At 44.5% G+C, this 239,961-nt stretch overlaps 1 protein-coding gene and 3 long non-coding RNA genes across 9 annotated transcripts; 2 read left to right on the top strand and 2 right to left on the bottom strand.

The window, feature by feature from the left end:
* Nucleotides 1–28,059: 28,059 nt before the first annotated feature.
* On the bottom strand, nt 28,060–159,099 carry ETV6 (ETS variant transcription factor 6). Of its 6 annotated transcripts, none has more exons than XM_051772606.1 (8): nt 158,495–158,657; nt 116,222–116,348; nt 57,776–57,940; nt 54,698–54,832; nt 49,511–50,053; nt 34,509–34,651; nt 31,712–31,812; nt 28,060–28,520 (listed from the first exon to the last, which is right to left on the bottom strand). In XM_051772606.1, exons 1-8 carry the CDS (start codon nt 158,525–158,527, stop codon nt 28,415–28,417), a joined length of 1,353 nt encoding a protein of 450 aa, XP_051628566.1. In that variant the 5' UTR covers nt 158,528–158,657; the 3' UTR covers nt 28,060–28,414. The 6 variants fall into 6 exon arrangements, with proteins under 6 accessions (XP_051628566.1, XP_051628567.1, XP_051628569.1 ...); XM_051772607.1 differs by having other exon boundaries at nt 116,222–116,345; XM_051772609.1 differs by lacking the exon at nt 158,495–158,657 and adding an exon at nt 158,019–158,422.
* Nucleotides 54,839–77,334, top strand: LOC127463316 (uncharacterized). The gene is made up of 3 exons (XR_007900779.1): nt 54,839–57,539; nt 57,756–57,999; nt 62,529–77,334. It is a non-coding gene; the product is annotated as an uncharacterized LOC127463316 (long non-coding RNA).
* Nucleotides 159,100–159,256: 157 nt separating the features above from the next.
* LOC127463315 (uncharacterized) lies at nt 159,257–171,246 on the top strand. The gene is made up of 3 exons (XR_007900778.1): nt 159,257–163,389; nt 168,516–168,549; nt 170,233–171,246. It is a non-coding gene; the product is annotated as an uncharacterized LOC127463315 (long non-coding RNA).
* A 68,217-nt stretch (nt 171,247–239,463) lies between these two features.
* LOC127463281 (uncharacterized) lies at nt 239,464–239,956 on the bottom strand. The gene is made up of 2 exons (XR_007900749.1): nt 239,894–239,956; nt 239,464–239,511 (listed from the first exon to the last, which is right to left on the bottom strand). It is a non-coding gene; the product is annotated as an uncharacterized LOC127463281 (long non-coding RNA).
* Between the last annotated feature and the right edge of the window lie 5 nt (nt 239,957–239,961).

Raw genomic sequence — 239,961 nt, 5'->3', positions numbered from 1 at the left:
GGAAGGGAAGGGAAGGGAAGGGAAGGGAAGGAAGGGAAGGGAAGGGAAGGGAAGGGAAGGGAAGGGAAGGGAAGGGAAGGGAAGGGAAGGGAAGGGAAGGGAAGGGAAGGGAAGGGAAGGGAAGGGAAGGGAAGGGAAGGGAAGGGAAGGGAAGGGAAGGGAAGGGAAGGGAAGGGAAGGGAAGGGAAGGGAAGGGAAGGGAAGGGAAGGGAAGGGAAGGGAAGGGAAGGGAAGGTTTGGGAAGGGAAGGTTTGGGAAGGGAAGGGAAGGGAAGGGAAGGGAAGGGAAGGGAAGGGAAGGGAAGGGAAGGGAAGGGAAGGGAAGGTTTGGGAAGGGAAGGGAAGGGAAGGGAAGGGAAGGGAAGGGAAGGGAAGGGAAGGGAAGGGAAGGGAAGGGAAGGGAAGGGAAGGGAAGGGAAGGGAAGGGAAGGGAAGGGAAGGTTTGGGAAGGGAAGGTTTGGGAAGGGAAGGGAAGGGAAGGGAAGGTTTTGGAAGGTTTGGGAAGGTTTGGGAAGGTTTGGGAAGGTTTGGGAAGGTTTGGGAAGGTTTGGGAAGGGAAGGGAAGGGAAGGGAAGGGAAGGGAAGGGAAGGGAAGGGAAGGAAGGGAAGGGAAGGGAAGGGAAGGGAAGGGAAGGGAAGGGAAGGGAAGGGAAGGGAAGGAAGGAAGGGAAGGGAAGGGAAGGGAAGGGAAGGAAGGAAGGGAAGGGAAGGGAAGGGAAGGGAAGGGAAGGGAAGGGAAGGGAAGGGAAGGGAAGGGAAGGAAGGGAAGGGAAGGGAAGGGAAGGGAAGGGAAGGAAGGGAAGGGAAGGGAAGGGAAGGGAAGGGAAGGGAAGGGAAGGAAGGGAAGGGAAGGAAGGGAAGGGAAGGGAAGGGAAGGGAAGGGAAGGGAAGGGAAGGGAAGGGAAGGAAGGGAAGGGAAGGGAAGGGAAGGTTTGGGAAGGTTTGGGAAGGGAAGGTTTGGGAAGGGAAGGGAAGGGAAGGGAAGGGAAGGGAAGGGAAGGGAAGGGAAGGGAAGGGAAGGGAAGGGAAGGGAAGGGAAGGGAAGGGAAGGGAAGGTTTGGGAAGGGAAGGGAAGGGAAGGTTTGGGAAGGGAAGGGAAGGGAAGGGAAGGGAAGGGAAGGTTTGGGAAGGGAAGGGAAGGGAAGGGAAGGGAAGGGAAGGGAAGGGAAGGAAGGGAAGGGAAGGGAAGGGAAGGGAAGGGAAGGGAAGGGAAGGGAAGGGAAGGGAAGGGAAGGGAAGGGAAGGGAAGGAAGGGAAGGGAAGGGAAGGGAAGGGAAGGGAAGGAAGGGAAGGGAAGGGAAGGGAAGGGAAGGAAGGGAAGGAAGGGAAGGGAAGGGAAGGGAAGGGAAGGGAAGGGAAGGGAAGGGAAGGGAAGGGAAGGGAAGGGAAGGGAAGGGAAGGGAAGGGAAGGGAAGGGAAGGGAAGGGAAGGGAAGGGAAGGGAAGGGAAGGGAAGGGAAGGGAAGGGAAGGGAAGGGAAGGTTTGGGAAGGGAAGGTTTGGGAAGGGAAGGTTTGGGAAGGGAAGGGAAGGGAAGGGAAGGGAAGGGAAGGGAAGGGAAGGGAAGGTTTGGGAAGGGAAGGGAAGGGAAGGGAAGGGAAGGGAAGGGAAGGGAAGGGAAGGGAAGGGAAGGGAAGGGAAGGGAAGGGAAGGGAAGGGAAGGGAAGGGAAGGGAAGGGAAGGGAAGGTTTGGGAAGGGAAGGTTTGGGAAGGGAAGGGAAGGGAAGGGAAGGTTTTGGAAGGTTTGGGAAGGTTTGGGAAGGTTTGGGAAGGTTTGGGAAGGTTTGGGAAGGGAAGGGAAGGGAAGGGAAGGGAAGGGAAGGGAAGGGAAGGTTTGGGAAGGTTTGGGAAGGTTTGGGAAGGTTTGGGAAGGTTTGGGAAGGGAAGGGAAGGGAAGGGAAGGGAAGGGAAGGGAAGGGAAGGGAAGGGAAGGGAAGGGAAGGTTTGGGAAGGTTTGGGAAGGGAAGGTTTGGGAAGGGAAGGGAAGGGAAGGGAAGGGAAGGGAAGGGAAGGGAAGGGAAGGGAAGGGAAGGGAAGGGAAGGGAAGGGAAGGGAAGGGAAGGAAGGGAAGGGAAGGGAAGGGAAGGAAGGGAAGGGAAGGGAAGGGAAGGGAAGGGAAGGGAAGGGAAGGGAAGGAAGGGAAGGGAAGGTTTGGGAAGGGAAGGGAAGGGAAGGGAAGGGAAGGGAAGGGAAGGAAGGGAAGGGAAGGAAGGGAAGGGAAGGGAAGGAAGGGAAGGGAAGGGAAGGGAAGGGAAGGGAAGGGAAGGGAAGGGAAGGGAAGGTTTGGGAAGGGAAGGGAAGGGAAGGGAAGGGAAGGAAGGGAAGGGAAGGGAAGGGAAGGGAAGGGAAGGGAAGGGAAGGGAAGGGAAGGGAAGGGAAGGGAAGGGAAGGGAAGGGAAGGGAAGGGAAGGGAAGGAGAAGGTTTGGGAAGGGAAGGTTTGGGAAGGGAAGGGAAGGGAAGGTTTGGGAAGGGAAGGGAAGGGAAGGGAAGGTTTGGGAAGGTTTGGGAAGGGAAGGGAAGGGAAGGGAAGGGAAGGGAAGGTTTGGGAAGGGAAGGGAAGGGAAGGAAGGGAAGGGAAGGGAAGGGAAGGGAAGGGAAGGGAAGGGAAGGGAAGGGAAGGGAAGGAAGGGAAGGGAAGGGAAGGGAAGGGAGGGAAGGGAAGGGAAGGGAAGGGAAGGGAAGGGAAGGGAAGGGAAGGGAAGGGAAGGGAAGGGAAGGGAAGGGAAGGGAAGGGAAGGGAAGGGAAGGTTTGGGAAGGGAAGGGAAGGTTTGGGAAGGGAAGGGAAGGGAAGGGAAGGGAAGGGAAGGGAAGGTTTGGGAAGGGAAGGGAAGGGAAGGGAAGGGAGGAAGGGAAGGGAAGGGAAGGGAAGGGAAGGGAAGGGAAGGGAAGGGAAGGGAAGGGAAGGGAAGGGAAGGGAAAGGAAGGGAAGGGAAGGGAAGGTTTGGGAAGGGAAGGTTTGGGAAGGGAAGGGAAGGTTTGGGAAGGGAAGGGAAGGGAAGGGAAGGAAGGGAAGGGAAGGGAAGGGAAGGGAAGGGAAGGGAAGGGAAGGGAAGGGAAGGGAAGGGAAGGGAAGGGAAGGGAAGGGAAGGGAAGGGAAGGGAAGGGAAGGGAAGGGAAGGGAAGGGAAGGGAAGGGAAGGGAAGGTTTGGGAAGGGAAGGGAAGGGAAGGGAAGGGAAGGGAAGGGAAGGGAAGGGAAGGGAAGGGAAGGGAAGGGAAGGGAAGGGAAGGGAAGGGAAGGGAAGGGAAGGGAAGGGAAGGGAAGGGAAGGGAAGGGAAGGAGGGAAGGGAAGGGAAGGGAAGGGAAGGGAAGGGAAGGGAAGGGAAGGGAAGGGAAGGGAAGGGAAGGGAAGGGAAGGTTTGGGAAGGGAAGGGAAGGGAAGGGGTGGGAAGGTTTGGGAAGGGAAGGTTTGGGAAGGGAAGGGAAGGGAAGGTTTGGGAAGGGAAGGGAAGGGAAGGTTTGGGAAGGGAAGGGAAGGGAAGGGAAGGTTTGGGAAGGGAAGGGAAGGTTTGGGAAGGGAAGGGAAGGGAAGGTTTGGGAAGGTTTGGGAAGGGAAGGGAAGGTTTGGGAAGGGAAGGAAGGGAAGGGAAGGGAAGGGAAGGGAAGGTTTGGGAAGGGAAGGGAAGGGAAGGTTTGGGAAGGGAAGGGAAGGGAAGGTTTGGGAAGGGAAGGTTTGGGAAGGGAAGGGAAGGGAAGGGAAGGGAGGGAAGGGAAGGTTTGGGAAGGGAAGGGAAGGGAAGGGAAGGGAAGGGAAGGGAAGGGAAGGGAAGGGAAGGGAAGGGAAGGGAAGGGAAGGGAAGGGAAGGGAAGGGAAGGGAAGGAAGGGAAGGGAAGGGAAGGGAAGGGAAGGGAAGGGAAGGGAAGGGAAGGGAAGGGAAGGGAAGGGAAGGAAGGGAAGGGAAGGGAAGGGAAGGGAAGGGAGGGAAGGTTTGGGAAGGGAAGGGAAGGGAAGGGAAGGGAAGGGAAGGGAAGGGAAGGGAAGGGAAGGGAAGGTTTGGGAAGGGAAGGTTTGGGAAGGGAAGGGAAGGGAAGGGAAGGGAAGGGAAGGGAAGGGAAGGGAAGGGAAGGGAAGGGAAGGGAAGGAAGGGAAGGGAAGGGAAGGGAAGGGAAGGGAAGGGAAGGGAAGGGAAGGGAAGGAAGGGAAGGGAAGGGAAGGGAAGGGAAGGGAAGGTTTGGGAAGGGAAGGGAAGGTTTGGGAAGGTTTGGGAAGGGAAGGGAAGGGAAGGGAAGGGAAGGTTTGGGAAGGGAAGGGAAGGGAAGGTTTGGGAAGGGAAGGGAAGGGAAGGGAAGGGAAGGGAAGGGAAGGGAAGGGAAGGGAAGGGAAGGGAAGGTTGGGAAGGGAAGGGAAGGGAAGGAAGGGAAGGTTTGGGAAGGGAAGGGAAGGGAAGGGAAGGGAAGGTTTGGGAAGGGAAGGGATGGTTTGGGAAGGTTTGGAAGGGAAGGGAAGGGAAGGGAAGGGAAGGGAAGGGAAGGTTTGGGAAGGGAAGGGAAGGGAAGGGAAGGGAAGGGAAGGGAAGGGAAGGGAAGGGAAGGGAAGGGAAGGGAAGGGAAGGGAAGGGAAGGGAAGGGAAGGAAGGGAAGGGAAGGGAAGGAAGGGAAGGAAGGGAAGGGAAGGGAAGGGAAGGGAAGGGAAGGGAAGGTTTGGGAAGGGAAGGGAAGGTTTGGGAAGGGAAGGGAAGGGAAGGTTTGGGAAGGGAAGGGAAGGGAAGGGAAGGGAAGGGAAGGGAAGGGAAGGGAAGGTTTGGGAAGGGAAGGGAAGGGAAGGGAAGGGAAGGGAAGGGAAGGGAAGGGAAGGGAAGGGAAGGGAAGGGAAGGTTTGGGAAGGGAAGGGAAGGGAAGGGAAGGGAAGGGAAGGGAAGGGAAGGGAAGGGAAGGGAAGGGAAGGGAAGGGAAGGGAAGGGAAGGGAAGGGAAGGAGGGAAGGGAAGGGAAGGGAAGGGAAGGGAAGGGAAGGTTTGGGAAGGGAAGGGAAGGGAAGGGAAGGGAAGGGAAGGGAAGGGAAGGGAAGGGAAGGGAAGGGAAGGGAAGGGAAGGGAAGGGAAGGGAAGGGAAGGGAAGGGAAGGGAAGGGAAGGGAAGGGAAGGGAAGGGAAGGGAAGGGAAGGGAAGGTTTGGGAAGGGAAGGGAAGGTTTGGGAAGGGAAGGGAAGGGAAGGGAAGGTTTGGGAAGGGAAGGGAAGGGAAGGGAAGGGAAGGGAAGGGAAGGAAGGGAAGGGAAGGGAAGGGAAGGGAAGGGAAGGGAAGGGAAGGGAAGGGAAGGAGGAAGGGAAGGAAGGGAAGGGAAGGGAAGGGAAGGGAAGGTTTGGGAAGGGAAGGGAAGGGAAGGGAAGGGAAGGGAAGGAAGGGAAGGGAAGGGAAGGGAAGGGAAGGGAAGGGAAGGGAAGGGAAGGGAAGGGAAGGGAAGGTTTGGGAAGGGAAGGGAAGGGAAGGGAAGGGAAGGGAAGGTTTGGGAAGGTTTGGGAAGGTTTGGGAAGGGAAGGGAAGGGAAGGTTTGGGAAGGGAAGGGAAGGGAAGGGAAGGGAAGGGAAGGGAAGGGAAGGGAAGGGAAGGGAAGGGAAGGGAAGGGAAGGAAGGGAAGGGAAGGGAAGGGAAGGGAAGGGAAGGGAAGGGAAGGGAAGGGAAGGGAAGGGAAGGGAAGGGAAGGGAAGGGAAGGGAAGGGAAGGGAAGGAAGGGAAGGGAAGGGAAGGGAAGGGAAGGGAAGGGAAGGGAAGGGAAGGTTTGGGAAGGGAAGGGAAGGGAAGGAAGGAAGGGAAGGAAGGGAAGGGAAGGGAAGGGAAGGGAAGGGAAGGGAAGGGAAGGGAAGGTTTGGGAAGGTTTGGGAAGGGAAGGGAAGGGAAGGGAAGGTTTGGGAAGGGAAGGGAAGGGAAGGGAAGGGAAGGGAAGGGAAGGGAAGGGAAGGGAAGGGAAGGGAAGGGAAGGGAAGGGAAGGGAAGGGAAGGGAAGGGAAGGGAAGGGAAGGGAAGGAAGGGAAGGGAAGGGAAGGGAAGGGAAGGGAAGGGAAGGGAAGGGAAGGTTTGGGAAGGGAAGGGAAGGGAAGGGAAGGGAAGGGAAGGGAAGGGAAGGGAAGGGAAGGGAAGGGAAGGGAAGGGAAGGAAGGGAAGGGAAGGGAAGGGAAGGGAAGGGAAGGGAAGGTTTGGGAAGGGAAGGGAAGGGAAGGGAAGGGAAGGTTTGGGAAGGGAAGGGAAGGGAAGGGAAGGGAAGGGAAGGGAAGGTTTGGGAAGGTTTGGGAAGGTTTGGGAAGGGAAGGGAAGGTTTGGGAAGGTTTTGGGAAGGTTTGGGAAGGTTTGGGAAGGTTTGGGAAGGGAAGGGAAGGGAAGGGAAGGGAAGGGAAGGGAAGGGAAGGGAAGGTTTGGGAAGGGAAGGGAAGGTTTGGGAAGGGAAGGGAAGGGAAGGGAAGGGAAGGGAAGGGAAGGGAAGGGAAGGGAAGGGAAGGGAAGGGAAGGAAGGGAAGGGAAGGGAAGGGAAGGGAAGGGAAGGGAAGGGAAGGGAAGGAAGGGAAGGGAAGGGAAGGGAAGGTTTGGGAAGGGAAGGGCAGGGAAGGTTTGGGAAGGGAAGGGAAGGTTTGGGAAGGGAAGGGAAGGTTTGGGAAGGGAAGGGAAGGGAAGGGAAGGGAAGGGAAGGTTTGGGAAGGGAAGGGAAGGGAAGGTTTGGGAAGGGAAGGGAAGGGAAGGGAAGGTTTGGGAAGGGAAGGTTTGGGAAGGGAAGGGAAGGAAGGGAAGAGAAGGTTTGGGAAGGGAAGGGAAGGGAAGGGAAGGGAAGGTTTGGGAAGGGAAGGGAAGGGAAGGGAAGGGAAGGGAAGGGAAGGGAAGGGAAGGGAAGGGAAGGGAAGGGAAGGAAGGGAAGGGAAGGGAAGGGAAGGAAGGGAAGGGAAGGGAAGGGGAAGGGAAGGGAAGGGAAGGGAAGGGAAGGGAAGGGAAGGGAAGGGAAGGGAAGGAAGGGAAGGTTTGGGAAGGAAGGGAAGGGAAGGGAAGGGAAGGGAATGGAAGGGAAGGGAAGGGAAGGGAAGGGAAGGGAAGGGAAGGGAAGGGAAGGGAAGGGAAGGGAAGGGAAGGAAGGGAAGGGAAGGGAAGGGAAGGGAAGGGAAGGGAAGGGAAGGGAAGGGAAGGGAAGGGAAGGTTTGGGAAGGGAAGGGAAGGGAAGGGAAGGTTTGGGAAGGGAAGGTTTGGGAAGGGAAGGAAGGGAAGGGAAGGGAAGGGAAGGGAAGGGAAGGGAAGGGAAGGGAAGGGAAGGGAAGGGAAGGGAAGGGAAGGAAGGGAAGGGAAGGGAAGGTTTGGGAAGGGAAGGGAAGGAAGGGAAGGGAAGGTTTGGGAAGGGAAGGGAAGGGAAGGGAAGGGAAGGGAAGGGAAGGGAAGGGAAGGGAAGGGAAGGGAAGGGAAGGTTTGGGAAGGGAAGGGAAGGAAGGGAAGGGAAGGGAAGGGAAGGGAAGGGAAGGGAAGGGAAGGGAAGGGAAGGTTTGGGAAGGGAAGGGCAAGGGAAGGGAAGGGAAGGGAAGGGAAGGGAAGGGAAGGGAAGGGAAGGGAAGGGAAGGTTTGGGAAGGGAAGGGAAGGGAAGGGAAGGAAGGGAAGGGAAGGGAAGGAAGGGAAGGGAAGGGAAGGGAAGGGAAGGGAAGGGAAGGGAAGGGAAGGGAAGGTTTGGGAAGGGAAGGGAAGGGAAGGGAAGGGAAGGGAAGGTTTGGGAAGGGAAGGGAAGGGAAGGGAAGGGAAGGGAAGGGAAGGGAAGGGAAGGGAAGGGAAGGGAAGGGAAGGGAAGGGAAGGGAAGGGAAGGGAAGGGAAGGGAAGGGAAGGGAAGGTTTGGGAAGGGAAGGTTTGGGAAGGGAAGGTTTGGGAAGGGAAGGGAAGGGAAGGGAAGGGAAGGGAAGGGAAGGGAAGGGAAGGAAGGGAAGGGAAGGGAAGGGAAGGGAAGGGAAGGGAAGGGAAGGGAAGGGAAGGGAAGGGAAGGGGAAGGGAAGGGAAGGGAAGGGAAGGGAAGGGAAGGGAAGGGAAGGGAAGGGAAGGGAAGGGAAGGGAAGGGATCTCATTCTCATGACTCCGATATAAAAATTATATTTTCTAAGGCATACTGGACATGTGTGTATGCATCCCCAACCCCTGTCAATCCCTGTACTGTAAAATCCTAGATTATTACTGCATCCCGTGGGGAGTTAATTGGATTCGTGCTCTCTAAGTGTGTAAACACTCACTGTTTGGATTGCACCTTGCCACCACAAATAGAACCATTGACCTGCAAAATACAGCAGTTGAACTCTCAGTAAAATATATGCAGATCAATATGTCACAGAGCCAGGTCCGAGAGTGCTCCCTGGGGAAGGTTCTGCCCAAATATCCTTTAGATAGAGTCCTTGAGAAGCAGCAGTTTACATCTGGGATGGTCCCCATACTTTCCTAGTTAATTTTTGATCCGTAATTTTGGAAAGCTGTTCCCTGCCAGACTGTTTTAGCCCTTTCTTTCCTCCATCCCCTTTCCTCCTAAGGAATGACTATGGTGCCTCTGAAAGTAAGCAAAGCACAGACAGGTTTGGCAGGACCTTTCAAAAGGAAAATATTCCCTCTCCACCCGAGTGGTTAATGATCTGTGTAGCACATTTAGTTCAGACTTCAAAGCCTTTTTCACTGCGGTTGTGTCAAAGCTGATTTGAAACACAGACTAAGTGAAAGCACTCAAAGGAAATACAATTATTGCCCAGAACAGATTATCAGAGTACCTGTGGCCACCTGGGTTAAGCTGCTTTTTATAAATTATTAGATTTCTCTGCTCAACACCCTCTACTGGCTTGCCGTGTATCGTTGCTTTTCGTGTGGCTTTTCATGCTGCCTGTGACAAAGGCAAAGGGTGTAAATTTGTTGAGTATCTTCATAAAAGGTCCCTCTGCCACATTGTTAGCACCTGGCAAGTGCTGCCCCAGGCACCCCTCTCCCAGTGTCATGATCCTGCCACTGCCTTTCCACGGGCTACAGAAATTTGCCTGCCTATAGAGCTGCATTTGGTGAAGACCTGAGTTGAAAACAAGGCTAGATGAAATCTGCCTGGCTAATTTCTGTACCTCACCCTCGGTAAAGCACTCAGCCTCTCATCCTTCTCTGCCTTCTCACAAGGAGAGATCACTTGCTGAACCAAGATGCAAACTGCTCAGATGCCAGGGTGATGAACATGAAACAAAAAGCACGTGAAAGCAACCACCCAGTAGTCCTGTTGCAGCTGGATGGAGTCCAGTTCATTGTTAGGTTAACTCCCTGGGCATGACATTGCCCTTTCCAAACTCTGGCAGTGTGTGCTCCTTCTATAAGCCAAATGCAGACACCTCCATCCACTTGAAAAAAAAAACCTCCAAAAAGTAAAACTCCACAGGTAAACACTGCAGACAGTCAGTGCAGAATGTTTTGGAGTCTGTCTTGCTCCCAGAAAAGCAGGAAGTGTTGCTAAATCTTCTTTCTTTCTTTCTTCTTTTGGCTACAGATTGATGGCACATTGTCTGCATTTACCTCTGTTTGCTGTGGCTTTCTGGTTGGAGGAGTGGCAAGCACATAGACTGGGATAACCCCAGGGCTGCTGAGCACTGTCCCCCTGCAGTGTGGTGAAAGCCCATCCACAAAATGGGTTCAATGTATAATTTTGGATCTTATCTGCTCTTTGGCAAGACCTCATGGTGTCTGCTCTAAACTGACTGCTTTTGTGCTTGTGTATGTGTATGTATAGTGCATGTGGAGCAATTTTACTAGGCTCTAGAAGAAATGCCCCAAGTCAGGGTGATTAAAAAAACCAAAGAGCAGAGGACAACAGAATTAATTTTCCCTCCAAAATTTTAAGAGGGGTTTTGTGGGATTTTTATAGAGATAGAAATTGGGTTGATTTCTGTCTGAAGCTGCTGAGGCTGAAATCTGCATTTGGCTCAGAGGCCACCCCAGATGAGAGGTGTAAACCTAGATTTTGGAAAAATGAGCGTACCTCTGTTTTTGGATGCCAGCAACCTGGTTTTGCAGAGGCACTGAGTTGTTTTTTTGATCTCAGTAGGAGTTCTGGGTGCATTAATGCTCATGCAAATCAGGCTGCAGGTATCCGAAATCAGGCAGCCAAAAGCACGGGCGCCCCAAATTTGCACGCTGCTTATTATGTAATTACAGCTCAAAAAACTCTCCACATTTAATTTTCCCATGTTGATAATGCTGCCGCTATAAAACATTCCTCAAATGGACCCTGAGAAGAGAGTTAAGCCTTTATTTAGCAGGAGAAAAAAAAATCCCCATCAGTGACAGCCACTCTTACTGTATTACTGACAGGAAATCACCTGTCAAAAGATCTGAAGTCGTCTTCTGATTCCCCTTGCCCATCCTATGTCCCTGGATATATTGAGTAAATTCTCTGTGGTCCTGGTTGTCCACATTGAAAATACTTGTGTTGAAGACATGCTGTGAGCTGTTCTTAGTGTTTGCAAAACCCAGTGGGGAGGTGATCAGTGGCTAATGTGAATGTTTTAGGGAGAAGTGCTGGCTCAAGGCAAAGAAAATCAGGATTTTTTTCCCCTAGAAAAATGAAAAGAGAAATCCAAATATTTCTTACTATCTTGGCATGCTGTACATGATCCAGAGTGGTATAGTCTCCTTTATATTCCTATTATTTAACATCTTCCTTTTAGAAATTTAGGTCAATCTTTAAAGAAAATTTCCGTCCTGAAGTGAAAAGGTTTCCATTTGACATTTCTGGAATAAATAATTTTCAGGTATGCCAGACTAAACTTTTTCAATGCTATAAATTTTTGTTCTGCTTTAATTCCAGATGAAACTATTTGCAAGGCCCTGTTTTATTAGGCACCTCACATCCATGTAAAGCCAAGCTTACCCAAGCTACAAAGACTGCATTTCTACCCGCTAATGAAATCAGATGAAACAAAAAGGTATTTGTGGGCTGCAAATAAACTACAAGCTTCTGCTGAGAAGGTAATCGAATGAGCATGTGCCATGTCCAAAGCCATTGAAAGGAATGGGAGCCTAAGGATGTGTGGCAGTTTGAGCCACATTAGAAATCCAAAATCCAATTTTCCAGGCTTCCCCCCACCCCTTCTCACAATTTATCCTAACACCAGAGAGAAACTTTCAGGCCAGAGGCTTCTGTAGGGGAAGGGGGAAGTATATATTTACACAAAAAAATATACTGTACAAACTAAAAGCAGCTATATATATATATTACATTTCTGTCTGTCAGTCCTTTCAAGCCCTCCCTTTAACTTTAGTCCAGGAGCAGCCTTTCAAGGCCAATATGTGACACAATCTCTCTTGTGGGAGTGTTCTGGGCCCCTGAAACACTCCCTAACCAACCTTCAGCTGTTTGCCGAAGTCCTTTCTCCTTACAAAGTCCAAGAAAGTAGCTTTGAGTCCTTTCTCTTCTGCTGCTGTGTGATATCTCTCTCTCTGCTTCATACCTCGGTTCGTAGGCTGCTGCAGTGTAGTTTAGCTTATCAAGCGTCTGGAATGTTGATTCCTCCTTCGGGTTTTCGGCTGTCCTACATTTAGATCACAGCAGAGACATTCTCCGGGCCCCTCTCTATCGGGGGGTCCATCTCCAATTCTTGCCTGGGATTCTTCTCCCTAGCAATCGAGCCTCCTCCAGCCCGTCCACTTGGCTCTGCTCCAATGCTGAGCCTCGCATCCACTCTCACTAAACAGTGAGAGGGAAAACAGCCCTCCTCTGCAGCTTGGCTGCAAAGGTGGGGGGGGGGGGGGAGGAAGGGAGGGGAAGAAGAGAGGGCCTGGCCACAGGGCCTGCCTCTTTCTCTGTCTCCCACTTACCAGTTGTTTGTGAGTCGCATCCCTCACAAACACGCACTCATTCCAATGCTGTCTCTAACTCTGTCCTAGGCAGAGTTGGGGGGCCGCAGGGCTCCCCTCTTACCCCTGGAGCTGGGGGGGAAGGAACCCAGACACCCCCTGGCCTTGTCCACCTACACGCAGCAGACACCAACAGCAAAACAACCAAGACTGCCAGCAGTTTCTGGTGCTGTGATATATGATTTTTAGCAGAAGCGAACAGCATGGATGGTGATTGGCTCTCCAGGGAACACTGCCCTGGCACCCAATCACCTCTGAGCCCTCGAACTCTCAAGGGGGACCAATTTCAAACCATGACAGGATGAGAGACTGGGGGGCAGAGTGAGCTACATTTGGATGCTGGTTTGGGATTTTGTTCACAGATAACAGGCTGGGGAGATCCTGTGCAGCCCTACACCAGCAATCTACTCCCTGTCATCAAAGTGGTGTTGTCATTCTTCTCAAATTCCTCATCGGAAATTTGGTACCAGTGACAGAAAATATTAGATGTCAAAACACAATTAATTAAGTGCCCCTTCTGCAGTTTCTTTTCTGTTGTGTTCCTGGTGCAGAAATTAAAAGTATTGGTGGTGGTGATGCAAAATTTCCAAGTGGATTTTTTTGGATGGGTTTAAGGAACGAGGGTTGGAAAGTCTGGGCATTGGACAGCCCACCTGTCCCCTGGGCCAGCCACACTGCGTTTGGAGGCAGCACAAGCAGCAGGGACCCATACAGCTCACCTGGGCTGCTCAAAGGGCTAGTGGAAATCCACCTCACACCCCCTGAGATGCCACCAAAGCCAAGGCACTGCTGCAGTGCAGTCATGCTGCAGTAAACTCCCTTTTTTTCCCCGAGATCCATGAGAAATTTTCCATGAGAGTGCCATTGGCACACAGGTACCCTTGGGCCCCAGTCACGTTGGTTGGGAGATCCTTGCTCTGCAGTGCACACAAGGAAGGAGGGAGCTGGCAGACCTGTTCTGGCAGGCTGTGAGGGGGAGAGTGCTTTAAGCACCTTGGCAGCACTTCTATCCTCACTCCCTATCCTTGCCTCCTTGGGGCAGCAGCCACAGCTCCGGAGCAGGGGAGAGGAGCATGGCTCTTTTAAGGCACGAACCTGCTGGTCATGAGCAGGGGGATGTTTCCCTTCCTCAGCCCCACTCACCTGCTGCTCTGCCCCAACTCCAGAATGGCTGCTATATGGTACAGGGGAGGCAGTCCCAGGCATTGCAGTCCCTCATGTGGCTTGTCCTTCAAAGAGAAGGAGCCTACCCTGTAGAGGCTGAACACGGCTCCTGGGGCAGGGCCTGCCACTAACAGTGGTTTCAGAGGTTGCAACATGGACCTCGGCTATGAGGAAGGCAAGATTACCATGGCATGTCCTCCTCTGCCCTGCCATGCCTTCAGTTTCCCTCCAGGCACTGTGTGAGAAAGTGAGCATGGATTTAATTTTCTTGGTGGCACAACATCCAGATGTTTTGAATACTTCTGTAGATTCCTCCTTGTTTGTGATGTGGTTAGGGCTGCTGGCAGCAAGGTGGGGAGCATTTAACATTATGTCAGAGGAGAGAATGTGATAACTCACTTGCAATAGATTGGTGTCTGCTGCTCGCTGGAGCTGCTGCTGCCACCACTGCTGCTAACAGTGCTGGGTGGGGCTGTTGGATCTGGAGAAGTGGGGTACCCCGGAGGCCTCTCGGCAAGGGAGGGATGGTCTGGCGCAGGCACAGCAATTTGGTGGTGAAGGCTGCCGGACTCAGCCCTTGGGCGGGGGCTGAAGGTGGAGGCACATGAGCAGTGAAAAGGGGCTTCTGTCCTGCTCTGCTCCACCTCATCATCACTGTAGTAGCTCTGGAACAAAACCTGAACAAAACCGTACTTGGGTCAGGAAACCAGATGTAATTCTCCTGGATGCAGTGCTGGGGCTAAATGTTGCCTCTCTGGCCTCACCCCCAGCTGGACCCAGCCAATGCAACACCCTCCCCATGTCACTGGGGTTACTGACTCCAGTTGGGTCCCATGAGTACAAACTTCCAGCTGTGGAGTTCAGCTACTGTTAATTGAAACTCCTGTGAAGTCCTGCTGTATTGTGGACAGGGTGGCAGTGTGAGGTAGCATGCAGGACAGGTCCAAGCACCAACCAGCATTAAAAAGTGATTGCATGAAACAAAGTTAAGTTACTGTTTGAAATATTTGCTGCAACTGCTTGTGGAGGATTATGCATTGTGCTTTTCTTTGTCTGGATCATACATCCCAAGGCACGGCTGAGATTGCAGATGAAGCACCTCTTCCAGCCGAGCACATGGCTTTGGAAGGGCACTGGCTGCGCCTGCCCGAATGTCTAGATATGAACCATCACTTCCTGCTTTCAGTCTGTCTGATAAGTGCCATGCATTGATCTTAGCTAGGCTCTCATGCTGATGGCTGCCAAGTTGGTGCTTCTGCATGCAGTGGTGGTCTAGTTTCCATCTGGGGTCAGGTGTTTAATGTCAGTCTGTTTTCGATCATGCTGTCCCACTTTATCACACTGAGTTATGGGGCCCTGCTTCCTGGGAAGGTGCTTTGGGGAACAACATGCCGTCACTGGCAGAAGCAGAAGTTGTTGCAGTTGTTTCCGCAATCTCCTGTGGTGAGTGTGGCAGCTGTAACTTTCAAAAAGCTCTTTCTCCCAGTATCTTTGTCTCCTTGACGGAATGGACAGTCCCTGAGCATACTTTTCTCCCTTCCTAAAGCTGGGAGATCAGCTCTGCCTCTGTGGCTGTAGCTGTCCCACTAGCAGAGCTCGTCACCTTATTAGCTGAATCAGTTTCCTGAAAGCAAGTCCATGCAGGAGGTGGGTTTTTGTTTTGCATGGTTTTTAAGAAGAAAAATGTTTCTGCATTTTATATATAATCTAAGGGCCCACACAAAGAAAAAAATTTCTAATTGTTCTTGATGCAATGTGTTTGGCAGTGAGAAAAAATGTGGGTGGGGAATATATCTATTGCAATATTCTTCTTGCCTCCTTTTAGGGGGAGGGAAGAGAATGAAAGCAATTTGTCTTTGGCAGGCACTTATGCTCTTCTGTAGGGCTCAGAAGAGAAGGCTGAAATTGTTGACCATAAATGCAAGCAAAGGTCTGCACACCTAGTGTCATACTTGCGCAAAGATTAAAAAAAAAGGCAACCTGCAGAGTTAAATTAAATTAATGAATGTGATATGTTTAGGGAAGGAAACAAAGTAGAGAAACCAGGAGTCAGCGCTATTTGGTGGCATTGTTGGCTTGGAAAAGTGATTCATCATGTACCTGAATAAGTCAAATCCAGGAGGTACTGGGGTGCACAGCAGGGGAAATGCTCAGGCCAGAGATCTCAGTGTGATGTGGCTCTGCTGGTGGTATGCTGCTTGCATCAGCAAGTGGTCACACTGAAGAGTTAGGGGCTTTCTGGAGACAGCTGCCACACAAGGTTGTAGCAATGGGAGTTCCACACATGATATTAAATGACAAAACTGAAACCCCCAAAATCTCCTCGATGTTTTTCTTGGATTTTACCAGGCAGCAAAGGACCAGAAAGGTTCAAGGTGGAAATGGCTCAGGAGCAATTGGGGACATTAGGAAAGTACCTGTTGCCTCTGTGAACCGAGCCCATATATCTTGCAACACCCGTCATCTTTCCCCAGTTCATCTTCACTGAGGCTGCAAAGATCAAAATACTGGTGGGAGCTGGCAAGTGAATATCCTGTGGAGTTTAAAGCCTGAGAATTACAGCAATCTTGTGAGGAGGTGGTTACTTCTGTGGCCAACTCCTTATCCAAGACTTAAGGGCTGGCTTTTGGAGGGTGCTGGAAGTGTGTATCACAGTGCCAAGGAAGCAGCCAGGAGACTGTGCTGGGTTTTGGATAATCAGATGTAACTTGTACTGAAGTGAACTCTCTCTCCAGTGGATTTTTATCTTGGAAAGGATGGGGCTTCTCTCTAAAGCCTACACATAGCATGGTCTTGACATAGGAGCCACCAGTGGCAGAAAAAAGAGTGTTGTGTGGGGAGACGTGGTGCTCCCTCATGAGTAAAGGGACAGTGCCTCTGAAAGATGGTAGGGTCCAGCCATGGGAACTGGGGCTTCCTGTATGAACCATGGGAGTGCCCCATGCTGCTTGTCTTCCATGTTCCTCCACCCCCCTTTTGTTCCTCTGCTTAGACATGAAAGGCATGAACATGCGGACAAAGGAGCTGTAGGCTCTTTAGAAGTAGAACTGTTGGGTTTGTTGGTCACTCTCAGATGGCTGCAAAGAACAATTGGGAGGGTCATAATTGAAAGGGTAGAAAATACGTGGTGAGGGCTGCAGCTGAAACCTTGGAGAGCTGTGTGCATATGAGCTCTTCTGAAGTACATCAGCCAGCTGCCTGCACCTGCTCAGATAGCAGGACAGCCACAAGCCGTGCTGTTTGGCAGTGCGCAAACATCGTGCCATGCCCCAGGAATTCAGTTTTCCAGCCTGTTTACTTGAAAGTAAATTGCTCTGGGGGTGTTGGGTAGGGATAGGTGGCTAGATGTCAGAAAGCACAGAGAAAATGGCAGAATGTAGGACCATGAGAAGCAGATGGCTACAGAGAGCTGGCCCCAGTGGGGATCTAGGTGGGCTCTGGTTTCCTCTCTCCTCTCCCCACTTTGGGATGCTTTTTCCCACTGTCCATCATGCAGCAGCATTGCTGTTTGCACAGTTGGGCAGTGAGTCAGATTGAGGAGCTGAAGCAGCTAGAAACCATCCTCTTCTTTCTGACCAGGTCAATGTGCGTCGTGGCTGCCAGAGGGCTGTGCTGGTACCAGGAGGATGGTGGGAATGTGCAGGAGGACCTGGGTTTCACAGACTAACATTTGTGGCTGCAGATGTGGGAGAGAGACTCCTTACTATCAATTAGGGTAAGCCAGGTTGCGTTGGCTGCTCCCAAGGACATGTCACAGGAGTGGATAGACCTGGGAAGCTGATTCCTTTGCCATATTTTTGTCCTTTTCTTTCCCCTTGTTAGCCTCAGCTCTGTGTTCTTCTTGTTTCTGCAGCTGCTCCTGGAAGCAATGTGTTGTCTCCTGCTGGTTTGTAACAACTACTCATGATTGCCGGTGAGCTGACACCTCTTCTTTCCCACACAGGCACATCCATTCCTGCAATTGGATGGATTTACCAGTATGTTCTCATTTGGTTATATGTTAAGACACTGTTGATTTTTGCAGATGCCAAAAGCAGCCTACACACCTAGGAACAGTTCCTGTGTCCACAATCCGTTATTTTTATTCAATTTTGTTTTGTTTCAATATTCATAAGATTCGAATTACAAGCAAATAGTTTGCCCTGATTGGTAATGTTATTGCCACAGCAGCTGAGATCATCTGTGAAGACGGAGGTGACATCTCTTGGTTTGAGCTCCAGTGGGAGGATAGGAGAAGGTGTCACCTTTGAGAGGTCCCCACTCTGGGCTTAATGATGGACTGGGTTATCAGCCCTCTGTCATAGTAAAAGCCTGTGAATTTTTTTGTGTGGCTTCCTAGGGATGCTGGCAACGCTGCTGTGAAATGGGAGATCAAAACAGCAAAAAACCCAGGACAGTTATTTTGTGGACTGGAAATTGCTCACTCATTGTATACAGACTGCATGTGGCTGGGACCCACGAAGAGGCTTCTGTCTTACATAAAAATTATCAAGGTGGAAAAAGTAGGAGTGAACTAGATGCTTGTTTTCTGACTAGGACTGCTTAAATGGCTGTTGCAAAGGTGAATCAATTAATTTTCCCCTTTGCTTTTCTCATAGTCAGCCTTTGGCTCTAACAAGGAAATTACAAATAGCCTCATGCCCATCTCTAACAGGTGCAAAGGAACAGAATTGCTCTCCCCTCCCCTTCTCCCCTCCCCTTCTCCCCCTCCCCTTCTTCCCCTCCCCTTCTCCCCCTCCCCTTCTCTCCCCTCCCCTTCTCCCCTTTCCTTTCCTTTCCTTTCCTTTCCTTTCCTTTCCTTTCCTTCCTTTCCTTTCCTTTCCTTTCCTTTCCTTTCCTTTCCTTCCTTTCCTTTCCTTTCCTTTCCTTTCCTTTCCTTTCCTTTTCCTTTCCTTTCCTTTCCTTTCCTTTCCTTTCCTTTCCTTTCCTTTCCTTTCCTCTTCCTTTCTTTCCTTTCCTTTCCTTTTCCTTTCCTTTCCTTTCCTTTCCTTTCCTTTCCTTTCCTTTCCTTTCCTTTTCCTTTCCTTTCCTTTCCTTTCCTTTCCTTTCCTTTCCTTTCCTTTCCTTTCCTTTCCTTTCCTTTCCTTTCCTTTCCTTTCCTTTCCTTGCCTTGCCTTGCTTCCTTGCCTTCCTTGCCTTTCCTTGCCTTTCCTTGCTTTCCTTGCCTTCCTTGCCTTTCCTTGCCTTTCCTTGCCTTTCCTTGCCTTTCCTTGCCTTTCCTTGCCTTTCCTTGCCTTCTTGCCTTTCCTTGCCTTTCCTTGCCTTTCCCTTGCCTTTCCTTGCCTTTCCTTGCCTTTCCTTGCCTTTCCTTGCCTTTCCTTGCCTTTCCTTGCCTTTCCTTGCCTTTCCTTGCCTTTCCTTGCCTTGCCTTGCCTTGCCTTGCCTTGCCTTGCCTTGCCTTGCCTTGCCTTTCCTTGCCTTTCCTTGCCTTTCCTTGCCTTTTCCTTGCCCTTTCCTTGCCTTTCCTTGCCTTTCCTTGCCTTTCCTGCTTTCCTTGCCTTTCCTTGCCTTTCCTTTCCTTTCCTTTCCTTTCCTTTCCTTTCCTTTCCTTTCCTTTCCTTTCCTTTCCTTTTCCTTTCCTTTCCTTTCCTTTCCTTTCCTTTCCTTTCCTTGCCTTGCCTTGCCTTGCCTTGCCTTGCCTTGCCTTGCCTTGCCTTGCCTTGCCTTGCCTTTCCTTGCCTTTCCTTGCCTTTCCCTTGCCTTGCCTTGCCTTGCCTTGCCTTGCCTTGCCTTTCCTTGCCTTGCCTTGCCTTGCCTTGCCTTGCCTTGCCTTTCCTTGCCTTGCCTTGCCTTGCCTTGCCTTACCTTTTCTTGCCTTGCCTTGCCTTGCCTTGCCTTGCCTTGCCTTGCCTTTCCTGGCCTGGCCTGGCCTGGCCTGGCCTGGCCTGGCCTGGCCTTTTCTTGCCTTGCCTTTCCTTGCCTTTCCCTTGCCTTTCCCTTGCCTTGCCTTTTCTTGCCTTTCCTTTCCTTGCCTTTCCTTGCCTTTCCCTTGCCTTTCCTTGCCTTTCCCTTGCCTTTCCCTTGCCTTTCCCTTGCCTTTCCCTTGCCTTGCCTTGCCTTGCCTGTTCTCTCTGCAGCAGCAGCTACAACTCCTCAGCAAAGCCTCACAACGTTTACTTTTTCCTTTTTTTTCTTTCTAAAAAATGACTTCTCAGCTGAAGACACGAGGCTTGGTTGACATTTTGTGAAGGACAGATGAAAAAGGACAGAACTGAAACTCTTCCCTCTTTTGTAAACAAAAGCTGGGAGAAAAAAAACAGTTGTTTTGAATTTAGAGAAAATGTTTTAATTTGAAAAGTCAATAATTTCCTGAAAGACTCAAGACCGAATGAAAAATGTTTCCTTCTTTGTAAAATTCTCTCGGATAAATATTTACCCTTTTGCAATCGGCCTCTCACACCTGTAGCTGTGTTCTGTTGTTTGCTTTCCAGCAGGGGCTGGGTGTATCCCCTGCTGCACACCCAACACTTCGGGGAAACCCCCCACCCCCACACCCAAACTTTCTGCTCATGGTCTGGAGCACAAGAGCCGAGTTCATCCCAAGGCAGCTTGCCATTCTTCTCACACATCACCTAAAAGTGTCTCTATTGGGTCACCTGCCATGAAGGTATAAGGGTGACTTCATCCTCCCTTACTCGTGTGTCTTTGTCATCTGTGCTTACAAAACCAGAAGCATTTGGGAAATCAGATGCATGTCTCCAGTGTGTCCCACAAGGCCTTGGGTACCTCAAATGGCACTTGTGTTTTGTTCCTGCCCTCCCTATGGAGACCAGCCCTTGCACTGGTGTTTTCCAAGGGGTGTCACTTGCTCAGCCCCCTTGCACATCTCTGCACCATTCCCTAAGCCAGGCTCCTTTCGTAAGGCAGAAAGGAAGCTGTCCTGAGCATGCAGGTATGGTGGACCTTGACAGGAGGCAGGGAAAACTCTGGAAAACAGCTAGGTATGAGCCATATAGAAAGAGCATTGCAAATAAAGACTCAGTGGATGTGGGAGCCAAAAGGAGCACTCTGATTTCCTAACGCAAAATCAGTGGGTTTTGTTGACTTCAGTGAAGACTGCAGGTCAATTGAAGTCCTTTTAGAAATTGGGCCATATGTTCCTAGGTCTTGAGATAGACTTGGCTTGATTTTATAAAGTGGGGGGTTTTTTGTACAACAGACTTTTGCGGTGAAATTCTTTCGATTGAAACTCTTCTAACTTGAAAATACATGACTTGACAACCCTGTGTGCTTCAGTCCTTGACAGGCCTCAGGTCTGAGGCTGATTTTGTGCTGTCAGTTCATCTGTGTTGAGATTTGATGGATGTCAGCACTGAATCCAGGTCTCTGCAAAGTACCATCAAAACAAATTGTGTTTTTACACCAGGGTGGGAATTGATTTAGTTGAGGAAGTTGCTGTGAGGGTCAAGTTTTATTTTTGTAGTAAATCCTCAATTTTTCTAGGGTCAGATATTTTCAGTAGACACTGCTCAGATCTCTATGTTGCACAGATTTTATACAGCCAATTTCCATTGGCTTTAGCAGAGGAAAGATGTTGCTTTGTGCATGAAATTATTAGCGTGGGATGGCAGATATCTCTGGTCTGTTTTCCCCCTGTTCTATGTAATGTTGAGGAGATTTCAGTGGTGGGTCAGACTAAGTGAATTAACTACTGGGTGAAGGCCTGGCCATGTGAAATTTGGTTGCCTGTAAAATATTCTTGCTTTCTGATTCTACTGAATTTTTAAGAATGATCTGGGATGTGAGCTGGGGAGACATATAAAGAGGAAGAAACCTTTATCTGTGAGACAGCACGTTCCAAAGAGCATTCACCAACACTATTTTGAAAAGAAATAAGGAAACAGGCAGCCTCTTCTGCTGCTGTATTTGCTACTGTTATTTGCAGGCAATCTCCCCAAGGTAATTCACAGGTGGGGAGAAAACCTCCCACCCTAATTTGAGGGCTGGAATAACCGTGGCAGTTGGGTTACCTGGGCTCTCATGGGACCAAAATGACACTTCCACATGTTTCTCCCTTTCCCCTTTCTTTTTCACATCAGCCAGTTCCCAAGAAACTGACCTGCTCCCTGGAGCCTTTCCAGGGAGAGGCCCAGTCAGCAACCCCAAGAAACAAGTGTGGATGTGTTCTGCAGCTCTCTGAGCCAGGATCAGCCCCTCCAGGAAGTCATTGTACAGTGAAGCTTCAGTTCCTCCCTTGCATTCTGCTTATTTAGTTGGAAAAAAAAAGAAGAGTATGAGTTCCACTGATTGCAGTCAGTAAGGATCTTCATGTATGGGTGGGAATATTACGGTTTACAGAATTTAGAGGAAAAAAGCACAACGAGAGCTAATGACTGGAAGCAGAATTAAGCTATAGTTAAGTGGAAAGGGAAGGACATATTTTATTGCAGGAGATGATTAACCTTTGGTACAGAGGAGGTGGAGTCCTCATTCTGCAAGTTGCCCAGAGAAAGAAGTTGTGGCAACAACCCCATGCCTGAAGTGTTCAAGGCTAGATTGGATGGGGCTTTGAGCAACTTGGTCTAGGGAAAGGTGTCCCTTCCCACGGCAAGGAGTTTGGAATGAGATGATCTTTAGGGTCCCTTCCAATCCAAACTGTTCTGTGATTTGATGAATTGCTCCCACCAGAGAGCACCAGATGTGGCCTGTGTGCCACTGCCCAGATGGGTTTGTTTGCTGGGGTGTTTCGTGGCACCTCTCCAGAGCAGTGCATTCAGAAACTCTTCAGAAGCCTCACACTGCCAAAAGCACCAGTAACCCTGTTCCACAGAAGACAAGGACTGCCGCCAGGAGTGATGGGCAGCAGGGAGCAATTTGTGCCATCTCATCCTGCTGTCCACTCCTAGTGGCACTGAAATCCCTCTTGCCTGATTAAGGGTGAAGACATGAAAATAAGGTCACCCTGTACTGGAAGGGCAGCATTATCAGGAGCTGGGTTTCTAGACTTGTTTGCAAAGCTGAATACTACAGGAAAATCTCTTTCTCTCAAACTCTTTGACCTGGCCTATTTAGCAGGCTAAAAAAGATGGAACAGTCATTGCAACAACTAATTTTTCATTTTTTTTGCTTCTATATCCTCTCCAAGAGAAGGAAGGAGAACTAGGTACACCCATCTAGTCATTAGTCATTACTTGGCTCATCTTAGGGCAGGCATCAAAGTAAATACTTCAAGGGACAGCTTTAACTTTTCCAAACACTTCCCAGGGAAGATCAAGGCACTGTTCATACATGTTTTGGGCAGGGGAAGCCTGCAGGTTTAATTTTGTGATTGAAAACAGCTGCTATGTGCCACAGATTATTGCGTACCATAGTTTTTAAATAGAAAGAACCTTGTAGCAATGATTGCACAAACAAATTTGGCATTCCTGCTTTTATATTAAATTTTTTTATTGAGATGATGTAATTACAAGCATTTTAAAAATTATTTGCAACTCACTGGCCCTGAGAATAGGCTTGTTTTTGTTTTGTTACATTCATTTGATTCAGTCCCTTAGCCCCACATCTTACCAAAAAAAAGAAGCCATCATCAAAAAAACACTAGAATTTTATTTAAAAAAAAAAACCAAACCTCAAACTCTGGATTTGCACACAGTTGCAGTCTGACAAAACAGATCTGAAGAATGCATACGTGGAGGTTGAAATCTAGGGAGGATGGCAGTGACTCGGTGTTCAGGGCCTCAGTAGTGTTCTCTGGATGGAGAAGCAGTGAACAGGTTTCAAATTTAAATCAAGAAAATATTCTGCTGTGGAACTGTAGCACGTCCTACCTGTCTTGAAGCTTGTTCAGACTGGTAGCAAACTGATGGCAATGAACTTAATTGTACAGTGTGAAGAATCATTGCTGGGTATTGAAGTTGGCAAGGACCTCTGGAGGTCATCTGGTCTAACCTCCTCTGCTCAAGCAGGGCCAGTTGCCCAGGACTGTGTCCAGACGACTTTTGCGCATCTCCAAGGATGAAACACTTTCTCCCTTTCCCCACTTGCTTTGGTGGCGAAGGCAGAAAGTTGCTGCTGGCAAATTCTACACTGGGAAATCAGAATTTAGGGGGGAAGGCAGGTGTCAGTGTTGGTGGAAAGACATTGTTACCTTTGCTAGGCCTGACAGGCAGCATCAGGCCTACCCCTATAGGCTCAGTATGCTGATACTGTGTTTGTATTGTCATGTATCTGCCATGTGGTGCTCTAGACTGGTTCTACTTTTTTATTTTTAGTCATAGCTGATAAACTTGCTTCAAGACCCCAAGAGCAGTTCAAATCCTGCAGTTCCCACAAGAGGCCCCAGGCCCCCGCAGTTCTTGCAGCTGCAGTGACACCCATGCCCCTCACTTCTGCACCACACAGACCTGGCAGGAGGCAGGAAGGTTCAAAGGCTATTTTCATTCCAACTAGTATCAGCCTTGACAGAACTTCTTCTCTGTGGTTGTGATGAAGTTTTCTTAGGATACCCTTTATTTGTGAACTGGGAAGAGTTTCCAACAGCCACCAAACTTTTTTTTTCCCTTTGACTTAGATTCTCCAAGTGAAAGTGATTGCATTTTTTTTTGTAAAGATGAACATTTCCCCTACAAAATTTCTCAATGGGACAACACATGGGATTTTCCTGTCTTACTGAGGATGAACTTTGTTTGATAGCGTAACAATGAGCATATGGGCTTTTACTGGTGGATTGTCTCTTGTTCTCTGTATTTTGCAGTGTGCATCCTGGCTATGACAAAAACCTGTGACTCATCGGAGCACTTCATGCAGAAAGTCCCTAACATCTCTTTTTTTCCCCTCATCGTCTCAATAAAAATAGCTGCAGCAGGCAAAAGAAAACAATGCAGATACGCAGTTGTCAAGACCAGAGCAGTAAAAGAAACTTGGTTTCTTTCTACCACTGGACATTCTTAAGAACCACAAGGATCCATCCAGAGCCTTTGTTTACATTGTACTTCTGATCACACTTCTCCTGTCATTCAAATTTCACCACTTCACTCTAGCTCCTGAGACCTGGCTGCAACTTTGGTGCCCTTGAGGAGGGTGACAGAGTAACTCCTTGGGCCCTTGGTTTCAAGGGACCTTTAGTTTCAGATCTGTGACTACGGAAGTCCCTCACTGTCTCCCAACCTCACACCTCATGAGCTCCAAGGACTTCAGAGTCATGACAGAGACAGGTGTATCAGTATTATTTTGAGGCAGAAAAGTCAAGTATGCGATGTGCTGGGACTTGTAACATACTATGGTTTTATAGAAAAAATGTGTCTGGGAAAAATGCTTAGGGAGAGATGTATGCCCTGTCCAACCTAATCAGATATTGGCTCTGAAAAACCTCTCCTTGTTGTATGATGCTTATCTACACCCTTAACAAAGCTGTTCTTTCTATGACTTGTGACTCTAATATTAAGTCTTTGGTGTGATTGGCCTATTTCTGTCTAAATCACAGAATATGCTGAGTTGGAAGGGGCACACAAGGATCAGAGTCCAACTCCTGGCCCTGCACTCATTCCTGAGAGTCACACCATGTGCCGAGAGTATCATCCAAACGTTCCTTGAATTCTGTCAGGCTTGGTGCTGTGACCACTTCCCTGGGGAGCCTGTTCCAGCATCTAACCACCCTCTGGGGGAAGATCCTGTTTCTAATACCCAACCTACACCTCTCCTGACACAACTTCAGGCCATTCCCTAGTGTTCTAGCACTGGTCACCACTGCCTCTCTTCTTCCCCTCAGGAGGAAGTTGTAACTGCAATGAGGTCTCCCCTCAGTCTCCTCTTCTCCAGCTGAACAGACCAAGTGACCTCAGTTGCTCCTCCTTAAGGCCCCTCACCATCTTTGCTGCTCTCCTTTAGATGCTCTCTAATGGCTTAATATCTTTCTTAATATCTTTCTTATATTGTGGTGCCCAAAACTGCCCCAATATTCCAGAGTAGAGCGGGACAATCACCTCCCTCACCTGGCTGGTGATGCTTTGCCTAATGACCCCCCAGGACATGGTTGGCCCTCCTGGCTGCCAGGGCACTGCTGACTCCAACCTGCCATCAACCAGGACCCCCAGGTCCCTTTCCAGGGCACTGATTTCCAGCATCTCATTCTCCAGTCTGTATGAGCAGCCAGGGTTGCCCCATCCCAAGTGCATAATGAGGCACTTCCCCTTGTTGAACTTCATAAGGTTGGTGACTGCCCACTCCTCTAATTTGTCGAGGTCTCTCTGCAGGGCCTTCCTGCTTTTGAGGGAGTCAACAGCTCCTCTGAGTTTTGTGTGGCCTGCAGACTTGCTTACTGTCCCTTCCAGTCCTGCATCCAAGTCATTTATGAAGATGTTGAAGAGCACAGGGCCCAAGATGGAGCCCTGCAGAACCCCACCAGTGACAGGTGGCCAGTCTGATGTTACCCTCTGCGCTCAACCTGTGAGCCAATTGCTCACCCATTGTGTGATGTGTTTATCCAGCTGTGTGCTGGACATTTTGTCCAGAAGGATCCTGTGAGAGACAGTATTGAAAGCTTTACTGAAATCCAAAAAAATTACATCAACTGGCTTCCCTTGATCGGTTACCTTGTCATAGAAGGAAATCAGGTTTGACAATCAGGACTTCCCTCTCGTGAAGCCGTGCTGGCTGTGACCAATGACTGCATTGTCTTTCAGCTGTTTTTCAATACCTTCCAGAATAATCTTCTCCATAACTTTACCAGGCACTGAAGTGAGACTGACAGGCCTGTAGTTTCTGGGATCCTCCTCCTTGCCCCTCTTGAAAATCAGGACAACATTCGCCAGCTTCCAGTCAGTTTGGACCTTTCCTGATTCCCAAAACCACTCAAAAATCATTGAGAGAGGTTTTGCAATGACATCAGCAGCTTTTTGAGTATTCTTGGATGAATCCCATCAGGCCCTGTAAATTTGCAGGGATCCAGCTGGAGCAGCAGATCCCACAGAATTTCAGGGTTGACTGGGAGTTGATCTTTCTCGCAGTCAAGGACACTGAGACCCCCTTGGTCTGTCATCCATGTTGAAGACAGAGGCAAAGGAAGTGTTAAACACCCCTGCCTTGTCTGTGTCCCCTTTGTAAGGTGACCATCCCCATCCTGTAATGGGCCGAGGATATTTCCATACTGCCTATTGCCACTTATGTACTTGAAAAAACTCTTTTTATTGTCCCCCACATTTCTGGCAACTTCATCTCCAATTGAGCTGTAGCAACACAAATTTTCTCCCTATTGCAGCAAGCAACATTTCTGTATTCTTCCCATGTCACTTGACTTTGCTTCCACTGGGCATACGCCTTGCTTTTTTGCCATATTTCCAAGATCCCTGTTTAGCTAAGCCAGCCTTCTGCCTCGCCTGCTTGACTTCCCACATTTGGGAAGTGCCTGCTCTTGTGCCCTTAGGAGGCAATGTTTCAAAAGTGACCAGCACTGATGGACCCCAGCACCTGCAAAAACATGTTTCCAGGGGACCTTACTTACAAATTCCTTGAGCAGCTTGAATTCTGCTCTCCTCATGTCCAGAGTTGAGGGTTTGCTGGCACTTTTCCTCCTGTCTACACTATTCATTGCATACCATTTGCCCTGGACAGATTAACTCTCTTGTTAAATGTTTGGAAAGACCAATTGTTGTGTTGGTTTAATAGCTGATAAAAGCTATTAAACCAACACCATGGGCATGTACCTTGTTTTTTGGTTGAAATGGATTAGATTAGCCTTTCGATTTTTTCCATGTCTAGTTTCTTTCATGGTCCCATTGAAGAGGCTTTCTGCTTAAAAGCAGAACTGGTGTGGAAGTGCTGTTCTTTCAGACAGCATGTGATTCCTGCACAGTTTCTCTATATACCTTCTCCCTTCGCAAGCATCATTTCTGCTGCTAGATCTTCCTTCCATTAAAAGGACCACTGTTGATGGATTGCTGGACACCTGGACACCACAGATATTCATGTCATGGTGGTCCAAGCTATGTGAAACGAAACAGGCCAGCAGTTTCTCTTGTCTTAGGCATCAAGGATTGCTGAGCTTTCTGTGACCAAACGTGGCATAAGCACTTTGCCTCATGCAAAGCACTCTCAGTGCAGCAAACCAAATGGAAGCACTTTGCAACCAGAACAAAATGCTGAACCAAGAAAGCAACACAGCTCTAGGGTTTGTTTTTTTCTTGTCTTTTAAATCATGTTAAAAACAGGCAAGCTGAGACAGCTTCCTTCATGGCAGAGCTGTAGGATGGGGGAGGGTAGTAGGAGGCATAAAAAAAACCCAAATCCCAAAGCAAAGCCAAAATCAACAAGAAGATATAAGTATAGCTATTTGGTCTCTAGTTCCCTAACATCACCTTTCAGATTGGTGAATCATCTACCTCTCCTGCAGCAGAAAATGACCTTGGAGAGGCTTCTGAGTAATACAAACCATGTGATGAGTCCCTTTGCTTTCTCCCTATGATGTAAGGAACAGTCCTTCACCTTTCACCCCCAAATTGCTAGCAGGTATGCTATTCCTTTTCTAATTAGAGATGCTTCAGTCTTCCCTAAGAAGGGAAAAAGCTTTGAGCTGAAATTCTGCATTGTGGAGAATATTGGGGAGGTTTATATATATATATATATATATATATATATATATATATATATATATGAAACTTTTATATATACACACATATATATGTCTTCATCCCTGCCCACCCTTCCCCCTGCTCCAGTCTATCACTTCTTTGCTAGAAAGAGGGAAACGTTAACTGATAGTCTGCTGCAGAGGTTTGATACACTTGTTTTTCTCCTCCCTGGAGCACTTAGGTGATTGGTTTTGGTCCATATTCCAGCAGTTAATAGCCACTCAGAGTGCGCACTGTGAGCCCAAACTATCCTGGGATGATAGCCCAGCCTACATGTGTAGGGTGTCTCCTCTTCCTTTGACAGGTATGTGTGATAAATTCTTTTGGTAGCTTCAAGACATTTCCCAGTGGCAGCACATGTAAATTGATCCGAGCAAACTGGAAGCCTTGAGCAAATCCCTTCTGTGTTGCTATTGTTTATGCAGTGTTGTGTCATGAGACTTGCACAGAAAATAAAAGCACTCTATTTCCATAGGAAAGCATTAAAAAAAAAATGGTAGCATAATCTGACATCTTGTCCTATGTAAGATAAGGAAAGTCAAACTGCATGTTTATTAGGGAAAAAAAACCAATAACAACCCCCCCCAACTCAAACAAACAACAACAAAAAAAGGAAAGAACTCAAGGGAGACTTTGTAGGAACAGTGAAGTAGTGCACAAGTCCAGGCTTTCTCCCCTTTGCTTTTCTGCCAGCACCACTTCTGCCTGTTAGTTTGTTTTGTTAAGGTGCTTCAGGTCCTGTGTGGTTTTCAAGCTAAGCGGCAACCTCAAGTACTGCTTCTGTGTTGTTGCTTCCCCTCCCAAACCATGCCAACCATCTGGGCAGATGTTTCTCCCATGGACCCACAGAGGTGGTGCACCTGTTTCCTTCAGCACTCATCTTCTTGGTATATTTGTTCATCCAGTTCCTGGGATTCAAGGTGCTCGAGGCGGTCTGTTCGGCCACTCATAATCTCATCCGGGGTCTTCATGAACCTGCAAAACAGAGAAACAAGTGGATTTCTCAGTGGTCTCAGCTTTTCCATTCATCAAGTTGTTGAGGTCCCTGAGCTCTACAGCTCCTGAGATAATCTTTGCTGTATCCTCCCAATGCCTAGTATTTCCCACATTTTTCCCAGCTTACTGATGTCTTCCCCTCTACATACCTTGAAAGGAAACAGAAAAATCACAGGCATTTAGCCCTGCTCCTTAAAAGCCCAAATCTGAACCAAACCCCACATTTTTCTTCCAAAAAATATTTATTTCTTCTCCCTCATATTGTTTGCTGTGGTCATGTAAGATGATAGTATGCCCCAGGTACACTCATTTATGGTGTCTGGTGACAGAAACATGAAAGACCTTTATGACCAGCATCTTTCAAAATAAAAGCATTTGTAAGGTGTGGAGAGGCAGAAGGCTACTGGTTTGTATGGGCCTGTGTGTAGGTGAATGAGAAGAATAAGAAACACCAAAGAAACAGTGGTGGAAAAAGCCAAGGTCCAAGTCAGAACGAGTTCTGGGAAATGGAAAAAGTCCTGAAGGAAAAAGCTTTGGGGCTAGGGAACTGTAAGGGAAGACAGTCTCTTCCTGTGTGATTGTAGCAAGCGTAATTGTACTGAAGGAGCATCGTCTGTAAATGAATGCCATGGCTTCCAGCACTAATCTCTCAATGCAGTAAGTCTGCGGGGGGCTAGAAACAGAAACAGCCTCTGTGGAGGCATGGCAGCAGTAGGAAATGGGAAAGGACATCCATCAGCCTGCAGATCAAGTCTGCAGTCTTGATTTTTGCCAGGATGCTTATGTGTACTACTGCACAGGGGTAGCATGGAAAAGCTCTGCCTTTTCTTTTTGAATGTAATGGCACAGGAAGAGAGCGTGGCACGGGAAGGATGAAATCCTAGTTTCAACACAAATCAGTCTCCTAACTACTAAGTATTTCTGGCGAAAGTAGGATGAAAGATGTTTATTCTGGAAGTGTTACAAAATTTCACAGTCTTTCATTAACGATGTACTGGTTAACATTCAGCAGTACAAAATGTGTTAATCACAAGGACTGATTTTATTTCAGGTTGATGATACACTCAGTATCCTTGGCCCAGTGAAAGCAAAAACAACCAACAGGAGCCTCGTTACTATCACTGACCCAGAAAAATCACTGCTGAAGCCTCTCAGCGAACACATAGCATAGCCTGGAACTAACCTTTTGCTATCCCTTCTAATCTGGGAAATCATGTGCACATATGCATTTAGGGAAAAAAAAAAGGCTATGACTCACTGCTGTGTCACTCCCATTTGTATGCTGGAAGAATGCTGCTCATACAAATGGTGTTACGGCAGCGAAAAACTCATATGCCAGAGTGGTGAATCTGTTCCTGGCTACACAGTGAAAATGCACCAAAGCCTAAGGGCCTGTGCCTTGCTTTAAACCCTGTGATTGTCTTGTTTATTTTATGAGAATGAACTCAAATCGGAGAGTGATCACACTGCCCTCCCTACCATGTGGGGAAAGGGCTGATGTGAACTGTACCACAGTACTTCAGGTGTTCTTTTTGGTCTGTGTTTTAAGTCATGTCAAGGAAATCAAAGCGTGGGTATTTGTAATAGCATTTGATTACATTAAAAAAAAACCAACACAACACAACCTAACATAACCCAACCCAACCCAGAACTAGAAGCTAATTAAGAAACAGTATCTGTGACCTATTTTGTTGCAGAAGACACTCAGGCTACCTATTAGAAATCCTTCTCCAACTCGATTTTACTTAAAAGCTCCAGGTATCTGCAGATGACAACTGCCTGCATGTTACTTGTAAAGTCACAATTCCTATTACTTTTGTGCTTGCAAGATATAGCCAAGAAAGGCACATTAATGACTTGATCTTTTGCAGCTGTTCTTTTTCTCTTCAGATATAAATAGGTCTAAGAAAACAACTTCAAAAAGTTTTATTAGAGAATTGTGCAAAAAAATGCTTTACTGTTTTATTTTTTTCCCCCAGTTTCCAAAAGAAATGAGGTTTATATGCTCATGTTTTATGTTCCCTGGTGACCTTTGAATCTGTTGGTCAATTTGGGCATGTCTGACAGAGGAACAGAGGTCTCCAAGGTCATTAAGATTTTGAGAAAATAGGCAGCCTGGTTGAGAAGAGATGGACTCCTCTTTTTGTTATGCCCCCACTGAAGGGCAGGCTTCAAGGTGTTCAGAATCACGAACTGCCCCCAGGGCAATGCAGTCTTCACACAAGGCCACAGAAATCCAGGTACCCTTGGTACTGCTGCTACTGAAACAAGCTTGTTTTAATGTTCCACCAAAAACAAAGTTAGTACCAAGCAGTTGATTTTGCCCATGACTACTACTTCCCTTCACTCTCCTTCCCCCATCTATGTTTCCTTCTAAGACCTGACATAAACAAGTCATTCTAAAGAAAGAAACCTTTTCAGCTGTAGATAGTTTGAGTGCTATTGCAGTTCTGTTAGCTATTTAAGAAAACAAACTCCAAGAACACCTTCCTACTTTCCAAGCACGGTACTAGATCCAGACCATGGACATCAAAGCAGCCTTTGGTCCAAGTTCAGTGCTCTGTGGGTCAGACATACACACTAGAATTTGCTGGTCTTGTCTGAAGAAAACTAGAGTGCTTTTGCTCTCTGCTAGCTGCACTCAAGTTTGTACAAGTTTATTGCTGTTTCAGGCACTATTTCCTGAATGTTTGGTTGTATCATCCAATCCAATGCATTGGGTTTTATGAACAGCTCTCGCAGGTCCCTCTTCCTTGAAGGCAGCAATGCTGAAAACATGGTCATCAGTGCTTCTCTTCTGTGATGCTGATGCATCTGAGGAAATGCCTGATCCCTGCTTAGCTTTCTCACTGGCAGCTGTGTTTGAGAAATCAGTTTGGAGTGGGTTTTCCAGTAGTTCAGCTGAATCATTTATCTTAGGTCTTAAACAATGGCACAGCCTGACTGAAGTGAATGTAAAGACTTCTCTTGACTCCACTGATCATGGAAACAGGCCTGTGTTTTCTTAAGTTGGTGTGGTTGCCTTGAAAGATGGCAAGCAGCTTTTATAAATGTATGGCCATTGACACCTGTTTTATAGCTGTGGCAATGAAGTATCCCACACACAATTCCATTTTCCATCTTCAAAAACTAATGGTCTGTAGAAAGGAATAGCAAAGAAAGAAAATTACCTGAACAAAAGCCTTTGTCCTGGCTCCTTCCGGATAATGTTTAGTTTGTAGTAGTGGCGTAGAGCTCTGGACATTTTCTCATAAGTCATATTTGTTCTGTTCTGTTTTTTTTTTTCGAAAGAAAAAAGCAAAAATGTGGTGAGATGATTCATTAAAACCTGCCTAAGCCCCAAAAGGAGTTGCAGAACTATCACAGCTAGCTAAAGTAACCAGGTCAGTTCAAGAAATTACATGTTCCACTCTTCTCTTTGCAGGTCCATTCTGCCCCCACAGCCCTCATCACCAAATTTTTGTGCATCTCTTTTCAATCAGGGCAATTTAAACAAGAAATCTATCAAAAATTCCAAGTAAGGTTTTTCTACATTTTCTTGAAACACAGGTAACAAAAAATTAACTACAAGAGGAGACATTAGATGGAGGGAGGTGCTTATGCCAAGTGGAAGTGGCCTGTTCTTAAAGAAAACACATTTTGTAAAAGCCTAAGAACAGTGGCAAATACACTGAATCTGTCAGCAATCCCTGCTAAGAGCACTGTTCCTCTGAGATTTCTCTGCATTAACTAATTAATGCTTACAGAACACTGTAGAGATTGACAGCCCATTTGTCCTCTTGTTATACAGGTGTAAATCAAGAAGCCCATTAGATTGTAAATCAGGAAGCTCCTCCCCTTCATTTTGGGAGCTGTTGACCCCAAAGGCCATAGCCAGAGCACTGTGGTATACTGAAGTATGGCCCTGCTGAAGCTGAGTGTCACAAGGCAAATGTGATGGGCACTGGCAGAGATGAGCAGCCCCCATAGTACTGACCTGGGATAGCAGGATCAGCCCCTTAGGCTGTGCCTACATGAAGAGCATTTTGCTGGTCCAAAGAGCAGTGGTTATTATGCTGGCAAAGAGACTCCTAGCAGAGACACAACTATCCTGGCAAAGCTGTGTTTGCTCAACTATAAAGCACCCACCTTGCCATGAGCAAAACACATCAAACTAGTACAAGCACGCTTTTGCTCTGTGAGCCTCCATGTTAGGAGTTTGGCTTTATTAAATGAGACTGATCCACCTGCCTAAAATGTTCCATAAAAGCAGACCTCCCCTGCTTGCCCTGACCACAACAGTTCTGCTAAGAGAGGCCTCATAAAGAGCTCCTGTAGCAATTAAACACTAACAGGGACCATGTTTTCCCTGCAAAATCTGGATTCTTCTCATTGGGAAGCTCCCTGAAATACTGTGTGTGCTTCTTCCATTTCTTATATGCCAAAAGGCCACTGTTTTACCCAAGCAGCTAGTGGTCTGAAGTAGCTTCAGTTTTAGACACCCAGCATGAGACATGATGGCACAGCCCAATTAGCATGCAGGTTGGGTAAGGGCACAACTCTCCATTCCCAGTGTTGCAGCTCTAGGACAGATGTTCTTGGAAGCAATATGTCACATGAGAAAATCTTGACCTTATAAAGATTATAGGCTATGTATGCTGATATATAAAATCAGAGAATAGCTGAGGTTGGAAGGCACCTCTGGACACCACCTAGTCCAGTCCCTCTGCTCAAAGCGAGATCAACCAGAGATGGGTGCTCAGGACTGTGTCCAGTTGGATTTTGAATATCTCTAAGAATGGAGACTTCACAGTCTCCTCTGGGCAACCTGCTCCAGTGTCTGACCATCCTCCTAGTAAAACAGTCCCACACTTGGGATCTCATGAAACACAACGTGAGGCAATGTGAAGTCCCACACTCCTCAGGTCATTCCTCCCTTTGTGGAGGACTTCGCACTGCTCCTTGCTAAGTTTCATAAAATTCCTGTTAGCCTGTGTCTCCACCATGTTCAGATCCATATGGATGACAGCACAACTGTCTGGCGTATCAGCTACTCGTCCCAGTTTTGTATTGTCTGAGAACCTGCTAGAGGTACTCTGTCCCATCATCCAGGTCATTAATGAACACATTGAACAGTACTGCCCCCAGAATCAATCCCTGGGGTAACATCACTAGTGACTGGATTTTGTGCCACTGATTACAATCTTTTCAGCCCAGCAGATCAGCCAGTTTTCAATCTACCTCACTCTATTCTTGTTTAGGGCATACTTAATTAGTCTGTCTATGAGGCTATTTTGTGAGACAGTCTCAAAAGCCTTTCTAAAATCAAGATAAGCTATATCCACTATTCTCCCTGAATCCACCAAGCTGATAACTTCATTGTAGATGTATGTTACAGTGGTCAAGCACTTCCCTTTTGTAAATCCACGCTGACTACTCATACATTCATATGAATATACTTATACACATATAGATATATCTATATGTAACTCAGTCTCAAGCTGCAAAAATCAGTAACTGCAGCATTTCGTGTCTGTCACAGGACAGTGTGTGAAGTCTGAAAGTTGGTACAGACAGGGACACAGACAGAAAGCTCCTGACAAATTATTGAACAGGGTTCCTTGTAGACCACATCTAATCAGAATATCCTTAGCATCAGGTTTCCAGAAGAGATAAGACGCCTTGAGAAAGACGGACTGTTAATTCTTGCACTCCTAATTTTATAATTATGTGCATTTATATCTAAATGCTTCTGAACCAAACCAAGAGGTTTTTCTATATGAAGACTAGGTTTTAGTCCTTGAGGATGGGTGGTTTATATTTCTAATGTATGTAGAATGAAAGATTCTACATACATTAGAAATATACTGCTTTCCAGCAGTAATTTATATGCATATCCTTTCTTCGTTTTCCCCCTGTTTATAAGTGAATCCTGTAATGTTACCAGAGGTGAAGTGCTGTAGGAGGAAAACTGCATTGCTTCCTTACCTTGTGGTTTCCCCACAGCCGGGCCAGCCCGTTGGGATCCACTATCCGAAATATTTTGGATTCCTTATCTTCCCATCGGATGAAATTTTCGTACCGGCTGTCAGAAAGCAGCTGATAAACGTAATCCCAAAGCAACCTACAGTCTGTGAAGAGAGAAGCAAGAAAATACTTTTTTTTTTTCTTGGGATTAATTCTGGAAACTTTTGGGTGGATGTGTAGTAAAAGGACAGTTGGGATCAGGGCTGAAACAGCTGCTGCAATCTGAAATGCAAATGGCTTGGCTGGTATTGAGTAATGTTTGCAAAATGTACTGGAATATACAGCCTCTTCTGATGCGTCCTAGTCCTTCTGACACTGACTGAGCATCTTTATCGCATTAAAAGCTGTGTGAGATGACCTGCTGACCTTAGTTTCCTGAAGCACGTAAAACTACCACTGTTGGCCCTGATGCTGTTGCTGGCTGTTTTAGTGGAGAAATCAAGAATTTTGCAACCTGCTCTCCTTGCTTGAGACTGCCCCTTTCTGTGCTAACATATGAGTTCTAAAGCATGGGCAATATTACAGCTTTCCTTTGTATACTCCATGTAATACAAAATTGACACCGTCTCCCATTTTAAATTTGATTTTTTTTTTTCAGGTTCCTGAAAAAACCCCCCGAGTATTAAAATTACTTAAATGCTATTGAGTGGGTAAATACTTTCTATTTGGATAATTGAATTGGAATTTCCTCTTGAAAAACACTACTTAGGTCGCTAATTAAAGGTCTAACAGAGATTTAGGTTTGAGTTTAGTGCTTTTCAGTTTCATGGCAGTCTCTTGAGACTGAGGAAGCCAAGAGCTGAGCTGCTCCTACTTCCTGTTTGTGAAGTGTGTGTGCACAGCACAGCATAACTGGGAACTATGAAATATGCCAAGAAAATTGTACAGAGCTGGGGATGTTACTGCTGCCAGGGTTTTTATAGCTCAACTGGCCAGATTCCTAAGATGGCCACAGGGTTGCGTTTTACTTCGAAAAGCAGCACCAACCTCTGAGAGATGGCTTGTTAGAGTTGTTCAAGGGCTGGCAACCAAAGACATCCAGCTTACAAGTGCTAAAATGGATTCTTGTCAGCCTGTATTTCTATTCCTGCCTGTCTGTCTGGAGCTGGCACGTGTTACAATAGGGATGATGTTCAGTATGAAAATATAAAATGCTTTTTGAAAAAGGATATGAATAGCACATTTAATGAGCACACCTGAAATGGTTAGATATATTAACATTATTTATGGTATTTTCCCACTTTCAGTCAAGAGTATCTCTGAAACCTGTACTGTCTCTAAAACCAGTGCCCTTACTACAGACTCTTTCTACCAGTCCTATGAAGAATAAAGCAGTCTATGACATCTGGCAAAAACTGTTCTAGCTGAAACTACCCTGATGGTCATTTCATCCATAACATCTACAAGAGGAAAAATGTGAAAGAGGTAGACTTTTTTAGTTGGAAAAACCTTATTTTCATTAATGTTTTTCACAGAAAAACATTTTCCACAGAAAAATGTCCATTCCCCTTTGAAATTTTTCAAGGTTTTAATTAAAAAAGTAAAACCTGAGGACAAGTTTCCCTGGACTTCCCTGTGGGAGGTCTGTAAAAAGAGCCTGAAAATGAGAGGCTAGCACTTTAATTTCTGTTACCCTCCCTCTCACAGACTCAGAAAACGCAGTTCTTCCATTGCCCTTCTGTCAATATTCTTGGACACAAATACATACACATATTAGAGAAAACCTTTTCTAGACTTCATTTATCAATCAAGAGAAGGGAGATTATATTGCTCTACTGGTTTGTGCCTTTTAATATTGTGTGAGGTTCTCAGGTAAAATGATAGTAAGAGCTAACATAAGCGATTCCTTGACACATGTGCAATTCATTCCAGGACTCTTTCAATGTCAGAAATGTATAGAAAATGTTTTTTTAGTGCAAGAATCCTTGGGCTCAACTGGAGGGATGGTGCTCCCGCAGAGACAAGTCAATGTCAGGCTTTGTCATATTCCTGAATGTCCAACCTGGATCAGATAGCCTCCGATTATAGCACCTTATAGCTAATATTTCCAAGTGCTGCAGAGATATGATTTACACTAAACTTTACTTTCACCTCATTATTTCCAATAGGCAATATTAGTTTTAATCTCTCTCTCTCACAAACACCCCCACCGGTTTCCTTTTCTTCACAAAACCAAGGAAGCACACAAAAAAATCAGCCTAAGATGTCTAGGTGTCAAATAGATTAACAAGAGAGCTTCAGATGCTAAGAAGATATAGGATTCAAGTGCAGATTTGTTTTTTGTTGTTCACTTAATTTTTAGAATGGATTCAGGGCAAGCTTGAATATAAATATACCTCAGATGAGAAAAACTCAGATCTGCATCTTCAGATCTTCACAAGGAAGTCCTAAGTGACCAAGGACTTGGTCCCATATTCTAAACTGACTGAGCTGCTCAGACTTGCAGAGGTATTTAGTAGGCTGGTGGAATTTGCAAAAAACCACAACCACCAAAGTATGTTAGACTGCTGTTTGCTTCAACGAGAAAACTGAAAATCCTTGAAACCTCTGCTTGGTTCCTACAACCACTTAAAAACTCGTTTTCAAACGGTATAGTTGTCTATCAGCAAGTTTAGATATATGACTCAGTTGCAATAATTTAATGAGCATCAGGGCAACTATGGTAACTGTGTCTCAAGCCACTGCAAATAGGAAATAAAAACCATTAACACCAGTAGGAAAGATTCAGCTCCCTGCATTTCTTCTCACCAGAGCTGAGAGTTATGAGCATGCACAGTGTTAGTTATCGTGGACCAGCTGATGCCTTACAGCACACTTTAGTTATGTATGAGCTCTGTTTGCAGAGTACCTAAATCAGCTTGCCTGCTTTCAGGTTTCACATGGGAGACCTTTAGGAATTTGAGCATGGGCACTCTGGGACTTTTTTGTTTGATTTTAACCACAGATGATTTACACCCTAAGTATCTTTCTCCACAGACTGCATGGTAAAAAAGTAAAAAGGTCCTGGAAAGGTCTACTAACTGACAGAGGATCAGCAAATGAAATAATCTACCAATAGGCCAGCAGAAACCATCTTTAATAGGATATTACAGACTACAGGTCAAAGACTACCTGATAACTCTTAGAGACTGTAATGCATTTGGATTATAGTAGAGCCCATTTGAAGTACACTGCAAGACTATGAAATAGGTCAAAACCCAAGAAGAGGCAATGGTAGAAAATGCTTTTAAAAGGAGCTTTTCCACTGAGAAAAGAGGCATTTTCACAAAAGGCTGGTGAAGATGATGGACAATGCTCTCAGGCACATGGTGGGATTCTTGGGGCTGTCCTGTGCAGGGCCAGCAGTTGGACTTTGATGGTCCTTGTGGGTGCCTTCCAACTCAGGATATTCTGTGATTCTGAGATATGGAAAGTTGCATCCTCCAGGAAGGTCAAAATTGTTATGCGAATTTTCAGGAAGGATAGAGAAACAGAGAGGAGAACTTGTATGTGGATGGTTGTTTTGTAAGAGTAAATCACTTGCATGAGGAAAGTCTGGATGGTGTGAATGACTCCATGAGAACCAAATCACTTCCTTGGCTGTCAGAAGGCCTCAAAAAAACTTGCATGAGGGGACTCTCCACAGGGTGTGTGTTGGATAGTAAGGAATGACAAGAAAGCACATGGATGTTTCTGAGGCCAACCAAGTTTAAAATTGTGGGAGATTCAATAGGAGAATTGAGTCAGGGCTGGTACCTAAATTGCATGCTGCAATTTCCTGCCTTTTGGCTACAATAAACTTACAGAGAAAATAATTGTGCCTCTGTAGCATGAGGAAACATCATTTCCCCCTAACACGCCCATACGTTTTTTCTAAAATGAATTCAGATGGTTGAACTTTGTACAGTATGAAGGTAAAGAGATTTAGCTGTGGGTAGAGCTGGGTCTAAGAGGCTTTAAGGTGATGCAGTATCAAACAACCTAGCCAGAGTGGGAAGGTGGCAAATGGCCCAGCAATGTGGCAGGCTCCTAAACACTGGAATTTCCAAGTCCTACCATTTTCTCCGCTGTACAGACTGAACTACATACTTAGCTAGGCATTAGGGCAAACTGTACCTTCAAATGGAGAGGAATGGCTACAACCTTCCTCTTGCAGTTAGTGCTTCTAGAGGGACTTTTATAGTTATGCTTGAGGTAGTGATAAGGTGTAGAGTACTTAGCTGGTTCTCAAAATGTCTGTTATAAACACTGCCCTACATGTGCAAGAGGCAGCAGTTTCACACTCCTGCAAATAACAGCTATGTATGGTAGAGTCCTAAGGTTGGCAGACCTAGAGTAAAGCCTTGGGGGCTGCCTTTCCACTCAGTCTCTTGGCTGCTGCTTGCCTGCCATAGTTGACACTATGCATAAGAAGAACAGGCAGCTACCCAGCTCTAGAAAGGGTGGGGAAGACGAGATAGAGCAGTTGGGGTTTACAAAATATAAAGAAATCTCTCTCATAAACAGCAAATTTTACAGTTTAAATGCTGGCTTCAAACTCCACTCACAGCAGCACACTTGCCTATTTGCTGTAGTTTTAACCCCTCCTTTCACATAGCAGAAGTGCCCAAACCTCAGCCACTCTTCCTTGGCATGGTAAAATTCAAAATTCTCTTTTCTGGTGAAAAGCTCTGTTTACTTACAGCACAGCTTTGGTAATGCTACATAAAAGGGGAGACTATAAATATTGTCATTAAGAATCCCTTGTGACACTCAAATAGGCACTGTGAGTCTGTATTACAGATTCTTCATTTCGCATATTGTTTAAGACTACAGGCACAGTCTTCTGAATATACACCTAAAGAACACTGGCATGTAAATACTTCCTAATGGCTATATGATAAAATATCCCTTAGAATTGAAATACCATCTCAAAATTATCTGTAAATTAAATATTATGGATCTTAGGTTCCTAGTATTTTGACATTTGTCCAGCCATTATGAATGACTTCTCTAGTATCATTTGGCCAAGGTCATCTTCACGTCACGGTAGTGAGAGGTCTTACATCTTTCCTCCCTAGGACTAAATAATGCTGGTAACAGTATAGGCATATACTAAAGACCTCTTTTGTTCAGAATATAACATTCCCATGCAATATTTCTTAAAATACACACTGTATCTGAGACGTCTGTTGTTTAAAAGAGGCCTATGGCGCAGAGCTGGCCCTCTTCATGTATCAACTACCAAAATCCTCTCGTAACCACAGAAATGTTTTGCAAGACCCACTCACATCTTGCACTGAAGATCATTACATAAAATGCATTTTATCTGGCTGCTGAATGACTTGGAACCCAAAGTGGCTTCACAGAGAAAGAGATGCCAAAGTAACATTGTCATATTCCCTTTGACATCAGCTGAGGCCTTACCCCTTGCTGAGTAGGTCAGCCTAAAATTTCTCCAGCATGATACCATTTGACTTAAATGGTTCCGTGATTTCTACCAGTTCTCCCCAGCTCTCTAACCCTAACCCTTTATTTTACAAGGTGGTTTGTGCTTCAGCTGCTTTTCTTTAGAGTGATGCAAACAACGGCTGTTCACAACTGAAAGTAATGAACAGGATTTCTCTAGAAGTTCTCTAGTACTCTGGTTTCTGTAAGCACACCTGAAGCATGTGTGAAGCTCAAATGGTGACGCTCACGGTATCAAAATGATGAACTGATAAAATTCAGCTGGTGCAAGAAGAAGGTCCTGATGTCCCTTCCATTTTATCCTCCATTCTTGCTGCTGTTTACCTCGTGCTAGCTCTATTGTTAAGATTTCTCTCTGAGCTGTCTTAAATCACTTCAACAGAAGAAAACAAACCCCGCAAAAAACATCAGACATTTTTCTGTTATTTCTGCAGGCAGGAAGATCTGATGAATTCTAATGCCAGGACAAAGAAGGTGGCAAGACTTCACTGGCAGAGCAGGCAAGGGTGGGCAGAAAAGAGGCAGAGGCACAGGAGGTCCCACTGACCTTCAGCCTGTCTGTGACCATCCCCCTTGCTGGAGAAGGTAAGTAAGTCTTTGAGAAGACAACACTACTTTGGAGCATCTGGATTTGTTTAAATTGTAGCTAGAACCAAGAAAACACAAAGGTTATTGGCTGTTGTATGGAAAATAAAAAAGACTGGGAGAGAACTCCTAAGTCCTGGAGTGGTTTACGCTTGGCGTGGAGATGAGCTGTAACTGCACTTTCACCACATCGTTAACTGTGCAATAGGCACAGCTCTCTCACAAGTCAAATGAATCTTCTGGCTACCTAACTGGTACATGTAGTTCATCAGACTGGCTGATACTGTAATGTCTTTCAGGAGCACAATGACAACTACTCAGTTAACTCGCTTTCATCACGCAAATGGAGAGGGAGGAAAAATAAAGCTGTTGCAAAGGAGAGGAAAGACATATGGATAGGCCTTATCAAATCAGCTCCTGTATTCTTGCTGAAAACCTCTTCCATGGCAAAAAAACCAACTGGGAAACAGAAAGCACACTGAGAAAGAAAGACAAGTTGAGTAACACACTTGGTGCAGGTAGCTTGCCTTGCAAGCTGCAGTTTGAGATGCAGATTGAGCTCTGGGTGGGAGCCCAGAGAGACCAAGAGGTGGTGAACTGCCAACCCTCTGCGTAACAAAGGGCATGAAGATGGGTGGTACCAGTGAGCTGGATGGACACTGAGAGACACAGCCAGAGCCAAAGACTCCAGAGGAGGTGTGAGACTTGCCTGGGGGTAGACTGTGAGGTTCTTTTGTTGGGGATCCTCCTTGGAGGCACAGAATAAATGTTGTTGCACAGAATAAATGGCTTTATGGAACTAGACATCTACTATGGGAAAACTAGGGTAAAACCAGTAAGGAAACCAGGTCTGACTGTGTGAGTGGGGTGTGTGGGAGCCACGCAGGGACCCATCAGTCACTGGAGCCACCCGCGGTGAAGGGACTTCGGTCCCACCAGTGAAAGTCTCCCACCCTGGGAGTGTGACTGCCAGAGAGTTTGGGAATGGTCAGACTGGGGAGACTTCTTTAACAGACAAGCTACAGTAGAATTACTCCTGTGTTGAAACACAATCCAGCCTCAGTATCTATCCATGGCATATTTATTTTAGCAGACAAAACTAGAAGAAAAAAGTAGCCAAGTCTCATGATTAAGGGGTCAAATGGCTCTGAGGACTGGGGGAGCACTGATGCTGAGATAGAGCAGTCCTGCTCATCATTGTTTGTTAATCCATGTTCAGGTTACTGCAGGAAAATAGTTTTCTTTCCATGAATGTTGCTGCTGGAAGCAGGATGTTAAGCTGGTGCAGTAAAGCCAAGTTTTTTTGTGGAGAAACCTCTTGACAGACCACTGTTTGTTCAACTCTACATTCAAGCTGGGGCTGAGGATAGAGGTTGCCAGATCACAATACAACAGTTGTATGTTGCTTCTGTTTTACAAGAAAAATACTGAGTGGGAGATCAGGCATAAGGAGAGCAGAAACCTGAGATAGTCGTGCTGCTAACAGTTGTGCTGTGTGGTTGTAAAAATAACACAGCAAGATGAGGCCAAGCTCTGTCTTTGGCAGTAAAAACATATACAGGAAAGGAGGATCCAAAAGCTTCATATCCCTCATGTGGTCATAGAAAAGAGCACTCAAATCACAAAGAATATGTAATAGATGGGGGACAGACCGTCTGATAGATGAAGACTATGAAAGCTACAGTCTGTTGTACTAAGAAAGTCTTTTTTCTTCCTGTCCTGTTCTGCTTCATCCCCCCATCCCCACCAAACAGTGACATTTTGAGTATTATTTCAAGGGCCATTCTTTTCCTGCTCTACCACAGTGGGAGAAAAGACCCTTGCTAAAGAAACCCGCCTCTGATTCTCTTGTGGCTTTTCCTCACGTTTTTTGCTCATGAAGGGTAATGACCAGAGAAAGGGAAATTCAACTTCTGCCTGCTCACATGCACATTTTACAAACACCTCACAACCTCTTTGACATCAGAACACTTTAGTGATGGGAATTTAAGAATTAAGAATAAAGCTTTACCCTCGGAACTGTACTTCAGAGAAGCTGGCAAAAGCAGGAGCAACTTAACTGCAGCAAAGGCATTACCAACAAGAACAATAATTTTTAACGCCACAACGTGAGAATCTCTGCTGTATTCTGACAGTTCAGCCTTGGGTTTAGACTGCTGTTTTTGGTTTTGTTTTTTTTTTCTTCCAGCCTGTGCTAGACTACTACACATGAACCTCACTTTTGTGTTCCATCAGAAAGCCCTGAGTACTCTGAGAGGTGTGAGCATGGCTGGAGGATGTGGCTCCTGGTGTGCTCCCAGAAGTCCCTCCTGAAGGGATGTCGTAAGTTGTAAACCTGCAATTTCTCATAGGTCCCTTGGAGAAAATTGAAATGTGACCTCCCCTTCTTGGGATTAAATCTCCCCATTGAGACGCAGCCAAACTCTCCCTTCCTTTCCCTCAATGGAGATGGAAAACAGTAGTCTAACCAGTTTAACGGTGTGCATTTGAATTAATGTAAACTGACAGAAACCTATGTATGCCACTTCTAACTGACTAGTATTAAAGACAGACTTATATAGGCCTGTCTCTGAAGATAGTGTAGTATCAATACTGTAAACATGATAGTGCATTTTCCTCGCTTAACTAAAAGGATTCGAAGTGATTCAAGTTTGCTTTGTAGAAGAAAATCTGAATTATCAACACAACTCTAGCCTGAAGAAAGCATGCAATATACAGGGAAAATAAGGGACTTCTTTTCATTAAAGGGCAAGTTTCTTAAAAAAAAGTGTGTAACATCCTGCTGATCCCAAGGGATGCTTAGGATACTCTGAACCCACTTATATGTCTAGCTGTCATATGTAAATGCTGCAGTTCAGTAATGAGAAGAATGGAATGAAATCTAAATGACCAAGTTTTCCTCTGGCTTGGTCAGTCCTGGCATCTGAGTGTACCCAAACAAGCCCTGACTGCAAATTTCTGCTTCTGTAACTGTGCAGTAAGAGTATAGGCAGCTGTGAAGCAAGACACTTCCCAGAAAATCTACAACCACCTATCCAAGCTATTGCCATTCAGCTATTGTTTCAGCTTGAGTGTCATTAGTTAAACTGGCACAGAAGGCACACTTTCATGCTGAAATTAATTGTTAATGCTACGTTATAATATATAATGTTAAAATGAAAACTTCTCCTATGAATATGAACTCTAAGAACTTTGACTCTCACTCATACTTCAGTGTCTATAGTAGTCTGTTTTCCACAAGGACCTCAAAATAGACATGGCATATAGTGGAAATGTAGACGTGTACATGACTGCAAGGGCAAGTGATTAAACAAGGCCAGTGACATTATCATTGTCATATCCAAATGGGAGTGACAGGGCAGCACTACACCAAGATTTTCAGGTTCTTCAAAGGCTCTGATCTGTCTGTATGAGTTGCTGCCCTACAGAAAGGAAGCTCAGCTGCCTGGAAAGCAGGCACTGAACCCTCACCACTAACAACTCAGTATGCTGAAGTGAACTACTGTTTTGGTTTTCTGTAGTTTGCCAGTCTGTAACTTGTAACTATTCAGCTGCTGCGACTGTCTTGTAAAAGCTGTCCCCAAAGTCTGTGCTTTACAAAAGCCCACCAGTCACAACTATGCTGTCAAATCCTGCTGGCATCATAAATCATGACAGTGATGAGGACAACATTGGCAGTCTCAGGTGTGTATACAGGTAGGCAATGTTATGTGCTGTCCTAAAAAACAGCTGTGTGTTTGATACACCACAGGATGTTGTTTGCCCTCCTGGCTGTCAGGGCACACTGGTGACTCATGCTGAGCCTGATGTTGACCAGCACACCCAGATCCCTCTCTGCAGGGCTGCTCTCCAGTTATTTCTCTCCTCATTTATATCTGTGCTTGGCAATAACTCCACCCCAGGTCCAGAATCTACCAGTTGGACTTGTTATATTTCATCCCATCAATCCCAATGCTCCAATCTATAGAGACCCCTCTGCAAGGCATCTTGTCCCTCAAAAGAGTCAACAGCATCTCCCAGCTTGGTATCATCTGTAAACTTGTTGAAGTTGCATTCAACTTCTGCATTCAGATCGCTGATAAATACATTGAACAGGCCTTGCCCTAGAATTGAGCCCTGAGGAACACCACTGATGATTGGTTGCCAGATAGATGTAGCCCTGTTCATTACAACCCTTTGAGCTCTGCCCTTCAGCCAATTATTCACACAGTGCACTGTGAATCCACTCACCCCACAGCCATGCAACTTGTCCATAAGGATGTTGTGAGGGACAGTAGCAAAAGCCTTACTAAAATCCAGAACAACTATATCCACCACCTTCCCTTCATTCACTAGATGGGTGACCTTATCATACAAAGACATCAAATTAATTAAACAGGACTTACCCTTTGTAGACCTGTGCTGACTGTGCCCAATGACTGCATTATTCTTTAAATGCCTTTCAACAGTACCCAGTATAATCTTTTCCGTAATTTTTTCCAGCCCTTCTCTGAAGGCTAATGGTACCAGTTACAAAACTTGTAACTTTAAAGTTGTGCTTAGGTTTTTACCCTCTTTACATAGGCATAACTGTTCTTTGCTTCCTTTTCACCCTCCCTCCCCACCATCCAGCATACGCTATCGCATAGTTAACTGTGCCTGTACAGCTATTTTGCACAGAAAGAAAAATAAACTAGTGTGGTGTAACACATTATAAATAATAAAGTGCATTTGCACAAAGGATTTTGCTGGTACTATGAGTTAAAAAAACCAAAAGATCATCCTTACAACTTGACACAGTTGTAAATGCTACATTGACACATCTGGAGCAAATGCAGGCACTGGGGCTCTGGTCATGGTAGCCAAGTTGAAGAGACACTGCTGAGGTGCTGTGATATAAAGTCTGGTGTCTTTTGATATTTAAGCTCTAAATGTCTACTGTTACAACTCTGCCTTTAGATTTTTCCCCCACCAAATGCAGTGCAGAATCAAAAGCAATAGGCAGGGTCAGGCTCTGCAGAGGAATAGCAATACTCATCCTTCTAAGTTGCTTGTATGAATGGGATAGGTCTGCTTCAGACACACACAGAGTGAACCCAGACCTTAAAGCATTTTACTGGGTCCTGATTCCAACAGGACAAGTAGTCCTTGGGGGGAGTCCAGCTGAACCTGCCAGTGCTCTAGAACAGCACTCTGCCTTTACACCTACGCAGTCATTTTGTTAGTATCTGTACTGGGCAGTGCTTGAGTAAAGGAGTTGTTATATTTCTATCCCAAAGTTTCAGCACCAGCGTCTGCTGTGGATTAGTGAACAAGCATTTCAGCCCCAGAGAGCTAGTACAGAAGTTCTGAAAGATGAGCTAAAGAAATTAATCTTTTGGCATTTTTGCCTGGCTGACACTCGTTTCTCTCCTTAAAGAGAGAAAAGGTCACTGGGAGCTGAAAATCCCAGGAACCTGCTCGGTAATGTATTTCCCCTCACAAGAAACATCCAGAACTGTATTAGTTTTAAGTCACTGAATCAAAAGTAACTACCAGTATGTCTTTAGATTAATTTGGATGTTTCTAAGACAATCTCTATATGATAAAGGTTAGTATGAAACTAACCTGGTTGTAGTTGGATAATCCTGTTAACAGCCTCTTGCAGGGATTCCTGTGTCTTCTTTTAAGCCACTAACAGGTTTCTGGTGAGATCTAATATGTCAGTTCCCATTTTCCTGCATACTTACAAGCTGAGGTGGACATGGATATGTATTAAAATAAATGAAGTTTTGTGGTGAAAATCTGCCCTGGCTAAAGTCAACAGCAGTGCTCCCAAGGAAGGATGGGGGAACAGAACTTCAGGATGGCTGCAGAAAGCATTTCTGGTAGCTTTGGTTCCACCGGGACTGCAAAGACTGCCTCAGCCATGATGCACTATGAATGCCTGCAAATGCAATAACTCCCACCTCTCCTTGAACCTTGGGAAAGTACCTTTCACAAGATATCAAAGTCCTAAAATGTTTGTTAAGAAAACCTTCACAGTCAGAGGTTTGTGGGGCGTAGAATTTCCAGTCTGCAGAAGGGCTAATTTCAGGTGCCCCTTCTTGACTGAAACTGCCACCATGTTAAAAAAAAAAAAAAGAAACAGAAAAAAAAAAGAAAAAAAGATATCTCTTTTTCCCCCCTCACAGAGAGAAATCCCTGGAGATTGTTTGGGGAGAACCAAGATTGACTAATTAAAAAAATTCAGAGTTAAAAGTAAGCCATATACTGCCTGCTTGCTGGAGTCCAAGTTAGGAACTGACTACCAGCACTGTTGCTGCTTTGAATTAGCAGTTCCAGTGGGGAAAACTGTCCATTACACTGCTCTGCAAAACTTGACTTCTGAGCTATTTTTAATATTTTAATATTTTTACATGCTGTTAACTAGATGACTGCTGATGCTTGAGTTACTTAGTTTACCCCTTGCTGGTAACTAGATGACTGCTGATGCTTGAGTTACTTAGTTTACCCCTTGCCTGATGTATTTACAGGGGATGCAAATCTGCCTTTTGATCATCCCAACACAATGACCTCTAGTTCTGACAAAGTTACAGAAAGACTTGTGCATATTGTGTTCAGAAGATAGCTAAACATAATTTTCAAAATCAACTCTAGCCAATGATGAGTAATATAAAGATACTTTATGCCTCTGGCTTTGCTAGAAAAGTGTTAAATGGCTTTAGAAAATAAGATAAGATCTTCAACTTGAAATTCTTTGCTGTAAAAGGGAAAGTCCTTTATCACAGAAATTAATATTTTGAAAAATGATATTACATAAAAAAGTAGGAAAGATCAGTTAGCCAGTGAGTTTCGTTTGACAGAAAGTCCTGAGCTCTACTGACTGATGAAAAATAGATTCATGCTGATATAAAAAAAGAAATTAAATAACTTTCTGGCAAGAGCTCTAAATTGAAGGCTGTGAGATGGGTGGAAAGCAGGTAGACAGGTATGTACTTTCTTTCTAGGAGGCCTAAGTATATTCTGCCATTGAATTCAACAGCTCTGATGAAGTTGAAAGGCATGAAACATGGGCCATCTAAATGTTTGGTAGTAATCCGGTTTTTTGTCACCTTTAAATTGGCTGTGACCTCTTCAGAGGGTGTATCTACAGTTCAGGGGCCATTACAATCCAACCAGAATAGCATTGCCTTGTGCCTGTGCAGCAGGTGAGGCTTGTTGGCATTTACAATTAAAGGACATAGGGCACTGATGGAAGTACACTGGCGAATTCATCAGTAGAAATCACATAAATCTAACCATGAGCCATGTACTTCCCCAATCCCTGACCATAAAGCACAGCCTTCATCTGAACTGAATGCCTGAATATGCTTCAGGTCTTTCTGGCATGAAATACTTCACCAACTATTTAAGAGATACCACCCATGCTGGTGGGTCTACGCAAAGCCGTGGGACTGCAAGTGAAAGCACCTAAGCCTGCAAATATAACATTTTAAGTACATACTACTACATACTTGTCAAGCAACTGTGTTAGGCCCAAATATCCATGGGCTTGGGCTCTGTTGCCCTGAGAACAACATAGGAATGGAAAGGACATGGAAGTACTAGTTACAGGGCTGGTGTCACTGGACCCAGTGCACAAACTGCAGAAACCAAAGATGCCCAATTATGTAAGAAAAAAATTAAAAAATTATCCCATCACCCGCTCCCCATATTTTTTCTTCATGTCATTCAGACAAGGCTTTATTCTTACAGAATGTTTCCTTCTGAAAAATAAAAATTAACAACCCCCTTGATCTTCCAGTAATACTTTCTGGGAAAGAAATCTCCATCGATGCAACCAGCAGAGTATTTTCTCTGCCACAACATTATTTCTTAACTTGCTGAGAACAGTGTGGGTAATAAAAATCAAAAGGAGGGAACCAAGTGTCAGCCAGGCAAAAATGCCAAAAGACTAATTTCTTTAACTCATCTTTCTATTATTTGAAAGGATCATGGTCCTTGTTATGCTTGATGTTGACTAGATGGTAAGATATGTATCTTTGGAATTTAAAGTGGTAAGTCTTAAGAAAATAGAAAATCTTCCTCATTAAAGCTGAGGCAGCACCACATCTGTAACAAATTTAAGGCATGTAAGGACAAAAAAGAACAAGGTGTTTTAAAATGTACCTCTGTGGACATGTGTAATACCCCACAGGAACTGGGTATCACGTTAGGTTACTGCTAACATAAATACATGGAATGTTTTTGGGTGTGGTGTGTATTTACAAATTTTTCTCAAAAGAAATTGATTACTGGGCATCCAGCATATTTCTGAAGTGGCTGGATTCCCCTTGGCCCTCTCCCTATCTATTTATAGTTCCCTTATGAGTACAAGAAGCATCTTCTGTAACCTCAGCTTCCTGAGTCAGTCTATTGTGATGTCAGTTATTTACGATAACAAAATTGAGACAGTGCCTGTGGCTTGCATGGGACAAAGACAACCTTGTTTCTGTAAAAAGGGACAATCCTAGTGTGAGAAGCACAGGAAAGGCTATGAAGCAGGACTCCTAGGTGGTATTTCATTAATCCTGCCAGCTCCATAATGGGCTGGACATTGCACTGACAGAGGTTTTTTTCCTTTCCATGGGATTGGACACTAATGTGAATGCAGCTTTTGGAAAACTACTTCTCTGCAGGACAAGGCTTTGGAGATAGGTATCTTGTGAAACAAATGGATTGCTAGTGGGTAGAGAGGCAGTGAGTGTCAGGATGCAAATGATTCAATACCAATTACATGTTCTGTGGTCACAGGCAAGTCATTCTGCACCTCTGCTGACCTGTCATGAAACTGGTTTATTAATATTTAACTGTCTAAGCCACAGATGTAGTGAAATTTGCAGAATGCCAGTAAACTCTTGAGGTCACAGAGTAGCAAAAGAAAACGAGAAGCATGGTTAGTTATGAATGAAGAGCATCAACTTTGGTGCAGCCTCGAGAATGTCACTTACCTGCTATTCTTCCAATTGGCATTGCATGGTCCTCAGGAGGGGATACAGACACCATGATGTGGTTCATATAAGCTAACTCTTCTCGGTGGGACAGGTTGATTGGTTTTACTTCCCTGTGCAGCCCATCCTCAGACAACCTTGGTGGTTTGAAATCGGAGTGCCTGGGGTTCAATATCAAAGGATGCATGATAGGGCTGGGCATCAGCTGGATGACCCTGGTGTTCTCCTGGCGAGGGCTGGAGGGCTTCTGGAGCACCTCAGAAGGAGGCGGGCAGTGGTTGTTTTCTACTGGGGACACTGAGAGAGGATAAGGCTCTTCCTGGTTGTTCTCATGCTGATGCCTTGTTCCCGGCACCCTGTCGGCTGGGGAGAGGCGACGGATAGTGTTGTCCATAGGGGACTTGAGCGGTCGCTGATCGGGATCTGGCGATGGACGGTGGTTGTTACTGATGGGCGATCTAGAACGATGCAACAGTTCAATGGTTGGGGGGTTGTGGTGGACTGTTTCTGCGGATGGTCTTGAAGGTCTCTGGACAAAGCTATCTGTGGAGAAAAAAAAGGTCCCAAAAATACAGATTGTCTACACTGTGATCAAGGTGTAGGAACTAACTCTCCAACTCCTAGCCAGGCTTACTGGGTACTGCTGTCAGCTTGGAAATGTTGACCTACAGATGCCCAGAAAAACATCATGTAAATGCAGGTAGTTACTACTACACATAATGAAATCAGTACTGTGAAACAATCTCCTTCCACCACCATGTATCAATAGTTCCTGGAGAAATATGTTAAGAGAAATCCCATTATGACCAGTACATATGTGAAGAGTAAAATCTGATTTAGTTGTACTAACTCTGTTTCTGTGCAAATGCTTTGAAACTTATCTCCTGCCATTCATGTCTCTATGTGTGGTTCCTGTTACTGTACCACAATGACAACAGTAAGGTAGAAGGCAAAGACAAAAAGGGAAAATGTCTGCAGGAAAATATTGGGCTGTAAGTTCTAGATGGTAGAGGGCTCAGGTCAAGGTAGAGAATAACTCAGTCTGAAATACAGACTGGGTTATTTAAAAAAAAATCACTGGTAGGAAGCTCTTTGTGAAACACTAGCTAAATTTTATCCCTGCCTTCATTTTAAGAGCATGTAACATCTACATAAGGATATTTTCATCTTCTTTTGTTTAGTCTATGCTGTCTACTGATGGGTTGTCCCATATAAGCACTTACATGTCTTCATAGCAGGAGGACTTCTAGCATCATGTTTGCATAAGCATACTTGCCCAGCTATGATGCTTAACAGTAGGGGGGAGATAAACCACAGCTCTAGGTCAGTGTCTTTACGTACTAACAATCCTCTCACAAAATTAAAATGTTTGCCAGTGCAAACTTTCAGGTTAAGGCCATCAGTTTTGACTTGGGAAATTACCGACAAAGAGGAAAATACCACTGGAGCACAGTGACTAACAGGTCTTTATCCGAAAAACAAAGATCAAATTTCAGTGCTGTTTGTTGAAAGCCTTGGATGATGACAGAAAAATACGTGAGTACGTGTCAAAAGCTCAAACGAGCAGCTGCTTATTTGTGGCTGCTGGTTTGTTCACTCCATTTTCTCTGATCCTTTAAGGATTCTTCTGCTCTCCTGTCAAGGCAGTGATACTTGCTGAAGACCCCATACTGCCCACAGTGAAGACCCCAGGGCTCCTACTGCCCTGGAACCCAGGCAAGCATTGGGAAAGGGAAAGGTGTGAACAGGAAAAGCTCAAGTCCTGAGAAAATGTAGTGCAACGCAGTGACATAGCACCAACCCTTTTCCCTACTCAACAGTCTGTTCATGCTAAAGTCTACAGGAAAACCTGAAATTTTAGGCAGAACCTACATTGCTCCAGAACACTTACTGCACACACCTGTGGTCCCAGACAAGAAAAATCCGTTCGTAGAGCTATTTAAGAGATTCATAATGAAACAGCTGGAGGACATGAAACTTCAGAACTATATACTGTTGTTTAAACGCAGTTTTAAATACAATCTGGCCGGATAATGTGGAATAGCCCAAATGAAAGAAGATCAAAGAGGAATTAACTTACAACTGTACCTACTTCTGTGACTGTCTTTTCTTAAAGTCTCCTTTCTTTGCCACAACAGAAAGAAAATCAACCCCCAAATTTTATTCAGCATCCTATCTTCTACAGACCATCCACCCTCATCATGGTATATTCAAATGCCCTGTGCTCATTCTTGGCATGTAAATATAGACCAGAATATTGTATTGTTTGTCCTACTTATTTAAAGTGCCTTGGCAGAGGGGAACAGCTATCTTTAAAGCAGAAAGGGATGCCTTGATGTGCTTTCCATCAAGCTCTCTGCAAACGTTAGTTGGCTCTGACAAGCTCCAAAGAGAAATGGACCTTTCTGTCTGCTTCCAAACCATGGTGATACTGAACCTGGACAGAGTGGAGAGAAGGCAGAGACTGAGGAACTCTTTAAAAAGCAGTAAGAGGAAAAACCACAAATGGGTACACACTAGAGGTTCACTTTCCACCAAGATCTTTCTCTTTAAATACTTAACAAAAGAATCACCTCATGGCCAAAGATGCTGTTTGCCATAAAACAATTCCAATTCAGCTCCAAGCAGTTCCACTGCCACAAATGACCCTGAGCAGAATAAAATCCTCATCATTCATTTCTTGGCACATCTGATGACTAGTTTGAGCACACATGGTATATCATTTCATGGAGCACTAGATTCACTCATCGGTCTGGCTCTTCATTCAGAATGATCAACACTCTTTTCTTGAAGAGAAAGCTGTGAAAGGAAATTCACCTCCTAGGAAATTTGCTGACCTATCTGATCCATATAGGGATAGGTGGGGCTGCACATAAATTGGGGAAGGAGCAATTGCTGGCATGACAATCCCAAAGACTGGCACTCTTTGCTTACCCACAAAAGTGCAGGGAATGAGTGTAACCTTCCTGTATGGTATCTCATCAAATGACTCAGAGCTCCCTCAGAAAGACCAATGGAGATGTAGGTAATTCACTTTCCACTAGTCATCCCTCTACAGGGACAGAGCATTCCAAGGCAATGCTAATGCATCTTGGAGATATTCTGAACTGCAATTAATTTCAAACAGCCAAACCCCCTTTGTTTGAGCCTAGCAAAAAGCCACTATATGTAAATGAAAGCATTTAGAAGCAGGATCATAAGTATAATCTATTAGAAAATAGGCAAAAGACCCAGAAAATTGAAAAAGATCACTGGAGTAAGGAGGGATTCTAAAAAAAAATACCTCACCTATGAAGTTTAACCACTCAATATTGTGCCAAGGTAACACCTGTCCCCTCTGTCACAGTTGTGAGTTGGCCAGGGTTAAGTTCTGCTCCTCACAGTCATTCTCCTTTTTTTACTAAGTTGCAATTTGCTGAGGGAAAATGAAAACTTAATTGTGCTAGTTTTTCCCAAGTGACTCTGTGAAATAGGAAGAAGTAATGTTAAAATACATAAATAAATAAATTCACCTGCCTATAAATTCTTGGCATAGAGATTTTTTGATTGCTCAGTCTTGTGACAGCAAAGTGTAGTTTCTTTTGCTTGTTTTGAAGTTCCTCTCACAGCAAACCAAGAACTAATTTTTGTCATTATAAAGAGAAGTTTTAAGTAATAGCACAGTTTTCTAAGCAAAAACACTGGTACTATCAGTAGCCAGAGTGTTGTAAGGAAGAAATCAAAGTTTTTTCTTAATCACTACATTATAAAGGACTTATGTTTTAAGTGATACACTTGAAAGGTTGACTCATCATCCCTGTGAAATCCTCTCTAGTGAAAGCTGCTCCATATGTTTAAGGTGGGAGTGTCTGAAAGAGCAGCTAGTTTGAAATTTAGAATGGGAACACACATGGGTGAAGGCCAAGCTTCAGGAAAAGACTGAGATTTTACTAATAGTCTCTGGAAAGTGACTGAATACACTAGACAACTCTCTTGCACAACTCTGCTAATTGAACCTCATCCTGACCTGTAGCACCTTCACCTAAGCTGAAATAATTTACACAGTTGTGTAGAAAGACTTTGGAGTGTCCTTATTCCACCTGCTGTTGTCCCGCTCTTGGCTTAATTTTAGAGTTTTGCTGGTGCCATTTGATTCTGGCAGGGTCAGACTGGCTATAGGCAATTTATACAGGTCTGACAGTACCCCTGAATCCTCTCTTGCAATCCCATGTTGAATCTTCAAATAGGTGCATATCAAATAGCATTAGTACATCTTTTATCCAGTTAGCACAGACTAGGGTGACATCCTAACTCACTTATGTTCTCTTCTGTTTACTTACAAAAGGAGTAACACCACTTTTTCCTAGATTTTTTTAAATTGAAAAAGTGAATTCTGCCTGATGCTTCGAAAAGGCCTTTGAAGAGGCCTAGGCTTTATATTTTTCTGTTATATACCCAAGAAACCCAAGAAGTACTTTAGTGTGTGTATTTTTAAAGAAAATAAAACTTCAATTTTCTATTGAAAGCAGCAGACTTACAATTTGATCTGTACGAATAACAAGTAGAAGAAGCCCAAGTATGAAATTCCACAAACTTACCTATTCTTTCTTCATCACCTCTGAGAGTCATGGTGTGTGTGGATACTACTAGACCTAAGCAAGTAATTCTGATAGTAAAAATGAGAGAAAACCTGCAGAAACCCCCTTCTCTCAATATGAGTTGCTCAACCAGCCCAAAAGCTGAGCAGCATGATGGGCTCAGTTCTAGGAACTCTGGCACGATGTTCAGATTGTCAGCCGAAGTGACTTTGAGTTAGATATTCCTCTCTGAGGCTGCCTTCTTCCTTGGTCTGCAAACAATTGCATTTACCTGCATCTCCGGGATACTAAAAGTCCATGAAGCAACTCTGTCTACCTAATTGGGTGCGAGGAAAAACGAATCAATGGGATCAATAAAACTTTCTGCTTTTTAATCTGTATCTGGCATAGCTTTTAAAGAGGCTTTGGAAAGAGAACAAAATAATAGAAGACAAATGGAGAATGTCTAGTTCACTCACTAGACCATTTGGTTGTTCTAAAGCTATGGACACAAAGGGAGGAGAGTAGCTTTATTTAAGTAACACTGAAGCAAGAAATTTGCATAATTCCTCACAGCCTTACTCTACTCGCCTCTCTAATAGCAGCTCCCGTAAGAATGAGACAGAGTTACCTTCATCATGATTCTGGTGTAATATGACCTCTGGTTGAGCATGGATAGAGTTCCCAGGGTGGAAGAAAGGTGTGAAGAGCATACGAGCTTTCCTTTGCTTCAGGATATGCTGAAGCAGTTCATATAAAACATCACCTGAAAGATAAACAGCAGGAAAAAGGAAACAAAAATGTACATGACTGATGAGAAGACTCATTTAGCCATCTGATGCATGAAGTCATGCCTCTTGGGTGCTATTTTCAGACCTAAAAATGCTTGCAGTAAAATCCTACATTTCACTGCTTTGCAACGTTCTTCTCTGAAAGGAAAAAAAGGTACATCACACCTCTGTGTGTGACTGTGGCAAAACAGGAGAAAAACATTCCCTGGCATCGTAACTGTTTTGTCTTTCCTCAATGAAACAGACCACCACAATATCTAGGAGACCAATGCACTAACTGCTTATTTTGTGACTTTTATAAACCACATCGTGTGTTGATGCTCTTCTTCCAACAACATCTACATAAAACACATAGGTACTTACACATTTTGTCTGGTGTAACTGGTTGAACATTTCAAAGTGAAAATGTACATCACAGGGTAGGAAGTCTCTTGACTTTTAATTCTGCTTGCTCTCTTCTGTTTGTCACTGCTCATATTACAGAGGAACAGGTTGCAGCAATAACATATTAACTGAAAAGGAACTTGGGTTTCACTTAAGAAAACAGATTTTCTGGGAAAGTTATCTCAAGCATGTGGGGATTTTTTTAGCAGTTGTTTCTACAAGATTGTAAGCTGCGCATCATTTGTTCCTTGTCTCTATAAACTGCCAATATTCTATTTGTGGACAAGTTTAGTTGCTTGGTGTGAAACAGTTAAAGCCATACTGCTTTCCATAGTTCGGCTTCCTTTATTTTTAACATCTTGGCTGCTTTTAGTGTCTCAGCAGTGACTTTAGGGCATTTTTAAAAGGTGATTGCAATACCTGAAAATTCAATTAAAAACAAAGCCTCAAGAACCCAGTTACATGGCAGTCTAAAAAGTGATTTTACCACATACTTTCCATAATTGAATACAATAGTGGCATAATCATAACTAGCGCTGTAACAGTCCAAGCAATAAGATAGCAAATTTGTACCTCTTTTGATTTGGCCTGACAGACTAGTGAAAATGTCCATAAAGTTGTCTGTCTTTCTTTTAGCTAACAAAACAGTTACACTTCTGCATCACCCAGGTGTAGTAATGCTAGCTAAGATGGTGAAAAGCATTTTTCATTCTCTCCCTCCTCTGCTGTCCCCCTTCCCTGGCCAGCCTGAACAGAACATCTGTGGGGCTGTGAGCCCATTTTATTGCTTGGACTGTGTGCAGTGGATGAGGTTCTCTTGGTTTAACCATGAGTGGAAACAATACAACTTTCATTTAGCTTCAGTCCTGGAAAACTTAATGCCTCTATGGCAAACATTATTTCACAGTTCTTAAATTTCATAGACAGTTAATTTCTGGCAAATACTGAGGTAATGTCCTACCTACAGTCATCTAAATTTTTAAGGACTTACTCAGATATCCTCTACAAGGTTTATTATCAAGGTTTATTATGGGGAACACACGGAGAGAAGAAAGAGAGAAAATGCAAGGGAGGAGGCCTTTAGTTTGGTTATTTCATTCTAAATTTAGGTAAAAACTGCTTAACCTTCTGCATAAAGTAAGACTTTCCAAGTCAGAGGCTTTTCCCTGGGAACACTTTATTTCTAGCCTACAAACATTTTCAATCCTGCTTATTTCAAGTGCCCTCACAACACAAAAAGGGGAATATACCTTCATAACTTCCACGTAGGAAAGTATAGTAAGGGGAGTTGCACACAATATACATAAAGGTGTCCCTTGCAGTCCTCACCCACATCCCTGCATTCAACACTCCTTTTGCTTTAAGCAGGGCTAATTTTTTAGAAAAATGATTCCAAGTGGAGTACCAGAATTAAAAAAAAAAAAAAAGACATTTCTTGGCATCAGTTCTCACTGACAACAGGCGCTAATGTTTGGCCTCTTCTTCCATACAAAATAAGCACATGCTTAAAAAACTTCATATACACTACATATAAGCAACAATTTGTGAGGCAGATTCTGCAGGAGGATGGCTGGGGAGAGTCACCAAGCAGGCTGGTGCAGAATTACTGCCACAGCTTAATTATCAGCTGGATCCAAGCAGCATCAGCTGTACTTCAGCACCTAGTGAGCCTTGCACTAGAAGCCTCCTCACAGCAATTCTGTCACCGCTTGGTCCAAGCTCTTTGATCACCTATGGTGATTGAATTACAAGCCTTTATATTTAACAGGAGTACCTTGTATGGTCACAAAAAAAAGCTCACAACTCATATTTAGTTAAACACCCCTGACAAAGGAGGGTAGATGCTTACTCTGACTGTAAAACTGGAGCAGACAGACTGCAGGGGATATAAATACAGGCAGGCAACATGCACATTTCTAAATCTTCTTTGTGAGTAAGTGAAGACATAATTTGAGCAATAGGCAGGACTGATTCACACATCTGTCTGTGCTGTGCCTTGGGCTGGATTCCAGCACATGAGAGAATATGGTAAAGTAAGGCAAAACCCACAGGGGCTGTTAAATAGAGGCAAAGTCCCCAAGGGAGGAGTTTTGCAGTTGCTTTTAGCAGCACCTCAGCCAAGTTAACTGTGAGGCAAAATGCTAATACGGGCTGCTTAAAGATTAACTTGATTAACTTGCTGCTGTAGTTGGGTCTGTGAACAGATAAGCCTTTACAGGGAAGAGCTGGAAGTCACAAAATGCTGCCAGAGAAGCTTGCTTTCTGGGAGCTCTGCAGGGAGTTTCACCTAATAAACAGGTTGGAGGTTTGAATTTGGATTCGCGCTCAAATATGCCGACAACTCAGGTGTATCAAGATTTCATTCCCTCTCTGTCCTTTTTGTCCTTGCCTCATACAAGTGTCCCCGTCCTCTGTCTCCCCTCCCTTTCCCAGTCTACTCCAATAAAGGCGACCGTTTCCTCCTATGACCCTGTTCAGCTTTTGTTGCAGCTTCCTCTCTCTTTTCAATCACAGCTTCTGTAAAAAATTCTCACCCGAATGAGGAGACCTGTATCGGAAGTCCTCTTTGGTCAGGAGCAGCAGAGCCTTGCCATTCATCTCGAAAGTGTTGCTCTCAATCGGCCTCAAGGAAAACTCCTTCTCCGCCCACCTGAGCCACTGTGCCACATCCTCCCTGCTCCAGTAAACGGGCTGCAAACCTGTGGCAGGAAGAGACCGTGATTGTGTTACCAAATTGAGGCAAGGCAGAGGAATGTGGGTAAGTGTCAGTGAACCCCCCTTTCCTCCCACACCATAATGTACAAAGTCTCAGGGGAAAGTGTAGGAGAGGAATGTCGTATTGATGCAGAATTACTCTAAGCGCTGGACTGTGAAATACTTCATTAGCTTAGGCACCTTGGTTTATCTGTGACATACTGTGAAACAAGAACTGCCTCAGCATCCTGAAAAAAAGCTCCTAAGAAATTATTTAATTTCAGATTTCCACTGTGCAGTGGGGTTTTCCTCCAACTGCTCCTTGTAATGTGCAGAGCAGGCAGCAGGCAAAGTCCTTGGCCCCATCCATCCTTGGTGTGTATCCTTACATGGAAGAGAGGTGTGCTCTCTCTTCACACCCCTTGTAAATTTATGGATGAAAAATAACAAGAAGTTGTCAGATGCAAAAGAGCTGTGACTTCCCTATAGGTGGCTGGGGTCTGTAAGGAAGGGCTGCTTAACACAGCCTCTGTAACAGTGTGTCTGTAAGCCATTATCAGTCCATGTATGGTTGAGAGAGGTGTATTCAGACAGGCCCACTCCTCCTCCAGATGCCATCACATTAGCAGATGCTATTCCCACACTACAGAGGAAAACCAGTACGAGACTGTGGTACCTTTAGCACTGTGTTTCCTGTATAAAATATTAGCAATGTAACTCTGTCCATAGAAGGGGATATATAATTTTATGGCAAAATAGCAGGGATATCTATTGGTTTGGGCACAGATTTTCCAGGGTGTCGAGGAGAATCTGGCACTCCCTTTCTCCCAGCCAGCTCGTACAGCAGATAGAGCCTAGGCTATTGTGTTTACTCACAGGGGCCCAGCAAAGTTACCATCAAAATTTTGTCTTTATTGGGCCCAGGCAGAGAAGCTTTGGAGGTAAGACAATTCAATATCTGTTCTCCAGACAAATTTAAATAGTTTCCTTCCCCTGATAGAAGGAAACTACCCAACTAGAGAGATTATCTCCAATCCACTGGGTGATAAAAGCTTTCTCTTTTTTTTCCCCTGGTGAGATGACTCATTGTTTGACTTGCTACAAAGCTTACCCACTGTGCATAGGAACATAAAATTTACTGTATGTGATCAGATCTCGGGTACACAGACTCTGGCAGAAGCTAGTACCTTATGCTTCAGAGGAAGATGAACCTCCCTTCCTTGTATTGCACCTGGCTGATTGTATGCTGCACATGGGAAGAAACTTCCTTCCTGGCACACCATTCTCTGAGATCTGATTACCCTCTTCCTACCAAACACTAAAAGAAACCTGGGAGAGTTGTACCACTCCTGTTTTGGTTTGGTTTTTACTTCTTTAACAGATAGGCAACTCTTTTTTTCTGTTTTAGCAAGAGGTAACATGCAGTGAATTGCATTCTTCTGCTATGCCAGATTCCCAAACAATGGCTTCGGAAAGTCCCAGAATCACAGCTGCATACAGAACTGAACCTCTGTCAGAAAAGGAATTGAGATCATGCCTGAGAAAGGATCAGAGCTGACCTAAGGAAGGGACCTCTGCATGGCAGTAGCAAGAATTTCCTCTGGCTTTCAACTGCACTGTATTATGTGCCACACAGAAACAAGTAGTAGAAATTATTTATTTTTGAAATATTTTAATTCTATTTCCCCTATGAATTAGGGTCTGCTTATTTGGGTCAGAGCTTTCTGTAGGACCTTTCTTTCTGAAGAGCCTGAACTGAGGTGAGGTGCAGATTTGCTCAGAGACATGGAAACCATCATCTGAAATCCCAGAATGAGGTTCATCTTTTGCTGAATACAGAGCTATTCCTGCAGAAAATACACTCCAGACCCTAGGCTGCTGCTAGGCAGCATGCACATTGACTGTAGCTAAAAGAGAAAGAAGTAAGACATGATGCAGCCAGACTACAACATACAAAAGGGTTTTAAAAGACCATCTGAGGAGTGCTTGAAATGCTCTTGTGTGGTTTCTTTTGCCTCCCTCTTTGCCATGCCACGCAAGTCATAAATTGCCCAAAGGAGAACTGTCGTGTAGAAATCTAACCAGACTTCTGATGTGCATTTCACAAGATGAGGTATGAAACAAAAGAAAACATCACTGGGAAAATCAGGTTGACAAGGACAGAGTTGTATGATAACTTCACATGAGGTGTGCGCTCCCTTATATATACATCAACGTAATAAATAAACCACTCCCTGTACAAACACAGATCAACATTTCCTATGTGCTGGTGACAATGTACTTTTGCCATCCGTCCAACTAATGCAAAAGTACCGTGTTAAAAGAGAGGTGCTAGACCCAGAGCAGCCAGGTAAGTTAGACTGGGACAAGCCACGAGCTGTGCTGGCAACTCTGAAAGAGACCCAACGCTTCACACTGCAAATCAGGTCTCTGCTGGGTTTCAGCAGCATCGCTGAAGCTTGTGAGAAAAGTAAAATATGACCTCGGACCACTTGGCTTGAAATTACTAAGAATCAGCAAGCAGCCAGTCTAATTCAGTTTGGCTGTCACTAAAATGAGTGGGTGGATGAGCCATATCTCTCCATCCGGGACGTGACACCGTAATTAAATAATTACATTGTGTGGAAGACATAAGGTGCTATAAAAGAAGTTAACTGCTTTTTCCTAGATGGATTGCTTTTTCTTCTGTTTCCCTCCCTTCCTGCACTGCTGCTTTCCTGGGAAGTTAGTTTCTCAAAAACATGTCCCCACTGCATGCCCATTTGTTTTGTGAGGCTGAACCAGTTCAGTCACAGGAGGCTTTTCTAGGGGTGTACACCAGTGTTACTAAAAGTTCTTCAGAAACTGTCATTCAAAAAATAATTCCTTCATGTGCAGTACAGCATCTGCTGAACTTGTAATGCCACCTTCTTGGACCTTTCTTAAAAAAAACTACTTGGTTGTGTGAAAACAAGGTCATAAGAAGGTTGGCTTTGCAGCTTGAAGGGATTTTACAGCACAGTGTACATTGCTATCAGTAGGTCCTGAAAATGGTTTCCTGTACTGCCCATGAAAGAAAACTTAATCCCGCTCACACTATTTTTCTTCTTTGGACGCTGTTTCTTATTTTCCCCTCTCCATCTTCTCTTTTAGTCTCATGCACACAGTGGAGGAAAATGGGCTCTTTTTATCTCTCTAGCTTTATTCTCTGCAAAAGCTAACAGCAGTGTCTTCAACTAACAAAGATATTTACCAAGCAGAATGAAATGGGGAAAATGAGAGCTGTGTTGCAAAATGAGGGCAGAATTTTGCCTGGTGAACTGACTGTTGAAATCAGTGTGAAGGTTGTGCTGCTTTCAGTAGGTGCAGATCAGATACAGGGGAAGCTGCCCTTCTCCCAGCCTGCCCTCTTGGTGGCCAGCATTGCCAAGGACTTCACAGGGTGAATTTTGACCTGAGAGTCAGACCTGTCTCCGCTCCCATCTCTGGCATTGCTCTGCTGGTTGAAATCTGGAAGCATTCCCATCTATAGTGTAAAAATAAACAACAAAACCTCCTTGAACTCAATAGCTGAAAGCAAGTTAGACAAAGGTGTGTAACCCATCTAAATCTGGCTCTGTGAGATTCAGTGCATTTTCTGTCTTCTGTCCGTTTCCAAGCACCACCTCCAGCAGAGTAAAATGCAGTAACTTATTGACATGTTTATAAGCCGACAGCTTCATATGTATTAAACAGGGAGCAAAATTCGTGCTCACCTTTCTAATGCCGCAGGCTGGTGCACCGGTGTCTTAAGAGATTATCTACTTCTGTGGCATATTCCTCACCTGAAATCCTGTTTCTAACACCTGTTACACTAGCTACCTTATAAATGGTGGGAATGATCAATTCTCATGCTGAAGGGCACAAGCTGGTAACCATCTGGAGTGCAGAAGTAATCCATACTTCATTCCTTTCTATTCCCAAGCAGCAAATCCAAGTACAATGGAGAGGAGCTGATGAGGCAATTTACACTTTGAAGTAGCCAGTAAACATGTTTAGCACTTACACCAAGTGACAGAGGCATGAACAAGAGGAGCGCTCTGCTCACCTAGTATAACCTTCTGCACACTGAACTACACAGCCAGCAATATTTGCATCTGACCACAGAGTTTTGGTGGGGTTACAACTTTGTTTTTTGAAGAGATGTAGCCAACCTTGAACCTTGCAAAGCACTCATATTCAGCATCTCCTTCTTTGGTTGGGAAGACAAGGTATGTATTTTACAGTATGAGTTGCTATGTACAGTGCACGTAACAGATACATCTAAAATGTGAACTATAATGTACCACAGGCTCTTTTCACCTTGACTCATTTTGGAACAATCTGAAGGCACAAATCCAATGTAAAATGTGATGTAGAGAACCACTGAGAGCTGCTGTTCTGTTTTAGTTTCGATATGAGGACACAGCTACATGACAGCATGCGTGATGGAAGCACCATTCGTAGTAAATGTCATCAACTTTTTGTTCCTCTTCAGCGAGTCTCTCCACCCTCACGCCTGGCTGCCTGGCAGGCAGGATGATGATATGAGAAGGGAGTAAAGACAGACCTCTCATTTATTCCTTCTTTCTGCAGGGCAGACAGAATTGTTCGCACTCCCACGCCAAAAACTACTTAGCATGGTTGGGCAAACAGCAAAAGGGACAGTGTATGCAAATCAGCAGCTGGTTTCTGAATACCCAGGGACAGACGCATCATCACTGGCAGCATGAAGGAGGCCAGTTCTGTCTGTAGCACAGTACTTTGAGCCATTAGTGGGAAAATGATGATGGAGAAGTTCAGAAGACTTGAAAGTCTGCTACCAACTAACTCTTTAGGAACTGATGCTCTCTTTTTTGTTACCGATTAACAAAATTTTCCCATGTCCTATAAAGCATAATATGTAGCTCTGAGTATGATGGTGTATGTCAAGCAGGAGTGGGGCAAGAGGTTGTGTTTTTTCTTCATTTCTGTGTAAAGGCAACACAGTCTGAAAAAAAAACCCCATATGATTAGATTTAAATCCTTTTCCCAGAGCACCTTTTAAAAGTCCCTTTGTCTCTCATATCTTTGTTTGAAAAGCTGGTCTACCAAAATGCAAAGAATTGTCATGGGGCTTTGCCAGTTAACTCTGAAATGCTTTTAAAGTGCAAAATGCTGCACAGCTTCTTCAAATGACTATGGTTCAATATTCCTGTGGTGCTGGGTCTGCTGCTCTCTGGTTCCCTATTCAGAGATACTGATTGTTGCTGCCAGGGACCCTGTTCTGGTATCATGCTCGAACCTGACAGAACAATCCATGACATGCTGTTCCCTGAAAAGGGCTGTGCTGAGCTCAGTGCTGAAGGCCGTTTCAAATTTAAGGCCAAGCTGGGCACTGAGGTCCTCCTGAAGCAGCAATTCTCTGCTGGAGCTGCTGCACCGATCTCTTACCACAAGTGCCTTCCCCATAGTGCCCAGCACTGGCAGGCTCCAACCCACAGGGTGCTCATCAGCTCTTCAGAACTCTCACCGCTGTGGAAGGTAAAGGCGGGAAGGTTAAGGATCTTGCTTTCTCAGGAAGCTTTTCTAATTCCTCAGAGGAGGGAAATGGGTGACAGAAAGCTATGGCATGTTCCCATGCAGATGGACAGTGTAAGTAAGTGCCTCCTGGGACTGCTCTTGCGTTGGCATACAGGTGGAAGATGTAGCCCTGCCACAGGATAAACGCTGTATCGCTGGTGGTCTGTGCACTTGCTGTTAGGAGTAGGGGACAGAGGTCTGGTGTGCAGTGATGTGCCTGACCACTTGTTCCTTCCAGCAGGTGCCACTTGACTCAGGTACTGCAGAGCCAGCTCTCTATATAGGATGAGGCAATACCTGCAACCCAGCAGCAATGAATAGCCACTGCTTCTGCAGTGGTCCTCAGAGATAAGCAAAGGTAGAAAATGAAGAAAAGGTTAATCCTGGCTAATCCTCAGAGAGAATTATTTGGGAAGTGAGTACAAACTGGTACAAGGGAAATGCACAGCAGCACCTGAAAATGCACCTTTAAGGGTCTTGTTGAGGAACAGATTATTAGATAGGGAACAGAGGAGTTGTGTGATGGGCAGGAAGAGAGACCATAAGTAAGGCTTGCATGTCCTTTGAAAAGGTCTGAAACTGCCTGTAACCATAATGAAAAGGCTTTGGAAGCCTCCTACACTGCTAGGAACAGAGGGTGAAACAGCTTATTCAGTAGTAATCTGAAATAAAAGACATAAGCTTTTTTCTCCTGGTATCCTGTTGAACAGGGTATTAGAGGTAGAGCAAAAGTGCAGGTAATGCTCTGTGCTCGCTCCTGAGGCCTTCATGTATGCAGACATCTGCAGAAACAAAGTGAAGCTCTGTGCTGGGTTTCTGCCATGCTGACTTTGCTAGGGTGTGCTGCCCTGTGACCTAGCCCTTCCCCTTTCACTGTCTGTACACAGACCCTGAAAAGCTGACACACCCGAACCCCTTGGGGCTTCAGGGTCATAAAATAAATAAAATTGCTTTCCTAATGCAGCCATTGGAAAGTCTGTAAGAAACATATTGACTGGAAAATGCTTGATTAGAATGGCTCTAAGCTCTCATCCAGGGAAATAAATCTTTTCAATTGCCCACACCCAGTGCCAAGCTCAGCTTCCTGGAAGCAACTATGGCCCTTTCTGGAACTGAAGAGAAAATCCCGTGTTCCATCACCTGCTGACATTACACATGGTTTGCATTTGCTGATCAAATGCACAAGTATGACTTTAAATTAGCTTGCTGGGCTGGGACAGCTCACTGATTAATGATGGCAGATGAAGTCACCTGTACAAAACCCTAAAAATCTGAAGTCTGTGTTAATAGTAAAGGAGGGAGGAAAGGCCACACACTACAGAATTTAAAATGAAGAACATATTCCTTCTCATTCTATAGCCGAACCCTTTTAGTTGCAGAGACAGGTTAGTAACTGAAGTACCTCTCTCAGACAAAATTACTCAGCTATGCCTAAGACCCCCCACTCTAGCAAGTCAGAAAAGTCCCTGAACACTGCTGATCAATTCCTGAAGTCCTTGGAGTTGTAGCTGATGTCAGAATAAAGCCTCTAGTGCAACCCCAGTGATTTCATGTGGCGATCTGTGCTGAATTTCTTCTGAGATCTGTATTTGACCTATAGCAGCTGCTTGTTCCCCTTCTGTTTGCACTGAATCATACAGAACTAGCCTATAGAATGAGTGGACGTTAGGATGTAACCCTCCATCCTCTCCGAGCTGCCCCATTTTGGGATCAGTCAGAAAATGTTATAATGCTGGAGCAGTCTACCTGCTGCTGACAGGCAGCCTGATAAAAGAATACACAGGACAGGACAAACCAGTCTGGGTAATAGTGCTGGTATGTTTGTTGAAGTGGTCAGGGTTTGAGGTTCTGAAAGGGAAAAACTACCAAAGAAGCAAGCAACCACAGAGGTGAAGAAATGACCAGCAGGTTTTTTAGGCACTTATTCCATGAGCTACGTCCAAGAGCTTTCAAGAACTCTGCAAACAGCTCCAGCTTCCTCTCATGTTGTTTGCAAAACTTTCATAGAAGCCTCAAAAGAGGTCTACTTCCAGGGCACAGTGAAGGCTGGCATTTGCATCTGGGTACCACATTCAGAGAAGGCCAGAGTGTAACAGCAGTTCAGAGAGCCATGGACAGCATAATGGCATCTGGCCACTGCAGACACTTAGCTGCCACCACATTTGCTGCACACAGGAAAGAACTCGCAGATGACCCCTCTCTTTGCTCCGTGCTGTGCCAGGAGGCAGAAGGTAGGTGACTGATATTCCTACCAGAGCAGTTTGTGCAACACAAGCAGTGGCAGTGGAATGGGGAATGGGGAAATGTTGGTTTCAATCTGCTCCCAGTTATAGTCTTAATCCACTGCTGACTTCTCAACCAATTTTTGGCTGTTGTCCATGGAGTAGACATTGCTTTCCTACTGTGCCATTCCAAAAGGAGCTGAAAGAAATGTCTTCTGTTGTGTATTTCCTTGTATGTGCAAAAACTATATCCAAAACAAAAGTAGCTGAGCCCTGACAGTGTCATAGAGTAGCTAGCTCAAAAGACAGTGCTGCCAGAAGAAAACAGTTTTGCCAGTAGAAGTCAAAGGATTATAAAAACTTCAATTTTCTTCTCAGCAACTCATTATTGTTTCAAATCAATCTGTCTTACTCCAGGTCAAAAAATCAGGTCTAATAAACATTCTTTATGGTTTTTCTGTATTGGTTATGGCCACTGCTGATACTTACTATTAGTAATACTTGTACATTTACATTACACAGTGCCTTTCAATTGCAAACAGATTAGATTGTTATATCTGTTTTATAGATGTGAGGAACAAAGTCACTGAATGCCTGCCCATACACTAAATCTCTTATAAGAGGGATTGAATTCAGGAACTCTATTCTGCTCCTCTTTACAACTTGCCAAATGCAGAGCATCTTTACATTCTTAACATCCACTTTTCCTTCCCGCTCTCTGTATCAATTATTTGATGCATCTCAGCAACACTAATTTAAAGGTAAACAACCCAACTCTATATTAGAATGTATGGTCAATACGTGCTGTTTCTTTCTTTTAACCCAATATGGCCTTGCTCCCTGGCTGGGGTGTTAAAGATTTGTAAGTAATTAGAAATAAATTGATCTCGGTAGCCTTGACCTACCTGCTGCCTAACTGTCGTACAGTGGAGCGGGGTGCTCAGATTATTACCGTGCTAACAGGACGTAGCACTAATACTGGTGATGGAACTGAAAGCTCAGGTTTTAGGCACCTGATCAACGTCCCTGAAAGATGTGAAAACCTGAAGAAAGAGTTGGTAGCTGCAGTGAATATACCCGCCTAAAATTAAGATGGTTACTTTTAGCAATTTATCACTTTAACCTACCATCAGCTACGTCACCTCAATCTTCCAGTGGCTGCAAACTTGGAGAGATCCTACCGTTTTGTAAGAGAGAGATTAGTAAATCCTTTTTGTACAGCTGAATCAAGTGGAAAAGTTCTGAAATCTCAGTTTCACATATCAACAAAACACCACCAACAACTGCAAGACACTGTAATCCTCCATATTAAGAAGCTGCCTTTTTCTTACAAGGAAATTTTGTTCTCAGAGGCTCACATCCTGAAGCAGTCGGGTCCCTTTCCAATAAGGAATTTTGGCTGGGACTTTGTTTCCTAACTCAACTGTGACTGTGAGAGCTGGGGAGGGGGGAGTATGTATACAAAGGGCATGTTTTCCAGGCTGTTTCCAGGGAATGTGAGGCCAGCTCCACTACAGAACAGTCTATGCCGTAACAGCAAGATGTTGTCTGTTGGCTTCCTCTGCACTGGGGCTCCAACACTTGTGAGCTGCAGTTGTACTTGCAGATTTTGGCACCACAGCCAGAATCATGGCTTACTTTGCCTGTAACCATTAAGCAAATCACTGTAGACAAAAATTTACCAACAGCACATGGTAAAAGTATGGCATACTTCTACTGTTGGTCCAAAAGCTGGTTTTGCTTTTGGACCTCTTGCTTATGCATGCATTCTCCTTCAGAGTCCTAATGCAGGAGGGCTATAACAGCCATTGCAATCCACCAGCATACAAGTTCTTCTGAGCTTTATGTGAAGACTTGCCTTCAGGTGACATTAAACATTAAATTACTGATGGAAACAGTGCAAATTACAACTTTGCAGACTGTATAGCATGTTTAGTTCTGAACCACATCTTTAAAGGTAAAAGCTCACTCTTAGAATGCTGCAGACATTTCTTGTTCCCAAGATGCTGCAAACCAGAGTCCTGACATGATTAAAAACTCCAGATTTAGCTTCATTTCTTGATGGTTCCTTAATGAACCAAATCCCTACAGCTTTTATAAACTGTCAGTCATTTCTCCAAGAACACACTGCTGTTCGAGAAAGGTCAAGTGCTTAAAACAACAGCTTTAGATACTGGGTGTCCTTTTCCACATTTGGGAGACAAGGAGGACGCTGAGATGGACTCCAAACCGCACTACAACACATCACCCATGCAGGAGAAGAAGTAACTGCATTACATTCATATGGAACCCTTTAGCTTTCCAGTGCAACTTGTGCACAGAAAGGCCTCTTGTACTAAGGTACTTGTGCTTGAAATACATTGATAATGAGAACAAATTAAGAGTGTGCTCTCTGATTATCAGATGATAAATTATGATGATTATCTTTGCTGCAGCCTTGAGAATTGCTTCCTCTCCAGCATTTAACTCCTGCTTGCTCTGAAGCTAGTCAGCATACCCACTAACTTCTCATACTGGGGCCCCCCAAAAAAGTGGCTTATTATTTCTATGCAAGTCTCATGAAGTTGAGGCGCTACTGCTTCTATTTAGGACCACTTGAAAATACTGTTCGAGTAATAATAAATGAAATTTATTAATTGGTACAGCATGCAAAATCGTGTCAAATCCTTGTCAGATTGTAGCTAGGATGTTGTGCTGTGTGTCTCAAAGACATGTGGCACCCTGCAGTCAGAGGCATGGCTGAAGCACTTGAAGTCATCCCTAGGATGCCATCTGAACTAACTCCCTGAGGTGCCAAACACAACATGGGCATAAGCTGCATGTTCAGCACAGTAGCTAGCTCATGCTGAGGTCTGACAGTACTATGGCTTCAGCCAACTCTTGGTCAGCTGTGAAACCAAGACAACTCTGACTGCTGTGCAGATACACACTTGTGTGACCTATGGCTACCTCTCCATGACAACCTCAGATCTCAGAAATACACACTTCTAGTTTCTCCTCTCTGGCTTCAGAGGTGTCTTGTTGGAGTACTGTGCTTGAAGGAGATAGCCCCTCTCCTGAACTGGGTGTATTGGAATCCCTTTCTCTTATTCTGTCTGGTATGAAGGAGCTAGAACAAAGATGATAATTTCTATTTTGGTGCTGGGATGTTTGCAATGACTATTGTGTCCTTCAAACTAGCTCATTCTAGGCAACAGCTTGGACAACATGTAGTGTTCCATGACAGTGCTGACTTCGTAATGTTTTCTGGCCATCACTTTGATGTGCCAGTGCAATTGGTGGAGGAGCTATGCTGTGATCTTCGTGAGAGAGATATTTAAGTACATTTGTACGTTGGTTTCTGCCAGATCAGCTTTCTGAGCAGATTATGAGCACAACTGCTCTAACAGGTAGGTCAACACAACTGGCAGGGAGGTGGCAAATTGCAAAAAGGGTAACAGGTGGATGTGGTAACAGAGAAGGGAGAAAATGCTTCAGCTAGTATTGTTATAGAACATGTCATGTCACTGGAAAATAATGCATGGGCTTGCTATATTACTTGAGTTTAATCTTGATGATGTCACTGAGAAAAGGTTGCTTCCAGGGCCGTAAAAACTACTGCAATGTCAATAGAGGCAAATAATTTACCTACACAGTTCCAGTAAAGGATCAAGCTTTGAATGAAAAGGAAAACAAATGGATGAGATAAATCACATGGAGGTTCTTTCTCATCCTGCTTTTTCGGTTTCTTGCCATGCTAAAGGTGCAGTGGGAGAGACTGCCTACCTAGGAATGATGGGTAACTGGAATCATCACAGATTCACAATTCTTAATACCATTTAAACCTATTGTGCAAGTACACCTGGTGACCTCACCAGCAGTGAAGCTATCTTCAGGATTTCTGTCTTTTCCACCCTTCCTTTTCCACAGGAAGGATGGTCATCCCTGTGCTTGCTGTCGCAAACGAACTACTGCAAATGTGCAAGGGGAAAGGGGACCCCGTCTTTTCAGAGTGGCACTGTGTGCTGCAGCTGTGAGTCCCAGAGCTGAGCTGGGATTGGCTGTGGAGCTGTGACATCAGGGAGGAGTGAGAAACTTACCCCTCTCAGTCCCACTAACAGTGCCATCTCTTTTGAAGGGGTAAGGTGTAGCAACCTAAATAAGTATTGGGAAAGAAAATCAAATGATACCACCTGTGACAGAAATACTTAGTAACATCTAATGGTTTCTTTACAGGGCTCAGAGATGTGCCAGGTAGTATAAAACACTGAATATGGAGAATTCCCTGCCTGGAGGACATTACAATACAAACAGACAGGAGAGGGAAGGGATTCAATGTACAAGAAAAGTGACAACATGATGGTGTGCATACAATGCTGGTCCCCCCAGGAACTAACTGAATCTATTGGAATCCCCATACACTTGATTGTGTAGATATTGTGAAAATGGAGTTGAAATACTTTTTCACCAAGTTGTTTAATTAAAATTTTCATAGTAGTGCTCCCCAGTATATTGGCAAATTTCAGTCAACTCTCTGAAGGATATCTTATCTGTTGCAGAAATCCAGATTTATAGGTCTGTCTGTTCATGCACCACTTCCATTCACAAAACCTCAGACAATCACAATGAGTGTCTCTGTGAAGTAATTTCTCTTCCATTCTTCCAATGTTTCAAGACGTGCTTGATTTACCAAGTCCAAACTAGTTTTCCTTCATTCTTTTGTATCGTAACTTCCAAATCATCTCAGGTTTTTGCTCTCCTGGGAAGACTGACTCACACCCAACTTTCAAAAGCCGGAATGCCATTTTTAAAATCCATCATTTGGACCTACTGTTCTTGTGCCTGGACTTGTCTGAAGTTGAGCATCTCTGATGCAATATACTCTATCCTACTAGGAAACACTTGCCTGGACACCCTCTCTTTAGTTAAACTCACTGTGTCACAAATAAGTACCCATGAAAGCTGTTTTTGCCAACCGTAGCAGCAATAGCAATTTTTGGAAATGCTGTTCAGTATTAGATCAGAGTAAGGGAGATTTCTTGGTAAACAGAGCACAGGAGTAAAATCAAGATTGCAACAGGACTGCACAGTTTATAAGCCTCTCAGGCTCCAGATCAAAGTGTGCATGCCTATGAGCAGGAGACAGCAGGGAGCAGAGTGAGTAGAAAGACTGGAGAAGTAAGACTGTAGGAAGCAAACATGAACATGAGGGAAGGATAATGAACTATGTTTTGTAGAAGAGATACCTTCTAACTTAACTTTTCAGGTTGCCTTAGCTTTTCCCTGTTTTTATAATTCCTACATTACAGAAATTACTAAGCTAATAGATGCACATTAGTGCAAAGCAAGTTGACATTCCCAGGTCTTTCCTTTCTTCTTAACAAGTTGCAAGTGCAAAACCACTTTTCTAAAATGCTTTGCTTATTAATGTGATTTTGATTTGTTCTTTTCCCCACATGACTGGGGTTAACCGGTTTAGCCCTGACAGCATGGTGCAGAAATGCAGACATGGGAACATTGTTAATTTGAGGAGTGGGAGAAGCCTTCTTCAGCAATTTCACAGAAAATGACATTAGGGAATGTAAAGTGCCAAAAATTTTCCTGTGAAGCCCTGAAAAAATCTGCAAACTCTAGATGTCTCACACCACTCTGGTAGATTATAAACATAGAGCATATGGAGTCAAATGCTGTGTGTTCATGAAAACACACACGTGTTTGACACCATGCAGAGCTTCTGAGGACATGAATGCAATTTCAGAAAAGATTTAAACTCTTGTTATTCAGGTGTTTGGATAACCAAACAATGGACATTCAGAAAAAGGCTTATTTGTGAGCTGGCTTATTCCTTAATAAATTACAGTATTTCTTTCTTATATCTTTCTCTGACGCAGTTTGAATGGGCAATTTTTAGGTTGATACTGTTCAATATTGTCTCTTCCCTGCTATGAACAAATTAGTTAATTTAGGTCCTGGAAACACTACTTCCCTTGAAGATTAATTCTCAAAAGAAAGGACTGTGATTAATTTTTAAGAAAGCGTTTTGTGATGCCTGATTTTGAAGTTTTTCTAGATTTTCACTTCTCCCCCCCCCCACTACCCCTGAGGTGTGCACATTATGTGAAGAAGAGACTTTTTTTTTTCAGTCCAACCTCAACCTTATTCATTTAGCACTCACGGTCATGCTTTTGCAACTCTGCTGACAGAATCAGATAGGAGGAGGAGGGGGAGGCTGAGTCGACAAGAGGACCTTTTGTTTGCATATAAATACCTTGGTGTTATCAGAAAGAAAACAAGGAGTGAGCAGCATGCACTGTACAAAAAAAAAATCACAGCACTGTTACTCCGCCTTTCCCCCTTCTCTTGCAGAACTCTAAGTGAGCCTCTGTGTGTAAGAGAAGGGCTGGCATGCAGAACAACTGTCACTTCACTGCCTCCCATTCACTGCTAAACGGCATCCCTGCAGCAATTATAACAGTTGCTAACCTGGAGAAATACTGAGAAACGAGTTGTTCTCAGTAAGCAGCATTAAAACTCCACATAGGAACTAGCTCTTAAGGAAAGAAGTTTTGAAAACCAAACGAAGATGGGATCTAGAAGAACAGATTTAGACACACATTCCTAAGGCCAGAGTCCAAAACGGTGCATGCCAGCACTTTTCTGTGTATCTGTGCATCTTTCTGCCTCTTCAGTTTCGTATCCAGAGAAGGGATTTTCACACTAGAGACCAAATCAGCAGAGGACTTAGCGCAAAGCTGCACACAAAGCACCTGCATTTAGCAAGACATAGTTCCTTTTCTGTTGTTTTGTTTTTGTCAAAGACACACACGTGAACACAGTGCCCAGACTGTACTGCCCAGAGAGGCAGATGCAGCGTTGGCCCTGACTGGGAGGGACAGGAGCACAGTTCCTCTGCATCACAATTTCTAGTTCTTTCTCAAATTCAGATCACTGATTGAGTTAATTTTTTAAATTTTTTTTGCACAGCCTCCATCTCCATGCAACACGAAGGATCTTCAAGGCTCAGAGCTTACGCTGGGTACTGAGGAATGCCTCTCCCTGCAGCTTCCCCAGTGGTCTGGCAGGTCCCACAGCCTGGGAGCACCAATGCACACACATTTCTGATGACTCTGTTAATCTCCACTAAATCCAGTTCCTCAGGACATTCTCTCTCTAACTATGGGGATAAGGGGAGGAAGACAAAATCATTTGGGTTCTTCTTTTTGCATGGCAGAAAGATCACACTGTTTTTTTCAGTCTTTGCCTTCTTGCTTAAGTAATGCTACTCATGTGGTTATCTTTTAAGCCTGGGAAGCAGTGACTTCAATAAAGCAGCATTAACACACTGGATGCACTCTCAGGGTGTGCACCCAATCCAGAGTTAACACTTCAGCCAACCCATTCATCTGACCATAACCTCTGTCTGCCTCTGGACAACTGAGGCAGAGTCAAACCCCAGCTATGAAAAATCCTCATGAACATGTCGTATTGACCATTAATTTAATTCACCCAGCTGAATGTTAAGCAAGTGACTAGTTAATGCCTGCCCAAGGTTTTGAAAATACTGGCTTGGAAAGCATGTCTGCATCTCCTGTGAAAATCAGTGGTAATTGGTAATCTTAAAAATTTAGCTGCAGTGCTAAGAGTAGTATGCAAGGCACTAAAACGGAGAGAAAAGTTTCTCAGAACATCAGAAGGCTCATATTGCTAATTTTGAACCTAACGGCTTCCATTTGTGTTACATACCAAAACACTTTATAAATCTTGACACACTTTGGTGTTTGGAAAAATCTGTGTAAGATCAGATGCTGCTTTCCTGTGTTTCCCTTTGGCTCAACCAGCTGTGAGAGTGTATTTAATCAAAGAGAGCAACACACCTTGACCAGGCAGGCTGACTTGGGCTGAACAGCAGGAAGAGTTTCTTCTTCCCTTCTCACTTCAGAATGGGAGTCAGGATGGAGGGACACCAGTGCCTTCAAAGAAATCTGGGACTATTTCTGTACCCCTTTCAAAGCCTAGTGGTTTCTTTGCTCCCTTTGCTTGCTAGAACCCATATGAAATTGTAAAAAATGGTACTGGAATACCATCAGGGTGCTTATCCTGTTCAGGATTCATTTAATATCTCTGCCAACCTCTTAAAAAGACATAAAAGAGGAGATAATTTTTAATTTCCTTTCACAGTATGGTTGCCAACATCGCAGGCTAAAGCTGCATCTCCTAAGAGGGAGCTGAGTACGTCCATAGCTGCTATTTCCTAATTGGCAGGCATGGTGGAGAAGCCTTTTGCTGCCCTGATAAGGTTATTTGCATAACTCTACCCAAGTGGCTTTGCATGTATTTTTTCCCCTCTTCTGTTTCTTTCTCTCTCCACTCCGTAAGTTCTCAGGCATTTCTCCATATGTCAGAGAAGCACTATGAAAACCTTATCTGTAGTTAATAACAATATTCATTCTATTATACACTTACTAATTTATTTTTATTTCTTGTACAGAGCTGGTGTACATTCTGGTAACTCTATTCTTACTTACACAATGTGAAATAAAGAAAATTGTGCTGTTAATGCAAAAAGAATTCTGCTTTCTCTGCATAGGTTCCTTTTACATTCAAAGTGCCTGTGTGGGTTTTTTTCTGCTTTTAAAAGAAAGATTCCTAATTCCTTTTGTTTAAAGTAATCCAACTTTGTTCAAATTAAAAGCAATTCTAAACAAAAGCATAAGTGATATTTATACCTGCATTGTCAAAATTGAGATAAATGTAAAATTGCAAAGCAACCCTCATAAATAGTGGATTGAATACCAAAGTGCATCAATTTAAGTAAATATGACATTGAAGTAATAAACGAGACACTCAGAGCTGCATGGGTTAACCCATACTCCTGTGAGCAGTTCCAGTGATTTTGGTGGGATGTCTCACTTGGATAACTGCCATCCAGGGAAAGAAAGGCTGAAAAGGCTGTCCTTCTCTCATTTTTTTTTTTTAAATACGCATTCTTAACTTGGGGGGGGTGTCTCCTCAATTCCAAATTTATTACTCTGAAAAGGATTATGCTGAAATTTGGGCACATTTTGAAGTTCTTCCTAACAACACAAACCCTTGCCTTGTTTTTCATGGCAGTTTAAAAATATCTAGTATCTTTAAACCAGTGGGCCTGATGCCCTGTTTGTACAGAAAGACAGAACACAGTTATTTCCCTAACTACAGCAGCTCATACAACAAGGCCCTGGTCCATGGGAAGGGCCAGGACATGCTCTCCAAGTTGAAATCAAATGATCTTCATCATTCAATTCAGTAGGCCTACATTACTACTTTGAATAATTGTACTGTTTTAGTTGAAATCATAAACCAGGACCTCAGTGTGCTTGGCAATGCACAAACAGAAGAAAAATGCTATTTTTGTACAGAGAGTTTCCCTGGATTGTAATCTCTATGCAGATCTATTAAGAGGATGTATTTGATTGTTTTTTTTTTTCCCAAATCCCCAGCTAAACAAAACAGAAATGATGGGGTAACACCATGGATTTTGCTAGAGGAGGCAGCATTTTGGTTGTGGGAAAAAGAAAAAATGAGAGTTCACAATATTCAGGAGAATGGTGAGACTAACAAAGTTTGAATATGCAAAATCAGATCCACTGAAAAAATAAAATTGAAGAAATTTGGAATATTTCAATGTTGGCATTGATCTATCACATTCAAGATACAACCTCTCTTTGGTGCTTCGGTTTCATAACACCTATTGTAAGGTCTACTTTGAGTTTTGGGGTAAGACAGATTTTAGGGCAAGCAAAATTTTCCATAATTGTTAAGAGAATCAGTTTGATAACCAGTTCTAAAAGCTCTTTTTTCCAACTGAGAATATTTTGGAATAACAGTACAAATGTTACATTGTTGACCTCTTCTTAGAAGAATTTGTTTTAAAGACACTACTTCTACATGTGAAAAAAAAAGTTTACTGACAGATAAGGTCTATTAATGACTCCACTTCTGAGCTTTACTATCTATATTTACAAATTAAGAGTGTGAATCCTCAGTTTATTAATCTGCCAGTTGGGTCATTTTTGGCAGCCTTGAGCTGTTTCACTTCACTGAAAATATTTAATAGCCAATCTCTAGTGAACGTGAGTTTTCCCAATACTTTACTATGTTTACACAATATATCACAAATTTCCTAGTGCCTTATTAGCATTATAGATTATTAAAATGAAACTATGTTTTTTTGAATGAAAAATACAGTGCTTTATCCTTGACTAACCATAGCTTACTTAGTCAGTTTGTCCAAGCACATGTGAAGGTTATGTCTATCTCCACAGCATGGCAAACACTTTACAAGCACATACCCTCCTATGCAGATCTCTGAACAAAACATCTTTGGACCTAAAAGGGATTTAACCCAAAGCTTACTACTCAATGGAAGAGTTTACTCATTATTTGAATGATATTAACTACAGGTCTGCTCATGAATGCATTTCCAGCTTGATAGTATGTGTTTCTGTTTAGCAACCTTTGCATTGTCTCAGTTGAGCTTCCCAATCCTCCACCTCCAGCCTGCAAAGCATGTATTGGATGTCTGCTGGCTCTCCCTCTCATTTTTTTCATCTGGTAAAAATTACATTACAGACTGCTAAAAATATAATAAATACTTCTGTACCACCCCATGTAAACAGCTAAGTTATTTGCCACAGAGATATTAAATATGAATGAAAGAAAAAGTAGGTCTCCATGTTGAAAAGGAAGAAGCTTATAGAAAGGAAGACACCAGTCAAGGAACCAGGAAAACCCAAGTTTAGCTGCAGGCCTCCTCTGTGATTTGGTACAAACCACTTGTGTGTACTGAAGGCAGACAGGAAGAAACTCTCCCATTCTTCAAGACAACCATTACAGTGCAGCTGTAGTTACCAAAGCTGATGTGGTTACTGGACAACCCATGAGCTGCAAAAACACAGCTCATGCTGAGATATCAGTGAGCAGATCAAGAGTCCCTGTAGATTTAACAACTTTTTCCTGCAATTATACTCTCTCCTGACTGAGGTTCACCCCTTTTCCTCTTTATTAGTATTTAGTAAAGTTATTAATGCATCCCCTAGAGTCCACACTTTGCTGCATGTGCTTGATCCATATGCAAAGGCCATGTAACTGAAGGATCAATGTACACACCAGCAATGTTAATTCTGATATTCCCTTATCTTTAAAACCTTAGTAGCTATAATGCAGAATAAATACACTGAGTGTAACTTTTTCTCTGTTTTTTTAAGTATCAGTAATGGTGAAAAAAACTCTCAGAAATTCTATTATGGCATCATAATGAAACCTGCATGGGTCAGCAGGAGGAGGGTTAGCACTTTTAGATCCAACCCACAGACCTTTGCCACCTTTTTGCTAAAGGGACAAGTGGGAGCAGCATGAGTATATCATCAATTTTTATAGGAACCAACACTGTCAGGAGGGTATGAGACACCCTGCCATAACCCTGACTCATTTTACCAGCAAGTTGTGCAGCAGCAGCTATGTACATGACAGCAGAGTGAAGGCCAGGCTAAGAAATCTGTCCTTCTAGCTCAACTTCACATCCCTCTCTCTTGAATTGTAATTGTGCCAGTGTGCAATGCCAATCTCCCTGACCAGCCTCCTAGCTCCAGGCTCTTCCTCCTACCCCACCCCAAGTTAGACTTCTCTCCCATCCACACAGCCCAGCAGTACTGAGAACACAGGAGAGACTACTTCTCTTCCTTCAAGTCTGTTCCAGACCTTAGGGCACTAGACATTTTGAGAGTTCAACACCCATGTATTGGTGTCTGTCCTGGCAAAGAAATTACCAGTCACAGCAGTTAAAAAATAGACAAACTATTGAACACAAGTTCTTATACTGGGAAGTGTCTGGAAGCCTGATAAACAAGTGGTTCAACCACTTACCCCAGAAAAGAAGCCTGTCATTTTTCCCGGAAACATAACATAGGGACTGCTGACCATAACCCTGAAGCTGTTTCTTTGCTTCTCTCCCTGGAGACCTGAGACCCAGCAGTGCCTCATTCCTGTCTCCCCCATAGCTGAGAAGCAGCATTAGCAATTCTGCGGTCCCCCGTTAGCCAAGAAATGACAGCCAGCCGGCCAATCTCACCAACCCAAAGACTGGCTGGCTGGACCAGCTGGCCAGCCTGCACACATTTGTGAGTCAATTCCATTAATCAAACCCCAACAGCTGAACAGTTTGAACAGGCTGAATGAAGGTTATATTGAAATTATGCCGTATTGAAAACTAAAAGCTTAAGACATCTGCTTTTCCTAGTCTAGGGGGAGTGGACCAAAAGAGATTCTTTCAGGACTTCATAGTTCAATTTAATTTGATCTTAACCTGAATTTTTAAAATAAGACAAACAGAAAAGAAATGAAGCAAATGAAATGCCTTCACTAGATTCAAGAGGCTGAGCTCTGAAGAGAAACAGGAACATTAAGGTCAAAATGTCTGTAAGACTGTTCTCTTTTCCATCTTTTGGCAAAAAATTGCCATAGGTTCCTGGGACATAAATCAACATACAGAAGAATTAATGCAAGCAAAAAACCCTATTGTGTAGGCAATATTTAGGCAACAGATCACAAATGAAGAATACTACCAACAAGGAGGCTTAAGGAATGTTACCAGTAATGAGTAACCTTTGTGTGAGGAATTGTAAAAATCATTGTATGGCACAGATGAATTCAGCAGACAGCATGGAATGCTGACATATTTTAGGGGCAGAGGGAAAAATTTGAAGATTTGAACAGGACACTGTAGAGACTAGAAGAGCAGAGGGGGTAGCTTAGTGAGAGGGAAGCAGGTACACCTCTGGGTTGACAGACTGACAATTCTGAAGTCCTTGACAGAGGAGATGTCAATAGGATCAGAAAGAAGCAGTAGCATCACAACATTGTACATGAGGGGAGTAGTTCCCCTGTTCTATCAACCCCAGATCACTCAAGACAGTGGTTGACTCTTCCTGCTGCCCAATCTCCTATGGCAGAAAGTGCCAGGTGACAAGGCTTCCTCAGCTGCTGCGGTTTGCAGGCTCCAATGTCTTTGTTATCTGCCCCCTGCAGCCTCTCCTCCGACAGGAAGCTTCCCCAGAGTTTTCCATCACAGGAAATTTCCTGTGGGGAAGCACTTAGTGAGCAAACAAAGAGTTCCTTGGTACAAAAGAAAAGTGAACAGCTGTAAGAAAAAAACCCAAATGCTGAAACAGCAAAGGCAAGGGCATTAGGTCACAGGACCCAAACTCTGTGAGGAGAACCATGCTACCTGAGAGGCGAAGAAATAACAAGTGAGACCATTGTATACTGAAGTTTGGCTCACAAGGCTGAAGTTCAAATGTTACAGTCTGCTTCTATTTGGCTTCTCTGAAGATAGTCAACAGCCTTAATGCCACATTTAACAGAGGGCTGCAGGGAGCACAGACAACCACCTCAAGCACCATTTCAGTGGCATTTTCTGTGGTGCCTCCTATAGCAAGGTCAAGGACTGGCTACAGGTGGAGGGCATATGACTGTCATCACAGAATAAGCTGAGACTGCAGTCTGGGATGAACTGCCAAGTGTCCCTATCAAGCTCACTTTGCCATTACCTAATAATGGGTTTGACATGCCCTGGCTCACAAATTCCCTCTTGTGTAGGATCTAATCATGCTCTGTACATACTGTTAGAAAAAATACATTTGTCTCCAGACTGTTCAGTTTCCCTGTTTATAAAATCTGTGCTCTTGGGTTTTTCAGGAGTATATATGCAATCTATATCTCTTACTCTCTTGAGCACTTCTAGAAGTCCACCATGGCCCCCATGGTCTTTTTATTTCTGTCCCCTCCTCCTTCTGTCCTTTGAACTACACTAATTTCCTCCTATTATCCAGTTGTCTCTTTCCCTCCTTTTTACTATAGCATTTTATGTTAGCGTCCTGTGCCCCTCCTAATTTTTTGTCTTCTCACTCCTCTCTTCAGAATCAGTTCCCTTGACCCCTGCAAGTGTTGTTTCAGAGAGCTGGGGAAAGAGATGCACGTCTGCTATAAGCAAAAATAAAGATGACTCAAAAAGAAGGGTCTTCCATGCTGGAAATCTGGTAGCTGACACAAGTTTCTGGCATCATGCACATGGGATATGGCTTGCCTAAAGATTTGCCTGGGAAGTACCTACCTGGAAGCCTCAGGCAGGGACAGTACTGACACAGGAAAACCCTGTTGGAGAGTACAGGCTGACTAGCGATGTCTCATAAATCCTGCATGGTACAAGTCTACAGTGGTGTACAAGGTGCAAGTACAAACCACACATTTCACTCTCAGGCACAGGGTATGAAGCTTGAAGAGGTCTCCTTCTAGCATCATCAAACTTTGGGATACTCCCACGTACACCAAGTTAGTCTATGAGGTGGGCACGAAGCACGGAAGTGTGAGCAGAGATGGCCTGAAATTCTGTACCATTCATATTTTCTTTGCTTTTGAGAGCAATCATCTACAAACCCACTCTGATTTACCACAGCTTATGCTGTGGATTTTTTAAGTGTCTAGTTCAGGCTCTTCTCTTGAATTATTTGACTGCAAAAGGCAGTGCTGACTATTTTCCAGCCTCTTCTGGTTAACTGCATCTGTGGTAAAGGGACTTCTGCCAAGAGACCCACAATGCTCTGCTCCACAGGAAGTTCTAAGATCTCTTCCTGCACAGGAAATTTCCTGTGGTCCAACAGACACTCCTCTTGGCTTTTATCACTCACATACATTTGTTTTGGCAAGTGGCTGTTATTAGGAACAACAAGAAACGGACAGAGCAAAAGCAAACACTGCCACAAAGAAAAAAAAAAAGGCAGTTATGGTTAGAGTAACAAGTACGACCAAATTAGCTCCTGTCACACATGAAAATATATGCTACTGGAGAAAATATACACTTCTGGAGCTGACTTGTGGCGTTTTCTACCTTAAATGTTATTCAGAAATAAAGCCTGATTGATATACAGATGTAACGTTTTTTAAGATTCCATACGTAAGTTTTCTTTGCCTTTTTAAAACAATTTACTGAGGCATTTCCTTGGAAATGTGCTAGGTGGTATGAAATGAATTCTGGATCTTTCCTTTCTCTGCAAACTTCTTGTAATTATGGCTCTAGTGCTGACCTTACAACATCATTATGAAGAAAGTTAAAGGAAGGAAATGCTCAAAAAGAAATGCTTTAGTTATATTTCACCAGACACACCCTCTTGTAAATCAGAGACTCTCCAAATCCTAAATCATTGCTCATAAACTGTGGTGGTTTGAAACTACCAAGAATCTAATTTTTAAGTTCAAGCCCCCCTCCCACAGTTTGCCCCTGTGAGAGGGTTTAGTGATGGTATGGACTTGATATCTTTTTCACCTCATGTAGAGAGTTTTCAGACAAAACACAACCATTCGTTATTGGGGGGAAGGGGAAAATATTTACAAAGGTTTATTTACACCCACATATATATATTTCCATTAAATTAAATTTCTCCTCTTCTTCAATAAAAGTCCAAGAAGAAAAGAGAAAAAAGTCTTTCTGTCACTTCTCAGGTCACAGTTCCTTCATTTCAGTTTTTTGTGGCACTGGTTAGTGTCCTTCATTTTCCTGAGGCAGCAGATTTACGTATGGCAGTCAGGATTTTTGTTCTTACTTTGTGGAAATTCCAAACCCCGAGCCTGAGCTTTCGGGGGATTTCCTTGTAGATCTTCACTCCTATTGGGTTAGAACATTGAAGGCAGCTTTCAGTTCAGTCTTACCAAAGTTCTTCTGCTCTGTCTCAGCTCAGTAGCATGACAGAAGCAGCAGCAGAGGGCACGGCCACCTCCTCCGCATTCCGTCCTGGCTCAGCTCTCAGGACAAACTCTGGGTTTTCAGCTCCTTTCTCCCTCTCTCTCGCTGCTGCTGCTGCATTTCGGGACTCCCTAAGGGTTTGGAAGTCCACCCCTCCTCTTCAGAGAGTCTCTGGTTTTGGGAAAATAATACAGTCTTACCCCAAACCAGCTCTGTTGAGTTTACCTCTGTTTTGTTGCCAGCTCTCCCTCCTGCAGGAACATCTCTGCGTCTTTCAGCCGGCTTCACGTTATCTCGTTGCTACTGGTTATCTTTTGGCTTTTAGCTATGGTTGTCTATGTTCAGGACTGCTCCACTGCTGCTTTCAGTGTCTTCTGCTGTTCCTGACAGTAAGGAAACTTTTCCAGCTCTTGATTACAGGACCCGGTCCAGCTTTGACACTATACCAGGTCTCCCGTAGCCTCAGTTGGGGTTGAGGGCCCTTGGCCCCCAGAGTGGCTCACTGGCCCCCTGCCCCCTCGTGGCTCAGATCATGGCTACCCCCTTCTAAACTATCTTCACCACCTTCTCTTCTGTTTCTGTGGGCATGTAATTTCCGTAGGGTGCATGTGGACTATTGATTGGTCCAGTATTATCAGTGGGGTAAACCATTACTACCTCAGAGAAAAGGTTTTTCAAACCACCACATAAACATAATAAAATCAGTATTTTGGAAAGGGAAGATATTTCAGTTTCAATCTTCCAAATTCTTTAAGTTATGAAGCCCAGGAGACATTGGGTAAGATTTTTCAGATGCCATTCCACACTTCAAAATAAAATAAGGGCCATGGGGGACTTCTAGAAGTGCTCAAGAGAGTAAGAGATCTAGATTGCATATATACCCCTGGAAAAACCCAAAAAGTACCTATTGTTACCTTCATTCACCTAAAAACAAGAAAGATGAAGAGCAAAAGATTCAGACAGGAGAATCTTTTTCAATATGAGGACAGTCAAGCACTGAGACAGGTTGCCCTGAGATGTTGTGCAATCTTCATCTTCGGAGGTTTAAAAGACTCAACTTGATAAAGCACTGAGGCACTTTGTCTCCCCTCACAGCTGACCCTGCTTTTAGCAGGAGGTTGGAGTAGAGACCTCTTAAGGTCCCTTCTAACATGAATTATTCTGTGATCCTAAATCTCTCTGTAAATGCAACTCACTATCCTCTAAGTCCTAATTTGACACTTCTTGAAAGGAGAGTTAGAGCTTACTATCCCATCTAAAAGTCAGAAGTTTTGAATGAACTTCAGTGAAAATAAAGGGAATAGATGATATCTTGTAAATGAGGTTTTCAAATAATTTAGAGAATGCTTATGCTTCAAAACTGTTCTGAAACTGTTAGCAACTACAGTTCCATTCAGTCCTCTTCTCCCTGGATCAGCTCGTTTTGCCAGGTTTATTTTATCCTAACAGCAGACTAGGATAACAGTCAACAGTAGCCTGAGGTTCCTTCCTATACGCTTTTCCTGGGCTTTGTCAGCCTGCATATGGCACAGAATAGTTCAGGTTGGAAGACATCTTAAGAGATCCCTCCTGAGTCAAAACAGGGTCAACCAGAGCAAGTTGCTCAGGATCACATCCAGTTGGGTTTTGAGTATCTCCAAAAACAAGGGCTCCAGAACCTTTCTGGGTAGGCTGCTGCAGTATTTGATCATCCTCCCAGTAAAGAATTTTTTCTTATGTGAAAATGAAATATTTTGTATTTCAGTTTGTGCCCATTGACTCTTCTTTACTTTTCCATCAAATATTTATATATTTATACATACTGACAAGACACCTACAAACACGCTTTTCTTGAGGCTGAACAGCTGCAGCTCTCTCAGCCTCTCCTTTCATGTTAGATGCTCCAGACCCTTAATAAACTACATGGCACTTCACTGGACTTCCTCCAGTCTGTCCATCTCTCAGGCATACTGAGGAGACCAGGACTGGACAAAGCACTGCTGATAGAGACTCATAGGGCAGAGCAGAAGGGAAGGATACCCTCTCTCTATCTGCTGGCAAGGCTCTGCCTAATGCCATTCCAGGATGCTGTTGGCATATCTGGGAGACTAAGGCAGAAAAAATATGTTTCTATGCCACCAACAGAAATGTTACATCCTAATATCAAACATTAGATCAGGTCAGTGAAGATCATCAGAGTTCAAACATGCAAGTTCAGAGCCAAAACTTTTCCTTAAGTCTTTAAGGCAGTAAGGAGAAGTGTCAGTTAAAACAGGAGGTATTACAAAAGATGTTTCCCATTTCCAAGGCAGTGTGACAGAGAACTGTTCTACAACATAAATTAGACCGTGACACCCATGACTGCCAGTTCAACAATAACAGTGACCTTAGTGTTTACTTTTTGCCCCGAACATCTAATTATGCCACAAAAGTTTTAGTGATCTATTTATTATGAGTATACAATTGCACCATTTCCTGGAATATTTTGCTCTCTGGACCAGGCAATTTGTTATATTGTAAGTGCCAATGTTACACCCTGTCCAGTAAAAGTCATTACTCTTACACATTTTGAAAAATCTGCTGTGGGCACTGTACAATCCATAGAGAACTTGGAATTTGATACTCAGGTTGTTTGTACATGTGCAAGTACCTGGAGTTAGTTTCCACTTGGAGTTCCAAGACTTTTAGGGACATTTAGATGTGTATAAGGATTTTGTTTCCCCCATTACACTTCTCTAAAAATGTGCCTGACTTCTCACTATTTCCATTCTTCCAGCTTTCAGACACAATTTCCTCACTGGCAGCTCCCTATCTTCCTCTCTCATTCTCAGACAGTGAGACATAAAAGCACTGCAATTTAAACACATGCTTAAACACACCCATCTGCAAATAAACGTAGAGAAAGAAAGAGAAATCTAATGCAAAGTAGCACAGGGTTGACTGTAGTTTCTGAAGCAGACATAGTACATAGTGAAGAAGGAATACACCAGGTAGGCATGATGCTGACTGGCTATTTGTTCAAGATCCATCTTTTAAAATCCATGGTAGGCAGCAACAAATTTCTGCAAATCACCAGCAGCTGATGAAGCAGATGTATACACACACACACACACTGAATGACCTAATTAATTCAATCAGCACACCCAGGTGTAAACGGAGCACATGAATGTATTAGGTCCTGCTGTAAGAAGCTCTCTCAGAGTGGGGCACAGCAAAACCTAGGAGATTACAGCCTGCAATCACCAAAATGTGCCCTCCTAAGGAAAACACCAGGAAGATGGTCTGGTAGGAGGAAAATACTACAGCTTTTTCTCCTCTGCTTTTAACAGCATTTTGCTAAGGACTTGGATATGTTTCGGACTGAAGGAGCAGGAGAGGACAGACAGGTGAGTTGAGACAGCTAACCTGCACTCCAGACAGTGACAAACAGGGGCCTTCACTAAACCCTGGATGAATAGCAGGTGGCTGCAGAAGCCCAGTACCATCATATCTCCCTGCCCAACTCTTTCATTCCCTGACACCATCCTAACCACAGCAATACCTAAGCTCAGTGCAGTGGCCTTCCCACAGTTCTAGGTGGGCTTAGGAGAAACATCCACATGCTCTAGCCTCTCCTGGGCCTGGCTCTTCCAACAGATGAGTTGCCCTGATGGACATCACATGGAAATAATTTCCTTGTAATCTCAAAGTCAGCTATCTATTCTTTGTTTACTAAAAGTTGTTACTCTAATCTAAATAAAAAAGTGGCCATAAATCACACTTAGTAAAGGAGGTGTGCAGTCTCCCTCATAGTATATGTAGGGTAAAAGCCAGAACCTTCAGTATACAAAGCACAGGGGTCAGCTCTGCAGTTAAAAACCATAATGCCCATCATTTACATGGCAGAAGCTCGGGTAAGGTTGACTGTAAAGTGATGAACTTTACACACCCATACACAAACTATTCATACACAAACCAATCAGTGCTTTTATAATGCAATAAAACAAAGACCTTGTATGTTTTAAGCAATATAGCAGTTGTTTTCCTGCAGTAAAAAAAAAAACCAACAAAAACCGCAGATGCTGGACTGTTACTTTGTAGAGCAAATCTCTGACACAGTTCATTACCACTTGACTGCTACTGATCTCCATCACGCTTCCTCCAAGTGATACCTCTTCAGCTGCAGAGGAGAGGTGGAAGGCTCTTGAAGTCACACAGCAGTAGGTGATTAAGACACCTTCTCAAGGGACCTCGTCCAGTCATGTCTGTTCTAATTTTCCTTGGCATGATCTCGGCTTCCACAAGTTTCAGATTAAAAGTATTTTAGAAAGCAGGGAGAGGAAATAATGAAGACTCAGGGTTTTCTTAAGAGAGGTGATACAGCCTCACTTGTTCTCTCTTTTTCTCCTTTGTGTGTATATGGAATTTACAAGTTAATACCAAGTTCTTATGAGAAGACAATGAACCACAAGTCAGTGTGTTCTGTGAGATTTAGGTTAAGGCAAAAACTGAGGGAGCTTTGGCACATCTGAACATGTTTACAGGACTTCTCTCTGCCCCATACATCCTTCAAAAGCTGAAAATCATGCCTTGCCAGGAAATATCGCTTCCTTGTCCTTTTTTTCACTGGCTGATCTTACATTTGAGGAGTAGAGGTTTCATGCTTGTAAATCAACCATTACAAAAAAAGGAAAAAACATCACAACTAATGAAGTACTATTATAAGGAAGTGTGCTTTTTCACTGCTTTGGAGAACACAGATGAGGATTACTGGATTCTGCATCTTGCACTGTTGATTCCATTTCTGCTCTGCACCCACCACTTCATCTGCAGCCAATGTGGGCCAGGCCAGGTCGGCTACAATTCAGATGCATCAGCAAAAGACTCAATTTGACTGGGACTCCGTGCATGTTAGCTTACTATAGTAAAGGTGACTTGGGGAAGCCCACAAGAGTGATGTGAACAAGCACTTCAAAAGGCTATTTACCTGTACCTCAGGCCACAGTTTTATGAGTACTTTAAGTTGGTTTAAAGTGGCACTGCCACAACAAATAAATCCTACCTACACCCATCTCACGTTCCAGTTTTCATACAGCTACCTGAAACTTGTTAGTGTTCAAGTAGCTGTACAAACAGTCTGATCAAGGTAAAAGAACCAAAACCCATCTGTTTTCTCCTAACATTAGTTTTAATCCAGAGGAATTTCTCAGTCTGAATATTTGAACAGTGGTAAAAGAGATTTTGCCAGCAGCCAGCATGCAGGTGAGAATAACAGCCAGAGCAACAGAAGGGCAGGACCGGCATTTTTCAGCAGGGGCACTACATTACCCTAGTTTACTGGATTTGGCAAAACTGGAGCCTCCATTTTCCCTTCACCAAAAATGGACAACTCTAATAGCATCAATACCATGTTCCTCTGGGGGACTGTAAAGGTTTTGAAAGACCCTCAGCAAAAATGGTATTTGAGGATCTTGATATGAAGCATCATCACAATATACACTCGCATTTATTAACAGCCAAACCAAGGACTACATTAGCAAATAATCTCCAGTGGATGCTACTTTTGTCAATGGCGTGTAATACTACAAAGGCTTTCATATTGCCTCTGTGCCAGGTATGGACAATTAGCATGTTGTCAAGCTCTTTGACTCCTTAAGCCTGTAAAAGTAGGTCCAACAAATTGCCTTCAGCATACCGAACAATTTATTCATAAAAGAGACTTAATCTCTTAATGGTTATTTGCTGAAGGGCATCTTGCTGTGTTGAAGAGAATTATGATGGTTGATGGTTGGAATCCTTGTACATGTTTTGTCATTATTGTTTTACTGATGATTAAAGCCCTAACTGTGAAGGAAATGCTGGGAGGTGAAGTGACTGACAAAATGCTGAGTTTTTTAATTTTTAATTTGTTCAGCTGACAAGGGCATTTTTTTTGGCTTCCCTTCCCCTTCTGATGCTGTACTACCCAGTTAAGTTTTCTCTATCACTTTCCATAACACTTCTATATCAGGAGGGAATTCAGTGCTCAGGAGAGCATGAAGCACCAGCCAACAACAAAGTCACTACCATGTAGACTAGAGAAGAGCTAGTTTACATGATTTCACCTCAGCCATGGGATAACCCTGAGACAGAGAGGCCGTCTTGAGCTTTGAGAATCTGTTTTGCTCTCTGATTCCTCCAGGCCTGGCAGATTAAGCCCTGAGCTCACAGATGCACGTGCAGCTGGTTTAGTGATATGGGATGGATGTGCACGGCCAGTTCTTCACTGAGGACAGGACAGATACCACCCGTTCATTTAACAGAAAACACTGAATCACCACCAAGTGTTTATTTACCATCACTGCTAGAATAATTTGGAGTCAACCCAAATCTATTAATGTTCCCCTGAGTCAGCTTGTTCTCCTTTCTCACTGGCCCCTCTCCCCCATTTTTGCCCTTAAGACTGATCCATGACTGAACAAAAAATGGTGTTTAGTGGGTCTGTGATGTATGCTACATGGTTTTTATAGTTGTGGGTTCTGGAGAAGTGAAGATGGTGTGGTGCTGTGCAAAGAAAGCCTATTCCAATAAGAAGGACAGAATAAAAAAGGTTTAAAAGACCCCAAAACACAACATATAGGAGGTCTATGGCATAATGAACCCTATCTTTGAAACATCTGAATTCTGGTGTGTTTGAGAGTATGGGAGGAGAGAGAAGAAAGTTGTTGAAGTAGCTTAGGTATTGCAACCAGACCTTATACAGCTGAAGTTGTTCAATATCCCTGTCTGTGGCTGCACAAGAAGCTTAGAGTCAGAGGATACGGATCACCTCACTGGAGCAATTCCTCCAGTGCAGCCTAAGATTTCCCCATCTATCTTCTTTATTATCTCTGTAAAGAAGATTCCTGTTTCAGTACCTTGTTTCTCTCACAACAAGCATGGAATATGATAAAGCAGAACCTGGTCCAGGACAACCATAGGCACAGGAGTAATAGAGTCACAATGAACTTCCTAATTTCCCTTAACCTTAAGAATACCAGAGAGCCTCATGTGAAAGAACTGAGTGGAAATACTGGCTCTGAACCAACCCCAGCAACAATGGTTTTTTGTTTCCTAATGCTCTTGAAGATACCTGGACTATGAGAAGCTTATGTTCTCCATTTAAAATGGCCTACTTAAGCTGGAAATTTTTTCTGCATTACTGGACTTTTTCTGTTAAGCCTCACTTGAAACAATCAGACAGCTCTCAATTAGCAACAACGTTATGTCTTTTCTAACCCAGTCCTCTATAGTTGCAGGTGTTCACCAAGAACACCTCTTTGACACTGTCAAGAAACATGCTTTTCAAAGACTGCTACTGTCTTTTAAGAGCCATGTCTTTATATTTACATGTTTAGTAGTCATCTTTATATTTCCCTAGAAAGTAAATGGTTGGAAGTCTATGATTGGCAGAAACCACCCACGTCAGTAAACCACCAATAATGTGAAGTACTTCCCTTTTGTTACACAAGTGTAACACATGCCAAGGCCTTTAAAACAGGACAAATATCACCACTGGTCTCAAATACTGAAGCTTAATTCTCTTTTCCTTTAGCACAAGTTCTGTGCTGCTGCACATCTGTTCAACTGCTGTCCTTCCGAAATGACATCAAGAAGACCAAAACACCTTTTACATCAAACACAGTCAAATCAGTGCCTCTTAAAAATGAATTAAAATTATATTGCCTTTCATACTACAGAAACACCATGGAAAATACAAAATCTGCATTTGTTTTATATATGAAATAAAATCCCACAGAAGAAACAATGTCAGAGGTACTCTTTCTAAAGCTCCCAGCATGTGCATTCACCACCATAAGTGAAAAAACAAGCCAACTAGTCTTGCTTACAGTAATAGTGCCAGAAGATTTTCCAAAATGCAGCCCCCCCATGTTTGTGAGCCTTCATAGACTCTTGCCACCATTTTGGGGACAGACCAAAATGGTCCATGGAGGAGAACTAAGGTGTCAACAACAATGTAGCCACACTCAAAGTCCTGATAACTACAACTGAGGCAACATCTCCCTGGATCTTGTTTTGTTCCCTCTCTGTGCTCTTATGATTTATTTTTGTATGCTAGAGACTTGCCATCCATCTAGAGCTGACTTTGGAAACACAGATGTGGTTTGACAAGGTTATTATGGGGCTCCGGCTTCTGCTGCTCAGTGCAAAGGCTGCACTCAGTCACCCTCCCTCACATGGGCACAGCTCTTCTACTCTAAAGGCAGGCCTGTTAGATAAACTTCTGTCAATGCCTTTTGACCCACATTCCCTGTTCTTCCATCCTCTTCAGACAGAATTATTGCTAATACTCTGGAATAGTGGAAAGAAGCACCTTTCATCAGCAGATTTAGACATATTTTCTAAGAGTTAATGTGTTTATCCTTGCAAAGGACCTTCTTCTAGGTAGGGAAAGTAAGGATTATCATGCAATAAAGTGTCACAGCCAGTAAAGGATTGCAGAAGACTTGATAACCTGTAGATCATTAAATACAGCAAATGGGACAGTTTTTACCAGTAATGCAAGCCTTGGGCAAACTCATGTACGTGAATAATGACACAAACCCTCTCTGTTCGACGGTCAGATAAAGAAACCACATCTGTCATTCTGCTGATGAGTATTAGCAGTTGATTACCACCCAATAATATGTATTGATTCATTTATATTCACTGACTTCAGAAAACCAATTATTTCTGCTGGAATAATGTGTTTTGCACACATTTGCAAGTTGCATGCTGCCAAATATGCCAGTTTTCTGTCCTGATGCAGGTAGCTTATGTCTGGATCCCTGTTTGGTTTTTTTCACAGAGCAGATTGAAGGTCTCTTGCCTACGTCTTCACTCTTGGTTTCACCAAAAACACCTACTCTGTAATTCCCTAACTCCTCATGTAATCCTTTTGCTCATATCAACTCTCTCTCATCATCTCAGTCTCAACTCTAGTCTCTTTCACAAATATACACACCTTCAGTCTGCATGGGACAAGGGGTTTTGTGGCATGTGATAACCACAAGAAAGTCAATAAAACTCAGCTTTTGCACACACCTTAGGCAACCTCATAAATCTTGACTTGGAAAACTTAAAAAACTTCACCAAGAACTCCAGATTCGTGCAAGCAGCACACAGAGCTTTAAGACCACAAGGCATTGGTTTAGAAGAGACCTCTAAGTGGATTGGTAGGAGACCAAAGGGATGTCTGACTGGCTCAAAACAACCAGGTGGGAAGTCGGGAGGGGGTGAGGATACAGGGCGAACTCTGTGTACGTAGGACGGCCACTGCTCCCCTCCCTGCCTCCTGGAGCCTTAGTCAGCCTCTGGTCCACATGGGAATGGTGGTGGCTGACTGCATGGCCTGCCCCAAAATGGCACCAGCCAACTGCATGATGCCTGCAAGAAACACTAAAGCACAGGCACACACCTGGGGCAGGGCTCCAGTGGATGGGAGCAGGTAAAAGGATGGTGACACGTGTACCAAGCAGCCTGCTCCGCTGCCCAGGATTTAGAAGCTGCTGGGACCATGCAGTCCCAGGTAGTGACTATCTACCTTTCTCTCTCCCTTTTCTTTCTTTTTCTTTCTCTCTTTTTCTTCTCCTACCTTCTTCTTCTCAGAATATACTGTAAGCCAGACCAGAAAATTTCAGTAAGTGCCTTGTTGTGTCTGAATAAGTTAAAGTTTGAGAAGTGGCTTACTTTGTCTGGATGTTTTAAAATTTGTTGAGTACCTTATTCTACTGAAATGTTCTAAAGTTTCCAAGAAAAAGTTGTTATTGAACCTCCTAAGAATTTGGTTGTTTCTCCTGCACACTGCCCAGGGTGAATCCAACTACCTTACCCTAAATCCATCAAGCAAGCTAGGACCTTACAGGATCACCCTTCAGAAAGTATCACCAAATTGAATCCTCTCTACAGCAATCCTGTTTAAAAGAGTACCAGCTCTATTAGCTGCTTAGACTGCTTGAGCCATTAATCCTTCTGTATGACTTTTGTAGAACCTCACTACTCCAACAGCCATACATATCCCAGACCAATATGTTCATGGCCATTACTGGTTTTGGTTTTCACTCACCCAAAGGCAGACATTGGTGTTGAGTTTTTACTTACCTTAATCACCGAATGATCTCAATTTTTATAAGTCTTATCACTACCACAGCCAAGCACCCTTGTAATAATGGAAGTTATAGTACTGAAAGACAAAAAAGGTATTCCACCCTTACAGGCATAACAGGGCCTGATGTGAATTTATACAGTGGAAACAGCAGCAAAACAATACAGCCTAGTAGTTCATTTATGGGAGTGTACCTAGGATGTAGCCTGATGGGCAAGCTTCAGGTTTCTAGGTAAGAATATAAAGTTAGTTGATTTAAGTACAGCATATTGCTGAAAGCTGAAACGTGTATCATTGCCAGGTTGGCGCCTGTGTTGCATCTTTCACAGAAGTATTTGCAGTGGAGTTATTATATCCCAGAGCTAGCTAGCTGTTGTCACATGTCATACAGAATCCCATGGAAGTACAAAGGAAAATCTGTAATGCACCAGGAAGCACTGCATAGCTTTAACACCTATAGCAGCATTGCTTAAATCTTCTCTTAGTGCTACTTCTTTGAGTGAATGGTAAATCTCATGCACTAGCCCTCCAAACAACCCCTGTGGTTTGGCACTGCACACAGACACTTAGCCAGATAGTATTCATACCCTCTTGTGTGTTAAGTCAATGAACAGGGAAGAAGAAAGGTATATTTATTCTCTCTGTTCCAACAGCTACAGAGAGTGCACAGCCTTTCAATACTAATGCATCAGTGTTCATGTTTATTTAATCACTCAGATTGTTTCTGAAATTGTGCAATTCAGCCCATGGAAATTTCCTTGTTTGCATAATTCTGTCATGTAATATTGTTGGGGTTAAACTCAAAACAAGATGTTGCAGGATGATGATTTTAAAACTAAAAAATCTCTTATGGTAGAAGTAGGAGGGGGCAGATTTTTATGCTTTTGTGTTTTGTTTTGTGGTGGTTGGATTTTTTTTTTTTTATGTTGACTTCCAGTAAGGCTTAGAGGTCATTTTGAGTTGAACAAATTGCAGTCACAAGTCGTGCTCTTCTGAGCATAAGCGACACAATTCCCAGAGTCTTAGACGTAACAGCTAAAATGGTATTTGGAAGTTCTTGCTTATCTGCTCCAAGATTTCCTGGACAGGCGTTTAACACATGCTAGAAAAACCTGAATTAGTAGCAATGAAATACAGAAGTTCAATTCTACAGCTTTCCTCTTTTCTGAACTGAATTTCTCATACATGCACAAACCCATCCTTAACCCCTAGGCAGGTACTACAGAGCTCTTTGTGGGCTTCTGCTCACCAGTAAATAAAGCATCATCCTGAATTTCATGGGAAATCTGACTGTCATGCTTGTTGTGCCTCTTTTGTACTTCTCTTCTTCCTCCCTGCATTTTGAGTTGTGGCATTAAGCTGCACAGCTTCATTAATGACAAATAAGAGCAAGCAGACTTTGTTTTTACTTATTTTGTTAAATCAGAATAGTTTACTGTTTTCCAACCAGGACCATGAATCTGCAGCTGCTAATGATGTACACATGGTCACTGATGGTGGATTAAAAAAGAAAGAACAAGGAAATGTTGATGACCTGTACTTTTAAAATATTCTTTCCTTTTCAAACAGTTAATAGAAAAGAGCTACTTCTAACTGTCGATTTTCATTAGTCAGTGGTACGTCACCAATGGCCTCTTCCAGGAAATGTGTAATCAGGGCACTCCCTCAGCCCATACTGGATTTAAAAATAATAATAGTTATTTCATATGACTAACTTCCTTAGAAAGGAAATTTCCTTAAGAAAAATATCCCTTTGTGTCTCTTACAGTTTTCCCCACATTTAAGCAAATTTAGTGTCAGTGTAAAGAGAGATATCACATCCCTTCACCTGCTTCAGAAAAGCTAACTGTTCATTTGCAAAAGCATTTAAACCAGACAGCTAGGGTAACATTAGTGTAGCTAGGCAGAACTGAATCTCTGACGTGTAAAAGGGACAAGGGAAATTCAAGTGATTATGGTTTCAAAACTGCTGAACTGAAAAGACATTCTGTAAAATGGACAAATATTTCCTTTCCAAATTCTAGTTTGTGGCTTTCAGGCAGTTTTTCAAATTATCTCCAAGAAGGCTTTGAAAGATAATTGCAAAAGTAAACCTAGTATCTGTACCCCTTGCCTAGTTAGACATTGCTTGCAACCCACTCTGGAAAAAATTAAAAGAGGATCACTGGAAAAAAATGCAAATTATTAAAGACTATGAAAAATTTGACTTTGCCTATGTTATCTGTGCCTTATGCTGAATTTAGTTCAGGTCTTCCCTACCATGTTATCCATGCTTTAGTAAAGTGAGTTACGTGGGGATTTACGTTACCTTTTCCCTTTAAGCAATATTTGTTCAAATACTGAGAGACAGATTTCCTGGAGAAAACCATTACATACTTCAGCAGTTAAGAAGTTAAATATTTTCATATACAATCTGGCACAGTGATTGAAAATCCCTAAATAGGGACTGTGCAAGAGAGGAAAGTCGTGTCCCTGGTTTTCTCTTTCTCTGTGTTCTCCATGCCAATCCACTTTCTCATGGGAAGCAAATGCAGCTGGTGTAGAACTGTCCTTGTTACCATGTTGAAATGCTGTCATAGTGACAGCTTGGGCAACATACCAACTAGCATTGCTGCACACATAATTCTCCCTTCCTCCAGATTCCCAAGAGATGAACCTATCTCAACTCCTAGGGTTGACTGGAAAGATTTATTTTATTCTTAACTGAATAACTCCATCAACACAAACATATAGGTATTTAGAGGAAGTAAAACACAGTTGGAGTGTTTACATTTCCTTCCTGTTAACATTTCTTGCTGCAATAGATATGTGATTGTAAATTACACTGAGGTGAAAAAGGAAGCATTTCAAATGATCAGGACAAAATCCAGCTGGATAAAATATCAGTTACTGTCCTGACAACCTGTGAGCCAGAGTAGTAGAATACTAAGAACAGCTACCTTGAAATGATCTTTGGCTCACATATTCCTTCCCCGACTTTTGCGACACCAAACCTGCTGAGCTTCCAGAAACACTGTACGTACGTCATGCTGCACTTTAGGAGAAGCAAACAGTTTAGCAGGAGAAATGCCTGCAAATATTTGGTATAAGCACCCCACAAGCAGAGATTTAGAGTGGTCTGACTCAGTATAATTCAGAAGATGAAAACATAGCTTGGTAAAAGGAAAACAGAGGCTGAACATCAGCCTCCTAAGGGCAAGACTTAAATTGTCTCAAAAGGATGTCTCGGAAATTCTGCCAAAGCGGACAAACATATAACAAAATGAACTGTTCTGGAGTAAAGACATGTATTATAGCCTAGCTTTCCCATTTCAAGCAGAAATATATGCTACATGGAAGGAGAGAGGTCAAGATAAGGCCCTAGAACATCACCTGCAAGAGTAAAGGTAGTAAGATACATCCTACCTCACCTCTCCAGTCTTTCCTTTGTCCTCAAAGACCCTGCATTGTAGGAACTATTCCTATGACAGGAATAATTGCCTACAATTTATTGAAACTCCATCACTGCTAGTTTTTAGCTGATTAGAGAAATCCCTATTGACCCAGTATTTCCAGAAATGACATATAAAATTTCCACCTTCTGCCAACCCAGCAAGAATGTCTACTAGGAATCTCTGGGCTTTCCATGTGGAAGTAGGAACAATACTCTTACAGATCAGTCATGCAGTTGTGATTTTCATGTCCCTTTTCTACCTCATTTCCTTCCAGCACTGTTTTGATATCATGCCAAGAACGAACAGTGTGAGTGTTTAAAGCAATAAAAAAAGTACAAATTAAGTTTCCTCCCATCCGCATTTTACTGGAACTCACTACCATGAAGCTGAACAGTGAGACTGGAGTGACACCTGATTAACAACACAGACTTCTATTACAGACAAAACCTTGGTGAAACTGTTCTGTTCTGTAAGCAGCTCATCAATTGTGCTCCCACTCAGATTTCCTCCTGGTGTGGCTATTGCTGCCACCATTGCAAGATGTTACCTACATTTAATTTCTGAGTAGATTGGAAGTAATTCTGTTTAGTTTTTGCTCAGAACAGAAAGGCAACAGAAATTAGTCCCATGTTCTTTGGGGAGAAAGATGATCTATTGTGGGGGAACAACTAGTTGAGGTTGTGTCAAGCACAGAAAGAGAGGAGCATGCATCAACTTAGCCTAGGAAGGAGGCAGGCAATATAGAAAACGCAAGGACGCTTCTTTAGGTGGAGATTAGCCGAACAAAATACATCAGCAGGGGCAAAAAGAAGAGCAACTTATGTAAACAGTATGTGGTATGTTGATTTTAATCATTAATTTAACGCTATCAAGAGGTGGTAACAGTATAATAGCCCTGAGCCCAGTGCTTATCCACCCTTTGTAGTCACATTGCCTAGTACACTTCTGGGTGCCTCACAACTCAAAACAAAACCATCTGAGCAGTAAGCCTTATCACAGCTCCATCCAAGGTGTGTCCTACCTGTTAGGCAAATGCTAAGAACACAGCCTCTAAGCTCTCAGGCTGAACAGCTGGCATGGAAGCTATTTCTGAGAGACCATCCTCAACTCCAAATCTGCCTCTACAAGCAATAGCATTGCAAGTAAAAATTACCAGATGTCTAATAAAATAGATTAAAAACAAAGCAGATATTTCCATATGGTTCTCTGCTGATCTATACTACGCCTTGACTAGGGAAACTGTTTTCTAAAAACCAGAATTACTTATAACCATATTAAGTGTTGCCATTTGAATATTTCCACAAAACTTTAATCTCTTTAGGAAAGCAAGTACCTCAAAATGCAAGCCATGGTGAGGACTTTTCTGCTATGAACCATTTTTAGTTTTCAACCCAGTCTAGCCCAATGATACACCTGAATGAAGAAGCGAGTGTAGTACTATACAGCAGAAGTCTCTTCCTCTGAGGAACTCCTGTATGCTGTAGTTTGGGGGCTGGCATGTCTCTAGTACAGGCTTCTTAGGACACCTCCTTCTTAACTTTCATTTAAGCAGCATTTGTCTCCTCGGACAGCTGTAAGACAGCCCTGGCCATTGCACGGTAAGATTTACCCTCATGGTGCTGGCATGCACCATGGGCATGTGCTGTGGTGTGTTATATCAATCACAAACAGCCAAGTTCTACATTTCAGACTTTACATTTTGCAGATTTGTAAAATATGAGTAATACATTGTTACTGAAGAGATAATTTCCCAAATTAATACTGGAGTCCCATTTCTTGAACACCTCCAGAACTACCAATCCCAAGAATTTTATGAGGCAACATGCCTTCAAAAGAGAGAAGGTAAAAACTACCAAACCTATAAAAAACATATAACATGATTACACACACATATATACATTTCTTTGGGATCCTTTGTATCTGACTTTTGAGCCATGTGAACCACATTTTCTAGTTTTTCTTTATAAAGGCCAGAAACTTGCTTTAAAAAATACAAATAAAACCTCAAATTCTTTGACTGTCATAAAAGGCCATCATATGCATTTTTAAGAAAAACTTCCCCAAAATTACAATACTTATTATAAAACCATGCACTGTTCTGCCAAATTTCAGTGTTTCAAAATTCTTAAGAAATTCACTAGGCAATGGAAAGGGATAAGGCCTCCTTGGCAGAACAAGGCATGTAAAATACACCAATTCTGCAGAGTTCTGAAAAGAATTAAAACAACTTTAACTGCTAGTCAAATAGTAGGCAGGGAATAAAGGTTTTCTCTCAAGGGAGAAAAGAAAATGTTGACAGTACACTTGTATGAGTGCATGTCAGATCACTTTTTGGAACTAGGCACTGTGAGTAGGATCGCCCAACAAGTTTACAGACAATATAATTGAGACAAAGAAAGGTAACATGAAACTCTTCCTTGTTTGTTCCCCCTACTCCATGCCATCTGAAATTATATCCTCCATCTGCATATAAAATGTGTTTAGCAACCCAAGCAGTCTAATCAAAACTCTTCACCCAGTTCACATGAGCTCACAGCTATAGGCATCCCTTAGGGTACAGATACCAATAAGCCTTCCCTTTTCAACAGACTGGGATAGAGCAGAGCAGAGAAATAATATGAACTCGTTTGTGCCTATTGAAAACAGCTTGAGCTCTCTGGCGACGCCCTCCCTCCATTGAGTCTTGACTGGGATGGAGCAAAGGTCCTTTTTTTCCTCTTATTTAACAGGAAACAGCTATCTGCAACCCTTCCTCCCAGATATTTTCATTACTGTACCAAGACATTCCTTACAGGCACTGACTTAAACTCTGCTGATACCCCTAATTTCTCCTTGCTCCAACCGCAGCAGCAGCCATGGCACCCAGTTTTCAGGGCAGCCCCACGCCACTTCTATGACTCACATCCAGGCCACTCACACCATGCCAGCCAGCATAGCAAGGCTTAAATCAGAGGTGCCTGCTCCATGGAGGAAGAAGTACACTTAGGAAACAATTTCAAACATCATGCTTCTTTGCCTGTTGGTTAGAGAGGCCTGCAAAAGTTAGATGACAGTGAAGCAAATAGCAGGGTAGGGGGAAGGGAGATGGACGGTAAAAAAGCGAGATCTACAGGAGGAAGACTGAGGGGAAGGATATGCTCCATTACTAAGAATCCTGTCAGGATGCAATTTGTTTTCATTCTGCGCAGGAGTATAATGGTGAGTTCTCTCAATAGCTGTTTTGAAGCGAACCAGGCTGGTATGTCTTTAATTTATCATTTCATTATGAAACCGTTTCCCTTCCAAGAAGCCTTCAAGTCAGGAAGCTCTGTCTGCCCACACAGGAAATTCCTTTGCAGCAACTTCCCCAAAAAGGAAATTTCCCTCAGAAGTGAGCCCAGCTCATGCCTTTGAGCAGAGCTGTTTGAAGATTCTGGCATGCAAGTGCCGCAAACAACCCTGCCTGCCCACTGCAGATCAGCAGCACTGCCCTTGCACAGGCATGTGGAGACCCCACTGCACTCAGCTTTTCTCCTGCTCCCTTCTCCCCAGAGAAAGACAGGAGCCATTAAGAGGGGACAAGCTGCTGAGCTTTTACTAGAAAAAAATACTTTTATTCATGAGAGAGGCACAGGACACACACAGCTGAGAAAGAGCAGAGGAAGAGCAGGGGGAGCTGTAGAAGAGCTTCGTGAACTATTCTAATCTCCTACTTGGAAATTAGGGGGAAAATCCTACACTCTATCTTAGATCTCTTCTGATGGCATGTAGGAGACTGCAGTCTGTCCCTTACATGTACTAAGGGTTTTTTTTAACGAACTTATGCAGTGAAGACTCGAAAAGAAAGGAGGGGGGAGGTGAGAATATGCAGAGGGAAGATTAACTGACAAAAATTAATCTCAAAGACATCTTGTGAATCATTAAGTGTGAGAGAGCCAAGAACATCCAGGCCAGAGTGACTAACAACATGTGGTATTCTATGAAGCACCTTAGGAAAGGGGAGACAGATCAGAAGCACTACCAGACTTTTTAATTTACCATTTCAAATCGCAAATAATACCAAATAACTTGTTTTAATGACTACGCCTGTTGTTTGGAGGAGGAGAGGAAACAGAAATGAAATGTGTGTTACATGTTAAATGGATGTGAGACAGGGCCATAGAAGGGGCACAAGCTGAACTGGATCTTGGACTGGACAACAGCAGGAAAATGAAAGCAATTTTTTGGTGTGTATGAGGGTGTATGAGAGTATATGAGAGGGGAAAAAAAGGCCAGGAATAACAGAATCGCTGTGGTGACTACAATCCACTGGATGCCTATATGCTAGGGAGAGAGGCTCTCCACATTTTCCCCTCAGTTTCAACTTCAAAGTTTGTTTTTCAAACACTTGGTGGAGGAAACCTGGTCCTTAAAGCCAAAGTTCCAGGAGGTGGCTCTGCCTGCCCTCCTCTCCCATTCCCTCCTTTACCAGATAGCTTTGCCCTGTTCTCTTGCCAGCTAATTTACATGACGGGTTTTTTTCTCTATTGCTGCCCTTGGCATTACATTCAGTGATTCAGTCAGCTGTTGTGTAAAGAGACTTTTGTCAGAACTGCTTAAAGGCAAATCCCTCCACTTAACTTTCTTCTGTGGCCTCTAGCTGATGAGTTAGTTATCGCCTAAAAGAGCCCTCTGGCGTAGCATATGCGTACTGAATATATATCTGCTTGGATGGCATCCACACTACTGTCAAATCACTGGAGATGGTTATGAGATGGGGTAAAATGTAAAAACTGTCATACTAGAAAAAATCCCCGACCCATCTAATCAAACATTTACACTAGTAGACGCATACACAAAAAGTATGAGGAATAAGGAAACATGAAGCAATCTCTACTGTAACATATATTACTTATCTCAGCCTCTGGTAATCTGTGGTTTGAGGACACCATGAGCTGTCGTTGCAGTCAGGCCATTGTTTCCATATTGATAACACAGCCTATCCCTCTCTCTACAGGTTTATCTGATTCCTCTTAGAAATCCATTTACACTTACAGTCCTGAAAACATCTTCACTGTATCTTGCTGCAATGATTTCTTTCATGTAGTGATGCATCCTCATTCCTGTTTTAGACATGTTGCCCAATGATTCATCTTTGATCCCTGGATTTGCTGCTCTGTAAGGAACTATGAATTTCCTGGTCACCACCTTCTCCGTACCACATATGATTTCATAGCCACGTGATAACTTTCTCCCTGACAACCCATTCACTTACAAAACTACCTTTTCCTCAAACTGTAGAGTTCTATTTCCCTCTCTAGTTTCGTGGGAATGGGAGGATTGGGGAAATAGTCTGCTCTGGCTAGGTTCCCTAGCACATTACAAATGATCATGTAGATAAGCCCACCACATCCCGAATGGGAGTTTGAACAAACTGAGTTTGAACAAAAGGAAGGCATTAAGACACCTCTCTAGAAATTCATGAGCTTCAACAAGACTGTGTCAGAACTTCAACTTTCTAGCAGTTTTGGTATAAAATTGTGAAATCAATGCAGAGTTGCTATAAAATTTGAGACTGGTGACTGATTTTTGACAAATATCTTTGCTTAACTCTACAATCAAGGGACATTCATAGGTCTTCTGTAAAACCACATGAAAAAGTTATGAGCTACTCACATCAATAATTGTTTTCTGCTTAACAACCACAACATCCTTCTGAATGAGATATCCCTGTACTGTGGCCCCATATAAAGGAGCTGCTGTGTCTGAAGAAAAATTTAAAAAATACTATTAAAACAAGAATAATTTACTTTATTCTCAATTGTGAGTGACACTGGGAGCAGTCAATTTAGTAGATGACCATAACTTCAAGTTGTAATGACATGCCAGGCATTTTATTCATAAAGAGAATGTCCCTGCTCTTCCAGTTGTCAAGATCTATTAAAGTGTCACGGTCCTAATGCTCAAATTTAGAGGTGGTCAAGAGACATGTTTTGTACCACAAATTGTATTTTTACATTTGTACATTTGTATTTTACAATTGTATTTTTACATTGTTGGTGTTATATCGACTTATAAAACTGTACTGTGAAAATGCTTCAGAGTGGGGGCCCAGTCATTTCAGGATAAAATTATCAGTGTGAGCTACCTTTATTCACAATGGGTTATAGTACTCTGATTATTTCAGCTTCCAAACTGGTGCCAAGACTGTTTGTGGATTACACTTCGCGTTAGTACTCTTTGGGAAGTGGCTTATGGAGTGCACTCAAGAAAGCATTAAAGGCAGCTAATTGAGCCCCATTTACAGTTTTAAGCCAACTTAGAAATTTCAAACATATACAGTACTGCTGACTCTGTACACTTGATCTAGTAAAAATGGATTGAAAGATCAGTTCAAACCTGGGCCTGTTGTCTCAAACACAGCCTAACCCTCTTGTGACTGCTTGACACTGCAGAGATGTAGCTGTGAGCCTGCTTGGCAGTGCATGTGACACAAAAGGCACCTTCCACTGTCTTCTGCATCCTTTTTTCTTCATCATAGACAGTAATTTTACAACTTTGTCTAAAAGAAATGGTTGTAAGACATTCTAAGTGTTAATTAGCTACACAACAAAAAGGAAAAGCTACATTCTCTGTGCATAAAACCTAAGTGTTTGAGCAAGCCTCCTTTCTGAAGGATCTAAATATACACATGTACACAGAGATATATGTCAGATTAGAAAAAAAAATTCAAAACTTCTCAGCTTTGAAACAAATTTTGATTGTTAACTCTTGTCTGAGTCTCAGTGGGTTTTGTGTGCACACATTTTCTCACTGCAAATAATGGAGGCACCAGAAAGGCCATGGGCAAGAAGCTGTGCTCTCAGGGTTTTTCTGGACTAGCTAGATTCTCCCAGAATTCTCACAAGAAAATCATAATTATGGAAAACTCACCATAACACTACAGATCCAACCAATTTAAAAGACATCTTGATTTACTTTTGGGTGTTCTGTTGAACTGAATCAGCACCAAACTTTCTGAGATTCAGCCATTGCTATTGCACACAGTGATAATAGTGTGGCAGGAGGCCAACAGTAAATACTGTCTCCTTTTACAGCCCAGATGCTTCAGGTCTGCCCATCACAAACACAGCTCATCTCACCATTACTGTTAATCTCTGCTGTCACCCCCAGTTCCTCTGCTTGCTTTTCATTCTGCATGATTTTAAAACTGAGAGAGGGTGTAAAAATTGAAGATCTCTAAATGTCCCAGCTACTACAGATATTAAGTGCTATCTCTTGTTCCTATTTTGCTGAGATACAAGGCTTCAAATCCCACACCAAACCTTGACCAGCTTCTCCTGCATATGGCCCATTCATCACTACCCCACACAATGCACTGCATCCCTGAGAATATAAAGTGGAAGCAGAGAACAACTCCTGTGAGTTGGTTACGCTTACTTTCAAGAAGTGAAAAACCACTGAACAAGCTGTAAAGCAGTGACGAGACAAACCCTTTTAGTATTTAAAGAGCAGTTAAAACCCCAAACCTCTAATAAAAAGTTCAAGGTGCCTTGAACAATTGCATACCCAGCAACACAATAATGACTACAGAGTAAGGAAGTTAAAAGCCCAGAGGTAGTAAGACTACTAAGGAAGTTTCCAAGGAAGTGAGATACAAAGACGTATAACACAGAAAAAAAAAGGAACAAAGAAGTATTTGTGTACAGAGGGTTTTTTCTGACAAAATGCGTTCACTGAATCATAAAGAGGAAGTGAAAGCCAGCAAAGAGGTTAAAAATTGAAGGAGACAGATTGCTTAGAATAAATCAGAACAAAAGAGAGAATAGGAAGGAGGAACTTAAATACATAAAGGGAGATTTCCCCCACTAGGAAATACACAAGGACTCACTCGAGCGGCAGAACTGAAATGAGTAACTGGTTTGTGGACCAGCAGGAACTGGGGCTACTTCCTTCTGCACTACCGAGAAGGAGGAAGTAGAAAGGGAGAAATTCTCAGTATTGCATAAACCAAAGAAGCACACTCGTTCTTTCATCTCTCTTCCCCTAAACATTGGTCAAATAAGTAGAAGCACAGTGCAAACCTACACATTTACTCACACGCGCACACACACAGTCTCAATAAAACTGTGGGAGTTACTGGAGTCAGTGAGACAACTATTCACTTCAGCAGGTCCAGAAGGTCACTTTTCACACCTATTAAGCTGGCTCAACAAACCATTTCTGTTTCAGCCCCGACCTAGGACTTGCGCAATTGAGGGTCAAGCCCTGATTATGCTTTCTGAACCCTTCTCCCTAACCACCCTGCTTGTGCCCAGGGTGGTCGAAATGCATGCTCTGGAGTCTGTGCAGAGGGAGGGTATAAATATCACAGAATCTCTCTGCTGGCTTGCGTTGATGGAAATGTTCTTTAAAGCTCAGCATCAAAGCATTCACTTTATAAGCTGTAAGCCTTGGTTCTTGTGCCAGCAGCAACTTCTCCCCATAATTAATTAATGCTGTATTAATTGTGCATGTTCCACAGGCCTGTGGAGGAGGTGTGGCAAGGCCTGCACACAGAGATCAAACCTTTCTGGTGCAGCCAAGAGAGGAGCACAGGAGAGAGGAGGCAAAACCCCTTCAAGTACCTACAAAGGAAAACTGTGTACAAGTAATGTGCTCAAGGGCTATGGAACCAATGTCTGAGGAGGGACATGTGCTGGCCGTTCCAGCAAACAATGAATGATAAGGGCAAGGAAGAATCTTTCACCAGCTGTACCCTTCTGCAATCTGTTTGGCTCTGGGCCAGCTGGGAGCACCATCAGCAGGCCAAAAGGAGGGGCCCGTGGCAGCTGAGTGACCTTACGGGTAGGATTTGGCCACAAGACCCTCTGAAATAGCTGGAAGGAGAAAGGGAGAGGAGGAGGAGGAAAAGGGAGATTATTCCACCTCCTCTCCGCTGTGCTGGGAGGACTCAACTCTCTGCTGACTGCACTTGAGGAAGTTGCACCCTCACCTTCTAGTGGCTTTGACCATGGTTCAACCAGTGCTGTAATGGATAGAGTCCACTAGGACCACCTCACCCACCTCCCCAGGAAACTAGGAAGCACACTCACAACAGGAACAAGCGAGAAAAGAGGATGACCCAGCTACTAATATCCCCTGTGAAGAAGCCTGTCTTCAGGCATGCCTCAGGATTTTGCTGGAGATACCTGCCCATCAGCAGCCTACAAGCAGACCTACAGATCCTTCCCCACTGTAGCACAGAAACCAAGGACTAAGGTCTCAGATCTGCTCAAGATGATTTACAAAAGCACTCATTCTCTACAAAAAACATCAAGGTAGTGAACGTGTATATATTTTCAGCTGTAATCTGAATGACTTCATGAGAGGAAAGTCCTGCTTATCAAACCTGATTTCCTTCTATGACAAGGTAACCCACCTATAGCTGATCAAGGGAACCCAGTTGATGTAATCTTTTTGGATTTCAGTAAAGCTTTCAATACTGTCTCTCACAGGATCCTTCTGGACAAAACGTCCAGCACATAGTTGGATAAACACATCACACAATGGGTGAGCAATTGGCTCACAGGTTGAGCACAGAGGGTAACATCAGACTGGCCACCTGTCACTGGTGGGGTTCTGCAGGGCTCCATCTTGGGCCCTGTGCTCTTCAACATCTTCATAAATGACTTGGATGCAGGACTGGAAGGGACAGTAAGCAAGTCTGCAGGCCACACAAAACTCAGAGGAGCTGTTGACTCCCTCAAAAGCAGGAAGGCCCTGCAGAAAGACCTCGACAAATCAGGGGAGTGGGCAGTCACCAACCTTATGAAGTTCAACAAGGGGAAGTGCCTCATTATGCACTTGGGATGGGGCAACCCTGGCTGCTCATACAGACTGGGGAATAAGATGCTGGAAATCAGTGCCCTGGAAAGAGACCTGGGGGTCCTGGTTGATGGCAAGCTGAATAAGGGCCAACCATGTCCTGGGGGGCATCAGGCAAAGCATCGCCAGCCAGGCAAGGGAGGTGATTGTCCCACTCTGTTCTGCTCTGGGGTGGCCTTACCTGGAATATTGGGGCAGTTTTGGGCACCACAATATAATAAAGACATTAAGGCATTAGAAAGCGCCCAAAGTTTAAGTTTAAACTTTTAAAAGGCAGTTTAAGACGGTGAAGGGGCTTGAGGGGAAGCCGTGTGAGGAGCAGCTGAGGGCATTTGGTGTGTTCAGCTGGAGAAGAGATGAGGGGAGACCTTATTGCAGTTACAACTTCCTCCTGAGGGGGAGGGAGAGGAGGGGCAGGCATTGATCTCTTCTCTGTGGTGACCAGCAAGAAGACTTGAGGGAATGGCCTGAAGTTGTGTCAGTGGAGGTTTAGGTTAGATATTAGAAAAAGGTTCTTCACCCAGATGGTGGTCTGGCACTGGAAGAGGCTCCCCAGGGAAGTGGTCACAGCACCAAGACTGACAGAGTTAAGAAGCATTGGGATGATACTCTCAGGCACATGGTGTGACTCCTGGGGATGGTCCTGTGCAGGGCTAAGGGTTGGCCTCAATGATCCTTGTGAGCCCCTTCCAACTCAGCATATTCTGTGATTCTGACTAGTACAGCTGGCTTGAAATCTAACCTGCAAAGACATTTTCACACTAACTCTTGCACCAAATTTATTCATCTCTATAAATTTTTGTGTAGGCAAACAATTATTTGTTTTTCTGAAGGTACTGCGTGTTTGGCAATTGCTTTTTAAAGAACAAAGAAAACCAGGACTGGCAAGGGAAAACTTTAGCAAGAGTCCAAAGTAAAAGGCATGAAATTAAAAATACATTAAACAGAAGAAAGGGGTAGATAATGCAGAAAAGTCAGAATTGTCTCAGCAAGTTACTTTTAGAAAAAAGGAATTTATGTCTAACCAGGAATTTGATACAGCACATCCACAGTAAATGTGAAAAAAATGCAGGTAAAGATCATGCTACTTATTCTGAGATGACAAAACACGTTAACAAACTATATATAGGGAAGCACTAAAATATAGGCACGTAGCAAAAGCATTAAGAATTCTGCTTAAAGCAGGTAATACTTCCCCTTCATGAGGAAGGCAAATGCAATTTATGTTTATCATATAAAAAGGTGGGGTTTTTTTCTTTTACAATGTTGTCAGAAGAACGAGCAAAAATAAACAGACATCTAAACTTTACGGAATTAAATGTATTGATGCAGATTAAAATCTTAATTTATCTGGAAAGCAAATGGGTGCCAAACCTAAGCCTTTCATCTGACTCTGTCCCTTTCTTTCAGTAGTTTGAAAGAAAAGCGAAACAGATCTCCTTACATTTTTAAAAAAGAAAAATGCAGCTATTTATAGCTGCATTTATTGGAGCTGTTTCCTTATCAGGAAGTATGTAGCTGGGAATTACTATCTGCCTGCAACGGAAATTCTTTCAGGGATACAAAAACCCAAAAAGGAAATTTCCCTTCAAAGATATTCTGCATTTTTTTGCTGCTGATGTGTTTAAAATAAAATGTCAATGCTCTGACCAGCTCACAGCCCCTTCGGGACAGTTGTTTTGCAAACTAGAAGCTTTAAGACACCTGAGGGAAATATTAAAAAAATGCTTCCAGAAAACTGAAAGAGAATGCTGGGAACATATTAATAAGAAAATAAACCTTTTTTTGCAGGATGCTGAGATTGTGCAAATTCATTACCAGCATTATAATATCTTTCTCTGAAATAAGCATGTTCCTAGAGCTTTTCTTTACAGAAAGCATTTGCAAAATTTATCACTGGCAAAGAGCTGATTCTTGCAGTTCTAACTAGAGTTGATTTGTTCAGACCAGGTCTTCAGATCAGGACTTCAATGTGGTCTGTATAGCTGACATACCTGCCTGACTGAACTTCTGTTGCCCAATTCACTGCTTCCACCTCCACCCCCAGGGCATGAGTGTTGCATAGTCCAAAAGCCAGTGAAACTACAACTCTTCTTTTGAGAAGGGAACAGGTAATGCAAAAAGCCTGTATGGGGGTACCACACTGGTACCACACCCTTCTGCATGTCACAGCACCAGGACAGGGCAAAGGCCATGTAGGACACGGGCAGAATATTGTTTGCCTGCAAGAGAGGTCCAATTTTTTCAGCCCATGGGATCTAGTGCTACGAGCAACTCTGGAGTTGGATAGTGAAACTCCAGCTACAAGGATCTACTCAGTAAAGTCTCAAACAGGAAGATTTCCACTGTCTCCAAAGCAGTCCCTATAACTGATAATTTTGCCAGAGTCCCTTATCCTTCCTCTCCATTAGCTGCATAACACCCCCACACTATGCCTGTGGACTCCAAAGGCAGGAATAATACATTAGTTAATCATTAGAGACATTAATTTAATTTTTACTTGTCAAGGTATAACTTGACATTTTCATTTTCTAGTCTGTATAATTGCTATAGAGCTATTTAACCATGCTGCCAGTGCAGAGTGGACGCTTTTTTTTTCAGTGGGATACAAAAGTATAGGGAGATCAAAACCAGACAAGCAGATGGCCTAAACAAAGCAGGGTGCTTAGGGCTATTCCCGGGGTATGACTTTTATGCACAAAAACTCATATGGAAAGATTTGGAGCTAAGCAAGCTTCCTAATGCTTTGACTCTCAAAAGCCAATCAGTGGTGATTATTTATTAACTCACAACATCAGCAACCATATGCCTATTAAATATATATAAACTTCTTGAACAAGGATCACTGCTACATTAATAGCAGCATGCTAGTCCTGCACAAAAAAATTTACATGACTGAGCATATTCAAATATATTCATCCCATAAGACAGCACACAAGTACGCCACAACAGTGGAATGGCTGATGCATAAATGCTTCTCCTCCCTCCCAAGTATCTTTGGAGAATGATCTTAAAAAGAGGCTCTTGGCTGCGGTGTTGGATTGGGTCTCCAAATCTGAGTGGAATCATTTTACCAAAAATCTCTTCAACAAACTTAAAAATCATTTACTGCTCCAGCAGTAAAATGGGGAGTTAGAAAAATGGCATAAAACCCCATTTAACAGATATTTTGCTAGGGTGTATTTGCACCAGAAGGAGTGCCAGCACAGGAGAGGGAAGCCATAGAAGTACAGCAGAAGGAAATCCAACTTTTCATAAAGGGCATCAAATAACGTGGTTCTTTTCTGCGTGTGTGTATACACACAACCCATCACATTAATTCCTGGAAGTTTGAAGCAGGTTTCTCCTCAGACGCTATACGCCCCTCTCAATGCTGCACAGTGTTGCTCTCTTCCAACAGTCAGCAGCTCAGCTCTGTTAAAAGAGCATGCATGTTATGTTGTTTCTGCAGGGGTTTTTGCCACACTTGTGTTTTGTTGCAAGGCTCTCACCACACAGTGGTTTCTTATTGTGGAGTTGTTAGTCATGGCTTACACGCAGTTTCTCTTCTGTGTTTTCTTTAATTGTAAGGTTGTTTATGAATGCTGCATTCTTTGCATTCATTTTATTTCTTACAAAAAATAATAAAAGAACTTGGAAACATTTATAATACAAATGAAAAATTAAACAAAACACGCTTGGGGTGGAAAGAGAAAAGCAAGCTAATTTTAGGTTCATTGGAATTGACAGCGCCCCTTTAAGACAAAGCTTGAAATGCTTCAAACTCAGCAATACCATAAATGTCCTGATGTTTTTGCTTCTTATTCCTCTCCACACTTCCCAGGGGAATTCCACAAGGGATCAATCTTGAATCCCAGATTAAAGCGACATGGCCTCCTTTCCCCTCTGAATAAAGGTGAGTGTGTGTTTTGGAGATTTAAAACCCTAAAGTGAAGCTTTCCAGAAGGGGAAAAGACTGGCTTATCACCACTGGGACTCCCACACTGCCAGTTCTCTGTACCCTGCAGCACAGGTCTCTTGACCTCCCACCTCAGGACTGTTTTAATAAGTTCCCACCGAGGCAGGAAGGATTCTATCCCTCCACATGCTTCCACTGAGGACTGTTGGTGCAGGAAACTGCTGTTAACTCTGGGCAACGACCAGGCACATTAAAAAAATAAAAAGCACTCGGCTCTGGAATAATCTCCCAAGAAACAGAAACCAGCAAGTGAGCTCCGTTTACAAGGTTTTTCACACTTAATCTGGATGCTTCTGCCACAGTGACTAGATGGCAGTCAGGAGCTAACAGATTTAGGGTTCAACTCACCAGCAGTTTACATCAAAGATGACAAGTGAAGTGGCCCTGTGTCATTCCAATGCAACCCCAGTGACAAGAGGCTTAAGTTTCCTACAGGTGATGAACAAAGACAATGCCAGAAATGTGCAAAGCACGATCTTCATGATCCAAAGGCCACAGCTGTCCCAGCTGGATCAGTAATGGGGTTTTACTCTACCCAGTCCAATATATTCCAGATGAAAAAACTGCATCTATATTGTGCCAGCCATGGTATAAGAGCAACTCTGAGACTGGGCTTCCCACCCATCCAAGTTCCCTGTTTGTATAATTGCTTTGGAACAGGCCTGAGATTCACTGTAAGAAATCTCTGGGATGCAGGCTGGAGTAGATGTGTTAAATTCAGATGAACACTTGAGGATGCCCATGGAAGATACCACCTTAGGTAAGAGGCAGGCATAACCAATGTCTTTCCAGCTCATGATTTTCATCCTATTTATCTAAAAACTGGGTATAGCTCACAATCATGAAGGAGCTAGGCCCAGTCACTTTGCTAGAGTTAACCAAAGTAATGGTCACTGAGGTTGACAGGATGGCTGGCTGGGATTTCTACAGTCCAGTCAGCCTGTCAGTAGATTATTAAGAGTTATAAATTGAAAGACTGAGGCACCGCTCAACAGAGGAAGCAGATGGACCCTGCTCTGCATAGCTCATAACATAAAAGTGCAAGAATAGCCCATGGTAGAACACAAAGATGCAACATCAATATTAAATACTGCAGTTGGATTTTAGCAAACAGTGCCACTGTATCAGCCTAATAATTCTTTTTTTTAGTAGTGGGTTGGTATTGATTACTAGAGGACTAGCTACCCAGAAAGGGAACGACACATAAGGTGAAAAGCAGACTAGGAGAAAAGGCAAGCATATAAAGAGAGAGGAATGAGGTTTAAGTGTCATGTCAGAGAAGAGCAAAGAGGGGTCTAGAAGAAGCCAATCATTTGAGAAAGAGGCCAGTCCAGGTCCCACTAAATTCAGTGGGGATTTAAGCACTCATTTCAGTGGGACAAGGATTATTCTCAGAGTCACTAATTTGACATTCTGGCCACCTCTCAGTCCCTTTGTCATATGAAGCTTTATTGTATTTTCCTAGTATGTGCGTCAGTCAGTTTTGTTCCGCAAAGATCCTTCCAAAGCAAACATTTTTATTGCTTTCTGCTCTGAATGTGGCTTAGGGTGAAGGGCTTTTTTTCCCATCTCACTACATACTCTCAGTTCAGTGCATTGAATATTCTAGTAACTAAATAACAATCTGCTTAATGCTTCAAAGTAGCTTTCCATCTGCTAGCCAAAACTGTAGAATATTCAACAGGTGACAAAGAATTAATAAAAGGAGCAGCATAATTAATAGACACTATACAGGAGAAAAATGGATCCTTGGCAAACCTGAGAGAGTTGTTGCTTCCTCTTCCTCTGGTTTCCTGCATTCCTTTAATAATAATAATAATAATAAAAAAGAAAAAAAAAAAGAAAACAATTGGTGCCCTTAAAACACAAAACCCACAAATGATACATATAAGCAACAATGCACAATCAAGAGAAAGAAGCTGTTAATAAACTGCCTTCAGGTATTATAAATGACTTAGTTTAAAGAAACTGCCCAACTGAGAGCCCAACTACCTGTCCTACCTTACTACTCATGTTCCCACTTGGGACAGACAACTTTTTTTCAGTATGTAGTACAGATAGGGTCACAAAGATGCCAAACCAACACAGAACCACTGGACTAGTTCCCACCAAATCAGAGTATCAAATAATACTACAAACAGACATGTACAAAGATTGCTATGAAACACTCACTAAAAACTTAAAGCCTTTAATACAATTATTGCAGAAAACTAAACAAATTTCCTTCTGTCCTCCTCAATGAGGGCAATAGAACAGAAAGTAACAACAAGGGACACACAGAGATGTTGAAATAAAAAATGTCATCTCACTAGCTGTGTGCAATCAGGTCTGCATATGGTGAAGTTCATCAAAATCACTTGTGGCCTGGAATTTATCACACACGGGAAAACCAAAAACCAGAACCCTAGCCTACAATGGAAAAAAAAAAAGTACTCAAATGATTTTACAAACAGGTCTTTAGCTTTCCCTACCACCACGACACCCCAAAAGCAAATGCAGTCAAGACGACAACACTGCAGTTCCAATGTAAAAGTTCTCCCCTATGAGGTGATGCATGTTCTGTGGCATGTTGAGTTGTATCATCTCACTCTGAACATCAGTGCAGACTGTTGGCGGGGTTCAGAAAAAAGGCAATAGCAAGAAAAATCAGTTGCTGTCAAGAAAAATTGCTTCATCTGTACAGAAAATTATGTGCAGTGTGTCTTATTATGACAATGGGCGGCAGACATACAAAAGATGCCAACCCTAAAGAGAGAAGAGTAATTAGTTCAGAGGAAGAAATTAACTCATGCTCACGTTTGTATCAAGAGAAAACTCTGAAATCTCTGCCCATAAGATCCACCTCCCTAAACAAACACACACGTGTTCCCAAGATAACATGCCCTTCAGAGATAAAAATCAAACATACAAATCAACGTAAATGTGCAAGGGGGAATGCTTTGCACAGGATCAGAGCGTGCAACATGTCCTTTCTTAGCACTGATATTTCTTCTGTATCTCTTGTTGAAGTTTTTTGTTGAAGGCGACAAAATAAAACCATGAAGCCTCTAGCACATATATACTGTTGCTGTTATAGAAGGCAACCCATCTTATTTTAATCTTGTGTATTACGAAAAAGGAAAAACCTATTTTCTCTCTGATTCAGAGAGTATTAATAGACACAGGGAAGGGTTCTCATATAAATCTCTTAAATGCTGTATCCTCTATGGAGTTCCAAGGACTTTTTACTACAAGGTATCGGCTATGGCATAAAATAAGCAACTAATGGCAATTTACCAGATGAGACAAAGAGATTTGCTTTAATAAAAATAGAATAAAAAAAATACAGACCCCATCAAAAAAACCCACTAACTCTCTCTGTGGCAATATTAAGTGTGTCCTCAGAGATAAGGGGTATGCAGATAGTTTCAGAGGACTTCCACCTATCTTAGCATTCTTCATTATCACAATATCTGGGCAGTTAAGAGTCTTTGCACTCATGACTTTTTTTAATTTTACAGTGGGGAAACTAAAACAAGATGTCCAAGGTCACAGAAGGCACCAAGGGCAGAGTCTCGTGTGAGAGCCAAACTTGCTTCTCTTCAATCTTCAGTAAAAATCTCCATTTTCCAAACACTCCTTCGGTCTGACATTAGTCTAGCGGAGATCAGATATGCTGCAAAACTACCACAGCATACCCACCAGGGCCAAAGAGCAACTGTTTTTTGACTACATACTTAAAATGTAGGAAAGTACATTCTCCAGCTCCCCGCTTATCCTTTGTTTACAATGCCCCCAATACTCTGTTCCTAGGTAATAGGTGGATGATATAGACAAACAAGTATGTTTAAAAGTAGGGGTAACAGTCCCTTACAGAGAAGTGCAGCATGAGAGAAAGGTATGTTTTATCAGAAAATTATCCTTTACTATCCCAGAGATTTAAAGTTAGGACTACTTACACTGTACTTCTATACTACAGGAACAGGGTTGACTGGGGAGAAAGCAGCTTCTTAAAACAAGAAAGGTTGTGTGAGAAGGAAAAGGGTGCCTTTATATCACCCCCAGAAAAAGGTGTTTGTCTACATAATCTAGCTGTGCTGGCCAAAGAGGAGTCCTCCTATGCAAGACTGTAGCAAAGAGGGATCTGCATTCTACTCTTCTAAATTTTGCATTTCTCCGTTTTCCAGTCTCTGGATTAAGTCAGCTCAGCATAGCTGAGACTCATTTGCTCACCAAACAGTGAGAAATAATTTATTGCACAATAGGAAATTTTTCTACTAATTATCCTCATACTATTCCTGTTAGCAGTTTCAGAGTGCTTTTAAACATCAGAAATAGTGAAATTTCTAATAGGAAGGCACAAAACACTGCCTGAATCCACAGGGTGTACTTCATGTTCCAGCTGAAATGTTTGTCTCTAGTTCTCTCTTCACTTGGGCTAACTGTTGTTTTCAGCTGCATCTGTAGCATAGCTAAGTGAAGATGTATGGGTTAGGACTGAACTCTGCCTTTATTTTGGTAAATGCCAACAGAACATCACGGAAACAGAAGGAGTAGAGGCCTGACAAGCTATCAGCTCTGTGTATGAACAGAGAAACTCACCGTATCTCTCTGTTGCACTGGAATTAGTGAGGGTTCGAAGAAGTTATTATATTTCAGCTAATCGACAAAAACAGTGGTAAGGCTGGAACCAAACAAAATCTCAGACCTAGAAAACCCTCAGACTTTGTGGGTCGAAACCCAATCTCCACACAGTACCATAACCTGAACTAGAAAATTACAACCTTGCCTTACTTCTGAGGTAGTTTGGATTTAGGATGAAAACCGTGACTCAGATGCATCTCTAAAATAAACAAACAGACAAAAAATAAAAGAGAGGAGTCCATGCAGGAACTGAAAAATCCCATACTAATACCTCCTAAACCTCATTACTCGGAATCCAAAAGGTGCTGAATTATTTCTATACACAGTATCAGGAACACTACTCCTGGAATATCATCCTCAGTGCTGTTGTCTTCACTTTAAGAAGGATGTCTGAAGTGGGAAACAGTTCACAGAGATGATACAAACAGAATTTAAAATCTGGAAGCTTAACAGGAAGATTGACAGCTTTAAAAACCTCTCTTCCTATCCAGTTTAGCTGAGAAAAGGTTAAGAAGTGACTATCTAAAAGCACCTATATCAGGAGTAGTCTTTTGATAATATTTAGCAGGAAAGGAGATAATGAGATCTAATAGTTGGAAACTGAAGCTTGACTAATTCAAACTATAAATAGGGCACTTAAAAAAAGCAAATAAGGAGGATAATTAAGCATTGAAAGAACATCTAGAGACCTTATATCCTCCCCATCATTTAAGTCTTTTACATAAAGAACAGAAATCTTTCTGCACCTGTTGTAGCTCAGTTACGGGACCCAAACACAGCAGTTACTGCATGAAGTTCTGTAACTGAAGTTATACCAGAGATCATTTAAGGAATTCAGAATGGTCGCTCGTGGTCTAGCTATGAAACTATGTACTTTAAAAACAGTGTTTTTAACAGTGTTTGGCTCTGCTGGTTGATGACAGTGTTTTGTGTCAATATAAACTGCATAGTGAGCTACAAAATACTACGCTGCCACAGACTACAACTAGTAAGGCTATGTAAATGTGTTCCATGCTGTTTATGATCTCAGACACTAACTATATAGAAGGCTATTTCACAGATATTTCATGATTAATCATCTGTGCTTTTACACTGCAACAAGTCAGACTGGTGTGGAAACACTAAACTTGCAAGGCTTCTTTCGCATTAAAAATGTGCCAACCAAAAGAACAGGAAAACTAAAACAAAGATCAAGGTGAAAAAATATCACACCTAAAAATACTGGATAAAAAGTCTTCACTGAGAGGAAGCCTTATAAGCTCTACATTATCTAGCATGCTGGCTAGCTGACATGAAGGAAGTAGGTAAAACAGCCACCACTTTCAGTATCAAGGGTCTCTGTCTTCCTGCCTTATGCATCTTCCAGACACAGCAGGGAGTGCAATAAGTAACTGTAAAGCCAGCCGTGATCATAGCTGTGGAGGGGACAGACAGTAGCTCCCACAGCAGAAGTAAGCAGTAACAATTAATGCAATGAGGAATAGACCTGGGAATTAACAGCACCTGTGGGGAAAAGAACAGCTGGAGAACTGTTTCTGTGTTGGGGTTTTTTTTGTGTTTAAGTTTTGGGCAAAGCACAGAAATGCTCTGTGAATGTGGCATTAAGTCCTCCCTGGCCTAGAGGAACAGATCAGCAGCCACACGTATGTGCCAGCCAAACCGGGCCTGGGAGCTCATGGATACTCAGGCAGTGACCAGACAGGGTCAGAAATGTCCACAGTGCCAGATCCCACTCCTGTCAGAAAGCAGAGAAAAGGTATAACCCAGGCTATGCAAGACCATGCAGAATGCTGCACAGGCAACGAATGACCTCGGGGCAGAGCAACTCAGTGGCCAGCAAAGGAGTGAGCACAGACTACAAAAACACTTGAAACAGTCTTCATACAGAAAAGGAGTGTGTGTGTGTGTGTGTGACAGTTGAGGACAGCAGTGAGAATGTCTTGTGATAAACATGGACTTTACTCCCCTGCCCCCCTGAAATCCCAAATCCATTTCTCAGTTGGCAAAACACAAAGTTTTGCTTGCTCCTGGCCCTCTTGCTCACTGTTGCTCAAGTAACCCAGGAACGCAACACCTGAAAAAAGTTTACTTAAAACATTTCTATTTCCATTAGAACTGCTTCTTCTCCAAATAAGAAAATTCCACTCTTCTTGTCCTCATCCTATCTCCCTAATTCACTTCTCGCTTGCCAACAGTCCTTGGCCTTTCCTACTTCTCAAACATGAAATCATCTCAGCAAGAAGTACCTGGCTCTCACCTTGCCCCCAGCTCCAGTTTTTGTTTCAATGTCAGTGATATGTCCTTCCTTTGCAGCATCCTTTTGTGCTCAGCTAAGCTCATTCTTCCTCCTTTCCCACTGCCTCTGTTAGCCCTCATGCTCTATACCAAAGAGCCTGGGCACCATGAGTATTTGAGAACATTAGCAACCTGAAAAATACCCACAGCACAAATACATTCCACTCGCCACAGATTGTGAAATCAACCTTGTGTCACAGCACATAACCAAGCAATTCCTCTGAAGTGGAAGAAACATAGGACTTCCTGTCAAAATAAACCCTCCATACTCGTGCCTGTCATGAGAAATGACAGCCCAACTGTTTGGCAAGGGGATGGGAGGGGGAGATACAACATACTGTATTTAAGACTAATTTCCTTTAGCTAAAAACAGTAGCTAGGAAAACCAAACCAGCTAGATCTTAAAAAGAAAAAAAAAATAAGTATAAAGCCAGGGACTTCCTTGCTCTCTTCCATAAAACCAGTGATAACTCCTCACCCCGCCCTGCCCCCTCCTCAGTCCAAGAACTGAAGACGCCTCTGTGCTGACACTCACGCAGGTGTGCTGGCAGTCTGATCGCGTCCTCATCCATCCTGATCGCTTGAGGCACTGGGACATGTAGTGGTGACGAAGTGTAAGTCGGTACCGGGCTCGCTGGAGGTGTGTACGAAATTCTTTCCTGCTGTTAAAAAGAAAATGGGGGGGGAGGGAGAGAGAGAGGACAATGTGAACTTTGGAATGGAGGTGTGAAACCAAGGTAGAGGAGGGAGAAGTAGGTGGAAGGAAGGAAGAGTGTGAGTGTGTGTGTGCGCGTGGTGATGGTGAGCAGCACTAGTGATGCACCTGGCTGCCCAGGGAACCACAGAGCACAGCACGCTTTGCGGGCAAGCACTGCACAGGCTAAGTGCTGCCCCGTGCTGCAGCCAGAGGCCAAACAGCTTTTAGGGCGATGGGTCTAATTTTCAAAAGGTCCATAAAATTTCCAAGATACTTTTCAGAAATTTGCCAAGGGAGGAAAGGGAAGTGACACATAAGTGGGGAGACTCCGAAGGTTTTATGTCAGTGAAAATCTGACAGCAACTCCATGATACAACCATGAGTCCCACTGAAGTGCCAAAACCACTACACTAACAAATCAGTTATGATCTGAACAAGTTTGTTACACATTTAACACTACTCCTTCCTAGCATTTTAAAGACATTAATAAATTACTTTTGTCTTTGCTGCAGAAAAATATATCACTACAAACTACTCTATTTACCATCAAGTAATGTAATACTTCTGTTTTTGCCTAACCTGGTTACTGTTATCTTCTTTGAAGTAATTTAACTTGCAACCAAATAAGTAAGTTGGCATACAGAAAGCAGCTATGCAAGGACACCCACAGAAGCATATATCACAGAATATTCTGATTTGGAAGGGATTATTAAGTCCAACTCTTAAGTGAATGGCCCATACAGGGGATTCAACCCGTGACCTTGGCATTATTATCATCAAGATTTAACCAACTGAAGTAATCTCAGGGTCAAATAGAGTCAAAAGGCAATTTGTGAATGTTGCATTAGTTTCATAACTATCACAGGTTTTTATTTACAAAAACGCCTGTCAAGAAATCTAGACCGAAACTTCATGAGATCTGATGGGAAAATTCTTCCATATTTTAAGCCTGTACTCCAATCACAGCACAAATTATACCCTTTGTAAATAAATATAGCCACAATTTTACAGGAACATAAAAAAAAAAAAAAACCATATGATTCCTGAAAGGCAATTCATGCTATTCTCCAAAACCATGCTACTGAAATTTAAGAACAGCAGTGCAAACGGTATGGATTTACATCTCTGCATGCACAGAAGCAGGAGGAGTAACCTTAATTTCTGAGGACTTGCAGGACAGTACAAGTGCAGCTCCTTACCCTGACCTCAATCTCTGGCAAATGGAAAAGACAAATTTGGTGCTGGTCCAAGAGAAGGTAACTATTTCCATGACAAACCACAACATCATCACAGTAATGAGACAGGGAAATAGACTGAAGCTGATAGAGGCACCTGCAGAACATAATGTTAGCACCCTTACCCCCAAAAGGACAGGAAGGCTTGTAAAAAAACCCTTTGAGGCAGATTAGGTGACATGTCTAAAACTAAATGTAACATGGAGCACCTAGAAAGTCTTGCATTTTTCAGCCACCACTTCAAAGCAAGCCCAGTTCATTCTTCTGCAAGGTGCTGCTAGCTGCTTACTGCTCAGGGTTCAGGCAGAACCAGAAGTTTAGCCTCAACATCAGGGGTTCCACCTCTATACACTATAGCCACATGGCAGAGAACACTGACAACATATGGTGAGCAAACCATTATAACTATTCTGGGTTTAGATGGAGTGAAGACAGGCCTGTTTCACTCCACCATCGTGATGTTATTTCTGCAAGGACAATCTCTGTGGCTTTTAGCTCAGTACTTTTTAACCAGAAATTGTTCAATCTTATGATCCTGTCTTCCATAAACTCAATTTCTTTCTATTTATCACTGTCCAGGCGACAGCAATCCATTAGATTATATGAATTCAGCTTTTTGTAGGTAACAAACATGGATGTTCATTGTGACACAATGAAAGACAAACTTGTGGAGCTACAAAACATTATTCTGTTTTCTGCTTATGTAATTCCTTCCCCGACCCAAAACAGCTGCCTCTATGCTTCCCATTCCCACAAGGTGCAGCTCTCTGTGCCTGTTCTGCAGTCTCACTGTTCATTTGCACTTCTCACCCCAGAGGACAGCACCAGCGGACTGCAACGAAACGAGGCACTTCCCAGCATTTTCTGCTGCAATCCACAGTTCTGATAATCGAACCACACTGCCCCTTTTTGTTTATTGAGATATTTATAAAAACAGGAACGCTTCTGAAATACTTCTGAAACACTTGCCTCTGCAAACAGGTACTAGAGGATAGGTGGGAGACCTAAGTCCTTTTCCTCCCTCCTGAAGATTGCAGGATACAGTCCTGTATTCGGTCCATTTTATGCTCACAGAAATAATGAATCATCGCTTCAAAGACAAAGGCTAATTGGCTTCAAAGGGCCAAAAGCAGGTGAAAAGTGAAAACAAAAAATGAAATTAAATCTAGAATCTGTGCACTTCCCTCAACACCCAGGAGGCACTGGATCAAATTAAGATATTATGCTTCCAGTACCTGCCTTTACTGATCAACCTCCTAAAGGCATACCATAACTTGATTTATACCATGACAGTTTCACTGAGATTTACTGTTATAAACAGATACATTTCATTAATTTTTTCCTAGTATTCTTAGGAACAGGACAGTCAAAACCTGAAGATATGGAAATGCTTACTTTTTCCATACACCTTGGATGTCCACAGTAATGTGTGTACAGAATTAGTAGTATTTACAGAACACAGTTCACAAAGCACAAAGGGGAGTTAGCTATCCAACTTCTATTAGTGCCTTTGAAATGCCCTCTCTTACCAATCTTGCATTTTTTTCCAGCACCTTCAGCCTAAATATCAAAGTAATTTACAGACATTAGGTAAGTATTTTTCTTTTTATTAGACACATGGACAACCTGAGTTACAGCAAGTGCAAAGCTCAAATGAGCTAAGTAATTTCAGCGCTAAGCTGTCATGAAAAAGGCCAGCATGTGCCTCTCAAGGGCAATACATTTAACAATTGCAAGCTGAAAGAGTTGCCTTTGTAACTGTCCTGGACTGATTTCCAAAAGGTGTGGAATGGTAATGGCACAGGGAGGTCAAGGCATCTCATGGGAAAAATGAGCTTCATGCCTGTTTGCAGCACGGGGCAGTAATGTGGCTGGAAGCAGAACTGCAGAGATTAGTCCAGTTCTGCAACCTACCTCTGTGCATCAGCCACACACAACTCCCAGCCTACACAGACACAGTCACATGTGTTCCTCCACACTTTTTGAGGCTTTTTAGAGTCATATTTCCAGGAGGTAACTGTTGTGCTCACACCAGTGAGAATGGATTTGCATTACCCTTCACAACTCCAGAACTGCTCAGTGCTTCTCTCTGTGGGATCCATCAAACAAAAACATGGCTGGCATCTCATGCTTCTAAGGTTATACAACCAGACACTCTGCTACTAAGAATTTTTCTGAAAGAGTTTCCTAACTAGTCAGTTTAATATTTCTCTTTGTATTAAGGCCAAGAATGGTAGGGTTGTTCAAGCCACAGCTTGGGAGGAAGGATAGGCAGTGCTGGTAGAACCAGCATGAACCTTGCGTGTACTTGGGCAAACACCCTTGCTGCAACTTAATCTACTGGTAAAAGAAACTGAATCAATACACATTTGGTGTGATCCTTTGAAATGTTTGGTGATGAGTGCTAGGAAAGCACTTGGTATTACCACATTCCATATTTGCCATCTGCCAGGGGACTCTATAAACATTTAAACCTACAAGTGACCAGATGCTCAGTCTCAAACAACTACCAGCTACCAGCAATTTCAAAATAGCAACTCCCTAGTATTTTGCCAGTAGCCACAAAGAAGTGGATGAAAAAGCTGGCATACTGATTGCCATCATCATTTTTGATAGGTTTCTTCAGCTCACAGTGAGTCAGGAAAGTTCCACCATGAAATTTCACCTTGACTACAACAACTGAACAGATGCATTAAGTCAACTTTTATGGAGGCCCTCCCTGGGGTTTACTCTAGTGGCTGGTGCTACAACAGTGCCACCAGGACAACCAGCCAGGTGTGCTGAGACTGGGGCATACCCAATTTAGCAGAGACACGTTGAAACACATGGTTAAGAATCAAAAGAATTTATGCTTTTGTTCTCTTTGTACTAGAAAAGTACAAAATACTAAATATCCAGCAGCTGAGAATGCTGTAGATCATCCTATCTAAATCAGGAAGGTAACTCAAAAGCTGTATTGATCATGACTATGTAGTAAGAGTGAATGTAACAGTTGACTAGACTCCCAAAGTCATCAAAGCACACACCAGTTTCAGTTTGAGGAATTGTGGTTGATCCTTTTCAGATGAAACCTACCTGAACAGGTTTTTTTCTGTTTGGAACACAAACAATTCATATTGCTAAAATAAAACCAGTAATAATAATAATAAAAAAATCAAAATAGCAAAGTTTAAAGGCAATTTTAAAAGAAGTCCAACAGTTGAGGATGAGGGAAGCTGCAAGTAAAAACCGCTTCAGGTTTTTGCTAAAATTACACCCTTCTAAACTCCAAAGCAACAGCCTTGCAATCTGATAGTCTTTTTGTCCCTTTACTAAGTTCACTCAGATGCCAGGCACAAAGGACATAAATGTTTTTGTAGAAATGAAAATAAAATATGTAAGAAAGTCTGCTAAAACAAGCTTTCTTGTTGTCACAATGACACAACTACTTCAGTAATTGGCTAGGTGGTATACTAAAACTACGTTTTTTAATTGATAAAGCAAAGAAATGCATTACCTATGCAGCAGTTTTCAGGAAATCAAAACAGACTATGTCGCCTGCAAATACCCTGCGCTGGACAGAAAAGGCAGCTGAACCCAATCACCTCATAGAAACTTACTCCTACACTGCATGTAATGGGACAAATTAACCAAGAGGGAAAGCTGACACATTTGGCCCCCAGGGTGCTGGCGTACCTGTGCCACTCCATACCTGTCTTATTGCACTTGCTGTCCATCTTTGCTTCTACAAACATCCCAGACTCCCTCTGCTCCCCAGAGAAGCAGGCAAAGTAGAGATACAGCAGTTTGCACTGTGGTAACTTCTGGGCAGCCAACAGTAGAAGTGGAGAAAGTTACTTGTTGTGTTCTCACAGGCCATTTTTGCTTACTCACAGGACAGTGGAAGCAGGACACTGCTTTGAGGGGAGTTTCCACTTCCCTGGGTATCATCCCATCACCTGGCTCCAACTCCTCACTTGTTGGACATACGTTTAGAGAGGTGAGCAGGTGAGATGAGCAGTGTTCTGGTGCCCTCAGATTTCTGGGGAAGCTCTAGGCTTAAAACCCCCTGTGCAACATGCCCATGGCTTAAGTAAATCCAGGTTTGAAACATATGGTTGTAGCTCTCAGGACTGTGGAAGCTGGTGTTCTGGACACAACACTCTATATCCCAAATCACAGAGGATGTCCAGCTCTACGAGGACATGGGACCAATCTCTTTTGGCAAGCACACTGAGGCAAGAAAAATGAAAAGACAAGCCAAGGGACCAGGAGCTGGGGGGAGCTCATAGTGGTCTGGTTTTCCTACTGTGGATCCTTACAGGAGTATGTGTCTCGAGTAGGGTAGAGGAGAAGAAATAGCCTTAGAGAAAAGGGTTGTTGGGAGGAAATGAGGTGTTTGCAGGGCAGATTCAGAAGGCCCTGAACATGTAGGCACTCAGCAGGGCAATGCCAGCAAACCAGCCACAGAGCAGCACAGGGGACAACAGCAGCAGATTCAAGTAAGTTAATCATTAGGGAGGCACGTGAGGGGAAGCAGAAAGGGGAGGAAGACATGCAGTGTTCACCAGTGGTTTGTATGCAACACTATAGCTGGATATGAAAGTCCAAAAGACCACTATGAGACAAGTTTGAGGGTCTAGCACAGGGAGTAGGAGGGAAATCAGAGCCCCTAATAGACTATATGGCACATTTGGGGACTGTGGTCAATGTTATAGCTTGCATACTCCAACTTCTGCCAGGGACAAAGGCTCAGGCTCCAGAAAAAGCAAACTACAGCTCTGCAGTACCATGGTATGTATTAAACTCTCCACTTCTTTCCCCCAGTTGCTGTCGTCTTCATAATTTCCATGGCAGACATCTCATTTTTTATCCCATTAATATAGAAATTCATGTCAAATCTATAACAGCACAATCAGCACATTATCAGTAATTAGAGAAATTGAAACAAACACAGCTCTCTGGAACGGACCTTATGCAAAGCAGCACTGGGAAAAGATTAACATCTCATTTCCTGCACACTGAGAGTAGAGATTGTCTCTGTAATCTTAGCAATTTTGTGAAGTTCAGTTCCTCCCTGACTCCTTCCTTCAGCCTGTCCCTCCTGGGTCAGGGGTAGGTGATGGTTACCCTCTCATGTCTCGATCCTTATTTAAGTAAACAAAAAACCGGCATGGAGGTGCAATGATGCATCACAAAGGGAAGGGGAAAGGAGACAGTGGGGAAGTTCATGCTTCTCCCATAATGATTACAGCCACTGTTCTAATTAAACTAAAATTATACAGACAACAATATTGATGCACTCAAGTGTTATAGAAAGGCAACCTGAAGAGATCAATGTTGTCATTGAAAATGCCATGATACAGTTGCATTGCTGTATAAGCACTCCAAAATATTTCAAATTAGCAAATACCAATGAAGCAAATAAATAGTTGAACTACATGCTCAAAAAGTATTTCTTCTCTGTGGTCACTGCTAATATGGGGGAATAGGGAATAGAACAAGCTGTGAGAAGATACTAAACTAGAAGATAATACTAAGACAAAAATCTTAGTACAATTCATGAAATGATTAGTCATTCATATGTATAATAAAGAATTTTATCCATAGATATCTCAGCTAGGCAGCACAAAATAACAACCAAGAGGCAGAATTTAGAAGTGGAATCATCATACTCTAAATGGGAGTAAAGCCTTATCTTTCCACCCACCCTTCTTCAACATGGCACCAAGAAGAGGCAGTAAAGCTGGGACTTAGCCAACCTGACCTACTACTTCAAGGCAGAAACCAGCCATGGATTCAACTGCCTGATGTTAAGAAACGACCTATTGCCAGCTCTTTTACACATGCAACTCCAAAATTTGCGTTATGTGGTTGTCACTGCAACACTCCTCTGAAGAGCTTGCTACTGACCTTTGTTTAAGCAGGGCATTGAAAAAGCTGGGCCACTGCTGTGATCCACAGGGTTCCTTTGGCATTTATCATGGTTTTGTTAGTACACTTGCTTCACACAAAGCACCACAGAAGGTTTGAGACAGACAGACATTTGCACAGCTAGGAAAAGTACTGTGGCCAGCGAGTAAGCGGTAGGGAAGCAAGGAGGGCAACACAGAAGGACCTTCCAAGCTTGGATAGCTGTGCCTCAGGGATAGTTCACTGCACTTTTTTGTGTTCTTTTTTCTAAAACAGGGAGGGCTGGAGAGCCTCATCTCTGTACCATATGGTAGTTGTACAACCCTGCCTGCATGCATGGGAATTAACACTCTGAACACCCGTTACTGGAGTCATGTGCTCATTTCAGTGTAAGATTTCTGGAGGCCATGAAACTGAGATGGGAAAACTAAGGGAAACATGCTGTACAAGGACCTGCCCTCTCACGTGTTATGGGAAAGCTCCTCTTCAGCATCTCAAGGCTGGCATGGCAGCACAAGTGTTCTTACTTGGTTGCATTATGAAGCTGTCAAAATACTGCAATTGCTTACTATGCATTCAAACATATTTTCAAGCACAGTCATCACTTCTGGTCTTTCTATCAGGGATGTGCATTGCTTTCTGAACATTTTTACTGAAGCTACAATTACTGTGAACAGTATCCTTCACAACAGAAGGTTTCAAATATTTACATAACACAAACCACAGGTGAGAACTGTCACATGGACAAGGTCAACTCATTCACTGCCCTGGGATATCTATGTGCCCATCAATTAAGTAGTGGAAAAATCATAGGAGAGTAATTCACATAAAAGTCACAGGTTCTTTTAATCCTCAGTCACTGATGGAAACAGAATTCCTGTGGAGTTACAACACCCTGAAATACACATTTTAAAAATACCATTTACAAATATAAGAAGTGACTCTTCTTGGTCCCATTGCACACCTGGACTCTGCTCCCATTTGTACCTGCAAAACTCTCACGTTTGTGGGGTTTTTTTAAACCATGTTTCTGATTCTGATTTACATTAGTGTGGAAGTAAAATTCACATATGGACCTCAATATTTATCTTCTACAGTTCAGTAACTTAAGTCTACTCTCTCTCCTTATCTACATGAAATCAGTTTGAACCTGAGAGTCGACAGTCCGTATATGTATATGCTTATTTGGAAACAAATTGCATCATGATATGCCATAATTATCTTGTATCTGTTACCATTTGAAAATGGCACACCCAAAAATCAGCTACTACACCAAACTGGAAAAAACTCATTTATGTGTGATCATGTAGGTGCCTTCTCAAAGAAAAGTCATCCACTGCTGGAGGCACTGCAAAAACAACCCTGATCGCAGATTTGGATTCTGGTATTGAAGACCACTTCAGACCAGAGAACTGGTGTACCTACTTGCTGTCCTGTGAAACAACAGTTTAACCTGCCAGGCATCTTCACTACTTTCCTCACTGGCAAAAAAACCCCCACTACTGGCATACACAGCACCATTGCATTTCATCAGGCTTCAGAATTCTGGTAGACTTTCCACGAAAAAAGGACATACCAAACACACAGCAAAACCTGGGGGTGCCATGACAAGGTCTGAGGCTACACCTTAGAGTTGCTGCTCCTGAAGATTCAAGTGGTGCAACAGTAACCAAGCATACACAGCATGGCACAGAGGGTGCTATATCCCCTTCTTCAACAACACCTCCAAGTAGGTAAAGGCAACTTTCCAGAGGGAATCTAGGCCAGCTTGGGAATAGGAGAGCTATAATAAGTGCTCCTGGTGAAAAAATGAGCAGATCCACTTGAGTGCTCAGGAAAACCGAACAGCATCCACAACGGGAGAAAGACAGTCAAATAAAATACCCATTCTCAAAGACTGTCTTAATAAGCTAGTCCAGAAACAAGAAATGATGGATGTTTGCCACTATAAAATATCGGAAAGATTCAGATTATTTGACTCCCAGCACATTACATGCAGAGGGAGTTCCTAGAAAGGACCATACTTGCACTGACCTTGACTACTATACAGAAACTGGAAATGGAAGAAACAACAAATTACAATCTTCCTCTCCTACTATTCTTTCACCTACTTCAGCTACTTACTTTAACATGAATGAAATAAGATCAGTGTGACTATAAAAGGAAAGTCTAGCTGAAGAAGGAGAGTATATAAAAACGCCTGGTAGGATTTCACTTCGAAAACTGCATCCTGCACATTTCCAGGCACTTCATTCTGCATCATATATACACACACACCCCATAGATGCAAGACAGACAAGTTTTACAAGAGTGAAACAGTCTAGTTTATAAGGAAGAAATAAAGGAACTACAGAAATGGACAGAGATATGACAGATACAATCCAATATCCAAAGAGAAATAAAAACAGAGGAAAAAGAAGGTAACCTGGAAGACATTGCAGAAGGATAAACTAATAAGAAGCTGTGATTAAAACATTAAGATGCATTGGGAAACCACAGAAAGAAGCTGAGTTACATAAAAAGAAACAAAATCTGCAGCAGGTCAGACTGGACAAGAACTGGGTTACTTTTTTTACAATTTATTTAACAAGCTACTTAGCAGCTTTTGGAAGGTCTCTCTAGTCAGCTGTCTATGGGTATGAGAATGCAAACTAGAATAAATTGAACTTTCTGCTGATCAGTGCATCAGACACGAAAATATTACTTAGAAAAAGTAAACAAACCATCTCGGGGATAGCTTCAGGTACAGCAAGATCTTTTATTTTCTCTAAAATATAGTCCTTCCAGCACAGGGCCATCAAGATTGGCAGAACTTTAAGGAGGGTTTTAAAATATATTCATACAGAAACAGCTGGTCATGGTACTGCATATCTGATTCAAAAGAAGAAGAGATGTGCTCTCAAACGTGTTTGAAAAGCAGCTGAAGCTCACGAGCCAGACATACTTTTAAGAAGGGGTATTGACAGGAGGAGAGCTTAGCCTGAATCAGACAATATGTTCTGTATTCCGAGGACAATGACAGTGTCGAGTGATGGTTCATATTAAATGCTTTCTCTCCATTAATGCTGTACACTGTAATAATCTGACCATTACTATTACCAAATCTGCAATGTCCCTGCCTGGAGCTAATAAGTAATGAACTAAGCGGGTGAATATTCTGTTGCGTAAGGAGACCTATTAGCAATCCTTTCCCAACCACTCTGAAAACAAGAGATGCCTTCCAGGTATGACCTATCCTGTGACAGGGTACATCCCACACAGTCCTTATTCCTTCAGTCTGGAAATTCCAGGGGCACTCCCAGCACTCAGAAGAGGAATAAAAAGTGGATCACCTCCTGAACAGTGGTTCTGCACAAGGCTGGGCGGCAGATGTCAGACTGCAAAGCACAGGATAAAACAAGCTGTGCAGAAGAGGTTTGAAGAGAAATAGTAAGAAGGACACAGGTCTGTTCCCAGTCCTGCTACTGATGCTCCAAAACAAACTGTGGCATTACCACAGTGCTCATTGCCTTGGTTGCGACAACAGGACAATGGGATAATGCTGAGCCCACAGGTGCGTCAAGCCCTGTGACAAGTCTCAGTTTAGTTGCTTTCCTTTTGCCATAGCTTTTCCTGTTTGTTAAGTTCCCCAATTGTTTTAATTGTTCCTTTCAACCTCTGCATCACTTTTTGTTCTTCCTCAAATTATTATTTTGTTTTAGCTCGTAATCCCAGAGCATTGGTTATGATGTTATTCCTGGCAGAACAGAAGTGCTTAAGTTTCACTCTGGCTATCTTTGGTTTGTTTTCACAACTAAGCATTGCTGGTTCACATCTGAATGGACACTGCCGTGAGAGCCACTCCACCCTTACCATAAGACTGCTTCTGACCTTCAAATATTGCCTCACTACATAAGTGGGAAGTTTGGGAACCGAGACAGCTGAAATAGAGCAAACTCCGGACATTTTTAAGAAAAAGAGTAAAGTGCTGGTCTTGAACTCATTGTAACTCAATCTGAAGGCTTGTTTGTGGTCCTCATTACTACACTATTTAAATAAGTCCTACAATACCTTTAGCACTTTTTTGCAATAGAGAGAAGTGTTATTACACTCACCTTTACAAGTGGAGGGACCAAAACATATGCAGATAAGGTGGCTAGCCCATTCAGGTGACAGAAGCTGAGCAAAATCCTACTTTGACACCTTAGAAAATAATACTCTCTCCCAAGAACTCTACTGGGCTTCACTGTTAGGACTTGACATTTATACAGTGACTGCACTCAGAAGCAAACTGAAACACAGGGCCATTGTCCAAGGCATTCCAGAAATACCGAGCAGAAGGCAGCCCTGAAGAGCTCAAAGCCAAAACAGTTAAGATAGTGAAGCACTAGAGGAAGGATCTGTCTGAATCCTAGTTTACAGTTAGGAACAGAGGTGCAGGAAGAAGCAGCAAGTTGCCTAAATCTCATTTCGACCCTCTGCCGACATGGTCATGTTTCTGGGATTATGTTGCTGCTCTAGAAATAGGTGAAATAGAAAGAGAAAAGTACAATGACATGGACATCTTGCCAGAGCTCTCAGAATGCATCATTTCGCTTTGCAATTGAGCATTGATTTTAAACACACACCCCCATGGGAACAACTGATTTCTAATGCTCCTCTTTGTCAAAGCATTGACTGAAATCTCTCCACTCACAAGGGGTAGCAAAGATGGATGGCTTGCATCGTAAGAGAGCTTCAAAATCATTCCAGAAACACATCTCTCCTTTGCCACAAGAATCAGGATAGAGGCACTCCAAACCCTTCCCATGGTTATACATGGCACAAATCCATCTAGGAAGGGTGGATTCCTCACCTGACCCAACTCACAGTTAAACAGTCTAAACCAGCAAAGCTCTCTGCTGGTACAAGCAAAACAGGAGGGCATCAATCAATCACCCCAGCTAACCAAGCAGGGTGCTTTTAACACCAGAGCTGAGCTGTGAGACTGTCAGAGGAGATGGGGGAAGGAAAAAAACCAAACCTGCTTACAAGAAGCATGAAAAATGCTTCTTCTGTTCCTATAGCCAAGAAGGTGACTGAGACAATATTCTCAGCATTTGAGGACACACATGTTCCTTCCAGCAAGCAACCTCCAAGTCCCTTCCATCATGTGCCCTCCCCCACAGTCCTCATGAACAGCAAAGGCTGAGGTTTTCATTAGGAGAAAATTAACCTGAATTTTTTTAAGCTGGCAACAAAGACATATGACTTTTCCTGGCATTTCGCCTGTTTATACAGGACCTGCCAAACTGGTTATGTGATTTTTATGCTGCTTGCTTTTCCACAAAGTCCTTCGAAAGGCAGAATAACAGAAAGCAACCAAGGAAAAACTTTAGTTATACAGGTCCAAAGATCAAACCTTGGTAATACAGTTGGAAAATCAAAAATCAAACACAATCTTCCTAAATTTATTTTTACTATCCTAAGACCATAACTGTTTACATTTATTAAGTATGTGTTGAAGTTGAACAGTTGTTTTCAGCAGCAAAACGCAGACCCATTCAAAATCGTTTAACAGCTAAAGAGATAAGTTATGTGGCAGATAAAATGGGAAACTGAGGCACAATGTAGTGAAATGAGCTGCCCAAGGAAGGCAGAGCCAGGCACAGAGATCAGGTCTTCTAAGCAACCATATGGTTCCCTGCATGGTCACGCCACTTCTACACTTCTACATACATGTGCCTAATTCCCAACCAATGCTGGGATATGAATGCCTTAACTCTAACACCAAACAGTTCAGAATCCTACAAAATGATGCTGCTTTACTGTCCTACAATACACTAAACAGAAAATAATTCATCAGTCACAACTGCCTGCTGTAAGTCCACTGCCAGAGGCCTGAAGACCAGAAGTGGTAACAAATGTTATAGTAAACATTTCCCTCAATACATGCAATCTTGCTAACATCAAAATATTACACCAAAAATAGCCCTTTCAATTGCCACACAGGTTTAAATGTTGAGTGTTGTTGGTTTGGGTTGGTTTGTTGTGGTTTTTTTTTTTTTTTCCAGAGTAACTTATCTAGAGCACAACAGCAAACTGTGCTGCTACACTTTCCAAGTGGAACACTTGGTCTTTGATTCAGAAAATTCTGTTTTAATATTAATTTTCCTCTTCATGTGCAAAATAAAATGCAAGTTTAGCTTTCTGTTTGGAGTGCTCTTGTCTTGATCTAACATAAAAAAATTTCCTCACAGAACAAAAATGCTATGGGCGTGAGAAAAAAAAATTAAAAAATAAAAAGTAAAAATCAATTGAGTGTACCAAACCAGTCACCCTACCCACACAGCCTGGGGTGCCCCACTGTTTACTCAGGTGTCTCTATCTTCTCCAATGGCACAGAAAGCAAAGCCTTCCCCTCCAACATTCGCGTATTGCTCCACTCTCTCACCCTTGAGGCCACCTAGCACACACGGAGTCTGCCTCTCAGATAGCCCTGGTTTAACTGACATGGTAAATATTCATTTTCATTGGGCTGTATAATAAAGGATGAGATAAAACCTTGAGTAAATAAACGGGCAAAGTTCGAGCATACAGCTGCTCCTCACAGGCTACTTTGAGCTGACACACCTGCTTCTTTGGCAGCTGGTTTAGCTCCCTAAGGTTTGGGCTTTGCAGGGCTGGGATCATTCTGTCAGCCAGAAAGATCCCAAAGCAATTTACAAACAATTTACGAGGGATTGACAATCTCACCGCACAACAAGTAAATGGGCACCACTGCTTACACACCTGCAAGCAAAAGAAAAAAAAAAATAAACCATTCACCAGAAAGACAGCTGATTGAGAGTCCTTAGATGAGAATGAGCCCTCCTGACCCTGCAAACCCTACAGAAACACCACCTCCTATGGTTGTAAGCTGCCCGAGCTTGTCCAGGTCCCTTGGTAGCCACCACGGAGGAATTCATGGAGGCAACAGTAATATCAACGTACATAACCACACAGTGTGTAAGAAAGGATCTCTCAAAACAGACTGGATGCTTACAGCTCATGTGGATCAGACTTCATGGACACAGTAAAGCTATCCTACAGACCCCTCCTCTACAGCATGCATCCTTGGACTGCTTTTAGGCTGACATATAAGACACTGATGGCAAGTGTGATTCTTCACACCAGGAAAATCCAGCCTGAATTAGACAGAACAGTGTACACTCTGTGTGTGATAGGATGACGTGCACGCAACAAACTGCATTCATTATGGAACTAGAGACCATTCTACTTGCCTCCTGCCTGACAATCCTGTGCTAGAATTACATAACTTTGTAAGCTGCCATAAAGAAAAAAAAAAGTATTTCTTTATTTATTTACACCATAAGCTTCTCCTCTTCCTATCTCCATCCAGACTGGAATCCTAATAAATGATCCAAGGCCCCAGAGTGGAAATACTAAAGCTACTAATACATTTAAAAGCTGAGTAAGCCTGGTTTGGATGGAAATGTGAAACTTTTTATTGGCCTAGTTGATGTAGGTGAAAGAGTTGACCGGCTCTCAAACAAAGCTCTGCTATCTTTCAACACACACACTTATGCACATGCACATACACTTATGCTATATATGCATATTATTACATATCTCCATTGCAACTTCAATCTTAACATTAAGATTTATAGTATTAATTAGGAACCTGTGCTGGAACTCATCTCAATCTGCAAGTGTGCAAAAATAAATGCAAGATCTTAACACTTGATGTTGCATGAACTAATCTGAAACTGTGAGCAAGCATGTGCATTGCTAACTGACACAAGGAACTACAGGTTTTGCTGAACACTGAAAATTGCAAATATGGAAAACAGAAATACTGGTATCTTTAGTGAGCAGAACTACCTGCTCCTATTACTTGCAATAGGTAGCTGGTCACACAGTCAGTGATACCTTGCAGCATGATAATACCCCTTGCCATAGCTAAGCCTGTAATTACAGAACAGATAAAAAAAAATGCATCAACCCTGTTGGGAGATGCATATACCATCCTTGGCACATCAGAATTTAGTATCACATGTACACAGAGCTCCTAGTTTGGAGAGAGAATGAGGAATCCTGTTACCAAGAGACAGGTGAGAATTCAGAGGCATAAATTCTCTAATGCAGGGAAGAAAAATGGGAAACAGAGAGAGTCACAAATACAGCAGAGAACATGAAAAAGGATCAGATCTCACTAATGAGAATGGAAAGGAAACACATGAGAGCAAGTGAGAGGAAACACCACAAGCCTCTGGTTTTTAGAAGCAGCACAAGCTCTTATCTTCAAGGTTTAACTATAAGAGCTGTGGAAGTCAGAAAAAATATAAAAATCTTCTTTTGTTAAAGGTCGTGGGTTTCTTTCCCACCCTCTATGGAAACACAAATTCTAAGGGCACTAGATATGCAGATTTCAGACAAAACTGCAAATCCAAATTCCTCAACAAGTCCTAGAGAACAGTCCTAGAGATCAGAGAGCTATAGAGGGATTTTTCACTATTCAGAATACCTACAGGTGCCTATTAATACAACAAAGAAGGTAGGTTTTTTTTCTAAAAGAAAACCATCTTATTCCACCCTCGCACCCTAGCAAAAGTAGTCCTTCTGATTAAATCAAAATTGGAAGATTTCTTTTGGTCAGCAACACCAGCTGCATCTGAAACATTACTTAGAAAAAGCCACCTCCATTCTTTACAGAGACACAACTCAACACTAATCTTGTAATACAACTCATTGCTATGCAATGGGTCATCTAGAAGTTTTTTTGCCCTGTATTAATTCAAACTAATTTATCTCAATATGTGTGAGAACAGACACTGCACCAAACATACAGCACGCCATTGGTCTCAAAAGTGGTGCATCAGCCCATAAAAATCACCCAAAGTGATCACCCTGAAGCCAATGTTGCCTAGTAAATTTTACACCTGTGTTAGTTAATGGGTGTCAGTTGTAATATCTTCCTTTCAATTTACACTGGACCATAAATTCCCATCTAGTCAAAGGTCAAGGTTTAATAAACAATCGCAGGGATTTAACTCCTGCTCCTTACCACCTTGTCATCAGGAGTCACAATCCCAAAGCAGACTAGGCAAAAGGGAATGCCTGAGTGATCTTTACCTGCTCCAGAGCAAAGTCCAGGAGCTTACTTGAAGCCACCGGGGGCTCAAACCCAAGAAAAACTGACCCTCAAGTTAAACAGAGGTATTTGATTAGCTACACACAGTGACCGCATCAGCAGGTGCAGATTTAATGTAACTAGGATGGCTTGCACTCTAACATTTTCGTAATAAGTAGTTTCAACCACTGAAACTCAAGAAGAAAGCAACACTCTAGTAGAGATAAGGATGTGCATACAAACAGAAAAGGGGGTAGTGGGGAAACTGGAATTATCAGGTATATTGCTAGAGCAGCAAGGACAAACCTTAAGTGGTCAATCTCTCAAGATGGTATTTTTCTCTACTAAAGGATGCTATTTAAGGCAAGCAATCTACACCACTATTCAAAACAACAAAAAGAAGGGAAAACCCACACCACACTCCTCAACTCCAAAAAATCCAGCACAAGTGGTACAATCTGTGTTTCCACATATTATGTATACATTTAACATATCTATGTTCCCCATATGCACAAATTACTCACAAACTTCTACCAGCCAATTTGTACAGTGATGAGGGTAATCCTAGGCACAAGTGCTTTGTTCCCTGACAAAGATTTACAGAGCAATTTGTATCATTAAAGAACATTATCATCCATGTAACTATCTTTTTCTTTGTATCTTTTTCTACCTTTAAATTTCAGACACTTGTTTCAGAGAACAAGAGAAAATAACAAACAAACAAACAGCTATGTTCACTTACACTGACAAGATGCCAAATCTAGGCCAACAGTAATCCTCAGCACCCAGCAAGACAGGCTGCATTTCTAAACATATACATAAGGTAGTAGTTGCCCATGCTATCATTTAACCACACCAGTTTAGGCAGCAAAAGCCTAAATAAGCTTTGATGGCTGAAGAGCAGGGCCTGACTGAGCCTTCAAAGCAGAAACGGTAAGGCCACAAGTATCCCCTCTGCTCTCGCACTGCACTTGAGGCTACGATTCCCTGATGCATCTATATAATCTTTGGCCAAAACACTAACCCAGTCTTTAGAAAACTTCAGGTCAATATAAAAAAACCCCACTCCATACCTGACTATTCCCTGTGATATAAGAGTCCACTAAGGATGATTGTACAAACTGTAGGTGTCACACACTGTTTCACTTGCTGTCATTCAGCTAGACTTCAGAAATATAACTCTTTATTCAAAGACCTTTCAAGCTGGGAGGAAGGGAGGAAATCTTCCAGGAAAAAATAAACAAACAAAACAGAAGTTATATCTTCAGTTAAATTTTACTTGCACTGACATAATACCTCCTTCACCATTGTAAACTCCTGAAGTCTACCTGAACCTTGACCTCATTTTCTTCAAGTTTCATGCAGAAAACAGGCTTTCAGAGAGCTTGGACTCTTCTTAATATCCTTACCATGGGGATGGCTGTTCACACTTCACAGTTTGCAGCTCCTGAAGCATGTGTCTACTGTCACCCACGGTAAGTTAAGATTTCAGGTGGGAAACTAGCAGCAAGGGCAGACATTCTCAGGAAGCAAAAGATGCTGTTCTCATGATGACATCATTTGTCATGAGAAGTCACAGGAGAAATTTCCTGCCTCTCTCAACTATGTCAAAGCAGAATTTTATCAAGGAAAAATCCTGACCAAAGTTTCTCCTCAGAGGTTCTATGGAGGAAATATTACAACATATTTCCTTTTAAACCAGTGTCAGCTGCTCCTGTCAAACCGCAAACATCTGATCATGGACTCCTTAATTAATGTTCAGCATCAGGCAATTTGGGATGCAACTAAACCATTGAACAAGAGAATGGCTTCAGCACTGAAGGAAAAGCCTGTTGTTACATGATAGGTCACAGCTACTTCCTTTTAGACGGCGCTGAGAGAGCGAGCCAGCCTGTCTCTCACTACAGTCATTCCACTGACGCCTATATTGGTTGCTTAATCCTAGCTCATGTCCTGCACCATGTCCTTCCTAGCAAAACATAAAATCAGCAGGAAACAGAGACAATTTAGGGACTACACGCTGCTGCTGAGTACAAGCCTGCTCATTCACCACAACAATTAAATTTAGTACAAAAGAGAGGGCGTGAAAGAAGGGATGCTTTGCACCACCAGGCTCACAAGCCCATTTGCTTTAGCTCTTTTTTGTCCTCCCTTCCCCTGCCCTTTTGGAAAGCACAGTCACTTCCTTGCTGGTTAGCAGGGGGACAAAAATTGAGCTAAGCAGATGTTGCAAGGCCCCTGATACAGGGTAATGAACATTAACACACTGAGTACATACATAATAGCTGGAGCAGCAGAGGAGCCATGGTTTGAAGGGAAGAACTCCCAACCTCTCACGGTAACTGTGCCCAATCAAGCCAACAGATTGGTGACAGCAGGTCAGCCCAAGCAATGCTGGGATCCCAAAATACACCATGGCAATGAACTACCTGATGATTAAAGCTGCTAGGGGATAATTTCAATTATCTGAATCTGAAACCCAGTGTATAGGCAGATGGGAACAGCACCTCAGCCATTCAGCACTTAATCCATTCCAGTGGTACCTAAGTTTGTAGTACAGTTTAGGCTATGAGGGGGAGGAGTCTCTTTGTCCCCACTGACATACAGAACAAGAGGATTCTGCTGCAAGCCAAAGCCTGTACTAGAAACACTGAGAGACTGCACCAGCAAGGCCTGGGATGAGGCCAGGCACATGGAATTGCCTTGCATACTGGGCTGCTGGGCAGATTTCAGGTGCACATGTGCAACCAGTCACAACACATCACATCAGCAGCATTGCCACCTCCTCCATGCAGAACCTTTCAAAGGAGACCCACATCTTAACCCACCTTATTAGTGCACAAACAAGCAAAGCCTATTTCCAAGTTTGTCTCTCCAGTCAATGGCAGAGTCAGGGAAAGGGGTCAAGTTCTTTCTCACCATCATCCCTGCATGGCCGTGCCACATGTAAGGACACCAAAGCATGGCAGATACATTTGGGAAGAGGAGGTAAGGATAGTCGCTGCTCCAAGGAGCCCCACAGCAAATGGGCTGCTTTGAACTTTGGCCACAGTATGGGTCAAGATACATCTGGGATGGCTCTGCAGCACGAGAGCATGCAAATCAGGTCACACCCCACATGCCGCTCTCCAGAACAAGCCCTTTTCTACCAGTAGATGAAGTCCCACTGTCAAAAATTCCTACCATCTGCTTTTCATTTCTCCCTATAATGGTAAAATAGATTCTCTGCTATTTGTAAAATAGAATTTGTCTGCAGTCTTAACTTCTTTGCTTTCTAATAAACATTTTTACCTCAAGACGTAGATGTCACTCAGAAAACACGCTTTAGAAACAGGGAAAAGCTGGCTCAGGAGACCACAACCAAGACCACTGAGAGGTAAATCTCCCTGAGACCAGTACCTCAACTTCCCAATTTCACTATTCAAAAAAAATGACATGTTTCTACTAAAAATAAATAAATCCAGAATACATTAAGGAAAAAAAACCCCAAACTGATAATTTTAATTGAACTGGATTAGGAAGCAACTACAGAGGCAAACCTGAGAAAATAAGAGCCTTTCATAAGCAGTGGGATGGAGGTGGAAGGGACAAATAATATCATGATAAATACATTGAGGCAGCACTTCTTCAGTTTGGATTAATTGCTGGCAGAACATCATGTCTGACCAGGTTTTCAACCAGATTTCTCCAAGATCAGTCCAGTGGTATACTGGTAAGCTTCTATATCTACTTTAATTGATGAAAGTATTCATGACAGACATTAACAGCAGTCATCTTAAGACAGGAAGTAATACACAGAAGTGGCTGATTTTCTGTTTGTGGAAAAAAAGTATTTCTTCTGAAATTGGACATAAAAGAACTTTTTCCATGACAAAGGAAAAATCTATTAAAAAATCTTTCGAGATTTTTCATGGGAAATGACACTTGCAACCAGTTCTACTTCTATGTAACAAACACACTACAGAGATGTAACAGCACATGCAACGTATCTGGTTATTTAAAGCAAAAAAAGCAGGGAAACAAACTAACAACTCATCCTGCAAATTCTGTATTTGTACATGAATTTATGTATTTAAAAAAAAGGGACTGAATAAGTCTCACTTTAAGCAAGTTTAAGGAGTTTTTGTTAGTTGAACTTCTGCTTTATTTCTAAACTACATGCTTTAAAGTTAACACATCATCATGTGGGTGAAAGTCTAAAAACTGTCTTATGAAATGTCAGGAATTAATACTCTCTGTGTGTGTAGTAGATTAGCCACTACTCAGGTTAATTGAAAAGTTAGTGTGTTAAAGGAATAGCTAAATAGACAAGAGTAATATGGTAGCTTTGAAATAAGCTTAAAATGCTTAAGCCTACAGGTCTTGTTAGATCCGTGCTCAAAATAGAAACTGTAAAATCTCAGCCTTGAAGCCTGTTCCAAGTCCATTTATAGGATCTATACAGATATTACAAAAAGAGTTAATTTACTGAGTGTTTTGATTCATCTGTAGTAGTGCAAAAAGGCAATGACACATATAGCTTTTCCTCCCAATGACTTATTAACATCTCCATATAATATAGGGCTCCCATTAAACTGTGAGAGTGGGTAGGTTTCCTAAGGGATCTCAAAGATAGCACACTTCCCAGGCTTTGAACTACCTGGGTCCTATTCCACATTTCCCATGCACTCATTGCTAAACAAAGGGCAACACTTGTGCTCTCTCACTTGCGTGGGATCACCATCCTGTCATCAGATCTGCACAGTGGGTATCTGCACATACACAGTGTCCCACCAAAGTCACAGGCACAGAGGTGCACCTACACAGATCCAAATTTACACTCAGGAGTTTAGCTGGAGCCTACAGTAAGGGCTTGTGCAAACTTGGTTTTGGGGGGTTGGATATTTTAGTTTCATTTTATAAACTAGGATAACAATAATTCAGGACAAATTTGCAGAAGACAGGCTGTGCTGATGTAAAAAGGGATTCACATTACTGCCTTTCACCTCAAGCATCAGTTTAAAAACACCTTGCCTACAGTAAGCAACCACGTAGCAGAGCTACTGCACATGAAGCCATTGCCCAATTTTTATTTTGGAGTAGCTCTCTATACAGACAATTCTGGAATCACAGTATTTTTGTTCCAGAATAATTAAGTTGCTAGTAATGTGGGCAATTTATTCCATGATAAAAAATGTACAGCAGGACAGTCGTTCTAGAAGACTTAAGATGGTTATGCATTCCCATACACATACCCAATAGATTAGGCGGTAAGGAATATGGGATAGATGCAAATGCCAGTTAAAAACAGTGGGAGTCTTCCCAGTGACTTCAGTGGGCTTTGGCTGAGGTACTCTGTAAAGGAAATTGCTTAATTCCTGTGTATTTTTAAAAAGGATTCTTAAAAAAAAAAAAAAAATAAAACTGAGCTGCAAGCCTGCAGGCATTCAGACACACGAGTAATCCCGCCAAACCCAGCGGGACCCATGTGCGTTTGTAGAACTGTGTTCTTCGCGGTGTGTGAAGACTACATTTATACATCAAGAGGAGACAGAAAAAATAATTAACTCTTAGCCTTCTCACCGAGAGACGGTCCAAGAAAAAGCCTCAAACCGTGTTTAACCACGATACACACCTTGCTTTAAACTACCGACCTCTTTTTTAGCTTTAGCAGTATGAAATTAGTAGTGTGAATTGAAAACATCGAGGTGAGAAGCGCTGCAATCAACCCCTGCCAAAAAAAAATAAATCACTCCATATGATTTTTTGTATTTCCTGAGGGATTTATTTTGTGACTGCTAAGTATAAGCATCAGTGATTTAGTATTTTTTTTAAGGATAAAAATCTTTCCATCTAGAAATTCTAAGCAGATGTGAACTTCAGACTTCCAAATTTGGGAATGTTCAGATCAAGAGTTGTTGTTCTAGTCTTTTAGTCATAATCATCAGTGTAAATATAAAAGTTTTCAATTATTTCACCCTCAAACCATCAAGATGTTCAACCTTTATTTGGCCAAAACTAAGTCCAGGGCTGGAAAATCCCTGTAGACATTTACAGGACCCAGGCTTAAACCACAGAACCTTAGATCACACAAGTTTTGCACAACTCTGGTAATTTAGTTATTGAAGTTCAGCAAAATTTTTGATGTAAATCTCATGTATGGCAATTACCTGGGTGAGCTAAGGCTAAGTTTCAAAATTAGTACACGTACCTGCCATTGATTTGCATCACAAATTGCAGGTTTCTAAGGAGGAAAGACTATGTTCCTTTCTCTTTCTTTAGCTGGGCTCTGTTAGTCTAATCTTGACCTTCTGAGGTGTTGCAGAAGATGAGCAAACCCTTTCTGAACCATCAGTTCTGTCTGCCCTGTGCCTCTCGCAAAACAAAAGAGAAAAATGAGAAAATATTCCTTGTATTGCAGCTCTAGCTTTCTACTAGTTAATAAATTTAATTCAACCTTTTATTAAATCATTTAACCATTTAATAAATCATTATGAAGACATTATTTAAATAAATCTTAACCCTTCTGGCTATGGAATTAAGATGTTAACCCAATGTTTACCAATTTAGTAGTACCTTTATGGCAGTGACCAATTTCTGTTCTTCCATGTACAATCTTTAGACACCAATTCACCCCCTTCAATCCTTTACAGAATTTGCTTCTCTGTGGAAATGAAGTTGTCTACATGTTTCAAACATCACAGACAACATCAGTCCACTGTTGCTACTAGCTTGTGCTTATGATCTGTGGAACAAAATGTCTGAGGGTTGCTGCATGCTGCACAGTTCAAGTCTCCCAGTACTACAACAGAACTGCATTTTTAAAATTTTACATTTGTTTTCTTTTTTTTAAATGCAGCGTATACTGAGGCACAGACAAGGAGCATGCAGGGAGCTCAAGGAGTCACCCGTAAGAAAATCCAGCTGTCTGCAGGATTGGACAAAAAAAAAAAAAAATCTACTTCACACTAACTCTTTAGACAGCCTACAATAGTCTCTTTTTAGAAAGTAACATTACTTAAAAGTAAATGTAACAGGCAACAGCGTGTATTGCACATAAGATTATGATATATATAATCTATATTGCACTTAGTGTAGCATATAACAATAACATAATACATTTTGACTAAAATTTATGAGTTGGAATTTATGTCAGACACAATTAGTAATGGAAACTCCCACTAGTTCTAATCAGAGTGAATTAAGTCCTGATGCTAAGATTGAAACACTCACAAAAATCCTGGATCTACAGACGGAAAGAAACAAAAGTATATAAAATCCTGAGATATTATCCTGAAATTTGTTCTCTCATAAACAACCTCACTGAGAAAATCCAACCCAGGTAAAAGTTCTGAATCATATCCTTCCAAAATCAGTGGCCAAGACCACAAGATGATCAACATGCCCAGAGGGATATAGTGAACTGAGGTCTTCAGAGGAAAAAAAAAAATGGTGTCTCATATGACGTATGAAAAGAACACAAGCAGCAAATGCAGTTGTAAGACTCTTTCTAGGCACTGGGATCCCACAACCCTGTGAACAGTTCCTGAGTTTAGATCCTGATCTTGCCATCGACAAATTGCTGCTCTAAAAAAAGTCAGGTTGACAGTCAAACCTTGGGGTTCACTAAAGCAGCTTCCACTGCTGACACAAGTCTGCCTCTCAGCGTAACCACGCGACATTTTATGCCAGGGCAACTGCGAAGACTGAAACTCTCTTTGAAGACAGGTAAGCAGATGTATTGGAACAGGTATTGCTCATTTTGTTTGGAGTTTGTTGTTCTTTTAGGTTGTTACTTGTTTTTAACCAGAGGTACTACACCGCTTAAACGCTCAATGACTAATGATCATTACAGCACTGTATGAGAGTGTTTGCTTGGTGACCCTGTGCTGTCTCTTTGTGACTGTTTTGAGCTCACCTGGAGGTTCAGGAGTCTCTTCTCAAGGCAACTGCATCCAAGAGGCACCTGTCAAGACAAGTTTGTTTCCATCTCCTGCAACCCAACTACTAGCACTTCCTCACTGTTAAGATGTCTCTTTCCTCCACCTTCTGTATCCCTAATGATAAGACAGGTTCTACAGGCCAGATGTTGACATCCTTTACACCAGCTGTGTCCTGGTTGACAGTTTGGGTGATTCCAACGGGTTGGCACAAGTGGGAACAGCCCTGCAGTTTGTGTTCAGTAAAAAGTACTGTTTACGATGCTCTGAAAGGAGGAAATGGTAAGTAAGCCATTGCCATGCTTATCATTAAGCATATGCTTAAATGTCTTATTGAACAAGTGCCCAAAGCACCAGGCTACAGCAAAACAGATTGCTATTCTCATTTTAGGATTGTAGGTGCTAAATAAGCTGTTCCCTTTTCACCCCTGTTCCTCCCCTCTGTCTCAGTTTTTCCATTAGAAAAACAAAGGAAATTACACTGATTTGCTTTGTAAGGCCTTTGGAAACAGCAGCTGAAAGGTGACCCAAAATGCTTCCTCACTCCACTGAGGAACTAAGGATGTGTCTTTCAAGTAAGGAGTTTAATCATTCTCAGGAAGGACCTTCTACAAGCTGGAGGGAGGACCCAAGAACCACTGGACCAGAAATAACCATTCACATTACAGATCTGCAACAGGAGAATACACAGCTATCTTGTCCCTCCTCCCAGGGGCAGAGTATGTCCCAAGACATGATCTAAGTTGCTCCTCACATCTCCTCCATAATTTTTATAAGGGCTGCACATACACTACAGACATGTGCAGACTTACCAGCGTTCATCAGGTCTGACTAACATAGCTATGTGAGCAGGAAGTGTGTACTGTGGACCCCAGCATACCAATAAAACTGCACTCATGATGAAAGAATTTGTTTAGTTAGTGGACAGCAGCGATTTTTACAACAGTAACACTTCGCTACACAGCAACACTTACCCTCAGACTGCATTGTCAATACACTGCTATTCTCGTCCATGTAAAGCACTGATACAGCTTCAAAAAGATTTCTCTTCCTTTCTCTGGCCTGTACTCCCACACTTTCAGGAAGCTGTTTGAGCCTCCCAACCTCTCATTTTCTAATCGGCTATTCACACACACACACACACACACACACACACACACACACACACACACACACACACACACAGAGACCTCAGCAACTCTGCTTCAAACCACAGAAGGCAAAAAAATCCACAACCACTGCAGGACCATGGGAGTCAGCAGGAGTACATAAAACCACACAGCAGCACTACTAGAGATGTAAGTGGTGAGTGAGACTCAGTTCCAAGAAATGCAGAGCAAGGGGCATTTTTTTTCTCATTGCAAAGTGACTACAAGTGCAAGCAAAATTCGTCAGGGGTCCCAGAGGGAAAGAAAACTCTTCCAGGAACCTATTCCCTTGCCCTTTCTCAACCCATTTAAGAACCCACAGTTTTTCACAGGGATACCTCACAGGTAGGCAAGATGCTTAAAGAAAGCTTTCTCTCCCTCAGCACTTCCAACGACCTTTCTGAAAAGCTGTTAAGTGAAGCTCAAATTGGCACCTAACTTCCAAAGGAAACCTTATCTCAGGAGTAAAACATGCAGGAACAGTCTTTGGCAGTAATGGGAGAAGAAAGAGGTGACCAGTGAAGAGCTGGAGATAATGATGATCATTATTATTTACAGGGCTGAAAACATCCTCCCACACACATACACACACCTTTCTTTGTCTGTTGTATTGATCGAGCTGATCTAATTCAAGAATGGAGCTAACAAAAACAACTCTCAGAAACTAAAGTAAACCCAGCAGGGACAGCTCCAAAATCCTCTGTGCATCTGCTCAAATAATCTAAGAGGGATATACAAACAGCTGCTGCAGCTTGGAAAGTGCCTGTTCTCAAACAAGGTAGCAAACATAGACTGTTTCAGCCTACAAAAGGAAAATGAAGGGAGTAATGCCTGAGTAAATGCCTGGGAGCTGACTGCCAGGTCAGAGCTGCTGTCGCTTAACAGAGCTGAGAGTCCACACCACCAGAGACACAAGAGCACTGGTAGGAGAAGCAGGAAGGGCAATGCACAGACATGCAGCAGGGCTAGTGTAGAAGCTACATTTCTAAACCAAGGATTTCTATTCTTACCTAATTTGTTGCCATCCCCCCAAAAAATTTAAAATTTAAAAATTAATATCGCACTTTCATATCTGATAATTACAATGTCCCAAGAACTAATGGCTGTCTATTCACCGAGAACTGAATAGAAGTTCTCTCCTTTTTTAAATTAAACTCAACAAAACCATTCAGCATCAAACCTCTTCACTGTCTGATATCCATTCAGTCCATGCTGAACAGGTCTACAATACTATTTTCTGTACTACAGTACCACTAACTTGGCACCTAGGTACCTCTTTATACAGTGTGAAGTTTTCAGCAAGGAATAGTAGAAGAAAGGACATCACATTTCTGACATAGGACAAGACACAAAACCAAGAAAGACAACCACTTTAAACAAATCTAAAAGGGATTTAACAACTGGAGATTTCTTCCAGTCACACAAGGAGATGATAATAAAATAATAGCCAGATGAATAGAAGACAGAGGGATAGAAGTAAGCTGAACTAATGAGGTAGTTTCTGCACCAATTTCATATTTGTCAGAGACATTCTGAACGTTTTACATTTTGCAGGGAGTGGGGGGGAATACAAACCTTTCCTCAGTATGTGAAACTAGTTAGTTTTCCAACTTTGCAGGCAATGCAGAGACTCAGGAGTAAAAGACGCCTCCATCTGATGCACTAAGAGCAGTAGAAAGCAGTCTTGTATCAAGTTGCAAAGTCTTGAGTTGGTGCAAGGGAGGAGACAGGTAATCAGTCACCTCTTGAAGCTGCAGAGAAGCAACAGCATCAGTGGTACCCACTGTTTGGGAGCAAGAATGGTTAGTGAGTTGTGTCTGCACTCCCCATGCTGCCTGTCAGAGACATGAAGCAGACTGGTATATTTTTTATAACCACGTTGCAAGGCCAGCATAGAAGATATAAGAAACATAAAACAAGACCAGTGAGCTGGCCTCACTTTCCATAGAAAGGATGTCACAAATACTTTTCACATCAAGTAGCATATACACCCAGGAAAGCTATGGTGAGCATGGTTTAAAGAGTCAAAGAGTCATTTATGGACTGAACATAACACTCCCATGTTTGCATCCTTTGAGGACACAATTTTAATAGAAACTCTAAAATGACCTCTAGGTTAGGCACGTGGGACAGACTTCCTCCCCTGACCCAGGGAGGGTTCCTGCTTTGCTGCATGGTTAAACAGGTCCAGTCTGTCAACATCAGTGGTACAGAACAGCACAGATTTGCAATGAAAGTGGGGAGGTTTGGCTTTCAGTGTTTTCAGTTTATTTCAGAAAACTCAATACATGCGAGTGCCTCTTTCTATTAAAGCAGTGTTCTCTTACAATTAAACCTAAACAGCTCAGCCAAGGTGTGTTCAGAAACACAAAGCATGCCACAGCACCATTGGAAGTCTGCAGATGACAACAGCAAGGCCTCACACTGATATAAGAAGGCTCATTCATAACTCAGGCAACAGCTCTACCCTTCACACTAGAAGACCAAACCATGGCTGCTTCAGACCCTTAGTGTCTGCTGGTATTAAAAACAAGGCAGAGACAGCTTCTCTGCAAAAGAACCATCATGTTTTCCGCAACCAGTGACCATTTTTACTGTAGTTAATCTATCGAGCCTAAAGGGACAAAAATAGGCATGAATACTTAAAAGCTTTGGTTCTGATGTCAGGTAACACAGACCTGGCCAATGCACCCAAAGTCTGAGTGGGAAATTCAGGAGCTAAGTAGTTGAGTGCAAACATCAGTGAGTAAGAAATTAAAGATTACCTACAAAACCTGAGCAAATAATACAGCCTTTGGTCACAGGATCATGTAGCTGCTGTGCTTGTGCACTGAGTTATGAAAGTGCAGGTCCAGACTCCGCATGTGGTACACAGACATACTTTCCTTCACTTTTGTATGGAATGATAAAATTAACTTCCTTGTGTTTAACACTGGGAAAACAGAATTTCTTCAGCTATCAGCATCTTTTGGGAAACTCTGCTCCTGTTTTAATGTGGTGGTAAGCAGGTACAATGTCTTTAGATATTGAGGCTCTACAGACAACACCTGGAAACAGCAAAGGAAGAGCCTGTCCCCAGAGGGACCATCCAGGCTGGTGCACTGGGACAGGACCTCAGGAGAGTTAGAAGTGAGCAAGTAATGCTTCACAGGCATCACAACTAAGTTCTACCTAAAGCCAGGCAACTATGTATACTACACGAGAGCAAGCTGTTATGGTATCTGCCTGCTGCAGGACACCATTCCAGATATGGCTCTTGGTAAAGGACACACGAGCATTTGCAGGTTGAGTTTTTTGGTTTTTAGCCAGCTCACTTTTCTAGTTCTAATTGCTCATTAACTGCAGTAGCACAAGATATTTGAGAAATAGCTCAACTTGCACTGAAGCTAAACATTTAGTGTACAGACTGTCCCACAACAAGGTCCTCTCTGCTGGCTTACTCATTTCTTAATGGCTATGTGTAGAAAACCAAAGTCCAGGCACTCCATAAACAACACTTTCTCATCAATTTTCTCAGCTATTAGGAACTTGAAACGAGGAGTCAGGGACTAAAAGGCAAAGAGGTTGAAATCAAATCAAATCAAAATAGTCACTCCAACACAGGTTTCAGGCATGTCGATGGAATAAATTAATAGAATTGCTGAATTGCCCCTATATTATATAATACCTGTTCATCGGCCACCCAGTGGCTCATGTGGGTACATATTTGTTCCATCTAAAGAAACGCATCCTTGTCTTGCAAGGAACTGTGTTCACTTGTCTCTTACCAGACATCAGAAGATGTGTGGCTGACACAGCACGCAGCATTTGAATTATCTAAAAATCTCACTATTTTTTCCACCCTCCATCAGCCAAATCTTGGGAGAGAACCTCGAGAAATAAAATAGGTCAGGGAACTTTATGCCAATAAATAGCATCACAGCCCAAAAGAAGAGTCAAGGATTTTCCCAAACAAAATTCACTGAGAAGTCCTTCATAACCTGAAGAACATTCTTCTTATGAATTTCAGATGGTCAGGTTACCTTTGCTGAGGAAACATCACAACAAGACCAAGAAACAGAGCAAAAGGTCTGATTCACATGAGAGGTTTTCTCAACTGTTATTTTTCCACTTGTCAGAGGCATCTGTACAGAGTCAAGCACCAAAGTATTTAAGTCCTAAATGGAAGTGGAAAAGCACAGTAGTTCTGGTCAGCTCAAAGGTCTGCCTAAGGTAGTGCCACATTTCCAGCAACATCCAACAGGAAATGCTCAGGGTCAGAGGAATAAACTCTCCCTTGCCCACAACCCCAGAAATCCACAGGTTAGGGGCTTTCTCAGCTTTTTTTGACCACAGCTGTTATCTTTGCAATTCATGGTCCCAAACAGACGCATCTAGTGTGAACTGTCTTCTGAAACCAATTGCCTGTTTGTCCCTACATTACAACTCCCAGCAGCAGTTTTGTTAACCTCACTGTATGTTGTATGAAAACATACTTCCCTGTTTAAAACTGTTGGACGCTTCTATCTAATCCTCCCTGTTCCCATACAATGAGAAATAACCCTTCCCAATTTAGCTTCTCCCTGCTTCTGCCTCTCTAAAAGCAAATTTTTAGACCTTCTAAAGCAAATTTTTATGATTTTCACAGGAGTCTGCAATGGATCCAGCTGCTTGCCGTTGCTGCCACAGCAAACTCCTTGCCATCACTTCCTCATTCCTTCACTTTCAATCCCATCCTATTTTTCTGGTTCCTATTTTTCTTCTTACAATAACCTCCACTCTCATAGCTTAGAGTAGATATATAGGAAGATAGATACCAGATCTCTGTTTGGTTCAACCCCCTCGCTGCCTATATATGTGTGGAGAGTCTCCCCACGTCAAAGCTTGCATCTTGCAGCAGTGCTGAATATCTTTAAATGTCTGAGTGTCTGCTGTGAGCACAGATAGGCTGAGAGCAGCACACCCTAGGAACCTTGGAGGAAGTCAAGACAGAAGCTTCAACCCTGAAGTGCAGGACTGCTCACCTGGTATCATCACCAGCGGCATGTGTCTACAAAAACCTGTAGGTGACCAGTGTGTTGGAACTCTCAAGACTACGATAAGTTTCCTCAGAAAATCCACAAGGACAAATTCTGAATAAAAAAATGTGTATTTTTCAAGTATATGTAGTAATTTTATTTCCGTAAGTATAGATACCAACCAAGTCATTCATTTTTGTGAGCAAGTAATTTGAACAAAAATATTCTGTGGACCAGTCAGAAGTAGCTCTTTTTCTCAGGTGTTATATAGAAAGCAACTTCGGCCATCCCCAAAAGCTATCATTCTAACCAATTCTACTAATTAATTCCCTTAATTTTTGGGGGGTTTGCTGCTTTTTCTCTTTAGAAGATGAAAATTTAAATATGCATATCGTCACTATAAGGCTTAAGTTTAAATATGCTCTAAAACCAAGTCTTGCTCCAGGCCAACCATTCAGTGTCCTTTGTAAGCAAATCATCGACGGGCTATATATTGATGCCTTCAATCCACAGCTTTCACACTTTCTTCATTGCTTTGCCAACCACCTGCTGACAGCTTGGGTCTACAGAACTTCAGTTATTGTTTTGGGACAGACTTTTTCCTCTTTTTCAGCAAAATGGAGGCCAAGGCCCATACAAGTGAACGAGTATTTTTCAGATGACAGAGCGCTCTGTGGACCAACGAAAAACAGACAGAGAATTATGAAACCCCAGTCTAGACTGAAGGAAAACAGACCTCTCTTTCACCAGTATTTGAAGTTCACCTTGTAACTGAACTTGCTGAAGTGATGTCTTAAAGTCTTCACCCCCTATGGACACACACTAGGACCGTGAGGCTCTCAACTCAAGCAAGAAGAGCAAGCACGTCTGATGGGATAGGCTAGTCTAAGCACAGTATCATCTGCCAAGCAAACAGTGAGGGGGAGACCCAGGCAGGCACAGGCAAAGGGCCCAAGGAGACCACAGTGGTAAAGCATAGCATTATTTTGCTGCAGCTGTAGGCACCAAAAAACTACATGATGCCACTTCACTCCCCATCTGTGAAGCAGGGCAACCCTACCTCTCTACCTCACAGGGAACTGGTTGTGACAACAAACATACTAAATCATTGAACTAATGGAGACTTTTGAGTATCTTAAAAAGCATACAGACATCTCTACTATAGGACATGAATTAAAACCTGTTTTTTTCTTTTTAAGAACACTACTATTATAAAGGGAACCAGGAGGCTTGTTCTGCATCTATGACGGCTTCCCTTCTTGTTTGCAAAGCAAAACCTTCAGGCTAAACTGGAGGAATATCCCTCATGTCAGCTGCTTTTCCATTGCTTCAGCCCCCCGTGGCTAAAGAAGATGGGTCTCACCGCTAAAGCATTAAAACACAGCATAGAGGGTAAAATGAAGAAGAGAGGAAGAGGTTCTGACAAGCACTGTATTCAAGATCTGTCAAGGTATTATGTCTAAACATTTACAATTTTTCTAAGCCTCTTCTTTTAAAAACTGAAATTTTAAAGTTTTTTTCCCCATTTAAAACAAACTAAGAAACGTGAAACTAAAGTGTATTGAGATCCAGTTAAAACTACAACAGCAGAAAATAATTTTGAAGATAAATCCCAAGCATGATACTTAGTGCCAAAGCATTAAAGAAAGTTCTACCATTCAAACAAGTGAGGCCCACTCTTGTACACCTAGACTCCAAGCCTGCCAAAGAGCCAAGCCAGCTTTAACAGATAAAGAGAGAATATTTTCTTTTTTCAGCTTCGTCAATTAGTTCATTACAATGACTAGTTTACCCAAAGTTGGAAAATGCTTCGGAGTCGCAGAAACAGGAAGTTTGTTTTCTTCCTCCAGTCAACCAAAACGAGGGGTGAGGGAGCAAATAATAGTAGATGAACATGACAGAAAACTATCAGTGTGATAAAAACCCCAGTATTTCATGTGCTTAATAAAAAGCTTGTTATTTATTATGTAATATTACTTCAAAATGTATCAGATACTTCCATTTCATGTACAAAAATAAAACCTTTTTTTTTTCTACAACTACTTTTAATGCTCAGGGTTTTGAAGTAGGAGACTGCACTTGTAATTACATTTCACTGCAAAGCCAAGTGTAGTCTATCATAAACAGCATGTAAAAGTAAAAAAAAAAACAACCAAAAACAATAATCCAGCAAAAAAAGTAATTCATTATTTTCCAAAATAAAAACCTAACTAAATCTGTATGAGGCTATGCAGTTACTTAAATAGATATCTGTGGACATTGTACATATTAGCAGAAAGGAAAACTAAATTTAGATTAAAGGCCATATTTAGCTGCATATTAATACATTTTAATGGCTAACACCGCGAATCACTCTCTCTTTAGGAAAAATAACTAAAAAGTACACATACAAAACAATATCAGAATTGATTTTGTATAGTCATTCCTCTGTTTGCCATTAAAAAAAAATAAACTTCAGTGTCAAAGCGTGATGCAAGGTCTGTACAAATGACAGTATTTCTTAGCAAGTGAGACACTTCAGTGTCTCAACACTTGGTCAGGCAGTGAAAGCAGCAACTCTTATGTCCACTGCTATAAGCTCCAGTTGGGACATCATTTGTCACATATGTGAAAAGGAGTTAATGCTTTTTATACATTTCATGTGAGTGATAATGGGAACTGGGAGACCTTTGGAAAAGCACAGGTAACCCGCACTTGGCTCCCAGAAGCAGACAATGTCTTTTCCCCATAACCTGAAAACTTCTCTTTTTCAAATGCTGATCTGTAATTCCCATTCCACGTATTCCCTGAAGGGGTTTCCCTCTTTCATTTCAATCTGGGTAAATAAAGCAGCAAAGCCAATCTCTTGCTAGTAATCTCTAGTCCTAGCAGTCCTGACTTCAGAAGTCTCTGAGTCACAGACAAATTCTTCCTCAGGTCTCTTCCCATTAACAATTAACTAGTCCTTCTTGAAATCAAGACTGCTGGCACTGAGACTTAGGAAATAATTCAGAAGAGATGAGCACTTAAGACCATCCTTCCAGGGTGCAAAAATTTACATCGGAGCATCTGAATGCCTATACATCATTAGAGCAAGGCTATCTTGCCTGCAATCTGATTCCCAAAAGAAAAGAAGTCTCTGTTTCAGGAATGGCTTACCAAACAGAAAAAACAATCTTTCCCCTGAGAAAGGCTTTCCCCCCATACAGGTTGTTAATCTTAATATCATCCTCATATTCCTCTACCCTCTTTTTCAAATCCATTTGTACTTTTAGCCTTCATACCATCCTGCAGCACTGAGTTCCCGAACTTAACACAGATGGAATAAGTACTCGTTTTAATCTTCCTGGCTAGTAATTTCATTGCCTCCTCTAGTTTTGTACTATCAGAAATTGCTCTCTGTACTACACTGTTGTGCAATTTCAGAGATTTCTATTATACCTCCCTCAGCAGTCTCCAACCCAAAAAGTACTTGGCAATATAGCTTCTCTTCCTGTGGAAGTTTCCCCAGGCAACTTCACTACTCACTTCCGTGTCTTTTTCAGTGCCACTGCAAACCTGCCTAGTTGTCAGAAGAGCATGCCGTCATCGGAACTGATACACAGCACAGATTCAAACTTCAATATACAGATATTTTATATTTTACTGCCTGCTGCTTTCCCACTATGGTTTTATTTGCCCATTTCACCCCAGACTGAAAACTGAATTCAGTAGTCTCTTGTATTCACTAACCAAACCATTTCCAAAAATATGAACCCAGATGCCAGAACAGTTCTGCGAGGTCTGTCAGCAAACAGTACTGAACACCTCAAAGAGACCCCACTGTATTTGTTAAGTAGAAAAGCCTTAAAGAGTACCTCACTCAAAACTACCGAGAAAAAAAAAAAAAACTCGAACCCTGTAATTTCTACCTACTTCTCCAAGCCTGTAGCCACTGCCTGTCAACATGGTTCAGTTGGCTGTACTAATTGGCACTGCATACACCATCAATTCACTCTTCTTACTTTGAAGTTGTAATTTGTCCCTGTTGGGAGGTAATAAAAGCCAGCACATGGTCAGTCATGGATGGCTCTGGTGACTCAGCTGGTGTGAGGCAGTTTGTTAGGACAGTGTATTTGAGCTCAGTGTTTACTGTGCAATGTGTGATACATATCCCAAGCCACATGCCATGAAATATTTTACAACCCATAACCTTCTCCTGGAAGCTGCTCCCACAGTCTCCCCATTTGCTCAAGCCATAAGACAGTGACACAACCACTCAATCTGCCAACTGAGAAGTATCTTTTCTACCCATCAGCACTCCTGTTCCTGCAACTTGGTGCGCTTCCTGGCACCCTTAGCAGCATCCTCATCCCTCTGTAAAAACAGCTCAGCCCTTCATTTCCTCATCCCCAAGGAGATGGCAGGTCTGTCACTGAGTTGGGCATCCATGGGCATGGCATGGGTATCCATGCCAGGTGGGCATCCGGTACCTACATGTGCCTACACCAGGCTGCCCAACCCAGCACAGTGGTGCTCTAAACTGGAGGGAGTTGTTCCTCTGGAGCTGGAATGATGCTGCTGGGACCACAGCCACCACAGTAGAAAGGCAGTGACACAGCTAACAACTGCCCATCAGCACTACCTCGATTGCTCTGCAGGCTTCAAGTTGCAACCAGCCTTGCAGTGGTGCCCACTGGAAATCTCCAAACAGTTTCTCACAGATGTGGCAAGGGAGGACCCATCTACTGAGGAATATTTTTTCTGATAGCCTCCAGTGAGACTCATCCCAGAATCTGAAGTTCCTCACACCCTACTACCTCAGACCTGGGGAGGTCTGACAATGCTTGACTTTGCTCGTGTTTTAAAGCACATCACAGGTAGGAAGATGAGAACTAGCCATTTAAGTGGGAATATGGTGAAACAACAATCTCGAGTCCTAACCCACCAGAACTAAAAAGGATTGGTTGTCATGGTGTGAATCACAACAGAGACCTCAAAGGAGCTCCCAGAAAGTGGGAAGGAGCTCCCCAGCATCGCTGTAATGCTGGGTTCTCTTCATTTCACCTCCAAGAACATCAGCAGAGCTTTACAGTGCTCCATCAATGATGGAAAGTACTTTTATGTGAAATCCTTTATAAGAAAAAAAGGAGAAAGATGAAAGGAAAATGCAGTTCACAGATACAGAATGCCTTGTTGTAGTCCTACTAATTGGATAAATCTGTCTCTGAATTTTATCTATAGTACTACTATCTCTGGCAGTTTTATTAGACATTTCATTTACCTGGTAGAACTCCAAGCTCCTAGATTTTCACAGAATCTTATACCAATGTAAAAAAACATTCCTAATTTCTGTTAATAGATGTTTTGGAGGTTCCCACTGAAGACATAATGAAAAAATCACTTCACCCCTATTCAGCTGAAATTCAAACCATACAAAGAATTGCAACTTCTCCTGCATTTCATCAGTTTTAAGGATAATCCTGACTGGATGCCAGTTGGTTTTCTCCAGATTAAACTCTCAAAACAAATAATTTACAATTTCTTGATCAGACTCTACTTGAGCTAGCTAGAAAAAGCCTAAAACAAAACCTACAAAAAAACCCAAGCAAAAACCCCCAAGAAATCACTCGTTCCTACTTACAATCACATTTAATGTTATTTTAAAATTAAACATCCAAACTCAGGATTTCATATTAGCCAATTGTTAATAGTTTAACATGTGAGGTCCAGCTGTCATATTCAATTTTTTTTTTGTGGAGTTGTACACCCATGTGCAAACATTCCATAGAACACCAACACACACACTGCAGTGAGAATCTCTTTTATACCAATTTTCTCTCCAGTCTTAACTAGGAAAGTATTTGCAAACTATAGAAGAACAACTTAGAAGCAAAGACATTGCATGTGGTTTAACAAGGAATAACCTTTGGAAAATCATTTAGATGAAGAATCATTTATAGCTTTCCTTAATTGCTATACCCAGTTCACTTTGGAGCTCAGTAGCATTACAGAAGATGAGCAATACCATTATCAGTAAAAAGCTTAACTCTTTTCAAACTCCTTTATTTTGGCTGGAGTTTTCTGCATTTATTTTCCTTCCAGCAGTGCCATTTTTGTAAAAAAAAAAAGGTCTCTAATCTTGAGACCTATATGCTACTAAAGAAGTAGATGAAGAGAGTAGCTCTCTTCTGTGCTTTAACAAAACACTGCCTGAAGACAACTCTGCAACATTAGAACCAATATGGTCTAAATTTGGCTTGGGTTGTAAATCTGAAAAATAACCCACACTTGCAGGAATCAGTTGCCACAACTCCACTGTTAAAGGTACAGAAGTTTTGGTGGCCTGTGTGGTCTCTTTGCTCAGGTTGAACCTGAGCATATAACTGGAACTTGGTTTGGCATTTTCATGAATACCTAGAGAAACATCCCACCCATGGGCTGTCTAGGTGGCCTCCTTCCTTCAGGAGGCATGGGGACACCTTGCATCCTAAAAATAGTGTTCTTGTGACAATGCTAGCAGTTGATCATTATCCACTGTCTTTACCAGGGGGTCCTCCCTTGTCAAATGTTGAAGTTGTATTTGATCTAATAGGAAAGAATAACACCTGGGACAACTGAGTATGCAGCCTCCTCTGCATTCAGCTTCGGGGAGCCCTGGGAAGGGCTGTGGTCAGGGCAAGGTGGTGGGGATAGCTCTAGCAGCCACATCTGGCTACCATCCCTTCCAGGTGCTCCTGCCCTGGACCAGGAACAGGATTGTGGCAGAACAGCTATGCCTGCAACATGTGCCAGCCTCTCTGAAAGCCACCTTCAATGCAGGCTGCAGGCACAGAAATGCCAGCTTACCCATGTGGGGCTGTTACAAACATGAGGACACAGTGAAGCCATAAGATCTTGCTCTCTCTGACTGCTCAGCAGAGGTAGGTGGTCCATACCAAAAAAGCCAACAGACAACCAACCACCACCACTCCCCTGCTCCCAAATGCTGTGTGAACTAAAAAGCCAGGAACAAATCGGATCACTCTATCATTGATTTCTCTAATAAACACAATTTGTTTCCATGCTGCATTACAAGTGCTAAGTCTTGCCACTGCCCTGTATAGCTAAGTTCATTATTATTTTGTTTCACAGATACAGCCAAAGTGATCATTTTCAGAAGCCCTGGATTTTGAGTTGCTGGTTCTTCGGGGATGCCCCACTCAAGGCAGTGAACTACAAATATTCCACAACAAGCACATGCAAAAAAACCCAAACACAAATTATCCAATTTTTGGACTGTAGGTCAGAACTACATGACTGGCTAAAAACACAGGCTGCCTTAGGGAGAGCCCTTTCCCACAGTAAGCACTTTATTAGGAAAGCTTTAGTCAGAAGACTTCAGAAGACACATACTCAAGAACCCAGATAACTTTTCTAAAAGGCAGAAACGTCACTTATGTGTAGATTTCATCTCCTGCTTATCATCATTTCTATCAGCAGAGCACCACTTAGCCACCTCCCTCCAAAAGACACTTTGAGATGCATGGTGCAATAAGCATATAAATTATCACTAAAGTATACTCTGTTTCATTGGGGCATTTCAGATTCAAGATGCTGTTTTAATAGGTTGCCTCTCAGGAAACCGCCCTCACCTGCAGTGACACATTGAATACTAAAGACTGGTGTTTAATTGGGGCAGTGCTAGTAAAATTTTGCTTCAGAGGGATTCAATTTAGGTGGTGCCAAGAAATTAAGTGATTTATCAGGTGTTAAATAGTATGTACTTCTAAACTCTGGTCTTCTATCATGCAATCCTACACCCACTGAACTTAATGAGTTTTGCCATTGACTACCAGAAGGATCCTCCTCCTAGTAAACAAGTTAACTAGTAAACATGAAGGCATATACTCTGCACTAACAGGTACTCAGCCTTGGCTAAGGGTAACAGGATTCTGGCTGTGTGATGCTGAACAGTCCTTCATCATGGGAAGTCTTCAGTGGGAGAGGGCTCTTTGCAAAAACAGCATCAATGAAGTATTAGGAGACATAACTCATTAGCTAAAAGTTAAGTAAATCTGGGGAAGCCAGCTAAGATTGAAAGCTCAGACACTCTGCTGATTGTTTGCCCTTTGGCTTTTCTGTTTTTCCTCTCTCTTATTTTAAACGATTACGAAGTACATCCTCCAACCCAAAATGAGCACCCATGAGACAAGTCCTGGAGCTACAGGTTTACTGTGCTGACTCCTGCATACCTGTACCACATACAGGTCAACACAAGAGAAAGTGCCTATATCCCCCAGTGTGCATCTAGAAAAAAAAACCTCCACTGAAACCAGTTGTGAAATCTGAATCACAGTAAGGCTCTGTGCCTTCACTGCTGCCCACAGAAAGCACTCTCAGCTCAAGCATCAGCCAGGTGGCACACAAGGGAGCCTGGGCTCAGAGAAGCCCTGGTCTGGGAGACCTGAAGCAGCCGATCTCCCCCCATATCCCCAGTTTTAGTTTCCCCACGACTCCACACTTGTGCCAGCACAACTGTTCGTATGGTCACATGGTAAATCAAACAAAACAACTCATATCTATAAAAAGGAAAATAAACTGTGTTCTTTGGGACCCTTCCATTTGCCTACTGAATTTTGAGTCTCTGCATGACACCATGGCTATATTCTCAAGGTATAATAATTTCAGGCAAAAAAAGGAGATCCTGATAATTAGAAAGCTCCAGGTGAGGTTTTAAACAGAATTTACCATCAACTGGACCTTAACCACAAAAATCATCAACTGTGTCTAAACTCCTAATCCTGTCTCCTGTTGAGCTTTTGCTCTCATGAAAGCCTTTGCAAAATGTTTACACTCTCCTAGTGCCTCAGTTCTCCCATCTGTGGGAGGAGAGGTGAGGCCGAAAGGATCACTTGCCAATACTGTAATGAGTGCCAACATTGTGGCAGTGTTTACAATAATATAATCAGTTAACTGCTATGGCTCAGGATCAGAGGAACAGGTTTGCTACCAACACAGATATTCCAACAACTGGGGAAAAAAAAGTGTCTGAATATGACAACCATACCAAACACCCCTTCCCAACCCACCGCAGAGTCAAAGCTTCAGACCCTCTCGGACTGGAGACCGACACAACCCCAAAGCCTACCAATTCATGCAGAGAGTATACTGATGCCCTAAGCTATAGCAAACACTTCATTCTCATCTCTGACCCCCAAGGTTTTATTTTTTAAACCCCAGTGATAACTTCTCTCTGCAGCTTTAGACTCTACACACACACTTAACTTCTGTGCTACAACAGCACAGCGGGACTGCTTGCCATCCACCAGGCAAGCACACATCCAAGTGTTGGCAAGGTCTGGATATTAGCACTGTATTTTTCATTTCTCAGAGAAGGAGTCAGTAAGAAGCTGGGACATAAGCAAAGCACTAGCCTTGACTCTTTGCTGAAGCTTTCCATGGTTCATCACCACAGGTATTACGGCATTTACTGCGTGCACCCTTATCCCACACCCAAGGAGGAAGAGGAGAAAAAACCCAAGCAGAAGAACAACAAAACAACACATTCACCAGCACCACTGCTTCCAGTTCACAGGCTCCTAATGAAACTTCCTGACACCCTTGTAGCACAATACTTGCCTACTTTTCAGAACAACACAGCAGCTTAGCAGCGAAGTTGGGGTACAGTGGGGACCTTGCTCCTCTGCCTCAACATTAAGCTCCATGCCACCAACCAGACTGGAACACTGAAAAAACTATCAATTGTACTCATATAATCACACTACCAGTTAAACACCTCCTCTTAAATCCAGCTGCTGAGTACAATCACCTCAAACACTGCTTGGTTGAAAGAAGAGTCAAAAAAACAATGGTAGTTTGAAAAGCTGAAGTGAAAGTTACCCGGAATGGTTTGACTCGTGAAGAAAAGCTTTCATTTGAAGTTCACATTTCTGTCTGAAAAGTTGTACTTTCTGTATTTGAAATCATCAAAATAACCACCAGAGAAGCCAGTAACAGCAGTTTTTGTCCTCTGACAAGATAATTGGAAGGGTCTGCATGGAAACTGCACATAAACAAACTACACATTAAAAAATTAAAGTAAGTTCACATCATAACGTTTAGAATTAGTCACTTAAAAAAAAAATCAGTTTTCCAATGTCTGTCTAAATGTAATGAAAATTTGGCATTTATTCATTACAAGACTGAAGCAGAAGTTTGCTTGTATCTCTCCTGCTAGGTAGCTGATTCCTTACAGTATGATTCTATAATGTACCTTACTGCGGCTAGGGAAGAACCAGCTTTACAGTTCCTGAAATCAACAGTAGAATTTCTCCTGACTTCAGTAAGAGCAGAAGTTAGCCTTGTATTTTCAAAATGACACAGTGAAAAAACAAGGAAATACAACTAATATGACACTACTTTTTCATGACATTCATTTGTGTTCTTCTGTCCAGAGAACACATCCTACCTTCCCATAGGGTTTACTAAAAAAAGACAAGCAGTAGTTATATTTAATTTTATATATATAGGAATTCAATGAGTCAATTGCACACGTTTTGCCTGGATTAGCATTTCACCAATACTGTAGTGCGCATACAATACCCCATTATCCAATTTGTGTGTCTGTGCTATGAAAAGTCAAACTAGACTCTAAGCCACGAGACTTCACGGGATACAGGCCTGACTGCATTTAACTCAGCAAGAGAAAATACACCCAGAAGCTTTCAAATTGTGTTCATACCGTATAGAATGCAAGACTCCCCCGAACACACACGGGACAAGCAAACAAAAGAACCTCATGCTGAATAAGTGTTTATGCTAGGCTCTTCTCCTTAAGAGAGAGTCTGGAAATCACCTCTTCCTTCCAGAGTGGGAGAGACAACCACGAAAGATCTCTTACTTGGGCAGAATTAGTCAGGAGCAGAAGGTAGACTCCTGGCTTGCAATAAGGCAAAGTGTCTCCTAAACAAAACACAAAACTGAGGGGCAAAGGAGAGAGGAAAGCACTGTTTCTAATGGGCTGCTAGATAGGAAGGGTCTGGACAAAAATGGAAACTCAATTTTGCTTCCATTGTATCAGCTTCATGCTACCTCCACTTTAAACAAGAAACTTCACGGGGTAACCTCCTTTTCAACAGGCCACGGCACGGAGAAACACATTCCCCAGTCCCTGGTAGAGAGGGCCGGGCTGCGCAGTCCTAGCTCCCCTACCTGCCGGCCGGCAAGCGATGACAGTAATTGCAGAGCCTAAAAATAAATCATACTAATGCGGATATAAAAAAATTAAAATAAAAAACAAAACAAAACAAAACAAAAACAAAAACAAACAAAAAACAAACAAACAAACAAACAAAAACAAAACAAAAAAAAAAAAAAAAAAAAAAAAAAAAAAAACCAAAAAACCCCCACAAACCTACAACTCACTGCTGGTGGAAGCAGCAGCAGCTGCATCTCCCGGACGACAGAAAACTTTCTACGAAGTTGCTGGCGGGAACGGCGGGTAGCTGGCCCCGGGGGAGGCCGGGCCGGGCTCTGGGGCTCCCTTTAAAGCTCCCTGCCGTGAAGAACCACGCCACCACCAAACCCGGGTCGCGACTGCCGTGTCCCCTGGGGCTGCGCAGGGCACTGACAGCCGCCGGGAGCCCCGTTCCCCCGCCCGCTGTGGGAGCCAGCGCGGGGAGCGCCCTGCTCCACGCTGCCGCACCCCGCGAACGCGGTGGGAGGCGCGACCTCCCGGGACCGCACTTCGCGCGGCGTAAAACGGGAGAGAGAAAAACAGTTATTTTCATCAAAATAACCCTGGGCAAAACACAGCGAAATCCACCGCCCCGAGGCGCCGGCGGACGCGACCCGCGCTGACAGGGGCCGGACAGAGGGACGGGGCTTTACCTTGATGCAACACTGAGCAGAAGCGTCGGACATCTCTCAGGAGGGACTCTGCGGAGCCCGGCAGGGCAGGCGCAGACGGGCAGACGGGAAGTTCCCGGGCTTTCCCCACTTTACGCTCCTCTCCCGGCCCGGCGGCGCGGCCCCACCCGGCCCGTCCCCTCAAGGGGAAGTTACCGCCGGCAGCGCGGCCAGGGGCGGGCGCGGCGCTGCCGGGGCTGGGGGGGTCACCCCGCCGGTCCCCGGTGCCGGGTCCGCTCCTCGATCCGCCGCCGCCCCCCCCGCACGCCGACGGCTCCGCGCGCGCCTGCCCTGCGCGCTCTCTGCCGGCGCGGCTCCGCGTGAGAGGCGATGGGGGCGGGGGATGAGGGAGGGGGCGCGGAAGGTGGGGGAGGGCGCGGCCCCGATCCTCGCCGGTGTTTTCCTTCCTGGAAAAGAGAGAAACCGAAAGGCGGCAGCGGGGGCCGGGCGTTACGCCCCGCCCCGCGCCACCGCTCATTGATCCGGAGTTTCGGGGCCGAAACTGACGTGGGTTCCCGGCACCCGCGCCGCCCCTTAAAGGGGCCGCGGCCGGCGGGAACGGCCGTGGCCGGCGGGGACGGGCCAGGGCGCGCCGGCGGCGTTACCGGTGCCGCGCGGGCGGAGCGGGAGCGCGGCTCGCTTTGGCCGGCCCGCATCGGCACCCAAGAGCGCCGGCCAAAGCGGAGGGGAGGCTGGAAGGCCGCAGTCGGGGTCGCGTCGCTTTATACAAAGTGCCGTTTGGCTCCACGCGGTGCCGCCACCCCCGCGAGAGCTCGCGTAGGGCCTTTAAGCACCGCCCGCTGGTGCCGGGGCGGGCAGTGGATGTGGCCATGGGCGGACCCGCGGCAGCACAACGAGCCTTGTTTCGCCGCCAGGGCCGCCGCTTTAAGAGCCCCGGCCAGGAAATGCGGCGCGGGTCACGGCGGGGCACGGGAAGTCCGCGGAGGCGCCGCCACCCTGTTTCCCCAGCCCTGCGCTCGGCCCGGGCCCGCGGCGCTGCCCGCGTTCAGACCCCGGCGCGGTCGCACCGGCTCAGGGTTTCGGGGAGGTGGTGTATCACCCGCCGCGTGTGGGACACGTAGGAGCGTGTGTGATTTCCAGCCGTGTCGGTGTTAACGCTGTTTTCCATCACCCTCTGGCTTCTGGACAGTGCAGCCCCAGCCCTCGTGACGAGAGTGAAAAGGGTGGGGGGAAAGGTGAAAAATACCTCGGCCATATCTTCGTCTAAATCTCTCTGTGATTTTACAGGCAGTTTTTGGTGTCCTGGCTGGTTTTTGGATGTACCCCCTGTATTGCAAGTCCCGAACGTGCCTGGGAGCAGATGACTGCTTTGTACCCATCGCACTGCGAGGCAGAACTGCCTCGGGAGTCTGCTGTAAGGATGCTGTGCATTGGGATAGAACAGGCTCCTATTAAGTGATTTGGCGCTACTGAAAATAGCAAACGAGAAGGAATCCAGCCTCGGTATTTCAAAGCAAACTTTAGCTCACATTACAAGACGCCTGCTTAAGCGTGGCATGCTGGCATCAAATGCAGTGCTGCTTCACCTGCGTGACCAAGAGGCGAGACTGCTGAGGCCTCCCAGTAGGCACCCCTTAGTCCATTTTGCAAATCAGGACCAACTCCTTGTAGTCTCTTACACCTTCATTTTGGCCAGTCCCTGAAAATGAGGAAGAGGGAGCAACCAATGACCCTTTTTTAACATAGGACCAACTCAGTAATGAAGGATTCATATTCGCGTGTCTTCCCTCATTGTGGCTGAACGACTGGAGAAGAGCTGTTGCTATTGAGAATCATAGAATCATCAAGGTTGGAAGAAACTTCTGAGATCATCCAGTCCCATAATCAACCTAGCACTAGTGGGTTAGAGTAAATCACATCACCCAGTGCCAGATCGAGACACCTTTGAACACCTTCAGGAATTGTGACTCTACCTCTCCCTGAGCAGTCCTGATGGCTGACCACCCTAACAGTGAAAAAATTTTTTCTGTTACCCAATCTGAATCAGCCCTGTCTCAGTTTAAGGCCATTTCCTCTAGTCCTCTCACTGTAGGTATGGTAGAGGAGACTGGCCCCCACCTTACTATAGCCTCCCTTGATGTTGTAGAGAGCAATGAGGAGGACCTCTGGAGCCTCCTCTTCCCAAGACTACAAACACAGCTCCCTCACCCATTCCTCATAAGACATGTTTTCTACACCCTTCTAGGCCCTTCTCTGGACATGCTTTAGCACCTCAATGTCCTTTTTAAAGTGAGGGGCCCAAAACTCAAGGTGCAACCTCACCAATGCCAAGTACAGGGGTACAATATAATGTCTGTCTTTCTCCCCTCTTATCCTTTCTGCTTCATCACCATGACATTTTGCCTTTTTACTTGCACGATTACCACTATTTTGCCTTTTTACTTGCACAATTACCACTATGAAGGGCTGAGTTACTATTCTCTGTCTCATGGCAAGTTGGGAGTTTTTGTGATTCCTTATGCTAATATAGAAATTCAAGGCAGAAAAGTCCTGTTAGGTCATCTACTCTGCTCCCCTGCTGAGAGAGGATTTACAAGTGCATAATTGCTCTTTCATTTTAAATGCCTCAGGTGATGGGGCTTCCACCACTTTTGGAGTCTGCTTCACAGTCCAGAACGTCCCATGGTCAGGAAGATATTTAGCTTATATTTTCATTTGTTCAGTTTCAGCCAATTACTCCTGGTTATAAGCATGTTTTATACTTCCCTAAACAGTTGTACTCCTCTCTGGCTGTTTGTGTCTTACACACAGATATGGCTATTTTCCTAGCCATTGCTATTCTTTATCTCCTTTCATTAACCAGTCCCTGCAGCCACTTTACTATTGGTCTTCTTTGATCCCATTCAATTGCTCATCAGTTCCTCAGCCTATGGATGCCCACATTTAGGGCCTTATCCTCTGTGAATGGAGCCAAAACCCCATCATAGTTTCATTTGTCTCAAAGTTGCCTCAAAGGTTGTACAAAATTTGTCACCTGACATTGCTCTGAATCTGATCTTTTCCTGTTATTCCCCAATGTTCCCTCTTGCAGTGCAACTGCAATCTATTTTTCATTTTTCTGCCTGGAGTTTCAGCATCTGTTCCTTCCCTCTCAGGTCACTGATAGCTGCTGTTCCTCACAGTTTGTTTAATGGCCCTTACAAATACAGACCTTGATCCCTCTCCGCAGACCTCTCAACCAGTATGGATGGTTGCGAGTATCTGTCCAAGACCACAACCTGTTCTAGAGCAATTGTCTTCCAGCTCTTTCTGTTCTTTGTGTTTTTCCACTACTCCACTAAATGTGAATGCAAAGGATGATAACTAGAAAAGGTAGGGAGAGAAATGGTGAATGTGTAGAGAAGGCCACAGGTATGAGTGTGGCACCTCTTTAGCCAGAAGTCAATCCCATTGAAGCTGCTGCAAGAAAGCTGGGAAGGAAATGTGGCTGGGCAAAACACACACCACACCATCCTGTGGTCTGTCCTTACCCACAGAAGCTATGCCTTAACCATACTAGCTACATGCTAGACAGGGACTGAAGAACATCTTTGAACACTTCGAACAAGGAGGACCAAACTCTTTGTAATGTGTTAGCTTTTCTGCTTGGTTCTGCCTTATTTCTCTGGCCTGATTTCTTCCAGTCTCTCTCAATTCCATCTCTTGAGACCTGACATTATGGTCCTGGCTGCTGCTCTGTGCAGAAAAAAAACACTGCCAAATCTCCAGGTGTGCAGCATGCCCATGGTTGCAGGACTGTGGTTCTGAAAAAGTAAGAGGAAAACTTCTCCAGCTCCCCTTTAGATCTGCGCAGCGCAGAAAGGAAGTCTATTATCTCTTGAACAGGCTCCCAGTTAGTTTCCTTCACTCTCACCTAGAAACTACTGCTTAGCTTATATCCATGGAGGAACCATTAGTTAAAGGCAGGATTTACAATCCAACAAAGCCACCTGTCATCAACACCCTATCCAGAATTCTAACTTTTTGTTCGGGGAACTTTTTACAACTTAGTGTGGCAAAAGGTACCATGGCCTTGGGGCTCTCCCAGGAAGGGAGGGTGAGTGGCATGCTGGGGGACAACAGCAGGATGAGAAAACCAATAGACTGGAGTATGTTCCTTCTCCTCATAGTGACCTGAAAAATCTGGCTTTAGATGCTTGTATTTTCTGGTCTAAAGTTTGTCTCTGAAAACAGAGTGAACCCTGAAATAAAAGAGGCAAACCACCCCTTCATTGGGACTTGTAATTTTCTGTCCACAGCAGTGCACCATACCAGCTTCCACTGAGTCTCTGCCAGTTGGGCCTCTTTTACAGCCATAGGACTCCCAGCATCTTTCTACATGTACTTACTCAACAACTAGGCTAGGGGTTTTTTTCATATGTCCATAAAGGATGTTGAAGCCTTTTTCCCAAAGGGTTTAGATGCTTGGGTCCATATGAAAACCAAGGTTTTCATTCCTTCTTTTGTGTACCTGTTTTCTGGTTTCAGCAGCGTGCAGCAATATCTCAGATGTTTGCAGTAATCATTGACTTTTATTAAGGAGACTTTGTTCATAGTAATATTTTTTCTTTTCTCTTTTTATTTGCAAACCACTCATTAGTTTCCAGTGCCCCATTATCATTAACTCATCCTACTGTTTCTCCGCTGTTGTCTTTTCCTTCCCTTTATCTTTCTCTAGCACAACTTCACTGACTCATTTAGTGCTCGCTTCTATGCTTCATTTGTATTACTAGTTTTATTTTTGTCTTCCATTGTTTGAGCAGATACAAATAGTCACTTCATATGACTTGATGGATGTGTTGACATTACTGAGCCTCAACAGAGATGACTCTCTTCCAGACTGAGGGACAGGATCAACTCTTCAGGAACAAAGCACAGTAAGAGACAATAAATTCCAAGATCATGGAAGGATACATGGACATTACCATGCAACTGAGTTTTTGGTCTTGAGGGCACACAAAGAAGTCCGTGAGGGCTGGTACACGGAGGTGCTGTGGAAGTGATCCCCATTGCACATTTAGCATTACGATTCTTTTTCCCTTACCAAATTAGTTTCTGAAAATAAATTGTATTTTATGGCCCTAGTATGCATCAGTCATGCTGCTTTTCTTATCATTAGCGGTAAGACGAGCTTTCACTCCATGTTCTCAGGCAAATCGTTTTTCCAAGATTTAGCCAGGTTAACATTTCTTGTGGTAAAAATCCCAAATCCTTGGCTTTTTAGGAATAGCTATTAAATTCAGTCTGTGGTGTTAGAATGAGAAATGCTGTATCCATTTTATTTACATTTTTGCAAATTTGTTCATCTAGGATAATCTTCTTTGAGATTCTATGGTCTGGCTCTATGAATAGGATTTGCACCAGTATAAGGATTTTGATAAAAGGTTTGTTTTGTTTTGCTTTCATTTGGTTTTAAATTAAAATAGCAATACTTGTGCATTTCCTAAAGCTGCAGGCATTTTGATTTAAAGATACTTGTACAGTTTACATAGGCACTTTACATAGCTTTCCTATTTCAGAAACCCACATCAGTCAAAATAGAAATGCAAAAATCTTGGTAATGACACTTATTCGCCTGAACATTCTTTATGGTCCAAGTCATGTCATCCTTACATATCATCATATACTGTCTTATTTTGAATTGAGTGTATTGCTTCTGAAAATAAGAGAAAAATTTTCCATTGCTATAAGTGTGACTTCTGTGTGAGAAAGGGGATGGGAAATTGAGGACTGTACTGATTTAACTCCTCTTTGTTGTTCAAAGCAGTACAACCTTTTCTGAGAGACAAATTCATAGTCATGTTTGAGAAGCAGACTCCATTGCCCAAGTCACTGCTTAGATACGTGCTGACAGTGCTACTCCTGGCACATACGTTCAAGTTGCAGCGTGTAAAAATGAGGCAGTGAGTAGCCCTGACAGAGCTCCTGAGAGCACTGACTCCAGTGACACCAGCCTGGCAGCTATACCTGACTCTCAGGTTAGTCTAAACTGCTTTGGACCACAGATGCCTCTTATACCACTGTGGAACAACACCATGGCACCACAAGGCAGTTACAGCCAAGTCCTTTTGTGTTTTTGTTACAGCATGGTGCCACAGAGCAAAGCTTCCAGGGCTACTGCCCTGTAAAAGCACCCCATCCCACATTGCTGTGCTGTGCAGGTTACACCACATCCTCCTTTGGCCATGCCAGCAACTGCCTTTAGAACTGTGAAAAGGCACAGGAATATATCATCTGTATATTTGTACATATGCATGTTTGTCCCTGTGTTTAAAGCCAGCTCAGTTTCCCTGGCTGTGGTGTAAGCAGATGGAGACTGGCAGGGACAACTTAAACTGGAATCTTGTGATCCCTCAAAGGCACAGATGCAGCTTCTCCTCTCAGCTGGTAGCATCTCTTGCTCACCTCCAAAGAGACAAGAGGCTTGTTGAGGTGCCTTTCCTTGCCCCAAGACTACAAAATCTTGCCCCAACAAAATGTGTGGAAGGGCCAACAGGCATGCAAGGACCAAGGATTAAAATCTGTCTCTGCCTTTGGCTATCCAGCCTTTGGCTGGAGATGGACAAGGCCAGGCAGGCTGTATCAGAGGCTCTTCAGAGGAGGGAGAGTGGCTCCTGAGCCTGGGAGGGCTGAGAGGAACAGAAAATATTTCTGCTGGGGGAAGATCAGTAGTAGGGAGCTGTAGCAGAGCTGAGTTAAGAGGCTGGCCTGCACTGGGCAAAACCTCTCCACTCAACCTACTTCAGCAGGGCTGGTTGTTTTGTGGAATTTAAATCTCCGCAGATATGTGAGGAACTTCCTGGCATCACATGCAGTGACAGGGGCAGGGCTATGCTGTTCAGGGTCATCCACCAGCCACAGCCAGAGCAGGAACCAAAGTCCTTGATGCCACAGAGAAATTTCTGTGGAAGTGGGCTCATCATTTCTTGAGCAGGCAGGGTGTGCAAAGCACCAGTAAATAAAGGAAAGCAAAAGAAGTTACCAAAAATAGGATTTTTGGAAGACAATTCTGCAAAGTACTAGATGCCCAGCTACCAATTTCAAACTATACCTTTGTGTTTTCTTGCATAGTCCAGAACGCTGAAGTGTATGTCTGTATTTACAACCTCATGAATTCAAAATAATGAGTTAGTTGCCTCTCACTTCAAAATCACTAGAGTTTGAGGGGAAAAATTACTTTGGAAAATTCTTTAAATTGTATGTGTCTGCATTTTCTTATCTTGCCTCTGGATTTTGTCATGTAAAGTGAATGTTTTCAAACTTCCCCCCACAAATTTTGAATGCTGAAAAATTTCTTTCTTCTCTTTCCTTCCATCTTTTCTTCTTTCTTCTCTTTGTTATTGTTCTCCCTCCCTTCTTACCTTCCCACCTGCCTTCTTATTTCATATGTAATTAAAATTACGTAGACCAGAAAAATTAAGAAATAATAAGATATATGATGAAACTCAAAGTAAAAGCAGAAAAATTATCAAGCTATATTCTGTTACTGCAAAACATTTAAAGCAAAGATAAAAATAGAAGCTGAAGGGACGGAGTTCAAATTCTGTGTCAGAAAAGTCCAAATTGATTTATGTTTTGCAGGTACTATGGCTGATTTTTACTTCTCTATTTCATTCACCTCAGTTGCAGAGGTGAAATACATTTTTCTAAAAACCCAATCCTCTCTATTAGTAATATTTTCACAGGTTCACCACTCCCTCTCTCCTTTTTCAGCATAATTTTCTCCACAAGGTGTCGAGATTACAGCTCTCATAGCTGTTCAAATCTGTAGTTCTCACTCTGTCATCTATGTCATCTTACTGGCAGTAAAAGAGTGATACAAATTGTTTTCCTGCCAGATAAAAACTGTCTAGTAGATTTAATGCTCATAATATAATGTGAGGAATAACTTTATATGAGCAACAGCAGTCAATCTGCTTATTATGGTGTTCTGTCCCCTGGTATTGTTGGGGGAAAAATATTAGGTAGAAGCCTGTGGAAGCTCAGCACCTTTCTGACCAGTTCTGAACACTTTGGGGAAGGGGCTTATAGCAGTATGACCACACAGCTGCAAACCCAGTGGACTGATGTGAAACCTCAAGTTTAGAAATGGAAAAGAAAATGGAAACTCAGCTAATGGCTGAGTGTTGTGTGTGCTCAGCAAATGGCAGAATGAAACCCTGGCAAATGAAAAGAAAGTAACATGAGTACAGCTTGTTGCACAGAATTGTGATTTATCTGCTTTTATTTTCAACAGTTACAGTGGCACTGTGATGTAGGATTTTATAGTGTATCAAATCATGCCTGACGTTTATGGATATAGTTTAGAGTGCATGCATTATGATAGTTAGTGGCCTCTCTGTGGCTGAGCAGCAAACAGTTTCCATTCACAGGAAACTCTTTCCACTCCATCCTCGAGCCTTTATGTAGCTTTAGCTCAGATGCTGCCAAATACTCTCCAAAGAAAAAGATTTTGGTGAAGAACGCAAAAAATAAACCACTTTTCTATTCCTGTTGAGTTCAGATTGTCCTGATTTAAAATTGCCTTTATTTCTGTTATTGTCTTGCATTTCCAAAAGCAGGAAAGGGTTAACTGCAGCTTCTTCGGGTGCTGCATATTCTTCTATCTTCCATGAGAATAAACAGATTGCCCTCTCACAGGAAGGAGGTGGTTGGCAGCCCAAGTTGCTGATGATGTTTTTGTAGGGAGTGGCATAATTAAGACTGGAAATTTTAGCTGACCCCAATACTAGCTTGGGAGAGTACTGGAAAGAGGCACAGAGGCGGGTGGATCTGGGTGCATCTGGTTCATCACTTAGATGGTGGGAGAGCAGCATCGCCACTGCTGCCTGCCCAGCACATGGTTCACTTCCCCTTCCCACCCTCGCGGGGGGACAACATCTCACTAGACTGACCCGTCTTTGCAGCCACTGCCTGAGGAGAGCAAAGGTTAAGTCTTGGGTTGTACCCATCAAGACAGGCCTGAGAGGGTAGCCAGGAAGGAGGAGGAGGAGGGAGGGCATCTTGAACAAGTCCTGTCAACTGTAGCAGAGAGAAAGGCAGTTGGTGAGGATGGAAAAGGCAGTTGAGATGAGGACCAGGATTTTGGTTCAGGAGAGGCCTCGCCAGCAATTTCAAGGGGAGAGAGAGAATGATCAGAGAAGTACGTGGGATAGGTGACCTTGACTGGAGGGGAATTCAGCTTCCCTGCCTGTTGTCCCTGTGGCCAGAGAGACTCCTCTGTGTCAGAGGCCTATGGCACAGGGAGGTTTGTGACCAGAAGAATGGAAGGCTCTGGCTGCCTGTGGAAGACACATATGCCAGGGCCTGAGCTAAGTGCAGATTGCAGTGGTCACAGCTACCACTGCAAGAGATACTCTTAATTACCACCTTAGATACCACCTTACAAGGGGTAATTAAGTTTTTACACAATCCATGTGAGGTAAGCGCACAATTCTCACTCCTGTTTTAGAGCAAGGAGGAGACAGAGGATGAGCAGTGTGCCGACAGCCAGGTGGTGAGTCAGTGCCTGTGCTGCCATCACCAACCAGGAGCTCCTGGTTCCTAGCCTGGTCTGCAACCAGTCTCCCTGACGAGAGATGACAGTGAGCTGATTTTTCAAGCACTTTGATGAGAGAAGGAAGGTTAGAAATAGCCTGCAGCTGTTTCTAAAGAAAGTGTCAGGGCTGAAGGAGAATTTCAGAGGAGGGGAGCAGGAAAAGGGATGGTGGTGCAGTAACTACTGACACCAACAGTTATGAACAGGAAGGAAGAAAAAAATTAGAACCCAAAGATGGGGGATGGGTCAATAGAGAAGGTAGATTTTCTTGAGAAGGCTTGGTGGAGAGAGGAAGGGTGACAGCAAGAAAAGAGCAAGCAGCAGTGGGAAGAAGAAAAAAATACAGCAACAGTGTGCATGGTATTTGAAAGCTATTGTGTCAGGAGGCAGACAAGAAAAATGCCACCAAACATGGGGTCTTACAGGGTCTGGGCAATTATAATAATGCTATTGTTTCTTACACAGCAGCTGGAGATCTTGGAGCCCTCCACTGAGCAGGGTAAGCATCATTACCTTTGTTTCACCTACGGGAGAACTGAGGCTCAGAACAGTGAAGCCCCTTGCCTCTGGCCACTCAGTAAGGCCAACACATTATTCTGGTTTAAACTGTTATGATAAATGCAACTTGAAATAGGAGTAGAACAGACAGGGACACACAGTTCTCAGTGGCATAGGAGAGAAGAAGAAGAGATGACTGATGTCAGCAGCCCAAATTTATTTTTTATAGCTCTAGAATACATAATGTGAAGTAAAATGACAGGTGGAAGCTGTAAGCTTTGGATCCTCAATGCTTTAAACTACAAGCTAAGTAGTTGTAACAGGCAGACACTCCACTATATGCACAAATACATGTGCACACAATAATTCTGATGTGTGGTTTGTGCCCTTAAATAATTAATTTCCTTAGTTTTCCAACTTTCAGCAAAATTAAGGTAACTTACAACTACAAAAATGGAGACGTGTATACACCAGAAGACTTTCACAGCCCCCAAAGTCCTTAGAGATAGAATAGGATAGGACAGAATAGAATATTCTGGTTAGAAGGGACTTGCAATTGTCTGGAAGCTGCATATGACCACTATCCTGTTGGGGTCATCTGTTTGGGGTAAGTTATGTATCACAGGGCAGAAACTATATGCCTGACAGCCTGTGGCTACCACATCAGAAGGAGCATTATCTTAAAAAGTAGAAGCCCAGAAAATACCCACCAGTGTTACTGGTGGATTACACTCTTTGAGGTAGCATAATGTTTTTAAGGCCTAAGAAAGTAAGATGCTTTTGTTAAAGTTCCTCTTCCTTTAAAAAAAATCGCCTTTCCTCACCTCCTCTTTCTCCTTTTCCTCACAAGAAATGAAGAAATGCAGCTATTTTTTACCTTACTTTGAGGAGACCATAGAGGCATTGTCCACCAGTGTAACGTTTCCTGAAGGAATCAGGAAAGAACAGTATAAAAGGCCTATTTTTAGCAACACTCTTTTGGTTCTAATTATTCTAATTTCACCACCTCTTCTTCTTTGTCCCCAGCTACTCGGGAGTATCAGGGGCTTCCTCATTTCCTTCCCTCTTTCCCACTTCCATATTTCCTTTCCCTCCTCCTTGTGCAGAGGGCCATGGCACTTCAGCTGTGCAGTGCTACCACCCTCTGGGCACCGTTCACATCACAGTCCTGTCTGCAGGAGTGCCCTGAGCTCCACCATCTGCCTCGGATATCTCTGTGAGATAAATGCTGCCTTTCAGTGTACCCAGTAAAAAGAGACAGTGATTTACACCTTCTGATGCAGCTTTACACAATGCCTGTTTCGGCCACTTGCTTTTGTAAAGAAACTTCATCTGGGTGAAAAATGCAAAGGTAAACACTTCCAAATGTATTGGTCCTCCACTGGTCCAGTACCCGTGGTTGGTGGGTTCATCTCCTTGTGAGTCCATGTAAGGATGCACCCTTTGAAAAAAAAGTTCAGTAGCATCTCTAACACTTCTCAAAAACAAGCTATTCCTTCTTTTCCTCTAATCTACCATCTTGTCCATAGCCAAGTGCTCATTTATTTAAAGAACGAAAAGCTATCAGGAAAAAACACATCTACTATGCCGACCGTTTTGCTATACAAGTATATTTCCCAAAATTAAAACCAGGAACTCTTGACACACAGGATTCATTTTTTCTTTTTTCACTTTCATCCACAAGAGAGACCGTGGCTATCTGCCCAGATGAAGAGGGAGCGACAGAAAACAGTGGCATCTTGCATCACACCATTTTCAATGGTCAAAACTGGTATGTCACAGGATGTGAAAAGCAATGAATGTCAAAGTCAAAGGAACTTTGTACCAAGGCTGTACTTTATCTCTGGTTCCTCTCTGGGTACCAACAGCAAATGTGTGTCTTTGGGTGGAAAGTAAATATATTTTGTCTATGCCGTGGCTTACCTTTGGGGGTACTGCTTCTTACACCATTTTCTAATGTTGATGACACAATGCATTACAATAGTAATAATGAAAAACAACAACTACAATAACAAAAATAGAACAAAAAACCCCCAACCCAAAACCAACAACAAACACACCAAAAACCCCCCCCAACTTCATAATCCAATATAGAAAATTAGGTTGATCAGACAAAGATTTCCCACACTGCAGCTTATTTTCTCAGATGTGTGTTCCTCTTGAGAAGCAGATTCTCTATTTCATTTAATATAACAGATAATGATGGAAATTACAACACCTATTTGTAATCAAGATAAGGGTTTGGATTATTTTGCTTTATGATTCTAAATCTCTTACTAGCTGAGTGGGTAAAAACATGCATAAGGTTGAATGACTCATCCTTGTGCTTCACAGGTAGATGTGGCTGCCATCAAAACCTACTGAGAGAGCATAGGTGAAGAGGGCATGTCTTAGATGTCCCTCCTTGATACACCTTCCCACAGATGAATCTCCAAAGATACAGAGTCCTTTCTCAAACTTTCTTACAAGCTGGAAAACTTCAAAATATCTTTACAAAAGAAATAACATAGTTGTATGGTGTTCTTTTCCCCAGCAGCTTGTGTAGTTTCTACAACAACTCTGTCTCCAAAAATCCCAGTTGAACAGGCTGGCTCCTATACCATTTATTAAGCCCCAAACTCTTCTAGTTGCCCACCAGCCAGCAAGTCTGACCAACGCAGAATAGAGGAAAGGATGGGGGAAAAAATATCAAAAAGTGTCACAGGCACCTGAAAAAGAGTCAAATAGGCACCTGAATTTAAATTAAAGCTGCCACTTTGCCCACTGCTGATCATAATTTTGTCCAGTGTACCTGGAGTCATTGGTCAACCCCAGAGTGTCAGACCATACGAATGTCACAGTGCCACCCTGATCTCCAGAGTCCAGAGAACACAAAAGCTTGGGGTTTAGTACCTTGCTGGGGGAATATGCACATGTGAGTTCACCTCTTTGTTACAGCTTTCTCACCAAACACGGATGAGAATAATGGTAAAGCAGGTGAACATGAATGGATGAAAAAGAGAACAAGGGAGCTAGATTGTCATGTGAAAGGGGGGAGTTTAGATTTTTGCCTGTTGGTGCCCCCAGGAAAGTCGAGACCCATGTGTCTGACCAGTCTGGCAGCATCACACAATGAGAGCCTTCACCAACAGATTCACAAGATTGGAGGGTGATTTGATTGCCTTTGTCGGGGGGTGCTTAGTCAACAGCATGAAGACCCCTCAGTGGGCCCTACCAAAGTGTTATCTGCTGCTGGACCCACTCTAACAATTCATACAACAACACCTTTTATTAATACAAATTGTGGCAGGTTTGTGGTCGTCAGTGATATGATGCAAAAATATGTTCTAAAGCAATCTACTGGTATATGTATTAAGCAAGCACAAGCTCTAATCCTAAAAGCAAGTATTTAACGAGTGTAGAATATAATTCTAACCAAATGCATCCCTGTGGGGAAAGAATATAGGCAGTTTCAAAGTACCACAAGTTCCCCCTTTCTGCCAGGATTTCAATGGAGGGAGGTCAAGTAGTCTTCATTCCACTCTACATTCCATCCCTCTAAGCAGATGATTATCATTGTACAGGGAGCACATCGACTGCATTCTGTCCAGGCAGTAGCAACTGCATTTATCACAGAATTCTTAACCTCCTCTAAATTTTAACCATATCCATCATCCCACATAGATATTATCATAGTGTAAGAGAAAAGGTTCATTTTGTCACTTGATTTACCACCCTTGGAGACACAAAGTCAGAACGCACATAAGCTATAATAAAACCAGGTAACATGATTTGAAAGGTGAACACAGCTCTGACAGTTGTTAGTGTTGGCCTTCCATCAAACAAGAAGACACATTGCTTGTTAAACAAGTCTAACAGCACTAGTGTTTTCCAACAGCATTACTTTCTGGAGCCAAAGTGTTGCAATCTATAAAGTGTCTTGCTACTCTTATTTAGGAGAAGAGCCTTATGAATGTGATAATCTTTTAAGGTCCAATTTTATCATATAACATGCTGCAACTTATGTTTCGTATATATGGCTCATAATGAGATTAGTGGAGTATAAATGTTCATGCAATTTAAATAAACAGTCTCTTGAGTGCCTGGCATTAGAAATATAGTGTAGTGTATTTGCCTGCAGGCACTGATGTTGCATCCCATAATTGTAAATAATTTATGTCTGTCATATTAAAAGGCATTTGATTTTAATGGGAGAGTTTAATCTTTTCTTTGTTTCAACCATCATATAATTTGGTTAGTTACCATTTGTTGGATTTTTTTCCATTTGCCACAAAAAGGCCAAAGTCTTTTATTTAGTATTTCAAAAGCAGACCATATAGAGTTGCCATTGGCACAGCGTATGGAGCAGCCATTGACTCAGTACTGTTCAGAGATCACTATTCAGAGACCACTGTTGTAACATAAAATTTACCCCATTAATCTTGTCTTTACAGATTTCAATTTATATAATTTTCCATTCATACAATCTGAATGATTAATTCCCGTATTAATATTCTTACCTAGTTGTTCTGATACCTAGATATTTCTTAAGTTTCAGAAAATTAATATCCCTTCTTGGTTCAAAGCCCCTCTGTGGAAGTTAACCTTTCCATATCCTAGATAAAAGTCTTCTTTAGCTCATCACCCAGCTATTAGGCACCGTAGTAGTATAATCTTGATTCTCAGTAATATTCTACTGGTGAAAGAAACAGTTATAAAGTATTTTGATAGAATTAATTGTTAATATTGAAGTTACTAGAGATAAACAAGAACTGCAAAGGTATTGTCTCACACTACAGAGCATAATTTTGCTAAGGCACTGCCATGATGAGTTTAACAGTGTTAAAAGTTCACCAATCATGATAATGCTGATACATGATGAAAGGTTTTCTCCCCATATAGACTCTTAACCAACAAGATCTAAAACATCACCAGCAAAATTAAGTTTGTGATGTTGCTTTGCTAAATGAGAGATCTGTGATTAACCTGCCCATCCCTGCCTCCTGATGCCTGTTCTCAGTGCTTGCAACTCTCCGGCTCAAACCCCAGCATTACAACCTGGTCCTGGAGCCAGACCAGGTGATAGAGCCAAGTAAGAGGAGGAGGAGGAAGAAACCTTCCTGTTTGCATAACTGGGTGGCCTGACCTTTAATGCATGGCCTGGCAGAAAAGAATGGTGTTTCTTTTCCTCATTGTATGACTGGGTCTGTAATCAGTAATTCCATGCCTTTATCCACAGCTGCTATTTTAATTTCTTTTAAAGCAAGAACCAAATTTCTCACGTCTATAGAACTCAAGGCTTTAAGAGAAGGCAACTGATTGAGAGAACCATGAGCCAGTAGTGTGTCCTTGTGGACAAGAAGGCCAATGGTGTCCTGGAGTGCATTAGGAACAGTATTTCCAGTAAGTAGAGGGAGGTGATCCTGCCCCCTACTCAGTCCTGGTATGGCACATCTGAACTGTCCAGTCCTGGACCCCTCAGTGCAAGAGAGACATGGAGCTACTGGAGCAGGTCCAGTGGAAAGCTACAGAGATGCTGGAGGACTGCAGCATCTCTCAAGAAGAAAGGTTGAGGTATCTGGGCTTGTTCAACCTCAAAAATAGAGGACTGAGAGGGGACTTCATCAACGTATATGAAAGGAGGATGTCAAGAGGCAACATCAGCCTCTTCTCAATGGTGCCAAATAATAGGAAAGAGGCAGAAATTGATTCCTACAAAGTTCCACCTGAAAATGAGGAAGAACTTTACTGTGGAACTGACCGTGAAATGGAACAGATTGCCAAGAGAGTTGTAGAGTCTCCCTCACTGGAAATAATGAAGAACTGTCTGGATACAATACTGAGCAGTGTGTTCTAGCATGATCCTTCCTGAGCAGGGAGTTAGGACTGGAAGAACCACTGTGGTCCCTTCCAAACTTACCCATTCTGCGATTCTTTGAAAACTTAAGAAGGTTGGGATTTTTTTTTTTAATTTTCTGACTCTTCATCTAAACCAATTGTAAAATCTCTGAAGCAACACCTCCTGAGAACAGCAAGTTAATTTTCCCCTCAAGGGAAAAGGAGGACCAGTTGAGGCTGGCATAAGTGTCAAAGGAGAAGGACAGTTCAGGTAGTGAAAATACAGGGATCTGTGGTCAGATAAGATCAGATAGGATCTGAGGAGCTAGTCTGCATATAACTCCTCCTCAGCTAAGAAAGGCAGATGTTTAAGAGACTTTGCTAATTTCCTCTACCTGGAAACATGTAAGGAATTCAGAGCAGAACAGCAAAAGGACATATCTATTAGTTAGAAAGGGCTGAAAGCCAAGAGACACATCTTGGGAGGAATATGCTAGCCTGTCTACAGCATAGGAGAAAGTCTAAGTTCTGGAGAAAGCCTGGTACACTCTGCCTGTGAGCAGAGAAAGCTGGCAAGTGTCACTGGAAGCCTAAGGGAGACACAGCTATGGGACAGGAGAAAGGTTTGTTTTCTTCACAGAAAGGAAAGCTTGTAGCACCGGTGTTTTAGAGGTAGATGATAAGATACCTGTGGAAGGAACTTACTAACAAGACCTTCCTTTCGAAGTATCTTTGGCGTGGGAGCAATCCTTTGACAGGATCATATTTGGAATAAAATTTTGGTGCTTTTCTTCTGAAAGGGAATCATGGCTCTTTCTCATAGAAGGGACAGCACATAGCCCCAGTGTTTCAGGGGTAGAAAATAAGCTGCCAGGGCAGTAATGACAAGCAAGACATTTCTGCCATGACTCCTTTGTCTAGGGAGCAACGCCCTTACAAAATAATGTTGGAGGTGGAACCTAAATGTTGGTGGTGGTCTCTCTAAAATAATGACAATTCTTTCCCATTGGAAGGAATGCATATATCCCATGTTTTTCTCTGTCTAGCACTTTCAGGTTCACAGAGTTTAAAGTGGCCCATCTTTCGCAAATAAAAATCAGTAAAAACAAAAGCAGGTACTGCATTCCCCCTTCTCGTGACAATCTTTCAGATACACACCACACACTAGGAATATGCTCTCTCTTTTAAAGCTCCATGAAACATAATGATTTTTAGCTCTCTCAGATCCCAGACCAAAGAGCTTATCCGATTCTGTCATCCTTGAGAAAAAAGAATCCAGCTCCAGTTAGCAAAGAGAAATGTGCCTGGAGAAAAACCTACTCAGAATCCTCTGCAGCAGAGTGTGAAGGGGAAAAGCACAGTTCTAATGTGTTATGTGTACTTAAAAGGCTGTTTCTGTGTGAGTGGTATAGCAAGCCCCCTTAGGCTTGGGAGATGGAAAGTGGGTGCTGGTGATAAGAGATGAGAAGGAAGGTACAGAGCAGGAGTCCAAACAACCTTTCTACCGACACATTTCTCTCTGTGAACTGGAGCCGGAAACTTTTCGGCTACAGCCATACTGGAGGAGTGACAAAATAGGCAATTGAGAAGAGCTGTGCAAGTACAAGGCACCGACCTTCTTTCAAAGAATCAGACCATGATTCATCTTCTATCCTCACACATATTTTGATGAGAGAAGAATGCCCCACATGGCTCACCCAGACAAATATGCTGGGACAAAAATCTTACTTACCCATTGCCCCGTCTCTGTGTTTGCACCGCAATCGAGAGTCCTCTTTCCCAGAGAGATTGTAAACTGCAGTCCCACTGCAAGTGCTCTGCAACTTCCTTCTCAACTGCAAATACCATGACACACTTTCCAGGCTTACTGAGGCAAAAGTGTTTATCCCCCTGTCATTCTTTGTGAGCGCTATAGCAAGCCTCCTTAGGAGATGGCAAGAGGGTGATGGCAGTTAGACCTCAAAAAAGAAGGTTTGGAAAAAGATTTCTCCCAGCAAATTGCACTGTGCTAACTGAAGCTGCAAGCTTTTGTTTTTACAAAGGACAGTGCGAGGCAGTACTGTCAAATATTCGTGATTACTTGGATTGAGAAAACAGTAAATACATCTGCTTCCCTGAAAACCTTGAGAATCCTATAATCTTTAGATAAGAGACATCGTTTTTAAGCTTAAAAGGAGTAATCAGCATCCAAAATTAAAAGCTGAGAAAGAAGTCATTAGAAACGAAAGATGCAACCGTAAAAAAAAGTTGTGTATAAAAGATAATAAAAAACCTCTGCGATTTTTAAAAACTACACTAGATGGCAGAAAAGACCATAAAAATAATTACAGCCGTTTGCCAGGTCCATTTTTCTGTGCGAACTTCAGATGGAAATTCTTTCTTAAAAAAAAAGGGCAAATGAAACAGAATGGAATAGGCTGTAACCAGAAAGAAAGTCCAAAGCACCCTCTCCTTTCAAAGAATCAGTTTGCTGCACTGCTTCTGTCCTAACACATATTTCGATGAGAGAAGCATGCTATGTAAGGCTTGCCCAGGGAAGTATTCCGGGAGAAAAAGCTTACTCACCCCTCACCCCTTCTATGGGTCCTTTTCCACGACAATAAAGTGACAGTCTTCTTCCCTAGTGTAAAAACTGCATGTTCTCTGCAACTTCCCTCTCAGCTGCAAGTACCATAACAGGTTATTAGGGCTCACAGAGACCAAAGTGTTTATCCCACTCTCACAATACATGATGATATTTCTCTTGGTACTTGTTAGAGCTGAACAAAATAAGATTTCTCCCAGCATATTTCTCTGTGCTAACTCGAACTGCAATCATTTGTGTTTAAAAGAAAACTGAAGAGAAGGGGCAATGGGTGAGAAAGTGTTTTCTAAAGGCATTTCTCTTAAGCCTCGTCTTAGAAATGTCTTTTAAGAGAGATGTCTTTTTTCCAAAACATCTCTCTTAAGCCTTGCACTTAACTCCTTAGCTCTTCGCCCTTGCTTATTCTCTCACTCCTGCAGTGTGATTTTTTGCCGAAAATTTTCCAGCTCCAGTTCACAGAGTTCAGAGTGTTGGGGGGAACCTCATTCGAACCCCTGCCCTTCACCTTCCCTCTCAGCTCACATTTGCCATCTCCCAATGCCTAAGCAGGGTTGGTATTTCACTGGCACAGGAAACTGAGATGGGATAAACATATTGGTGTCAGTGAGCCTGGGAAGTGGGTGATTGTACATATACCTGAGAAAAAAATGGCAGAATATTTGCAGTGGGACTGCAGTTTACAAGTTCTCTGGGAAAGAGATGTGCTGCGACTTCAAGCTTCTAAAGAGAAGGGACAGGGGCTGAGCAAGATTTTGTCCAGGCATATTTGTCTGGGTGAACCATGGGGAATATTTTTCTCCCACCGAAATATGTGTGAGGACAGAAAGAGGGTAGCCAAATAATTCTATGAGAAGAGGTCGGTACCTTAAACTGCATTTCTTGGCTCTTCGGACTATCCTATTCTGTCACTATTGCAATGCATTATGAGTCAAAATATCTACAGCTCTACTTAGGGTTAGGGTTAGGTCCACCACATTTCTCTGTGCAAGACCTTAGGGTTAGGTTTATGGCTAGGGTTGGATTTGGGTTAGTCTGAGGGTTTAGGGTTAGAGTTATGGTTTAGGGATAGGGTTAGGATTAGAGTTAGGGTCAGGGTTAGGGTTAGGACCCAGCATATTTCTCTGGGCGAGACCTTGGTAACGTGCTTTTCGTGCCAAAATATGTTTTAGGACAGAAGTAGTGCAGCAAACAGATTATGTGAAAGGAGGTTGGTGCCTTGAACTAATTTCTCAGCTTTTAGGACTATCCTATTCTGTCACTGTTGCAGTGCATCATTAGTTGAAAAGTTTACATCCCTAGTTAGAGTTAGGGTTAAGGTTAGGTTCCACAATATTTCCCTGGGCCAGCCCTATGTAGCATTCTTCTGTCACAAAACTATGTGTGAGGACAAAAGTTGTGTAGCAAACTGATTTTTTGAAAAGTGATTTGTGGCCTGCCCTTAACTTCTCAGCTCTTCGCACTTCCTTATTCTCTAACTACTGTGGTGTGCTTATTACAGAAAAGTTTCCAGCTCGTATTCGCAGAGTTAATGTGCTGGGAGTAATCTCGTTGACACCACTGCTCTGCAGCTTCGTTCTCAGCTTTAACTACCATCATGCCCTTGCTGTCTCCCAATTCTTATAGGTGCTCATTATACTGCTCGCACAGAAGCAGTAAACACTTTGGCGTAAGTGTGCCTGAGAAGCACTTGGAGCTGGGAAGGAAGGTGCAGAGCCCTTGCAGAGGGACTGCAGTTCAAAACCTCTCTGGAAAAGAGGAGTGTCACTTGCTTGTGGTGCAAATAGAAGGTTCTGAAGACAAGGGGCAAGAGCTGAGCAAGCTTTTTTCCCCAGCATATTTCTCCAGGCAAACCCTATGTAACATGATTCTCACACCAAAATATGTAGAACGGCAATCGTTCACTTGCAGGAGCCCTGCGCAGAAATTTTCCGACTCCCAAAGTTTCATACGGACAAAGATTCCTCCCAGACCAATGGTGCCACACCAGAAAACTCTTGCTGCCCATGGAGTGCCGAGGGTGGTCCACACACTGTTCATGGGAGATGGAGGGTCAGGGCTCTCTTTCCTGAGTGGAATGGTACTTGTTTGCTTGCAGGAGCCCTGCGCTGAAATTGGCAGTCCGACTCCCAAAATTGAATACGGACGAAGATCCCTCCCAGACGAAATGTGCCAGGACAGAAAGCTCTTGCTGCCTACAGAGTGACCAGGTTGACCCAACAACTGCTCTTGAAACCCAATGGGGATAGGCTTTCTTTCCTGGGGGAAAGGGATGCTGTTCCCTTTTTTAAGCCCTGTAAAAGAAATTGCCAGTCTGACTGCCAAAATTCCATACGGACCAAGATTCCTCCCAGAAAAAACCTACCACACCAGAAAGTTCTTGCTACACAGGGTGGCCCACCAAGTGCACCTAACAACCAAAGGTTCCAGGCTTTCTTTCCTGGTGATAAGGGCTATTGTTCCCTGTCTTCAGACCTGCCTCCCAACTGCCAGCCCGACTTCCAAAATTGCATGTAAACAAAGATTCCTCGCACAGCAAAAACGCAAGCACAGAAAGCTCTTTTTTGCCCATGGAGTCCCCAGGTTGAGAAACCAACTGCACCACAAAGCCAAAGCTTCCAGTCTTTCTTTCCTGGCAATTAAAAGGGGGGTACTTTGGATTTGGATGATCAATGGCGCATAGAGGCGTGAGAAATCGATCATATTAGGATTTGAAACCAGCTAGAGTATAGTAAAATGTAACTTCATGGCACAGGTTAATTGTAAGGTCCGTTGTGCTTTTTAGAAAGTCAGCTTGATATCCCTTATTATCAGAGCTGAGTTCTTCCTTGGTTTTGCTACGTACTGCAAGATGGATACATCTACCCTTGAAACACAATGGTAGAGGTCATACATGGGGGTGAGAAAGATGATGATGGGAAGAAGGTTATGTGGGCAGGGTTCGATTGTCCCTTGCCCTACAAGTAAGGCATGCCCAGACTGTTGCCATTAGGTAATGATTAGGTGGTGTTTGGCTGCCATTCAGGCATCACCTTACACTACGTACTGACCCTATGTAGTGTAATGTGAAACTGATAAAAATGGGGCGTCAGGACTGCTGAGCTGAGCGATCCTCTTCCTGCCACTGAGCCTCTGTTGCTCCGCGGGGACGCCCGCTAAGCATGGGTACAGACCAGCTGCTGCAGGTCCTGACAGCCTTGGCCTGTCTGTGTGGGTAAGCACAGTTTATTGATGGGAAGCAACTGAGAGAACAAACTTTTTAATATCCCTTTTGTGTCCCTTTAATTCCCCTTTTATTATTGAATATTGTTACATAAACAAGTTGTTCATAGTATTTCCCTTTAATTTACTAATCAATATCGTGTTAATAGTTATCCATAATCTTGTGTTAAGATCCCTTTTTTGGTATCCCTTTAACCCCCTTTTCTCTAGTTAATACAGTATTAAATGCTGTTAGTACTATTTATTTTAATGTGACATGATAAGGTGGTTATTTGGCATCCCTTTTTTTTTTCAGCTTTTGATTCTCTTTGCTAAGTTTACTATTATTAGTCTCACTGTAATAAAAGATACTTTCTGTATTTGAATATTTCTGGCACTTGTCTTTATTCCGGACTTGTATCCAAACGAACTGTTACAGCGATAAGGACTGTCGTTTCCCGTTTTCAACACTGCCTCCCAACTGCCAGACTGACTCCCAAAAGTGCATACAAAGATTCCTCCCACAACAAAGGTGCCAGCACAAAAAGCTCTTGCTGCCCATGGAGTGCCCAGCCTGGCCCACCAACTGCAGCACAAAACCAAAACTTCCAGCCTTTCCTTACAGGGGTAAGTGCTGTTGTTTCCTGTTTTAAATCGTGACTAACTACTGCCAGACCGACTCCCAAAATTGCGTACAAAGATTCCTCCCAGTCTAAAGTTACCAGCACAGAAAGTTCTTGCTGCCAACTGAGTCTCCAGGGTGACAAACCAACTGAACAAAAAAGTCCAGAGCTTCCAGGCTTTTTTCCTGGCAATAAGGGCTCTTATTTGCCAGCAAAGAAAGTTCTTGCTACCCATGGAGTACCCAGGCTGGCCTACCAACTGCACCACAAAGCTAACGTTTCCAGGCTCTCTTTGCTGAGTATAATGGCTGTTGTTTGATTTTTCGGCCCTGCACTTAAGCTGCCAACCTGACTGCCAAAACTGCATAAGGACGAAGATTCCACCCAGACCAACGGTGCCAATCGAGGCAGTTCTTGCTGCCCATGTCGTCTCCAGCCTGGCCCACCAAGTGCAACACAAACCCAAAACTTCCAGGCTTTCTTTGCTGGGGAGAATGGCTGGTGTTTGCTTCTTAGTGTGCCTGGCTGAGTCCCAAAATTGCATGTGGACAAAGATTCCTCCCAGACCGTAGGTGCCAGGACAGACAACTCTTGCTGCCTATGCAGTGCCCAGGCTGGCCCACCAAGTGCACCTCAAAGCCAAAGCTTCCAGGCTATCTTTCCTGGGGAGAAATGCTGTTGTTTGCTTTTTTCAGCCCTGCGTTGAAACTTTCGTCCCTATTCCAAAAAATGCAGATAGAGGAAGATTCCTCCCAGACCAAAGTGCCAGGACAGAAAACTCTTGCTAGTCATGGAGAACGCAGGCTGGTCCACCAACTGCACCACAAAGCCAAAGCTTCCAGGTTTGTTTGGCTGGGGATAAAGGTTGCTGTCTTCTATTTTCAGCCCTACCTCCAAATTACCAGCCCGACAGCCAAAACTGCATATGGATAAAAGTTCCTCCCAGACCAAAGGTGCCAGGAGAGAAAACACTTGCTGCTCATGGAGTGCCCAGCCTAGCCCAAAAACTCCACAACAAAGCCAAAGCTTGCAGGCTGTCTTTCCTAGGGAGAAGGCTGTTGTTTCCTTTTTTCAACCCTGTGCTGAGTGTCCCTACCTGAGTCCCAAAATTCCATATGGAGGAAGATTCCTCCCAGATCAAAGGTGCCAGGAGAGAAAGCTCTGCCTACCCATGGAGTAGCCAGGCTGACCCACCTACTGGACCCCAAAGACAAAGCTCTCAGCCTTTCTTTTCTGGGGGAAATGCTGTTGTTTGCTTTTTTCAACCCTGCACTGAGTCTGCCTGCCCGAGTTCCAAAATTGCATACGGACGAAGATTCCTCCCACACCAAAGATGCCTGCAAAGACACAGGGACATTGGTGATATCATTGAGGAGAAGAGGGTAAACCCTGGGGAAAAAAGTGATATCACAGGGACATTGGTGACATCAATGGGGACACCGGTCGAGACAGAGTCATGCTGCAGTTAAAGAGGTGGAAATTTGTTTTGAGAGAGAAGGAGGGAAATAGAGGACTCTTGCGTACCTCAGTGTCACATTGCATTTACAGTACTAAACCAGGGCAAAGTCCCTGGATGCAGCTCTGAGACGTGCTTCTGTGGACAGAGCTCCCCGTGCCCACCCCTCAGGCCATGGGGCATCTCAAATAGAGGCAGAGCAGGTGGCACCCCACAGGGCTGAGGTACATCCAGGCTCCGGGCGTGGCAGCAGGAGCCCCAGGAGATACTGCCACTGCTGCCATGAACTCTCTGCGTGGTGTGCAAGGGAAGGACTCTTGTGCCTGAAAATCCTTGTTTGACCAAGCGGTGAGCCCCTGTCAAGGCACCACTGACTCTTGGCCAACTGGTCATCCACCAGGACACCAGAAGTCATTTTCCAGCGCTGCTATGCAGCATGTCATTCCCAGTCTGTCCGTACATCCAGGGTTGCCCCATCCCGGTGACAGAATCAGGCACATCCCCTTGTTGAACTTCCTCTGGTTGACGATTGCCCAAACCTCTGATTTGGAATCTCTCTGCGGGGCCTCCCTCTTCCATGAGACCCTGGAATGTCAAAATAGTCCCTTGATTCCATAGGAATCTGCAGTGTTCAGTGTTCCAGGTGTTACCTGGGGCCCCATATTGTCACAATGGCACAGAAATGAGAGGATCTCCGTTCTAAATGACTTAGGAAATAAGACGTTTTTCTTAGACAAAAAATCCTAATGGACAAAGGGATTTGTTTACTAGGCGTGGTAATGGACTTTTCTTTTATAATTACAATTTATTTTAGGAGAGAAAGATTGTTCTCTTTAAGAAGAAAGTCAATTAAACATTGTTTAAGCAAATGAGAAGTCATAAGACACATGTCTTAGCTGGTCCTAGAACATTTATTTTAGAGATTAGAGGTCGAATAGATCAATCAGAGATGCTAAGAGGCCTGCGAAGTGAGAAGACCACTCTGCGAAAATGACTGCCCTTTCCGGAAGAAATGGACGCTAGATGGCAGTCTTGCTCCACGAATAAAATCCCAGATCCTATTTGACCGCAAAATCATTACATAACTCTGGACTGCTTGTGAAGGGAAGGGTCTTTCAAGTATCACTGTATTTATAGTCCAAAATTTATACTGATTCTTTGATTCATGCATGGCAGAGTACCCCCACGAATCCCCAGCTGGCATCTTAAAGAAATATTCCATCCAATGGTTTCTGGCCATTGGGTTTAATTCTTTTGTTTTACACCTTTGATTGCACGAAGTTCCAAAGATATCCCAGGGTTTGTTTAATTCCATGAGGTCCCGCACATCCCAATGACGTCCCGTAATTCCCTGCTTTTCTGTAGTTTCCCAGGGAACATTTGCTTCCATGATGCAGGACAGTGTCACAACGGTCGCTTGATTCCATGAGTTCCCCCAGTGTCCCAACAGTCCTTGGTTCCAGGAGACCCTACAATGTTGTAGTGGGTTGACCTTGCCTGGATGCCAGGTGCCCACCAATCCACTCTATCGCTGCCCTTCCCAGCCAGACAGGAGAGACAGAATAAGATGGAAAATGACTTCTACCTTGAGATCAGGCACTTTACTACAGCAAAAGTTAAAGTTTGTGCATTCATAAGTGAAGAGGAAAATAAAAAGATTTATTCTCTACTTCCCTTCAGCAGCCACGCCTGGCCACTTCACGGGAAGCAGGGCTTCACCACACAGAGAGGTCGCTCAGAAGGTAAGTATTTCCAAAAAATGGATTTCTCCCATTTCCTGTTCCTTTCCTGAGCTTTTTTAGGGAGGAAGTTGACGATGTGGATGCTGCGCCAGCCCTGCTCAGCAGTTGCCAAAGCACTGGTGTGATTAACCCCTTTGCATCTCCCAATGCAAAGCACAGCACTGGGACGGCTGCAGGGACAAAATGAACTCCAGCTCAGACAGACCCAACACACGTGGGATTCTGAAATGTCTCAGGGTTCGTTTGGTTCCACGATGCCCCCCGTGTCACCGTGACGCAGCTCTCAGACCTGGTAGTAGAAAAATAAATCAAAAAATTCAGAAGAAATCATCTTAAAGTCATGCTAAGCCTGTCTTCTACAGTCCAGAATCTATATACGTGTGACTGCAGATACTTGGGATGAGGGTAGATGCTCAGAAAAATTCATGGGTTTGATCTACAAAACCTGTCCCAAAGTTTTCACTGCATTTTCCTCCTTGGACACTTCCTGATGCCCCAAGGAAGCTCATGTCCAACAGCAGCTCCATCCCCCAGTTCCTCCTCCTGGCTGCAGCTCTGGCACTTCTGCTTCTTCCTGGGCATCTCCCTGGCTGCCCTCCTGGCCAACGGCCTCATCCTCAGCGCTGTAGCCTGCCACCACCAGCTGCACACCCACCCACAGGGACTTCTTCCTGCTCCACCTCTCCCTCACACACCTGGGCTGCATCTGCACCACTGTCCCCAAAGCCATGGTCAATTCCCTCTGGAACACCAGGAGCATCTTCTACTCAGGATGAACTGCACAGGTGTTTTTTGTTTTTCTTCTTGATCACAGCGCAGGTTGCCCTTTTCACCATCATGTTCTACGACCACTACGTGGCCATCTGCAAAACCCTTCACTACAGGACCCTCCTGGGCAGCAGAGCTTGTGCCCATGTGGCAGCAGCTGCCCGGGCCACTGGGAAGTGGGTCTGGCCCTGGGGTTGCAGGAACTGCCGCCTGAGTTGATGATCTTCTGAGCAGTCCAGACACGCAGTCACTGTTCCTGTCCTCTATTTCCTCCCTTTCTTGCTGCAGGACCAGAAACGACTGCGCTGCTCTGCTGGGCTGGGGCGGGGCACAGAGATGGGGGGACCGGGGAGGGGCTGGACTGGGCAGTTCCAGGGAGTAGAAAACCCCAACGTTCATCTGAAGTGTAGGAGCGGGCAGGGTGGGAGCACTCCATGGCTGAGGTGGCTCCAGGCTCTGGAAGTGGCAGCAGGAGCCCAGGGAGACATGGTCTGCAATGAACTGCCTATGCGTGTGCGAGGGAAGGACTCGTGTCTCTGAGCACTCCCAGTGTGTGTGAGCAGTGCATCAGTCCAGCTCAGGTGTGGACACCTCTCAGAGCCCTGACACACAGCCGTGTGTGTGACTCCAGGAAAACCCCCACTGTGCCAGGGAGTTACTAGATCCTTTGCTGTCATCCTCCTGGTGTCCTGTGTAATGATGAAACTAGAAAAGGTGATCATCATACCCCGTTAATTTTCTAAGAGGACAAATGTCACTGTTGGAAAGAAGTGTCACTGAAGATGTGAGAAGAGGGTGAATATCGTTGTTTCCTTCAGCCTGTTCCACAGCAGGTTCCCCTGGAGCCCCAGGGACACCTGCAGGGAACCCAGACGGGCAGAGAAAGGGTTGCCTTTGGTTCTTGCTGTGCTGCTCAGCTGGGCCGGGCTCCTGGTACACAGGGAGCTCCTGGTAAGCGGGGAGCACTGCAGAGAGACAGCTCTGCCCAGGAACAGCTCCTCTGCACAGCCCACAGTAGGGCCGAGGGCACTGCCTGTAGCCACAAGAGAAGAGAAGCAAGGCAGAGGGAGGTTAAAGGCAGCGGAAAGATGGGAGTTGTTCAGCTGAGACTTCCCTTGGGGACACTGCTTCACACTCCTCTGCAGAGTGAGTCTACAGGTGCAGGGCAATGTCGTTTGTGTTCCTGGAGGAATCTCCTAAAGCTACCACATCCCACAGCCTCGCGCATCTGTCAGGACTCTCCCAGTTTCTCTGTTGCACAGGAGGACGATGTTCTCCAGGGCAGGCCTTCCCTGCAGCACCGTCAGAGGGACAGTGCAGGTGGGCTCCTTCTGCCAGCGATGGCTGCGGGGTGGGAAGGTGGTGATGCAGCCAGAGGTGCCCGGGGCTGTCATGCAGAGCAGGGTCCCTGTGCTCCGGGGTTCTTCGTGTCAGGGCAGGGACTTTGCTGCCTGCCAGGGTCAGGCATCATCCTGCCTGGGTAGTTGCCCACACCTCTGCAGGGAGAAGCTGTCGGTGGGGGAGGGATCACAGAATGGGGGAGAGGTCACAGAGTGGGGGGAGGCCACAGAGTGGGGGAGGGGCCATAGAGTGGGGGAGGGGTCACAGAGTGGGGGAGGGGCCATAGAGTGGGGGAGGGGTCATAAAGTGTGGGAGGGGTCACAGAGTGGGGAGGGATCACAGAGTGGGGGAGAGGCCATAAAGTGGGGGAGGGGTCACAGAGTGGGGGAGGGGCCACGGGATGGGGCAGGGGCCACGGGATTGGGGAGGGGCAACAGAGTGGGGGAGGGGTCACAGAGTGGGGGAGGGGTCTGAGGGTGGGGAAGGGGTCACAACCCAGACCCGGGGGGGGCAGGGTAGTGACGCCAGGGAGGGAGAGGGGTCAGGGGGTGGAAAGGGGTCTCACCTGATCCCGGGGCCATCGGGTCCATGGTTGGGCCGAACCCCGTGGGGACACCCAAGTTTTTCCCAAATTTCCCCTCATTTTTCCCAATTTTTCATCCATTTTTCCCAAATTTTCCACTTTTTTCCCAAATTCCCCCAATTATTTTCCAAATTCCTCCTATTTTTCCCAAATTCCTCCATTTTTCTCAATTCCATCCATTTTTCCCAAATTTCCCCCATTTTTTCCCCATTTTTCCCAAATTTCCCCCCATTTTTCACAATTTCTCCCAAATTTTCCCCAATTTTTCATCCAATTTTTCCCAAATTCCCCCATTTTTTCTCAATTCACCCCATTTCTCCCAAATTTCTTCATTTCCCCCAAGTTCCACCATTTTTCCCCAATTTTTTCCCAAACTCCCCTAATTTTTCCCAATTTTCCCTTATTTTTTGTGATTTTTCACCTGTTTTCCCCAAATTTCCAACTTTTTTCCCAATGTTCCTTGCATTTCCCCTCAAAATACCCCATCTTCCCAAATTTCTGAGTTTTTCCCCAAAATTTCCGTCCTTTTTCCCAAATTCTCCCCATTTCTCCCACTCCCCCATTTTCCCACTTTTTTCCCCAATTTTCCCCCATTTTCCCTGAAATTCCTGCTTTTTCCCAAATTTCCGCCCATTTTTTCCCACTGGGGAAATTTGGAAAACTGGGCGCCCAAAAATCCAGGAAAATGGGGACAAATGGGGGGGAAATGGGGGAAAAATATGGAGAAAAATATGGGAAAATATGGAAAAAATTGGGGGGGAAATTGGGAAAATGGGGAAAAAATGGGGAAATGGGAAAAATGGGGGAAAATGTGGAAAAACTGGGGGAAGATAGGAAAAAATCTGGGAAAATGTGGAAAAAAATGGGGGAAAATCTGGGAAAATGGGGGGAAATGGGGAAAATGGGAAAAAACCTGGGAAAATGTAGAAAAAATGGGGAAAAAAAAAGAAAATGGGGGGAAAAAGGGGAAAAATGTGGGAAATTCTGGAAAAAATGAGGGGTTGAAAACAGGAAACAACAACCATTATCCCCAGGAAAGAAAGAATGGAAACCTTTGCTTTTTTTGCAGTTCATGTGTCAACCTGGAGACTCCTTGGGCAGCAAGAGCTTTCTGTGTTGGTCCCTTTGCTGTGGGAGGAATCCTGGTCCGTATGCAATTTTGGGAGTTGGGCTGGCACTTGAGAGGCAGGGTTGAAAACAGGAAACAACAACCCTTATCCCCAGGAAAGAAACACTGGAAGATTTGGCTTTGTGGTGCAGTTGGTGGGCCAGGCTATGTACTCTATGAGCAGCAAGCACTTTTTGTGCTGGTACCTTTGATCTGTGAGGAATCTTCATCCATACGCAATTTTGGGAGCCTGGCTGGTAGTTGGGAGGCAGGGCTGGAAACAGGAAACAACAGTCCTTATCCCCAGGAAAGAAGGACTGGAAGTTTTATCTTTTTTTTGCAGTGGGTTTGCCAGTATAAAGACTCCTTGGGCAGCAAGAGACTTCTTTGCTGGCACCTTTCTTGTGGGAGGAATCTTCGTCAGTATGCAATTTTGGGAGTCTGGCTGGCATTTGGGAGGCAGGGCTGAAAACAGGAAACAGCAGCCCTTCTGGTCAGGAAAGAAAGACCGGAAGCTGTGGTTTTGTGGTGCAGTTGGTGTGTTAACCTGGGGACTCCTTGCGCAGCACGAGCTTTACTTGCTGGCACCTTGGTTCAGGGAGGAATCTTCAATTGTATGCAATTTTGAGAAAACGGTTGGCAGCTTGGAAGCAGGACTGAAAACCCTAAGCCTAACTCTAAGCCTAACCCTAACCCTAACCCTAACCCCTAACCCTAACTCTAACTAACCCTAACCCTAACCCTAACAAACCCTAACCCTAACCCTAACACTAACCATAACCCTAACACTAACCATAACCCTAACCCAAACCCTAACCCTAACCCTAACCCTAACCCTAACCCAACACTAACCCTAACTGAAAACCCTAACCCTAACTAAACCTAACCCTAACCCTAACCCTAAACCCTAACCGAAACTAACCGAAACCCTAACGCTAACCCTAACCCTAACCCTAACACCAACCCTAACCCTAACCCGAAACCCTAACCCTAATTAACCCTAACCCTAATGCTAACCCTAATGCTAACCCTAAACCCTAAACCCTACCCCCTAACCCTAACCCTAACGCTAACCCTAACCCCAACCCTAACCCTAAAGTCTAACCGTAACTAACTCTAAACCCTAACCCTACCTCTAAGTCTAACCCTAACCCTAACCCTAACCCTAAGCCTAACCCTAACCCTAACCCTAACCCCAACCCTAACCCTAACCCTAACCCTAACCCCAACCCTAACCCTAACCCCAACCCTAACCCTAACCCTAACCCTAACCCCAACCCTAAGCCTAACCCGAACCCTAACCCAAACCCTAACACTAAACCCTAAACCCTAACCCTAACCCTAACCTTTACCCTAACCCTAACCCTTACTAACCCTAACATTAACGCTAACCCTAACCCTAAACCACAAAACCTAAACCCTAAACCCTGACCCTAACCCTAAACCCCAACCCTAAAACCTAACCCTAACCCGAAACCTAAACACTAAACCCTAAATCATAAAACCTGACCCTAACGCTAAACCCAAAACCTAACCCTAACCCTAACCCTAACCCTAAACCCTAACCCTAACCCTAACCCTAACCCTAACCCTAACCCTAACCCTAACACTAACCCTACGCCTAAACCCTCAACCTAACCCTAACCCTAACCCTAACTCCTATCCCTAACCCTAAACCCTAATCCTAAACCCTAACCGTAACTAACCCTAACCCTAAGCCTAACCCTAAACCCTAAATCATAACCCTAAAGCCTAACCCTAACCCTAAACCCTAACCCTGACCCTAACCCTAACCCTAACCCTAACACCAACCCTAACCCTAACCCTAAACCCAAACCCTAACTCTAGCCCCTAACCCTAACCCTAACCCTAAACCCTAACCCTAAACCATAACCCTAACACTAACCAAAACCCTAAACACCAATGCCTAACCCTAACCCTAATCCTGACCCTAACCCTAACCTTAACATTAACCCTGAACACTAAACCAAAACACTAATCATAAACCCAAACCCTAACCCTAACCCTAACTAACTCTAACCCTAACCCTAACCCTAAACTCAAACCCTAAAAAACCCTAACCCTAACCCTAAACCCTAAATACGCACCCTAACTAACCCTAAACCTAACCCTAACCCTAAGCCTAACCCTAACCCTAACCCCAACCCTAACCCTAACCCTAACCCTAACCCCGACCCTAACCCTAACCCTAACCCTAACCCTAACCCAAACCCTAACCCTAACCCTAAACCCTAAACCCTAAACACTGACCCTAACCCTAAACCCTAAACCTAACCATAACCTTTACCCTAACCCTAACCCTTACTAACCTTAACATTAACTCTAACCCTAACCCTAAACCACAAAACATAAACCATAAACCCTGACCCTAACCCTAAACCCCAACCCTAAAACCTAACCCTAACCCGAAACCTAAACACTAAACCCTAAATCATAAAACCTGACCCTAACCCTAAACCCAAAACCTAACCCTAACCGTAACCCTAACCCTAAACCCTAAACCGTAAACCCTAACTCTAAACCCTAATCCTAACCGTAACCATAAACCCTAAACCAAATCCTAAACCAAACCATAAACCCTAAACCTAAAGCCTAAACCTAAACCCTAAGCCTAACCCTAATCCCTAACCCCTACCCTAACCCTTACGCTAACCCTAACCCTAACCCTAACCCTAACCATAACCTTAACCCTTGCCTACCCTAACCCTAACCCTAACCCTAATCCATAATCCTAATCCTAACCCTAACACTAACCCTAAAAATAACCCTAATCCTAATCGTAACCCTAAACCCTAACTCGAACCCTAACCCGAAACCCAACCCGAACGCTAACCCTAACCCTGACCCTAACCCTAAAACCTAACCCTTACTTGCCCTAACCCTAAATCTAACCCAAACCCTAACCTTAACCCTAAACTCTACCCCTAAATAACACTAACCCTAATCCTAACCAACCCTAACCCTAACCCTAACCCAAACCCGTAATACTAACTAAACGGAACCCTCACCCTAAGCCTAAAACCTAACCCATACTAACCCTAACCGTAACGTTAACCCTAACCCCTAAACCCTAACCCCTAACCATAAACACTAACCCCTAAACCTAAGCCTAACACTAACCCTAACCTTAACGCTCGCCTACCCTAACCCTAACCCTAACCCATCACCCTAATCGTAACCCTAACCCGAACCCTTACCCTAACCCTAACCCAAACCTTAACCCTAACCCTAAATCTAACCCAAACCCTAACCCAAACCTTAACCCAAACCCAAACCCTAAACCTAACCCTAACCCTAACCCAAAACCGTAACCCTGACAAACCAAAACCCTCACCCTAACCCTAAAACCTAACCCTTACTAACCCTAACCCTAACCCTAACCCTAACCCTAACCCCTAAGCCCTAACCCCTAACCCTAAACCTTACACTAAACCTAACCCTAACCCTAAACCCTAAACCTAAACCCTTACTCTAAACGCTAAGTCTAACCCTAACCATAGACACTAACCCTAACCCTAATCCTAAGCCTAACCCTAAACCCTAAACCTAAAGCCTAACCATAAACCCTACCCTAAACCTAATCCCTAACCCCTAACCCCTAACCCTAACCCTTACCCTAGACCTAGTCCAAACCATAAACCCTAAACCCTAACCCTAAGCCTAACCCTAACCTTAACCCTAACCCTAACCCTAACCCTAACCCTAGACCCTAACCCCTAAACCTAACCCTAACACGTACACTAAACCTAACCCTATGGCTAAACCCTAAACCTAAACCCTAACTCTAAACCCTAATCATAACCGTAACCATAAACCCTAACGCTATTCCTAAACACAACCATAAACCCTAAACCTAAAGGCTAACCCTAAACCCTAACCTTAACCCTAATCCCTAAACCTAACCCTTACCCTAACCCTAACCCTAACCCTAACCCTAACCCTAACCCTAACCCTAACCCTAACCCCTAACCACTAACACTTACACTAAATCTAACCCTAACCCTAAACCCTAACCTCTAACCCTAAACCCTAACCCCTGAACCTAACCCAAACCCTAACCAAAACCCTAACCCTAACCACCCTAACCCAAACCACTCACCCTAACCATAACCCCAACCCTAACCCAAACCCAAACCCTAACCCAAACCCTGACCCTAACCACCCTAACCCTAGCCCCTAACCCTACACCTAACCCTAACTCTAAAACCTAACCCTAACCCTAACCCTTACCCTAACCTTAACCCTAGCCTACCCTAACCTTAATCCTAACCCTAACCCTAACCCTAACCCTAAACCTCACAATAACCCTAATCCTAACCCTAACCCTAACCATAACCCTAACCTTAACGCTTGCCTACCCTAACCCTAACCCTAACCCTAACACTAACCCAAACCCTAACCCTAACCCTAACCCTAACCCTAACCCTATCCCTTACCCTAACCCTAACCCTAGCCCTTACACTAAACCTAACTCTAACCCTAAACCCTAAACCGAAACCCTGACTCTAAACCCTAATCCTAACCCTAACCATAAAGCCTAACCCTATTCTTAAGCCGAAATCAAAACCCTAAACCTAAAGTCTAACCCTAAACCCTAACCCTAACCCTAATCCCTAACCCCTACCCTAACCCTTACCCCAACCCTAACCCTAACCCTGAACCCTAAACCCTAACCCTAACCCTAACCCTAATCCCTAACCCCTAACCCTAACACTTACACTAAACCTAACACTAACCCTGAACCCTAAACCCTAACCCAAACCCTAACCCTAACCCTAACCCTAACCCTAACCCTAACCCTAACCACACTAACCCTAACCCCTAACTCCTAACCCTAACCCTAACCCTTAAACCAAACCCTAACCCTAACCCTAACTCTAACCTTAACCCTCACCTACCCTAACCCTAATCCTAACCCTAACCCGAACCCGAACTCTAACCCTAACCCTAACCCTAACCCTAACCCTAACCCTAACCCTAACCCTAACCCTAACCACCCTAACCCTAACCCCTAACTCCTAACCCTAACCCTAACACTAAAATTTAACCCTAACCCTAACCCTAACCGTAACTCTAACCTTAACCCTCGCCTGCCCTAACCCTAACACTAACCCTAACCCTTACCCTAACCCTAACCTTAAACCTAACCATAACACTAGTCGGAACCCTAACCCTAACCCTAACTGTAACCCGAACCCGAACGCGAACCCTAACCCTAACCCAAACCCTAACCCTAACCCTAATCCAAACCCAAAACCGCAATACTAACTAACCAGAACCCTCACCCTAACCCGAAAACCTAACCCTTACAAACCCTAACCGTAACCCTAACCCTAACCCCTAAACCCTAACCCTTAACCCTAACCCTTACACTAAACCTAACTCTAACGCTAAACCCTAAACCTAAACCCTAATTCTAAACCCTAATCCTAACCGTAACCATAAACACTAACCCTATTCCTAAACCCAACCATAAACCCTAAACATAAAGGCTAACCCTAAACCCTAACCCTAACCCAATCCCTAACCGAAACCCTAACCCTAACCACCCTAACCCTAGTCCCTAACCCTACACCTAACCCTAACTCTAAAACATAACCCTAACCCTAACCCTTACCCTAACCTTAACCCTCGCCTACCCTAACCCTAATCCTAACCCTAACCCTAACCCTAACCCTAACCCTAACCCTAACCCTAACCCTAACCCTAAACCTAACCATAACCCTAATCCTAACCCTAACCCTAACCATAACCCTAACCTTAACCCTTACCTACCCTAACCCTAACCCTAGCCCTAACCCTAACCCTAACCCTAACCCTAACCCAAACCCTATCCCTTACCCTAACTCTAACCCTAACCCTTAAACTAAACTCTAACCATAAACCCTAAACCTAAACCCTAAGTCTAAACCCTAAGCCTAACCCTTACCATAAACCCTAACCGTATTCCTAAGCCTAACCCTAAACAATAAACCTAAAGCCTAACCATAAACCCTAACCGTAACCTTAATCCCTAACCCCGAACCCTAACCCTTACCCTAAACCTAACCCTAACCCTGAACCCTAAACCCTTACCCAAACCCGAACACTAACCCATAACCCGAACCCCTAACCCTAACACTTACATTAAACCTAACGCTAACCCTAAACCCTAAACCCTAACCCTAAACCCTAACCCCTAAACCTAACCCAAACCCTAACCCAAACCCTAACACTAACCACCCTAACCCTAACCCCTAACCCTAAACCTAACCCTAACTCTAAAACCTAACCCTAACCCTAACCCTAATAAACCAATAAACCTTCAAGGAAACATGTCAAATATATAAAAGGATTGTCACCTTTATATATATCTTACCCTCAAAGTCTGGCATGCATGGAGGCCAGATCCCCTCGTACCAGGATTCAGAGAGATGTAACTGGATGGTTTGGTACAGGATTAGGTGTATTAAACACCATAGATCAAGAAGTATTGGTGAATATACTGAGTGCTGTCACATCTGATCTAGGAAAACAAAGTCCTTTTAAGATCATCTTTGCTAACTTTGGCAGAAACACCATCATTAGCAGTTAAATTGTTAACTTTAGTAGCTAATCACACTGCAAATTATTTCACCAAAATTCGTTGACTGTGCTAGTGCCATCCATAAAATATTTGCACTTGCAGTACAATGTCTCAAACCCAACAGTGGGTAGAGTCTGTAGCTGCAGGAATATTAAGAGAAGGAACTTCAGGATTATTAGCACAAGAAGTAAGAGAAATAATAGCTAGAAACAGTTCCATTACACAATTTGAGAAAGATTACCATGCGTGGTGGCAGTTCCTGAATTTCACTTACAACCCTCAACATGAACAAATTGGAACTTATGTACTCACTATCAGTGCAACTAAAGAAAAGACCGTCTTTCCTATCCTGACATTAGGAGCCATACACCAGAATGTAATTTTCAGACCAAAAGACCATACATAGTATCTGGGCAAGCTACGATCACACCAAGAAAAGGTGGCAATCAGTTAGTACTGAGGCTAGTACTCCTAAAGGACAATTGGGGTATATCTGTGAAAATGCTGTAGTAGAAAATAAAGATTTATGTTTAGATACTGAGAATAGTTTGGGAACCTCTGAGATGCTTCCCCATTCTAAATCCCAATCACAAGTCTACTATGTAGGAAATGGATGTGCATGTGTTAGGACTTTTTGTGCTAATTTTTCTATAGATGCTTGTCATGAAATCACAAATGGTACTAATTTTTGTGTATGTAATTTTACTCGAATCACAGTTCACAAATGAACATTAATCTTTTCAAAGCAATGCTCAAATATCCTGATATAGAAAAACCGGTCTAAGAAGTAAAGAGAACGACTAAACTCTGGCAAGTGGAACACAACACTGAGAGCATAAAAACTGTTTTAACCAAAGTGGAAAAAGTGGGAGAACACCACCGGTGGGACATCTTTACCGGATACTCCCCTACGGCATCACAAGTGTTCCACTATTTGCTATATCCAATAATGGTTTTAGGAGCTAGCATGATTATACTACTGATCCTAATTATTTGGCTATGGCACAAATCAAGCATCATGGTTAGAAAGATGCAGATAATGTCGGCTGTTATGCATACCTACCAAAATCCATTGGAACTTGACGAAGGAATTCGTAAATTCTAAACAAAAATTGGGGAATGATATAGGAGGCTAGGCCCAAAAGAGTTAACTAAGAGATTTGGGCCTGCAAACAAGTTACCAATATCCAAAATGATCTCTACCCTTTCTGTTCTACTCACTGGACCAAAGATTAAGAGAATAATACAAGAACATGCAATAGGCCTAGAGGCAAAAAATTAGAAATACAACAGGATCGGGTAGACATTTGAAGAGAAGAAATAGGCCTGGAGCCAGGACCTTTTCCAAGCTTCAGTGAGCGGGTCAAGAACAATGGAAAGGAAGAAGGGTCAAGCTGAGGAAGATGTGTTAGAGACCTTTACCTTATGGAGGAAGATGGGAACGACCCCTCGAAATGGAGTACCAAGAGAAGCACCGCCCCAAGCTTCGCGTATACTCCGCCTATTTTTAATATGTATTGATAGATGTTGTAATAGTTTGAATATGCATTTAATCACATCTGAAAATGTATACAAGTGCTGATTTTCTGAGGAACTGGCGAGCAAGTTTTTCCATCAATAGCTGGCTTGCTCCCAGCGCTGCTAACAAATACCTTTGCTGGTCAAAAGATAAAAAGTCTCTGAGCAGTTTGCCGGACCGGCTTTGCGGATTCACTTCCACCCTCAAGGCAAGGTCAGATCCTTCTTCCTGTCCAAAGAGAAAAGATCTTCATGAGCCAGAGAAGAAAGAAAGGTGCAAGGAAGGTGTAAGGAAACCATGGGTCAGGAGAAGTTAGGAACACACGTTGCAGCTGACTGCAGTATGACTAGGCTTGTGCTGCCCTGTGCTGTGTAATGTCACTTTGCATACTCTCACAAGCCTGTGCTCTGCTTAGGACTGAATCTTCTTGGTTTCATAGGGGCGTTAATTTGCTCCGCAGTACAACGAATAAACCGAGTTGTGTATTTATAAGAAAGTTCCAAAACGATGGTGTCAATGATTCGGCGTCTGCCACGGAGCAGAGCCACGTGCCCATGAGGGGGCCAGGAGAGTCAGAGGATGGTGGAAATACGGTCTCCTGACACCGGCAGCTCTCTGAACCCTTCAGAATTGCGTGCCAGAATCTCGGGGCTGTGGAAAGGGAACTGCCGGTAGAAATGGATAAACTCACCTATCCTTATGTTCCTTATCCTCCCAGTACAAATGCAGACTCCTCACCTTCCTGTAAATGTGTTATCTCTGCTGTGATATCTAAGAGGTCAGGAGAACACCGGCATAGGGAAGGTGAGCTTGATGCTGTTCTTCCACCTGGGAAGACTGTGAAAACCTCAGGACCCTCCACCTGCTTAGAAGTCCCTTTTAGGCATTGAGGAGGTGCAGCACTTCCAGCGGAATGCTCTTACCATTATCATCATTCCATCGTTTTTCTCCTCCTCATGAATGTTTTGTAAGGGAAAGGACATTTTAGACTTAACCAAATTGAACAGAATATTTCCTGTTGTGTGATGGGTGCCTGGGATCGCTGGGGAGTTGATCTAAGAAGGGGCTGGGAGTAAGGGTCTCCATCTGTCAAGACCCCAGACCTTAAGCTGCCCCTTCAGATGGGTGGACCAGGGCTCTCCCAGCACCACCACTGGCACGAAACACTCAGGTGGTTGCGCCGTGTGCTCCCTTCTTGTGCTTTATTATCACCTACTGAGTGTTCATCCTGTTCCCTTCTCAACCCTCAGAATATTCCCTACGGTTTTTGCTGTCTTTGCCACCGTTGGGGCTGGGATATCCAGCAACCCTGCTGGAACCACCTTCCTCTCTCGCACTGTGCATTTTCCCAGCAGAGAAAGGCACAGCCAGAGACTCTGGGCTGCTGCAAAGCAAGTCTCATCTCCTGACGAGCTGGGAGAGAGGCATTGTTCCTAGGCAGATGAAGATGGACAACGGAGAAGACACAGAGGAGGAGGAGACACTTGTTCTCCGAGGAAGCGGCAAGCAGTACAGAGAGCAAAGAGCAAAGCACGGGAAGATGTGAAAGGTGTAGTAGGGAATAAGGCATGGAGCTCCCAAAAGCGCAGCAGTGGGTGTGAAGCAGAGCAGGCGATTGCAACTGGGGAGAGGACAGCAGTGCGAGCTGACAGGGAACAGCCCCTCCCCAAAAGTGAAGCTCCAGAGCCAGGCATAGCTCAGAATGCCATCGGCTGATGGAGCCACAGGGGCTACTGCTGGGGGAGGGAGAAACCCAAAGAGGTTCAGGCACAGAAACAACAGTACATTTCTCTTCCGTCCTGCTTCCTTTGATCCCCAAGAGAGTCGTTTCTGGCAGCTCTCTTCTCTGGACAGGAAGGTGATTTCTAACGCTCTCAGCAGACAGGCAGGTTGGTCTCAGCATGAAGTTCGGCTATCTCGTCCTTAATTTCTGCCTTGGTCACCTCTTCTCTACAGTGCCGCCGGCAGAGCCAGAGGACGGTGGAAAGACGATCTCCCGGCAACGGCAGGCGCCCGCAGACAGCAGCACGGTTGGCACCCGCAGCACTCTGGACCCTTTAGCAACGCGTGCCAGGAGCTCGGGGCTGTGGACCGAGAGCTGCCGGTAGAAATGGATAAAATGACAGATCCGTATGTTGGGGTGTGCGCACTTGATGGTGATTTCACTGCCCTCGGTGGTCTCTCCCAATGGGTCCTGCTGCACCTGGCCTCTGCCGGCAGACATTGGCGGGTTGATAAAGAAGGTAAGCCGTAAGAAGTGCTTTTCGCACTGGATGTTGTTTCCCAGAAGAAAGGGCGCAGAAGCAGTAAGGACCATACAGAGAAGAATTTTAAGAGGATGTCAATGTGTGCAGTAGTGGAAGTGTCCATTAGTATTTGCTGGAGAGATGAGTGCGGGAAAGAGAGGTGGACCTATGAAGTCACTGAAGAATGGAAAGGGGCTTTACTAAGCAAAGCAAAGAGAGGAAGAAAAGTAGGAAAGGGGAAGGACGGACTGCAAGAGTTCTCTGAAGGACAGAGAGTAAGTCAAGGAAAGAGGAACGGCTTGACAAAGAAAAAAGCCAGGAGTGTTCCGAGGCAATGCTTTATGGAGCAGAGGGAGGGAGGGACGTGAGGATAGTTCGGGGGCAGAGCTCTGTGAAGAACCTGCCAGGCAGGACGGCAGCCTCGAGGCACATGCAGGGCCACCCCACCGGCTGCGCCGACTCCCACGGTCCGCGGCCGCCAGCCCTTCGCACAGAGCAGAACCGCGGCCAGCACCGCCAGTCCAGCACCGCCGATCAACCACCCGGCGTCTCGCTGCCCCGCCAGCCCCGGATCTCTGCTCCGGGCGAGCCGCCTGCTCTTCACCTCCTCTCCCTCCCCTGCCCTCCTCCGACAATTCCGGCCCGCGGCTGAGCCAGCCCGGCGCCGGCACCGCTCGGACTCTCATCGGGTGCGGGCTGGATGAGGACGCCTGGCGAGAGCGGCGGCAGCGAGCCGGCTCTCGGGACTCTGCACCGCGGAGGCGGCGGGGTCGGGCTGGGTGGCAGGGGTGGGGGTTGGTATCGGGGAGCTCAAGATTGACAGGCCATGAGCTCATTTCACCGCCATCGTCTCTTCCCTCACATCCCTTGTCTGTCGGCACGTGGAGACACCTGAATTTTTCTCCAGGGCACGCGCTTGTGAGAATGGTCGAAAAGCACGAGAGGCAGAACGTCCCTCCGGGCTCAGCACCGCCGGCTCAGCCTCTCCTGACCTGTCCCGGGGAGCATCCCTGCTGGCAGCAGGAGCACCTCTGCGGGAGACAAAGACCACTTGGCTTTTTTCAGGGGCTGTGGCCCCAGTGTTACGGGGAGGCAGTGCGTGGGAGAAGCACCTTCCCCAGAGAAAGATCGGACCTGGCGTGGCATCTCCCACCTGCTTTGGACTTCATGGAGAAGCAGTCTCTGTAAGTGAGATCTGCTGTGTCCCTCCTCCTGCTCCTCTTGCTCCTCGGAGCAGGGAACAGCCTGTCACACCTGAACTGGATGTGCTGGAAGCAGCATATATGCAGCAAGTTTAAGGGCACTCAGCGGCACAGTACAAAAGTTCATTCTCTTTCCCATCGTTATCACTCAACTCCGTAGGAGGACAAGAAGGACCACCAGGGTAGGGTGTGATCTGTTGCCATGAACACTGGAAAACCCAGGTCAGCTCCCCAGGGCATTCATCTCATACCTGACAAACACTCTTGTTTACCACGCACAATAGAATCATTACTTCCAGCATTGAATTCTCACCGAGCCCACAGAGGTTCTTTAGCCTTCTCTGGAGAGACACGGAAGGACCAAAGAAGTTTTCTCTGTTTGCATTGCACAGACAAGTCTTGAGCACCTACCTGGTAGTGGTGCGGGGAGATGACCCTGAGCAAGTACAGATGCCATCAGTCTCCTGCGGGAGCCTTGAAGTTAGGTGGGGCAAAGAGTGTCTCTGTTTCACTTTGCATTTACAGTACTAAACTGTAAATGCCCCTCAGGCTGTGGGGCATCTCTAATAGTGGCACCCCACAAGGACTGAAGTACATCCAGGCTCCGGGCGTGGCAGCAGGAGCCCGAGAACACACTGTCCCTGCTGCCATGAACTCTCTGCGTGGTGTGCAAGGGAAGGACTCCTGTGTCTGAAAACCCTTGTTTGACCAAGCGGTGAGCCCCTGTCAGGGCACCACTGACTCTTGGCCAACTGGCCATCCACCAGGACCCCAGAAGTCATTTTCCAGCGCTGCTATGCAGCATGTCATTCCCAGTCTGCCCGTACATCCAGGGTTGCCCCATCCCGGTGACAGAATCCGGCACATCCCCTTGTTGAACTTCCTCTGGTTGACGATTGCCCAAACCTCTGATTTGGAATCTCTCTGCGGGGCCTCCCTCTTCCATGAGACCCTGGAATGTCAAAATAGTCCCTTGATTCAATAGGAATCTGCAGTGTTCAGTGTTCCAGGTGTTCCTGGGGCCCCATATTGTCACAATGGCACAGAAATGAGAGGATCTCCTTTCTAAATGACTTAGGAAATAAGACGTTTTTCTTAGACAAAAAATCCTAATGGACAAAGGGATTTGTTTACTAGGCGTGGTAGTGGTCTTTTCTTTTATGATTACAATTAATTTTAGGAGAGAGAGATTGTTCTCTTTAAGAAGAAAGTCAATTAAACATTGTTTAAGCAAATGAGAAGTCATAAGACACATGTCTTAGTTGGTCCTAGAACATTTATTTTAAGGATTAGAAGTCGGATAGATCAATCAGAGATGCTAAGAGGCCTGCGAAGTGAGAAGACCACTCTGCGAAAATGACTGCCCTTTCCGGAAGAAATGGACGCTAGATGGCAGTCTTGCTCCACGAATAAAATCCCAGATCCTATTTGACCGCAAAATCATTACATAACTCTGGACTGTTTGTGAAGGGAAGGGTCGAATTTCAAGTATCACTGTATTTATAGTCCAAAATTTATACTGATTCTTTGATTCATGCATGGCAGAGTACCCCCACGAATCCCCAGCTGGCATCTTAAAGAAATATTCCATCCAATGGTTTCTGGCCAATGGGTTTAATTCTTTTGTTTTACACCTTTGATTTCTGAGGTTCCAAAGATATCCCAGGGTTTGTTTAATTCCATGAGGTCCTGCACATCCCAATGACGTCCCGTAATTCCCTGCTTTTCTGTAGTTTCCCAGGGAACATTTGCTTCCATGATGCAGGACAGTGTCAAAACGGCCGCTTGATTCCGTGAGTTCCCCCAGTGTCCCAACAGTCCTTGGTTCCAGGAGACCCTACAATGCTGTAGTGGGTTGACCTTACCTGGATGCCAGGTGCCCACCAATCCACTCTATCGCTGCCCTTCCCAACCAGACAGGAGAGACAGAATAAGATGGAAAATGACTTCTACCTTGAGATCAGGCACTTTACTACAGCAAAAGTTAAAGTTTGTGCATTCATAAGTGAAGAGGAAAATAAAAAGATTTATTCTCTACTTCCCTTCAGCAGCCACGCCTGGCCACTTCACGGGAAGCAGGGCTTCACCACACAGAGAGGTCGCTCAGAAGGTAAGTATTTCAAAAAAATGGATTTCTCCTATTTCCTGTTCCTTTCCTGAGCTTTTTTAGGGAGGAAGTTGACGATGTGGATGCTGCGCCAGCCCTGCTCAGCAGTTGCCAAAGCACTGGTGTGATTAACCCCTTTGCATCTCCCAATGCAAAGCACAGCACTGGGACGGCTGCAGGGACAAAATGAACTCCAGCTCAGACAGACCCAACACACGTGGGATTCTGAAATGTCTCAGGGTTCGTTTGGCTCCACGATGCCCCCCGTGTCACCGTGACGCAGCTCTCAGACCTGGTAGTAGAAAAATAAATCAAAAAATTCAGAAGAAATCATCTTAAAGTCATGCTAAGTCTGTCTTCTACAGTCCAGAATCTACATATGTGTGACTGCAGATACTTGGGATGAGGGTAGATGCTCAGAAAAATTCATGGGTTTGAGCTACAAAACCTGTCCCAAAGTTTTCACTGCATTTTCCTCCTTGGACACTTCCTGATGTCCCAAGGGAGCTCATGTCCAACAGCAGCTCCATCCCCCAGTTCCTCCTCCTGGCTGCAGCTCTGGCACTTCTGCTTCTTCCTGGGCATCTCCCTGGCTGCCCTCCTGGCCAACGGCCTCATCCTCAGCGCTGTAGCCTGCCACCACCAGCTGCACACCCACCCACAGGGACTTCTTCCTGCTCCACCTCTCCCTCACACACCTGGACTGCATCTGCACCACTGTCCCCAAAGCCATGGTCAATTCCCTCTGGAACACCAGGAGCATCTTCTACTCAGGATGAACTGCACAGGTGTTTTTTGTTTTTCTTCTTGATCACAGTGCAGGTTGCCCTTTTCACCATCATGTTCTACGACCACTACGTGGCCATCTGCAAAACCCTTCACTACAGGACCCTCCTGGGCAGCAGAGCTTGTGCCCATGTGGCAGCAGCTGCCCGGGCCACTGGGAAGTGGGTCTGGCCCTGGGGTTGCAGGAACTGCCGCCTGAGTTGATGATCTTCTGAGCAGTCCAGACACGCAGTCACTGTTCCTGTCCTCTATTTCCTCCCTTTCTTGCTGCAGGATCAGAAACGACTGCGCTGCTCTGCTGGGCTGGGGCGGGGCACAGAGATGGGGGGACCGGGGAGGGGCTGGACTGGGCAGTTCCAGGGAGTAGAAAACCCCAACGTTCATCTGAAGTGTAGGAGCGGGCAGGGTGGGAGCACTCCATGGCTGAGGTGGCTCCAGGCTCCGGAAGTGGCAGCAGGAGCCCAGGGAGACATGGTCTGCAATGAACTGCCTATGCGTGTGCGAGGGAAGGACTCGTGTCTCTGAGCACTCCCAGTGTGTGTGAGCAGTGCATCAGTCCAGCTCAGGTGTGGACACCTCTCAGAGCCCTGACACACAGCCGTGTGTGTGACTCCAGGAAAACCCCCACTGTGCCAGGGAGTTACTAGATCCTTTGCTGTCATCCTCCTGGTGTCCTGTGTAATGATGAAACTAGAAAAGGTGATCATCATACCCCGTTAATTTTCTAAGAGGACAAATGTCACTGTTGGAAAGAAGTGTCACTGAAGATGTGAGAAGAGGGTGAATATCGTTGTTTCCTTCAGCCTGTTCCACAGCAGGTTCCCCTGGAGCCCCAGGGACACCTGCAGGGAACCCAGACGGGCAGAGAAAGGGTTGCCTTTGGTTCTTGCTGTGCTGCTCAGCTGGGCCGGGCTCCTGGTACACAGGGAGCTCCTGGTAAGCGGGGAGCACTGCAGAGAGACAGCTCTGCCCAGGAACAGCTCCTCTGCACAGCCCACAGTAGGGCCGAGGGCACTGCCTGTAGCCACAAGAGAAGAGAAGCAAGGCAGAGGGAGGTTAAAGGCAGCGGAAAGATGGGAGTTGTTCAGCTGAGACTTCCCTTGGGGACACTGCTTCACACTCCTCTGCAGAGTGAGTCTACAGGTGCAGGGCAATGTCGTTTGTGTTCCTGGAGGAATCTCCTAAAGCTACCACATCCCACAGCCTCGCGCATCTGTCAGGACTCTCCCAGTTTCTCTGTTGCACAGGAGGACGATGTTCTCCAGGGCAGGCCTTCCCTGCAGCACCGTCAGAGGGACAGTGCAGGTGGGCTCCTTCTGCCAGCGATGGCTGCGGGGTGGGAAGGTGGTGATGCAGCCAGAGGTGCCCGGGGCTGTCATGCAGAGCAGGGTCCCTGTGCTCCGGGGTTCTTCGTGTCAGGGCAGGGACTTTGCTGCCTGCCAGGGTCAGGCATCATCCTGCCTGGGTAGTTGCCCACACCTCTGCAGGGAGAAGCTGTCGGTGGGGGAGGGATCACAGAATGGGGGAGAGGTCACAGAGTGGGGGGAGGCCACAGAGTGGGGGAGGGGCCATAGAGTGGGGGAGGGGTCACAGAGTGGGGGAGGGGCCATAGAGTGGGGGAGGGGTCATAAAGTGTGGGAGGGGTCACAGAGTGGGGAGGGATCACAGAGTGGGGGAGAGGCCATAAAGTGGGGGAGGGGTCACAGAGTGGGGGAGGGGCCACGGGATGGGGCAGGGGCCACGGGATTGGGGAGGGGCAACAGAGTGGGGGAGGGGTCACAGAGTGGGGGAGGGGTCTGAGGGTGGGGAAGGGGTCACAACCCAGACCCGGGGGGGGCAGGGTAGTGACGCCAGGGAGGGAGAGGGGTCAGGGGGTGGAAAGGGGTCTCACCTGATCCCGGGGCCATCGGGTCCATGGTTGGGCCGAACCCCGTGGGGACACCCAAGTTTTTCCCAAATTTCCCCTCATTTTTCCCAATTTTTCATCCATTTTTCCCAAATTTTCCACTTTTTTCCCAAATTCCCCCAATTATTTTCCAAATTCCTCCTATTTTTCCCAAATTCCTCCATTTTTCTCAATTCCATCCATTTTTCCCAAATTTCCCCCATTTTTTCCCCATTTTTCCCAAATTTCCCCCCATTTTTCACAATTTCTCCCAAATTTTCCCCAATTTTTCATCCAATTTTTCCCAAATTCCCCCATTTTTTCTCAATTCACCCCATTTCTCCCAAATTTCTTCATTTCCCCCAAGTTCCACCATTTTTCCCCAATTTTTTCCCAAACTCCCCTAATTTTTCCCAATTTTCCCTTATTTTTTGTGATTTTTCACCTGTTTTCCCCAAATTTCCAACTTTTTTCCCAATGTTCCTTGCATTTCCTCTCAAAATACCCCATCTTCCCAAATTTCTGAGTTTTTCCCCAAAATTTCCGTCCTTTTTCCCAAATTCTCCCCATTTCTCCCACCCCCCCATTTTCCCACTTTTTTCCCCAATTTTCCCCCATTTTCCCTGAAATTCCTGCTTTTTCCCAAATTTCCGCCCATTTTTTCCCACTGGGGAAATTTGGAAAACTGGGCGCCCAAAAATCCAGGAAAATGGGGACAAATGGGGGGGAAATGGGGGAAAATATGGAGAAAAATATGGGAAAATATGGAAAAAATTGGGGGGGAAATTGGGAAAATGGGGAAAAAATGGGGAAATGGGAAAAATGGGGGAAAATGTGGAAAAACTGGGGGAAGATAGGAAAAAATCTGGGAAAATGTGGAAAAAAATGGGGGAAAATCTGGGAAAATGGGGGGAAATGGGGAAAATGGGAAAAAACCCGGGAAAATGTAGAAAAAATGGGGAAAAAAAAAGAAAATGGGGGGAAAAAGGGGAAAAATGTGGGAAATTCTGGAAAAAATGAGGGGTTGAAAACAGGAAACAACAACCATTATCCCCAGGAAAGAAAGAATGGAAACCTTTGCTTTTTTTGCAGTTCATGTGTCAGCCTGGAGACTCCTTGGGCAGCAAGAGCTTTCTGTGTTGGTCCCTTTGCTGTGGGAGGAATCCTGGTCCGTATGCAATTTTGGGAGTTGGGCTGGCACTTGAGAGGCAGGGTTGAAAACAGGAAACAACAACCCTTATCCCCAGGAAAGAAACACTGGAAGATTTGGCTTTGTGGTGCAGTTGGTGGGCCAGGCTATGTACTCTATGAGCAGCAAGCACTTTTTGTGCTGGTACCTTTGATCTGTGAGGAATCTTCATCCATACGCAATTTTGGGAGCCTGGCTGGTAGTTGGGAGGCAGGGCTGGAAACAGGAAACAACAGTCCTTATCCCCAGGAAAGAAGGACTGGAAGTTTTATCTTTTTTTTGCAGTGGGTTTGCCAGTATAAAGACTCCTTGGGCAGCAAGAGACTTCTTTGCTGGCACCTTTCTTGTGGGAGGAATCTTCGTCAGTATGCAATTTTGGGAGTCTGGCTGGCATTTGGGAGGCAGGGCTGAAAACAGGAAACAGCAGTCCTTCTGGTCAGGAAAGAAAGACCGGAAGCTGTGGTTTTGTGGTGCAGTTGGTGTGTTAACCTGGGGACTCCTTGCGCAGCACGAGCTTTACTTGCTGGCACCTTGGTTCAGGGAGGAATTTTCAATTGTATGCAATTTTGAGAAAACGGTTGGCAGCTTGGAAGCAGGACTGAAAACCCTAAGCCTAACTCTAAGCCTAACCCTAACCCTAACCCTAACCCCTAACCCTAACTCTAACTAACCCTAACCCTAACCCTAACAAACCCTAACCCTAACCCTAACACTAACCATAACCCTAACCCTAACCCTAACCCTAACCCTAAACCCTAACCGAAACTAACCCAAACCCTAACGCTAACCCTAACCCTAACCCTAACACCAACCCTAACCCTAACCCGAAACCCTAACCCTAATTAACCCTAACCCTAATGCTAACCCTAATGCTAACCCTAAACCCTAAACCCTACCCCCTAACCCTAACCCTAACGCTAACCCTAACCCCAACCCTAACCCTAAAGTCTAACCGTAACTAACTCTAAACCCTAACCCTACCTCTAAGCCTAACCCTAACCCTAACCCTAACCCTAAGCCTAACCCTAACCCTAACCCTAACCCCAACCCTAACCCTAACCCTAACCCTAACCCCAACCCTAACCCTAACCCCAACCCTAACCCTAACCCTAACCCTAACCCCAACCCTAAGCCTAACCCGAACCCTAACCCAAACCCTAACACTAAACCCTAAACCCTAACCCTAACCCTAACCTTTACCCTAACCCTAACCCTTACTAACCCTAACATTAACGCTAACCCTAACCCTAAACCACAAAACCTAAACCCTAAACCCTGACCCTAACCCTAAACCCCAACCCTAAAACCTAACCCTAACCCGAAACCTAAACACTAAACCCTAAATCATAAAACCTGACCCTAACGCTAAACCCAAAACCTAACCCTAACCCTAACCCTAACCCTAAACCCTAAACCCTAAACACTAACCCTACGCCTAAACCCTCAACCTAACCCTAACCCTAACCCTAACTCCTATCCCTAACCCTAAACCCTAATCCTAAACCCTAACCGTAACTAACCCTAACCCTAAGCCTAACCCTAAACCCTAAATCATAACCCTAAAGCCTAACCCTAACCCTAAACCCTAACCCTGACCCTAACCCTAACCCTAACCCTAACACCAACCCTAACCCTAACCCTAAACCCAAACCCTAACTCTAGCCCCTAACCCTAACCCTAACCCTAAACCCTAACCCTAAACCATAACCCTAACACTAACCAAAACCCTAAACACCAATGCCTAACCCTAACCCTAATCCTGACCCTAACCCTAACCCTAACCCTAACCCCAACCCTAACCCTAACCCTAACCCTAACCCAAACCCTAACCCTAACCCTAAACCCTAAACCCTAAACACTGACCCTAACCCTAAACCCTAAACCTAACCATAACCTTTACCCTAACCCTAACCCTTACTAACCTTAACATTAACTCTAACCCTAACCCTAAACCACAAAACATAAACCATAAACCCTGACCCTAACCCTAAACCCCAACCCTAAAACCTAACCCTAACCCGAAACCTAAACACTAAACCCTAAATCATAAAACCTGACCCTAACCCTAAACCCAAAACCTAACCCTAACCGTAACCCTAACCCTAAACCCTAAACCGTAAACCCTAACTCTAAACCCTAATCCTAACCGTAACCATAAACCCTAAACCAAATCCTAAACCAAACCATAAACCCTAAACCTAAAGCCTAAACCTAAACCCTAAGCCTAACCCTAATCCCTAACCCCTACCCTAACCCTTACGCTAACCCTAACCCTAACCCTAACCCTAACCATAACCTTAACCCTTGCCTACCCTAACCCTAACCCTAACCCTAATCCATAATCCTAATCCTAACCCTAACACTAACCCTAAAAATAACCCTAATCCTAATCGTAACCCTAAACCCTAACTCGAACCCTAACCCGAAACCCAACCCGAACGCTAACCCTAACCCTGACCCTAACCCTAAAACCTAACCCTTACTTGCCCTAACCCTAAATCTAACCCAAACCCTAACCTTAACCCTAAACTCTACCCCTAAATAACACTAACCCTAATCCTAAGCAACCCTAACCCTAACCCTAACCCTAACCCAAACCCGTAATACTAACTAAACGGAACCCTCACCCTAAGCCTAAAACCTAACCCATACTAACCCTAACCGTAACGTTAACCCTAACCCCTAAACCCTAACCCCTAACCCTAACCCTTACACTAAACCTAACGCTAACCCTAAACCCTAAACCTAAACCCTAACTCAAAACCCTAATCCTAACCGTAACCATAAATCCTAACCCTATTCCTAAACCCAACCAAAAACACTAAACCTAAAGTCTAACCCTAAACCCTAACCCTAACCCTAACCCTACCCCTAAACCCTCACCCCTAACCCTAACACTTACACTAAACCTAACCCTAACCCTAAACCCTAACCCCTAACCCTAACACTTACACTAAACCTCACCCTAACCCTAACCCTAACCCCTAACCCTAAACACTAACCCCTAAACCTAAGCCTAACACTAACCCTTACCTTAACGCTCGCCTACCCTAACCCTAACCCTAACCCATCACCCTAATCGTAACCCTAACCCGAACCCTTACCCTAACCCTAACCCAAACCTTAACCCTAACCCTAAATCTAACCCAAACCCTAACCCAAACCTTAACCCAAACCCAAACCCTAAACCTAACCCTAACCCTAACCCAAAACCGTAACCCTGACAAACCAAAACCCTCACCCTAACCCTAAAACCTAACCCTTACTAACCCTAACCCTAACCCTAACCCTAACCCTAACCCTAACCCCTAAACCCTAACCCCTAACCCTAACCCTAAACCCTAACCCTAACTCACCATAACCCTAATCCTAACCCTAACCCTTACCTTAAACCCTAACCCTAACCCTAATCAACACTAAACCTAACCCTAAACCGAACCCTAAACCTTACCCCAACCCTAACCCTAACCCTAACCCCTAAGCCCTAACCCCTAACCCTAAACCTTACACTAAACCTAACCCTAACCCTAAACCCTAAACCTAAACCCTTACTCTAAACGCTAAGTCTAACCCTAACCATAGACACTAACCCTAACCCTAATCCTAAGCCTAACCCTAAACCCTAAACCTAAAGCCTAACCATAAACCCTACCCTAAACCTAATCCCTAACCCCTAACCCCTAACCCTAACCCTTACCCTAGACCTAGTCCAAACCATAAACCCTAAACCCTAACCCTAAGCCTAACCCTAACCTTAACCCTAACCCTAACCCTAACCCTAACCCTAGACCCTAACCCCTAAACCTAACCCTAACACGTACACTAAACCTAACCCTATGGCTAAACCCTAAACCTAAACCCTAACTCTAAACCCTAATCATAACCGTAACCATAAACCCTAACGCTATTCCTAAACACAACCATAAACCCTAAACCTAAAGGCTAACCCTAAACCCTAACCTTAACCCTAATCCCTAAACCTAACCCTTACCCTAACCCTAACCCTAACCCTAACCCTAACCCTAACCCTAACCCTAACCCTAACACTAACCCTAACCCTTACCCTAACCCTAACCCTAACCCTAACCCTAACCCTTACCCTAACCCTAACCCCTAACCACTAACACTTACACTAAATCTAACCCTAACCCTAAACCCTAACCTCTAACCCTAAACCCTAACCCCTGAACCTAACCCAAACCCTAACCAAAACCCTAACCCTAACCACCCTAACCCAAACCACTCACCCTAACCATAACCCCAACCCTAACCCAAACCCAAACCCTAACCCAAACCCTGACCCTAACCACCCTAACCCTAGCCCCTAACCCTACACCTAACCCTAACTCTAAAACCTAACCCTAACCCTAACCCTTACCCTAACCTTAACCCTAGCCTACCCTAACCTTAATCCTAACCCTAACCCTAACCCTAACCCTAAACCTCACAATAACCCTAATCCTAACCCTAACCCTAACCCTAACCCTAACCCTAACTGTAACCCGAACCCGAACGCGAACCCTAACCCTAACCCAAACCCTAACCCTAACCCTAATCCAAACCCAAAACCGCAATACTAACTAACCAGAACCCTCACCCTAACCCGAAAACCTAACCCTTACAAACCCTAACCGTAACCCTAACCCTAACCCCTAAACCCTAACCCTTAACCCTAACCCTTACACTAAACCTAACTCTAACGCTAAACCCTAAACCTAAACCCTAATTCTAAACCCTAATCCTAACCGTAACCATAAACACTAACCCTATTCCTAAACCCAACCATAAACCCTAAACCTAAAGGCTAACCCTAAACCCTAACCCTAACCCAATCCCTAACCGAAACCCTAACCCTAACCACCCTAACCCTAGTCCCTAACCCTACACCTAACCCTAACTCTAAAACATAACCCTAACCCTAACCCTTACCCTAACCTTAACCCTCGCCTACCCTAACCCTAATCCTAACCCTAACCCTAACCCTAACCCTAACCCTAACCCTAACCCTAACCCTAACCCTAACCCTAACCCTAAACCTAACCATAACCCTAATCCTAACCCTAACCCTAACCATAACCCTAACCTTAACCCTTACCTACCCTAACCCTAACCCTAGCCCTAACCCTAACCCTAACCCTAACCCTAACCCAAACCCTATCCCTTACCCTAACTCTAACCCTAACCCTTAAACTAAACCTAACTCTAACCATAAACCCTAAACCTAAACCCTAAGTCTAAACCCTAAGCCTAACCCTTACCATAAACCCTAACCGTATTCCTAAGCCTAACCCTAAACAATAAACCTAAAGCCTAACCATAAACCCTAACCGTAACCTTAATCCCTAACCCCGAACCCTAACCCTTACCCTAAACCTAACCCTAACCCTGAACCCTAAACCCTTACCCAAACCCGAACACTAACCCATAACCCGAACCCCTAACCCTAACACTTACATTAAACCTAACGCTAACCCTAAACCCTAAACCCTAACCCTAAACCCTAACCCCTAAACCTAACCCAAACCCTAACCCAAACCCTAACACTAACCACCCTAACCCTAACCCCTAACCCTAAACCTAACCCTAACTCTAAAACCTAACCCTAACCCTAACCCTAATAAACCAATAAACCTTCAAGGAAACATGTCAAATATATAAAAGGATTGTCACCTTTATATATATCTTACCCTCAAAGTCTGGCATGCATGGAGGCCAGATCCCCTCGTACCAGGATTCAGAGAGATGTAACTGGATGGTTTGGTACAGGATTAGGTGTATTAAACACCATAGATCAAGAAGTATTGGTGAATATACTGAGTGCTGTCACATCTGATCTAGGAAAACAAAGTCCTTTTAAGATCATCTTTGCTAACTTTGGCAGAAACACCATCATTAGCAGTTAAATGGTTAACTTTAGTAGCTAATCACACTGCAAATTATTTCACCAAAATTCGTTGACTGTGCTAGTGCCATCCATAAAATATTTGCACTTGCAGTACAATGTCTCAAACCCAACAGTGGGTAGAGTCTGTAGCTGCAGGAATATTAAGAGAAGGAACTTCAGGATTATTAGCACAAGAAGTAAGAGAAATAATAGCTAGAAACAGTTCCATTACACAATTTGAGAAAGATTACCATGCGTGGTGGCAGTTCCTGAATTTCACTTACAACCCTCAACATGAACAAATTGGAACTTATGTACTCACTATCAGTGCAACTAAAGAAAAGACCGTCTTTCCTATCCTGACATTAGGAGCCATACACCAGAATGTAATTTTCAGACCAAAAGACCATACATAGTATCTGGGCAAGCTACGATCACACCAAGAAAAGGTGGCAATCAGTTAGTACTGAGGCTAGTACTCCTAAAGGACAATTGGGGTATATCTGTGAAAATGCTGTAGTAGAAAATAAAGATTTATGTTTAGATACTGAGAATAGTTTGGGAACCTCTGAGATGCTTCCCCATTCTAAATCCCAATCACAAGTCTACTATGTAGGAAATGGATGTGCATGTGTTAGGACTTTTTGTGCTAATTTTTCTATAGATGCTTGTCATGAAATCACAAATGGTACTAATTTTTGTGTATGTAATTTTACTCGAATCACAGTTCACAAATGAACATTAATCTTTTCAAAGCAATGCTCAAATATCCTGATATAGAAAAACCGGTCTAAGAAGTAAAGAGAACGACTAAACTCTGGCAAGTGGAACACAACACTGAGAGCATAAAAACTGTTTTAACCAAAGTGGAAAAAGTGGGAGAACACCACCGGTGGGACATCTTTACCGGATACTCCCCTACGGCATCACAAGTGTTCCACTATTTGCTATATCCAATAATGGTTTTAGGAGCTAGCATGATTATACTACTGATCCTAATTATTTGGCTATGGCACAAATCAAGCATCATGGTTAGAAAGATGCAGATAATGTCGGCTGTTATGCATACCTACCAAAATCCATTGGAACTTGACGAAGGAATTCGTAAATTCTAAACAAAAATTGGGGAATGATATAGGAGGCTAGGCCCAAAAGAGTTAACTAAGAGATTTGGGCCTGCAAACAAGTTACCAATATCCAAAATGATCTCTACCCTTTCTGTTCTACTCACTGGACCAAAGATTAAGAGAATAATACAAGAACATGCAATAGGCCTAGAGGCAAAAAATTAGAAATACAACAGGATCGGGTAGACATTTGAAGAGAAGAAATAGGCCTGGAGCCAGGACCTTTTCCAAGCTTCAGTGAGCGGGTCAAGAACAATGGAAAGGAAGAAGGGTCAAGCTGAGGAAGATGTGTTAGAGACCTTTACCTTATGGAGGAAGATGGGAACGACCCCTCGAAATGGAGTACCAAGAGAAGCACCGCCCCAAGCTTCGCGTATACTCCGCCTATTTTTAATATGTATTGATAGATGTTGTAATAGTTTGAATATGCATTTAATCACATCTGAAAATGTATACAAGTGCTGATTTTCTGAGGAACTGGCGAGCAAGTTTTTCCATCAATAGCTGGCTTGCTCCCAGCGCTGCTAACAAATACCTTTGCTGGTCAAAAGATAAAAAGTCTCTGAGCAGTTTGCCGGACCGGCTTTGCGGATTCACTTCCACCCTCAAGGCAAGGTCAGATCCTTCTTCCTGTCCAAAGAGAAAAGATCTTCATGAGCCAGAGAAGAAAGAAAGGTGCAAGGAAGGTGTAAGGAAACCATGGGTCAGGAGAAGTTAGGAACACACGTTGCAGCTGACTGCAGTATGACTAGGCTTGTGCTGCCCTGTGCTGTGTAATGTCACTTTGCATACTCTCACAAGCCTGTGCTCTGCTTAGGACTGAATCTTCTTGGTTTCATAGGGGCGTTAATTTGCTCCGCAGTACAACGAATAAACCGAGTTGTGTATTTATAAGAAAGTTCCAAAACGATGGTGTCAATGATTCGGCGTCTGCCACGGAGCAGAGCCACGTGCCCATGAGGGGGCCAGGAGAGTCAGAGGATGGTGGAAATACGGTCTCCTGACACCGGCAGCTCTCTGAACCCTTTAGAATTGCGTGCCAGAATCTCGGGGCTGTGGAAAGGGAACTGCCGGTAGAAATGGATAAACTCACCTATCCTTATGTTCCTTATCCTCCCAGTACAAATGCAGACTCCTCACCTTCCTGTAAATGTGTTATCTCTGCTGTGATATCTAAGAGGTCAGGAGAACACCGGCATAGGGAAGGTGAGCTTGATGCTGTTCTTCCACCTGGGAAGACTGTGAAAACCTCAGGACCCTCCACCTGCTTAGAAGTCCCTTTTAGGCATTGAGGAGGTGCAGCACTTCCAGCGGAATGCTCTTACCATTATCATCATTCCATCGTTTTTCTCCTCCTCATGAATGTTTTGTAAGGGAAAGGACATTTTAGACTTAACCAAATTGAACAGAATATTTCCTGTTGTGTGATGGGTGCCTGGGATCGCTGGGGAGTTGATCTAAGAAGGGGCTGGGAGTAAGGGTCTCCATCTGTCAAGACCCCAGACCTTAAGCTGCCCCTTCAGATGGGTGGACCAGGGCTCTCCCAGCACCACCACTGGCACGAAACACTCAGGTGGTTGCGCCGTGTGCTCCCTTCTTGTGCTTTATTATCACCTACTGAGTGTTCATCCTGTTCCCTTCTCAACCCTCAGAATATTCCCTACGGTTTTTGCTGTCTTTGCCACCGTTGGGGCTGGGATATCCAGCAACCCTGCTGGAACCACCTTCCTCTCTCGCACTGTGCATTTTCCCAGCAGAGAAAGGCACAGCCAGAGACTCTGGGCTGCTGCAAAGCAAGTCTCATCTCCTGACGAGCTGGGAGAGAGGCATTGTTCCTAGGCAGATGAAGATGGACAACGGAGAAGACACAGAGGAGGAGGAGACACTTGTTCTCCGAGGAAGCGGCAAGCAGTACAGAGAGCAAAGAGCAAAGCACGGGAAGATGTGAAAGGTGTAGTAGGGAATAAGGCATGGAGCTCCCAAAAGCGCAGCAGTGGGTGTGAAGCAGAGCAGGCGATTGCAACTGGGGAGAGGACAGCAGTGCGAGCTGACAGGGAACAGCCCCTCCCCAAAAGTGAAGCTCCAGAGCCAGGCATAGCTCAGAATGCCATCGGCTGATGGAGCCACAGGGGCTACTGCTGGGGGAGGGAGAAACCCAAAGAGGTTCAGGCACAGAAACAACAGTACATTTCTCTTCCGTCCTGCTTCCTTTGATCCCCAAGAGAGTCGTTTCTGGCAGCTCTCTTCTCTGGACAGGAAGGTGATTTCTAACGCTCTCAGCAGACAGGCAGGTTGGTCTCAGCATGAAGTTCGGCTATCTCGTCCTTAATTTCTGCCTTGGTCACCTCTTCTCTACAGTGCCGCCGGCAGAGCCAGAGGACGGTGGAAAGACGATCTCCCGGCAACGGCAGGCGCCCGCAGACAGCAGCACGGTTGGCACCCGCAGCACTCTGGACCCTTTAGCAACGCGTGCCAGGAGCTCGGGGCTGTGGACCGAGAGCTGCCGGTAGAAATGGATAAAATGACAGATCCGTATGTTGGGGTGTGCGCACTTGATGGTGATTTCACTGCCCTCGGTGGTCTCTCCCAATGGGTCCTGCTGCACCTGGCCTCTGCCGGCAGACATTGGCGGGTTGATAAAGAAGGTAAGCCGTAAGAAGTGCTTTTCGCACTGGATGTTGTTTCCCAGAAGAAAGGGCGCAGAAGCAGTAAGGACCATACAGAGAAGAATTTTAAGAGGATGTCAATGTGTGCAGTAGTGGAAGTGTCCATTAGTATTTGCTGGAGAGATGAGTGCGGGAAAGAGAGGTGGACCTATGAAGTCACTGAAGAATGGAAAGGGGCTTTACTAAGCAAAGCAAAGAGAGGAAGAAAAGTAGGAAAGGGGAAGGACGGACTGCAAGAGTTCTCTGAAGGACAGAGAGTAAGTCAAGGAAAGAGGAACGGCTTGACAAAGAAAAAAGCCAGGAGTGTTCCGAGGCAATGCTTTATGGAGCAGAGGGAGGGAGGGACGTGAGGATAGTTCGGGGGCAGAGCTCTGTGAAGAACCTGCCAGGCAGGACGGCAGCCTCGAGGCACATGCAGGGCCACCCCACCGGCTGCGCCGACTCCCACGGTCCGCGGCCGCCAGCCCTTCGCACAGAGCAGAACCGCGGCCAGCACCGCCAGTCCAGCACCGCCGATCAACCACCCGGCGTCTCGCTGCCCCGCCAGCCCCGGATCTCTGCTCCGGGCGAGCCGCCTGCTCTTCACCTCCTCTCCCTCCCCTGCCCTCCTCCGACAATTCCGGCCCGCGGCTGAGCCAGCCCGGCGCCGGCACCGCTCGGACTCTCATCGGGTGCGGGCTGGATGAGGACGCCTGGCGAGAGCGGCGGCAGCGAGCCGGCTCTCGGGACTCTGCACCGCGGAGGCGGCGGGGTCGGGCTGGGTGGCAGGGGTGGGGGTTGGTATCGGGGAGCTCAAGATTGACAGGCCATGAGCTCATTTCACCGCCATCGTCTCTTCCCTCACATCCCTTGTCTGTCGGCACGTGGAGACACCTGAATTTTTCTCCAGGGCACGCGCTTGTGAGAATGGTCGAAAAGCACGAGAGGCAGAACGTCCCTCCGGGCTCAGCACCGCCGGCTCAGCCTCTCCTGACCTGTCCCGGGGAGCATCCCTGCTGGCAGCAGGAGCACCTCTGCGGGAGACAAAGACCACTTGGCTTTTTTCAGGGGCTGTGGCCCCAGTGTTACGGGGAGGCAGTGCGTGGGAGAAGCACCTTCCCCAGAGAAAGATCGGACCTGGCGTGGCATCTCCCACCTGCTTTGGACTTCATGGAGAAGCAGTCTCTGTAAGTGAGATCTGCTGTGTCCCTCCTCCTGCTCCTCTTGCTCCTCGGAGCAGGGAACAGCCTGTCACACCTGAACTGGATGTGCTGGAAGCAGCATATATGCAGCAAGTTTAAGGGCACTCAGCGGCACAGTACAAAAGTTCATTCTCTTTCCCATCGTTATCACTCAACTCCGTAGGAGGACAAGAAGGACCACCAGGGTAGGGTGTGATCTGTTGCCATGAACACTGGAAAACCCAGGTCAGCTCCCCAGGGCATTCATCTCATACCTGACAAACACTCTTGTTTACCACGCACAATAGAATCATTACTTCCAGCATTGAATTCTCACCGAGCCCACAGAGGTTCTTTAGCCTTCTCTGGAGAGACACGGAAGGACCAAAGAAGTTTTCTCTGTTTGCATTGCACAGACAAGTCTTGAGCACCTACCTGGTAGTGGTGCGGGGAGATGACCCTGAGCAAGTACAGATGCCATCAGTCTCCTGCGGGAGCCTTGAAGTTAGGTGGGGCAAAGAGTGTCTCTGTTTCACTTTGCATTTACAGTACTAAACTGTAAATGCCCCTCAGGCTGTGGGGCATCTCTAATAGTGGCACCCCACAAGGACTGAAGTACATCCAGGCTCCGGGCGTGGCAGCAGGAGCCCGAGAACACACTGTCCCTGCTGCCATGAACTCTCTGCGTGGTGTGCAAGGGAAGGACTCCTGTGTCTGAAAACCCTTGTTTGACCAAGCGGTGAGCCCCTGTCAGGGCACCACTGACTCTTGGCCAACTGGCCATCCACCAGGACCCCAGAAGTCATTTTCCAGCGCTGCTATGCAGCATGTCATTCCCAGTCTGCCCGTACATCCAGGGTTGCCCCATCCCGGTGACAGAATCCGGCACATCCCCTTGTTGAACTTCCTCTGGTTGACGATTGCCCAAACCTCTGATTTGGAATCTCTCTGCGGGGCCTCCCTCTTCCATGAGACCCTGGAATGTCAAAATAGTCCCTTGATTCAATAGGAATCTGCAGTGTTCAGTGTTCCAGGTGTTCCTGGGGCCCCATATTGTCACAATGGCACAGAAATGAGAGGATCTCCTTTCTAAATGACTTAGGAAATAAGACGTTTTTCTTAGACAAAAAATCCTAATGGACAAAGGGATTTGTTTACTAGGCGTGGTAGTGGTCTTTTCTTTTATGATTACAATTAATTTTAGGAGAGAGAGATTGTTCTCTTTAAGAAGAAAGTCAATTAAACATTGTTTAAGCAAATGAGAAGTCATAAGACACATGTCTTAGTTGGTCCTAGAACATTGATTTTAAGGATTAGAAGTCGGATAGATCAATCAGAGATGCTAAGAGGCCTGCGAAGTGAGAAGACCACTCTGCGAAAATGACTGCCCTTTCCGGAAGAAATGGACGCTAGATGGCAGTCTTGCTCCACGAATAAAATCCCAGATCCTATTTGACCGCAAAATCATTACATAACTCTGGACTGCTTGTGAAGGGAAGGGTCTTTCAAGTATCACTGTATTTATAGTCCAAAATTTATACTGATTCTTTGATTCATGCATGGCAGAGTACCCCCACGAATCCCCAGCTGGCATCTTAAAGAAATATTCCATCCAATGGTTTCTGGCCAATGGGTTTAATTCTTTTGTTTTACACCTTTGATTTCTGAGGTTCCAAAGATATCCCAGGGTTTGTTTAATTCCATGAGGTCCTGCACATCCCAATGACGTCCCGTAATTCCCTGCTTTTCTGTAGTTTCCCAGGGAACATTTGCTTCCATGATGCAGGACAGTGTCAAAACGGCCGCTTGATTCCGTGAGTTCCCCCAGTGTCCCAACAGTCCTTGGTTCCAGGAGACCCTACAATGCTGTAGTGGGTTGACCTTACCTGGATGCCAGGTGCCCACCAATCCACTCTATCGCTGCCCTTCCCAACCAGACAGGAGAGACAGAATAAGATGGAAAATGACTTCTACCTTGAGATCAGGCACTTTACTACAGCAAAAGTTAAAGTTTGTGCATTCATAAGTGAAGAGGAAAATAAAAAGATTTATTCTCTACTTCCCTTCAGCAGCCACGCCTGGCCACTTCACGGGAAGCAGGGCTTCACCACACAGAGAGGTCGCTCAGAAGGTAAGTATTTCAAAAAAATGGATTTCTCCTATTTCCTGTTCCTTTCCTGAGCTTTTTTAGGGAGGAAGTTGACGATGTGGATGCTGCGCCAGCCCTGCTCAGCAGTTGCCAAAGCACTGGTGTGATTAACCCCTTTGCATCTCCCAATGCAAAGCACAGCACTGGGACGGCTGCAGGGACAAAATGAACTCCAGCTCAGACAGACCCAACACACGTGGGATTCTGAAATGTCTCAGGGTTCGTTTGGCTCCACGATGCCCCCCGTGTCACCGTGACGCAGCTCTCAGACCTGGTAGTAGAAAAATAAATCAAAAAATTCAGAAGAAATCATCTTAAAGTCATGCTAAGTCTGTCTTCTACAGTCCAGAATCTACATATGTGTGACTGCAGATACTTGGGATGAGGGTAGATGCTCAGAAAAATTCATGGGTTTGATCTACAAAACCTGTCCCAAAGTTTTCACTGCATTTTCCTCCTTGGACACTTCCTGATGTCCCAAGGGAGCTCATGTCCAACAGCAGCTCCATCCCCCAGTTCCTCCTCCTGGCTGCAGCTCTGGCACTTCTGCTTCTTCCTGGGCATCTCCCTGGCTGCCCTCCTGGCCAACGGCCTCATCCTCAGCGCTGTAGCCTGCCACCACCAGCTGCACACCCACCCACAGGGACTTCTTCCTGCTCCACCTCTCCCTCACACACCTGGACTGCATCTGCACCACTGTCCCCAAAGCCATGGTCAATTCCCTCTGGAACACCAGGAGCATCTTCTACTCAGGATGAACTGCACAGGTGTTTTTTGTTTTTCTTCTTGATCACAGTGCAGGTTGCCCTTTTCACCATCATGTTCTACGACCACTACGTGGCCATCTGCAAAACCCTTCACTACAGGACCCTCCTGGGCAGCAGAGCTTGTGCCCATGTGGCAGCAGCTGCCCGGGCCACTGGGAAGTGGGTCTGGCCCTGGGGTTGCAGGAACTGCCGCCTGAGTTGATGATCTTCTGAGCAGTCCAGACACGCAGTCACTGTTCCTGTCCTCTATTTCCTCCCTTTCTTGCTGCAGGACCAGAAACGACTGCGCTGCTCTGCTGGGCTGGGGCGGGGCACAGAGATGGGGGGACCGGGGAGGGGCTGGACTGGGCAGTTCCAGGGAGTAGAAAACCCCAACGTTCATCTGAAGTGTAGGAGCGGGCAGGGTGGGAGCACTCCATGGCTGAGGTGGCTCCAGGCTCCGGAAGTGGCAGCAGGAGCCCAGGGAGACATGGTCTGCAATGAACTGCCTATGCGTGTGCGAGGGAAGGACTCGTGTCTCTGAGCACTCCCAGTGTGTGTGAGCAGTGCATCAGTCCAGCTCAGGTGTGGACACCTCTCAGAGCCCTGACACACAGCCGTGTGTGTGACTCCAGGAAAACCCCCACTGTGCCAGGGAGTTACTAGATCCTTTGCTGTCATCCTCCTGGTGTCCTGTGTAATGATGAAACTAGAAAAGGTGATCATCATACCCCGTTAATTTTCTAAGAGGACAAATGTCACTGTTGGAAAGAAGTGTCACTGAAGATGTGAGAAGAGGGTGAATATCGTTGTTTCCTTCAGCCTGTTCCACAGCAGGTTCCCCTGGAGCCCCAGGGACACCTGCAGGGAACCCAGACGGGCAGAGAAAGGGTTGCCTTTGGTTCTTGCTGTGCTGCTCAGCTGGGCCGGGCTCCTGGTACACAGGGAGCTCCTGGTAAGCGGGGAGCACTGCAGAGAGACAGCTCTGCCCAGGAACAGCTCCTCTGCACAGCCCACAGTAGGGCCGAGGGCACTGCCTGTAGCCACAAGAGAAGAGAAGCAAGGCAGAGGGAGGTTAAAGGCAGCGGAAAGATGGGAGTTGTTCAGCTGAGACTTCCCTTGGGGACACTGCTTCACACTCCTCTGCAGAGTGAGTCTACAGGTGCAGGGCAATGTCGTTTGTGTTCCTGGAGGAATCTCCTAAAGCTACCACATCCCACAGCCTCGCGCATCTGTCAGGACTCTCCCAGTTTCTCTGTTGCACAGGAGGACGATGTTCTCCAGGGCAGGCCTTCCCTGCAGCACCGTCAGAGGGACAGTGCAGGTGGGCTCCTTCTGCCAGCGATGGCTGCGGGGTGGGAAGGTGGTGATGCAGCCAGAGGTGCCCGGGGCTGTCATGCAGAGCAGGGTCCCTGTGCTCCGGGGTTCTTCGTGTCAGGGCAGGGACTTTGCTGCCTGCCAGGGTCAGGCATCATCCTGCCTGGGTAGTTGCCCACACCTCTGCAGGGAGAAGCTGTCGGTGGGGGAGGGATCACAGAATGGGGGAGAGGTCACAGAGTGGGGGGAGGCCACAGAGTGGGGGAGGGGCCATAGAGTGGGGGAGGGGTCACAGAGTGGGGGAGGGGCCATAGAGTGGGGGAGGGGTCATAAAGTGTGGGAGGGGTCACAGAGTGGGGAGGGATCACAGAGTGGGGGAGAGGCCATAAAGTGGGGGAGGGGTCACAGAGTGGGGGAGGGGCCACGGGATGGGGCAGGGGCCACGGGATTGGGGAGGGGCAACAGAGTGGGGGAGGGGTCACAGAGTGGGGGAGGGGTCTGAGGGTGGGGAAGGGGTCACAACCCAGACCCGGGGGGGGGCAGGGTAGTGACGCCAGGGAGGGAGAGGGGTCAGGGGGTGGAAAGGGGTCTCACCTGATCCCGGGGCCATCGGGTCCATGGTTGGGCCGAACCCCGTGGGGACACCCAAGTTTTTCCCAAATTTCCCCTCATTTTTCCCAATTTTTCATCCATTTTTCCCAAATTTTCCACTTTTTTCCCAAATTCCCCCAATTATTTTCCAAATTCCTCCTATTTTTCCCAAATTCCTCCATTTTTCTCAATTCCATCCATTTTTCCCAAATTTCCCCCATTTTTTCCCCATTTTTCCCAAATTTCCCCCCATTTTTCACAATTTCTCCCAAATTTTCCCCAATTTTTCATCCAATTTTTCCCAAATTCCCCCATTTTTTCTCAATTCACCCCATTTCTCCCAAATTTCTTCATTTCCCCCAAGTTCCACCATTTTTCCCCAATTTTTTCCCAAACTCCCCTAATTTTTCCCAATTTTCCCTTATTTTTTGTGATTTTTCACCTGTTTTCCCCAAATTTCCAACTTTTTTCCCAATGTTCCTTGCATTTCCTCTCAAAATACCCCATCTTCCCAAATTTCTGAGTTTTTCCCCAAAATTTCCGTCCTTTTTCCCAAATTCTCCCCATTTCTCCCACCCCCCCATTTTCCCACTTTTTTCCCCAATTTTCCCCCATTTTCCCTGAAATTCCTGCTTTTTCCCAAATTTCCGCCCATTTTTTCCCACTGGGGAAATTTGGAAAACTGGGCGCCCAAAAATCCAGGAAAATGGGGACAAATGGGGGGGAAATGGGGGAAAATATGGAGAAAAATATGGGAAAATATGGAAAAAATTGGGGGGGAAATTGGGAAAATGGGGAAAAAATGGGGAAATGGGAAAAATGGGGGAAAATGTGGAAAAACTGGGGGAAGATAGGAAAAAATCTGGGAAAATGTGGAAAAAAATGGGGGAAAATCTGGGAAAATGGGGGGAAATGGGGAAAATGGGAAAAAACCCGGGAAAATGTAGAAAAAATGGGGAAAAAAAAAGAAAATGGGGGGAAAAAGGGGAAAAATGTGGGAAATTCTGGAAAAAATGAGGGGTTGAAAACAGGAAACAACAACCATTATCCCCAGGAAAGAAAGAATGGAAACCTTTGCTTTTTTTGCAGTTCATGTGTCAACCTGGAGACTCCTTGGGCAGCAAGAGCTTTCTGTGTTGGTCCCTTTGCTGTGGGAGGAATCCTGGTCCGTATGCAATTTTGGGAGTTGGGCTGGCACTTGAGAGGCAGGGTTGAAAACAGGAAACAACAACCCTTATCCCCAGGAAAGAAACACTGGAAGATTTGGCTTTGTGGTGCAGTTGGTGGGCCAGGCTATGTACTCTATGAGCAGCAAGCACTTTTTGTGCTGGTACCTTTGATCTGTGAGGAATCTTCATCCATACGCAATTTTGGGAGCCTGGCTGGTAGTTGGGAGGCAGGGCTGGAAACAGGAAACAACAGTCCTTATCCCCAGGAAAGAAGGACTGGAAGTTTTATCTTTTTTTTGCAGTGGGTTTGCCAGTATAAAGACTCCTTGGGCAGCAAGAGACTTCTTTGCTGGCACCTTTCTTGTGGGAGGAATCTTCGTCAGTATGCAATTTTGGGAGTCTGGCTGGCATTTGGGAGGCAGGGCTGAAAACAGGAAACAGCAGCCCTTCTGGTCAGGAAAGAAAGACCGGAAGCTGTGGTTTTGTGGTGCAGTTGGTGTGTTAACCTGGGGACTCCTTGCGCAGCACGAGCTTTACTTGCTGGCACCTTGGTTCAGGGAGGAATTTTCAATTGTATGCAATTTTGAGAAAACGGTTGGCAGCTTGGAAGCAGGACTGAAAACCCTAAGCCTAACTCTAAGCCTAACCCTAACCCTAACCCTAACCCCTAACCCTAACTCTAACTAACCCTAACCCTAACCCTAACAAACCCTAACCCTAACCCTAACACTAACCATAACCCTAACCCTAACCCTAACCCTAACCCTAAACCCTAACCGAAACTAACCCAAACCCTAACGCTAACCCTAACCCTAACCCTAACACCAACCCTAACCCTAACCCGAAACCCTAACCCTAATTAACCCTAACCCTAATGCTAACCCTAATGCTAACCCTAAACCCTAAACCCTACCCCCTAACCCTAACCCTAACGCTAACCCTAACCCCAACCCTAACCCTAAAGTCTAACCGTAACTAACTCTAAACCCTAACCCTACCTCTAAGCCTAACCCTAACCCTAACCCTAACCCTAAGCCTAACCCTAACCCTAACCCTAACCCCAACCCTAACCCTAACCCTAACCCTAACCCCAACCCTAACCCTAACCCCAACCCTAACCCTAACCCTAACCCTAACCCCAACCCTAAGCCTAACCCGAACCCTAACCCAAACCCTAACACTAAACCCTAAACCCTAACCCTAACCCTAACCTTTACCCTAACCCTAACCCTTACTAACCCTAACATTAACGCTAACCCTAACCCTAAACCACAAAACCTAAACCCTAAACCCTGACCCTAACCCTAAACCCCAACCCTAAAACCTAACCCTAACCCGAAACCTAAACACTAAACCCTAAATCATAAAACCTGACCCTAACGCTAAACCCAAAACCTAACCCTAACCCTAACCCTAACCCTAAACCCTAAACCCTAAACACTAACCCTACGCCTAAACCCTCAACCTAACCCTAACCCTAACCCTAACTCCTATCCCTAACCCTAAACCCTAATCCTAAACCCTAACCGTAACTAACCCTAACCCTAAGCCTAACCCTAAACCCTAAATCATAACCCTAAAGCCTAACCCTAACCCTAAACCCTAACCCTGACCCTAACCCTAACCCTAACCCTAACACCAACCCTAACCCTAACCCTAAACCCAAACCCTAACTCTAGCCCCTAACCCTAACCCTAACCCTAAACCCTAACCCTAAACCATAACCCTAACACTAACCAAAACCCTAAACACCAATGCCTAACCCTAACCCTAATCCTGACCCTAACCCTAACCTTAACATTAACCCTGAACACTAAACCAAAACACTAATCATAAACCCAAACCCTAACCCTAACCCTAACTAACTCTAACCCTAACCCTAACCCTAAACTCAAACCCTAAAAAACCCTAACCCTAACCCTAAACCCTAAATACGCACCCTAACTAACCCTAAACCTAACCCTAACCCTAAGCCTAACCCTAACCCTAACCCCAACCCTAACCCTAACCCTAACCCTAACCCCAACCCTAACCCTAACCCTAACCCTAACCCAAACCCTAACCCTAACCCTAAACCCTAAACCCTAAACACTGACCCTAACCCTAAACCCTAAACCTAACCATAACCTTTACCCTAACCCTAACCCTTACTAACCTTAACATTAACTCTAACCCTAACCCTAAACCACAAAACATAAACCATAAACCCTGACCCTAACCCTAAACCCCAACCCTAAAACCTAACCCTAACCCGAAACCTAAACACTAAACCCTAAATCATAAAACCTGACCCTAACCCTAAACCCAAAACCTAACCCTAACCGTAACCCTAACCCTAAACCCTAAACCGTAAACCCTAACTCTAAACCCTAATCCTAACCGTAACCATAAACCCTAAACCAAATCCTAAACCAAACCATAAACCCTAAACCTAAAGCCTAAACCTAAACCCTAAGCCTAACCCTAATCCCTAACCCCTACCCTAACCCTTACGCTAACCCTAACCCTAACCCTAACCCTAACCATAACCTTAACCCTTGCCTACCCTAACCCTAACCCTAACCCTAATCCATAATCCTAATCCTAACCCTAACACTAACCCTAAAAATAACCCTAATCCTAATCGTAACCCTAAACCCTAACTCGAACCCTAACCCGAAACCCAACCCGAACGCTAACCCTAACCCTGACCCTAACCCTAAAACCTAACCCTTACTTGCCCTAACCCTAAATCTAACCCAAACCCTAACCTTAACCCTAAACTCTACCCCTAAATAACACTAACCCTAATCCTAAGCAACCCTAACCCTAACCCTAACCCTAACCCAAACCCGTAATACTAACTAAACGGAACCCTCACCCTAAGCCTAAAACCTAACCCATACTAACCCTAACCGTAACGTTAACCCTAACCCCTAAACCCTAACCCCTAACCCTAACCCTTACACTAAACCTAACGCTAACCCTAAACCCTAAACCTAAACCCTAACTCAAAACCCTAATCCTAACCGTAACCATAAATCCTAACCCTATTCCTAAACCCAACCAAAAACACTAAACCTAAAGTCTAACCCTAAACCCTAACCCTAACCCTAACCCTACCCCTAAACCCTCACCCCTAACCCTAACACTTACACTAAACCTAACCCTAACCCTAAACCCTAACCCCTAACCCTAACACTTACACTAAACCTCACCCTAACCCTAACCCTAACCCCTAACCCTAAACACTAACCCCTAAACCTAAGCCTAACACTAACCCTTACCTTAACGCTCGCCTACCCTAACCCTAACCCTAACCCATCACCCTAATCGTAACCCTAACCCGAACCCTTACCCTAACCCTAACCCAAACCTTAACCCTAACCCTAAATCTAACCCAAACCCTAACCCAAACCTTAACCCAAACCCAAACCCTAAACCTAACCCTAACCCTAACCCAAAACCGTAACCCTGACAAACCAAAACCCTCACCCTAACCCTAAAACCTAACCCTTACTAACCCTAACCCTAACCCTAACCCTAACCCTAACCCTAACCCCTAAACCCTAACCCCTAACCCTAACCCTAAACCCTAACCCTAACTCACCATAACCCTAATCCTAACCCTAACCCTTACCTTAAACCCTAACCCTAACCCTAATCAACACTAAACCTAACCCTAAACCGAACCCTAAACCTTACCCCAACCCTAACCCTAACCCTAACCCCTAAGCCCTAACCCCTAACCCTAAACCTTACACTAAACCTAACCCTAACCCTAAACCCTAAACCTAAACCCTTACTCTAAACGCTAAGTCTAACCCTAACCATAGACACTAACCCTAACCCTAATCCTAAGCCTAACCCTAAACCCTAAACCTAAAGCCTAACCATAAACCCTAACCCTAAACCTAATCCCTAACCCCTAACCCCTAACCCTAACCCTTACCCTAGACCTAGTCCAAACCATAAACCCTAAACCCTAACCCTAAGCCTAACCCTAACCCTAACCCTAACCCTAGACCCTAACCCCTAAACCTAACCCTAACACGTACACTAAACCTAACCCTATGGCTAAACCCTAAACCTAAACCCTAACTCTAAACCCTAATCATAACCGTAACCATAAACCCTAACGCTATTCCTAAACACAACCATAAACCCTAAACCTAAAGGCTAACCCTAAACCCTAACCTTAACCCTAATCCCTAAACCTAACCCTTACCCTAACCCTAACCCTAACCCTAACCCTAACCCTAACCCTAACCCTAACACTAACCCTAACCCTTACCCTAACCCTAACCCTAACCCTAACCCTAACCCTTACCCTAACCCTAACCCCTAACCACTAACACTTACACTAAATCTAACCCTAACCCTAAACCCTAACCTCTAACCCTAAACCCTAACCCCTGAACCTAACCCAAACCCTAACCAAAACCCTAACCCTAACCACCCTAACCCAAACCACTCACCCTAACCATAACCCCAACCCTAACCCAAACCCAAACCCTAACCCAAACCCTGACCCTAACCACCCTAACCCTAGCCCCTAACCCTACACCTAACCCTAACTCTAAAACCTAACCCTAACCCTAACCCTTACCCTAACCTTAACCCTAGCCTACCCTAACCTTAATCCTAACCCTAACCCTAACCCTAACCCTAAACCTAACCATAACCCTAATCCTAACCCTAACCCTAACCCTAACCCTAACCCTATCCCTTACCCTAACCCTAACCCTAGCCCTTACACTAAACCTAACTCTAACCCTAAACCCTAAACCGAAACCCTGACTCTAAACCCTAATCCTAACCCTAACCATAAAGCCTAACCCTATTCTTAAGCCGAAATCAAAACCCTAAACCTAAAGTCTAACCCTAAACCCTAACCCTAACCCTAATCCCTAACCCCTACCCTAACCCTTACCCCAACCCTAACCCTAACCCTGAACCCTAAACCCTAACCCTAACCCTAACCCTAATCCCTAACCCCTAACCCTAACACTTACACTAAACCTAACACTAACCCTGAACCCTAAACCCTAACCCAAACCCTAACCCTAACCCTAACCCTAACCCTAACCCTAACCCTAACCACACTAACCCTAACCCCTAACTCCTAACCCTAACCCTAACCCTTAAACCAAACCCTAACCCTAACCCTAACTCTAACCTTAACCCTCACCTACCCTAACCCTAATCCTAACCCTAACCCGAACCCGAACTCTAACCCTAACCCTAACCCTAACCCTAACCCTAACCCTAACCCTAACCCTAACCACCCTAACCCTAACCCCTAACTCCTAACCCTAACCCTAACACTAAAATTTAACCCTAACCCTAACCCTAACCGTAACTCTAACCTTAACCCTCGCCTGCCCTAACCCTAACACTAACCCTAACCCTTACCCTAACCCTAACCTTAAACCTAACCATAACACTAGTCGGAACCCTAACCCTAACCCTAACTGTAACCCGAACCCGAACGCGAACCCTAACCCTAACCCAAACCCTAACCCTAACCCTAATCCAAACCCAAAACCGCAATACTAACTAACCAGAACCGTCACCCTAACCCGAAAACCTAACCCTTACTAACCCTAACCGTAACCCTAACCCTAACCCCTAAACCCTAACCCTTAACCCTAACCCTTACACTAAACCTAACTCTAACGCTAAACCCTAAACCTAAACCCTAATTCTAAACCCTAATCCTAACCGTAACCATAAACACTAACCCTATTCCTAAACCCAACCATAAACCCTAAACCTAAAGGCTAACCCTAAACCCTAACCCTAACCCAATCCCTAACCGAAACCCTAACCCGAACCACCCTAACCCTAGTCCCTAACCCTACACCTAACCCTAACTCTAAAACATAACCCTAACCCTAACCCTTACCCTAACCTTAACCCTCGCCTACCCTAACCCTAATCCTAACCCTAACCCTAACCCTAACCCTAACCCTAACCCTAACCCTAACCCTAACCCTAACCCTAAACCTAACCATAACCCTAATCCTAACCCTAACCCTGAACCCTAAACCCTTACCCAAACCCGAACACTAACCCATAACCCGAACCCCTAACCCTAACACTTACATTAAACCTAACGCTAACCCTAAACCCTAAACCCTAACCCTAAACCCTAACCCCTAAACCTAACCCAAACCCTAACCCAAACCCTAACACTAACCACCCTAACCCTAACCCCTAACCCTAAACCTAACCCTAACTCTAAAACCTAACCCTAACCCTAACCCTAATAAACCAATAAACCTTCAAGGAAACATGTCAAATATATAAAAGGATTGTCACCTTTATATATATCTTACCCTCAAAGTCTGGCATGCATGGAGGCCAGATCCCCTCGTACCAGGATTCAGAGAGATGTAACTGGATGGTTTGGTACAGGATTAGGTGTATTAAACACCATAGATCAAGAAGTATTGGTGAATATACCTAGTGCTGTCACATCTGATCTAGGAAAACAAAGTCCTTTTAAGATCATCTTTGCTAACTTTGGCAGAAACACCATCATTAGCAGTTAAATTGTTAACTTTAGTAGCTAATCACACTGCAAATTATTTCACCAAAATTCGTTGACTGTGCTAGTGCCATCCATAAAATATTTGCACTTGCAGTACAATGTCTCAAACCCAACAGTGGGTAGAGTCTGTAGCTGCAGGATTATTAAGAGAAGGAACTTCAGGATTATTAGCACAAGAAGTAAGAGAAATAATAGCTAGAAACAGTTCCATTACACAATTTGAGAAAGATTACCATGCGTGGTGGCAGTTCCTGAATTTCACTTACAACCCTCAACATGAACAAATTGGAACTTATGTACTCACTATCAGTGCAACTAAAGAAAAGACCGTCTTTCCTATCCTGACATTAGGAGCCATACACCAGAATGTAATTTTCAGACCAAAAGACCATAGTATCTGGGCAAGCTACGATCACACCAAGAAAAGGTGGCAATCAGTTAGTACTGAGGCTAGTACTCCTAAAGGACAATTGGGGTATATCTGTGAAAATGCTGTAGTAGAAAATAAAGATTTATGTTTAGATACTGAGAATAGTTTGGGAACCTCTGAGATGCTTCCCCATTCTAAATCCCAATCACAAGTCTACTATGTAGGAAATGGATGTGCATGTGTTAGGACTTTTTGTGCTAATTTTTCTATAGATGCTTGTCATGAAATCACAAATGGTACTAATTTTTGTGTATGTAATTTTACTCGAATCACAGTTCACAAATGAACATTAATCTTTTCAAAGCAATGCTCAAATATCCTGATATAGAAAAACCGGTCTAAGAAGTAAAGAGAACGACTAAACTCTGGCAAGTGGAACACAACACTGAGAGCATAAAAACTGTTTTAACCAAAGTGGAAAAAGTGGGAGAACACCACCGGTGGGACATCTTTACCGGATACTCCCCTACGGCATCACAAGTGTTCCACTATTTGCTATATCCAATAATGGTTTTAGGAGCTAGCATGATTATACTACTGATCCTAATTATTTGGCTATGGCACAAATCAAGCATCATGGTTAGAAAGATGCAGATAATGTCGGCTGTTATGCATACCTACCAAAATCCATTGGAACTTGACGAAGGAATTCGTAAATTCTAAACAAAAATTGGGGAATGATATAGGAGGCTAGGCCCAAAAGAGTTAACTAAGAGATTTGGGCCTGCAAACAAGTTACCAATATCCAAAATGATCTCTACCCTTTCTGTTCTACTCACTGGACCAAAGATTAAGAGAATAATACAAGAACATGCAATAGGCCTAGAGGCAAAAAATTAGAAATACAACAGGATCGGGTAGACATTTGAAGAGAAGAAATAGGCCTGGAGCCAGGACCTTTTCCAAGCTTCAGTGAGCGGGTCAAGAACAATGGAAAGGAAGAAGGGTCAAGCTGAGGAAGATGTGTTAGAGACCTTTACCTTATGGAGGAAGATGGGAACGACCCCTCGAAATGGAGTACCAAGAGAAGCACCGCCCCAAGCTTCGCGTATACTCCGCCTATTTTTAATATGTATTGATAGATGTTGTAATAGTTTGAATATGCATTTAATCACATCTGAAAATGTATACAAGTGCTGATTTTCTGAGGAACTGGCGAGCAAGTTTTTCCATCAATAGCTGGCTTGCTCCCAGCGCTGCTAACAAATACCTTTGCTGGTCAAAAGATAAAAAGTCTCTGAGCAGTTTGCCGGACCGGCTTTGCGGATTCACTTCCACCCTCAAGGCAAGGTCAGATCCTTCTTCCTGTCCAAAGAGAAAAGATCTTCATGAGCCAGAGAAGAAAGAAAGGTGCAAGGAAGGTGTAAGGAAACCATGGGTCAGGAGAAGTTAGGAACACACGTTGCAGCTGACTGCAGTATGACTAGGCTTGTGCTGCCCTGTGCTGTGTAATGTCACTTTGCATACTCTCACAAGCCTGTGCTCTGCTTAGGACTGAATCTTCTTGGTTTCATAGGGGCGTTAATTTGCTCCGCAGTACAACGAATAAACCGAGTTGTGTATTTATAAGAAAGCTCCAAAACGATGGTGTCAATGATTCGGCGTCTGCCACGGAGCAGAGCCACGTGCCCATGAGGGGGCCAGGAGAGTCAGAGGATGGTGGAAATACGGTCTCCTGACACCGGCAGCTCTCTGAACCCTTTAGAATTGCGTGCCAGAATCTCGGGGCTGTGGAAAGGGAACTGCCGGTAGAAATGGATAAACTCACCTATCCTTATGTTCCTTATCCTCCCAGTACAAATGCAGACTCCTCACCTTCCTGTAAATGTGTTATCTCTGCTGTGATATCTAAGAGGTCAGGAGAACACCGGCATAGGGAAGGTGAGCTTGATGCTGTTCTTCCACCTGGGAAGACTGTGAAAACCTCAGGACCCTCCACCTGCTTAGAAGTCCCTTTTAGGCATTGAGGAGGTGCAGCACTTCCAGCGGAATGCTCTTACCATTATCATCATTCCATCGTTTTTCTCCTCCTCATGAATGTTTTGTAAGGGAAAGGACATTTTAGACTTAACCAAATTGAACAGAATATTTCCTGTTGTGTGATGGGTGCCTGGGATCGCTGGGGAGTTGATCTAAGAAGGGGCTGGGAGTAAGGGTCTCCATCTGTCAAGACCCCAGACCTTAAGCTGCCCCTTCAGATGGGTGGACCAGGGCTCTCCCAGCACCACCACTGGCACGAAACACTCAGGTGGTTGCGCCGTGTGCTCCCTTCTTGTGCTTTATTATCACCTACTGAGTGTTCATCCTGTTCCCTTCTCAACCCTCAGAATATTCCCTACGGTTTTTGCTGTCTTTGCCACCGTTGGGGCTGGGATATCCAGTAACCCTGCTGGAACCACCTTCCTCTCTCGCACTGTGCATTTTCCCAGCAGAGAAAGGCACAGCCAGAGACTCTGGGCTGCTGCAAAGCAAGTCTCATCTCCTGACGAGCTGGGAGAGAGGCATTGTTCCTAGGCAGATGAAGAAGGACAACGGAGAAGACACAGAGGAGGAGGAGACACTTGTTCTCCGAGGAAGCGGCAAGCAGTACAGAGAGCAAAGAGCAAAGCACGGGAAGATGTGAAAGGTGTAGTAGGGAATAAGGCATGGAGCTCCCAAAAACGCAGCAGTGGGTGTGAAGCAGAGCAGGCGATTGCAACTGGGGAGAGGACAGCAGTGCGAGCTGACAGGGAACAGCCCCTCCCCAAAAGTGAAGCTCCAGAGCCAGGCATAGCTCAGAATGCCATCGGCTGATGGAGCCACAGGGGCTACTGCTGGGGGAGGGAGAAACCCAAAGAGGTTCAGGCACAGAAACAACAGTACATTTCTCTTCCGTCCTGCTTCCTTTGATCCCCAAGAGAGTCGTTTCTGGCAGCTCTCTTCTCTGGACAGGAAGGTGATTTCTAACGCTCTCAGCAGACAGGCAGGTTGGTCTCAGCATGAAGTTCGGCTATCTCGTCCTTAATTTCTGCCTTGGTCACCTCTTCTCTACAGTGCCGCCGGCAGAGCCAGAGGACGGTGGAAAGACGATCTCCCGGCAACGGCAGGCGCCCGCAGACAGCAGCACGGTTGGCACCCGCAGCACTCTGGACCCTTTAGCAGCGCGTGCCAGGAGCTCGGGGCTGTGGACCGAGAGCTGCCGGTAGAAATGGATAAAATGACAGATCCGTATGTTGGGGTGTGCGCACTTGATGGTGATTTCACTGCCCTCGGTGGTCTCTCCCAATGGGTCCTGCTGCACCTGGCCTCTGCCGGCAGACATTGGCGGGTTGATAAAGAAGGTAAGCCGTAAGAAGTGCTTTTCGCACTGGATGTTGTTTCCCAGAAGAAAGGGCGCAGAAGCAGTAAGGACCATACAGAGAAGAATTTTAAGAGGATGTCAATGTGTGCAGTAGTGGAAGTGTCCATTAGTATTTGCTGGAGAGATGAGTGCGGGAAAGAGAGGTGGACCTATGAAGTCACTGAAGAATGGAAAGGGGCTTTACTAAGCAAAGCAAAGAGAGGAAGAAAAGTAGGAAAGGGGAAGGACGGACTGCAAGAGTTCTCTGAAGGACAGAGAGTAAGTCAAGGAAAGAGGAACGGCTTGACAAAGAAAAAAGCCAGGAGTGTTCCGAGGCAATGCTTTATGGAGCAGAGGGAGGGAGGGACGTGAGGATAGTTCGGGGGCAGAGCTCTGTGAAGAACCTGCCAGGCAGGACGGCAGCCTCGAGGCACATGCAGGGCCACCCCACCGGCTGCGCCGACTCCCACGGTCCGCGGCCGCCAGCCCTTCGCACAGAGCAGAACCGCGGCCAGCACCGCCAGTCCAGCACCGCCGATCAACCACCCGGCGTCTCGCTGCCCCGCCAGCCCCGGATCTCTGCTCCGGGCGAGCCGCCTGCTCTTCACCTCCTCTCCCTCCCCTGCCCTCCTCCGACAATTCCGGCCCGCGGCTGAGCCAGCCCGGCGCCGGCGCCGCTCGGACTCTCATCGGGTGCGGGCTGGATGAGGACGCCTGGCGAGAGCGGCGGCAGCGAGCCGGCTCTCGGGACTCTGCACCGCGGAGGCGGCGGGGTCGGGCTGGGTGGCAGGGGTGGGGGTTGGTATCGGGGAGCTCAAGATTGACAGGCCATGAGCTCATTTCACCGCCATCGTCTCTTCCCTCACATCCCTTGTCTGTCGGCACGTGGAGACATCTGAATTTTCCTCCAGGGCACGCGCTTGTGAGAATGGTCGAAAAGCACGAGAGGCAGAACGTCCCTCCGGGCTCAGCACCGCCGGCTCAGCCTCTCCTGACCTGTCCCGGGGAGCATCCCTGCTGGCAGCAGGAGCACCTCTGCGGGAGACAAAGACCACTTGGCTTTTTTCAGGGGCTGTGGCCCCAGTGTTACGGGGAGGCAGTGCGTGGGAGAAGCACCTTCCCCAGAGAAAGATCGGACCTGGCGTGGCATCTCCCACCTGCTTTGGACTTCATGGAGAAGCAGTCTCTGTAAGTGAGTTCTGCTGTGTCCCTCCTCCTGCTCCTCTTGCTCCTCGGAGCAGGGAACAGCCTGTCACACCTGAACTGGATGTGCTGGAAGCAGCATATATGCAGCAAGTTTAAGGGCACTCAGTGGCACAGTACAAAAGTTCATTCTCTTTCCCATCGTTATCACTCAACTCCGTAGGAGGACAAGAAGGACCACCAGGGTAGGGTGTGATCTGTTGCCATGAACACTGGAAAACCCAGGTCAGCTCCCCAGGGCATTCATCTCATACCTGACAAACACTCTTGTTTACCACGCACAATAGAATCATTACTTCCGGCATTGAATTCTCACCGAGCCCACAGAGGTTCTTTAGCCTTCTCTGGAGAGACACGGAAGGACCAAAGAAGTTTTCTCTGTTTGCATTGCACAGACAAGTCTTGAGCACCTACCTGGTAGTGGTGCGGGGAGATGACCCTGAGCAAGTACAGATGCCATCAGTCTCCTGCGGGAGCCTTGAAGTTAGGTGGGGCAAAGAGTGTCTCTGTTTCACTTTGCATTTACAGTACTAAACTGTAAATGCCCCTCAGGCTGTGGGGCATCTCTAATAGTGGCACCCCACAAGGACTGAAGTACATCCAGGCTCCGGGCGTGGCAGCAGGAGCCCGAGAACACACTGTCCCTGCTGCCATGAACTCTCTGCGTGGTGTGCAAGGGAAGGACTCCTGTGTCTGAAAACCCTTGTTTGACCAAGCGGTGAGCCCCTGTCAGGGCACCACTGACTCTTGGCCAACTGGCCATCCACCAGGACCCCAGAAGTCATTTTCCAGCGCTGCTATGCAGCATGTCATTCCCAGTCTGCCCGTACATCCAGGGTTGCCCCATCCCGGTGACAGAATCCGGCACATCCCCTTGTTGAACTTCCTCTGGTTGACGATTGCCCAAACCTCTGATTTGGAATCTCTCTGCGGGGCCTCCCTCTTCCATGAGACCCTGGAATGTCAAAATAGTCCCTTGATTCCATAGGAATCTGCAGTGTTCAGTGTTCCAGGTGTTCCTGGGGCCCCATATTGTCACAATGGCACAGAAATGAGAGGATCTCCTTTCTAAATGACTTAGGAAATAAGACGTTTTTCTTAGACAAAAAATCCTAATGGACAAAGGGATTTGTTTACTAGGCGTGGTAGTGGTCTTTTCTTTTATGATTACAATTAATTTTAGGAGAGAGAGATTGTTCTCTTTAAGAAGAAAGTCAATTAAACATTGTTTAAGCAAATGAGAAGTCATAAGACACATGTCTTAGTTGGTCCTAGAACATTTATTTTAAGGATTAGAAGTCGGATAGATCAATCAGAGATGCTAAGAGGCCTGCGAAGTGAGAAGACCACTCTGCGAAAATGACTGCCCTTTCCGGAAGAAATGGACGCTAGATGGCAGTCTTGCTCCACGAATAAAATCCCAGATCCTATTTGACCGCAAAATCATTACATAACTCTGGACTGCTTGTGAAGGGAAGGGTCTTTCAAGTATCACTGTATTTATAGTCCAAAATTTATACTGATTCTTTGATTCATGCCTGGTAGAGTACCTCCACGAATCCCCAGCTGGCATCTTAAAGAAATATTCCATCCAATGGTTTCTGGCCAATGGGTTTAATTCTTTTGTTTTACACCTTTGATTTCTGAGGTTCCAAAGATATCCCAGGGTTTGTTTAATTCCATGAGGTCCTGCACATCCCAATGACGTCCCGTAATTCCCTGCTTTTCTGTAGTTTCCCAGGGAACATTTGCTTCCATGATGCAGGACAGTGTCACAACGGCCGCTTGATTCCGTGAGTTCCCCCAGTGTCCCAACAGTCCTTGGTTCCAGGAGACCCTACAATGCTGTAGTGGGTTGACCTTGCCTGGATGCCAGGTGCCCACCAATCCACTCTATCGCTGCCCTTCCCAGCCAGACAGGAGAGACAGAATAAGATGGAAAATGACTTCTACCTTGAGATCAGGCACTTTACTACAGCAAAAGTTAAAGTTTGTGCATTCATAAGTGAAGAGGAAAATAAAAAGATTTATTCTCTACTTCCCTTCAGCAGCCACGCCTGGCCACTTCACGGGAAGCAGGGCTTCACCACACAGAGAGGTCGCTCAGAAGGTAAGTATTTCAAAAAAATGGATTTCTCCTATTTCCTGTTCCTTTCCTGAGCTTTTTTAGGGAGGAAGTTGACGATGTGGATGCTGCGCCAGCCCTGCTCAGCAGTTGCCAAAGCACTGGTGTGATTAACCCCTTTGCATCTCCCAATGCAAAGCACAGCACTGGGACGGCTGCAGGGACAAAATGAACTCCAGCTCAGACAGACCCAACACACGTGGGATTCTGAAATGTCTCAGGGTTCGTTTGGTTCCACGATGCCCCCCGTGTCACCGTGACGCAGCTCTCAGACCTGGTAGTAGAAAAATAAATCAAAAAATTCAGAAGAAATCATCTTAAAGTCATGCTAAGTCTGTCTTCTACAGTCCAGAATCTACATATGTGTGACTGCAGATACTTGGGATGAGGGTAGATGCTCAGAAAAATTCATGGGTTTGAGCTACAAAACCTGTCCCAAAGTTTTCACTGCATTTTCCTCCTTGGACACTTCCTGATGCCCCAAGGGAGCTCATGTCCAACAGCAGCTCCATCCCCCAGTTCCTCCTCCTGGCTGCAGCTCTGGCACTTCTGCTTCTTCCTGGGCATCTCCCTGGCTGCCCTCCTGGCCAACGGCCTCATCCTCAGCGCTGTAGCCTGCCACCACCAGCTGCACACCCACCCACAGGGACTTCTTCCTGCTCCACCTCTCCCTCACACACCTGGACTGCATCTGCACCACTGTCCCCAAAGCCATGGTCAATTCCCTCTGGAACACCAGGAGCATCTTCTACTCAGGATGAACTGCACAGGTGTTTTTTGTTTTTCTTCTTGATCACAGCGCAGGTTGCCCTTTTCACCATCATGTTCTACGACCACTACGTGGCCATCTGCAAAACCCTTCACTACAGGACCCTCCTGGGCAGCAGAGCTTGTGCCCATGTGGCAGCAGCTGCCCGGGCCACTGGGAAGTGGGTCTGGCCCTGGGGTTGCAGGAACTGCCGCCTGAGTTGATGATCTTCTGAGCAGTCCAGACACGCAGTCACTGTTCCTGTCCTCTATTTCCTCCCTTTCTTGCTGCAGGACCAGAAACGACTGCGCTGCTCTGCTGGGCTGGGGCGGGGCACAGAGATGGGGGGACCGGGGAGGGGCTGGACTGGGCAGTTCCAGGGAGTAGAAAACCCCAACGTTCATCTGAAGTGTAGGAGCGGGCAGGGTGGGAGCACTCCATGGCTTGAGGTGGCTCCAGGCTCCGGAAGTGGCAGCAGGAGCCCTGGGAGACATGGTCTGCAATGAACTGCCTATGCGTGTGCAAGGGAAGGACTCGTGTCTCTGAGCACTCCCAGTGTGTGTGAGCAGTGCATCAGTCCAGCTCAGGTGTGGACACCTCTCAGAGCCCTGACACACAGCCGTGTGTGTGACTCCAGGAAAACCCCCACTGTGCCAGGGAGTTACTAGATCCTTTGCTGTCATCCTCCTGGTGTCCTGTGTAATGATGAAACTAGAAAAGGTGATCATCATACCCCGTTAATTTTCTAAGAGGACAAATGTCACTGTTGGAAAGAAGTGTCACTGAAGATGTGAGAAGAGGGTGAATATCGTTGTTTCCTTCAGCCTGTTCCACAGCAGGTTCCCCTGGAGCCCCAGGGACACCTGCAGGGAACCCAGACGGGCAGAGAAAGGGTTGCCTTTGGTTCTTGCTGTGCTGCTCAGCTGGGCCGGGCTCCTGGTACACAGGGAGCTCCTGGTAAGCGGGGAGCACTGCAGAGAGACAGCTCTGCCCAGGAACAGCTCCTCTGCACAGCCCACAGTAGGGCCGAGGGCACTGCCTGTAGCCACAAGAGAAGAGAAGCAAGGCAGAGGGAGGTTAAAGGCAGCGGAAAGATGGGAGTTGTTCAGCTGAGACTTCCCTTGGGGACACTGCTTCACACTCCTCTGCAGAGTGAGTCTACAGGTGCAGGGCAATGTCGTTTGTGTTCCTGGAGGAATCTCCTAAAGCTACCACATCCCACAGCCTCGCGCATCTGTCAGGACTCTCCCAGTTTCTCTGTTGCACAGGAGGACGATGTTCTCCAGGGCAGGCCTTCCCTGCAGCACCGTCAGAGGGACAGTGCAGGTGGGCTCCTTCTGCCAGCGATGGCTGCGGGGTGGGAAGGTGGTGATGCAGCCAGAGGTGCCCGGGGCTGTCATGCAGAGCAGGGTCCCTGTGCTCCGGGGTTCTTCGTGTCAGGGCAGGGACTTTGCTGCCTGCCAGGGTCAGGCATCATCCTGCCTGGGTAGTTGCCCACACCTCTGCAGGGAGAAGCTGTCGGTGGGGGAGGGATCACAGAATGGGGGAGAGGTCACAGAGTGGGGGGAGGCCACAGAGTGGGGGAGGGGCCATAGAGTGGGGGAGGGGTCACAGAGTGGGGGAGGGGCCATAGAGTGGGGGAGGGGTCATAAAGTGTGGGAGGGGTCACAGAGTGGGGAGGGATCACAGAGTGGGGGAGAGGCCATAAAGTGGGGGAGGGGTCACAGAGTGGGGGAGGGGCCACGGGATGGGGCAGGGACCACGGGATTGGGGAGGGGCAACAGAGTGGGGGAGGGGTCACAGAGTGGGGGAGGGGTCTGAGGGTGGGGAAGGGGTCACAACCCAGACCCGGGGGGGGCAGGGTAGTGACGCCAGGGAGCTAGAGGGGTCAGGGGGTGGAAAGGGGTCTCACCTGATCCCGGGGCCATCGGGTCCATGGTTGGGCCGAACCCCGTGGGGACACCCAAGTTTTTCCCAAATTTCCCCTCATTTTTCCCAATTTTTCATCCATTTTTCCCAAATTTTCCACTTTTTTCCCAAATTCCCCCAATTATTTTCCAAATTCCTCCTATTTTTCCCAAATTCCTCCATTTTTCTCAATTCCATCCATTTTTCCCAAATTTCCCCCATTTTTCCCCCATTTTTCCCAAATTTCCCCCCATTTTTCACAATTTCTCCCAAATTTTCCCCAATTTTTCATCCAATTTTTCCCAAATTCCCCCATTTTTTCTCAATTCACCCCATTTCTCCCAAATTTCTTCATTTCCCCCAAGTTCCACCATTTTTCCCCAATTTTTTCCCAAACTCCCCTAATTTTTCCCAATTTTCCCTTATTTTTTGTGATTTTTCACCTGTTTTCCCCAAATTTCCAACTTTTTTCCCAATGTTCCTTGCATTTCCTCTCAAAATACCCCATCTTCCCAAATTTCTGAGTTTTTCCCCAAAATTTCCGCCCTTTTTCCCAAATTCTCCCCATTTTTCCCACCCCCCCATTTTCCCACTTTTTTCCCCAATTTTCCCCCATTTTCCCTGAAATTCCTGCTTTTTCCCAAATTTCCGCCCATTTTTTCCCACTGGGGAAATTTGGAAAACTGGGCGCCCAAAAATCCAGGAAAATGGGGACAAATGGGGGGGAAATGGGGGAAAAATATGGAGAAAAATATGGGAAAATATGGAAAAAATTGGGGGGGAAATTGGGAAAATGGGGAAAAAATGGGGAAATGGGAAAAATGGGGGAAAATGTGGAAAAACTGGGGGAAGATAGGAAAAAATCTGGGAAAATGTGGAAAAAAATGGGGGAAAATCTGGGAAAATGGGGGGAAATGGGGAAAATGGGAAAAAACCTGGGAAAATGTAGAAAAAATGGGGAAAAAAAAAAGAAAATGGGGGGGAAAAGGGGAAAAATGTGGGAAATTCTGGAAAAAATGAGGGGTTGAAAACAGGAAACAACAACCATTATCCCCAGGAAAGAAAGAATGGAAACCTTTGCTTTTTTTGCAGTTCATGTGTCAGCCTGGAGACTCCTTGGGCAGCAAGAGCTTTCTGTGTTGGCCCCTTTGCTGTGGGAGGAATCCTGGTCCGTATGCAATTTTGGGAGTTGGGCTGGCACTTGAGAGGCAGGGTTGAAAACAGGAAACAACAACCCTTATCCCCAGGAAAGAAACACTGGAAGATTTGGCTTTGTGGTGCAGTTGGTGGGCCAGGCTATGTACTCTATGAGCAGCAAGCACTTTTTGTGCTGGTACCTTTGATCTGTGAGGAATCTTCATCCATACGCAATTTTGGGAGCCTGGCTGGTAGTTGGGAGGCAGGGCTGGAAACAGGAAACAACAGTCCTTATCCCCAGGAAAGAAGGACTGGAAGTTTTATCTTTTTGTTGCAGTGGGTTTGCCAGTATAAAGACTCCTTGGGCAGCAAGAGATTTCTTTGCTGGCACCTTTCTTGTGGGAGGAATCTTCGTCCGTATGCAATTTTGGGAGTCTGGCTGGCATTTGGGAGGCAGGA

This window comes from Manacus candei, unplaced genomic scaffold, assembly GCF_025592945.1.
Source record: "Manacus candei isolate 608988 ecotype Guabito, Panama unplaced genomic scaffold, ASM2559294v1 h1tg000153l, whole genome shotgun sequence".
NCBI lineage: Eukaryota > Metazoa > Chordata > Aves > Passeriformes > Pipridae > Manacus > Manacus candei.
This window is presented reverse-complemented; position numbering and strand designations above follow the sequence as displayed.

Bases quoted from the DNA above. Each gene is read 5' to 3' on its own strand.
- ETV6 (XM_051772605.1), bottom strand. From the start codon at position 158,990: ATGAGCGGTGGCGCGGGGCGGGGCGTAACGCCCGGCCCCCGCTGCCGC. The intron at 57,941-158,494 runs GTAAAGCCCCGT...TTCCTGCCACAG, and splicing joins CTGCTCAGTGTTGCATCAAG to GTTTGCAGCCCGTTTACTGG. The intron at 50,054-54,697 runs GTAACTCTGTCT...TTTTCTCCACAG, and splicing joins ACACCAGAATCATGATGAAG to ATAGCTTTGTCCAGAGACCT.